The sequence below is a fragment of the Tachypleus tridentatus genome, chromosome 4 (genome assembly GCF_004210375.1).
Source record: "Tachypleus tridentatus isolate NWPU-2018 chromosome 4, ASM421037v1, whole genome shotgun sequence".
In the NCBI taxonomy this organism is placed as follows: domain Eukaryota; kingdom Metazoa; phylum Arthropoda; class Merostomata; order Xiphosura; family Limulidae; genus Tachypleus; species Tachypleus tridentatus.
Window position 1 is genome coordinate 114,794,582 of NC_134828.1, and position 275,197 is coordinate 115,069,778.

Here is a 275,197-nt window from a genome sequence, read left to right on the forward strand (position 1 = left end):
AACTCATAACATATACCAATCTAATTATTTACCCAGTAATCAATGTAACTCATAACATATACCAATCTAATTATTTACACAGAAATCAATGTAACTCATAACATATACCGATCTAATTATTTACAGAGTAATCAATGTAACTCATATTGTATACCAATCTTATTATTGACACAGAAATCAATGTAACTCATAACATATACCAGTTTAATTATTTACACAGAAATCAATATTATTCATTACATATACCAGTTTAATTATTTACCTAGTAATCAATGTAACTCATAACATATACCAGTCTAATTATTTACCTAGTAATCAATGTAACTCATAACATATACCAGTCTAATTATTTACCTAGTAATCAATGTAACTCATAACTTATACCAGTCTAACTTTTTACACAGAAATCAATGTTACTCATAACATATACCAATCTAATTATTTACACAAAATCAATGTAACTCATAACATATACCAATCTAATTATTTACCCAGTAATCAATGTAACTCATATTGTATATCAATCTAATTATTTACCCAGTAATCAATGTAACTCATAACATATACCAGTCTAATTATTTACCTAGCAGTCAATGTTACTCATGACATATTCCAGTCTAATTATTTACACAGCAATCAATGTTACTCATAACATATACCAATCTAATTATTTACACAGAAATCAATGTAACTCATAACATATACCAATCTAATTATTTCCCAGTAATCAATGTAACTGATGACATATACCAATCTAATTATTTACACAGCAATCAATGTTACTCATAACATATACCAATCTAGTTATTTACACAGAAATCAATGTAACTCATAACATATACCAATCTAATTATTTACACAGAAATCAATGTAACTCATAACATATACCGATCTAATTATTTACAGAGTAATCAATGTAACTCATATTTTATACCAATCTAATTATTGACACAGAAATCAATGTAACTCATAACATATACCAGTTTAATTATTTACACAGAAATCAATATTATTCATTACATATACCAGTTTAATTATTTACCTAGTAATCAATGTAACTCATAACATATACCAGTCTAATTATTTACCTAGTTATCAATGTAACTCATAACATATACCAGTCTAATTATTTACCTAGTAATCAATGTAACTCATAACTTATACCAGTCTAACTTTTTACACAGAAATCAATGTTACTCATAACATATACCAATCTAATTATTTACACAAAAATCAATGTAACTCATAACATATACCAATCTAATTATTTACCCAGTAATCAATGTAACTCATATTGTATATCAATCTAATTATTTACCCAGTAATCAATGTAACTCATAACATATACCAGTCTAATTATTTACCTAGAAGTCAATGTTACTCATGACATATTCCAGTCTAATTATTCATACAGAAATCAATGTAACTCATAACATATACCAGTCTAATTTTTTACACAGAAATCAATATTATTCATTACATGTACCAGTTTAGTTATTTACATAGTAATCAATGTAACTCATAACATATACCAGTCTAATTATTTACACAGTAATCAATGTAACTCATATTGTATATCAATTCAATTATTTACACAGTAATCAATGTAACTCATAACATATACCAGTCTAATTATTTACACAGCAATCAATGTAACTCATAACATATCCCAGTCTAATTATTTACACAGAGATCAATGTAGCTCATAACATATACCAGTCTAATTATTTAGCCAATAATAAACGTGACTCATAACATATGCCAATCTCATTATTTAGCCAATAATCAATATAACTCGTATCGTACACCAATCTAATTATTTTTTTGTTATTCAACTTTGAAAATAAAGACTGATTAAAAACATTAATTTATATGTTGAGTTATTCTCACTACTATGGATTATTTGGTCTATAACCCCAATAATATCGCACTAGGTTCGGCGAGCATACAATATCTAGTAAGTTAACGATGCAAAGCAAAGTTTTTACTGACGTGACTCAGCAGCAAGCTTTATAGCTTATAACACTAAACTCTAACCTTCGTCTCCTACAGTGATCTACATTTAGCCCATTGTGCACTTTTAAAGTGCAATGTATCACTGTGTGCAATCATAGAGTTAAAACTGAACTGAATTCTCTTCAAAATTCAAAGCTAATGATTCGACTAAAATATGTTACTTGGATAACTGTGAATTTCTTAATAAATAAGTTTCAGTTCTATTTTACTGAATCAATGCATAATAAATTAGTCTATTTAATGTATTGTAAATAGTTTTCACAGTCATCTTGCGAACGTGATTGTGTTTGACAAGAGAAATTTCGCACCAACAACGTAATATCTTTGGATGACAGTTGAAAACCACTTACCCCGCCCTAGGGGCGGTTGTCTTGTGAACCGTGATTTTATCTCAGCAAATTTATTATCGATTTAACTGTTCAGTAGGTTTAGAAATAACTACTTCACGAGAAATATAAGTATCAAAAATCGATTGAACTCACTTCTATCTAAATTTAGACATTGAGTAAACTACAAATCAGAGTGTTTTCGAAAGAGTCATTATTATAACGGCCTAATGCATTTTTTTCTGTGCTTGACAAAATAAAAAAAAATATATTCAGTCAAACATTACGTATCGAATGCTTCTTCTTTCTATTACATTAAACCATCGCATTCTCACTTATAAACAAAAATTTGAATAAAGCTGTAAAAGCATATGAAACTACAATTGAAGATATACGTATATATACATTTTAATACTAAAAAATTGACCACTAGGTATTAGCAATCAACGTTTTATCCCCTAGAAAACATCTTTAACGAAACATTTACAACTGTTATCAGTAATTAAACTCTTTAAATCTAGGTTTAATTAAGAATAACTGAACATTCTAACAAAAAAATCACTTCTTATCGAGGGTATAGGGTTGGAATCCCCATAACTCCAAACATGCTCGCCCTTTCTGCATTGGGGCGTTATAATGTGAGGGTCAATCCCACTATTCGTTGGTAAAAGAGTAGCCCGAGAGTTGACAGTGGGTGGTGATGACTAGCTGCCTTCCCTCTAGTCTCACACTGCAAAATTAGAGATCGCTAGCGCAGATAGCCCTCGTGTAGCCTTGCACGAAATTTAAAACAAACCAAACCACTTCTTCTTACACTAAATGACAAGAATTTGCCTTTTACTTATGGGTTAACTACTGATATACAGTGGGTTAAGTACGTTATATTAAAACAGTTATGAATAAGTGAATCAACAAGTCACATGACAACCCTAGCCCTTACGCTGATTTCTCCAAGCCAGTTCCCTTGGCTGTGGTTTCACTAGATATTCTATCTACTTGAGGCTGGAACGATGTTTATTACAATTATACTTTGCCATCATTTGCTGTTACATAAATAACATGATGCCAATGTAAATCGATTGCTTTTGGGAAGTGCATGCGATAGCCCTTTTTCACATCAAATGTGTTAAGGTCATGGATTTAGAATTCCCATGATGAGGATTTACAGAACATTAGAAAACATGGATCAACTTGATACACCAGAACATATTAGAAACAGACTGGCAACAAGTCATCTCCAGCCATGGTAAGCAAAGTTCGGCGTCTTTTAAGTGGTGAAAATCCACAAAATATCCAGAAAGGGAAGACTAACTTTAGAGAAATTTATTAATGGCGTCTAACTGGAAAAAGTAGCATGTGTGTACCCTATCAACTGTATAAATGTGTACCCTATCAACTGTATAAGTGTGTATTCTATCAACTGTATAAGTTTGTATCCTATCAATTATATAAGTGTCTATCCTATCAACTGTATAAGTGTGTATTCTATCAATTATATAAGTGTGTATCCTATCAACTGTATAAGTGTGTATCCTATCAACTATATAAGTGTGTATCTTATCAACTGTATAAGTGATATACAAATATAAATAAGATATATAAAATATAAATAAGATATAAATAAGATATATAAAATATAAATAAGATATAAATAAGATATATAAAATATAAATAAGATATATAAGATATAAATAAGATCATATTTCCTATCAACTGTTGATATCCTATCAACTGTATAAGTGTGTACCCTATCAACTGTATAAGTGTGTACCCTATCAACTGTATAAGTGTGTATCCTATCAACTGTATAAGTGTGTACCGTATCAACTGTATAAGTGTGTATCCTATCAACTGTATAATTGTGTACCCTATCAACTGTATAAGTGTGTACCCTATCAACTGTATGTGTGTATCCTATCAACTGTATAATTGTGTACCCTATCAACTGTATAAGTGTGTACCCTATCAATTGCATATATACCAGTCTAATTATTTACCTAGTAATCAATGTAACTCATAACATATACCAGTCTAATTATTTACCTAGTAATCAATGTAACTCATATTGTATATCAACTTAATTATTTACCCACAAATCAATGTAACTCATAACATATACCACTTTAATTATTTACACAGAAATCAATGTAACTCATAACATATACCAGTCTAATTATTTAACTAGTAATAAATGTTACTCATAACATATACCAGTCTAATTATTTACACAGAAATCAATGTAACTCATAACATATACCGATCTAATTATTTACAGAGTAATAAATGTTACTCATAACATATACCAATCTAATTATTTACACAGAAATCAATGTAACTCATAACATATACAAGTCTAATTATTTACACAGCAATCAATGTTACTCATAACATATACCAATCTAATTATTTACACAGAAATCAATGTAACTCATAACATATACCAATCTAATTATTTAACCAGTAATCAATGTAACTCATAGCATATACCAATCTAATTATTTACACAGAAATCAATGTAACTCATAACATATACCGATCTAATTATTTACAGAGTAATAAATGTAACTCATAACATATTCCAGTCTAATTATTTAAAAAGCAATCAATGTAACTCATAACATATACCAGTCTAATTATTTACACAGAAATCAATATTATTCATTACATATACCAGTCTAATTATTTACCTAGCAATCAATGCTACTCATAACATATACAAGTCTAATTATTTACACAGCAATCAATGTTACTCATAACATATACCAATCTAATTATTTACACAGAAATTAATGTAACTCATAACATATACCAGTCTAATTATTCACCTAGTAATCAATGCTACTCATAACATATACCAATCTAATTATTTACACAGAAATCAATGTAACTCATAACATATACCAATCTAATTATTTAACCAGTAATCAATGTAACTCATAGCATATACCAATCTAATTATTTACACAGAAATCAATGTAACTCATAACATATACCGATGTAATTATTTACAGAGTAATAAATGTAACTCATAACATATACCAGTCTAATTATTTAACTAGTAATTAATGTTACTCATAACATATACCAGTCTAATTATTTACACAGCAATAAATGTAACTCATAACATATACCAGTCTAATTATTTACCTAGTAATCAATGTTACTCATAACATATACCAGTCTAATTATTTTCACAGCAATCAATGTTACTCATAACATATACCAATCTAATTATTTACACAGAAATCAATGTAACTCATAACATATACCAGTCTAATTATTTACCATGAAATCAATGTAATTCATAACATATACCAATCTAATTATTTACCCAGTAATCAATGTAACTCATATTGTATATCAATCTAATTATTTACCCAGTAATCAATGTAACTCATATTGTATATCAATCTAATTATTTACCCAGTAATCAATGTAACTCATAACATATACCAGTCTAATTCTTTACCTAGTAATCAATGTTACTCATAACATATTCCAGTCTAATTATTTACACAGCAATCAATGTTACTCATAACATATACCAATCTAATTATTTACACAGAAATCAATGTAACTCATAACATATACTAATCTAATTATTTACCCAGTAATCAATGTAACTTATAACATATTCCAATCTAATTATTTACACAGAAATCAATGTAACTCATAACATATACCAATCTAATTATTTACCCAGTAATCAATGTAACTCATAACATATACCAATCTAATTATTTACACAGAAATCATTGTAACTCATAACATATACCAATCTAATTATTTACACAGAAATCAATGTAACTCATAACATATACCAATCTAATTATTTACACTGAAATCAATGTAACTCAAAACATATATTAATCTAATTATTCACACAGAAATCAATGTAACTCATAACATATACCAGTCTAATTTTTTACACAGAAATCAATGTTACTCATAACATATACCAATCTAATTATTTACACAGAAATCAATGTAACTCATAACATATACCAATCTAATTATTTCCCAGTAATCAATGTAACTGATGACATATACCAATCTAATTATTTACACAGCAATCAATGTTACTCATAACATATACCAATCTAGTTATTTACACAGAAATCAATGTAACTCATAATATATACCAATCTAATTATTTACCCAGTAATCAATGTAACTCATAACATATACCAATCTAATTATTTACACAGAAATCAATGTAACTCATAACATATACCGATCTAATTATTTACAGAGTAATCAATGTAACTCATATTGTATACCAATCTAATTATTGACACAGAAATCAATGTAACTCATAACATATACCAGTTTAATTATTTACACAGAAATCAATATTATTCATTACATATACCAGTCTAATTATTTACCTAGTAATCAATGTAACTCATAACTTATACCAGTCTAACTTTTTACACAGAAATCAATGTTACTCATAACATATACCAATCTAATTATTTACACAAAAATCAATGTAACTCATAACATATACCAATCTAATTATTTACCCAGTAATCAATGTAACTCATAACATATACCAGTCTAATTATTTACCTAGCAGTCAATGTTACTCATGACATATTCCAGTCTAATTATTTACACAGCAATCAATGTTACTCATAACATATACCAATCTAATTATTTACACAGAAATCAATGTAACTCATAACATATACCGATCTAATTATTTACAGAGTAATCAATGTAACTCATATTGTATACCAATCTAATTATTGACACAGAAATCAATGTAACTCATAACATATACCAGTTTAATTATTTACACAGAAATCAATATTATTCATTACATATACCAGTCTAATTATTTACCTAGTAATCAATGTAACTCATAACTTATACCAGTCTAACTTTTTACACAGAAATCAATGTTACTCATAACATATACCAATCTAATTATTTACACAAAAATCAATGTAACTCATAACATATACCAATCTAATTATTTACCCAGTAATCAATGTAACTCATAACATATACCAGTCTAATTATTTACCTAGCAGTCAATGTTACTCATGACATATTCCAGTCTAATTATTTACACAGCAATCAATGTTACTCATAACATATACCAATCTAATTATTTACACAGCAATCAATGTTACTCATAACATATACCAATCTAGTTATTTACACAGAAATCAATGTAACTCATAATATATACCAATCTAATTATTTACCCAGTAATCAATGTAACTCATAACATATACCAATCTAATTATTTACACAGAAATCAATGTAACTCATAACATATACCGATCTAATTATTTACAGAGTAATCAATGTAACTCATATTGTATACCAATCTAATTATTGACACAGAAATCAATGTAACTCATAACATATACCAGTTTAATTATTTACACAGAAATCAATATTATTCATTACATATACCAGTTTAATTATTTACCTAGTAATCAATGTAACTCATAACATATACCAGTCTAATTATTTACCTAGTAATCAATGTAACTCATAACATATACCAGTCTAATTATTTACCTAGTAATCAATGTAACTCATAACTTATACCAGTCTAACTTTTTACACAGAAATCAATGTTACTCATAACATATACCAATCTAATTATTTACACAAAAATCAATGTAACTCATAACATATACCAATCTAATTATTTACCCAGTAATCAATGTAACTCATATTGTATATCAATCTAATTATTTACCCAGTAATCAATGTAACTCATAACATATACCAGTCTAATTATTTACCTAGCAGTCAATGTTACTCATGACATATTCCAGTCTAATTATTCATACAGAAATCAATGTAACTCATAACATATACCAGTCTAATTTTTTTACACAGAAATCAATATTATTCATTACATGTACCAGTTTAGTTATTTACATAGTAATCAATGTAACTCATAACATATACCAGTCTAATTATTTACACAGTAATCAATGTAACTCATATTGTATATCAATTCAATTATTTACACAGTAATCAATGTAACTCATAACATATACCAGTCTAATTATTTACACAGCAATCAATGTAACTCATAACATATCCCAGTCTAATTATTTACACAGAGATCAATGTAGCTCATAACATATACCAGTCTAATTATTTAGCCAATAATAAACGTGACTCATAACATATGCCAATCTCATTATTTAGCCAATAATCAATATAACTCGTATCGTACACCAATCTAATTATTTTTTGTTATTCAACTTTGAAAATAAAGACTGATTAAAAACATTAATTTATATGTTGAGTTATTCTCACTACTATGGATTATTTGGTCTATAACCCCAATAATATCCCACTAGGTTCGGCGAGCATACAATATCTAGTAAGTTAACGATGCAAAGCAAAGTTTTACTGACGTGACTCAGCAGCAAGCTTTATAGCTTATAACACTAAACTCTAACCTTCGTCTCCTACAGTGATCTACATTTAGCCCATTGTGCACTTTTAAAGTGCAATGTATCACTGTGTGCAATCATAGAGTTAAAACTGAACTGAATTCTCTTCAAAATTCAAAGCTAATGATTCGACTAAAATATGTTACTTGGATAACTGTGAATTTCTTAATAAATAAGTTTCAGTTCTATTTTACTGAATCAATGCATAATAAATTAGTCTATTTAATGTATTGTAAATAGTTTTCACAGTCATCTTGCGAACGTGATTGTGTTTGACAAGAGAAATTTCGCACCAACAACGTAATATCTTTGGATGACAGTTGAAAACCACTTACCCCGCCCTAGGGGCGGTTGTCTTCTGAACCGTGATTTTATCTCAGCAAATTTATTATCGATTTAACTGTTCAGTAGGTTTAGAAATAACTACTTCACGAGAAATATAAGTATCAAAAATCGATTGAACTCACTTCTATCTAAATTTAGACATTGAGTAAACTACAAATCAGAGTGTTTTCGAAAGAGTCATTATTATAACGGCCTAATGCATTTTTTTCTGTGCTTGACAAAATAAAAAAAAATATATTCAGTCAAACATTACGTATCGAATGCTTCTTCTTTCTATTACATTAAACCATCGCATTCTCACTTATAAACAAAAATTTGAATAAAGCTGTAAAAGCATATGAAACTACAATTGAAGATATACGTATATATACATTTTAATACTAAAAAATTGACCACTAGGTATTAGCAATCAACGTTTTATCCCCTAGAAAACATCTTTAACGAAACATTTACAACTGTTATCAGTAATTAAACTCCCTAAATCTAGGTTTAATTAAGAATAACTGAACATTCTAACAAAAAAATCACTTCTTATCGAGGGTATAGGGTTGGAATCCCCATAACTCCAAACATGCTCGCCCTTTCTGCATTGGGGCGTTATAATGTGAGGGTCAATCCCACTATTCGTTGGTAAAAGAGTAGCCCGAGAGTTGACAGTGGGTGGTGATGACTAGCTGCCTTCCCTCTAGTCTCACACTGCAAAATTAGAGATCGCTAGCGCAGATAGCCCTCGTGTAGCCTTGCACGAAATTTAAAACAAACCAAACCACTTCTTCTTACACTAAATGACAAGAATTTGCCTTTTACTTATGGGTTAACTACTGATATACAGTGGGTTAAGTACGTTATATTAAAACAGTTATGAATAAGTGAATCAACAAGTCACATGACAACCCTAGCCCTTACGCTGATTTCTCCAAGCCAGTTCCCTTGGCTGTGGTTTCACTAGATATTCTATCTACTTGAGGCTGGAACGATGTTTATTACAATTATACTTTGCCATCATTTGCTGTTACATAAATAACATGATGCCAATGTAAATCGATTGCTTTTGGGAAGTGCATGCGATAGCCCTTTTTCACATCAAATGTGTTAAGGTCATGGATTTAGAATTCCCATGATGAGGATTTACAGAACATTAGAAAACATGGATCAACTTGATACACCAGAACATATTAGAAACAGACTGGCAACAAGTCATCTCCAGCCATGGTAAGCAAAGTTCGGCGTCTTTTAAGTGGTGAAAATCCACAAAATATCCAGAAAGGGAAGACTAACTTTAGAGAAATTTATTAATGGCGTCTAACTGGAAAAAGTAGCATGTGTGTACCCTATCAACTGTATAAATGTGTACCCTATCAACTGTATAAGTGTGTATTCTATCAACTGTATAAGTTTGTATCCTATCAATTATATAAGTGTCTATCCTATCAACTGTATAAGTGTGTATTCTATCAATTATATAAGTGTGTATCCTATCAACTGTATAAGTGTGTATCCTATCAACTATATAAGTGTGTATCTTATCAACTGTATAAGTGATATACAAATATAAATAAGATATATAAAATATAAATAAGATATAAATAAGATATATAAAATATAAATAAGATATATAAGATATAAATAAGATCATATTTCCTATCAACTGTTGATATCCTATCAACTGTATAAGTGTGCCCTATCAACTGTATAAGTGTGTATGCTATCAACTGTATAAGTGTGTATCCTATCAACTGTATAAGTGTGTACCCTATCAACTGTATAAGTGTGTATCCTATCAACTGTATAATTGTGTACCCTATCAACTGTATAAGTGTGTACCCTATCAACTGTATGTGTGTATCCTATCAACTGTATAATTGTGTACCCTATCAACTGTATAAGTGTGTACCCTATCAATTGCATATATACCAGTCTAATTATTTACCTAGTAATCAATGTAACTCTATAACATATACCAGTCTAATTATTTACCTAGTAATCAATGTAACTCATATTGTATATCAACTTAATTATTTACCCACAAATCAATGTAACTCATAACATATACCACTCTAATTATTTACACAGAAATCAATGTAACTCATAACATATACCAGTCTAATTATTTAACTAGTAATAAATGTTACTCATAACATATACCAGTCTAATTATTTACACAGAAATCAATGTAACTCATAACATATACCGATCTAATTATTTACAGAGTAATAAAAGTTACTCATAACATATACCAATCTAATTATTTACACAGAAATCAATGTAACTCATAACATATACAAGTCTAATTATTTACACAGCAATCAATGTTACTCATAACATATACCAATCTAATTATTTACACAGAAATCAATGTAACTCATAACATATACCAATCTAATTATTTAACCAGTAATCAATGTAACTCATAGCATATACCAATCTAATTATTTACACAGAAATCAATGTAACTCATAACATATACCGATCTAATTATTTACAGAGTAATAAATGTAACTCATAACATATTCCAGTCTAATTATTTGAAAAGCAATCAATGTAACTCATAACATATACCAATCTAATTATTTACACAGAAATCAATGTAACTCATTACATATACCAATCTAATTATTTAACCAGTAATCAATGTAACTCATAGCATATACCAATCTAATTATTTACACAGAAATCAATGTAACTCATAACATATACCGATGTAATTATTTACAGAGTAATAAATGTAACTCATAACATATACAAGTCTAATTATTTACACAGCAATCAATGTTACTCATAACATATACCAATCTAATTATTTACACAGAAATCAATGTAACTCATAACATATACCAGTCTAATTATTTAACTAGTAATTAATGTTACTCATAACATATACCAGTCTAATTATTTACACAGCAATAAATGTAACTCATAACATATACCAGTCTAATTATTTACCTAGTAATCAATGTTACTCATAACATATACCAGTCTAATTATTTTCACAGCAATCAATGTTACTCATAACATATACCAATCTAATTATTTACACAGAAATCAATGTAACTCATAACATATACCAGTCTAATTATTTACCATGAAATCAATGTTACTCATAACATATACCAATCTAATTATTTACACAGAAATCAATGTAATTCATAACATATACCAATCTAATTATTTACCCAGTAATCAATGTAACTCATATTGTATATCAATCTAATTATTTACCCAGTAATCAATGTAACTCATATTGTATATCAATCTAATTATTTACCCAGTAATCAATGTAACTCATAACATATACCAGTCTAATTCTTTACCTAGTAATCAATGTTACTCATAACATATTCCAGTCTAATTATTTACACAGCAATCAATGTTACTCATAACATATACCAATCTAATTATTTACACAGAAATCAATGTAACTCATAACATATACTAATCTAATTATTTACCCAGTAATCAATGTAACTTATAACATATTCCAATCTAATTATTTACACAGAAATCAATGTAACTCATAACATATACCAATCTAATTATTTACCCAGTAATCAATGTAACTCATAACATATACCAATCTAATTATTTACACAGAAATCATTGTAACTCATAACATATACCAATCTAATTATTTACACAGAAATCAATGTAACTCATAACATATACCAATCTAATTATTTACACTGAAATCAATGTAACTCAAAACATATATTAATCTAATTATTCACACAGAAATCAATGTAACTCATAACATATACCAGTCTAATTTTTTACACAGAAATCAATGTTACTCATAACATATACCAATCTAATTATTTACACAGAAATCAATGTAACTCATAACATATACCAATCTAATTATTTCCCAGTAATCAATGTAACTGATGACATATACCAATCTAATTATTTACACAGCAATCAATGTTACTCATAACATATACCAATCTAGTTATTTACACAGAAATCAATGTAACTCATAATATATACCAATCTAATTATTTACCCAGTAATCAATGTAACTCATAACATATACCAATCTAATTATTTACACAGAAATCAATGTAACTCATAACATATACCGATCTAATTATTTACAGAGTAATCAATGTAACTCATATTGTATACCAATCTAATTATTGACACAGAAATCAATGTAACTCATAACATATACCAGTTTAATTATTTACACAGAAATCAATATTATTCATTACATATACCAGTTTAATTATTTACCTAGTAATCAATGTAACTCATAACATATACCAGTCTAATTATTTACCTAGTAATCAATGTAACTCATAACATATACCAGTCTAATTATTTACCTAGTAATCAATGTAACTCATAACTTATACCAGTCTAACTTTTTACACAGAAATCAATGTTACTCATAACATATACCAATCTAATTATTTACACAAAAATCAATGTAACTCATAACATATACCAATCTAATTATTTACCCAGTAATCAATGTAACTCATATTGTATATCAATCTAATTATTTACCCAGTAATCAATGTAACTCATAACATATACCAGTCTAATTATTTACCTAGCAGTCAATGTTACTCATGACATATTCCAGTCTAATTATTTACACAGCAATCAATGTTACTCATAACATATACCAATCTAATTATTCATACAGAAATCAATGTAACTCATAACATATACCAGTCTAATTTTTTACACAGAAATCAATATTATTCATTACATGTACCAGTTTAGTTATTTACATAGTAATCAATGTAACTCATAACATATACCAGTCTAATTATTTACACAGTAATCAATGTAACTCATATTGTATATCAATTCAATTATTTACACAGTAATCAATGTAACTCATAACATATACCAGTCTAATTATTTACACAGCAATCAATGTAACTCATAACATATCCCAGTCTAATTATTTACACAGAGATCAATGTAGCTCATAACATATACCAGTCTAATTATTTAGCCAATAATAAACGTGACTCATAACATATGCCAATCTCATTATTTAGCCAATAATCAATATAACTCGTATCGTACACCAATCTAATTATTTTTTTGTTATTCAACTTTGAAAATAAAGACTGATTAAAACATTAATTTATATGTTGAGTTATTCTCACTACTATGGATTATTTGGTCTATAACCCCAATAATATCCCACTAGGTTCGGCGAGCATACAATATCTAGTAAGTTAACGATGCAAAGCAAAGTTTTTACTGACGTGACTCAGCAGCAAGCTTTATAGCTTATAACACTAAACTCTAACCTTCGTCTCCTACAGTGATCTACATTTAGCCCATTGTGCACTTTTAAAGTGCAATGTATCACTGTGTGCAATCATAGAGTTAAAACTGAACTGAATTCTCTTCAAAATTCAAAGCTAATGATTCGACTAAAATATGTTACTTGGATAACTGTGAATTTCTTAATAAATAAGTTTCAGTTCTATTTTACTGAATCAATGCATAATAAATTAGTCTATTTAATGTATTGTAAATAGTTTTCACAGTCATCTTGCGAACGTGATTGTGTTTGACAAGAGAAATTTCGCACCAACAACGTAATATCTTTGGATGACAGTTGAAAACCACTTACCCCGCCCTAGGGGCGGTTGTCTTCTGAACCGTGATTTTATCTCAGCAAATTTATTATCGATTTAACTGTTCAGTAGGTTTAGAAATAACTACTTCACGAGAAATATAAGTATCAAAAATCGATTGAACTCACTTCTATCTAAATTTAGACATTGAGTAAACTACAAATCAGAGTGTTTTCGAAAGAGTCATTATTATAACGGCCTAATGCATTTTTTTCTGTGCTTGACAAAATAAAAAAAAATATATTCAGTCAAACATTACGTATCGAATGCTTCTTCTTTCTATTACATTAAACCATCGCATTCTCACTTATAAACAAAAATTTGAATAAAGCTGTAAAAGCATATGAAACTACAATTGAAGATATACGTATATATACATTTTAATACTAAAAAATTGACCACTAGGTATTAGCAATCAACGTTTTATCCCCTAGAAAACATCTTTAACGAAACATTTACAACTGTTATCAGTAATTAAACTCCCTAAATCTAGGTTTAATTAAGAATAACTGAACATTCTAACAAAAAAATCACTTCTTATCGAGGGTATAGGGTTGGAATCCCCATAACTCCAAACATGCTCGCCCTTTCTGCATTGGGGCGTTATAATGTGAGGGTCAATCCCACTATTCGTTGGTAAAAGAGTAGCCCGAGAGTTGACAGTGGGTGGTGATGACTAGCTGCCTTCCCTCTAGTCTCACACTGCAAAATTAGAGATCGCTAGCGCAGATAGCCCTCGTGTAGCCTTGCACGAAATTTAAAACAAACCAAACCACTTCTTCTTACACTAAATGACAAGAATTTGCCTTTTACTTATGGGTTAACTACTGATATACAGTGGGTTAAGTACGTTATATTAAAACAGTTATGAATAAGTGAATCAACAAGTCACATGACAACCCTAGCCCTTACGCTGATTTCTCCAAGCCAGTTCCCTTGGCTGTGGTTTCACTAGATATTCTATCTACTTGAGGCTGGAACGATGTTTATTACAATTATACTTTGCCATCATTTGCTGTTACATAAATAACATGATGCCAATGTAAATCGATTGCTTTTGGGAAGTGCATGCGATAGCCCTTTTTCACATCAAATGTGTTAAGGTCATGGATTTAGAATTCCCATGATGAGGATTTACAGAACATTAGAAAACATGGATCAACTTGATACACCAGAACATATTAGAAACAGACTGGCAACAAGTCATCTCCAGCCATGGTAAGCAAAGTTCGGCGTCTTTTAAGTGGTGAAAATCCACAAAATATCCAGAAAGGGAAGACTAACTTTAGAGAAATTTATTAATGGCGTCTAACTGGAAAAAGTAGCATGTGTGTACCCTATCAACTGTATAAATGTGTACCCTATCAACTGTATAAGTGTGTATTCTATCAACTGTATAAGTTTGTATCCTATCAATTATATAAGTGTCTATCCTATCAACTGTATAAGTGTGTATTCTATCAATTATATAAGTGTGTATCCTATCAACTGTATAAGTGTGTATCCTATCAACTATATAAGTGTGTATCTTATCAACTGTATAAGTGATATACAAATATAAATAAGATATATAAAATATAAATAAGATATATAAAATATAAATAAGATATATAAGATATAAATAAGATCATATTTCCTATCAACTGTTGATATCCTATCAACTGTATAAGTGTGTACCCTATCAACTGTATAAGTGTGTACCCTATCAACTGTATAAGTGTGTATCCTATCAACTGTATAAGTGTGTACCCTATCAACTGTATAAGTGTGTATCCTATCAACTGTATAATTGTGTACCCTATCAACTGTATAAGTGTGTACCCTATCAACTGTATGTGTGTATCCTATCAACTGTATAATTGTGTACCCTATCAACTGTATAAGTGTGTACCCTATCAATTGCATATATACCAGTCTAATTATTTACCTAGTAATCAATGTAACTCATAACATATACCAGTCTAATTATTTACCTAGTAATCAATGTAACTCATATTGTATATCAACTTAATTATTTACCCACAAATCAATGTAACTCATAACATATACCACTCTAATTATTTACACAGAAATCAATGTAACTCATAACATATACCAGTCTAATTATTTAACTAGTAATAAATGTTACTCATAACATATGCCAGTCTAATTATTTACACAGAAATCAATGTAACTCATAACATATACCGATCTAATTATTTACAGAGTAATAAATGTTACTCATAACATATACCAATCTAATTATTTACACAGAAATCAATGTAACTCATAACATATACAAGTCTAATTATTTACACAGCAATCAATGTTACTCATAACATATACCAATCTAATTATTTACACAGAAATCAATGTAACTCATAACATATACCAATCTAATTATTTAACCAGTAATCAATGTAACTCATAGCATATACCAATCTAATTATTTACACAGAAATCAATGTAACTCATAACATATACCGATCTAATTATTTACAGAGTAATAAATGTAACTCATAACATATTCCAGTCTAATTATTTAAAAAGCAATCAATGTAACTCATAACATATACCAGTCTAATTATTTACACAGAAATCAATATTATTCATTACATATACCAGTCTAATTATTTACCTAGTAATCAATGCTACTCATAACATATACAAGTCTAATTATTTACACAGCAATCAATGTTACTCATAACATATACCAATCTAATTATTTACACAGAAATTAATGTAACTCATAACATATACCAGTCTAATTATTTACCTAGTAATCAATGCTACTCATAACATATACCAATCTAATTATTTACACAGAAATCAATGTAACTCATAACATAAACCAATCTAATTATTTAACCAGTAATCAATGTAACTCATAGCATATACCAATCTAATTATTTACACAGAAATCAATGTAACTCATAACATATACCGATGTAATTATTTACAGAGTAATAAATGTAACTCATAACATATACAAGTCTAATTATTTACACAGCAATCAATGTTACTCATAACATATACCAATCTAATTATTTACACAGAAATCAATGTAACTCATAACATATACCAGTCTAATTATTTAACTAGTAATTAATGTTACTCATAACATATACCAGTCTAATTATTTACACAGCAATAAATGTAACTCATATCATATACCAGTCTAATTATTTACCTAGTAATCAATGTTACTCATAACATATACCAGTCTAATTATTTTCACAGCAATCAATGTTACTCATAACATATACCAATCTAATTATTTACACAGAAATCAATGTAACTCATAACATATACCAGTCTAATTATTTACCATGAAATCAATGTTACTCATAACATATACCAATCTAATTATTTACACAGAAATCAATGTAATCATAACATATACCAATCTAATTATTTACCCAGTAATCAATGTAACTCATATTGCATATCAATCTAATTATTTACCCAGTAATCAATGTAACTCATATTGTATATCAATCTAATTATTTACCCAGTAATCAATGTAACTCATAACATATACCAGTCTAATTCTTTACCTAGTAATCAATGTTACTCATAACATATTCCAGTCTAATTATTTACACAGCAATCAATGTTACTCATAACGTATACCAATCTAATTATTTACACAGAAATCAATGTAACTCATAACATATACTAATCTAATTATTTACCCAGTAATCAATGTAACTTATAACATATTCCAATCTAATTATTTACACAGAAATCAATGTAACTCATAACATATACCAGTCTAAATATTTACCCAGTAATCAATGTAACTCATAACATATACCAATCTAATTAGTTACACAGAAATCATTGTAACTCATAACATATACCAATCTAATTATTTACACAGAAATCAATGTAACTCATAACATATACCAATCTAATTATTTACACTGAAATCAATGTAACTCAAAACATATATTAATCTAATTATTCACACAGAAATCAATGTAACTCATAACATATACCAGTCTAATTTTTTACACAGAAATCAATGTTACTCATAACAGATACCAATCTAATTATTTACACAGAAATCAATGTAACTCATAACATATACCAATCTAATTATTTCCCAGTAATCAATGTAACTGATGACATATACCAATCTAATTATTTACACAGCAATCAATGTTACTCATAACATATACCAATCTAGTTATTTACACAGAAATCAATGTAACTCATAATATATACCAATCTAATTATTTACCCAGTAATCAATGTAACTCATAACATATACCAATCTAATTATTTACACAGAAATCAATGTAACTCATAACATATACCGATCTAATTATTTACAGAGTAATCAATGTAACTCATATTGTATACCAATCTAATTATTGACACAGAAATCAATGTAACTCATAACATATACCAGTTTAATTATTTACACAGAAATCAATATTATACATTACATATACCAGTTTAATTATTTACCTAGTAATCAATGTAACTCATAACATATACCAGTCTAATTATTTACCTAGTAATCAATGTAACTCATAACATATACCAGTCTAATTATTTACCTAGTAATCAATGTAACTCATAACTTATACCAGTCTAACTTTTTACACAGAAATCAATGTTACTCATAACATATACCAATCTAATTATTTACACAAAATCAATGTAACTCATAACATATACCAATCTAATTATTTACCCAGTAATCAATGTAACTCATATTGTATATCAATCTAATTATTTACCCAGTAATCAATGTAACTCATAACATATACCAGTCTAATTATTTACCTAGCAGTCAATGTTACTCATGACATATTCCAGTCTAATTATTTACACAGCAATCAATGTTACTCATAACATATACCAATCTAATTATTCATACAGAAATCAATGTAACTCATAACATATACCAGTCTAATTTTTTACACAGAAATCAATATTATTCATTACATGTACCAGTTTAGTTATTTACATAGTAATCAATGTAACTCATAACATATACCAGTCTAATTATTTACCTAGTAATCAATGTAACTCATAACATATACCAGTCTAATTATTTACACAATAATCAATGTAACTCATAATGTATATCAATTCAATTATTTACGCAGTAATCAATGTAACTCATAACATATACCAGTCTAATTATTTACACAGCAATCAATGTAACTCATAACATATCCCAGTCTAATTATTTACACAGAGATCAATGTAGCTCATAACATATACCAGTCTAATTATTTAGCCAATAATAAACGTGACTCATAACATATGCCAATCTCATTATTTAGCCAATAATCAATATAACTCGTATCGTACACCAATCTAATTATTTTTTTGTTATTCAACTTTGAAAATAAAGACTGATTAAAAACATTAATATATATGTTGAGTTATTCTCACTACTATGGATTATTTGGTCTATAACCCCAATAATATCCCACTAGGTTCGGCGAGCATACAATATCTAGTAAGTTAACGATGCAAAGCAAAGTTTTTACTGACGTGACTCAGCAGCAAGCTTTATAGCTTATAACACTAAACTCTAACCTTCGTCTCCTACAGTGATCTACATTTAGCCCATTGTGCACTTTTAAAGTGCAATATATCACTGTGTGCAATCATAGAGTTAAAACTGAACTGAATTCTCTTCAAAATTCAAAGCTAATGATTCGACTAAAATATGTTACTTGGATAACTGTGAATTTCTTAATAAATAAGTTTCAGTTCTATTTTACTGAATCAATGCATAATAAATTAGTCTATTTAATGTATTGTAAATAGTTTTCACAGTCATCTTGCGAACGTGATTGTGTTTGACAAGAGAAATTTCGCACCAACAACGTAATATCTTTGGATGACAGTTGAAAACCACTTACCCCGCCCTAGGGGCGGTTGTCTTAATGAACCGTGATTTTATCTCAGCAAATTTATTATCGATTTAACTGTTCAGTAGGTTTAGAAATAACTACTTCACGAGAAATATAAGTATCAAAATCGATTGAACTCACTTCTATCTAAATTTAGACATTGAGTAAACTACAAATCAGAGTGTTTTCGAAAGAGTCATTATTATAACGGCCTAATGCATTTTTTTCTGTGCTTGACAAAATAAAAAAAAAATTTATTCAGTCAAACATTACGTATCGAATGCTTCTTCTTTCTATTACATTAAACCATCGCATTCTCACTTATAAACAAAAATTTGAATAAAACTGTAAAAGCATATGAAACTACAATTGAAGATATACGTATATATACATTTTAATACTAAAAAATTGACCACTAGGTATTAGCAATCAACGTTTTATCCCTAGAAAACATCTTTAACGAAACATTTACAACTGTTATCAGTAATTAAACTCCCTAAATCTAGGTTTAATTAAGAATAACTGAACATTCTAACAAAAAAATCACTTCTTATCGAGGGTATAGGGTTGGAATCCCCATAACTCCAAACATGCTCGCCCTTTCTGCATTGGGGCGTTATAATGTGAGGGTCAATCCCACTATTCGTTGGTAAAAGAGTAGCCCGAGAGTTGACAGTGGGTGGTGATGACTAGCTGCCTTCCCTCTAGTCTCACACTGCAAAATTAGAGATCGCTAGCGCAGATAGCCCTCGTGTAGCCTTGCACGAAATTTAAAACAAACCAAACCACTTCTTCTTACACTAAATGACAAGAATTTGCCTTTTACTTATGGGTTAACTACTGATATACAGTGGGTTAAGTACGTTATATTAAAACAGTTATGAATAAGTGAATCAACAAGTCACATGACAACCCTAGCCCTTACGCTGATTTCTCCAAGCCAGTTCCCTTGGCTGTGGTTTCACTAGATATTCTATCTACTTGAGGCTGGAACGATGTTTATTACAATTATACTTTGCCATCATTTGCTGTTACATAAATAACATGATGCCAATGTAAATCGATTGCTTTTGGGAAGTGCATGCGATAGCCCTTTTTCACATCAAATGTGTTAAGGTCATGGATTTAGAATTCCCATGATGAGGATTTACAGAACATTAGAAAACATGGATCAACTTGATACACCAGAACATATTAGAAACAGACTGGCAACAAGTCATCTCCAGCCATGGTAAGCAAAGTTCGGCGTCTTTTAAGTGGTGAAAATCCACAAAATATCCAGAAAGGGAAGACTAACTTTAGAGAAATTTATTAATGGCGTCTAACTGGAAAAAGTAGCATGTGTGTACCCTATCAACTGTATAAATGTGTACCCTATCAACTGTATAAGTGTGTATTCTATCAACTGTATAAGTTTGTATCCTATCAATTATATAAGTGTCTATCCTATCAACTGTATAAGTGTGTATTCTATCAATTATATAAGTGTGTATCCTATCAACTGTATAAGTGTGTATCCTATCAACTATATAAGTGTGTATCTTATCAACTGTATAAGTGTGTACCCTATCAACTGTATAAGTGTGTATCCTATCAACTGTATAAGTGTGTACCCTATCAACTGCATAAGTGTGTATCCTATCAACTGTATAAGTGTGTATCCTATCATCTGTATGTGTGTATCCTATCAACTCTATAAGTGTGTATCCTATCAACTGTTTAAGTGTGTACCCTATCAACTGTATAAGTGTGTATCCTATCAACTGTGTAAGTGTGTATCCTATCAACTGTATAAGTGTGTATCCTATCAACTATATAAGTGTGTATCCTATCAACTGTATAAGTGTGTACCCTATCAACTGTATAAGTGTGTACCCTATCAACTGCATAAGTGTGTATCCTATCAACTGTATAAGTGTGTATCCTATCAATTATGTGTCTATCCTATCAACTGTATAAGTGTGTATTCTATCAATTATATAAGTGTGTATCCTATCAACCGTATAAGTGTGTATTCTATCAATTATATAAGTGTGTACCCTATCAACTGTATAAGTGTGTATCCTATCAACTGTATAAGTGTGTATTCTATCAACTGTATAAATGTGTATTCTATCAACTGTATAAGTGTGTATCCTATCAACTGTATGTGTATCCTATCAACTGTATAAGTGTGTATCCCATCAACTGTATAAGTGTGTATCCTATCAACTGTATAATTGTGTACCCTATCAACTGTATAAGTGTGTATCCTATCAACTGTATGTGTGTATCCTATCAACTGTATAAGTGTGTATTATATCAACTGTATAAATGTGTACCCTATCAACTGTATAAGTGTGTATTATATCAACTGTATAAATGTGTACCCTATCAACTGTATAAGTGTGTATCCTATCAACTGTATAAGTGTGTATTCGATCAACTGTATAAGTGTGTATCCTATCAACTGTATAAGTGTGTACCCTATCAACTGTATAAGTGTGTATCCTATCAACTGTATGTGTGTATCCCATCAACTGTATAAGTGTGTATCCTATCAACTGTATAAGTGTGTACCCTATCAACTGTATAAGTGTGTATCCTATCAACTGTATAAGTGTGTATTCTATCAACTGTATAAGTGTGTACCCTATCAACTGTATAAGTGTGTATTCTATTAACTGTATGTGTATCCTATCAACTGTATAAGTGTGTATCCTATCAACTGTATAAGTGTGTATCCTATCAACTGTATGTGTGTATCCTATCAACTCTATAAGTGTGTATCCTATCAACTGTATAAGTGTGTACCCTATCAACTGTATAAGTGTGTACCCTATCAACTGCATAAGTGTGTATCCTATCAACTGTATAAGTGTGTATCCTATCAATTATGTGTCTATCCTATCAACTGTATAAGTGTGTATTCTATCAATTATATAAGTGTGTATCCTATCAACCGTATAAGTGTGTATTCTATCAATTATATAAGTGTGTATCCTATCAACTGTATAAGTGTGTTTCCTATCAACTGTATGTGTGTATCCTATCAACTGTATAAGTGTGTATTATATCAACTGTATAAATGTGTACCCTATCAACTGTATAAGTGTGTATTATATCAACTGTATAAATGTGTACCCTATCAACTGTATAAGTGTGTATCCTATCAACTGTATAAGTGTGCATTCGATCAACTGTATAAGTGTGTATCCTATCAACTGTATAAGTGTGTACCCTATCAACTGTATAAGTGTGTATCCTATCAACTGTATGTGTGTATCCCATCAACTGTATAAGTGTGTATCCTATCAACTGTATAAGTGTGTACCCTATCAACTGTATAAGTGTGTATCCTATCAACTGTATAAGTGTGTATTCTATCAACTGTATAAGTGTGTACCCTATCAACTGTATAAGTGTGTATTCTATTAACTGTATGTGTATCCTATCAACTGTATAAGTGTGTATCCTATCAACTGTATAAGTGTGTATCCTATCAACTGTATGTGTGTATCCTATCAACTCTATAAGTGTGTATCCTATCAACTGTATAAGTGTGTATCCTATCAATTATGTGTCTATCCTATCAACCGTATAAGTGTGTATTCTATCAATTATATAAGTGTGTATCCTATCAACTGTATAAGTGTGTTTCCTATCAACTGTATGTGTGTATCCTATCAACTCTATAAGTGTGTATCCTATCAACTGTATAAGTGTGTATCCTATCAACTGTATAAGTGTGTATCCTATCAACTGTATAAGTGTGTATCCTATTAACTTTACAAACGTCTTATATTGCTTTTTTACAGTCACTGAGCTAAAACATATATATTATAACCATAAAATATTCAAGCCATAAACCAAAATACATTAACATGAAATTGAAAAAAGAATTTTTAAATACATTGGACATCCAAAACCAGGATACATTTTATAATCCCACATTGTAGCTAGTACCCTAGGATCCCTTTTTTTAAAAAAGATGTGCAGCGTATTAAAACAAAATTCATGTTAATGTGTTTTGGTTTATGGCTTGAATATTTTATGGTTATAATATAATTAATCAGAGGTTGGGATTTGCTGTTTGTAATGCAATCCTTCCACATGATTTTGTTTATTCATTTAACTTTATTTAGATATAAATAATTTAATTTCACTAATGTATATATATATGCTTTACTCAGTATTTCTTGAAACTTTTACAAGGGGCTTCATGATCATCGTTGAAAAGTACAAAATGGAAGCCAACAGAGAACAGGTTCTTATCTCTTGTACAGAGGATGTATATCTCAAGCTACTGCAGAGTGAAAGATGTATTCATGCTATTCTACGTTTAAAATATAGGAGTCGAGTAGCCCATGAATTTATGTGTAATGTGTTTTAAACAGACTGTGGTTAACCGTAGTTATTCTATACTAAACGGATTATGGAATGCATGCTGGGAAGATTGGTGTGCTTTAAACATGACAGCCTTTAGAGTTAGCATTTTACGATGAATTCTACGCTTCTGAGCTGTTGTCCAGACGTATGGTCATCAAAGAGAACAAAACTGAACGTGTGACATGGACTCTAACAACTGGGTGAACTTTCACAATCGCTTCCATACAATTCACCAAGTCTTCTGCATTTATTTTTTTGTCAGTTACGCGTTATATTATTAATGACAAATATAAAAACAGTAAAACCGAATAAAACGATTTATATGAACGAACGTCATAATCAGGCGTATCATAAAAGTTAAGCAACATAATGACTGTAAGTTTGACTTTGAAACAATCTTAAAGTATAACATAAGCAGTAATAGTAAAGAGAAAAATACATTTGACATGGATTGTCTCTGAAAGCAATAGCACTTATTTATAATAGAAGTATGATTTCGTGTCCTTAAAACCCTTTTTCACTGTTAACCAGGAAACAGAGAACTTAATGAAATATGAGTCCTTCCATTTTTTTATTCTCAACAACAAGTTACATCAACTTTTGCAAAACACCGGTAGGTTAAAACTAAAAGTTGTGTACGTGAGGAACAGAACAAATTAAAAATTTATCCAAGGTTTTTGCAGTTAAAGGTAATTCAGCTAAGTTCCTCCAGAAAAATGAAATACTTTACATAAATCTCATTTCATTTTTGCGTAAATGGGCATATTAGAGAGTCTTCTAATATACTCAATTCTTTCTAGCACAATTAAAAACAAATACATATTCATATATAAAGAACAGAATTTCATATAGCATGGATATTGTAAACTTTGTTTTCTAGCTTTCATTCGCATTGCTTCCACAAAAGATACAAGTTGAGCTCGTCTCAGATTTTTAATTGCTGAAAATTTCCAATATATTTTAAAATAACATAAGTACACAGTAACAATATACAATTTCTTCCACATTTTTCCTCCGGTGTCCAAGCGGTAAACTTATGGACTTAAAAAGCTAAAATCCCGGGTTTTATTGCCCGTGGTGAACAATGTGTTTATTCTGTAGCTTTGGATAACATACTCTGCATTACGAAACTATTGCAGTGCCATCTATTGAACATATGTAAGTTAACACGTTTAAAATTCGCTATAATTTTCCGATCAGGACAAATTATAGTGTTAACAAAGAACTCTAATTCACTCGTAAAGTACACGCATATTCTTCTAGATATAACAGATGTGTTCCTTTTTTTTATTAGAAATAACTAAAGCTTTATTTTTGAATTTTCCATTTTTTTCAAATTAATTATTAATTTGCATGTCCCAATACTATTATTTAAACAATGATAAAGTTATGTAGCATTAACTGAACATTGAAAGTTTGTAATATACAGTAATGACGAAAACAGTTTTTCAATTTCAAAATCTGATTAGAGTATTGAATCTTAGATTCTTAGTTATTACACAAAATAAAAACAACATATATATACATTTTCCTACAAAACTTTACAGGTATATTTTTACAAGTACATCGTATTATAACTTACACATATTTAACTTTCACACTTTTTGTACATAACACATGTACATATATATATATTCATTGAACAACAACCGTTTTCAACAGACACAAAAAATACACTTGTTATTGTCTGATTTTTTGGGCATCGTTTTGAAGTTTCAGTGTTTTGTAATTATATGCACGACTTTTATTTTCTTAGACAGTAATTTTTTAAGATTTAGAATGATTTATAAACTTATGAAAACATAAAGATAAGCCTATGAAAATACGGTCTCAGCATATAAAACACTTTATCAAATCGTCACTGCTTTGTTTCATAATTCAGTGTATTATCAGTACATTTGAAGGAGCGATTACAACTATTTTTATATCGTTTATCACTCTTCACTCTAATTTATTTCTGTGTAAAGTAGAGATACACAGTTTAGCAAAATTAAAGAACGAAATTTGTAATGAGTTAACTGGTGTCTTTTTGCTTATTGCACTATCTCTATAGAATATTTTCTATCATTTTAAACCCTCGTAGAAAAAGGTTAGTTCTTGTCGTAAATCATTGCAACTACATATGTTAAATCCAATATTTCAAATACACAACAACATGTCAACTGTTTGTTCAGTTAAGTGGGCTAAGCCTTACTTTGTGTAGTTCTTATCAGTACCACATTTATTAAGGATTTTGTATTAAAACTGTTGGAGTTTAATTTTATTGTTATATGTTCACTAATTTAAAACATGTTTTTCATTCTCTTCCTCATAAATGAATTTGAAGCTCGGCATGGCTAACCGTGTTAAGGCGTTCGACTCGTAATCTGAGGGTCGCGGACACGAATCTCCGTCGCACCAAATATGCTCGCCCTTTCAACCGTGGAGGCGTTGTAATGTGACGATCAATCCCATTATTCGTTGGTAAAAGAGTAGCCCAAGAGTTAGCGGTAGGTGGTGATGACTAGCTACCTTCCCTCTAGTCTTACACTGCTAAATTAGGGACGGCTAGTACAGATAGTCCTCGTGTAGCTTTGCGCAAAGTTCAAAACAAACCAAACCAAAGGCTGACAAAAGTGATGAAGCAGCAATTATGGAGCTCAGCTGCCCAATTCACAACAAATAATTCTTCTCTCATCTGTTCAAATTTCTTATTTGAAATTTGTTACCAAAATATAATTATTACGTATCTCCACATACAGCAAAACATTGAACCTAACAAAACAATGATTACATCTACCCAGATGTTCCCCAGTTTAACTAACATTATTAAAAGAACACCTAAATAATTCAACCAGATTCAAAGAACTATTTGAAAAATCTTTACGAACACGATGGAACGCAATTGAATAGCTTCCTTGTAGAGCTAAAAAAGGACAATGTCATCACAGAAGACACATATTTCTTTGTTTTGAATTTTGCACCAAGCTACACGAGGACTACCTGTGCTATGTTTGTTGTTTGTTTGTTTTTTGAAGTTCGCGTAAACATACATAGTGTCAGGCTAGAGGGAAGGCAGCTAGTTATCACCACCCACCACCAACTCCTAGGCTACTCTTTTACCAACGAATAGTGGGATTGGCCGTCCCTATGTTTACCCATCCAACGACTGAAAGAATGGTGTAACGGGGATTCGAACCTATGACCTTCATATTACGAGTCAAGCGCCATAACCACCTAACCATACTGAGAAAAGACATGTGTAATAATTTAACAGTCGCCACGCACGTGTCCCTTAGTTATTTTGTGCTCCGAAGATATATTAAACCTCAATTCAAATCCGCTCCAATCTGTCCACTTATGGCAGATATAATCACAATCTTTCACAATATCTTCTGATTAAAGTGCTACATGAGAACAATAAATACAAAGTTAAAAGTGTTCTAGTATTTTCAACAATCTCAAGAATCATCACAAAATGCAAAGTTCAGACTTAGTTTCTATGGATACAATGACACCAAGAGACGAAGTAACAAACCGAGCTCTAAAAATATCACAAAATTGCAAAAAAACTGAATTACAACCTGAGCTTAGAAATTCAAAAATATTTCTTCCCTTTTTCGCTAAAAATACCTTTCACTTGTTGAGATAAAACTTATGAACAAATAAACAGCCTAAGGATAAGCAACCCTCTGTCACCTCGAGTATGCCAATTGTTCATCAACAAAACAGAAAGCAAGGCCATTAGATACGCCAATGATACATTTTGTGGATTCAAAGATAACGGCCATCAACAGTCATTTCTACAACACCTGAACAACATTCACCTTAAAATTCATGTTTTAAGTTACATGAACATAACAACAGAGTGAAACTCTTACAATTTTAATACAAAAATATTGCACAGATTCGTTAAAGATAACAACTGCATAAAGTGGGACTCAGCCGACTCAACAAAGATTAGCGCACTATCATGCATTTAGAACACAACATTTAACATATGTAGTAGGAAAGATTTATAACGTTAACTAGAATGAATACCTAATATTTATTTCCAAATATTACTTCCCAAAGTATATTTTCACTAGAAACTTAACAAGGTATAAAATCGAATTTATTAACTGCAAGAGGGAAGGAAAATAAAACCACATAGAATCCTGGAAGGAAGCAAAATGCACGAACTCAAGCACATTAAAAAATTCTAAAACCTTTGGAAACACGTATCCCAAAAATATAATATAAACATTAAAGTTATTTATGTTCAAACACTGAGCTCTAAAATCAAAATTCATCTGACGAAGGATTATTCTGACAACTTAAATGACGAAAATATCTAGAGGTATCAATGTGATTGATACGATAACATTTACGTAGGCAAAACGGAACACAACATACACATTAGATTTAAAGAAAATCCCTCATCACACATTTACGAACACAGCACAATGAATAAAAATCATCTTAACATCAGCTTCAAAATATTACACAATAAAAACAATATTAATAGAATACAGACAAAAGAATAATTAATTATTTGTGAGCTAAAACCTCATTTAAATCAAAGCACACGTGTCACACTAAACATTTGCTAAATTGGAACAAAATGCTCGTGCAGTATTTCATACAATGGACAACAGTTACCTCACGATAGCTACATAAGTGATAGAAACATGGTAATCCAGTTAAACAAAAATAAATGAATATGATCAAAAATTGTATCTCTGTTCTCTTAGTTAAAGTATACAACGAATTTCTTCTCTCTACTTCAAATGTTTAATGCGTATTGGAAAACAGATTTGAAATTATTTATCTCTATATAAAAGCACGTTATTACACCTTGATTGTATATGGATTCTAACCTAGAGTAAATTATGTAGATATCATGTTTCGTCTGATAATCAATAAATAAATTACATCAATAAACTAGGTCCTTATTCAAACATGTTCTTTCTCTTGCGCGACTAATCAGCTGCTATTTTCTTGGTTAGCGACCTATGAAAAAAGTGAAAACTAGCTACTTATATAATTTTTAATGCTATTGTGATTTAGTATAAAAGTTTAAGTAGTTCTAATTGTTTTATGACAGTTTATCCCGTGTTCTAATCTAATTATATTGTTTTATAAGACAGCAGCTAGGAGATTCTTTTCATGTACTCACATCATACTGTATGAAGCATGGCAAACACTGTCAGTTACTGTGTCTTTTTAGGTATCAAACTTAATTAATAACTATACTTTCAGTTCCCTCCTGTATATTTAAATCTTTAATAGCTATAACTCCTGATCTTCGTCCAAAGAAGCCGCTTTTGAGGCCAGGGAGATCAAATGACATAATAGTTTCACAGAAGGGTGCTAGCTAGGGGGCTGATAATTTCAAAGTACGTCGCTAGAAGTGGGCAATGAAATCATCTTCGTACAATGTCAGATATTAAGATAAAACATTAAAACGTTAAATATATAGCATATGCATCACATTACAGGGAAACTGCCGCATCATTGTATATTGTTCAACACAACAATATTAGTTCCTGTATTAATTTTAGTCAACTTTCCACTTTGTAGCTTTAGTTCAATATGAACAATAAACAAAGCGTCTGATTACGTAAAATGATCATTTCATGTATTGTAGTTTCACTGTTTGTGTAGTATACTTCGTGATTACCCACGTATTAGTTTCGCTTACAAATAGTTTTGTTACAACTAGATACAATAATTATAATATTATTCTTCGTCAAACGACTTTGTAGAAGTCAATCGATCGTCGCCTTGTGCGAAATGGTTTGTTTTGAATTTCTCGCAAACCTACATGAGGGCTATTTGCACTAGGTGTCCCTAATTTAGCAGTGCAAGACTAGAGGGAAGGCAGCTAGTCATCACCACCCACCGCCAAATCTTTGATTACTCTTTTACGAATGTTGACCGTCACATTATAACGCCCCCACAGCTAAAAGAACCAGCATGTTTGGTGTGACGGGGATTCGAATCCGAGCTTGTGGGAAATGACTAATGATTTAAAGTCTATAATACATTCCAGGATTTCTAGACAAATTGTTTTGCAGTTTGTATAATAACTGTAGCTTATACATGGTTTACATATATTTCAGTTTAATTACAATACATTCCCCCCCGCTAGTACAGCGGTATGTCTATGTATTTACAACGCTAAAAGCAGGGGTTCGATTCCTCTCAGTGGGCTCAGCAGCTAGACCAATGTGGCTTTGCTATAAGAAAACAACAACAATTACAGTATCGTCCTGAAAATTACACATTTTCCAAATAAGGAAACAAAAAATCAAACTCTAGGTATTAATCTATACTTATATCCGTACACTACCTTAACTTACAAACTAAATATTTCTGAAACTATTTCATCTGCTTTTTAAGCAGTCTTCAAACTCTATATAGATATTTTACGTATCACATTAATTAACTGTAATCTAGTACAGTTTGAATTTATGGCTTACTTATATGACTTATATATTACAATTACACAGTCCTGAAAAGGATAATTTTTTGTGTGTGTTAAGCTAGATATTTTCGTGAAACAAATAAGTAGTAAAACCATAGTCAATTTATCATGGCCTAAGCATGTTTTCATTCTCACATATGATTTTATTGTATGGTTACTAATCTCTATAAGAAATTATTTTGCTCCAACTAAATGTAGTAACACATATTGTTATTCGTGAAACGGTTTAATAAATGATTGCATTACTGTACAACAAATTTTCAGGATTTATATGATAGAAATGAAGAGAAAATTAAGTAGCAAAACTTATAGTTTTACGTTTTATTGTAACATCCGCTAGGACATGAAATTTCAGTGATTTTCCGTAGAATATTCACTTTAAAGAACTAGATTGTTGAGACAACTGGTAAGTATAACTTTTTTAGATAAAAACGCGTGTCCTACATTTAAAATTTACATTTAACGATTTAATACCGTAACCTACCTCGTATCAGGTAGCCTTATTAAAGTTACATAGAAGCAAATGTATTGACGGATAGTTTCGCTCACGAGTGTTTGTGTTTGTGTGTTTTCTTATAGCAAAGCCACATTGGGCTATCTGCTGAGCCCACCGAGAGGAATCGAACCCCTGATTTTAGCGTTGTATCGCTCACGAACTGATTCTATAGATAATAGTCACGCGGCAATGAGTCACAAAGTTCTTGGCACTTTTCTAGAACACTAGACGTATCAAATATCACTTTTCCTCCAAAGTATAGATTGTCTAATTGTTTAATCACTGTCTTGCTTGACTGGATTTCTTACAACTTTTCAATATTTCTACGTTAAGTTCCCTCGATGCACACTTATCTCGTGTGAACTTACAAGGTGGAACACAATTTAAAACCTAACCAATATAAGTTTAGATATTTGTAAGGATCAGATAGAATATACAATAAGTTGAACTGAGTATTTTTTCATATAATGTTTTACAATTAAAGTACATAATTTAGCTCTTGCGTGTAACGTTATATGGAAGCACTGATAACTCTTGATATTATTATGTTCCACTTACATTATAGTAATAATACAATGTAAATAATTATTGGTTCAATATTGTTATTATTCTTTAGCTGTATATGGTTAATATCAGACATTTGGAAATTTAATTTTTGATTTCTTAGTGTTCAATATGATTCAGTTAATCTACATTCTTCAACAACTACCTGAGTTAGATAGTTACAGGAAACGATTGTTTAGTAACTTGCTGTTAGCCTATGGTCTAGCATATGTGATCAAAAAATCAGTTAAAACTTCGTGAAACATAGCGTTTTATGTTAAACTTTAGATATAGGAAAAGTTAACACCAGCAAGGTTATCAAAGACAAAAAGTGAAAGAGAGCATTATAATTGACTAAAAACTTGTTAACATTATTTGATAGAAAGATTAATGACGGTGATAAATGTTACACCAGTCAATTGGTTCTAACTCAGAACTAAAAGTAATGACTTTCCTGTCCAGTCAGATGATCATCATGTGTGTTACTTACAGCATTCAAATTTTCATCTTTTAGTACAAATATATCTATAGATCTCAGTGTGTTTCGTATCTCAAGTTTATCATAAATCCTAAGTTTGACCAACTTGTAGGTCATTGCCAGTCGACTGACATTTATGGTATTAGTTCGCGAGCGAAAACAAAAATTGATAATTCGCCTACTTGAATGAAGCTTCTAAAATGATTATCTAATACAGGGGTTCTTAACCAGGGGTGTCCGCACCCCTAGGGGGTGCGAAGATGATTCCCAAGGGGTGCGAGGATGCCCATGAATAATTAAAGCAAATCTATATTTTTACATAAGAGTATGCTTATATTTTTAGCTTTTTGATATTTAAGTTTCCAGGGGGTGCGAGAAATGATTACTGATTTGAAAGGGGTGCAAACACTGAAAAAGGTTAAGAACCACTGATCTAATACGAGGTTTTGTCATGTCTAATGCATAACATGAGTTATTTATGTCAAAAAAATATGCTTACTCACAGATTTGTAATTCAAAGTGATTGTTCTACAGAAAGTCGCAGAAGTTGTGATTTCCTATCGAATGCTACAACATAATATAAAATTAATAGATGCACCTGTTTATTTTTCTCTTATTTTCTATAATAGAAAAGTTTACTTAAAAGATTGAACCTGTAATAGAGTAAGTCATTCATATAGAGAATCGTTTGTCAAAGCACAGTGTCAGTGTTACTATATTTATTTGATGCAAAATGATTTCCTATAGGGTTTGATAAGTACGATGGAAATCAGATGTAAGAATGAAAACGGGCTGCATAGACCATGATTAATTGAACAGTTTATTACTACCTTTAGACACGAAACTATCAAGTTTTAATGTTTTGAGTTAACATAATTTAGTGACATGTAAGAAAACCACAAGTTCAAACCTGATTAACTTCTGGTTAGTTAATGTGATACGTATAATATTTATGCGGAATTTGACTGTTAAGGTGAAAAATATGTCTTTTACAGGACTATAGTCTAATTACACTAATATACATGTAAACCTTGTAGAGTACACTAGACGTATTACAATATAATGAGAAGCATTTTATCTAAAGTTTCTGGTATGTGTTGTGAACGTCGTATCATGTCGCACGTGGTGCACGTCAACTGCCATTTATAAAACCGTTTTACAAAGTACAATGCTAATGTTAAAATACTTAAACTAAACTAATTTATTTCTATCTAATTTAATAACTATAACTTAACGTAATGCTATCAATACGGTGCATAACATGTGCATCTATTTTAAATACGTTAGGTTAACAGAGCTAGTTGTTGTTGTTTTTGAATTTCGCACAAAGCTACTCGAGGGCTATCTGTGCTAGCCGTCCCTAATTTAGCAGTGTAAGACTAGAGGGAAGGCAGTTAGTCATCACCACCCACCGCCAACTCTTGGGCTATTCTTTTACCAACGAATAGTGGGATTGACCGTCACATTATAACACCCCCACGGCTGAAAGGGCGAGCATGTTTGGCACAACGGAGATGCGAACCCGCGACCTTCAGATTACGAGTCACACGCCTTAACACGCTTGGCCATGCCGGGCCCACATGGCTATTTTTATAGTATATTAAAGTAACATACGTATAATATTATGGTGATACGGAACAGAGTACTCTAAACAGATTGTAAGTGTGTGATCATGAAATACGCTATAAAAACAGACAAACTGCAACAGATAAAATAATTATTTAAAGTATTCAAGCGCTTTGATTATTATTAACATTGAAGTGAAATTATCAAGTGGAAAGTTGACCCTAAATTTAATTCAAAAACTATGTAATAAGTATGGAGAATGTATTAGTATTTTTTATTATATCATAGCCCGTGTTCAACGATATATATCTAGATATTGTATAATTTATATCATCACAAAATTACGTCTTTTATATAGATTATAAGTTAAACTACTATATATAATGACGATCTTATCACCCATCCTAGTGACGAACTTTAGAGCTATCCGCTTATAGTCGCACAACTTCGATATCACTGCCCTAGTGGCACATGTTTGAACTATTTGTCTTCTGTCGCCACTTTATAGAACTATGACGACTTGTGACTGCCACGGCCTTAAACGATATTCCCTCCCAAATTGACCTCAACGTACGCATGACCATCTACTCTGGTGGCTCCTGTGGGCGAAGGATGGAAGCTCTAAAATGTAATATTTATTTTCTTATTTATTTCTAACCAACTACGTATTACAAAATAACAATTTGTTTAAGAACACAATATTCTGTAACAAAAATATTATTTGAAATAAATAACTGTTTCCCTAAACTTACATATTCTGATCTGTACGACAAACCTCTGCTGTACTATGACGTAATGTTAATAGTTACTTCGTACAGTGTTCAAATATATCATATTAGGAAGCCAAATAAAGCGATGCTCTACTATCAATTACAACAATATCCACAATTATGTGTAATAAATATAACACTATATCTAATAAACCTTCTATATAATATATAAAGTTTTCCATTATCACCTCTAATTTGTTAATTTTTACATTACCTCTATAACAAACCTCTATATAATTACCTCTATATAAATTTTAATATAGTCATATGCACAATTTACATTTACTTTGCATCACGATTCACAATTGGGCAAACAGGACTAGATCGCACGCGCGTCTTTCTAGTTAGTGAAAAGCTGGTGTTTGTGCTTTACAAGATATAGCCAACAGGAAGAACAAGGTAACTAGTAGGTAATTCACTATAACACCTGAATCATTACAAGGTAGGAAAGGAGAAAAGTCTGTATGCAGTTTTAATATAATTGTCCTTAAACATACATTTATTTATATCATATCTGCAAGATACAACTCCCTCAAATATGTCTGTCGAACGAGTAAATATATATACAAATATCTAAAGCTTATTTGAGAAAATGTTCCGTAAGCGGATGTTATTATGAGTTAATAAGCTATTGACTAAAACTATCAACAGGAACTATCTTTTAAACGCTTAAGGATGATCACAGATTGTTTATATATATTTTTATATACTATCAATAAGCCTCAAATATTTATGAGTAATTGTTTAACGGAAGCACACTTGGCTAGAGTGATTATTTAATGTAATAAGTGACCATAACGGCAGCCACGCGAGATACCTGTACCTCCATGATTCCACTCCTTTACGCTATTGACAGAAACTATGTAGGCCTAAGTTTGCATCTTCAGTTTCCAGCTTCACGTGCATTTCTGAACATATATTTTTTTCAAGTTTGTTTCTCTACAAATGTTGTTAGTTTTATAATTAGTAATACTGCGTCTCATGAAATGATTCTTAAATGCAGTTGAAAACGTATCCTTTCATGATAATTTACTTAAATCAACTGGCGAACTAGGCATACTTGGAGATTGGTAGAAAGTTTCGGAACGATGAATAGACCGAATTTCTGCTCGCCCAAAATCAAATCGAGGGAAGCAGCTCTCTGACTTAGGTCTTGGAATGGTACATTTTAAAGCTGCTGCTATGGAGCGGTCATTTTTCCTAGCACTAGATTTATCTTCGTCCTCAGCGGAGTCCTCACTTCCTGGAGTCTGTGCTGAAAGGATGATAGCGTTCACAGTTTTCAAATCGTTTTGGAAGTCTTCACGTTGACTGACGATGTTAGGATTTTTTCCAATTTTGTTGAGTCGTTCAGCAGCTATAGATTCCATGGTCCGCCTCATCACAGGGAACATGTCCAGGACAGAGTTAAAGTGTTCCACAGACAGAGAAAACAAGTGACAATATGTTTCTGCTCGGACACTTGCAACTCGTCGGGTGTTTGTCAGAAGACAGATTTCTGAAAAATACGGGTATGCCTATTTTCATCAATGTAAAACTTGCTATCCAGCAATTAAAATTATATTTTGTAGGGTTTCTCAGAGTAATAAAGAAATGAGATGAAAACAGTCCTTAACTAATGAAGAAAGTATTGCTATAACAAATAAGTTTGTTTTTAACGTTGTTGATAACAACTCGAATACAACAGTTATCATTTAACAAATAAACGTGTTTGATAATTGTCACCTTAAAGCTAGGCCTAAAATGGCAATGTACGAGGCTTACCTGAAGAATAGTAAATACTGATTTTTAAGTGACTTGTAACTTTTAAATAGACACATGGGATTTGTTTGCGTACTAAATGAATGATAGTTGTTTCTTCTTAGTATGAAAGACTGGCATAAAATTACCAGTTAAGTAAATAAAAATAAATAAATAAATTTTCGAGTAAAGTATTTTTTTTTTTTTAGGAATTCTGGCAAGTAATAACTAAATATTCTCACGTCGATATGAAAAGAACAACGATTCGTTATAAAAATTTTCTAAAATGTTAATTTCTTTGTTTGTTTGAAGTTAAGCACAAAGTTACACAAAGGGCTATCCATGTTCTGCCTACCACAGGTATCGAAACCCTGTTTCGAGTGTTTTAAGTCCGTAAACACTCTGTTGTGAAAATCAATCAGGAATTAATGTTTGAATTAACACCTATCGGTGAAAGGAACATCGACATTTTGAGACAGAAATGCAATCTATAGAATCTATAACGGATTTCCATTGTCTCTACTTGTAATCTAGTTCAACAAATATCAGTGGTACAAAACAAAAATGCCTGGCATGGTCATGTGATTAGTGCGCTTGAATTGCAGTCTCCTATAGTTTCGCGCCAAATTAAAGTTAAACAAATTAAATGACAATATTTTTGTTTTTTACCCTTCTTAGCCTTATCAAGGTTTCGACCATCTAACAAAGAGAGAACAAATAACCTGTATAGTTACCCATTGTACTAAAAAGAAATTCATCAAAATAATTCCTTCAATTGGGTGAGTGTAAGCTATACCAATATACTTTGATCGGTAGAACGAAGTTCTTGTTCATACAATAACTATTTAAAATAATGTGTGCAATACGAGAATGAAATAGATATTAAGGTATTTAATGAATTGTCTAATAAAAACGAAATTTTAACTAAGAACACGATGAATTTATATTTTTCTTTTTAATTAAACTATTAGGTTACTCAGCCCAGTATTTGTTGACTGTGAGCAAACCAAGAAATCTCAGAGAACAATACTGGAGAATAAGGGACAAATATCAGTAGTAGATGCAGAGGAAAATACAGTCAATACATCTAGAAGTCGTGTTCGAAAGCAGGTAAAGAATATTACACTTTTTTTTCACTGTACAACACAATATTTGTGTGATAAACAAGGAAGTAACCTTACTGTGCTTTGAATTACATGAATCCTATTCAACAGAAACTATCCTCACTATTGAACAATACGTCGGGCATTAGGCAATATGGACTTTCGTATATTTCTACAATCTTTCAAGTATTGTCCATTAGAATGTCTTGAAGGAACCGCCAATAACCGAATTTAAAATATCTGTAACTCGTTTAGGGTATTTATCAATTATATAAAAATGCTTCGGAACTTGTAGAAATCCATTGACCTAGATAAAGATATATACAGTGGGTTTACGATTTCCTCTCACTATCTAACTGTGGTCCATAAAATATATGAAGTGACGGTTTAACATGTGTTAGAATTTACACCCAACACTTAAGTGAATATTACGGTACGGGATGTCCCAAAATGAATATACCAAGAATAATTTGTTTGTTTTTGAATTTCGTGTAAAGCTGCACGAGGGCTGTCTGCGTTAGCCAGTGTTAGACTACTGTTAGGACTTTTATCAACGAATAGTGGAATTGACCGTAACTTTATAATGCCTCCCAACAGCTGAAAGGGCGAACGTGTTTGGTGTGGCGATGATTCGAACTTGCGATTCTCAGATTACAAGTCGAGTGCCCTAATCACTTGACCATGCCGGACCGGGAATGGACGGCCCAGCATTAAAGTAACATGAATACAAAGCTCTGTTATTCAAGATTCCTTGTTTTTTTTTTGGGTTTTTTTACGATAGGCTTTTGTTTTAAAAAAGCCTCGAGGTTAAAAGTCGAAAGCGGTGAACGTTTTAGGAGTTGCAATGCCACTCAAAAACAGTGTCAGTTCTGAAATGTGCAATAAAACACGTTTATAAACAACAATGTAAATAATATTAGTTTCGATAATAATTGATTTCAATGAAACTTACAAACCTTTAGAAGATATCTTGTTTTGAATTTTATTTTTATGTGAAATAAAAAAGAAGTTATTCAACTTTTTTTTGTATATTTATTTTGGGACACCTGTATTTGTAAGTTGTTTCCTCTATGACTTTGTACCTACCTCCAAAGTATGAACCGTCAGAGAGACTTGTAGCCACCTCTCCATTAGACATTACGATATCGACTATTCCTTCTTGGATGAAGTACATTTTGTTTCCCAGAGTTCCTTCTTTAATGATTCTGTCGCCTGGCTGGAAGACTTCGTAATGTAATTTAGTAACCACATCGTTAACAAAGTTTTGGTCAGCGTTAGAGAAAAATGGGACAGATGCTACTAATTCCCTGCAGTTGTAGTTGATAACATCCTGAAAAATATGAATAAGAAACTTTGTTTCTTTGTTTTTATAATTTTGAGCAAAGTTACACGAGGGCCATCTGTGCTAGCCCTCCCTAATTTAGCAGTGTAAGACTAGAGGGAAGGCAGCTAGTCATCACCACACACGCCAACTCTTGGGCTACTCTTTTACCAACGAATACTGGAATTGACCATCACATTATAACGCCCCCAAGCCTAAAAGGGCGAATATTTGTGGTATGACAGAGATTCGAATCTGCGACCCTCAGATCATGAGTCGAAAGCCTTAACCATCTGGCAATGCCGGGCCAAATAAAAAAATAAGACATGAGGCAGTTGAAAACAAGAGAGAGTCCATAACTTGAGATCACATTTATACAAAACTATATCATAATAACATGATTTTGGCCATAAACATTGAGCTTTTCAAGAAAAAATAAAATTATCTTTATTGAAAAGAAAATACGATCTAAAATGTCGTGCTATCAACAGAAGCATGAAAATATTTGTATGACATAATTTAAAACTAGGAAAATAATTAGTTGGTTTAGAGCAAAGCCTGTTTCCCCCTGGTACAGCGGTAAGTCTACAGATATACAACGCTAAAATCAGGGGTTCGATTCTCTTAGGTAGACTCAGCAGATAGTCCAATGTGGCTTTACTATAAGAAAAAAAAACACACACACACACACAGAGCGAAGCCACACTTGACCATCTAATTTGGAATTGAACCCAGGATTTTAGCGTTTTGTAACGTAGACTTACCGCTATCCCATTGGTAAATAATAACTTGTTGTAGTATTAGAGAATAAATAGGAAACAAAATGTCTTATTTTTAACAAACACTTGAAAATAGGTGCTATAATAGTGGATAATATTTTGTATAAGGACACATTAACACTAATTGAAGTACACTTAGTATTAAGACACTTAAACCATTTGTTTGATAGCTTTTGATACTAATAAACAGTGAATCACAGACATTAAAATACTTGATACCAGAAATTTTGTATTGTCATTTGGTGAACACTTAACACCAAAATATATTGCTTAACTAGCAGAACATGTGATACCAGGAGACACTTCATTAACTCCTGATTAACGTTTGATACCAGTAGAAAATTTTATTGCTAACAGAATAAACTCTTCATACTGGGAATACTTAGAGAACTCTTGATATCTGGAGACACTGTGTAACTCTGGAGAACATTTGATATCAGGAGACATTGTGTAGCTCTGTAAAACCCTTGGTATCAGCAGACACTGTGTAATTCTGGAGAATTCCTGACATCTGGAGACACTGGGTAACTCTGGATAACACTTGATATCAAGGGACACTATAACTCCGAGGAAATTTTTATATCTGGAAATGCCTTATCGCTTGCTAGAAAACATTTGATATCAGGAGATCTTATAGCCCTTGCTGGAAAAAAATTAAAACATATTGTATCACTTACGGAATAAAACCCACTATTGTTAGACACCGTAATATTACTAAACAAGAAAGGAATGCCTTTTCTTTCCTTGTTTTTTTCTATGATTGTTAAGTAACGATACCTTACAATGTTGACTTGTATATTTGAATATAATTCTTTAAAACTGCAGAAATTGTTTTGTTTGTTTGTTTTTGGAATTTCGTGCAAAGCTACACGAGGGCTATGTGCGCTAGCCGTACCTAATTTAGTAGTGTAAGACTAGAGGGAAGACAACTAGTCATCACCACCCATCGTCAACTCTTGGGCTACTCTTTTACCAACGAATAGTGGGATTGACCGTTTCATTATAATGCCACCACAGCTGAAGGAGTGAGCACGTTTGGTGCGACGGGGATTAGAAACCGCGACTTTCAGATTACGAGTCGAACGCCATGCCGGGCCTAGTGTAGAAATATCACTTTCTCATTTTTTGTACACATTGTATCATAAATATATAATTATAACTTGGTTATCACAATTTCTAATTATTCTGCAAGGAACATTACTTTACATCAAAGTTTACACAATATCCAAACTCCGCCAACTATGCATAGATGTGAACAAGCCAAAGGCACGAGAGTTCATGGAGGATGTTTTCCAACAATACCGAATGTGAACGCCTGTTTTTTCTTGCATCTTGAGGACAAACTAACCAGTTGTCTTGGATGTGTCACTGGTTTGACGGAGCCACACCTCTATATCATCCAGTACATACAAGGATGGTATTCCCTCGTAATTTCAGCAGGCCAGCCTGGTAGCTGGTGGAGCACAACTTCCCACTTTGAATCTTCAGGTGTCTATATTTCCATTAGAACTGTAACCGGTAATGAATAATTCCCTTCCATACCTTTTTAAGATGTTATGTCACTAGAAGGATGACAATCAATTAAATTACCTTTGTTGCAGATGCTTGTTTGTTTTTTTTAATTTCGCGCAAAGCTACTCGAGGGCTATCTGCGCTAGCCGTCTCTAATTTAACCAACTCTTGGGCTACTCTTTTACCAACGAACAGTGGGATTGACCGTAACATTATAACGCCTCCACGGCTGAAAGGGCGAGCACGTTTGGTGCGACTGGGATTCGAACCCGCGACCCTCGGATTACGAGTCGAACGCTGTAACGCGCTTGGCCATGCAGATACTTAAGGAAACGTGTTTCACCCTGTGTGATAACACACATGCTTCCACTTAATTTTGAAATGCTCGTCTTTTAACAGATAGTCTTCTCTTTAATTATACGCGCATTGGAAGAAATTTATGAACAAGACGATAGCAACAGAAGACAACTTTACAACCACGAAACTGTTATAATTGAAGAATTAATCCAAGGTATTTGTAATAAGAATTTTTCCTTTCTCAACTATAAAAAGTTGGTCAGAGAATCATACCATCACATATCAAAATGGGGTAAAATAATAACAATGTATTAGCTATCGCTTATCATTTACTTATATTTAATATTCTGAGACTTGGTGTATTTAGCGAAAACACAATTCAAGCTCATAGAAATGACTAAAAATCTAGGTCTAACTGGGATGGTTTGATATCAGAATCCCAGATGTTACGCTGACTACATAGCAATTTTTTTCCAGGTGTGTTTCGAATTAAATATTTTGTTTGTTTGTTTTAGAGCGAAGCCACATTTGGTTATCTTCTCTGGTCACTACGAGGAATTAAACTATTTTGTTTTAGTGTCGCAAGTCATTAAATTTACTATTATTTTACGAGGGTGCGAATTAAATATAAAAGTATGCTCAAAAATTTTCTTTAACAAGTATGTTCAAATTTTTCGATTTTAGGTAAATAAATGATTTAATTGACAAAACTCGATTTATATTTGAAAGATCAAAATGTGCAACCAATGTTAAAGGCAAATATTGACGTGGATGAATATTTAAACAACAAATAACAGAGTACTTAACTTCTCACAAATTTGTGAAAGGTAAAAGTTGAATACAGCGCTCAGAACAGCAAATATGCTCATTTGTGAGCAAACGGAATTCCAAGTTCATATAAACAAATATTTAATAATGTAAATTAACATCACAAACATAATTTATTTACAATAGCCACACAAACCTAAATCAACAAAACGAAAGATGCCGACGTTTCTGAACGTTTCGTTACTTATCCCATACCAGTTGACCCACCGAAGGACAACTCAGACTAAATGACCAATCAAAATAATGTACTACTCTATTGCTGAATGAAATAAAGTTTTTCGACTTACTCAATACTATTGTCTATGAAGATTATGTAACTGATTAGATGGAATTTTTTTATTTACAAAAAAAGGGACACTTATTACAAAATAATTCATATACCAAGGTGGCGCTATTACTGAACTTGGCCGCTGAATCTTAAAACAAAGGTATTCCTTTTCTGGTTACGATTATGGACTGTGTTAAATCAACTCACCTCACGTAATCTCTCTGAGAGCTCACCGAGAATTGCTTCTTCGTCGTAATATTTGCCTTGATATCGATGTTCAAAATAGTCAGTAATACGTTGTCGTAAGTCGCGAGGCAACTTACGGTAAGCCATATATTCTTCGACCTGTTTCACCTGAGAACAATAAAAAAAGACTTTTACGGAAACTCCCAGATATGAAATTTGTTTTAAGACGTTACAATAGTTTACACACAAATTATGTTCAGATTTAATTTTTCTAGCGTACGAAAGTGAAATTTATACTTTAAATTTGAATGTGTAAAGTGTTTAAGGGCAGCATATCTTACAAAAAAAACAAACATTCCTGTAATAGCCTAAAGACAGAATCAGTACACGGTGATTACATAGTAACAATAAACTTCTGTAAACTTACAGCAACAGTACAACATTACAAGCTTTTAGAAACAACCATTGTTGCAACAGTCTCTAGGCAGCATCCTGGTAACAGTGCATCCTAAGAGCCTTCTAGAATAGTTTCAATCATAGTTTCCAATTAACAGTAATTGGTAACAACTTCCTGTTAGCATTGCCATCATACGAACCTCCTAGAAGTATTATCCATAATAGTTTCTAAATAGCAGTAATCGTTCACAACTTCCTGTTAGCAATACATCATAAGAACCTTCTAGAAGTAATATCTTATCAGGTTATCAGAAGTAATAGAAGATAACCTTATAGTAACAGTGCAACATAAGAATCTTCTGTTAAGTTGCAGTAATATATAAAAACTTAGACAGAGTTCCAATTACAAAACATCAGTGATAGAATTCTTACCAACTTTCTGGTAAAAATAACAAAGCATCTACTGTTACAAGCTAAAATACATTTAAAATGAGCAGTTTATAATAACTTTCTGGTAGTAAAAGTTTTGTTTGTTTGTTTGTTTTGGAATTTCGCACAAAGCTACTCGAGGGCTATCTGTGCTAGCCGTCCCTAATTTAGCAGTGTAAGACTAGAGGGAAGGCAGCTAGTCATCACCACCCACCGCCAACTCTTGGGCTACTCTTGTACCAACGAATAGTGGGATTGACCGTCACATTATAACGCCCCCACGGCTGGGAGGGCGAGCATGTTTTGCGCGACGCGGGCGCGAACCCGCGACCCTCGGATTACGAGTCGCACGCCTTACGCGCTTAGCCATGCCAGGCCTAGGTAGTAAAAGTATAGAGCATTTTGTAAACAGGTTTCTTTAACAGAATTCTAGTATAATTCACGTGTATTGAATGTTCAATAAAACCAATAATCCTTCTAGTTTTGTAAAAGTATAAATTTTAAACAATATTTCTGTAACCTATAGCAACATGCAAGTCATGAATAACACTCGAGTCTTCTTTCAAATGTTTTAATGCAGCAATAGATACTGAACGAAAACGTAGACATAATTAATATATTTATTTAGTAACTAACACACTTTACACTAATATATTTATTATTGGATGTATAATGTTACTTTAATTCCCAAATTTTAATATCTTGCTTTAACAATATCAATGAAGTACATTCCATGCGCGTGCAAGATCGAAGTCGGCGAAGGGCTAAGTCTTGGCACTAAAAAGCGTGGTCAGAATTGTAAACTGCAAAAAAAAAATCACAGAACTAAAACTCTTTTAACTACTTTAAATTAGAATTCAAACTATTACCGATTGTATCGTGTTATTCTATTTTAGCCAAGAACCACTTGCAAATAGTATCTCTTTTTTTATTGCTTTGAATAATATTGTCCATTGAAAGTTGATGTTATGATACATTTTTAACACAAGTATAGCGACTGTAGTCTTTAACATTTTATCTCATTCTTTTATTTTTACTCTCTATGTTTCCTAATACACGCACCAGATGGCCAATAATTCTTACACGGCTAATTTACCAATTAAATGGGTGTGTAATTTGAGTAATTCTTTGAGTAGCAAACTGCATACCCATCTCTGCTCTTGGTGAGAGTTCAATAGAGCCAGTAAAAGTCTAGAAGTAAAACTGAACTCTTAGCTCATAATTGGCTTTTTTTTTTTTTAGCTCTTGTAATGCACTTTAAAACTGTGCGGGCTGTTTTAAGGAGACCACACTTTTCAGTCTTTTTTTCTTTTGAAAACGCGCACAAATTGACTAAAAATGAGTTGGATCTCAGCAAGAATTTTCAGTAGCGTTCATTCAAGAAAACTGTTTCAAGATAGAGCAAATGGATCAGAAGTGAAAAAGTGTAGCAGTCCAATCAAGAAACTTGAAAGAAGTGTCATAGCAGATAGCCAAGTTACTTTGCTCCAGTAAACGCCAACCAGTTGGGTCACTTCTCGTTCAAAGCAGCCAGTTTTACAGTAAAGATGTGGTCAAGATTTCTACTGTCTAAGTTTGATACATTTAATGCATTCAATTTAATAATAACCTTAAATTTTTGCTTCTATGGTAAACTATATTGTATATCAAGGAGAGAGAAATATTCTAAAAATATTATAATTATGAAACACTTCTGTAATTTAGGCTTAAGAGATTATTCTAACTCTAGTATAAACCGGAAGTTAAATGGTGTGAATCAGAAAAGAGCGGGAAATTTAAACAGCAGCAATATCTTTATTATCCTCATTGCAGCTGGATGATTTATTGTTGTATGTTTTGGTTGTTAGTGAACAATCTTGTAGCTGGATGATTTATTGTTGTATGTTTTGGTTATTAGTGAACAATCTTGTAGCTGGATGATTTATTGCTGTATGTTTTGGTTATTAGTGAACAATCTTGTAGCTGGATGATTTATTGTTGTATGTTTTGGTTATTAGTGAACAATCTTGTAGCTGGATGATTTATTGTTGTATGTTTTGGTTATTAGTGAACAATCTTGTAGCTGGATGATTTATTGTTATATGTTTTGGTTATTAGTGAACAATCTTGTGGCTGGATGATTTATTGTTGTATGTTTTGGTTATTAGTGAACAATCTTGTGGCTGGATGATTTATTGTTGTATGTTCTGGTTATTAGTGAACAATGTTGTAGCTGGATGATTTATTGCTGTATGTTTTGGTTATTAGTGAACAATCTTGCAGCTGGATGATTTATTGTTGTATGTTTTGGTTATTAGTGAACAATCTTGTAGCTGGATGATTTATTGTTGTATGTTTTGGTTATTAGTGAACAATCTTGTAGCTGGATGATTTATTGTTGTATGTTTTGGTTATTAGTGAACAATCCAAATGCTGATAATTTTATTTATAGTCTTTGAATTTTAGAATTTTGTCGTGGTGTGAATTTTGTTCAAACTCAACTATTTACAACAAGTACTGCAGTGAAATATTTTTATTTTTCAATAAATGTGAAAGGTTTATACGAATTTCAAAATGCTTTTAGGCTACTAAAGTAGCATGCCAAGTTCGGCCTAGATTGTTCAATTGTTTAGGAAGAGATGCGTTCACAGACAGACAGATTAACTTTTCTTGGTTTTGGATCATTACCACATCGATATGGTTTAATATGTTTAGTAAGCACGTGAGGAACAGCTGCATTCTCATTATTATACTCAGCTTATTAATTAAACATAAGGTGCTTAATATGATGCCTCTTTATTTTCTTTGGTCTAACTGATCATTATAATTACTCGTGCTTTAAACCATTACAAATATATATGCGCCGAGTACGAAAAAATAAGAGTATTCATCAGCTTAATAGTGTGTTAACTTAGGCCAAATTTGCCCCCTAGAGGCATAGCGGTATGTCTGCGGATTTGCAACGCTAAAACCCGGTTTCGATACCCGTACAGAGCAGAACACAGATAGTCCATTGTGTAGCTGTAGCTTTGTACGTAATTCAAAACAATAACAATACGCTAAATATATTGCATTCGTAACAAAGACGTGCAACGATTATATAAGCCACATGTCTTCTTTAACCCTTAAACAGCGGGAATGTTGTAGGTAGCAGCATCAGTTAATGATGGCCGTTTAAAGGTTAATCATAAACCATACAAGCAACCGTGACACATACGACAACCTGGAATTCATTATCAACTGTATTGTACTTATTTTTGTAGGAACGCCTTACAAAAGTCACTAACTGTTATTATCCTGTACTTCATATCATGTCTCTTGTTGCAGGGCTAGGTGTCAGCTTCACTGTAGAGGTTCAGATTACAGAAAACAAGACGGCTTACAACTAAATAATCCCTCTAATATGGTAGGATGAGCCTTCTTACATTTGCCGATATTTTTTGCCCTTTCATAGAGGTTTAGTATGTCAAACTGAAACGATTTTAGAGCCTCACCATGTCGTTACAGTTCTTGTCACCAGGTCCGATCATGCTCTCGACAAAACCCTGCAGCTCTGTTTCCATTGAAAACAACTTTGTCATAAGTCTATGATTTTCAAAGCACACACCTCTTCATTACATGTTTCCTATAAGTCATTTAGCATACAATAATAGTGGCTTTCTTGTGCTTGTCCTAACAGGGTAATCACACCCAGAAATCTGTAAATGCTGTGTTTAATGACTTGATCGGTTTGTCTTCGTGTAGAAAAGCATAAATAAATACATATTTTGTTCTACAGAAGCTTTAGGTAGCGAATGATGTACACATCACATCTGCCATATTTATAGTTGAAGATTATTTTGTATTATGTTCCGTACTTTTGCTTGGGGCATGCATACGGCCTTTGTCACTAACCTTTATTCACGTAGATTCACGTCTTTTTTACAAAATATCGTACTTTGGTTACTAGAACTAATCTCATTTTATTGATTGCGGGATCTAAGCCAGTTCTCACCGAACAAGCACCTCTGTTTTAACTGCGAAGAGTTATTATGTAGCCATCAATCCCAATTTTAGTTTTTAATGACTATCTCAAGAGCTGACGGTAAGTAAGGTTGGCTACTTGTCTTCTTTCTAGTCTGTCATTTAATAATTTCGGACAACTAGTGCACATAGCATTAGAATAGCTATGTGGAAGATTCAACAAAGAAACAAACCTACTACAGCTAAGGTACAGCCTGTTGCAAGTCCCATTCAGGATGGTTCAGATGTCCCAGATTGATCCATACTTCTTTTATTTTCCAATGCCAAAAAATTACAAGAGATATCCCATCTGGAAAAATGTAAATTGCCGATCTGAACACATCAATAACATCTTAGTTTTGAACATTTTGCAAAGGAAAGAGCTGTTAGATATCCTTTCAAAAAAAGGATCAATTTTCGATTATATTGCCTTATCTATGAATCTCAAATAATATCAAAATATGCTTCTGATAAATGTAAGTTACACCGCAACTTTATAGCGATGGACTTTGTTTGTCACATGACTTGCTAATCTGAATTTTATAATTGTTTTAGTATAACACACTCAACCCTCTGTGCGATGAGAAATAAATATTATCTCTTTTTATCAGGTTTATAACACTTTCCATATAGATTTCCTTCTTCTTTCAAGTTCGAAGGATATTGATTAATCGAATTATTAAAAGTGCTAATCAGATAAAGGCAGTCGATTTTAAAATCACTATAGAGCTTTTTGTTTAATACTTTGGATTATTTCTCAGGTCACTAATTGGGCAAATTTCATTCAAATCATTAAACAACTTGGTGACACATGAGTTTGGACATTATTTTCGTACCCCAAAGTGGTATAATTTCAGTTCCTATCTCTGAAATTACTGTGTCGAATGGATTTGCAGTTTTCAATAATATTGTGCATTTAATCAATCTAACAATTTACCTTGAAGGTACAAATAACTAAACAAGTTTTTGATATTTAACGTTAATTATTTGGTGTTTTGTGTTCATTCCACAAATCTGATTTACATATTTTATCTTGCAAACAGCATTTCATTATTAGGCTCCTAAACGTTCTTTCAAAACAAGAAAACTGGAAACACTCCATACGTGCAGTTATATACATAAATTACATAAGACAGTTCAGGTTCCTAATATTAAAAGTTTTCTTGTTATTATTTATCATGGTTCTTTCAATAAGGTAATGTTTTCCCACCGGTAATCTCTTGAATATTTTAACTATAGAAGTGGTGGAACATTAATTATTTAGTTAGATACGTGTAACGTCTGATTAAACGTTTGATGTTGTAACAAGATTAAAAATACAATTATAATTCCCACCGATAAATCCATTCACATTAGAACTATTCGGTTATACAAAAATATTCTGAAATGTATTTTTAAAACTTCCTGCTTTTCTGTTCTGGCCTTAAGTAAACATCATTCAGAATTCCAACAAACCCACAACTTGATACTGTAGAAAAAAGTATTGCTTTTCTAGTTTCCTTCACTGTGACAACTGTATCACACTATATCACTGATATGTTCAGAGGAAACTTGGAAAATGAGTCCATAATTGATATCGAAGACACAGACTAGAAATTAGGGTTGTCCAGTTACCAGTTTTAACCATTCGCACCATTATACAACAGTGCGCTATCTGTGAATCGGTCAGAAGAAACTAAAATTATGTCACATAAGGGACGCTTAACGTTTCAACTTGTACTGTTTCGATGCTAGGAAAACGTGCGCATGTTATCAATCATGAGAGAATTGTGCACTTTGTAGGATACAACACAGCATTACATATAAACTTCAAAAGCAAGAAATAACATAATTTGTTAATTGATTCTAGCAACAGAGAACCTTCGGAGATCCTCAGTGATAACGACAAAACTCACTGTAGGGAAATATATGTAAAAACGGCTGGTATGGGTTTAGAAAATGTTCGCTCCTCAATGAAAATTTTCTAAACCCAAACCAGCCGTTTTTACATATATATATTTCAGAGACCTTGTTGAAGTACATCTAGTTCCAATATGTTTTTGATATCCATAACATATTCTGTGCTCTGACTATATCACTGTTGTTATATCTGTTAATACGTGAAGATATAACACGAGAATATATATATCAATTATTTATTTATAACTATGTAAACGTAAGCAGCCTTTAACACAAAGCACATCCAAAGCCATTATTGGTCTATTTAATTTAACAATGCAGTATAAAGAGAATTGTTATCTAGATCTAAACAAGTCATGTTAATTATAGTCATATAAAGGTAATTGTTATGTAGATGTAAAGAAGTCATGTTAAATATAGTCACATAAAGGGAATTCTTATGTAGATCTAAAGACGTCATGTTAATAAAACTCATATAAAGATAATTATTATGTAGATCTAAAGAAGTCATGTTAATTATAGTCACATAAAAGGAATTGTTATGTAGATCTAAAGAAGCCATGTTAATTATAGTCACATAAAAGGAATTGTTATGTAGATCTAAAGACGTCATGTTAATTAAAGTCACATAAAGGGAATTGTTATGTAGATCTAAAGAAATCATGTTAATTATAGTCATATAAAGGGAATTGTTATGTAGATCTAAAAAAGTCATATTAATTATAGTCATATAAAGGGAATTGTAATGTAGATCTAAAGAAATCATGTTAATTATAGTCATATAAAGGGAATTGTTATGTAGATCTAAAGAAGTCATGTTAATTATAGTCATATAAAGGGAATTGTTATGTAGATCTAAAGAAGTCATGTTAATTATAGTCATATAAAGGGAATTGTTATGTAGATCTAAAGAAGTCATGTTAATTATACTTACATAAAGGGAATTGTTATGTAGATCTAAAGAAGTCATGTTATTTATAGTCACATAAAGGGAATTGTTATGTAGATATAAAGATGTCATGTTAATTATAGTCACATAAAGGGAATTGTTATGTAGATCTAAAGAAGTCATGTTAATTATAGTCATAAAAAGGGAATTGTTATGTAGATCTAAAGAAGTCATGTTAATTATAGCCACATAAAAGGAATTGTTATGTAGATCTAAAGAAGTCATGTTAATTATAGCCACATAAAGGGAATTGTTATGTGGATCTAAAGACGTCATGTTAATTATAGTCACATAAAGGGAATTGTTATGTAGATCTAAAGACGTCATGTTAATTATAGTCACATAAAGGGAATTGTTATGTAGATCTAAAGAAGTCATGTTAATTACAGTCATATAAAGGGAATTTCTATGTAGATCTAAAGAAGTCATGTTAATTATAATCATAAAAAGGGAATTGTTATGTAGATCTAAAGAAGTCATGTTAATTATAGTCATATGAAGGGAATTGTCATGTTGATCTAAAGACGTTTTGTTAATTATAGTCATATAAAGGGAATTATTATGTAGATTTAAAGAAGTCATGTGAATTATAGTCATATAAAGAGAATTGTTATGTAGATCTAAAGAAGTGATGTTAATTATAGTCACATAAAGGGAATTGTTATGTAGATCTAAAGAAGTCATGTTAATTATAGTCACATAAAGGGAATTGTTATGTAGATCTAAAGACGTCATGTTAATTATAGTCATATAAAGGGAATTGTTATGTAGATCTAAAGAAGTCATGTTAATTGTAGTCACATAAAGGGAATTGTAATGTAGATCTAAAGAAGTCATGTAAATTGTAGTCATATATTTCCCACGCTTTTCTGAAGACTTTGTTTGTTTTAAATTTCGTTTAAATTTCGCGCAAAGCTACACGAGAACTATCTGTGCTAGCCGTCTCTAACTTAGCAATTTAAGACTAGAGGGAAGGCATCTAGTCATTACCACCCACCGCCAAGTCTTGGACTACTTTTTTACCAACGAATATCGAGATTGACTGTCACATTATAACGCCCCCACGGCTGAAAGGGTTGGCATGTTTAATGTGACGTGGATTCGAACCCATAACCCTCGGATTACGAGTCAAACGCCTTAACTCATCTGGTCATACCGGGCCCATGACTTTGTTATCGTTGTTTGTAGTTCTGAAGAACGTAAGTACAGTAGTATTAATATTTACATACATATTTATATATATATATAAGTGTAAGGGGACATATTTTATTTATTATGAATCACAAAGCTATATAATCAGTTATTTGTGCTGTTACATACGTTTCCCCAATGGTTATATATATATATAACTAAAATTAAATATCTTGTTGATCATTTTTGAAGCTTTTGGTGAAAAAAATAAATAATTGGACCGTGAGTCAGAATTTATTTGTTTTAATTGTTTTTCACTGTTTCATTCCAAACAGTCTGCTATTTTTATATTAATAAAATATTTAACTCTAGAAGCAACTTGCAAAAGAGGCTTTTCATACTTGAAGCATATGTTTCACTAATTATATCGAGAGCGAGTTGTTACACAACTCTTTGATTGGCAGCTGACAGTTTTAGCATTACATCGTTTCTTTGGTCTTCTGGATCCAGGGTAAATATTTGTCGTTCTCCTAATAATAACAATTTTCATTTTTTCTTTCTGTTTTACCATTTATTGCAATCAAAAGAAGCAAAATTAATGCTATTAGTTATTAAGTATTAAATATTTGGTAGCCTTCAAAATTTTCTGAACTAAAAAAAGATATTATTAGTTATTTCAGAAACAACACAAAACAGAGAAAAAAATTCTTAAATAAATAAAACCAGATTACAATGGTACTTACCTTTTCCCTGTATTGACGTCTAGACGAATCTAAAGTCTGAATAAGATTTGTAGTATGACCAAGAAAGAGTGCATAGCAGGTGGCGCCACTAATCATGCTTAGTAGGGTTAGCCACATATCCGTTAGATTTTGTGGTGGGAATCGGCCATAGCCAATACAAAGCATGTGAGACATGGCTTTGAATAAGGCCCATGAATACTGTTCGAACCAAAATACGCCCTGAAAGAAAATGGCATAACAGATAAAAAAAAACTTTAATCTTGTTTACGCTATTGCTAAGAACAATCCGCATTTTAATGACAATACAAATAACTAACCAACCACAACAAATATCACTTGATCTCAGAAATACTGTTTCCTTTTAAAGACGTTTTGACTTCTATGTTAACTGTCATTTCAAAATAAAAATATTCATTACTGAATTTCTCCAGCGTTTAACAATGTGAAATGGGTAACGTGAACTGATTTCAGTTTCCTAAACAAGTTATTCGTAGGAAAACAACGAATTAAATAACTTCTGTCCATCAGAATTGAAACTTTGTAACCCTGAAGACGACACTTATGAATACAGTTCAAAAAACAATGAATACTAGATAATAATTCTATTAGGATTATCAGCAATGTTAGAAAATCAGATAAGTCGTAGAATCTGAACAAGTGTAATGGCTCTAACTCGGACTAGATTATTCCACTTTAACTAGGACTCGATTATTCCACTCTATACACAGCACGAAAATCTTCAAGATACCAGATCACATAAGAAATAAACTCTTAACTGTTAAAAGTGCTTATCTCCTCCTAATCTATACCAGTAAGTCTAGTGACTTACATTTTGATACTCCTGTGGTAAGTAAAGCACGGGTACCCCTCTGAGCTTGAAAACTAATGAACAACCCACTGACATTTCTATACATCGAGAGGTCGCATTTAGAACTCGGATTTCTCGTTTAATAAAAATATTTTCTAAAAGTAACCTGTCTTCAATTCCATTCCTGTCTGTATCCTGAATAACATGTGTATCACCCTAAATTAAATCTGTTTACCAAACAAGTGGTATTATTGTTAAATGTATGTGTGTTTTTTTTACAGCAAAGCCACATCAGGCTATCTGGTGAGCACACAGAGGAATCGAACCTTTGATTTTAGCATTGTAAATCCGTAGACTTAGCGCTGTACTAGCGGGGGGGCTTGTGAAATGTAAGGCAAGATATTTTACCCAGAGATAATAGTATATATGTTTTCCTATAGCAAAGCCACATCGGGCTATCTTCTGTGTCCACCAAGAGGAATCGCACCGAGAGGAATCGAATCCCTGACTTTAGCGTTCTAAATCCGAATACTTAACGCTGTTCTAACGGGAAGGTATGTAGCAATGTGACAGCTCCTACAAATAGTAGAGTCTTGATCACTGACTTTAAACAATGTAATTTAGTCAGTAGATTGGAAGATGAAGGTAAGTAACAATGTGACAGCTCCTACAGACAGTAGAGTCTTGATCACTGACTTTAAACAATGTGTAATTTATTCAGTAGGTTCGAAGATGAAAGTAAGTAACAATGTGAGGGCTCCTACAGACAGTAGAGTCTTGATCACTGGCTTTAAACAATGTGTAATTTATTCAGTAGGTTGGAAGTTGAAGGTAAGTAACAATGTTACAGCTCCTACAGACAGTAGAGTCTTGATCACTGACTTTAAACAATGTGTAATTTATTCAGTAGGTTGGAAGATGAAGGTATGTAACAATGTGACAGCTCCTACAGACTGTAGAATCTTGATCACTGACTTTAAACAATGTGTAATTTATTCAGTAGGTTGGAAGATGAAGGTAAGTAACAATGTTACAGCTGCTACAGACAGTAGATTGTTAATTACTGACTTTAAACAATGTGTAATTTATGCAGTAGGTTGGAAGATGAAGGTAAGTAACAATGTGACAGCTCCTACAGACAGTAGAATGTTAATTACTGACTTTAAACAATGTGTAATTTATGCAGTAGGTTGGAAGATGAAGGTAAGTAACAATGTGACAGCTCCTACAGACAGTAGAATCTTGATCACTGACTTTAAACAATGTGTAATTTATTCAGTAGGTTGGAAGATGAAGGTAAGTAACAATGTGACAGCTCCTACAGACAGTAGAGTCTTGATCACTAACCTTGAACAAGGTGTAATTTATTCTGTAGATGTGATGATAATGGTGAGTAACAAATAGAATAATCTTGGTTCCTAACAAATAAAGATGGATGAATGTTAACCAGGAAGGATAAACGCTAAGCTTTAAAATACTATTCAACAAATCATCAATGTAGATAGTCAAATAATCAGGAAGAGCTGGTAAAAATTAACGTCAATGAACAATAAATGTTAATCACTTGAGTAAGAAAAGGGGAACTCAGTGTTAACTATTATTAACATAAGCTGCAGTTAATAATGAGGCAAATATAACATAAGCTGCAGTTAATAATGAAGGAAATATAACATAAGCTGCAGTTAATAATGAGGCAAATGTAACATAAGCTGCAGTTAATAATGAGGCAAATATAACATAAGCTGCAGTTAATAGTGAGACAAATATAACATAAGCTGCATTAATAATGAGGCAAATATAACGTAAGCTGCATTAATAATGAGGCAAATATAACATAAGCTGCAGTTAATAATGAGGCAAATATAACATAAGCTGCAGTTAATAATGAGGCAAATATAACATAAGCTGCATTAATAATGAGGCAAATATAACATAAGCTGCAGTTAATAATGAGGCAAATATAACATAAGCTGCAGTTAATAATGAGGCAAATATAACATAAGCTGCATTAATAATGAGGCAAATATAACGTAAGCTGCAGTTAATAATGAGGCAAATATAACATAAGCTGCAGTTAATAATGAGGCAAATATAACATAAGCTGCATTAATAATGAGGCAAATATAACATAAGCTGCAGTTAATAATGAGGCAAATATAACATAAGCTGCAGTTAATAATAAGGCAAATATAACATAAGCTGCATTAATAATGAGGCAAATATAACGTAAGCTGCAGTTAATAATGAGGCAAATATAACATAAGCTGCAGTTAATAATTAGGCAAATATACTTCAAAACAGCAGAGAACTTTGCTTTTCTCAGAGGTAGCATTGAGGTAAAGTTGATAGTGAAGAACTCAGAGGTCTTCACTTCACTCAAGACTTAGCCTTATTACATTAAAACAAGTATTCTGTATGTATTTAATTATATGCAAGAGGTAAGGAGTTGGTTGCTGTGTCGTAGACAATATAGCTATAATCTAACTTACAACTTACGTTTATTCATTAAAAACACCAACTGGCTTTTGAAGTAAAGTTAGAAACACCACGTAGAAGATTTAAGTTTGTTGTTAGTATTACAATGAATCCAAAGCTGTTTATTTTCAATAATTACATTTTTCTAACTCTGGAAAATAACTGGAACGTTGTTTCGGTCACTTTAGCCGCAGCTTTCATCCAGATAAATACTAATATCGGTGGGTTTAGCTCCATCTCTCACCCAGTTAAACACTAATATCGGTCAATCCAGCCCCATCTCTCATCCTGTTAAACACTAATGTTGTTCAATTCAGCCCCACCTCTCACACAGTTAAGCATTAATATCGGTCAATTCAGCCCAAGCTCTCATCCAGTTAAACACCAATATCGGTCAATTTAGCCCCAGCTCTCACCCAGTTAAACACTAATGTCGGTTAATTCAGCACCAGCCATTACCCAGTTAAACACTTATGTCGGTCAATTCAATCCCATCTCTCACCCAGTTAAACACTAATATCGGTCAATTCAGCCCCACCTCTCACATAGTTAATTATTAATATCGGTCAATTTAGCACTAGCTCTCACCCAGTTAAACACTAATATCGGTCGGTTTTGCCACAGCTCTCACCCAGTTAAACACTAATATCGGTCAATTCAGCCCCAGCTCACACCCAGTTAAACACTAATATTGGTCAATTCAGTATCAGCTCTCACCCAGTTAAACACTAATATCGGTCAATTCAGCCCCAGCTCTCACCCAGTTAAGCACTAATATCGGTCAGTTTTGCCACAGCTCTCACCCAGTTAAACACTAATATCGGTCAATTCAGCACCAGCTCTCACCCAGTTAAACACTAATATCGGTAATTTAGCACCAGCTCTCACCCAGTTAACCACTAATATTGGTCATCTCTGCACCAGCTGTCACCTAGTTAAAAACTAATATCGGTCAATTTAGCTCCAGCTCTCACCTAGTTAAACACTAATATCGGTCAATGCAGTACCAGTTCTCACCCAGTTAAACACTAATATCGGTTAGTTTAACCCCAGCTCTCACTTATCGGTTAATTGATCGCCAGCTCTCACCCAGTTAAGCACTAATATCAGTCAGTTCAGCCCCAGCTCTCACCCAGTTAAACACTAATATCGGTCAATTCAGCCCCAGCTCTCACCCAGTTAAGCACTAATATCGGTCAGTTTTGCCACAGCTCTCACCCAGTTAAACACTAATATCGGTAATTTAGCACCAGCTCTCACCCAGTTAACCACTAATATTGGTCATCTCTGCACCAGCTGTCACCTAGTTAAAAACTAATATCGGTCAATTTAGCTCCAGCTCTCACCTAGTTAAACACTAATATCGGTCAATGCAGTACCAGTTCTCACCCAGTTAAACACTAATATCGGTTAGTTTAACCCCAGCTCTCACTTATCGGTTAATTGATCGCCAGCTCTCACCCAGTTAAGCACTAATATCAGTCAGTTCAGCCCCAGCTCTCACCTAGTTAAGCACTAATATCGGTCAATTCATCGCCAGCCCTCACCCAGTTAAACACTAATATCGGTCAATTCAGCCCCACCTCTCACCCAGTTAAACACTAATATCGGTCAATTCAGCACCAACTCTCACCCAGTTAACCACTAATAATGGTCAATTCTGCATCAGCTCTCACCCAGTTAAACACTAATATCGGTCAATTCAGCCCCACCTCTCACCCAGTTAAATACTTATGTCGGTCAATTCAGCACCAGCTCTCACCCAGTTAAACACTAATATCGGTCAATTCAGCCCCAGCTCTCACCCAGTTAAACACTAATATCGGTCAATTCAGCACCAGCTCTCGCCGAGTTAAACACTAATATCGATCAATTCAGCCCCAGCTCTCACCCAGTTAAACACTATTATCGGTCAATTCAGCACCAGCTCTCACCCAGTTAAACACTAATATCGGTAATTTAGCACCAGCTTTCAACCAGTTAAACACTAATATCGGTAATTTAGCTCCAGCTCTCACCCAGTTAACCACTAATATCGGTCAATTCTGCACCAGCTCTCACCTAGTTAAACACTAATATCGGTCAATTTAGCTCCAGCTCTCACCTAGTTAAACACTAATATCAGTCAATGCAGTACCAGTTCTCACCCAGTTAAACACTAATATCGGTTAGTTTAACCCCAGCTCTCACCTATCGGTTAATTGATCGCCAGCTATCACCCAGTTAAGCACTAATATCGGTCAATTCATCGCCAGCCCTCACCCAGTTAACCACTAATAATGGTCAATTCTGCACCAGCTCTCACCTAGTTAAACACTAATATCGGTCAATTTAGCTCCAGCTCTCACCCGGTTAAACACTAATATCGGTCAATTTAGCTTCAGCTCTCACCCAGTTAAACTCTATTATCGGTTATATCAGCACCAGCTCTCACCCAGTTAAACAGTAATATCGATCAATTCAGCACCCGCTTTCACCCAGTTAAACACTAATATCGATCAATTTAGCTCCAGCTCTCACCCAGTTAAACACCAATATCGATCAATTTAGCTCCAGCTCTCACCCAGTTAAACACCAATATCGATCAATTTGCACCAGGTCTCACCCAGTTAAACATTAACATCAGTCAATTCAGCACCAGCTCTCACCCAGTTAAACACTAATATCGGTCATATCAGCACCAGCTCTCACCCAGTTAAACACTGATATCGGTCATATCAGCACCACCTGACTGTTTGTTAGCTTACTTATATGTACCATAACCTATCTTTTGTTCGATCTACTATTTTTGTCTTAGATTGCAAAAGATTTTTTTTTTACCTTTCAACGTTTAATCATTTACTGTTCAAATTACCTGGAGCTCATTTATGGCAACCCATGAACTGGGAGGATATCCTTGGAGCATAGGAACTAAGAACTGGAGACATCCACTCCAGTGGCCTATCAGTAGCATCATACATATCAAGTTGAATATCTTCATGAACACATTAGCCACGTTGAGAAACTGAAAATAAAGATAATCTATTGAAGTATTTAGAGTATGAGGTTTGGTTTGTTTTGAATTTCGCGCAAAGATTCACGAAAACTATCTGTACTAACCATCCTTAATTTAGCAGTGTAAGACCAGACGGAAGATAGCTAGTTATCACCACCCACCACCAACTTTTGGGCTACTCTTTTACCAACGAATAGTGGGATTGACTGCCACATTATAACGTCTCCACGGCTGAAAGGGTGAGCATGTTTGGTGCGACGGGGATTCAAACCCGTGACCTTCGGATTACGAGTCGAGTGCCCTAACCACCCAGTCATACCAGGCCTAGAATGTAAGGTGATGATAATGTTATATTACAATTTTATTGTCAATTACACTATATATTTTCAACAGTGAAAACTTATAGTTTCTCATGTGAAGAAATTGATAATTTAATGTTAATATATATGTTTTTTATAAGTTTGTAAAATAAAAAAATAGTTATAATGTACTGTTTAAGTCTACAGAGTATAATATGTTACTCGATAAATAATAAATTGTTTTACTTCTGAACCATATTTGGTAGAACAAACGCTGATCTATCTTGAATTTCAAACATTTCAAAATTATCACGACAGTTAGTTTCCATAAGAACAGTAGATTGGTGCAAGACAGCTCCGTTTATTTAGCACCTCAGTGCTCAGCGTTGTGCTTAAGGGCTTATAATTTTAAAACCTGGGATTTAATGTTTCTAGTGAATACAAAAAAGATAATCCACCCTTCATCTTTGTGCACAAGCAAGTAAACGGTAAATCAATTGAGAACATTAGCCACTCTTTTGAAGGACCTGTCCAGCAGTTGAATCAAGACGTTATATTATTTGAATCCAAAAACCTTGAAAGTGGTAAAATAAGATACCTGGTTAAAATGCTCCAAATATAATTAAGAGAGAGGCATGTCTACCTAACGACACCTACGTACCACTTTTAGCAATGGATTTAATGAAATACATCTCTATGCCTAAATTTAAGAAAACTAAACTAACGAAATAAAAAAATTATTCCATAGCAACCTTCATACATATTGCTCTTTCTATACCTCGACCTAATTGCTTCTAGCTATTTTTGTTTTTCCAAAAGTAATAAATTCACCTGTATTTAAACCAGGAGTTGCTTCTTTAGGCTTTCTCTAAACATTTTATAGTGTGTCTACATATTTTAGGACATCAGAACTAACCAGAGAATGGGTAACAAAACTAGTCTTATTAAGGGAAACTACTCTATTTTCTTACGTGGATACAAATTTTGTTATTTGCGGTGTTTGAGTACTTAATGAGCTCGAGACGAAATTAATAGGTTTTCTCACGATACATAAATAACTAGTCTGTGTTCCAGACAACTTCGTTATTTGGAAACACAAATAATAAATCAATGAATAATATCATTACAGTTTCCTGTCAACACAAGATATACCCTAGAACTGGACAATGTTATCACTCGAATGAATTTGTCTTCGATAATTTATGTTGCATTTTTGTAAATATGATTCTTTAATTTTTCTTTCTCTCTCTGTATAGCAATCTGTCATTATTAAGAACATAATGAATTCTTCTCTGAACTGTAATTAATATCTACAGTTGTTTGTGCGTTGCAATATTAAAATACAAAGAACATTTTAAGATTTTGTTCATTCTTAATATACTTATATAAACCTTACTGTTAATTTTTACGTTAACAGTCAAATGTTTTCATGCATCCTTTTCCATGTCCTAATTTCTTGTCTGACCAACTTTCTTGACCTTCTATACTTTTTCTAAATCTTCTATAATAACAATTAATTTAAATTTCTTAAGTTTGTGATGCTTTTCTTTTATTGTATTTCTTATTTTTTGTGAGCCAACCTGGTTTTTTTACTTACAGCTACCAGTTTCTTTCTTTAAGGAATATATTTGATTTGAATCTTGAAAACATTTTCCAGATTTGCTCAGTGTCTTCAAATAACTCAGCTGCCAAATTCACAACAGATAATTCATGTTGCATCTCTTCAAAATTTGACGGCCTGGCATGGCTAAACGCGTAAGGCGTGCGACTCATAATCCGAGGGTCGCAGGTTCGCGCCCTCGTCGCGCTAAACATGCTCGCCCTCCCAGCCGTGGGGTATATAATGTGACGGTCAATCCCACTATTCATTGGTAAAAGTAGCCTAAGAGTTGGTGGTGATGACTAGCTATCTTACACTACTAAATTAGGGACGGCTCGCACAGATAGCCCTCGAGTAGCTTTGTGCGAAATAAAAAAAAACATCAAAATTTGAATTTTTTTTTCAAAATTTGGAATAAAAATATTATTACTGATTTTCAAAATATCAAACCTAATACAGCAACTATCATTTGAACCTAGTTGTTCCTCAGTTTCCACCCTCTCAACTATTTATATGTTATAACTTAACAATAAATCCAAAATATTATTTCTAGCAAAGTCCATGACCAATTGGATAAGAAATATATCTTGAACAGTTTACAGAAACCTTTCTCTATTATGGGTTGACTTTGGTATTTCCCAATGAATACGTCTTAAATTAGAATCATCCATACTTATGACATCATTAACAGCTGAAATCATAATCACACTGTAAAGTTTCTAATGTCATCAGTTTCATCTGTTTGTCTGTAATACATTCCTACTAAGAACTTTTTTCCCATGATATCCTTTAACAGAAGTCCAGTTCGATTCAATATCCTTATTATTATTCTTAATATTATCAACTTCAACAGGATGTAGCTCACACTTTACATATAGAGCCACTCGTCTCTCTCTATTTCCAACTTTGTCCCTATTAAATAACTTATAACCATGTGCTTCAAAGAACTTTGTGTCATCAAAATAATCTACATTTAACCATGCTTCAGTTATTCCCAGTATATCAAAATATTCGATTACTACCATTGCCCTAAAATAACCTATTTTGCATTTTACTCTTATATCATAACAATAGTAACAGTTAAGCCTATTCCTTTTACTAATTTTGTACTGATTTCCTGTGCTAAACTCTGATCTCAATTTTGTTTTAGTTAGTTTATAATTGCTTTTACCACTAGCTAGTCCTAGTTTAAGACTTTCTTTACAGCTGAATTAATAACCCTCACAAACAATTCAGAACTTTTCTTACCATCCATTCCAAAGTGTTCTTTGTCCCGCTGAACTAATCCCACACTTCCAATCAGCTAACCTACTTATCCTTACATATTAATTTCACCTAGAATTTAGCTCTAGTGACCTACTCAAACTTTCATCTCAACAATTAATTCTTGACAGTACTCGTGATACAATGAATTTTGTTATATTTAAATGCTTTTATCAACCCCTTGTACTTAGTAATTAGCTCCTTTAACTTTCTCTTCCTTCTATCGCTAGCCCCTACCTTCACAGCATAAACTGTATTGTAGAATAAAGAACCCACAGTATTATATTAGCGTAGTTTCTTAACGTTTTGTCTTCTCGTATAGCGCCCTCTAGTTCCAATCCAATATGATTTAGAATTCTTAAATAATTGAGATGTTTATCACATACATCATTAATCTAGAAAAATGATAGAATGGAGGTTATATTCTTGTACTGATATTACATGTATAGGACTTCCTGTACGACTATTGTATTCTTCGTGCAAATCTACACTATGAACAAGCTACACTCTGTCCACCGCAGGGAATCGAACACTTCCAAAAACTTTCCAATCGGCAACTATTCCTTCATTTCGTGGAAGATAGATTTGAAACTTGGAATTCGGTATAAAGATACTTTTTATACGTTCTAAACTTTGAAAAACGGTGGACTTACCTATTTTTATTAACTATAGAGGATTCAAAATACTGCAAAAAGTGTAATATTAGACTTTTTCAGCCAATTCAAATGAGATTTGGTAAAATACTTCTTTTTTTATAGATATCATACAAACAAAAATATGGAATGTGCCCACTTTTAATCACTTCAAGGTGGTCAAAAATTAAACAAACCCATAATTTTAGGAGTTTTTGTCAATTACTTAGCCTTTTTATGACCAATTTACATTGAATTTGGTATAGAGATACATTTCTCAGATATCAGATGGAGATATAGATAGTTTGAAACTTTTGTCTTTTGCTCAATTTTTCAGCAAGAAGAGTACAATTTGGGATGTTCGTGAACTATTCATATGTTCGTTAGCTTACCTACATGAGATTTAGTGCAAATGCACCATCTTGTAGGTGTTAAATAGTGATATAAAGATTTTCGATTTTTCTTTGGTTTTAAGATTTTTCTGATGTCAAAGGGGTTCGTATCCACATAATTCCAAACGTACTCGCTCTTTCAGCTGCGGGGGCGTTATAATGTGGGTGGTGATTACTAGCTGCCTTCCCTCTAGTCTTACAGTGCAAAATTAGGGACGGCTAACGCAGATAGCTTTCGTGTAGCTTTGCGCGAAATTCAAAACAAACAAACTGGAATCAAAACTAGCCATGTTGGAACTGCATTACGAAGACATGACGAACTGGACTCTTTAATTAAAAAAATGTCCTGTACAATATACATCTTTAAATAAAAGACATTGGACAGTCACTGACTGCTCTTTTTAGTAGAACTTAAAAATATGTTCTTAAGGTTCATTGAAATTTTATAAAATATTCAACAAATTGTTTTAATAACTAGAATATGATCTAAAGTTTGATTGTACCAAAGTTATGAAATATTAAAGTGATTAATCTTTAAGAATACTGCTGTAGAAAATACAAGAGTCTGGGTTTTTTAGTTTAGCCACTTTACACGAATATAGGGAAGTTCACAGGCTCTACGGAGATATTTGAATACATGTTATGTATATTACACAAATTAAGGTTGAAAAGTTTCTTTAGCATGGGTTTCTGGAACACTGGTTTTATACTTTGCTTCACAGTCCCTAACACTTAGTTTAAAAAGTGATTTACCAGTTTCTTCTATATATCTAGAGCCGCTGAATTAATATACGATTAGATTTATTATTAAATGTTCAAATCTGAGTTGTATATTTTATTCCAACAAAATGACGTGTCATATTTTATAATAGTATAGTAATTGTACTTATAGGTAAGTTGACAGAGGTGTTAACAAAAACCAGTAGTAAGTTGAATGTCTCAGAGTACTGACACTTAATTTGTTTAGAATACGACATTAAGTTTTAGTAAATCAGTAACTGTTTAGATATAATCGAATACAAATTACACACACCAAATGTTGCGCCCAGTAAAAAACGTATGATCCAACAGATATACAACTTTTAGTTAAAACCAGTTATGAAGCAGTTAATCGATCGGATATAGTAAGAGTAACTTGGCTAGTTGTTTTTACAATTTTTTTATTTGGGTTATCGTTCAATGTTTTGTTTTTTGTTTACTGTTGTTTTTTAAAGTAGCTTGATATAAAACTTTCCTTTTTGAAGTTATACATGAAGAGTGGATGTGGGGCAGCACCCTGAGCCCCACAGTGTCTGGTTTAAGGTAAATTGTCTAGTTTAACTTCAGATTTCGTTAGAAAACATTCTTTTTCAGGGTGTAATAAATCGCGCGCTAAATAAATGACTAGAAACAAGAGTGCTCAGCGTAGATGTATCAATACACTGTCAATAATAACAAAATTCTATGGCCGTTACAAGTGAAACTACATAGCAATAAATATACTAAAAATGTGATATTTGAATGACACATAAACATAATAAGAAAAAACACTCCAACTTTATATAAAACTGACGTGTAGAGTAAAAAGAACATGTTTTAGAAGGTAAAGAAATCAGACAAAGTCAGACAAACTCAAATGTGTGTTTTTTAAGAAATAATGTAGCTTCCTAGTGGCACAAGGGAACATTCTCAGATTTATGCTGCTAGAAACCGCGTTTCGATACTCGTGAATGGCAGGGCATAGATAGCTCTTTGTGCTTAATAATAAACATAAATGGTATATAAAATGGTTTCACGTTTCTTCAATGTTATAAATAAACAACTATTGTTACAAGCTAAGCTTTTTCTGTGTCCGAGTTTTAATGACCACACATTGTACTCGTTTGTTCTTGAACGACATCATGGTCCACAACCTAAAGAGAAATGTTTATTTACTGCAGCGACTGGTTCTCTGGTTTCAAATACTACATTACGGTTTCGGAATTTTACCTAAACCTTCACAAGGATTACCAGTTCGTAGCCAGTTTAAGCTGACAGACAAGCGAGAAGGTTAGTTACAAGTATTCATCCTCAAAGTTTGATCGAATGCTGGTGTTTCATCGCTACTATTATATTAAGATGTGTCTTAGGCCTGGTCCTGATACACGACGGTTTTGTTTGTTTGTTTATGAATTTCTCGCAAAGCTGCACGAGGGCTATCTGCGCTAGCCGTCAAGAATTTATTAGTGTAAGATTAGAGGGAAAGCAGCTAGTCATCACCACTCACCGCCAACTCTTGGGATACTCTTTTACAAACGACTGACTGTAACATTATAACGCCCCTACGGCCGATAGGGCGACCCTTAGATTACGATTTGAGTTCCTTAACCATCTAGCTATGTCGGGCTGACACACGACAGAGACAAAAAAAGGAAATTTTTATATATTCTTTTGCGTAGCTGTAATTAATAATTTGAAGCAAAACAACGAAATCTATAATGTTGTGAATAAAACTTTAGCAATAATTAACAAATTAGTTATTTCATGAAACAAGTACTTGTTAAACGACAATGAATTATTAAATTCTGTTTATTCCTCAAAAGAAAAAAAGGTGTTATTTTAAATTTACTTTTATGTTATAAATGTTAAGCCAATTAGACTGAGGAATAGCCGTTACTTCGTATGAATGATAAATCAAAACTTTTGTTATGTTAACTGGAACTACTGCCTTATCCATTTATAAAGTTCTATCTGCGGATGGAGCTCGTTCCCAGCTCACGTATTTTGACAGACTTTCTACAGAAGAATCTATATCTAATCCTTGGTATATGTGGTCGAATGTAATTATTCCAATTTCAGTTTCTTTTGACATGTTTCTTATGAAAATGGATAAAGTATCCTTTCGTATTCAAGTATCTACTTTGGGAACGTTGCTCCCAAATGACTATAGAGTTGTTTCGAGACCTGTTTATCTTTTTTTTTTTTTTTTTGTTTCGGTTTGGTTTCTGATTTTCTCACAATCTCAGACAAACTGCGACAAAATCGCCTAGTTATATTTTTTTACTATAGGTCGGGTCAGGGTCAGAGATGAAAGATAATATATTCCAAAGACGTTCGGATATTAAGATTGGTGAATCAGAGGCTAATTTTCACGGTACGTATCTTTTACAACACGCCACGACAATACATTGGTATATGGAAATAATTGTTGTTGTTTTGAATTAAGCACTGGTATCGAAACCCGGACTTTAGCGTTGTAAGTCCGCAAACATATCGCTGAGCCATTGAGGAGCAGGAAATAATTGATAGAATGATTAATTAACCATTGTAAAAATATAAAAACAGTATAAAATAATAATTATTTATTTGATGAACTAATGGAACAGTTATTGGAATTGTACGACGGCTAAAATAGGATACAATACTTAAAGAATGTACAGGTATTTACTTACTCGAAGTCATTCTAAAAAAAAGAAGTAAACTTATAGTGGTTTGTTTGTGTGGGTTATCTTACAGCAAAGCTACATCGGGTTATCTACTGAGCCCAGTGATTGTAGCGCTGTAAATCCGTAGATTTAACGCTGTACTAGCGGGGGAGCAAGTTTATATTTCAGGCTATTTAAAACATTTTGTAATCTATAAAAGGAACAGATGTTTTTCTGTCTAAAATCAAACAAAAATAATATTGATATATCTTAATGATGTAGTGCTAAAGACAGAACTTGGAATTTGACAGGACACTAGAGTTAAGGTTCTTCAGATGTACGACACATTTTTATCAAAACCGACCCCTTATTGATCAATTATAAATGCTGATTAATCCGTCCGTATTAGCACAAAAATTACAGATTTTACAACACTCAAGCACGCCAGTTAACATGCTATTGTTTTTACGTATTGTATTGTTAAGTGAATTGGATTATTTTGTAAAGAAAATGCGAGGTCCATTCCACATAACAATAATAAATTAATTGTTTTTTCTTTAACGTTTACTATAAACATTTCCATTCGTTCAAACATAAAATATTTTGAGAAATACTAATGTAACTACCGTAGGCCTAAAACACTAATAACGTTTAACAGAAATTAATGTTTAGTACATCTAACTCACAAATAAACCTACTTATCAAATTTCCTCGTTAGCTGCTTGAGTAGGTAAACAAATGTCACTTCTGCACTGAATAACATTTCTGATACTGTACTCATAAGCTCTTTCGCTAACTAATTACTCGTATTTATAAATAATATACATTGTTTCTAAATATTAGACGAAATTGTTTGGTTATTATATTATCATAATTAGTAGTCCTCTTAAGCAAAGGACTACATTTTTAAAAATTAAAATGTAGCTTATAATATCTTAAACAGTCCTAACTGGCAAATGAAGGACTATATTATACTAGGTGAATGTCTTTCTATTTCAAGGCTGGTATGCAGCAAGGATGGAACGAATACTGGACATTAGTAATTAAATACAAATACTAATACAGGAAAAATGTTAAGTATTCGAATAGGGTTAGGTAGGAATGTATTTATGAATACATTCATGAACAGTTTGTTAGGTAATATGCAATAATTATAAAATAGCAGACGATAAGATTTTATTATTAGGAAGCAGTGGGCGCGTCGATATAATTATCACGCAGATAGTTCGCTAGTGAAACACCAGATGGTGATGTACATTAACGTGTCATCAGCAATATAATCTTAATTAATATTTTATCTAATTTGCATAATGTTTTATTCACAATTATCATGGCGAGTTTGTCCTTATATCAACTCGTTATCTGAGTCCACCTCATGGATTTAGTCTTTCTACCAATTTACCCTTAGCAACACGCCCTCTGGGGGCATAACAACCCCCGCCTGTCAAGTATAGATGATTACTACTGAAACTCATATCTGCCAGGGATAGGGTAAATAATGTATATTTGTAGTCAAGTACAAGCTACACATTGGGCTATCTGTGTTCTACATACCAGTTTCTAGCATTGTACATCTGTAGAAATGCCACTGTGACACTGGTGGACAATAGTGGAGATAAGTAATCGAATGTACAAACATAGGAATACATCTATGAATACGTTGTGAGATAATATAGAATAATAATAAAACGGAAGACGATAAGATTACAACACTTTTGTTTTATGAAACAAATTTAATGAAACAAAAATATTGAAACAAGTAATGACATTTCAATAGTTTTATTTTTCAAAATGCAATAGCAAAGTTTTAGAACAAAAATATATGTTTAAAGAAGACTTATAGGTATTATAACAGTCCATTGTTCTATACGAACATCAGTATCTCAAATGTCTTGTCAGTTCCCGATGTATATATGTATATACTTTCTTGATAACAATTTCTCAACCAGTCTGAAAGGACGAGAAATTTTCCGCAGATGGAGTAACATTCAACTAACCTGAAACCTTATATACGTTTGCTTTTTACATTAAATCACTACTTTTATTTATCTCAGAAGGCAATTTCCCACTTTCCATTACCAAATTGAGTTGAACGATTGTAGCAATCAAACCAGTGTTGCTCAACATTCGTGGATGGTTTTCCTCAATCAATGAACTTATCTTTTTTGACTCAGAAGGCCCGGCATGGCCAAGCGTGTTAAAGCGTTCGACTCCTAATCCGAGGGTCGTGGGTTCAAATCCCATTCGCACCAAATATGCTCGCCCTTTCAGCCGTGGGGGCGTTATAATGTGAAGGTGAATCCCACTATTTGTTGGTAAAAGAGTAGCCCAAGAGTTAGCGGTGGGTGGTGATGACTAGCTGCCTTCCCTCTAGTCTTACACTACTAAATTAGGGACGGCTAGCGCAGATAGCTTTGCGCGAAATTCAAAACAAACAAACAATTTGAGACATATGAATTATTCCTTGGTAAAATTTGCCTTATAATCCAATTAATTCATGTTTTATTAATGTCTTTTTTGTGGTTTTGATTTGCCAAAGCTTTGTTTTTATGGCTTAATAATAACTCTTGATTACTTATGATTTCAGCATTAATGGCACATATATAACAGTTCCCTCTTTGTTGTATTATATTAAGAGACTTCCTATACCCTAAAGCTTTTGTCTACAGTTATATCATTTCAAGTTACATTTGAAACACCTTTTGTCTTGAGATTGATTTCCTCCTTTCTAATTGTCTAAGTAATCGTTGGGTAAATTTATGTTTCGAACTGATGGTCCAATATCTTCCAGATGATGCATTCAGAGCTTTAAAAGAAACACGTACCTATATTGATTCAGTTTAATAACTCTCGTTTTTTGTCTGTTATGGAATCTATAAATTGTTAATGTTCCAAATTGGGTATCTAGGTAAGAAATTGGACAAGCCTTCTGGACTTTCTGCCAGTTTGGGGAAAGTCCCTATGTTTCTCCATACCATGTTCTAGACCTTTGCTCTGGATACTCCTTCTGGAGTATTACTCCAAATCTGTTGGATAAGGCAACTAACAAAGCTTGGTATTTACTATGACTCTTAACTTGAAGGTTGTTTAATGTTATTCCTTTTAAATCAGCGGAAAGATGGCTAGATAATTATTCACCATTTCTCTGGTACACTTTGGAAACGATTCTAAATTGAACCTGACGTGCTTTAATGGTACCTTTTCATCACTCTCCATTGGATTCTCAATCGAGGGATGTTTAATTAGCCAGCTGAAACTGGAACAGGAATTGGTAGTGACATGACTGGATTAGTCAAGAAAACATTTTCCGTAACAGATGGCATCACATTTGTAGTTCGTAATAACAGATGTAGAACAAATACGACTTCTTATTCAACATTTTATACCTAACGATGTTTTACGCTAAAATTCTTTCGTGAATGCAAAATGAGATTTTGTTGTTTTGATTTTTGTATTTATCTTTTCTTTCAAATGTTTTATTCTGTTACTCATTTCTTTTTCTACTTCTTTGATGTCTTCCTGTACCTCTTCAAACTTGTTTTGTAATCCTTCTTTCTGTACGTTCCCAACAGCATCAGCCCGGCATGGTCAGGTGGGTTAAGGCGTTCGACTCGTAATCCGAGAGTCGCGGGTTCGAATCCCCGTCGCACCAAACATGCTCGCCCTTTCAGCCATGGGGGCGTTATAAGTTAATGGCCAATCCCACTATTCGTTGGTAACAAGAATAGCCCAAGAGTTGGCGGTGGGTGGTGATGACTAGCTGCCTTCCCTCTAGTCTTACACTGCTAAATTAGGGACGGCTAGCGCAGATAGCTCTCGTGTAGCTTGGCGCGAAAAACAAACAGACCCAACAATATCATGGATTTTGTGCTCAAATAAGATAATATTTGTTTTTAATTCCTCTTTAATTATTAAATATTTTTATCTTAACTCTTGTATTAAACATCTATTCACTGTATTTTTATCTCAACTTCTTTATTAACCCCTATTGACTGTATTTTTCTCTTAACTCTTGTATTTTTTCTCTTAACTCTTGTATTAAACTCCTATTGACTGTATTTTTCTCTTAACTCCTGTATTAAACACCTGTTGACTGTATTTTTCTCTTAACTCCTGTATTAAACACCTATTGACTGTATTTTTCTCTTAATTCTTGTATTAAACACCTATGGACTGTATTTTTCTCTTAACTCTTGTATTAAACACCCATTGACTAATTCTTCAAGCTCTTTTAATTTTCTGTATCTCTCTCTTTGCACAACTTTCTTCAGTTTTATTATTTCCAACAGATTTTAGATTTTTCCTTCTTGCCGTGGTTACCATCTTGAAGTTTAATCAAAGTTATATTTCCAAAAAGTATTGCCACTTTTAGCAAGAGTATTATAATATGTTTTATCGTTGGGCGTGTTTTTGATTATTTGTAAAAATAATGCGAGATCCATTCCACGTGACAAAAACAAATTAATTTATCTTCTCTTTATACTTGTTGCAGTAAATTTCTCCAATAGGCCTATCTTCAAATAGAGAAGTCTTAAAAAGACACTACTGTAGTGTAGGACTAATATATTAATCACGTTTAACAGAAATTTCATTAATTAATGGTAAGTCATAAGTAGCCTACTCATAAGATTTTCTCATTGATCATTCGAATAATTCAATGGACACGATAAATCTTACATCTAATTCTTAACAATGTTATTGACAGTGAACTCATTATTTGATACGATAATTGATTACTCTTATTTATAAATAATATACTCTTATCTTTAGATGTTTGACCATTTAACCATTTATTTCCTTCAAACAAACAATTAAATAATAACATTAAAATGTATTTTATAATACTTTGAAATTATAATTGTTTCAAGGATTTTATCAAATTTGTTTGAATATGGCATTTTGTTTACTCGTTCGGAATAATCAAATTTTATTTGCAAAGCTCGAGTTTCCATAATCAAATTAGAGATTTGGTAAAGCTCAGAAGAAGGTTGGACCACTTGGCTTGTGGTATCCTGTTGGCCGATACAGTAACAACAAATACGGCCCAGCATGAGGAGGTCGTTAAGGGGCTTGACTTGTAATCCGAGGGTCGTGGGCTCGAATCCCCGCTACGTCAAACATGCTTGCTCTTTCAGCTGTGAAGCGTTATAATGTGATGGTCAATCCCACTATTCGTTGGTAAAAGAGTAGCCTAAGAGTTGGTGATGGGTGGTGATGACTAGCTGCCTTTCCTCTAGTCTTACACTGCTAAATTATGGACGGCTTCTGAAAATTGCTCTCACGTAGCTTTGCGCGAAATTCAAAAAACCAAACAACAAACACCACTAGAACAATAATAAATAATTCATACTACTGCATGAACACTTGTGTGAATTATGATGAACCTTACAAGTAGCGTTTATTCTCACACTTATAGCTTGAGAAGCGCGTTATTTCTCACAATATAACTCATCCCCTTGTAGATTGTCGCTTAAAAATAGTCACACTGATATTCTGAGACTTTGATTCCAGATATACAAGTAGTTTGGTCCTACGTTTACATGCAAATTCTATTTCTCACATTAATAGTTTATTATATTCTCTATCTGTCCGTTCAATGGCTTTTTATTCCAATAAAACAAGGTATTATGATTTTAGCTTATGTTCTTTATCCTGCTGATAGGTTGTAAAAATAGCTAATGAAGTTTCTGAATAATAAACCTAAGTATAATTTTTCAATTCTTTATTTACAGAGATTTACTGTATTATTGAGTAAAATATATGGTAAAGAGAAACATAGACTAAAACAAAACAAAATGTTTTAAGAGTGTAAATTTTAGCATTTGTAAACGTACAAGTAAATAAAACTTGATAAATCAGCACTATATAAGTTGTAAGAAAATTATAAATCACGTCAGAATACGTTTGTGTGCGAGACTAAAGAGTTGTTAATGTTCACTTTATGTTAGAAGTATTAAAGTGTTCAAGAGTTTGCATTACATTGCTTTTGAATTTCGCGCAAAGATACTCGAGGGCTATCTGCGCTAGCTGTACCTAATTTAGCAGTGTAAGACTAGAGGCAAGACAGCTTGTCATCACCACCCACCGCCAACTCTTGGGCTACTCTTTTACCAACGAATACTGTGATTGACCGTAATATTATAACGCCCCCACGGTTGGGAAGGGGAGCATGTTTGGTGCGACCGGGATTCGAAACCGCGACCCTCGGATTACGAGTCGAACGTCTTAACACGCTTGACCATGCCGGGCCAATTATTTGAATTAAGCACGGAGCTACTCAATGGGCTATTTGTGCTCTGCCCACCACGGGTATCGAAACCCGGCTTTTAGCGTTGTAAGTCCACAGACATACCGCTGAGCCACTGGGGGGCATGTTAAAGAGTAAAATCACCGTGATTTTAAACATAGCCAAAAAATATGAAGTTTTAACCAATTACTAGCCGTGCAACTTTGTTGTTGTTGTTGTTTTTTTTACTATTTTGAGGTAAACTATTTGTACCTTATGAAGACAAAACGTAATTCAAATGCTGTACAAATGTTGGATTAAACTCTCAACGTTTTCTTTGTTACCCGCTCAGTCAGTTTATCTTACTCTCGTGATATAAAAGACAGTTTAATGTATATATTTTTAATTAGTTTATTTTGTGAATGAATATTTTATGATTGTTTACTTTTTATTAAAAGAGAGTTAAAACAGACGATTATTAGAAGTTGTATTTGTAAGTCTCTGGTGTAAAGATTATGGCGAGCAGACGATTTAGTAATAAATATATAAATAGTATGAGATGAGCGGAAACGGCACACAGACAAAAACAAGAGCAGAAGACGGTCACAACCAAGGAAAAGAATGATAGGCCTAACGATTAACATAAGCCTAACAGTAAAAAATGACATAATAATAATTTATTCCGCGAAGGTGTGGTTCTAAATTAACTGAATTAGTTTGACTGCAATTTGACAAAAGGAACAGATAATATTTTGAAGAAAGAAGACCAAAATATTGCTCGAAGTGCGATGTAACACTGCGGTAACTCGTTCCACAACTGTAAGTGAATTTTACAGTGCGATAGAAATAGGGAAAGGTAATTTATCTTGTCAACTGTGTGACGGATTTACTATCATATACCTTCGTTAATATTGATGTTTGTTTGAGTTAAACTTATATTTAGAAATGTGCATAACTTATACCGTTAAATCTCTATCAAGAAACTCCCAACGATTCACTAAAGTTGTAGAAAATTCTTGAATGTGAGTATCAACAATATATGTGTTTACGTAAAGACTTGTGTATCATCAATATTATTGCATAAATTGAAGTTTTGAGCAAGTTTCCTCACTGCTATAAATTTGATCAACACGCTACGAGACAGTATATAATATTGGTTGCTGTAGTTTTTGTACTGTAAACCTCAGAATATATAACGGTGATTGATGCTTATTAACTGGGAACTTCAGATATGTTGACCAGGAACATTTATAGATTCCGATCATTACAAACCATTTAACATTAGCAGATTCACATCGGACACGAAACAAACAATGCAGAGATAGCCAGCTTCCTGTTAAATTAACTGTACCTACGTCCACTTGAAATAAATACGCTTATCGTGAGCTCTCGATAAGATATTAAGGAAGTTCCAGGCTGGATGTAAAATTTAATATTGTTTTTAAGGTTGTAATTTTTTTATATAGAGATCGTTATTTGTAATAATGTAAATTTTGTTACTGTTTGTATACTATAGTTGTATTAAAAAAACGAACTGTGTGGCAAACATCACAAATATAATAAATATCAACATTTAATTAACTTCTAAGTCGGAATTACAAATTAACTCAGTTTCAGGGTACTCAAAATTACAATGTTAGGTAATAAACTGGGATCTCGTGTTCAACTTTTGAATAAGAGACAAAAATTCGATCTAAATTCATATTTAAATCAATTTAGTTTATAATTATCAGTGCTAACAATATTTTATCATTTCTGACTGTCAAGATTTGTTTGACTCACCCTTCCTCAAAGAACTATAAAGATAACAAAAGTGAAGTGCTCAAAATTGACAAAATTTTAGAACTAGAGGTTAAAAGTCAATGATAAAAAAATGAACTAAAGAGCATGTTATTGACATTCTAGTTAATGATGGTTTGTTGTTTGAGGAAGTGTTAAGGAAATATTTTAATGTCCCCATTGGCCAATCGGGGTTGAGTGATAAAGATAACTTAGTATGTGGTTTTTCTTATAGCAAAGCCACATTTAATTATCTGAGAAGTATCGAATCCCTGATTTTAGCACAGTAAATCCGAAGATTTACTGTTGTTCTAGCGTGGAACAAAGATAAGTTAGAGATCCAGGTAAAATTCAAGCAAGCTCCTATCAAAGCCGAAAAAGAACGAGCTCATATCGAAGAGGGTGTTTCTCATCCTGTCGGAATATTACTGTCAAGTTGTGTCATGTTACATTAAATGAAAAATAACTACCTCTGCATTCTCTGTAGTTGTTAACACGATATTAGTTCCGTATTATCGTTGTGGTCAACTTTTACTTCATATTATCACTTCAATATATCTCTAATTCGATAAAAAAAAAGTGTTTAAATGTGAAAAATTAATATCTTATGTTTCTTCTATTACAGTTTGACTAAATGTAATAACATACCTTATAGCTAACTCGTTTAATTTATCCATATATTAGTTTCACCTAAACCCTACGTAGAGAACTGTTTCCATGTTAGCTTAAGACATTAAACTATAGGCTTATATCTTATAAAGAAATCAACTAAAGCTGAACGTCGCAATGGAAACAGACAATATGATCGTATATTTAATTCATAATTATTTACCAATAACAAACAAAATGTTTGAATAAGAACAGTTAATATTTAATTTCATGTTGTTTGTATAGCGTACTTCATAAAATCTTCATATGATCATAAATATATTAGTTTTAATTATAATTAATTTTCCACATAAATTTATACATAAAATATTTAAATTCTGGATGTTTACAGATAATAATCGCATAACGTGAGAGATAAAACAGTAATGAATGACACTTTTTTTTCACTTATCCAGTGTATGGGTTTCTCCATAACGACTACGAAACACGTTCATACCAACAGTATGTTTAACACTTTTCACTACGATATAGGTCCACCTTATCTCTCTTTGGTTAACTTGTGTTCAGGGTTACTAATTAGGAGTGGAATTCTCCTAAACTAGTTTAACCCAATAACACACGTTGATTAAGGAGTAGAACGAACTGGACTGTTTTTTTAACTTAGTTATCAAAATTAACTAAGTTATTTATTGTAATAGCCATGTAATCATTCATACATCAGTTTAAAAACTAGATCTTTTTTTTCATTTAGACATAAAATGTCCAAACTCTAGTTAACTGTACTTCCCATATGTGACTTACTTTGATCCACATTAAGTGATTTATTCAAAAAACCGTTTGACGAAGCATAATATCAGCTACCAGATCCATAATATTTAGTCTGAGCAAAACTTTTCTATATGGTTTAACGATTTGTAGATAAAATCAGACGTAATGGAACTTGTACATGAAAACAGGGCTATATCGCCTGTTTTTAGTTTATACATAGTTTATTACTTTTGGTTTATACGATTGAAACAAAAATATCTAGAGATCGAATATCATTACGAAGAGAATCATCAAATATAAATAAAACAAAAATTAATTTGATATATTCAGACTGTATGGTTTATTATTGAATAAATGAATATCGCAGTGAATATATAAGGTAAAAGGTTAACTCTAACGATAATATACAGAACTAATATCCTATTAAAAAGTATACAAAATGAAATGATAGATGTTTTTTTCAGTATTACATGATACAACATTAGTAATAAAGGAACGACAGCATCATCTGTTGATTTTTTTGTGAACTAAACAAAATAACTTCTTGCACTGACATTATTCTGCTTATGTGATATCAGCTTCACATTATGGACTTATCTGCCTTTTGGCTGCGCACATCTATTCATAACATCACACTATCTAAGTATGAAATCACAAGTCACGTGGTCTTCCATCCTCAAATAATAGCCCTCTAGGTGGCAGTTTTCTTCTCTTCACCCCTTTCATGCCTTTTGGCACCAGCATTCTTTTAACAAATGTTGGGCATGTTAACTACTAGCTTGGTTTGCTCTGAATTTCACGCAAAGCTGCATGAGGGATCTCTGTTAATTTAGCAGTGTAACACTAGAGGGAAGGGATTGTTTGTTTGTTTGTTTGGAAATTTCGCACAAAGCTACTCGAGGGCTATCTGTGCTAGCCGTCCCTAATTTAGCAGTGTAAGACTAGAGGGAAGGCAGCTAGTCATCACCACCCACCGCCAACTCTTGGGCTACTCTTTACCAACGAATAGTGGGATTGACCGTCACATTATACACCCCCACGGCTGGGAGGGTGAGCATGTTTAGCGCGACGCGGGCGCGAACCCGCGACCCTCGGATTACGAGTCGCACGCCTTACGCGCTAGGCCATGCCGGGCCAGAGGGAAGGGAAGGCACACTTACCGCCAAATCTTGGGCTACTTTTTAACAAACAAATAGTGGAATTGATCGACGTATAATTATGCCCCCACGGCTGAAAGGGCGAGCATGTTTGGTGCGACGGGGATTCGAATTTGCAACCATAAGTTATGAGTTGAGTTCCCTACCTACATGGTCAAGCAAGGCCGAGCCACTGACTTGGATACAAAAACTGGATTTTTATAGAAATTAAATAAATAAATATTTAAAGTAAGATATGTGCTATTATACCTTGGTTTTGAGCAAATGTGTATTATTTTGTTTTTGACAACTATTAAAATCACATATACTAAACAAGAGGGAATCCTCAATAGCCATGGTACTTAAAATTATTTCAGGCAGTATTACAATAAATTAGGCTGTGAAACATTTATTTCCCCTTTTTTATGAACCCGCGACCCTAGAATTACGAGTCGAATGCCTGATGGTTACATCAGGTCGTGCCGGGTCAGGTTAACAGTAGCTCTAAGGAAAAACACGAATGTAAAAGCAATAATTTTCTATGTAGATTACATTAGAAACAACACAATTCTTTAGTGAAATTACCTATTATATTGGCGGTATATTTGCTCAGTTATCCGTGTGGCCCATATATTGTTAGGGGCCTGTATAAAATATAATTCTTGTTAAAGTTAGTCAAAACTAGAAATAAAATTAGTTATTTAAAATAACTTATTGATTCACACACTGTTCCTATTAAACTCGTTTCCATTCTTATAAAATATAACACTTTGTTTCTCGGTGCGACAACTGTATTCTATGGACCTACAGCGTTAAAATCTGATGTTCGTTTCCCTGCAATGGACACAACCAGTAGCCCAATGTGGCTTTGCTCTGAAACAAAGAAACGCAAAGGATTATGGTTATTTACCGCATGTTTACGTAAAACGGAGGTAAGACTTTTACACAACTTTGAAAAAGTCTGTACATTTGATTCTCATATTATCTAACAAATAGAATTCTAATAACAGGGAAGTTTGATTTTTGATATTAACTTCTAGTGCAAAAATTGGTTGGTAATAGTAAACCCACAGTGGCACAACAGTATGACTGCGGGCTTACAAGGCTAGAAACTGGGTTTTGATACCCGTGAGGGGTTGAGCATGGATAGCCAATTGTGTAGCTTTGTGCTTCATTACAAACAAACATCAATAATAAATATTACTGTGCAGGGTTTTTTTAATTATTTAATTATAGGTGGGTGTTTTCTTACAGCAAAAAAAGCCTCATCAGGCTATCTGCTTTGTCCACCGAGGGGAATCGAGCCTCTGATTTAGCGTTGTAAGTCCATAGACTTATAGGTGGTAAATGTTTCATAAAATCGATCGGGTTGCTATTTTCTAGAGTGCAACTTATAAAATTGTTTTTAAATATTGAGAAAATGAATCTAAGTTGTGTGAATACTAAACATACACACTCCGTTAACTTACATACACCGTATTTAGTTTTCTTTGATAAATTATAACGTTTTTTTTTTCCATAAATCATGGTTTAATATTGTATAAACTTACATAAACTTCTTCCCATTGGCTGACGTATCGTACCAATCTTGACACACGTAACAGTCTCAGTAAACTCAACATCTTAGCTAATCGTAGAATTCTCAAGGCCCGGCCAGCGTGTAACAATTGGAAGTTATCACTGTAGTCCTGGTTGAATATGAGGAAGATATAATCCAAGGGAATAGAACTAATAAGGTCCAGAAAAAACCAGGTGCGAATATAATATCTAGCAATGAGTCTAGGGTCCAGAATCACCTGCTCTGAATTGTCGTGGTTCATTATTCCTACAAAAACAAACAACATAAGGTTAGAAAAATGGGTTCCTTATGAACTGTATCCACACAAAGGAATATTAGTTTTATTTTTTATATATTTTAGATCAAAACGGATAAGACATCCTTTCAACTTTTAATGATATGACATAATATGATTATTATATATATTTTCATAATATATTTTGATTTAACTGAAATGTATAATTATATTATAACATTTTCACGTTCATTGTAATTAACGATTTTAACTATTAACGATGTAAAAATATCTGAATTATCTAATCTTGTTCCAGTTTGAGTGTAACATTCACTAGTTATTTCTACCTTTGAGTGTAACATTCACTTGTTATTTCTACCTTTGAGTGTAACATTACAATAGTTATTTTTACCTTTGAGTGTAACATTCTCTAGTTAAATCTACCTTTGAGTGTAATATTATACTAGTTATTTCTACCTTTGAGAGTAACATTCACTAGTTAAATCTATCTTTGAGTATTATATTACACTAGTTATTTCTACCTTTGAGTGTAACATTACAATAGTTATTTTTACCTTTGAATGTAACATTCTCTAGTTATTTATACCTTTGAGTGTAACATTCACTAGTTATTTCTACCTTTGAGAGTAACATTCACTTGTTATTTCTACCTTTGAGTGTAACATTACAATAGTTATTTTTACCTTTGAGTGTAACATTCTCTAGTTAAATCTACCTTTGAGTGTAATATTATACTAGTTATTTCTACCTTTGAGAGTAACATTCACTAGTTAAATCTATCTTTGAGTATTATATTACACTAGTTATTTCTACCTTTGAGTGTAACATTACAATAGTTATTTTTACCTTTGAATGTAACATTCTCTAGTTATTTATACCTTTGAGTGTAACATTCACTAGTTATTTCTACCTTTGAGAGTAACATTCACTAGTTAAATCTATCTTTGAGTATTATATTACACTAGTTATTTCTACCTTTGAGTGTAACATTACAATAGTTATTTTTACCTTTGAATGTAACATTCTCTAGTTATTTATACCTTTGAGTGTAACATTCACTAGTTAAATCTACCTATGAGTGTAACATTCACTAGTTAAATCTACCTTTGAGTATTATATTACACTAGTTATTTCTACCTTTGAGTGTAACATTCACTAGTTATTTCTACCTTTGAGTGTAACATTCACTTGTTATTTCTACCTTTGAGAGTAACATTCACTAGTTAAATCTATCTTTGAGTGTAACATTACAATAGTTATTTTTACCTATGAATGTAACATTCTCTAGTTATTTATACCTTTGAGTGTAACATTCACTAGTTAAATCTATCTATGAGTGTAACATTCACTTGTTATTTCTACCTTTGAGAGTAACATTCACTAGTTAAATCTACCTTTGAGTATTATATTACACTAGTTATTTCTACCTTTGAGTATTATATTACACTAGTTATTTCTACCTTTGAGTGTAACATTCACTAGTTATTTCTACCTTTGAGTGTAACATTCACTGGTTATTTTTACCTTTGATAAAGATGCTGAGATCGTGTAAATCCACCTTGCACCTTGAGTATTGAGATGTTTTTTTTTTGTAAGGAGGCCTGGCATGGCCAGGTGATTAGGGTGCTCGACTCATAATCTGACGGTCGCAGGTTCGAATCCGTCTTCACACCAAACATCCTCGCTCCTTTCAGCCGCGAGAGCGTTATAATTTAACGGTCAACCCCACTGTTCGTTGGTAAAAGAGTAGTACAGAAGTTGGCAGTGAGTGGTGATGACTAGCCTTATACTACTAAGTTAGGGACAGTTATCGCAAATAGCGTTCATCTAGCTTTGCTAGAAATTTTAAAAAAACAAACAGTTTTTTTTAAACAAACAAACAGTACAGTCAGTTTTTCTATAATATTCTTTTTTATAACAGACATTTAAATTTGTTTCATAGATTACTTCAGAACCTACCATGTTGTGAAATGTGTCAAATCGTACTTAAAATATATATCTGTGACGAATTATTCTTACAATGTACACATGACACCATAACGAATGGTTTAAGCTGAAAGCAATGGCATAACAACTGGAGATTAGAAAAAGAGAAAGCAATAGGATAGAAAATAATTACTTGTGCTCTTTACAATGATAAGTTGAAGGACAAAAAGAATCGTCTATTCCAAGCTAATTGGAATAGAACAGATCTGTCGTGTTGCGTGTTTAAATTTGGCATCGAATTTCACTTTAAGCTAAGTTCGCGGACATTTAAATCGACTATAGAATGGAGACACAAGTCAGTGAAATTACTTTCTTTACTGTGTCTGGTATTATATAAAAGTTGGACGTGCACACTACTTCTTTGCTAACTTTAGGTTCATAACTGATATTGCATTCAGCAAGACTATTCATTTCCTCTTATCCTTGGTCTTTAATAAACTGTTCTTTACGCAAAAACTAAAAAATAAAGTCTTTCAGTGGAAAAATGTTTTTTAGTCTTTTGTTTCCAAACTAGAATAAAATAAGAAGGCGTCCTTTTAGAAAGTAAAAAAAACATTGCACAAATTATCTATCACTAAAATAGCTACAAAGTTTATTAAAAAAAATAATATTTTAATCAAATTATCTAATATCCATTTTTCCGTTAAATGCAGTTTTTAAATTAAATTTTTATTGAAACAAAAGAAACAATGCTTTTAATAATGTTGAACAGGAATTCCAAAGATTACTGATTAGCTCTTTGTGAGGTAAGTTCATAAGTCAAAGATGAGTAATTTACTAACTTTCGTTCATATTTAGGGTCAGGAATTATGTCGCAGGATGTGTAGATTTTTCACAGAATCGAATGTTATTTTGTGGAAAAAGCACACATCTTTTGTTATACCAGTGAAGACTTAGCAACGCCATGTTTATCCCACAAAGAGCACAACTGCCGAATTAAGAAAAATATACTCAGGCTGTGATATATGCTGTGTTCAGTAGTATAAGTGAAACAATGAAAAACATAACCTTTCTTGCATCATCGAGAGCTGTTAACTTTGATTATTTTTATTTCTCTTCTCTTCAAGTTCTTTAATGCTTTTTATCCGTTTAATACTAAGAAGAAAGATCGCCAAGGTTAATTCAGCACAAACGTCAAAGTTCACTCAGCATGTTGAATCAAGGTTAATTAACCAAGACATCAAAGTTCACTGAGCATGTTGAATCAAGGTTAATTAACTAAAACATCAAAGTTCACTCAGCATGTTGAATCAAGGTTAATTAAGCCAGACATCAAAGTTCACTCAGCATGTTGAATCAAGGTTAATTAACCAGGACATCAAAGTTCACTCAGCATGCTGAATCAAGGTTAATTAAGCCAGACATCAAAGTTCACTCAGCATGTTGAATCAAGGTTAATTAAGCCAGACATCAAAGTTCACTCAGCATGTTGAATCAAAGTTCACTAAACATTGAAGTTGACTCAGTAGAAGAAACAAGGCTTATTTTAAATTGAATCCCAAGGTCGATTCTGTATATTAAATAAAACTGATTTAGTAGCGATATCAAAGTTAAACGAGATTTAGTATTTATAAATAAATGAATGCATTTTTGATGATGCATATAACTCTGAACCCTTCTTATCGAGATATATATATATATTTAAACAAATGAGTCCACTGAACTGAGGAAAGTTTAGGACGTTATGGAAACAAACCAATGCCTTTGTCCTATTGGTTCAGTTCTGGAGGTTACACAATTGTAAGACTATAAGATTTTATGAAATGTGATTTATTGGTACGTGTCACTTACGAAGAGCTGGATTGTAATTTAAAATCCGAGGTGGTCGCAGCTGTGTCGTAATTTTATTAAGGCAATGCTTTATCCTGCTTTTATTAATAAAAACAGAAGTTACCATACACACTTTATTGAGTTAAAATATACTTTACCTAAATGTATACCTAAATGACTTTTAGAACTTCCATCCAGTTTTATTTTGTCATAATCTCACTAGACTAGATATAAATGTATTGTTATATATTTAAATATACGTATTAATGCCATTTTTGTTACATCGATAGCTTCCGCCTAATAAGTGATGAAAGTGATACTAAATTAGTCATAAACATAATTACATAGTCACCACAAAATTGCATTCTTTCTCTATCAGCACTTGTGAGAATGTAGTTATGATTTGTTTGTTTCTGAATTTCTTGCAAAACTACACGAGAGCTATCTGCGCTAGCCGTCCCTAATTTAGCAGTTTAAGACTAGAGAGAGAGGGCAGCTAGTCATCACCACCCACCGCCAACTCTTGGGCTACTCTTTTACTAACGAATAGTAGGATCAACTGTCAAATTATAACACCCCACGGTTGAAAGGGCCGAGCATGTTTGGCGTGACGGGGATTCAAAACCTGCACCCCTCAGATTATGAGTCGAGCGCTCTAACCACTTAGCTGTACTGGACTCATCTAGGTATGGAGATAGCTTTCACAAATATTAATCTATAAACTAATCAATCTATTGTTAGTACTTATCCTAGCAGCCGCAAGGCGCGCCGCCAGAGGGCGCCATAATGTGTCGAATTCAGGTGACCTCATAGATCTATAAAATGTCACCAGATGGTGTGTTGTTAAGCATCATCCCGCTTCCCTGAGTCCGACAAACGCGAGCCGGGCGAGTGCTGGGATAAGCCATAACACTTATTTAATTTTTATCATTCACTACTTTTACGAAATTAGCTTAGCTGTGAAGTTAAAAGTACAATAACAAAGGCTTGAGACGAGTTTATTTAAAATAAACGAGAGATTTTTCTCGAGACCAATACTAGCTTTTCTGGAAATTGTGTAACGAGTCTGAGTTCTTAGTCCGTTGTTATGTACTCAGTGTAAACAGGATGACTACAGATCAATATATCCTTGTGATAATAACACTCCCATGAAATATTTATTTTTACTATCTGCTCTTCGCATATGACAATTTATCAAGAACAGCTTTGTCAAGAAGCAGTAATACATCAACCGGTGTCAAGCACGATATTTCATATCGTAATTGAGACAAACTATTGTCAGATTTAAAGAACAAGAAACGTTTCATTGATTTGATGCCAAACTTAATTTCATTTATATTTTGTATTTATGGCAAAGTTTTTAACGCTATCTGCTGTCCCTCTTCCCATTCTGAACTAGAAGACAGAAGGCAGACAGTCGAGTCAACACTCACCATCAACATAAAAGTTTGTCTCACTTTTATAATGCACTGAAAGCTAAAAAAGTGGGGACTAATTTGTAGTATCGCATGAATTCGAACTCGGCTTGCAGTATCTGAAATCCTGAGCTCTAACAATCAATTTGATACGAATGTTATTTTATCATCTTAACATCATGCAGTATGGGTAACTGAATTTGATAAATGCGCTGCTTTATCCAATGTTACCATTTCGTGGATCTTCTTCATGAAAGAAGTTACTTGTCAAATGAAATTTTAATATTATAAAGGAGAACCTGGAAATAAAAGGCTTAACAAGCGAAACAAAATAAATATTTCTTTACCTGTTCTAAAGTTTACTACAATATCTAAAAGAAAAATGGTGTCTGACAGACAGTTGAATGCAATCCACCTTGCTGACAGGTCGTCATTGAAAAATGAAATGGCCACTGGTAACACAATTAGGTTTGCAACTAGAAAGAACAGCATACATAAATCCCAGTAGAATCTAAAATAAAGAAGAGAGAAAAAAATACAGTTTATTGTTTTTGTAACAAGAAGAAATAAAAATAAGTTATATAAAATAATTTATTTTAATTTTATCTTATCATACGATCACTTATAGTTCATTTCGCGCAAAGCTACACGAGGACTATCTGCGCTGGTCTTTCCTAATTTAGTAGTGTAAGACTAGAGGAAAGGCAGCTAGTCATCACCACCCACCGCCAACTCTTGGGCTACTCTTTTACCAACGAATAGTGGGAATGATCGTAACATTGCCCTCCGCTAGTACAGCGGTGAAACTACGGATTTAGAAAGCTAAAATTAGGGGTTCGATTCCCGAGCTACTCTTCTAAGGCCAAATACTGGCTGTCATTTTTATACCGTGCCCACAACTTTAAAGTGCAGAGGACATTAATTCAGCAAGAAGCTTCGAACCATGAACTCTCAGTTTCACAGTCAAATCATGTTAATCACTTAGTACGCCCAGTAATTAGCTGTAAGTATGCACTAAGATATACGAATTAAGATAAGACATGTTTAGGGCTCATTTTGAGCTTGTATAAAGAAAAAACATATTTTTTACCAGTGGTAATCAATCATAGCGTATGTCCCATATGAAAGAAAATAAAACTGAAACCTGTTCATTTGGAGGTTACTTTAATTTTAAAACACGATTGTTGAAGTAACTTTTTTTTTATAATAGTTTAGTATATAATCGTATTTCCATCATAATGTCTCGAAAAACCTTTGATACGATGGAGAGTCATTTTGTTCCCTTTCCGGTTCTCTTTATGTTCTTTTTATGTTTCCCTTTATATTCTTTAATACCATAACGATATTCTTCGAACATTTATGGAAGTCCGAATCAGCTTGCTATTCTCCTTATATGACTGATATAAATTCTAAACGATAATGGCTGGTATAACTCCTTTTACGTATTAGAATTCCAATCTTGTTAAACCTTCAAAATATGATGCATTCATTCTTTTTAAATCTATAGTAGTCGATAATCATGGTCGTTTATGGGTAATAAAAACGCTAGTATTATAAGTCCGGAACTTTATTTTGATAACCATCTGTGAAAAACAAGTAAAACCTAATTTATAATGAGAAATATAGACACCATTTTTTGTTTAATGGAAAGGCTCACAATTATTATCACATAATTACTGTGATCTAATAAGCACTTTTCTTTAAACCATCAAACATCTCAGTTATAAAAGCCTCAAATTATGTCTAATGAGACGACTTATTTGACTCGCATTAATTTACGTCAAGAAACCTAGTATCAATTTGCGAATAATCATAAACATGTTTTATCATTTGGTAAGCGTGTTTTTTTTACTTATCCGCTGTTAAGCACAAAGCTACACAATAGGCTATTGAAATCTCGATTTTTGTCGTTATAATCACTGAGACACCAGATAGAGCAACCATGACAACAGTGTATTTTCTCATAATTTTCAGGTGTATTTAAAGAATGAAAAAAACAGCAATTACCGTATTAAAATTATTAATACTAGAGTAAAGACGAAACATATGTGTTGGGAATTCAGATAAGCTGAGACCTCGTAATGCTAAAAATAGATGTACGATCCATACCGCGCAGTTCATCTGATATTTCGCGCTTAACAACCACCAAAAAAATTACTTAAGTTGTTTTGTTTTGTTTTAATTGTTTCGAAACTTCGAAATTAGCTTTTGTTAGCATTCCACGAAAACACTTGAACGTTGAAAGTCTTTACTAGTTGTTTTTTTGAAGATTAAATAAAACTTCCTTAATGCGTTCTTCCAATTATTGAATCTTTATCCTAAGGAGCTGGTGAAGCAGAACTTGACATGTAACCGTTTGAGCAGATAATATATTGAAAAATTGTAGCTAACACTACTGCAGCCTAATTTCGAAGGAAAGCAGTACAGACATTTGTTAAGCAAATGATGATTGTAAAGAAAAATATCGACGGAAACTCTCTCTGTATTGAGTCAGTACAATATTTTTTTTCAAAAGTATAAAACCCTTTCCAATTAACTGATGTGTGTATCTAAAGTCTCCTGTCGTTAGTGTAGGATATGTAAGGTTTTTGATGGTGTTAATAAACAAAATGAACAGCAAATGGTGTTTCGATCCGTTTTCTTAACAACTTCAAATTATGTATTTCTCAAAGACTGGAGAAAAAGCTAAAAATAATAAATGTTATTATCGGTAAGAAACGAACCAAGACTTATTAAGCTAAGTGTTTAAAGAAGTAGTCTCGCATAGCTTTAAGTGTTTAAAGAAGTGGTATGGCATAGTTTTACGTGTTTAAAGAAGTATTCTGACATAGCTTTAAGTGTTTAAAAAGGAGTATGGCATAGCTTTAAGTGTTTAAAAAGTAATATGGCATAGCTTTAAGTGTTTAAAAAAGTAGTATGGCATAGCTTTAATTGTTTAAAGAAGTAGTATGGCATAGTTTTAGGTGTTTAAAAAAGTAGTATATCATAGCTTTAAGTGTTTAAAAAGTAGTATGGCATAGCTTTAAGTGTTTAAAAAGTAGTATGGCATAGCTTTAAGTGTTTAAAAAATAGTATGGCATAGTTTTAAGTGTTTAAAGAAGTGGTATGGCATAGCTTTAATTATTTAAAGAAGTAGTCTGGCATAGTTTTAAGTTTTTAAAGAAGTATTCTGACATAACTTTAATTGTTTAAAGAAGTAGTATGGCATAACTTTAAGTGTTTAAAGTAGTAGTCTGCAATAGCTTTAATTGTTTAAAGAAATAGTTTGACATAGCTTTAAGTGTTTAAAGAAGTAGTATGGCATAGCTTTAAGTATTCAAAGAAGTAGTCTGGCATAGCTTTAAGTATTCAAAGAAGTAGTCTGGCATAGCTTGGTGGTTATGATGCTCAATTCACAATTAGCAGATCACGGTATCGAGTCCCGTTACCAAATATGCTCACCGTTTCAGTCTTGGGGAAATTATAATGTGCGAGCAAACCCACTATTAGTTGGTAAAGAATAGCTCAAGAGTAGGCGGTAGATAGTATTGACTAGCTGCCTTCCATCATTTCAAAATCAGAAACGATTAGAACAGATGCTCTCGAGTAGCTCTATAGGCAATTCAGCAAAAACAAACAAATTAAAACAAGCGCAACGTTGTTACAAACACTTACATAAATAAGGATATAATAGTTCTTTTAGAGTGAATCGAGAGGTCACGAATAATAAGATTAGTATAATCAGTTCACCAAGAATCTTAAGTTAAATATTTGGTTGAAATATTCTTCTATCCCTCATAGCTACTTAAACCATGAAATATTAACCACCGTTCTCCTGTCCCTCATAGCTACTTAAACCACGAAATATTAACCACCGTTCTTCTGTCCCTCATAGCTACTTAAACCGTTCTTCTGTCCCCATAGCTACTTAAACCATGAAATATTAACCACCGTTCTTCTGTCCCTCATAGCAACTTAAACCATGAAATATTAACCACCGTTCTTCTGCAACTTAAACCATGAAATATTAACCACCGTTCTTCTGTCCCTCATTCTTAAACCACGAAATATTAACCACCGTTCTTCTATCCCTCATAGCAACTAAACCATGAAATATTAACCACCTTAAACCATGAAATATTAACCACCGTTCTTCTGTCCCTCATAGCTACTTAAACCACGAAATATTAACCACCGTTCTTCTGTCCCTCATAGCTACTTAAACCAGGAAATATTAACCACCGTTCTTCTATCCCTCATAGCAACTTAAACCATGAAATATTAACCACCGTTCTTCTATCCCTCATAGCAACTTAAACCATAAAATATTAACTACCGTTCTTCTATCCCTCATAGCTACTTAAACCATGAAATATTAACCACCGTTCTTCTATCCCTCATAGCTACTTAAACCAGTTTTGGTTGCGTTATAAACATCACAAAAACTATCTCTAAATCATCTAAAATGTGTTACAATTAAAATAACATGAAAGTACATTTAAATAAGTTGATTTACACTATTGTAATGTTTTTCAGAATTTTACCATCCTTAGACAGGTTAAGGACATGAGGTTGTTTCGCCACAAGTGTGTACTTACGCTAAAATACTTTAAAGATTCGGAAACCCTTCCACACTGTCTGCTGTTTTATTTAAGTGACGGAAATCACATTAAATAAATTGTTTATTAAGGTGACAGACAACGCTTTCCTCAACCAGCGCTAAAGAACATGTTCTCTATGTTTTTCGTATTTTTCTCAGAATCAAGGTTATTTCAAAGTATTCTGTCTCTCAGTTTTGGTTTCACGTGTTGTATTACTATAATTATCACGTGCTAAAAATTCTAAACGTCAAAATTTATGAAACAGCAAACAACTTTTGTGTTGAAATATGAGTTCCATAAATAGCAGGATCACAGGAACTAGCCATATGATACATATGAAACCATTGTTCTGGGCTTTCTGTGTATAAATAAGTGGGCTTTAATCACAAATTTATTACTAAATGAGTCAACCACAGGTAGTTAATCCGTTTGAATTTTACAAACACTCAATATTTTACTTGATTTAAACAAACCAGTTTGTAAGACAATATGTGTGTGTTTTCTTACAGCAAAGCCACATCGGGCTATCTGCTGAGCCATTCGAGGGGAATGTAAGATAATAACGCTTACTTTAACGTTATTTTTTATAATAGTGCCTTTTCTCACTAATGTTACTTTATTTCTCAAAATAACTGAACTCACGTTTCCCGAGTCTGCTTTTTTGTTGGAGGGGAAACTGCTTTTAATCAAATCGATATTAGGCCAGGCATGGCCATGTGGTTAAAGCACTCGAGTTGTAATCTGAGGGTCTCGGTTTCAAACCACTATTCGTTGGTAAAAGAGTAGTCCAAGAGCTGGCGGTGAGTAGTGATGACTAGCTGTCTTCCCTCTAGTCTTCCACTGCTAAATTAAGGACGGCTAGCGCAGATAGCCCTCGTGTAGCTTTGCGCAAAATTCAAAACAAACAAACAAACAAATTGTTATCTGAGATAAATTTCAGACGTAATGTGAAATAGATGTGCGTATTTTATGTTTTTGAAAGCCTTTATGGCCCAAATGTTACCTAACGTAAACTACCTGACGACCGTCTGACAGCATTTCAAATGTTTTACATTACACATTATCCTCTTAAAGGATGGATTCCACGAAATTTGAGGAAATACTGTCTACGGTTCCTATATATTTACCATTCTCATTTCATGATAGCACATTTTCTGCTCAGAACGTAGGTCATAGACTGAACATAGAACATAATAATATAAAAGATGAACTCCTCTTTAGAAATTTGTTTGTTCGCTCGCTGTTAAGCACAAAGCTGCATCCATCATGGGTATTGAACTCCAGTTTTTAACGTTACAAACCATCAGTTGCTGTTATTGTTTGTTTTAGAGCAAACCTTCATCACTTGGACGTTTGCTGTATTCACTGTTAGTGTATCGAACCTAAAATTTTAGCGCTCGAATCCGTTAAATTACCACTGATAAAACATAAGCCTGAGTAGTTGGAGGTCCAATTTTAAAATAATTTAATATTTGTGGTTATCATTGCAATAACATTATTATTAAAGCATAGTTCACACATCTGGTTCCGTGTTTTTAATTTTACATATTTCTATTAGAGAATCAATGTTCCAGCTATGTGTTGTACGATTCGAGTATTTAGCTCATTTCTCTTTTTTTTTTTTCATGAATACTTATAATTGTACTTGACTAAGATATTAGTAAAATCATGCTATTTGGTTCCACACCTAAAAACAAATTGTGCCATAGTAACTTGTCCAAGATGTCGAGTTGCTCTCAAATTTCGTCGTTGGAACTAAATTAATGAGCATCTGTAGAAATGTTACATTGTCCAAAGAACGTTAAATCGGCGACAGTACTTGAAGCCAACAGCTAATGTATTTTGTGTTCCGTAGTTAAGGCCCGGGATGGCCAAGCGTGTTAAGGCGTGCGAGACTCGTAATCCAGGGTCGCGAGTTCGCATCCCCGTCGCGCCAAACATGCTCGCCCTTTCAGCCGTGGGGGCGTTATAATGTGACGGTCAATCCCACTATTCGTTAGTAAAAGAGTATCCCAAGAGTTGGCGGTGGGTGGTGATGACTATCTGCCTTCCCTCTAGTCTTACACTGCTAAGTTAGGGACGGGTAGCACAGATAGCCCTCGAGTAGCTTTGTGCGAAAATCAAAAACAAACAAACAAACAATCCGTAGTTAAGGTAAAACAGGGCGATTTTGCTATACTACTTTTTTAGACAAAATTATTAAGTGCTTCAAAGCGGTCCCTCGCTTGTACAGCGGTAAGTCTACAGATCTACAACGTTAAAATCAGGGATTCGATTCCCTATGATGGATTCAGCAGATAGCCCAATGTGGCTTTGCTATAAGAAAAACACACCCCCACACACACGTGCTTCAAAGCGTGTGATAAATACCTATAATTAACACAGCTTTTCAATGGGGAGATAGGTCGTTTTGACAGTTTTTATGGTTAATAATTCTCTAAAGTGGGATCAGATTTGTAACCAACTATTATTAAAGTTAAGACTCATTGTGACACTACAGAAATAATCCGGATAGTTGATCAGTTTGGTTCTAAAAAAGATTCTCTAAGTTTTCGAAAGTAAAATTTATTTTATCCAATATAAACACATGGAACGTTGAAAATAAGGTGAATGGTGAAGGTATGCTATCTCTCTGACTGATCTCGTTGGTGTTAGTTATCTGTTAATTGTTGCTCTATAGCGAAGACAAGAGTTAGTCCTGTAACAGAGCTCCGGACAAAACATTCCCGCGCTCTCTGTGCGTTATGAGAGTGGTACACAATCCCTTTAGTGTAGATGGTAGGTGATAGGTGAAAGAAGAAAATTTATACGAATAAATGTTAGTGTGTGTGCGTTTCTTTCGTTATACATTTCTACATTTCCTGATCAATCAGAACCAAACTTGGCATATGGCAGGTAATTTCATGCTGAAATAATTCTTGAAAATGGTCTTTGTTTTAAGTAATAATTTTTAATAAAAGCGTGATTTGATAGAAAGGAGTTTTTATTTCACTCGTCTAACAAACGAACACTCCAGGTAGTAATTAGGCCCGGCATGGCCAGGTGGGTTAAGGCGTTCGACTCATAATCTAAGGGTCACGGGTTCGAATCCCGGTTGCACCAAACATGCTTGCCCTTTCAGTTTCAGCCGTGGGTTCATAATAATGTGGCGGTCAATCTCACTATTCGTTGGTAAAAGAGCAACCCAAGAGTTGGCGGTGAGTGGTGATGACTAGCTGCCTTCCATCTTATCTTACACTGCTAAATTAGAGACAACTTGCCCTTGAGTAGCTTTGTATGAAATTAAAAAAACAAACAAACGAACAAACCAGGTAGTAATTAATAAATTTCAGTAAGTTTGTATTAAAAATGGACAGATAATTTACAAATAATGGTGATTTCTTACAGAAACAACTGAATTAATTACTAGAACTGATTAAGACCCAATAGAAAACGATAGTTGTATTATAAACAAGCAGAAAATAAATAGTAAACAATAATATCCGATTTTATCATGAAAAATATTCATTAGTATCTATTACACAACTATCATACGATCAGTGATGATAAGTAGTAATAGGGAACACTCAGTAATTTTTTTAAAGAACAGTTAATTTACTGGAAAGTTAAAGAACATGAAACTGAAAGCAGTGAAATGATACCATAATTAATTATTTTCAACTCAGAACTTTAGTTTTGGTTTTCGTTGTTGTTGTATCTTTCAGGAAGATGAATAGCTTTTGTTTACTTTTTTCATTCACAATTGTGTATTTTTATGGAAATGTTCAACTCGAACAGCATATTATGTGCTAAAAATGGACAGTCCATTAATTCAGTTGTTTCTGTGAGAAATCACCATTATTTGTTAATTATCTGTCCATTTTTAGTGTGCTAAACGGCCAAGTTAAATATCACTACTTCCTTGTTGTGGCCTTCAGTAGGTTTGAAGTATTGATTTTGTATTTTGTTAATCATTCTTTTATAACGCTTTCTCAGTTTAAAGTGACATCACATCTCGAGCTCTGGGCTTTTCAATCAGCATCCGGTACATTGAACAGAAGGTTATAACAGCTTTTGTGATTTTGAAATAACATTCAGTTTGACTTATAATGAGATAACTCATTACGAATGTATGGATATATCAAAACAAATAGATAAAATTATTTCATAATTTGTAACGCTTTGTAACTGGAAGACAGTGGCACAGTGGTATGTCTACGGACTTACAACGCTAGAAACCGGGTTTTGCTACCTGTAGTAGGCAGAACACAGATAGCTCATTGCGTAAATTTGTGCTTAATCAGACATAAAGAAGTTTCGAACGCTGAACATAAAACAAATAGTTTTTTTATAATAAACCAGTAATTAATTAATTATTACACAAGTTTTCACGTCGTTAACAATATTTAAACAAGAACACATTTGAAATTATCGTTATATTCGTTTAGTAGTTATAACATTATTAGACCTTGTAGTTCAAGCACAAAGCTACATAATGGGCTATCTCTTCTCTTCCCACCACGGGTATCGAAAACCAGTTTTTAGCTTTGTAACTCCGCAGACGTGCCACGGTGCCACACGAGGCGAGACGGATGTTCCGAGAAATTTGAAATACTACTCTTCAGTTTCTTTCTTGAGAGGTTTAAACTTAAGCTTGCAGGCTTATAATGCTAAGATATGACGTTGAACTCCTGCAATGGACACAACACAAATAGCCCATCGTACATCGTTAAGTATTTAAGTATTTAGTCTCATCAATAAAAAAACCTTATTGTAAAAATTCACTGTAATTATTTTAAGTTCATATTGAAAAAGAAGAAAAACGACATTTTAATTAATTTCTTTTGATCGACATGTACTGTGTTTCAAAATTCACTTCCCTTGTTCAGACAGCTGTGTTCAATAATCTGATAGACACAACGCTTTGAAAATCCTAGGTACGCCAACTCAAGGAAGACAGTTTGTATACTTTGGTTTGTTTTGAATTTCGCACAAAGCTACATGAGGGCTAACTGCGCTACCTGCACCTAATTTAGTTGTGTAAGACTAGAAAGAAGGCAGCTAGTTATCACCACCCACCGCCAACTTTTGGGCTACTCTTTTAGCCAAAAATAGTTGGATTGACCGTCACATTATAGCGTATCCACGGCTGAAATGGCGAGCATGTTTGGTGCGACGGGGGTTCGAACCCGCGACCCTCAGATTACGAGTCGAGTGTCTTAACCACCTGGCCATACCGGGCCCGTACATTTTGGTTACTTGTTCAGAACTTGAAGATGAAATAGAAATTCAGGTAGAGGTGAATCTTTGTTTTTAGTGACAACTTGTAGTAATTCTACAAGTTTAGGCCGTATTTCACTGCTATTATCAGCAGTACATTTTGTGGCTGAAACATACGCTATTCTCACATGATTCACTCTTTGAACATGTTTTTTATACGATGGTTTTTCATACCCGTGCAGTGTGACCATGATGTCATGATAACACATAATTCGACCCTGTACGTTGTCTTCCTCTTGTGAGTGATAAATATGTATCACCAATAATTATTAATCACCTGAACTTTGAACCATTATCATAAATAAGTTTGCTTAATATGTTTTATTAAAATTGTTGAACAAATGAAAACGTTTCGATCACACAAATAACGTTCTGTATCAACCAGTATCACGTGTGTGGTAAGACTTGCGAACGAACAAATAAATCCTGTAAGACACAGCTGACATTCAACCAATAGTTGAATTTTTAACATCTACAGAACATATATACAGACACAAACATTAGAATAAGTTTAAATAGGCTGTGTTACACATCAAAATACAAAAGGATTTAGGCCTAGGTTATTTCATTGCAAAATACAGAGATCAAAGTTTCTCCGTGTACAGATTATAAATCATTTCCTTGCGAAACGTAGACTTGTAGGATTTGTAATTACGAAAGGTAAAGGAGAAGACAATATAATTTCAACAAAATAGAGTCACTTAATTCATTGTTATAGACATAAAATATGAAACTTAAACTAATGCTATTTCGTATCGAAGATTATTGTTAAACACATAGCTATACCGTAGGATATTTGTGCTGTGCCCTCTACGAGTATCACAACCATATATCTAGACTGTGATGACAGTGGGTATGATATAATATTGAAGATTAATTTGTCAAGAAGACTGTATATAAACATATATCTAGACTGTCTCATGGGATATAAATGAAGATTAATTTGTCAAGAAGGATGGGCTAAATACGTTAACAGTGTTCAGAAAACTAAAACTAAATTTCAATGAAATGTTATTTATTTTTAATTATGATATATTAATTGATAAAATGAAATAATTCTAGTGAGTTTGATATATTGGGTTATCTTAATTAATGTATGTTTTATTTTAAATTATTTTCGTTCTGATCAGATTGGAGACCATTTGATTTTTCTCATGTATTAACAATCTATTATAATTTTGTAGTTATCGTTTTTACCGAAAGGGTATCAGTACACATGAGAATACCATAATTTCACAGCAAAGGGAACTGATATAGATAAATAAGTTATAAAGATTTTACGCCTAGGTTATTTCATAGCGACTAATTCTGAGAGATAAAGAACTGCGTCATTTCGTGGCGAGACATTTATATATAGGTTATTCCAGTCATAGCCCTGGGCTATTTTACTGGAAGTTGCACGGATTTATGATTGTTCTCTTATGAAATTTCAATTTTCAAAGCACAAGAAATACTTGGTTGTTTACAGTGAGGGTAGCTATCGATTAGACATGCCAGCGAATTTAAACTTCATAAAAGTTGGTTTTATTTTAATAACAAAGTTTCTATAGTCCAGTTATGCAGATTTCAAAAATAATATTATTTATTTCTATCGAATAAGGAATTTTCACAAATCTGGAAGGAAAAAAAATCTTACTTAGATCAAATTATTATTTCGTTTATCATTATGAATATTTCTTATTATTATGTTTGTTATACTTCAACATTTTAATCATAACAAAATGTGGCCCGATTTCAATGAAAATTATTCACTTATAACATATCCTTTTGGGACAACATGGGAGCTATTGGTCCATCTCGTCTGTTTCATCCTATAAGCTAAATTAAAGTGTTTAAAAAACAATCTCAGCCTTTATCATTCGTGTACCAATGAAACGTTTTCTTAAACTCACTTAAATTTACAACCTCTACAACATCTGAAGGCAATCCATTCAAAAAGGCCAACCACCCTGTTTGAAAAATGAAACTGTCTTAGCTGAAAATGAGTCCTACACTGCCAAAATTTATATTTGTGTCCCCCTAATCCTACTGTTCTCACTGTTAAATATGAAAACAACAATGCATCAACAATACCATTTCCCTTTACAATCTCAAACACCTCAATCAGATCTCCCTAATTCTTCCTTTTTAACAGAAAACAATATGGCAGCTCCTCTATCCCAGGAACCATTCTACTAACCCTTCTTTAGATTTGTATTCAATATTTTCGTAGAAACAACCTAAAATCATATTTGTTCTACCACTAACAACAACTCACCACTTGGATGGCTTTAAAGATTGATAAACTATAACACCCCTTGCTTAATAACACCGTTAAGGCTATTACCATCCAAGTTATATTTATAAATAAAAATGTGATAACCCACATTATTATATTGTGTTTATTATTTAAAACTCACCTTCTATTTATTTACTTAACTCACTAAATGATCTAAATAACTGTAAATCAGCAGTATCCTGCATCCTCTTTACAGCTATTAACACCCAAGACCTTAATATCATCTGCAAGTTTAAGTAACTTTAGAATATTCCTTCACATATGTCATTGATACAAATAAAAAAGAACAAAGTTATAAAGACTTAGCCCCAGTTTGCTAACTTATCTCCCCCACACCTATAACACTATGTAACACAAATTTTGTTCCTGAATAGTATGTGTTATTTCTTAACATGTTGTAAAAGTTATGTTGTAAAAGTACAGAAAATAGCTATTATTCCCTTCAAACTTTGCTTGTATGATGTGAATAATGAAATATAGAAATTAACCTATTTTCTATGTAAAAACGGGCAAATTTGCACACTTTCATTTAAATAAGCTCTGAATAAAACAACATATGAATCAATATTTACATGTATTTGTACTAAAGTTATACAAAAATGTTTAGAAGTGAGTAGTTTTTCGAGATTTGCGACTGTAATGTAAATCATTTTCATGTATCAGCCCCCAAATATAGTCTCCCATCATGTTTTCGTTATACGCTCCCAGGTCACAAAAGCAAAGTTTGAATAGAAAAATAGGTCTTTTTCCATTTACTTTAGGCATAAGCAATTGGGAAATAACACTTTCTGTCCAGGAACAAGAAGAAGTAGAAATTTTGTTACATAGTATAATTTATTACAAGCCTTTTACGTGCTACATAAGCAGCAACCTTTTCAAAGAATCTCATAAGATTTGTAAGGCAAGATTTTCTCTTATTTAAATTTTTGTGAACAGTCTGTAAACAATGGAGAAGAATAGATATCATTTTCAGATTCTGCGTACAAAAATTACTGAATAACATGTAAAAACGAGAAGATAAAACCGTTGCAGGCCAGTGTTATAAATTTATGTGATTAAGAAAGATATATTAATGTAACAGTGATGTTTGTGTTGTCTGGGGAAGGTATATTAAATCCCTTCCAGATGCAAAATATTAATACATTCAGATCATAACATTGGGGATCTGAAAGTTACAAAATGGGCATATTTTTCGTAGTTAGTGACAATGAAAAAAAAATTATGAAACAACTTGGGGCATCAAGACCATTTGGAAAGGAGCTTGTAATATGTCCTATCTAATCCGTGATGAGTAAAATGTAGTATTTTGTAACAGGTAAGAATTCATAAACACAAAGATCAGTTACAAAATCCGTTTACATTTTCCACGCAACGGAACACAACATAATGATGCAAGGTACCTGTCTGGTAAAGTAGCAAAATTCACATGAACACAAGCTGTTTTCAAAACATATTAAATAAGCTGTAGCATACCTCAACCAGATGGAGAATGAAACGGTTATTCATGTACTTCCATATAACCATATACCAATACAGTCGCAGAATATAGTAAGTGTGGATTTCTGTGTGAAAAGTAGACATGGAAGAGTTGTGTGCTTTTGAACATGACACCTTTATGACGAATAAAAAACAGTGTTGAAGGGCTTTTTATCAAGCGTCACAGTCGTCAGATAGACTGACATAACATGACCAGATGTGACAACACTGAGTGCAACGACTTTAGCTTCAAAGTACTTTAATAAAACTTATTCAACCCTCTGGAGTTTAGTTTCGTATTTAAGAAATATTTTATAAAGGCTAATCGTGTTTTGGCTAATAACCCTGACTAATATGTTTACATACAAACTTGCACCTGATTCTTTATGAGTAAAACTTGTCATTTTTGACAGAAATTAGATGTTATAAATAACCTAAATACAAACAGTTTTAGTTAAAATTATCATTTGTATTAAATACCCTAGTACCATACAACATGTAAACGTCCCCCCAGTACATCGGTATGTCTACGGGTTTACAACACTAAAATCAGGGGTTTGATTCCCCTCGGTGGACTCAATAGATAGCCCGATGTGGCTTTGCTATATGAAAATACACACTCTATGCTTTTTACCCTGTTTCCTTAAATCTGTCTTTTCATCTTGTGTATGTTTTCTTATAGCAAAGCCGCATCGGGCTCTCTGCTGAGCCCACTGAGAAGAATACAGCATAGATAAAACACCATTTTCATGTTAAACTGTGAACTCCCAATACAAAACGTAAGCGGAATGTTATGGAAACATTTTTCTCCAGTTAGAACGTGATAGAAAAAACGCCATCTAGAGATTTACAATATGTATCAAAGTAAAATACGAACCTGAAATTTCAAATCTCTGAGAACGTTTTAACAGCTATCTTTCAGATGATTAATACAGGCTTTTATGTCTCTTACTGAAGGTAAAAAAACTACTGTTCACAGGTTTTGCTGAGCCTAAAAGTGCTCAGAAATTTGAAATTTCAGTAAAAGCAGTCCTCTCAAACGTAAGCTGTAAATTAAAATCGATCTTTCAAAACATAAATTGTAAAAATAAAAACAGTTCTTCCAAAAATTATGCAATGAAACGTAAAATTGATCTTCCAAAAATGAAAGCTGTGAAAGTGAAATGAAACTTTCTAAAAATCAAGTTCTGAAAATTAAAAGAAATCTCCTAAAATTAAGTTTTAAAAATTTGAAATATATATATTTCTTGAAATAAGTTAAAGTGTTATAAAAATCAAAGTTCAACAATCGATTATACAATAGACTGAAAAAGGTTTTCCTGTGGGACTTCAGTTATGATTTATAGTTTTACTTACACTTGCGCATAGTAGTGTATTAAAAGTTAGGTTTGTTGTTTCTCTCTATTAAACATTTTTAGAAACCCCAGTTTAAAAACTCTATCACTTCATCTGATAAAATTTAATGTTTCGTTAATTTAAGTGGATTTAAAAAGTAAATTAAAATTATAAAAGAACTGTTGTCTCAGAAAGAAGATTCGTAAGAGCCAGAAATGTTTTCTGCATATAAAGATTTTTAGCTTTTAATTTTATAAACATTTGTCAAGGATGACTTACTTGTTTTGAATTTCCCCCAAAGCTATACGAGGGCTAGCTACGCTAGCTGTCCCTAATTTAGCAGTGTAAAACGAGAGGAAGGCAGCTAGTCATCATTACCTACCGCCAACTCTTGGGCTACTATTTTACCAATGAATAATGGGATTGTCCGTAACATTATAACGCCCCCACGACTGAAAGGGCGAACATGTTTGGTGTGACGGGGATTCGAACCTTCTACCCTCGTATTACGAGTCGAGTGCCTTAATCACCTGGCCAGACATGACTTGAAGAAGCCCTTGTGTTTCGAGTCTTTATCATAGTTAACTTTGTAAGTCACAAGCTTCACTGATAAATAAAGATTAGATATTTAAAATATTAAGTGTTCTAATTCTACAATGATTCAAAATGTCTCATTTTAATTTCTGTGTATGATCATATAAAGTAGTTTGCTGGTTGCATTGCCTTGTTTAAAAAGTAACCAATCTTACCTAACTGTGCTGAAGTGTTTGTTAGATGGATTGGAATATATCGGCTTGTTTTACCGTCCTACTTGATATAAGTGTCACGTCTTTCTATTATAACGGTTTGGTTAATACTTTCAATAATATTTACCGCACGCATTTTAATGGCTTAATATAACCACGTGCACGAATAAAGCCTTCTTTGAAACTTCATATAAAAACATGTTACATGTTTTAGAGATTATATGCTTCAAGATGTCATTGCGGATTATGTGCGCTAATGTACGAAGATTAGTAATTTATCAGAGCAGACGTGTGTAAAGATGTTTTACTTTAGAGGGGAGAATTGAAAAACCTTACACGTTTCACGATTTTTCTTCAAAATAAACATTTCACATGATTTTCGACCAATTTGGAGTGCATATTTAAGCTTGTAATCTTCAGTATAAAACCACAAAATTACTGCATTGAAATATGTCGACAATAACCATTCTCCTGATTATATTATTATTAACGGATATAAGATATTTGTTCCAATAAATAATTGTTTAGCCACAATTTGATGCATTCATAAACAATAAAGTACCCCGCTGGTACAGCGGTAAGTCTATAGATTTACAACACTAAAATCAAGTGTTTGATTTCTCTCGGTTGACTCAGCAGATAGCCCAGTGTGGTTCTGCTATAAGAAAACACACCCAAACATAAGAAAAGAGCATTTACTTAGAAACTTTACAATTCGAAGTCTAGAATAATTTTTTTAAATAATGTAAAATTTATTACCGTTGAACTTTATCCATAAAAAGCTAGTTTGTGCTGACAAATGACACAGAAGAAAGTTCGTTTGTTTGTTTGTAAAGCACAAACTACACATTAATCTACTTCTGGTGTGTCTATCCAGGAAACGAAATACAATATTTATCGACATGAGTTCTCAAAGAGACTGCTAACCTAACGAGAGGCAGAGGAGAACGTTTACTTAATACATATAACATGAATTATTTCTTTCTTTGTTGTGAATTTAGTTTCAAGCTACCCGGAGCTGTCTACACTAGTCGTCTCTAACTTTGCATTTGTAGACTAGAAGGAAAGTAGCTAGTCAACATCACCAACCGCCAACTCTTGAGTTATTTTTTTACCAACGAATTGTAGGATTGGCCGTTAATTTATAACGCCTCCACAATTGAAAGGACGAACATGTTCGATGACAGGGATCCTAACCCACAATCTACAGATTGATAATCAAAGGCCCTCACCACTAGACCATGTTAGGCCTCGTCCAGAAGAAGAAAAGGATATACACATTTTGAAATTGAAATGCGATGAAACATAGTAAAAATGTTTATTGGTGCCTTAAGAAGATTGGTTTATTTTGAATTTCGCGCAAAGCTACACGAGGGCTATTTGCGCTACCTTAAGAAGAAACAATTAGTTTAAAATACTAGATTTAAAAATTAGCATACAAATGAACCAACTCTCCAGAATAGAGAATCATCTTTCTTCTAAATGTAAAAATTATGCGGAGCGCTACAGATTCTGGTTACTACTTTATAAGACTAGAAACATAGTCCCTATGATTCTAAAAAAAAAACAAAAAAAAACTTAATTACTTTATTTGATCAACTAGATTAAACGTTAGTTCACGTATAAGTAAATAAACTGATATTGAACTGTTGTCAATTATTTAAGAACGAAGTAAGTTTTAAGAGGTTTGAATTACAAAAAAAACAACAGTCAGTGTCTGTAAATCTTAATAACTTTACATTTAACCTTAAAATTACGAATCACGTAATTTTAACTGCACAATGTTAATACAGAACTTAAAGAAACAGTAGCGAAGTGAAAGAAACTGCTTGAATTTCGTAATATCACTTTTCAAGCGGGTTTGATTAATTTATTCTTAAACAATTATGCGATATATAAGCTTTAATTAAAACCTCTTCATTAATCGGATGAGTTATTCAAAGCAGTAACCTTGTGAACAAGAGGATCTCTCTAGTGCTATAGAAATATTTCCACTTTAGATAATCTAAGTTGTCAGTCGCGTTGAGCCAGACTGTATTGTGAAAGTTCCTGTGAAGTTAAGAACATTCATTCCTTATGTTCTTTATTCTAAGTCGTAACAAAATAACGTTGTCGTTCAATAAAGTTTTTTTTAATGAAACCGAGAACAATAGACGAGTAAACCATTCACTTTGCTTCTGTAACACCAACATCTTACGTTAGTTGATCGAGGCACTAGAGAGAGAGAGGATACTTTATTTATTTATTTAACCTGTGTTATGCAGCAGTCACAAAACACGTGCTAAAACATAATAACTCTAAGTGTGGAGGGAATAAACACCTCTCTTGCTTTCTTTCTGTGTGTAGAATTCTTTGAGACGACTAACTTCACTAATATGGTTTAGGGTTTTCGTTCCTTCTTATCTTCCAATAGAATTGGCAACGATGTCCATAATTATGTTCACTTCATTAACTCTGTAGCTAAGAACGGTATCTAAGTAGTTTGATTTCGCGGTCTAATACAATTTATAGAACAGCATGTAGTTTTGTCCATTAAGTAACTATACTTCCTTAGTGTCTGAATTTGACTAACTTTCTTATAGCTTTCTCCGTTTCTTAAATGTATTAAAGAGTTGGAACTTCTAGTTTTTTATAAGACAAAACTTCGTGGAATTTCTTTGTGGTGTTACTTTTACGTGGATAGAGAAAGTACTTACGAACAAGACCTAGAAACGTTTTAAAAGATTCTTTTCAACAAATAAACGAATAGAAAACCTTTCATTTTTTTCAAGTCTCCGTTATGGTAGCTTTAATACCTTATATTTCTAGATCCCTCGTTTGTATATATTCACTTAATTTATAATACCATAAAACACCAGTTAAATATGAACTGAAGTTAGTTTTCATCTGTGCGTTAAATACAATTAACATGGAAGACAACATTTCAGAAGTTGGTTAATAGATTTCATATCAAACTACATAAAAACAGCAAAAAGTAAACTGGTTTTTTTAAATAGAATCAGCTTTTAACGACTAATTATGTGAAGTTGGTGTTTAATATTAATATATACAAGTACTCATTCCTCTTTGTTACTCAGTTCCACTTTTTTCGAATTTCATTAAAAAATGATCTACTCGATTTCTGAATGGTGTAGAAGTTTATTTTAGACTAAAAATTATAATTAAAGTGTATATAACCTCTAGAAATTACTAGTTCTAACACAATTATCTAATTTATTATTTGTGCAGAGGAGATATTTTATTAAAATACTGTTTGAGAACCTACCTCACAAGAGGGGAAAAAAATCTAATCTGACCATCTTTCATAGTGTAATAGGAAATAAATCGCATATGTACTCATATCTGTGGTCGATTACAAAAAATGACGGTTTAATAACCCCTTCGACTTATGTAGAAGTAATTATAACGAGATTACGACATATTATCGAAATATCAAAACAATAGCATATGTGTGACATCAGCAAATAAACCAGTACACGAACATTACCACTTCTCCTTTCGTGTTTTTTTCTCAAACTAAATGGACCATTATATTACGGTGATCAATATTTTATGTACTTTCTGAAAACCAGATGCCTGAGTATTGTATTGTACGAAAGCCTTACGAGTCTTACCATTTTATACAATATCCACATAAAATAACTCACCTTCTCATAATTTAACATTTTCTATACAATATTAATGGACAGTAGTTTGAGTGTTTTTCTAATCATTCGTTTCTTTGATATTATCTATACTTTCTCATATTTACGCTATTTTTTGAATTAGGTTACGATTCGAAGCAGAAAATAAGCTACTTTCATATACAATTCCAGTCCTCGCTACTTATAACACAACTCTAAAACGTAATATATCTCCTGCTTCTCTTAATGTCCTTCTGATTGTTTTCAACCGGATCTGGCAGAAGAATGTTTTTCCTGATGCTTGGCGCCAGGCTATTATTTTACCTTTCTCTAAGCCAGGGAAAGATCCCAAGATTCCTTCAAACTACCGTCCAATTGCTTTGACGAGCTGTCTCTGTAAGACATTAGAAAGGATGGTTAATGCTCGTCTTGTTTGGTTCCTTGAATCAAACAACCTCCTCTCGCCCACACAGTGTGGGTTCCGTCGACAGCACTCCACCACAGACCACCTAATTCGTCTTGAAACATCTATCAGAGAAGCCTTTCTCAACCGCCAACATCTTGTATCAATATTCTTTGACATAGAGAAGGCTTACGACACAACATGGAGGTATGGCGTTTTGCGAGACCTCCATACATATGGGTTACGTGGCCATCTACCCATGTTTATTAAAAATTTTTTAATGGACAGGAGATTCCGGGTTCGTGTGGGTTCGACACTTTCCCGTTCTTTTGTACAGGAACTTGGAGTCCCTCAAGGATGTGTATTGAGTGTTACACTCTTCAGTATAAAGATAAATGCCATCACTGAACAACTCCCTCTCACTGTTGCGAATGGGCTGTATGTCGATGACTTTCACATCTCATGTCAGTCGTCAAACATGAGATATATTGAGCGGCAACTACAAACCGCCCTCAATTGTGTACGGAAGTGGACTATGGCGAACGGCTTTAATTTCTCTCTCTCCAAAACTGTGTGCATGCACTTTTGCCGTCGACAGGGTATTCACCCTGATCCTGAACTTCATATCGGTGGAGTTTTGCTGCCAGTTGTCCCGGAGACCAAGTTCTTGGGGCTTATCTTTGATCGTAAACTGACCTTTATACCACACTTAAAGCAGCTTCGGGTCAAATGCACAAGAGCACTGAACATCCTCCGTGTTCTCTCTTCTACCAGTTGGGGGGCAGATCGCTGTTCAATGTTAAAGGTATATCGTGCTCTTATTAGATCGAAACTCGATTATGGATCAATGGTCTATGGCTCTGCCAGACCCCTCAGCCTTAAAGATGCTGGACCCCGTTCATCACCAAGGACTTCGACTCTGCACTGGGGCTTTCCGTACCTCTCCAGTTCAAAGTATATACATTGAATCTCATGAACCTTCTCTACACCTTCGCCGTTTGCAACTATCTTTACAATATACTTCGAAACTTCATTCCTTACCAAAGCATCCCACCTGGAAATGTGTTTTCCTTCCTCGGTGGGCAGTACTTTTTCAGAACAGACGATCTGTCATTGCTCCGTTTGGCCTTCGCATCCGGAAGCAATTGGATGAATTGGGTCTGTCTTTGGATAACATTGCATGTTCCACAGGTCGGCCCATCCCACCATGGCTTATTACAGCCCCCAAATGTGACCTTTCTTTCAGTCACCTAAAAGGCAGATACTCCAGATTGGAAGTACCGTCTTTTATTCAATGAATATCTTTCAAACAATCATTCAGTTCCTATTTATACAGATGGTTCCAAATCAGGTAATTCAGTGGGCTCTGCTATGGTTTGCTATGGATCAGTAGTTGCACGCAGAATCCCTTCTACAGCTTCTGTGTTCACTGCTGAACTGTATGCCATATCTCTTGCCCTGGATCATATTGCAGCTGAGCAGTACTCCAACTGCACTATTTATACTGATTCGCTTAGTTCTATACTTGCCTTGGAATCGCTACACGTTGGCTCACATCCTATTCTCGCTGATATTCGTAACCGACTGGCCCGTTTCTCATTAGCAGCTACTTCAATCCAGTTTTCTGGATACCAGGCCATGTTGGTATTCGCGGGAACGAGCTTGCAGACATGGCAGCTAAATATGTCTGCTTCAGCACCATCACTCCTATGCCTATTCCGTACATGGACTATGGTGTTATCTTCAAGGGTCGGCTCCGTGCCAGCTGGCAGTCCACTTGAGTGAGCAACGTGACAACAAACTTTTTCAAATCAAACCCAAAATTGGACTTTGGCCATCTAGCTTCCGTAAAGTTCGGAAGGAGGAAGTTGTTCTCACTAGGCTACGCATTGGTCACGGTTTTAACTCATCATTTTCTTTTATCTGGAACTGATGCACCAATGTGTAATTTGTGTAACACTCAAATCACTATCAGCCACATTTTACTTTCTTGCCATCGTTACAATTCTCAACGACGGCAATATTTTAAACATATTTTTTCCCAGGGTCAATCTGTAACATTGGACAGAGTTATTGGTGATGGTGACTCTGTCCACCTTGATAATGTTTTTAATTTTTTAATGGCCATTAACCTTTTTAATCTCATTTAAGTGTTGCATGTTTATTTATTACACCTTTTTAATTGTGGTTCCTTTTTTACAGTTTTAATCTCTCATTCAATTTGACATTGGACAATAGCCAGAACATTAAATAACTCGACACCAGGACTGGAAAGGCCAACTTCAGGTGACTAACGCTCCTGTTTGAACTATCCGTTTGAACTACTCGTTAGTCATCCTGGCGAGTTGTTATTATACTTTTACTGCATGTCATTTCACACTTTTACTAATTAACTTTTTAGTACTGGCCATATTGACTCATAACCCGGAACCAGGACTGGAAAGACCAACTTCAGGTGACTGACGGTGGTTTTTATACTTACTTGTTAGTCTTCCTGGCGGGTTACGATCATTACCATTCTGCTACAGGTAGTTCTTTACAACTTTGTTGACTGGATGTCAACATTGGTTTTTACGCCATTTTCTGTCTTAATTGCCGTTTTGCTTTTATCTTCAATTACTTCTACAAATTTTACTCTATTTACTTGACTTTATCCTTTTACTGGACATTTGGCTACTCATTATTACGATTTTGCGGGTGTCTTTTAAAACTTTTACTTTCTTTTACATTTTGATAATAGCTGCTATGACACATAACCCAGAACCAGGACTGGAAAGGCCAACTTCAGGTGATTGACGGTGGTTCTTGAACTTACCTGTTAATCTTCCTGGCGGGTTATGATCATTACCTTTTTGCTAGAGTAAATACCTTACAACTTCTTATACTCTACCTTTTATCTTAACATTGTAGACTAGGTGTCAACATTGGTTTTATACTTTTTTGTTTTACCTTCAGTTCCATTTATGTCTGTTACTACATTTATTTATTTATTTATTTTTTTACATTTTTACCGAATGTCTGGCGCAGATAGCCTCGCTGCTTTGTGCCATAAAACACTAAATCAATCAATCAAACTAAAACGTAATATAGAATGTATGATAAACGTCTGCGTTGTTTTTCTTGTACTTTGTGTGGTGCTCGAGTCTCGAGCGTTTAGCTCAATGCCACGCGATCAATTCACATGCACAGCTGCACAGATTTCAGACTATATTTTGTAAAAACAACAACAAAACAAAACGTAATTATTTCAGTACATAGATACAGGTGTAGGCAGGCCTTCGTCCTATTTTCAGAAACTTCAAGATCGAAATTATTGACAAATAAGTATTTCCAACAAAGTGAAAAGCAAGTGTTTGTACTATTCATTCCCTTGTAACTTGAATAAAACCGAAGAGAGTGACGTTCATCTATAGGTATAAAAACTAGTGTGCAAAAATAGTGTTTGTGCTGGTTATACTTAAACTCTGTATAAATTAAATATATCTCTAGAATAATTATCATAACACTTTTCTCTCATGCGTATAATTCTTTTAACGCGTGCTTTCAATTCATGAGAGTGGATCACATCTTCGTCTGATAAACGTGTGTGTTTATTTCACATTTAAAAAATTCACCAGAGATAAATAGCATGCATTGAACAAAGCAGAGATGCTTGCTATTTCAAATGAAAACGCTCGGCATGGCCAGATGGTTAAGGCACTCTTAATCCGAGGATCTCGGGTTCGAATCCCTATCACACCAAAACATGCTCGCCCTTTCAGCCGTGGGGGCGTTATAACGTGACGGTCAATCCAACTATTAGTTGATAAATTAGTAGCCCAAGAATTGGCGGTGGGTGGTAATGCCTAGCTGCCTTCCCTCTAATCTTACACTGCTAAATTAGAGACGGCTAGCGCAGATAGCCCTCGTGTAGCTTTGCGCGAAATTCAGAACAAACCATTTCGAATAAAAAGCATACATTGAATCATCTAACTTAAGTTTTCTGTTAATTTTGGCAATTTTCAAAGGTACTTCACAGTTATTGTGTTTACATTTATGAGCCTCATACTTTCTGGGGACGTCTATCAGTTGTATGTTGATATACTTACAATTTATGTTTTAGTTGCATATTCTAAACGTTTATCTTAATTTTGTGTTATTTTACTCGTATTTTATTGGAAAAACAGAGCTGCAATACTACAATTATTATTCGTTTTAAAATATGATTTAGTAAACGAAAATTTAAGAATTCGTCAAAATAAGTAAAGGGTTGGTCTAATATCGTAAAATGTCCAAAATGTAAAAAAAATAAATAAAAATAAAATTGTACACCAAGGATCTTGACCGATTACAATAGCACGTAAGTTCATTTATGAACTTGGCACTGTGCCAATTAGGTCAGTGGCATCCTGTACGACATTAAGTTGTTATGCATGGACTTGGTCGTTTTGTACAGTACGAGGATGAACCTTTCGATATTTACCGAATATTTACTTTATTTAAAAGTTGTTGCAGTTCTTGTAGCTCGTTGGACTGAAATACTTATATATATTTCAAATTTGTTGAAGAAATGGTTTAGATTCTCATTAACAATTCAGTTATGAGAATAAATAAAAAGTATTTATATTTATAAAATAGATCAATAGAGAACGTTACTTTAATTCATTTTTTTAGGTGTATTTGTTGTTAAATACAAAGCTGCACGCTCCCCGCTAGTACAGCGGTAAGTCTATGGATTTCGATTCCCCTCGGTGAAATGTCGTTAAGATATAATATGAAAGGCATCTCATCTCACAGGACGAATTATTATGTACAAAACGTGAAGAGGTAGAGAAAAACCTGAACATTGCACAATACTGTAGAGAATCCACTATCAAATGTAGAGTCAAAAGTATTTAATAGGGTTATAATAGATGAGAAATTATAACGTAATGGTTGTAGCAGTTAAGCACAAAGCTACACGCGCTGCCTATCACGGGTATCGAAAGCAGGTTTCTAGCGTTGTAAATCGGAAGATATACCAGTGGACTACCACACGGGCATTATATAGAAAGATTATGGTACTCACAATAAGTTGTGAAAATAATATTAACTGTTCTTTGTTTGAAGTTAAGTAGGAAACTACTCAATGAGCTATACAGTCATGTGAAAAAGTTAGGACACCCTATGAAAGCCTGTGTATTTTTGTAACATTTTTGGATATATAGATATTTAATCTCAATTTTAACAATATTGAGAGATTATAGGAATATAACTAAACATTTAAAACTGAAGAAAAGACTTTTCAAGATCTTCTGTAAATGTAATTCTACAAAAATGCATATTCTAACTGAGGAAAAAGTTAGGACACCCTACGTCCTAATAGCTAGTGTTACCCCCTTTGACTGAAGTAACTACAGTGAGGCGCTTCTTGTGGTCATCTACCAGTCTCTGACATCGGTCTGAAGAAAGTTTGTTCCACTCCTCAATGCATAATTCTGTCAGCTGTGAGATGTACAGCCCGTTTCAAGTCACCCACAGCATCTCATTGACTCGGCCATTCCAGGACTCTCCATTTCTTAGTTTTCAGCCAGTCCTTGGTGGATTTACTGGTATGTTTTGGGTCATTGTCGTGTTGTAGGGTCTAGTTCCGCTTCAGCTTTAATTTTCGTACAGATGGTCTCACATGATCCTCAAACACCCTCTGATACACAGTAGAATTCATGGTGGATTCTATGATTGTGAGCTGTCCAGGTCCTGCTGCAGCAAAGCAGCCTCAAACCATGACACTTCAACTTCCATGCTTCACGGTTGGTATGAGGTTCTTTTCCTGGAATGCTGTATTTGGTTTACGCCAAACATGTCCTCTATTCTGGTGTCCAAATAATTCAAATTTGGACTCATCTGTCCAAAGAAGATTATTTCAGAAGTCCTGGTCTTTGTTTACATTCACTCTGGCAAACTTCAGTCTGGCCTTGATGTTTCTCTTAGAGAGCAAATGTCTCCTTCTTGACATCTCCATGCAAGTTAAACTTGTGCAGTCTCTTTCTGATTGTAGAAGCATGCACTTTCACATCGACAGTAGCCAGAGCCTGCTGTAGGTCCCGTGATGACATGTTAAGGTGTTTTGAGACCTCTTTTAGCATCTAGCGGTCTGTTCTCGGGGTGAACTTACTTGGACGACCAGACCTGGGCATGTTGGCAGTTGTTTTAAAAGTCCTCCACTTGTTGACTATTTCCTGGGCAGTGGAATGGCTGATTTCAAAATCCTTTGGGATCTTTTTAAATCCCTTACCAGACTCATAAGCTGCTACAATTTTCTTTCTGAAGGCCTCAGACAGCTCTTTTGCTCTCACCATGGTGCTCACTCTCACTTCAACAGTCAGGACCACACCAAACTAAATGTCTGAGGTTTAAATTGGACAGGCCTCATTCAAAATGCTGAGTAACGATCTTCTAATCACGTGCACCTGGTGTGATACACCTGTGTGTGAGTTGAGCCATTTTAAGTGGGAATAAATGTGGGGGTGTCCTAACTTTTTCCTCAGTTAGAATATGCAAGGATTACATTTACAGAAGATCTCGAAAAGTCTTTTCTTCAGTTTTAATTCTTTAGTTATATTCCTATAATCTCTCAGTATTGTTAAAATTGAGATTAAATATCTATATATCTATAAATGTTACAAACATACACAGGCTTTCATAGGGTGTCCTAACTTTTTCACATGACTGTATGTGCTCTGCCCACAACAAGTAAAGAAACTCATTCTCTGATATTTAAGTCCTTAGACATGCCGTTGTGCCACTGGGAGGCTATTTTTTGGTTTGTTTTATTATTATCATTCAGAAAAACAAGAAACGTTAACAATATGTGTTTGGCAGTCTTTTCTTTCACAAACTTAATGTTGTTGTTTTTTTCTGCATACATATTATAAATAAATTATATGATGAAAAAAGTATTAAAGTTCTCGGTTCGTCCGCTGCCTTTGTTATAAAGTTAAAATGTATTTTCAAAAGGTAAAAAACAGGATTATTTAAGCACAACATACTAGGACTAAAATGTAGTATTAGAAGTAAAATTACTAACTTGTCATTGTTGTTCGCCTCTTGAAAATAAAGAAGTCTTCATAGGATATCAGAATGTAATCAGTTGTCCCATATTAAGACTGCCAAGCAGTCATCATCTTCACGAGTAAAGCAGTCATCATCTTCACGAGTATAATTGTAATGGAAAAAAAATAATTTGTTTGTGTGTTTTTGAACTTCGCGCAAAGCTACTCGAGGGCTATCTGCGCTAGCCGTCCCTAATTTAGTAGTGTAAGACTAGAGGGAAGGCAGCTAGTCATCACCACCCACCACCAACTCTTGGGCTACTCTTTTACCAACGAATAGTGGGATTGACCGCACATTATAACGCCCCCACGCCTGAAATGGCGAGCATGTTTGGTGCGACGGGACTTCCAACCCGCAACCGTAAGATGACAAGTTGAACGCTTTAAGCCACCTGACCATGCCGGCCCTAAATAAATAATTATAACGTTTGTTTTTACCAAATCATCTCGAAATAAAAGATCATTTGAAAAAAACGATACCCACGTTTTTCACGTCCTATTTTAACTCAGTTTCGAGTTCGTCGTCAAAATTAATACTGTTTTTTAAAGAGCTTGAGGAACTGCTTTTGTCAAAGGTCGTCATTGGGAAATATTACGCTTGATAGGTCTCATTAACCGTAGTGAACCAGCATTGATTTTCTGTGTATGTGTTCCGTTTCTCTAAAACAAAGAGTTCTGTAATACTGCTATGCAATACACTTTGATTTTACTAACACTTACGACATATCAGTACAGTGTGTTATACTGCTTCCAAGTAACGTCCATTTATACGTTGTTTAAAACTTGGCTGTAAAAATAACGCAGCCAAGAAAGAGTGATTAAAATAATTGATATCAGAATGCGGATAATATCGATTATCCAATAAACTATATTACTGGATACATATTTTATAAGTAACTCTATACTTGGATTGTTATCATGTAACATGTTATCATAACACAAGTATGAGTTAAATTTGTTGTCTATAATAACACATACATATGTGGTAAAATGATAAGTACTACTGTAATGTAAAGATGTGTGGCCATCACTTTCACAGTTCATGGTCGATTGTTTAATACATTCATATGAGTTTTTAATAAGTGTTTTTATGCACAGACTTTCTACATAGAATACATTGTAGTATAATATTAGTATAGCTAGACAATCCAACACTACCGGTAAAACTGTGTTGCCAGTGTTTGAAACAACTGTAACCTTGCTATATAGCTTTGGCTACAGGTAAAAAAATATGTTACCAATGTTTGTAATAGTATTGTGCAGAATTAATTCTTGTATCTTGTATAGCATATACATTGGCATCAGATAACAAAGGCTTTATCCACAACTGAAGATTACGTTCATGGCCATCATTAAATTTTATATTTTTGCTACCAGTGACACTGGTTTAATCTATGCTATACTTGGCACAATCCCTGTTGTTACATTTACGAGTTACACTGGTTTAATCTATGCTATACTCAGCACAATCCCTGTTGTTACATTTACGAGTGACACTGGTTTAATCTATGCTATACTTAGCACAATCCGTGTTGTTACATTTACGAGTGACACCGGTTTGACCTATGCTATACTTAGCACAATCGCTGTTGTTACATTTACGAGTGACACCGGTTTGATCTATGCAATACTTAGCACAATCCATGTTGTTACATTTACGAGTGACACCAGTTTGATCTATGCTACACTTAGCACAATCCCTGTTGTTACATTTACGAGTGTAATTGTCAAGCCACAGATTCTTCTGAACATAATCGTTGAATCATTGCTTATTACTTTATTTTTTTCGAAGCCAGTTGTGAGAGTATTTTCTTTACTGTAGTTAGATAACGTTTAGATGAAGACGCCCACGAGAGCCCACAGTATCTATAGCCAACAAACGAAGTTCTTTTTTCTTCAAGATTGTTAGGCACTTCTTTGTTTTACCCATCAAACGTGTGTCTGATAGGTAACGGACACATCGTGTCATATATTATTTTTAACAAGTCTTTCATAATTTCAGAAACGTTGTCATATTTGAAACATAAGCATCCTGAGATCGCCAGTAGCAACATAATCATAATTAATTTTAAGTAACAGAAACAAAATCTTGTGTTTCTTTCTATCACATATTTATGGGCAAGTTATTATAGGAAAACAAATTTTTCCACATGTATACTCTGCCCACACATTTGGTGTGCTTTTGAGTAGCCTCTAGTAAGAGAGGAGTATACACTAGACTTTCAAACACTGTTGTAAGATACATCCTGAAAACAAAACGTTTTGTTGACCAAACCATTCGTCTTCAGCTTTCTCAGTTTGAAAAATCTCAATGAGGCCATCATATATGTATATGTATATTAAACTCCTATAACTTATCATTAATATATCATTAATGGTGAACAATGTAACATTATGCAAACCTTTTACGCAAAAGTTTCAGAGCTTCATTAGATAAGGACCAATGGTGTAGTGTCTTTCCATGTTCCACTGACAGCATCAGCAGTCGATGAATTATTAACCTATTAATACTAATTGCAGCAATACCTTTCAGATCAATAAAAACGTTTTTCGGTATTGTAACCTAGATCAGCATTTGATTGAGCTCCAGTGGCAGTTTGGATCTTGCTGAACGCCCTCTGTTTGTCCTTATTCAACTGTCCAACCATCTTATTCACATCTACTTGATCATAATGGTAAATTACATCTTCAAATTCTTCTTTACCATCGTGTGTCTCGGTATCTACATAGTACAACGGACCACAACAGGAAAGCCATTGCTTTTCAGTTCTTCAGCTTCAATCTCTATTTAACGTTTTTTAATTAGTTCACGTACGTTAGTGTCAGCTTTTTGAAAAGAAGACAATTGGTCATTGTGTTTCAAAACCATCCATCAGATTAACTTGACAGGTATTAAACACAGGTGTAATTGGAGCAGTCTCCCATTAGGCTATCACATTCTCTCCAAAAATTAAACAACAACAAAACAGAATAAAAGTCTTTTTCCGAGTATTATTATATATAATGGTTAATTATATATGTTGAAATCCTTTTTACGAAGAAACGATCAAATATAAGAAAGAATGTAGCATTATCACTAAACTACTTGTTCACAATGTCTTACCAAACTATAAAAAAACATATAGTTTATTATCCTCAAGCTCAGGTGGTTTGTGAGGATATTAAATATCAATCCAAGAAGGATACCTGGGTATAACATGGTGTTTGTTAACTGTAAAACTATAAACCATGTTTATGTCAACCCATCTCAATACAGTACCTGGATAAGTGGTACGCCAACCTACGTGTCACTAGCATCCAGGGCACCATATTCTCGATTAGAATGTTTTCTTAGTTTAACATTCTTTGAATGACTAGTTCGTGATTTCATAGCGGTTAGCTCAGCAAATGCACTGTTTATTCAACCTTTACTTATGTATGTTATAATTTCCTAAATCAGAATCGTCAACTGATGTTATTTAAATTGTAGATCCATAGTCATTTAACAACATGCTTAATATCTTTTTGTGGATGGTCATATAGGAGTGAGCTGACAGTCAATGCTATTCTTAAGATTACTGATTTAACAATACTCTGAAGATACAATTTGACCCTCTCACAACATAAACATTTATCTGGAATCTGGCCAGTAATATAATTATAAATAAATGTGACAATTCCTTCATCTGCGCTTTCTCGAATTACATGATCGTCATCTGTCCAAAACTGAAGATGATAACGTTGTAATCAGCATCCTTGATATACTCGTCTCCAAAAATAGTGGGTGACTGTACCAATAGAAACACCACTTAATGTAAGAAATTTTAAGACTTTTTTAAATTTGTTATCGATAAGTCTAGAAGATGATATGGGATCAGATACACCCGGAACATTTGTGTATAAAAAAGCCACTTCAGAAGGATTGATATCACGTAAATATTAGTCTAAATCACATCAATTCATGAGAACTCAGAGTAAGATACTGAGTAGTTGGACCATAATGTGAAATCAATGCATTTAGGTCATTTTGAAGTCATGTGAAGTGTTATCATATCTTTTATAAGTAATCACACTGGGCAAATTCCTTTCAAGTTGTTGATTTTCTAATATTTCTAAGTATCCAATAATCAACTTCTCATTCGGGTGAATAACGTTTAATTTGTGAAATATTCCACTATTTAATTGATGCTCGGTGGCATAATTAAGATGACAGACCAGACGTATTTAAAATCAAGCGATTTGCGACTGTATTATAGAATTAACATAATCTGAATCACCAAGCTGAACAACCTTTGATTGATGTTGCCCTCCATTACCATATAGGAAAAGGTCTGAGAAATACAATGCATCTAACTGTTTCCAAAGTAAATTCAAAGAAGGTTCATTGATACACACCATTGCGATTTAGATCAATTGCTTTTTCATTCTCATTGGGAACATTTAGTGTCTGCTTAGTATAGTTTTGATACACCATTACATCCTCTTCTTCTACACCTCTTCTGACCATTGGTTTCTGGAAGAAAGTTGCCCACATTAGTGTCTGTTTAGTATAGTTTTGACACATCATTACATCCTCTTCTTCTACACTTCTTCTGACCATTGGTTTCTGGAAGAAAGTTGTCCACATTTAGTGTCTGTTTAGTATAGTTTTGACACATCATTACATCCTCTTCTTCTACACCTCTTCTGACCATGGGTTTCTGGAAGAAAGTTGTTCACATTTAGTGTCTGTTTAGTATAGTTTTGATACATCATTACATCCTCTTCCTTTACACCTCTTCTGACCATGGGTTTCTGCAAGAAAGTTGTCCACATTAGTGTCTGTTTAGTATAGTTTTGACACATCATTACATCCTCTTCTTCTACACTTCTTCTGACCATTGGTTTCTGGAAGAAAGTTGTCCACATTTAGTGTCTGTTTAGTATAGTTTTGACACATCATTACATCCTCTTCTTCTACACCTCTTCTGACCATGGGTTTCTGGAAGAAAGTTGTTCACATTTAGTGTCTGTTTAGTATAGTTTTGATACATCATTACATCCTCTTCCTTTACACCTCTTCTGACCATGGGTTTCTGCAAGAAAGTTGTCCACATTAGTGTCTGTTTAGTATAGTTTTGACACATCATTACATCCTCTTCTTCTACACTTCTTCTGACCATTGGTTTCTGGAAGAAAGTTGTCCACATTTAGTGTCTGTTTAGTATAGTTTTGACACATCATTACATCCTCTTCTTCTACACCTCTTCTGACCATGGGTTTCTGGAAGAAAGTTGTCCACATTTAGTGTCTGTTTAGTATTGTTTTGATACATCATTACATCCTCTTCTGCTACACCTCTTCTGACCATTGGTTTCTGGAAGAAAGTTGTCCACATTTAGTGTCTGTTTAGTATAGTTTTGACACATCATTACATCCTCTTCTTCTACACCTCTTCTGACCATGGGTTTCTGGAAGAAAGTTGTCCACATTTAGTGTCTGTTTAGTATAGTTTTGACACATCATTACATCCTCTTCTTCTACACCTCTTCTGACCATTGGTTTCTGGAAGAAAGTTGTCCACATTTAGTATCTGTATAGTATAGTTTTGACACATCATTATATCCTCTTCTTCTACACCTCTTTTGACCATTGGTTTCTGGAAGAAAGTTGTCCACATTTAGTGTCTGTTTAGTATAGTTTTGACACATTATATCCTCTTCTTCTACACCTCTTCTGACCATTGGTTTCTGGAAGAAAGTTGTCCACATTTAGTGTCTGTTTAGTATAGTTTTGACACATCATTACATCCTCTTCTTCTACACCTCTTCTGACCATTGGTTTCTGGAAGAAAGTTGCCCACATTTAGTGTCTGTTTAGTATAGTTTTGATACAACTCTGCTTTCTATTCTTGTATATGTCTGCAATTTAGAGCCGCAAGAATTTCAGTCAAGCTCGCATTGCTTGCTGTGCAGTTGAAGGTGTAGATCACGTATATCCAACTGTCATCAATCATCTTTCTGCTGAACATATCACTGACTTCTAGTGCAATACACTAATCAATGTTCGTGAATATGGTGCAGATATTCTCAGTTACTCCAGACATAGAAATTTTGAACATTTCAGAACACATACAAATAGCAGCCTTATTTGCACAAGCAGTCTTGTTGTATAATTAAATTTTCCATCTTTGACAAAATCTGGACTGGAATATGAAGTTTTTCATAAAAAAAGATTAGGTATCAGAAGTGTGTAACCAACACAAAATGTTGTGTTTCTCATTGTTACAAGTTACTTCAGCTAGCATTACAACCCACTTGTTACTTTAACACTGCTCTTTTATCAACGACTAGAGGGATTCACCGACATTATAGTGTCCCTATGGCTGAAAAGACGAGCATGTTTGGTAGAAGGGGATTCGAACATGTGATTTTCAGATTGTGAGTCAACCACCTGACCATGCGGGGCCTAATCAACAGAAATCATCATCCCACGACGTGACAGCTGAAAATACACATTTTGCAATATCTATATAGCTAAATAGGTACATATATTTATTATACATGTATTTAACAACAAAAAATCGTTGCTAATGTTAGAACTAGGCACACACAACAAGTTAATAGCAAGCTTCAATAATGATATACATGTATTTAACACAAAACATCGTTGTTAATGTTAGCACTAGGCACACACAACAAGTTAATACCACACTTCAATAGTGATATACATGTATTTAACACAAAACATCTCTGCTAATGTTGGCACTAGGCACACACAACAAGTTAATACCAAACTTCAATAGTGATATACATGTATTTAACACAAAACATCCTTGCTAATGTTGGCACTAGGCACACACAACAAGTTAATACCAAACTTCAATAGTGATATACATGTATTTAACACAAAACATCCTTGCTAATGTTAGCACTAGGCACACACAACAAGTTAATACCAAACTTCAATAATGATATACATGTATTTAACACAAAACATCCTTGCTAATGATAGCACTAGGCACACACAACAAGTTAATACCAAACTTCAATAGTGATATACACGTATTTAACACAAAACATCATTGCTAATGTTGGCACTAGGCACACACAACAAGTTAATACCAAACTTCAATAGTGATATACATTTATTTAACACAAAGCATCCTTGCTAATGTTGGCACTAGGCACACACAACAAGTTAATACCAAACTTCAATAATGATATACATGTATTTAACACAAAACATCCTTGCTAATGATAGCACTAGGCACGCACAACAAGTTAATGCCGCACTTTAATAGTGAGTAGCAGTCAAAACCAGACAATTCTGGCCATGACTTGCCAGTCAGCCAAAACTTCTTATAGAGCTTTCATATTAGTAGGTACATGTGACTAAAGTGTGGACAGTAAGCACGCATCTCTCACAGAGTAAACAATACCAGAAAAGTTGTTGTTGTTTTTGGAATTTCGCACAAAGCTACTCGACGGCTATCTGCGCTAGCCGTCCCTAATTTAACAGTGTAAGACTAGAGGGAAGGTAGCTAGTCATCACCACCCACCGCCAACTCTTGGGCTACTCTTGTACCAACGAATAGTGGGATTGACCGTCACATTATAACGCCCCCACGGCTGGGAGGGCGAGCATGTTTAGCGCGACGCGGGCGCGAACCCGCGACCCTCGGAATACGAGTCGCACGCCTTACGCGCTTGGCCATGCCAGGCCTTACCAGAAAAGAAACAGGTAGTTAGCACCAGTTACAGTGACGCACGAGTACATAGACTTATGTTACAGTGACGCACGAGTACATAGACTTACGTGTGTGGAGAATAAACTTATGAATTAAACTTTCAAATAAAATCTTGGACAAAGAAGTAACAACTGTTATCAAACAAGTAAAACACGTGTGTATCACGTGCTTACACCAGACGCCAGTCGAATTTGGCGTGGGTGGTTTAAAAGTTTACTAGATGGGTGTGGTACACAAGAAATGGGAGTAGAAGGTGGAAAGTTAACCTGACACTTCCAAAAGATGAAACTTAATGATGATGACACAAGAAACAGAAACTCTTCCAAAACATGAACCAAATCCTCATAAAGATAAGTTACCACACGAGAAATAAAAAGCCAGTCAGTTTAAAAGAAAACTCTTCGTCGGATCTCCACGAAATTTCACATAAACACAAAAGTAATTATGTTGTTTATTTGTGTAAAGTTTATGGAAAATTTTAAATCTGGATTTAGACCACATTATTATTTCGAGACACAAACACTGTTTCTGGTAGAACGAGCTTGAAGGAAGAAGAGATACTAATTTCAAGACTCTCGGACTAATAATAACAATATTGGCACAACGGCCGAGGTTTTAAAATTAAACACGCGCGCACAGTAAACTGGAAAAACGCAAAACACAGTCATATTTGACTGGGCTATATCTTGGCAATAGTTCCAAGGATATGTTTTGTTTTTGATGTACTAACTAATAATGTTTTGATGGTTTACTGTCTCAAATATCTAAGACGTAGTTATTACAATGGACGAGTTTCAGAAAGGCTGTCTTTGTACATGATCACGTGGTATAAGAAAACTGGATATTGATTGTATGTTTTGGGGCGCATGCGCTAACTTTTACCTTGGCCTCGCGACTCTCTAGCGTAAGTCTATAATATTAAGTGGTATGAGTGAGTCGGGTATCTGTGCAAATTTTATTGGAATGATTCGAGACGAGATTATAACATATAGTTTGATAAAATTTATACTAAATAAATGACTTATATTTTCTTTGTTTACGTATGAATGTCATTTTGATGTTAATAAAACCTTATTACTATGTATATAAAAATTTATAAATTAAATGCAATGGCTGAAAGATAGCTGACTGTTTTTTCGGTCCAGATGAACAATATTTAGTCGTAAATATTATTGTATTTTGTATTACTTTAAGCTATTGTAATTCTCGATCGTATTGTTCTTCAGCTAACATAGTTTTATGTGCTATCGTCAACTGGTATTTGATTTTTCAATGTCAGCAACACTTTATGTCCGGCCCGGCACGGCTACGTGGGTTAAGGTGTGCGACTCGTAATCCGAGAGTCGCGGGTTCGAATCCCCGTCGCACCAAACATCCTCGTCCTTTTAGTCGTGGGGGCGTTAAAAAGTAACGGTCAATCCCACAATTCGTTGGTAAAAGAGTAGCCCAAGAGTTGGCAGTGGGCGGTGACGACTAGCTTCCTTCCTTCTAGTCTTACACCGCTAAATTAGGGACGGATAGCGCGGATAGCCCTCGAGCATCTTTGCGCGAAATTCGAAAAAACAAACAAAGAAACCCGTCGAATGTAGTCTTGTAACCACAGTTTAGTGCTCGCAAACGAACGTTTGTCTGTTGGGATTCATATAGTAGTAGCACGGTAGGCTTTAAAGGATAAAGGAGTTTGTTTGGAGTTAAGCCCAAAGCTACAATGGGCTTTCTGTGTTCTGTTCGCTACAAATATCTAAACTCAGTTTTTAGCGTTGTGTGACCACAAACATGCCGTTGAGCCACTGGGAGAAGGGGGGTAAGATAAACGAAACGTGAGGTAACTCGCGTTTACTCTTTACAACTTGTAAGCTATATTCATATTATAATGTTTCGTCAACGGATATTTTTCGTCATCAAAATATTAGACTTCCCTTAAAAATACATTCTTCGTCTACATGACACGAAAACTGATGGAAACAAAAAGAAATACACTGCCACCTATACTACATTAAAATTTTATAATACGAAATTAACCCCTTCTTCAGCAAGATGCTACACGAGTAAATTACTGAAATTCTCTTGTAAATGACAGTAATTTTGTAAAATCATTTGGTACTATAAGCTTCGAATTGTATATAGTCTTCAGTAGAGCTTAATAAAATAATAACGTGAGACAATAAACAAAACAATGCTTTGATAGTCGACGGCGAGTAAGTGATTGTTTGTTGTTTTTTTTTTATTTCGCGCGAAGCTACGTGAGGGCTTTCTGCGCTAGCCGTCTATAATTTAGCAGCGTAAGACCAGAGAGAAGGCAGCTAGTCGTCATCACCAACAGCCAAATATTGGGCTACTTTTTTACCAACGAATAGTGGCATTGACCTTACGTTATAACGCCCTCACGGCTGAAAGATCGAGCATGTTTGATGTGACAGGGATTCGAACTCGCGACCTTCGGGTTACGAGTCGATCGCCTTAACCATGCCGGGCCATCTAAAATCAGACAGGGGCAGCTCATTTAAGCCAAAACTCTTATTATATCAAAATGTGTTTCCGTTACATCTAACTTGTGTGTGCACGTGTTTTTCCTTATAGCAAAGCCACATCGGGCTATCTGCTGAGTCCACCGATGGTGTGTGCTGCTTCACTACAGCTTTATATTTCAAATGAATGGTACTCATCACAGGATGTAGAGGTCCATACGATGATACCATTGTCCTACCACTACCGCATGCGTGACGTTATTGTATGAAAATATGATTGGATTTGGTTCTAAGTTCTCTTCAAATGATTATACAACATTTAATTGACTAAATAGTTAAACAAGACTGATCTGTAATGTTAATAATATTATTAGCATGTTTTTATCTCGTTCATGTGTTCTTGAAAAAAATTACAGTTAACATTTTTACGCCTTGCTGTGATTGTAATACACGAACAAATAAACTGGCCTTAAAGTGTTTTACTAATTCTCCGTACACCAGTACAGTATTAACTTGCGGCTGCGAACACTTGATTCAATCACGGAGCAACTACCCTACTGTAATGGCAAATATCGATTGTCTGTTTCTGTTCTAGATCATGACATGTTTTTTTCAGTTCCACATTTCTTTTGCCTGTTCTTTATTAAGCGTAAGGCTACACAGTACGCATCTGTGCTTATTTAAGACATTAGTTTGTCTGTCGGTTCTATACATGAATGAAATATCCATTTTTTATTTTAGGGCCCACCAAAGCTCATGAATGATTTGTAGTACTTTACAGTGTCCAAGTAATTAATAAGTGAGATAAAACTGTGTGTGTGACTACTGTAAATAATATATATTTAGTTAACAATTATTTGTATCTTAGGTCTCGTGAATATCATCAGGTTTCTGACTTACAAACAAGGAGAAGGATACTGATATTATTTTAGAAGTTTTTTTAATATTGTCTTTAAATTAATATTACATCTTGTTTATTATTTTGTGCCCTGTGTGACTTACATATTTTTGCCGATCGTTAGCTACCTTCTATGATGCAGGAATTTGGGGTTATTTTTAATGGACCTGAACATAACTGCGAAGGAAGAGGCTTGGTCATCTTTGATTGGTGACATGTGTAATTAGGAACAACAAGTTATTTGGTTTCTTACAAGTAAATGTGATTCTCAATGCATTATTTGGTTTATCACTTGTCACTAAGTTACATCGGTTTTAGTCGTCTTTCTAAATCTAGATGTTATCAAAATTATGTTCATTTTGTCTAGAGAATAATAAAACGGCAGTTTTTAGTTATATGTGGATGTCACTAGTATATGTTTTTCAAGTTTAAACAACAATTAAAAGGTTTGTAATTTATATGCAGTAGAATGGACCACATTTAAGATGCGTTCATAATAACATACCTAAACTTAGAGCAAGGGTGGATGACCCAGTGACCTGCAGCCTTCTGACGTATTCTCTCGTTCATTAGAGCTTTCTTGCTACCAAATAGTTTCATAGCCAGCTTGTTGTCAGATGGTTGGAATAAAGACTGTAGCTGGACTCGCATAAAGGAAGACTTTACGTCTGTAAACGTTGGACCTACTTCTTCCTTGGGAGTTCCATAAAGACTGACGTCATCCTTTTCTCCGCCCCCCTCACGAGGAACAGCACTGAGAACAGGACGGTCGTCTTTGTAATTAGTATCTGAGGTAAGGTAATCATTGACTAGTGTTTCATCATCGGCAGCAGTCACGAGGGAACCCGTGCACGTGTTAGTGTTCTCCATACTGATTTTAGTCGAGTCCTCCTTGTGAAGGCTTCGCGGCGAGCGGATGTCTTCCTCCGAAGGTGCCCCGTGGCTGACACGACCGTTTGCTAGTCGCAGACTGGAAACTCGCTCCCCTCTCCTAGCCTTAATGCCAGAGTTAGAGTCCATACCTGCAACCCTTACCTCGGAACCCCTGCAATAATCCAAACGAACCAGAGTTATTATCAGTCAGGAAAGTCCAGTGGCTGTGTTTCGTTATACGATATATCAGTTATTTATTGGGAATGAGATGCTAAGGCTTACCTAGACGGGTCCCAGTATAATTCATTCTGTAAAAAACAGACATTTAACATGAGTATATGTACCGTTTACGTCAGAAAATTCAAAAGAGAGTTGCAGCTTCGAAAACGATCTATGTGTAGAAGTATTTATTGATAAAACGCTTTCAATATACGAGGAAATTCTTCCATATGTGTATTACTCTAGCGTTATTGTTGCCTATATAGCCGTGAATAATTAAATATAATACATAAAGTCAAAGTTAAATGAACAGGAAGCGCTCTCTCCCGGTCAAGAAAATACTGTTAGAATCTTTCTCTTGTCTGTGAGCATATTATGTTTCTATGTCATTTGCGTAAAAGATTAAAGCTTTCATTTTAACACATTGAACACGTGCCAATACTAATATTCTAATTGTTAAGGCGATTACCAATATGATAAGCTAGATACTTCACCAAGTACAATAGACAATATTAAAAAGATATAAATCGAATGATGTAGCCTGTTCACTACATTACATTACAATACAAGGGTTTATCATACAGTAAAAACATAATCTCTTTTATGTTAGAACAATTTTAAAATGAATAGGTTGTGTATACTACACGCAGGAGTGGACTCATTCTCTTTTATGGCTTCAAAAGAAACACTTTCACTTTTTCAAACCAGGTAGTGTTGACCGTATGTACGAGAGAATGGTTTTTCGGTTTCTCTAATACGGCCTCAGTAAAGACACTCACTCTTTCAGTCTTGGCTGTGTGGACTGTACGTAAAAGAGAACGGTGTTTCGGTTTCTCTGGTATTGCTTCAATAAAGACACACTCTCTCTCTTACGGTCGAAGTGTTTCAGTCTCTCTGATATGACTTTTTAAAAAAGACACTTCAACTCTTACAATCCAGGCTGTATGGACTGTAAGTCAGAGTGGACGGTGTTTCGGTTTCACTAATATGGCTACAAAAAGACACTTCAACTTTTACAATCCAGGCTGTATGGATTGAAAGTAAGAGTGGACGGTGTTTCGGTTTCACTAATATGGCTACAAAAAGACACTTCAACTTTACAATCCAGGCTGTATGGACTGTAAGTAAGATTGGACGGTGTTTCGGTTTCACTAATATGGCTACAAAAGGACACTTCAACTCTTACAATCCAGGCTGTATGGACTGTAAGTAAGAGTGGACGGTGTTTCGGTTTCACTAATATGGCTACAAAAAGTCATTCAACTTTTACAATCCAGGCTGTATGGACTGAAAGTAAGAGTGGACGGTGTTTCGGTTTCACTAATATGGCTATAAAAGGACACTTCAACTCTTACAATCCAGGCTGTATGGACTGTAAGTAAGAGTGGACGGTGTTTCGGTTTCACTAATATGGCTACAAAAAGACACTTCAACTTTTACAATCCAGGCTGTATGGACTGTAAGTAAGAGTGGACGGTGTTTCGGTTTCACTAATATGGCTACAAAAGGACACTTCAACTCTTACAATCCAGGCTGTATGGACTGTAAGTAAGAGTGGACGGTGTTTCGTTTTCACTAATATGGCTACAAAAAGACACTTCAACTTTTACAATCCAGGCTGTATGAACTGTAAGTAAGAGTGGACGGTGTTTCGGTTTCACTAATATAGCTACAAAAAGACACTTCAACTCTTACAATCCAGGTTGTATGGACTGTAAGTAAGAGTGGACGGTGTTTCGATTTCACTAATATGGCTACAAAAAGACACTTTAACTTTTAAAATCCAGGCTGTATGGACTGTATATAGGGATGAACGGTGCTTCGGTTTCGCTGATACGGCTACAATAAAGACACTTCTACTCTTACAATCCAGGCTGTATAGACTGTAAGTAAGAGTGGACGATGTTTCGGTTTCACTAATATGGCTACAAAAAGACACTCCAACTCTTACAATCCAGGCTGTATGGACTGTAAGTAAGAGTGGACGGTGTTTCGGTTTCACTAATATGGCTACAAAAAGACACTTTAACTCTTACAATCCAGGCTGTATGGACTGTATATAGGGATGAACGGTGCTTCGGTTTCGCTGATACGGCTACAATAAAGACACTTCTACTCTTACAATATGACAGTTTGATTTTCAGTTCCGTTAGTTAACAAAAACAAAACTGTCGTTCTTCTTCTTGTTGTTTATAATTAAGCACAAGGCTACACAATGGGCTATCTGTGCTCTGCCCGCCACGGATGTCGAATCCCTGTCACACCAAACATAATCGCCATGTCAGTCGTGGGGGCGTTATAAGTGACGGTCAGTCCCACTATTCATTGGTTAAAGGTTAGCCCAAGAATTGGCGGTGGGTGGTGATGACTAGCTGCCTTTCCTCTTGTCTTACACTGCTAAATTAGGGACGGCTAGCTCAGATAGTCCTCGTGTAGCTTTGCGCGAAATTCAAAACAAACAAACATAACCCTTCTTATTCTGTTCTTTATTTGAATACGATTATAATTTCTCCCTATATCTCCATTCTTAATGTAAACATTTCTCGCTGTGTTCTTAATTATTGTGAACTTTTCATAACACTGGTGTTAATAAGGCTTAATGGTAGGTACACAATAAATGTTTTAAAGTAAGATTGCCCCAGTCTAAAATTTCGATAAAGTATTTGTTTAATAGTTTACTGTATAGTCTGTGGGAATAGTGACAGATTTATACACTCCATAACGTTATTTCATAATTCACACTGTGGAAAAAACCATTGTATGTTTTGAGAATAAACTAAAAAAAAATATTTACATGATTACCTTGTTGAAGAATGGGTCAAACATTCATTTTTTCCTAACTAGAGTAAACTTGATAAACAGGAAGAAGGCTTAGCTATTGGGTTAACATTATCTCGATTATTTGTGATTTATTCTTGGAGAGTTTGGAAACTGAAGCGTTAAATAAATTGGAAAAAGAAACCAGATATTGATTAGGCTTAACAGTGGCACGGTTCAGGCATGGCAGAACGTTTAAAATAATTTAAGCGATTTTTGTAAATTACCTTAACAATTTTATTGAAGTTACATACGAGATTATAGACGTTTTAGTAAATACAAATATGGATAAAGTGGAAACTGTTATTTATCGAAAACCATTCACGATAGCTATTTCCATTCATCAAAATTCACGAACAATCTTCGAGCGTAAATAGCGTGTTGTAAATAAATGACATGATAATTTTGAGTTAAATTCGTACGTAAATTTGGTCACGTGTTTTTCAAGTAAAGTATACATAAACATAAAAGTCTTACAAAACATTTCACTTCTGGTGAATACATTTATTATCGTTACAGTCCACCCTTCTTTGAATTGTCAGTTTTATTCGAATCGCGACACGAGAAAAACAAAACTTAAAAGACAATTAAGTACTGATTAAGCAATGAAAACTTCAAAATGTGATGTCGCTCCTGTCGCCTATTACTAATGTTGATACCCCAACTTGGAGCCGGCCTGGCCAGGTGGTTAAGGCACTCGAATCGTAATCCGAGAGTCGCGGGCTCGAATACCGTCACACCAGACATGCTCGCCCTTTCAGCCATGGGGACGTGATAATGTTGCGGTCAATCCCCTATTCGTTGGTAAAAGAGTAGCCCAAGAGTTGGCGGTGGGTGGTGATGACTAGCTGCCTTCCCTCTAGTTTTACACTACTAAATTATGGACGGCTAACGCAGATAGCCCTCGTGTACCTTTGCGCGAAATTCAAAACAAACCAATTCTCACACCTGACTGCAGTACTTCTAAAATATTCGTTCGCGTAAAGTGTGGATGAGCCATAAGACGCTGAAACATGTGTACAAAACTGTATCGAGCCACACGGATTATATCATTAGACATTAAACTACTGAGTGAATGTTTTATTGTATTTTTAGACTGCGGACATTCTCATTTCAAATAGTTATTGTGTTCTATTAAATGTTGGTTTTTATTTTAACATCTGTGTTACATTTGAGTTTCTTGTTTTAATTGTCAACGAAGGTCTAGTTTTTGTATTTCAGCATAGTTGCCCTTGGTGTTTAATTTATCGCAACACATTTGTAGTTGTTCTTTTTTAAACACATTTCTAATTGTTATTCTTAAACACATCTCTAGTTCTTATTTTTAAACACATTTGTAGTTATTATATTTATTTAAACACATTTCTAGCTGTTATTTTTTATTTAAACACATTTCTGGCTGTTATCTTTTATTTAAATACATTTGTAGTTGTTATTTTTATTTAATCACATTTGTAGTTGTTATATTTATTTAAACACATTTGTAGTTGTTATTTTTATTTAATCACATTTCTAGCTGTTATTTTTTATTTAAATACATTTGTAGTTGTTATCTTTTATTTAAACACATTTGTAGTTGTTATATTTATTTAAACACATTTGTAGTTGTTATTGTTATTTAATCACATTTCTGGCTGTTATTTTTTATTTAAATACATTTGTAGTTGTTATTTTTTATTTAAACACATTTGTAGTTGTTATATTTATTTAAACACATTTCTGGCTGTTATTTTTATTTAATCACATTTGTAGTTGTTATATTTATTTAAACACATTTCTAGCTGTTATTTTTTATTTAAACACATTTCTAGCTGTTATTTTTTATTTAAACACATTTGTAGTTGTTATATTTATTTAAACACATTTCTAGCTGTTATTTTTTATTTAAACACATTTCTAGTTGTTATTTTTTATTTAAACACATTTGTAGTTGTTATATTTATTTAAACACATTTCTATCTGTTATTTTTTATTTAAACACATTTGTAGTTGTTATATTTATTTAAACACATTTCTAGCTGTTATTTTTTATTTAAACACATTTCTAGTTGTTATTTTTTATTTAAACACATTTGTAGTTGTTATATTTATTTAAACACATTTCTAGCTGTTATTTTTTATTTAAACACATTTGTAGTTGTTATATTTATTTAAACACATTTCTAGCTGTTATTTTTTATTTAAACACATTTCTAGTTGTTATTTTTTATTTAAACACATTTGTAGTTGTTATATTTATTTAAACACATTTGTAGTTGTTATATTTATTTAAACACATTTCTAGCTGTTATTTTTTATTTAAACACATTTCTAGTTGTTATTTTTTATTTAAACACATTTGTAGTTGTTATATTTATTTAAACACATTTCTAGCTGTTATTTTTTATTTAAACACATTTCTAGTTGTTATTTTTTATTTAAACACATTTGTAGTTGTTATATTTATTTAAACACATTTCTGTTGTTATTTTTTTATTTAAACACATTTGTAGTTGTTATATTTATTTAAACACATTTCTAGCTGTTAGTTGTTTTTTATTTAAACACATTTGTAGTTGTTATATTTATTTAAACACATTTGTAGTTGTTATATTTATTTAAACACATTTCTAGCTGTTATATTTATTTAAACACATTTCTAGCTGTTATTTTTTTTTATTTATTTAAACACATTTGTAGTTTAAACACATTTCTTGTTATATTTAAACACATTTAAACACATTTGTAGTTGTTATATTTATTTAAACACATTTCTAGCTGTTATTTTTATTTAAACACATTTCTAGTTGTTATTTTTTATTTAAACACATTTGTAGTTGTTATATTTATTTAAACACATTTGTAGTTGTTATATTTATTTAAACACATTTCTAGCTGTTATTTTTTATTTAAACACATTTCTAGTTGTTATTTTTATTTAAACACATTTGTAGTTGTTAGTTGTTTTTTATTTAAACACATTTGTAGCTGTTATTTTTATTTAAACACATTTCTAGTTGTTATTTTTATTTAAACACATTTGTTGTTAGTTGTTATTTATTTAAACACATTTGTAGTTGTTATATTTATTTAAACACATTTCTAGCTGTTATTTTTTATTTAAACACATTTCTAGTTGTTATTTTTTATTTAAACATATTTCTAGCTGTTATTTTTTATTTAAACACATTTGTAGTTGTTATATTTATTTAAACACATTTCTAGCTGTTATTTTTTATTTAAACACATTTCTAGCTGTTATTTTTTATTTAAACACATTTCTAGTTGTTATTTTTTATTTAAACACATTTGTAGTTGTTATATTTATTTAAACACATTTGTAGTTGTTATATTTATTTAAACACATTTCTAGCTGTTATTTTTTATTTAAACACATTTCTAGTTGTTATTTTTTATTTAAACACATTTGTAGTTGTTATATTTATTTAAACACATTTGTAGTTGTTATATTTATTTAAACACATTTCTAGCTGTTATTTAAACACATTTTTGTTATTTTTATTTAAACACATTTCTAGTTGTTATTTTTATTTAAACACATTTGTAGTTGTTATATTTATTTAAACACATTTCTAGCTGTTGTAGTTGTTTTTATTTAAACACATTTCTAGTTATTTTTGTTAGTTGTTATTTTTTATTTAAACACATTTGTAGTTGTTATATTTATTTAAACACATTTCTAGCTGTTATTTTTTATTTAAACACATTTGTAGTTGTTATATTTATTTAAACACATTTCTAGCTGTTATTTTTTATTTAAACACATTTCTAGATGTTAGTTATTTGTTATTTTTTTATTTAAACACATTTGTAGTTGTTATATTTATTTAAACACATTTGTAGTTGTTATATTTATTTAAACACATTTCTAGCTGTTATTTTTATTTTTTATTTAAACACATTTAAACACATTTCTAGTTGTTATTTTTTATTTAAACATATTTCTAGCTGTTATTTTTTATTTAAACACATTTGTAGTTGTTATATTTATTTAAACACATTTCTAGCTGTTATTTTTTATTTAAACACATTTCTAGCTGTTATTTTTTATTTAAACACATTTCTAGTTGTTATTTTTTATTTAAACACATTTGTAGTTGTTATATTTATTTAAACACATTTGTAGTTGTTATATTTATTTAAACACATTTCTAGTTGTTATATTTATTTAAACACATTTCTAGCTGTTATTTTTTATTTAAACACATTTCTAGTTGTTATTTTTATTTAAACACATTTTTTGTTATATTTATTTAAACACATTTCTAGTTGTTATTTTTTATTTAAACACATTTGTAGTTGTTATATTTATTTAAACACATTTGTAGTTGTTATATTTATTTAAACACATTTCTAGCTGTTATTTTTTATTTAAACACATTTCTAGTTGTTATTTTTTATTTAAACACATTTGTAGTTGTTATATTTATTTAAACACATTTGTAGTTGTTATATTTATTTAAACACATTTCTAGCTGTTATTTTTTATTTAAACACATTTCTAGTTGTTATTTTTTATTTAAACACATTTGTAGTTGTTATATTTATTTAAACACATTTGTAGTTGTTATATTTATTTAAACACATTTCTAGCTGTTATTTTTTTTAGTTAAACACATTTCTAGTTGTTAGCTGTTTTTTTATTTAAACACATTTGTAGTTGTTATATTTATTTAAACACATTTGTAGTTGTTATATTTATTTAAACACATTTCTAGCTGTTATTTCTAGTTGTTTTTTTATTTAAACACATTTTAGTTGTTGTTAGTTGTTTTTTATTTAAACACATTTGTAGTTGTTATATTTATTTAAACACATTTGTAGTTGTTATATTTATTTAAACACATTTCTAGCTGTTATTTTTTATTTAAACACATTTCTAGTTGTTATTTTTTATTTAAACACATTTGTAGTTGTTATATTTATTTAAACACATTTGTAGTTGTTATATTTATTTAAACACATTTCTAGCTGTTATTTTTTATTTAAACACATTTCTAGTTGTTATTTTTTATTTAAACACATTTCTAGCTGTTATTTTTTATTTAAACACATTTCTAGTTGTTATTTTTTATTTAAACACATTTCTAGTTGTTATTTTTTATTTAAACACATTTGTAGTTGTTATATTTATTTAAACACATTTGTAGTTGTTATATTTATTTAAACACATTTGTAGTTGTGATATTTATTTAAACACATTTCTAGCTGTTATTTTTTATTTAAACACATTTCTAGTTGTTATTTTTTATTTAAACACATTTGTAGTTGTTATATTTATTTAAACACATTTGTAGTTGTTATATTTATTTAAACACATTTCTAGCTGTTATTTTTTATTTAAACACATTTGTAGTTGTTATTTTTTATTTAAACACATTTGTAGTTGTTATTTTTTATTTAAACACATTTGTAGTTGTTATATTTATTTAAACACATTTGTAGTTGTTATATTTATTTAAACACATTTCTAGCTGTTATTTTTTATTTAAACACATTTGTAGTTGTTATTTTTTATTTAAATACATTTGTAGTTGTTATTTTGTATTTAAACACATTTGTAGATTCTGCACGTTTTCTCGGTATTATTTTTTTAGTAAATTGTCTTTTATAAACTTCTACTTTAAGCTTTTTAAAAACGTATTTATTGCTTATCATTTATATTCATATATCATCTTATCTCCAGACATTATCATCAGAATAACTAATCTTTTCACCCATCTTTGTCCTTTATAATACTGTTTCAATGTTGTTGTTTTTATGGTTTGGTTTATTGTTCATTTTGGAAGTTGTTAAACATCGAACATTGTTCAAAAGCTTTTTATACTCTACATTGAATTTATGTTCTTCAGTCAAACCATAAACATATTCCCTGTCTCGAGACTAGAGACATTTGTGCGATCTTACACGTGGAAAACCTGATAGCGGAAAACAGTAAGTATATTCGTAATATATCTTAAGGAATTTTTAACTCTATCTGTCACGTTCATACCAAAGTTTGAAAGCAATATATATGCAATCTCATAACTTTTTGTAATAAAATATTTGTAAGATTTATGTAGATCGTTAGGTATGAGTAACTTAATAGCCATTATGAACAGAGCACCTTGTCTCGTTAAAGTAAATTCGCTTTTAAATTTCAGGTTTTGAGATTACCGTTTTATTACTTTATATGGTTATTCATTTAACACTGTCTGACGTTAAGCTTCAAGGTGCTGAAAGCTATAGAGAAGTTACACATGGAATTACGTTCTCTATGACGAGTGATTTATTTTTCAAAATTAAAATAATTGATATCAGCCTTTTGTTTGCGAGTGATTAACTTTCTACTAGCAGAATTTCAAATTTGATATTAGGTTCTGAAATTGTTATTAAAAATCTAACACAAATTGTTTGATAATGTTCAGGTCTGTTGATAGAACACTGGTAAGTCTTCAGATTTACGATGCTACAATCAGGGGTTAGATTCCCCTTTGTGGACACAGAAGATAGCTTGATGTGGTTGTGCTGTGAGAATATAAACACACAATATTCGGGTGTGCATTGAAAGCAAAATCACATGCACACACACACATATATATATATACCTATTCAACTTAAAAAACGCACACATTCAAAATAAATTTGTTTGCGGTCAAGAACAAAGTATCGAAACTCAGATTATAGCATTGTAAGTCCGCAGATATACCGCTATGCCACTGCAGGGCTTCAAAATAAAAATGAGTACACGCTCAATTTTGAAATAATATACACATGTTTTGTATAAACATTTTACATAGTTAATAAAAAATTTAAGTATATATCTATCTCAAGAACCGCATATATTTCTGTGTTTAAAAAACGTGTTTCTTTGTTTATAACAGTCACCTATGCGTTCGGTATAAAATTTATATCTTTGCTGTATAAACATTCAACACAAAATCAGTCTATGTATTCGGTATAATACACATAAAACCCATGTATGTATTAAGAAGAAAATACTAAGTATATAATACAGTTAGTACAAATAATATAGATATTCGATACAAAATTATCATATATTTATGTTTATTATTGAAACCATGTATTCAGTATATAAACACGTACAGGTTCGATATATGAACTAGATATTTTTATTTAGTAATATAAACACGTGTATATACAAAATGAGTCACAGATACATTCAGTATAAAAATAGTATGTGTGTGTATTTAGAAAAACATTGTTAGTAATCACGTGAACATTTTAATAGATTCGGTGCTTTTGATGCTCGCAATGTGCTTAAATCAACTTTTGTCGCATATCAGTACTTATAATGGCAAATCCAATTGGTTATATGTTTTCGTGAACAGTCTTGTTTTCTATAATGTTTTTATTTGTTATCAAATGAGCTAACAACTTTTATTTTTCAGTGAAAACCTCACAAAAGTGCTGATTTTGCTGTGAAACTTCGCTTCTAAAAGTTGAACTACAAATCGATTTCAGCTCTTTTTTTTTCCCTAGAGTAATTTGATTAGTGAAGAAAGTGCCAGCAAGTTGATTCTATTGCAAATAAAACTAGGAAAAGTAAATCGTTGGCTCCTTATTACCAAGTTTTGTAGGCGTGTGAGGTTTACCGTTGTAGTATAATAAAATAGCTAAATTATACAGTAAACAACCACCTTAAGATAGTGCAAATTGAGGACTAGTAAAGATTCATACGAAAACAGAAGGAAATATTTATAGAGAAACAATTTTTATGAACAATCTATTAAATCCAATGTGAAATCCCATATCAATCATAAAAAATCAATAACACAAAACCTGTTAACAGTAGAATCTTATACTGCTATTAATCTTATTCATAATTTATTTTTAATTTATGCACTTAGGTATCCTTGCGGTAAACTAAAGAACTATAATGCAACTACTCGACGTTTCATCTCCAAGACCAACAAAGCGCAAATGGACTGTTATAGAGTTTTGTTCTAGGACAGAATTTTTTTTAAAATATACGAAATTATTTGTGATTCTTTTTATATCACAGATATTTAAAAAATTATTTTTACATTTACGAATCTGTTTTACCGGCTTATTTACGCGTAAAAATTCGTTATGCACCTTTATTTTCTCTTACACAGTTTGTAAAATTAATTACATAAGACAATGTGGCGATCAAAAGATTTGTAATAACTCTTAATAACCCGCAGAAGGTTTTACTGCAACGTTTCAATGATGTCTCTTAACAACCCATAAGATGTTTTACTGCAACGTTTCAATGATGTCTCTTAACAACCCATAAGATGTTTTACTGCAATACTTCAATGATATCTCTTAACAACCCATAAGATGTTTTACTGCAATACTTCAATGATATCTCTTAATAACCTATAGAATGTTTCTACTGCAATACTTCAATGATATCTCTTAATAACCTGTAGCATGTTTCTACTGCAATACTTCAGTGATAGCTCTTAATAACCTGTAGCATGTTTCTACTGCAATACTTCAGTGATATCTCTTAATAACCTGTAGCATGTTTCTACTGCAATACTTCAGTGATAGCTCTTAATAACCTGTAGAATGTTTCTACTGCAATACTTCAGTGATATCTCTTAATAACCTGTAGCATGTTTCTACTGCAATACTTCAGTGATATCTCTTAATGACCTGTAGCATGTTTCTACTGCAATACTTCAATGATATCTCTTAATAACCTGTAGAATGTTTCTACTGCAATACTTCAGTGATAGCTCTTAATAACCTGTAGAATGTTTCTACTGCAATACTTCAGTGATATCTCTTAATAACCTGTAGCATGTTTCTACTGCAATACTTCAGTGATATCTCTTAATGACCTGTAGCATGTTTCTACTGCAATACTTCAATGATATCTCTTAATAACCTGTAGAATGTTTCTACTGCAATACTTCAGTGATAGCTCTTAATAACCTGTAGAATGTTTCTACTGCAATACTTCAATGATATCTCTTAATAACCTGTAGAATGTTTCTACTGCAATACTTCAGTGATATCTCTTAATAACCTGTAGAATGTTTCTACTGCAATACTTCAATGATATCTCTTAATAACCTGTAGAATGTTTCTACTGCAATACTTCAGTGATATCTCTTAATAACCTGTAGAATGCTTCTACTGCAATACTTCAATGATAGCTCTTAATAACCTGTAGAATGTTTCTACTGCAATACTTCAGTGATAGCTCTTAATAACCTGTAGAATGTTTCTACTGCAATACTTCAGTGATATCTCTTAATAACCTGTAGCATGTTTCTACTGCAATACTTCAGTGATAGCTCTTAATAACCTGTAGAATGTTTCTACTGCAATACTTCAGTGATATCTCTTAATAACCTGTAGCATGTTTCTACTGCAATACTTCAGTGATAGCTCTTAATAACCTGTAGAATGTTTCTACTGCAATACTTCAGTGATATCTCTTAATAACCTGTAAAATGTTTCTACTGCAATACTTCAGTGATATCTCTTAATAACCTGTAGAATGTTCCTACTGCAATACTTCAGTGGTAGCTCTTAATAACCTGTATAATGTTTCTACTGCAATACTTCAGTGATATCTCTTAATAACCTGTAAAATGTTTCTACTGCAATACTTCAGTGATATCTCTTAATAACCTGTAGAATGTTTCTACTGCAATACTTCAGTGATAGCTCTTAATAACCTGTAGAATGTTTCTACTGCAATACTTCAGTGATATCTCTTAATAACCTGTAGATTGTTTCTACTGCAATACTTCAGTGATATCTCTTAATAACCTGTAGAATGTTTCTACTGCAATACTTCAGTGATAGCTCTTAATAACCTGTAGAATGTTTCTACTGCAATACTTCAGTGATAGCTCTTAATAACCTGTAGAATGTTTCTACTGCAATACTTCAGTGATATCTCTTAATAACCTGTAAAATGTTTCTACTGCAATACTTCAGTGATATCTCTTAATAACCTGTAGAATGTTTCTACTGCAATACTTCAGTGATAGCTCTTAATAACCTGTAGAATGTTTCTACTGCAATACTTCAGTGATATCTCTTAATAACCTGTAAAATGTTTCTACTGCAATACTTCAGTGATATCTCTTAATAACCTGTAGAATGTTTCTACTGCAATACTTCAGTGATAGCTCTTAATAACCTGTAGAATGTTTCTACTGCAATACTTCAGTGGTATCTCTTAATAACCTGTAGAATGTTTCTACTGCAATACTTCAATGATAGCTCTTAATAACTCATAGTAAGTTTTTACCTTCACTATTAAATTTGACCACTACCTCCTTACAATGTATGGCAATCTTCATCTTCACTCCAAGACTTCAGTCCTAACACTTACCCACCCATGGAATATATCTTTATCTCCACCCCAAAACTTCAGTACTAGCTCTTACCAACCCGTGGAATGTCTTTACCTTTACTCCAAGACTTCAGTACTAGCTCTTACCAACCCGTGGAGTGTCTTTACCTTTACTCCAACACTTCAGTACTAGCTCTTACCAACCCGTGGAATGTCTTTACCTTTACTCCAACACTTCAGTACTAGCTCTTACCAACCCGTGGAATGTCTTTACCTTTACTCCAACACTTCAGTACTAGCTCTTACCAACCCGTGGAATGTCTTTACTTTTACTCCAACACTTCAGTACTAGCTCTTACCAACCCGTGGAATGTCTTTACCTTTACTTCAACACTTCAGTACTAGCTCTTACCAACCCGTGGAATGTCTTTACCTTTACTCCAAGACTTCAGTACTAACACTTACCAACCCGTGGAATGTGTTAACCTTTACTCCAACACTTCAGTACTAACTTTTTACAACACGTGGGAATTCTACCTTTACTGCAATTAATACCAGATGTTAAGCAGTAATGAAATGTCAAAACATTACAAAATGTTTCAGTCAAGTTCTTTTCACATGTCCAGAGGTTTTATATAGTCTACGGACATGTCTGGAGTCCATTAATCTTTAACTCCTAGATTCTTTCAACATATAATTTTTCGAATATCTCCAAAGCATATCATCCTTCAGTTTTTAGAATATATCCAGATACCTCTCAGTCGTTAATCTTCCAGATATATTCAAAACCTGTGTGTCTTTTGTTCCTTTCACATATTCTGGATATATCAGTATCTAGTTCTTTGAAATTATCCAACACTTAGCAGTCCATAGTCCTCTGGCTATATTCAAAGCTTGTCTGTCTTTAATCATTCCGACATATGTAGATACATACCTTTTTAACAGCATCTTTCAGCCGAAGAACCAAGAAGTAATTAATCAATCAATATACCAACTGCTCCAGAATTTATTTTAACAAAATAAACAGCATGAACATTTTCTGTGTGATAATGAATAATTTCTTTCTTTCCGTACTTTTACGGCCCGGCATGGGCTACTCGAGGGCTATCTGCGCTAGCCGTCCCTAATTTAGCAGTGTAAGACTAGAGGGAAGACAGCCAGTCATCATCACCCACCGCCAACTCTTGGGCCACTCTTTTACCATCGAATAGTGGGATTGACCGTCACATTATAACGCCCCCACGGCTGAAAGGGCGAACATGTTTGGTGCGACGGGGATTCGAACCCCCGACCCTCAGATTACGAGTTGAACGCCTCAACCCACCTGGCCATTACGTTTGAGAAACTTACATAATAACATACAAAGTATATGGAAATTCTTCCCCAACCACATTTAAAGGCTTATGATTTTCTCCTATGAATTTCTTGTGAGTAAGATGCAAGTGATTGGAGTGTAAAGAGATCATGATTTACGTCATGCATTACTACACCAATCAGATTTTAGAGCCTGTTTGAACTGAACCAATCGCAATCTTGGCAATGATGACGATAACTAGTGTTTGCGAAAATCAACTGACACATTTCAGTTATTTCATGCATAAATATATTAAACTTTCTTGAACTGATAAACAAACAAACATAGCAACAAACATAGCCACATGTGTTTGTTGATGACAGAAAAAAAAATATTCATGTTTTCTGAAATTCAGTGTTTAGTAAAATGTTTATCCTTTATAGCAATTTCGGATTTACAACGCTACAATCAGGGGTTCGATTCCCCTCGGTGGGCTCAGCAGATAGCCCGATGTGGCTTTGCTATAAGAAAACACACACGCACACACGCTCATAGCAATTTATTTTATTTTCATTGAAGGCACTTGGTAAGCAGAAATCGTTATTTTAAGGCTTTAGGAATTTTTTGACATTGGTATTACCGTTTCTTAAAATATATCATATTGGTGTTATAATAGCTAACCCTAATATTAGACCAGATTAATGCGGTTTTTTTTTGTCAGTTGGTTAATTAATTTACACACAGATGGAAATTACCTGTACAGTATATGTCTAATACGTGTAGTTCAGATTAAAAATGTTTAACCAAATATCTGTAGCTTTCTTTCCATGGGGAGCATACAATTAGTTGTTTCATATTCCTAGCATCATTTTGTTTTAGTTTCAACTTTTGAATTCATTTCAAGCGTAATTTATTTCCATAACATTAAAATACATAGCACTATGTAACACAAATTTTGTTGCTGATTATTATGTGTTATTTCTTAATTGCTTATGTTGTAAAAGTGCAGAAAACGGCCATTATTCCCTTCAAACTTTACTTTTGTGACGTGGATAATGAAATTTAGAAAGTAACCTATTTTCTATGTAACAACGGGCAAACTTGCACATTTTCATTTATATAAGATCTGAACAAAACAACATATGAATCAATATTTACATGTATTTATACTTAAGTTATACAAAAATGTTCAGATGTGAGTAGTTTCTCGAGATTTGCGACTGTAATGTAAATCACTTTCACGTATCAGCCCACAAATATAGTCTCCCATCATGTTTTCGTTATACGCTTCCAGGTCACAAAAGTAAAGTTTTTAGAAAAAAAATAGGTCTTTTCCGTTATTTACTTTAGGCATAAGGAATTGGGAAATAACACTTTCTGCCCAGGAACAAGAAAAAATAAACATTTTGTTACATAGTATAATCACACAATAAGCTGGTAAGCTCCTAATACGGATGGTTAATTAAAACTTTTCTCGAGAAACTGTGCACTTTTACCAAACTTTTTATTGTAAAAATAATATCACGCGCAAACACTTTGATTGCTCATAAAATAGGACATTATGAATAATACAATTTCTATTTGTATCACAAATTGAAATAAAATAAAAAATCCCTCTTACACATAATACTCGAAGCATCCGATATTAACATAGAAATAGACTTCGTAATTTTCACAGCCCTCAAGCATCCTTGCTGCGAGAAGTGAAGTACTTACTAGTCAGCTCCTGATTGTCTATTAAGCATAATTACTTCCTTAATATACATATTCACCCTAGACATGCCACTAATCAAGTAAAGAAAGTAAGAAAACAACAAAGACAGTTTTGGCTGATACCACAGTTTATTATGGAAACTTTCACAAAATTCCTGGCTGTTAGTTGTGTCATCTCACTCGAGTATTATTGTTTCTGATTAAAACATACAGGACAAATGCTAAACGAACTCGGTTATGCGTATATTTAATATTAAAAAAAGTTATAATGATATTCTAGAATGTGATAGCAGTTGAATTAAACTTGCATATATCTTCTTAAAGTAATCGCGATTTGAATAAAGTATTAAAATTATTTCTAAGCGAATATCAATACGTGCTGTTTTTTATTAAGATTGCGTTTTCTGTTTTTTTTATTAATACTTCAAAACCTAAACGCACTTTCCTCATCTTGTAAAGTATGTAGATAAATAAATGTCCGTCAGGGTCTAAGTTACGAAACAAATCTTTAGAATAACTTTACGAATATAGAAAAACGCAGGACTCACTACCAATAAGATTCTTACTGATGGATCTAACATACAATGGTATCAACACACGTGAAGACAACACGTGTGTTTGCTATATATTGAACAGCAAAAACATGAGCTCTCATTGAGTGAAAAATAATAAGTGACGTCATTGGATGTATTAAGATCAGCAAATAAAGACAAGAATTGTTGGATACGTAATCATCAGTTACGAAAACAAGACATCTCTTTCGGTATACCTTTATCAATAGAAATAAGATATCTTAGGTATCTTTATTAATAGAATCAAGCATTATTTGAGATATCTTTATTAATAGAATCAAACCATTATTTGAGATATCTTTCTTAATAGAATCAAACCATTATTTGAGATATCTTTCTTAATAGAATCAAACCATTATTTGAGATATATTTATTAATAGAATCAAATCATTATTTGAGATGTATTTATTAATAGAATCAAATCATTATTTGAGATATCTTTATTAATAGAATCAAATCATTATTTGAGATGTATTTATTAATAGAATCAAATCATTATTTGAGATATCTTTATTAATAGAATCAAATCATTATTTGAGATATATTTATTAATAGAATCAAATCATTATTTGAGATATCTTTATTAATAGAATCAAATCATTATTTGAGATATATTTATTAATAGAATCAAATCATTATTTGAGATATCTTTATTAGTAGAAGCAAGATGCGTTACTGCATGTAGGTTGATTAGTATAAACAATACATCTCATTAGACAGTAAGTTTTTCAAATAAAAATGCTAAATATCTCTTGTGAATAAAATTGAGGGACGGAATCTAAGTTGGATACATAATAGATAGTTTTTAATATAAGTGATCGAATAAGAAATACCTTAGGTGTCAAAAAATGTGCTGCCAAAAAATAGATGGGCGGTAACTTAAAGAAATTAAATGAAAATTAGCAGTCAAACTGGTGATTACACTTATAACATTGGTGACAGTTTTACATCATCATCAACCAGGTCGTGATATTTGTTCAACGTGTGGCATGATGGTGGGTAAAACAAAATACACGGCCTAGCTAATTAATTAACGAATATTTACTGCAAAATTATCATCTGTGTTATAAGTAAAGTTACCACTTTGACTGTCAATTATTATTTCATTCCTTTTCGTCACACGCTCAATTTATTTTTGACCACACCTTTCTTCCACACTTAAGGTGTTTCTGATTATCTATATCCATACACACTAACAGAACACAGCAAGTAAAAAAGTGGCACTCAATGGTGACCAATATTAGCTTGAGGATCACAACCCTGTTATTTGGGTCAGACCTATACTTTATAGAACGAACTAGATTTTTTAAAATACAAGGTGATAGTTTTCCTTTCTAAAACAGTGTTAATAACTTCCGTTATAGTAACGCTATGGAATTTAGATTAAAAGTTTCTTGTCATCACCCGCATGCACTTCATATGGTCATATTAAGCATCATTATTTATGCTTATTTCTTAAGCCAGTAATACCTGGCGCTAAACGCTCTTTAATTAGGGAAATTTCATAACATTTAGCAAATTTATGCCAAAATGTTGGCAATGAATAATGAATAATAATTGTCAACTTCTATGATTCTTTTGGAAACTTGAGCCCAAAACTGCTAAACCTGTTTGTTTAGCCTAACAGACACTTATGTATCTGCACGTACTTTTATTCTATAGTTTTGTTGCTCTAAATCGGCTGTCTATAATTCGAATAAAAAACCAAAATAGACGTACTCCACTTTTACTCTTAGGTGAAGCTGCAGTAAGAAACGTTAGACATATAACTCACGTGGCTTTTTGCGTATACGTGCGGAACAATTTTCGTTATATCTGAGTGCTTTTTATTGAATAACTTTGCACGTGTACCTTATATTTACATCAAATAAGATTCCTAATTGCTAGTTGTACAAAATTATTAATGTAATAAAAGTTAAGTACGTTTTTTTATTAAATAAAGTTTCGGTTCTTTTGGTGTGGGAAAAAAAGGAAACAAAAATTCAATCGAAATATGAGATTTAATATCTCACGCATTTATTAATGGATTACCTTGAAATTTAGTACGTGAAGTAAGGATGCAGTAAAACGTATCTGTTGAAAATGTGTTAGTTTGAGTCAACACAGTCTGAGCAACAGAAAGTGGAAAATTGTTAAACTATCATTCCTGTTAATAACACACTGTCTTTCATTCCTGTTAATAACACACAGTCTGTCATTCCTGTTAATAACACACACTGTCTATCATCCCTGTTAATAACACACAGTCTGTCATTCCTGTTAATAACACACACTGTCTATCATTCCTGTTAATAACACACAGTCTGTCATTCCTGTTAATAACACACACTGTCTATCATTCCTGTTAATAACACACTGTCTTTCATTCCTGTTAATAACACACAGTCTGTCATTCCTGTTAATAACACACACTGTCTATCATTCCTGTTAATAACACACACTGTCTATCATTCCTGTTAATAACACACTGTCTATCATTCCTGTTAATAACACACTGTCTATCATTCCTGTTAATAACACACAGTCTGTCATTCCTGTTAATAACACACAGTCTGTCATTCCTGTTAATAACACACAGTCTATCATTCCTGTTAATAACACACTGTCTATCATTCCTGTTAATAACACACAGTCTGTCATTCCTGTTAATAACACACAGTCTATCATTCCTGTTAATAACACACAGTATTTCTTGCAAGTTGTTTTTACCGCACGACACACCAAACTTTAAGTGTTGTGAAACGTTTCTTTTGTAAAGCCTAGCGTTAATCGGAACCCATCTCAGTTCAACCTAATAGTTTAAAAGCTTACTAAACAATACTATATTTTGGATACTAAAGCTGGCGAATAGCTGCACCAAGTTACTTCAGCTCGGTTGTGTAAATATGTTGGTTGTTAAAGTGTACCATCCATTGAAAAAACTGATATAAAGGTATTTCAGTATAACGTCAATATGAATTAATATAAATAAAGACAAATATAATGGAATAGTACTTAAAAAGAAGGTAAAAAGCAAACAGAATATAACTAAAGAAGGGTGAAATGAAAAAAGATAAAATTTAATAAAATAGTAGAAACTAGTGAGAAATAAAGATGGTAAAAAATGAGAAGAAATAAACTGTGGTAAATGAAAACTTTGGTTTGTTTTTAATCTCGCGCAAATTTACTCGAGGGCTATCTGCACTAACCGTTCCTAATTTAGCAATGTGAGATTAGAGGGAAGGCAGCTAGTCATCAACACCCACCGCCAACTCTTGGTCTACTCTTTTACCAACGAATATTGGGTTTGACCGTCAAATTATAATGCCCCCAAGGCTGAAATGGCGAACATGTTTGGTGCAACGGGGATTCGAACCTGAGACCCTCAGATTACGAGTCGAGTACCTTAACAACTTAGCCATGCCGGGCCATAAATGAAACGAAAGCCAGACTGAAAGCTAAAAAGTAAAAAAATGTGTTTTCGTTTAGCAAAGCCACTCGGGCTATCTGCTGAGTCCACCGAGATGAATCAAACCCCTGATTTTAGCATTGAAAAATAAATATATAACAAAGATATTAAAAAACACAGATATTAAAATACAACTATGTAGAAATAAAATAATCATTGTACCATAATTAAATTGGGCATGATAGAAACAACAAGTCATTAAAATAGAAAATAAACTCCAGTGGAAAACGAAGACACAAAAAATGACACATGAAAAACAAAATGAAATTAGAAAAAAATTCTAATCTTTAAAAATTGAACAGAGAAATAAAAATAATAATGAAACAAAAGACAACATAATATATATCAAATTCACTGTTCTTTGAAATTTAATTGTTTAGAGGAAACTTTTAAAAGAAAAACAAAAAAGGAAGGACCGATCTGTTGAAGCTGAAAGGTTTATTTGCGTATTCTTTTATAGAAAAATTTATATTATTCACAAACCTGTGGCCACCATAGTTTTTACGCATTCCATGTGTATGTGAGAGTAAAGAACTTAGTCGTCACCAGAAGAGAGGTGTGTGCTTGTTTAGATAATAACAATTGTAAATGGTGTATTTTTATACATGTTTCTTTCCACCACAACGCAGAGCGTGACTACAGCTTGCTAACATTAAGTTATAGAATATTGAGTACGTGGAACATCGATGATAAAATGTTGAGGAAAATACGAAGGCACAATCGACTGCTTCCATCTTTCCACTCGTTATTATACACGAAACTTCCAGCATGTTTCTGAGCTCTCAGATACTTAAGCAGCTCATAAAATAACTGCAAACATTTGCTATCCTGGAAGGAAGCACACAGTGTTATAGCGTTGAAGGAAGCACACTTAACACTAATGTTTAGTATTGGTACTTGTTACATGTATCCTCATGAAAGATTTGCATAATGTGATAGAAACGTAACGTTCTCTTTACAGGCAATACGATGATTTAGAACTTTACTGTTGAAGTGAATGTATCATCGCTGTTCTTCTGTTTAGATATAATTTAAATATAAACAACTGAATACTTGAAAGATCTGCTGAATATTCCAGAATATTCATTGTTGTTTAACACAAAACTGAATAGTTTAACACTGTGGATAATGATGAAGGTATAGCATCTCATTGTTTTGTTTGTTTTTGAATTTTGCGCAAAGCTACACGAGGGCTATCTGTGCTAGCCGTTCCTAATTTAGCAGTGTAAGACTAGAGGGAACGCAGTTAGTCATTACCACCCACTGCCAACTCTTGGGCTACTCTTTTACCAACGAATGATAGTAAAGTATAATGCCCCCACGGTTGAAATGTTTCATGTGACGGGGGATTTGAACTTGCGACCGTCAGGCTACCAGTCGAACGTCCTATTCATCTGGCCATGCAGGGCCTAGCATCTTATTAGGTTATACTTTTAGGTAACCAAAAGCAGTTTGTGAATACATTTCAGTACAAAACTCACTAAATCATAAAAGTTATGGATCTACTTTCCTTACATTAACAAAAAATAATTAATAACAGATTGGTTTTTCTTTACTAACCGAGAACAGAAATGTTTGGTTTTTGGTTTTGAATTTCGCGCAAAGGTACACGACGGCTATTTGCACTAATTGTCCCTAATTTAACAATGTAAAACTAGAGGAAAGACAGCTAGAAGTCACCGCCAACTCTTGGCCTACTTTTTACCAACGATTAGTGGGATTTACCGTCACATTATAATGGTCCCATGACTGAAAGGTGTGACGAAGATCCGAACCCGCAAACCTCAGATTACGAGTCGAGTGCCTTAACCACCTGGCCCTGCCGGGATAGAAAATGTATTTCATTAATTTTAAAACGAATGCGGTAACATACAAACATTATGTTCCTTTAAAATTAGTAACAATTATCGTTTATCTATATTTGTGTTTGCATTATATTTACTTATATACCAACTTGTATTTGCGAGTTAATTAAATTGATGGATGGATGTATTAGTTGGGTAAACTTATAAATAGATAGATGAAGCTAACAAACATAACATTTGATCACGATAAGTTTCTCATCCACGATTCGTGAAATATATTTAGTTATTATATTCATTTCTATCGTGCTTATGAAAACCCGTAAATACGTTATTTTGTACCAAAGTACGTTGTAGAGGTGTTACACAACCTGATAAAGGCTGAAACATAGAACACCACTCTGAACATGTATAGTTGTAAATAAAAATAAACTTTGTTCATGTGAAACTGTGCAATATCCTTACTTGTATTTGTGGGTCAGTAGGTCATGAGGATAACATGCTATCATTTATTTACATTCCATTTGAGGTAAATGCACTCCAGTTGCACTGCGCTATATCTTCTGACTTACAACCCTAGAAATAGGGTTTCAATACTCCTGATGGGTGTGGAAATAAGGCCACGTGGCTAAAATGTTTGACTCGCAATCTGAGGGTCAAGGGTTCGAATCTTCGTCCCAATACACATGCTAGCCCATTCAGCCGTGTAACAGTCAGTTCTGCTGTTCGTTGCTAAAAAACGAGTAGCTCAAAAGATGGTGGTTGGTGGTGATGATTAGCTGTCAGCGTAGATATACCTCATGTAACCTTGCGCAAAATTAAAAAAGAAAAAATATATCACATGGAATAATGAAATTTAATAGATGCTGCTCGAATCCAAGTAACAAGAGAAGTTTATAATTGTGGTTCGAACACGTTCAGAAACAGAAAGTTAAGTTTCCTTCGATTGCTTTCAAATCTTTCTATTATGAAAACAAATCATATTTTACTTAGATCCTATCTGAAAAGCCCGGCATGACCAGATGGATAAGACACTCCACTCGTAATCTTAGGGTCGCGGGTTTGAATCCCCGTCGCACCAAACACGTGGGGGCGTTATAAGTGACGGTAAACCCAACTATTCGTTAGTAAAAGAGTAGCCCCAGAGTCGGCGTTGGGTGGTGATGACTAACTGCCTTCCTTCTAACCTTACACTGCTGAATTATAGACGGCTAGCACAGATAGCCCTCGTGTACTTTTGCGCGAAATTCGAAACCAAACCAAAACCTATCCGAAAACAAAAATAAGCGTGTAATGACTCAATGACCTGGCGACATTATAAATAATCAATAGTATAACAGTAAAGGTATAACAAAAAATTAATTTCAGAAGCAATAACTAATATTGATTTGTAGCAGGAAATTAAAGGGTAAAGATCAATCTGTGGTCCGTTTATTATGATTAACAGGATCAAACTTTTATACCAGCCTGACATGTATTAATTAGTTATTATTTTGAATGGTGATAGCGTATTTTATTTTGACTCGCACTTGAATAAATACTCGTTTAGATGTTCAGTAGTATTAATGTTGTCCATTTCTGTAGATAAATCTATGGCTTGTATGTTTTTTCTGTCTGGCTTGTCCAATGACTTACATGCTAAAGCTAGATTTGCTTGTTCCAATCTGTATATCTTTTATGCGGAATTGAAGGTAAAATGAAAAGAGACATGGGTGATTTGTGTTTGTCATTATTCACCAGTCTTCAAATGAGAGACATAACTAGTGAAAGAAGCCATATTAACCTCTGTAGCAACAAATGCAAATTAGTTATAAGGAGGGTAAGGCATTACAGTAATAAGCAACTTAGTCTAGTCTAAGGAAAAACTAAACATTCGACTGCTCATACTAGAACCCAGTTATTTGCTCTTTGGATTTCTCTTCAGACAAGTGGAATTATATGAGTTTAAGAGACCTGATGTTTATTATTTATTTGTGCAAATTTCAGCCCACGTAAAGTTCTTCCATCTTGTAAAGACACAGGATTTGTATACTTATAGGACTTAAACAGGATAGTTTTCTCACCTATATGGCTGGTATTATGATTGGGAAAAGGTATAATAAATAACTGTGGTGAATTTAGACTTTATCTTTCCCGCTGAGGCGATAAGGAAAGATTTACTTTCGACCAGCATCAGTAATAGAAAGGTAATAAGGTGATAGTGTTCACTAACGGAAAAAAGAATGGAGAAAATATGTGTAAGATATGCAAGCAAGGTTATAATTTTGTTAGAATGAAACTGCTGCCATGAACTAAAAATAGCTATCAGCGCTGTCTTTATAAAAGTAAGAACACCTTGGTTTTATCCCACGTGTTATCTCACATGTCCTGTTCTAGGCACGTTTCACCCTATTACTTACACGAATTCGTTTTGTAAAATAAAAAATGTAATTTATTTATTAACTTGTACTAAATATAATGTGGGTCAAACCTCAAACATATTGCATATATGTATAAATTTACATAGATTTTAAGTTAAAAAAATATACTGAATTCTATAGAATTAATACATTTTAGAATTCATCCTTTTACCTCTGTTAAGATAAGTATATTAGAAATTTTTAATGAATATACCAATAGACTCCAACGACAGAACTTCTAGATTTTGAAACTAAGAGCATTATATCTTTACAGATGAAACCAAGATTTTAATAACTCTACTGCTTTGAATTCAAGTAATGATTAGTTTATTACTTTCTTTGTAGATAGCTTTTCATAAAAAATATGAAAATTAGAGGTAAAGAAAAAAATCAAATGGGTTGATTTTTCAGAATTTTGTAGTAATTTATAGAATATTTTTATTTTAGTATTAGTTTACGTAATTATTTTTTAAAAATGATTTATTAAACTAACGTTCCCAAAATAATACAAGTAATTAAAGTAATAAAAAATATTGTTTTTCGAAATGCAAAACACTTGTAGATATTATAAAACTTCGAATAAAAGTCAATGATTTATTAAGATTTGATAAAGAGAAAATGCAAATATAACCTTCATATTTGGCAATTAAGTTTAGACATAAAGTATTCAATGACTTCCAGATTTCTAAAATTATTCATCAATCTTCAAAAAATAATATTTTTCCTTATAAAAACTTAAAGCCTACCGTCCATTATAAATTCGAAGTTCCAATTGGTCTATTACTATATAATTATAAAAGGTTTTTTAAACTAATTTAAATGTAGATGAAGTCAATAACTTACTTTGTGAGTGTGAAAACAGTTTATTTATTAATACTTTTCATAAACATATTGTTACTGGTAACTTGGAAATTATAACAGATAAAATATTACGTGAAATACTCAAAATAGTATATAAATACAAAATAACCACAAAATGCAATAAACAATATTCTAAAATCTCTTGAAAACAATATTAATTAATATATTTTGAAACTTAACAATATTACACCTTATCCACTTAGATGGTTTCTGGAATGGATGTTGTATGTAATAAATTTTAAATTATCCCGTACTAAACTAAAGAAATACAATAAAGATTTATGGTTTCATCAGTTAAAAACAATATTCGAGAATTGCAAGAAAAATATGTTATAGTTCCCATTGATAAGGCTAACTGTAATTTTGATATCATTTGTGAAAAGGTTTTATGCATTAATTATAATAAAAGAAATTAATACTACACAAACATTTAAGCTTATTAACTAATCTAAAGATATAGCTATTAATAAGTTTATTAAAACTTCTAATAAACTTTATCCTAAACAAAATTATTATGTAGATTTACCTTTTCTATATGCTATTCTCAAACTCCATAAATCTCTGAATAAATTTAGATTTATTTCTAATTCAATAAAAACAATTATTAAACAACCGATCATTTTATTAAATAAATTACTTTATATTTTATTTGATAAAATTAAAAATATAATTGTTAATAATAAAAAGCATATTTTATGGATTATAAAAAAATAATCAACTCATTTTAAAATATCTAGGAAATTGTGAACAAATAAATAATGTTCAAACAATAAACTTCACCACATTGTACACCACAATTCCATGAAAATATTTAATTTTTGTTATAAATTCATTAATATAACTGTTCTATTATCCTTTCATAGAACTGGGAGAAAGAAAGTTTAGCTTCCAAATCATAAAAATATATCAAGTTTCTGCATTTACGATGATTATATATTTTTCAATAACCAGATTTTCAAATAAGTAATAGAAACTCTAATGGGAGCTAACTATTCTACTTGTATAGCTAATTTATATCTTTACTATTATGAGAACAGGTTTATCAAAAACTACACAAATCCAAATATTTCTGCTTCAACTTATGGATATATATATATGATTTAATTAATATAAATAATTCTGAAATAAATAATATTATTAATACTATTTATCTAGTAGAGTTATAAATTGAAAATAATCCAGTATCTAATACAGAAGCACATTATTTAGGTTTAGAAATTAAAATAATTAATAAGAATATCAATAAGAAAGTGATAAAAAATAGTTTGCCAATATATGGTTTACCCTAATACAGCGGTAAGTCTAGGTATTTACAATGTTAAAATCAGGGGTTCGATTCCCCTCGGTGAGCTCGATATGGCTTTGCTATAAGAAAAAACAGCCTCTTTTAATAGTAATGTACCATACTCTTATGTTATAAGTATTATAAATTTGTAATAAATCACAATATTTTATTAATAATGTTGAAATATTGATACAAAAATTAATATTAATGGATTTAATAAAGAAACAAAATATAAAGATATTAAAATTTTCTATAATAAATATAAGAATGTATTAAATATATATAAATAAATAAAAATTGAATAAATTTTACTAAAAAGTTCTGATAAGTATTTTCAATTGTGAATACGATCATTTAACAGCTTGGCACTACTTTATGCGGATGAACACCTTAACTCATATAAAGGCTTGTTTAGAGTATGAAAACTGACAGTTAAAGCAGTGGTTGTTGGGAGTTATACTACTAGTTTAGATAACTGGTTGGAACCATTCGTACTAGTATAATTTCTTCCATAATGGGGGCTGGAATGCTAAGATACAGAGGTAACTTTATTTAACTTACTTACCCTCCAATCGTAGTACCTTATTTTTATTTTTATTCTTCACTTTGGAGAGCAGTCACCTTCCCAAATCTATTTGCTGGCGGTGAAGGGTGATACAGATGTGGAACATTATGGACTTGAGCACCCACATGTCGCTCTCCTAATTTCTATGTCTATCATTTTAATACTTATTTTTTCTTTTAATTTATTTTAATTTATATTGTTATTTCTTTGCTTTATTTAATTTCTTTACGTGAGACTGGCGAATAGAGGTTAAGATTGATATAAGGTGTATCCCCACTGCAATGTGGATCCCACTTCTGCAGTCACCTCCAAAACCCAAGGGTACATTCTATATCCCACATATATAACTTGTACTCCGGAATTCTTTAAATCAGTACAGCGTTGTTTATTTTTGTTTCAACTTGTTTTTAGTTATAACAAACTATAATATATATATATATATTTATGTACAGCATCAGTTATAGATACACATAAATGTGTGCGTATATACCGTGTACGCTGGCGTACAAGACGGCAATTGAAGCCTAAAATAATTCCTCAAAACTAAAGCTCATCTTATACACCGGGTATGAAATGTGAACCTTCAACCCTGTGTGCGTGTATTGGCAGATCCCATACAGTTGGTTAGTAGGACTGATTTCCAATGTATTAGTGATGGAATAAAACCAAAAAGACAAGCCAGATTTCCACTGAATAGTTCGGCGAATATTATATAATACATTCTATTTTAATAATGAGACTTAGCCTTATTACTATTCAGGAAGCCAAGTACATACTAACCCGTTAGGCTTTCTAACGAGTTGAAATTAAACGTAATTGATGAATGATTTTTATTAATTCATAACCATTTTAGTTAAAATTGCTGATAAAACATAAACCTATAGAATGTTTTAATCGCTAATAAAACATTAATCTTTAAAATGTTTTAGTTATCTGTATTGTGTTTAAATCATAAAATGTATTAAATATATTTATTAAACATATAAACAATTATTTTCTTTCGAATACTGATGACTAAGGACTATCGAACAGGAATTCCTCACTAGATAATTTGGTTCTATTAATGAAGTGGACGATTCGGGGGGTCGTCTTATACTTTCGTACGTCAGCATATGTACATGTTGGAGTACAACGTACAAAACATCAGTTTTTGATACACATGTGTGAGTGTGCGTGTATTATAACCATAAAATGTTTAAGCTATAAACCAAAATACGCTGCACGTCAATTATAAAGAAAATAGTTGAAACAGCACCATTAACTAATAGTTTCTCTCAATTTAAATATAATTAGTTTTTCAAAATGAAATACCATTCTAGTGATGTGTTTTGAATTTGTAAATTAAAAACGAATTGAGAGAGACAAGACTTTCAGAACTACGAAACTTTACCGCAAACAGTATCTCAAGGTTTATTACATCATATTTATTTTTTTTTTTACAGTTTATAGGTACAGAAACCATACAAATATTGTCTAAGGTTTATTTTATAATTAAGTCGTCATAAACCTAACACCTACGCAGCTGGATTTCTCTGCTCCACTACATAAATAAATTGACACACTAGAACGTATTTGTTTTTTTTTTTTACTTTCGCGCAAAGCCACTAGAGGGCTATCTGCGCTAGCCGTCCCTAATTTAGAAGTGTAAGACTGGAGGTAAGGCAGCTAGTCATTACCGCCCACCGCCAACTCTTGAGCTACTCTTTTACCAACGAATAATGGAATTGTCCGTCACATTATAGCGGCTGAAAGGGCGAGCATGTTTGGTGTGACGGGGATTCGAACCCGCGAACCTTAGATTACGAGTCGAACACCTTAATCCACCTCGTCATGCCGGGCCAGAATTTATTTTCTCATGTCTTTGTATTATAATATCACACTTCTAAAGTTCTGTATGGTTTCCAAGAGTAACATGGTCGAAAGTAAACAGTTGATTGGCTGAACTTCCTTTCACAGGTTCTAAACTTATACATATCGCTGTTGCCTAAATCTAGTCAGCCATAAATATAAAGTAACATACTATAATTTCCGTGATTATATAAATAACAACAAAAGTCAGAAACAGTGAAAAACTTAAATATTATATTAAGACATATTTTCCAGTTTTAAAAATCAAAACATGTTTTTGCTTCACAACTTAAACAAATTAAAAATGTACTTGATTAAAGTTATCTCTGAAATATATTTTATTTTTGAAGTTTTAGCAAAATTCGAGAAATTCAAATGATGTATAGAAGGTAATGTAAGAATTTAAAATATGTTCTGGATGTATGGGTCACTTTTGGATGGTAAGATGGACGTGTAAAGTACGTCTTATCTTCAATTTAGTGTTTCATTAAGCTACATGTTTTTCCATTCACCATGGATACAGTTGATATATTCAGTGTTACAGCTTTTCCCCTCAGTTATATATATATACAGTCATACTCTGTATTTGTTTCAGACTAGTGTCTATATAGAAACTTTATATGATATAATCATCTTATTAGGGGACCACTGTCAGTTTGTAAAACATCAAAAACAAATTGTATTTTCTTTGTTCTACATAGCTAGGTAAGCCTTCTTTCCAAAGCTACACTGGATTTGACGTTTCGTGAGTTATCTCTACCTTAACCAAAAGCTCTCTTTGAGTTTTACTTGACTTCCAGTATATACTAGTCTCAGCACAGAAAACGAAACGTCATCCGTTACTACAGCAGCAGTTCGTAAATACTTCTAGCTTGGAAGTTGATAGGCATTTGAAAGTTGTTCTCGTGAAATCTAGATAATTACTCTAAAACTTATGAACGTAATTTATCTTTCCAATATTTGAGTGTTTGACTTCTGTTATGATCGTGCGTTCTAATATTTTGTTACCTGATCTTTATAATTATACGAATTTGAACTTGGAGTTCTTAGAGCTTCACCTGTTTCAACTGCATACAGTTACGTTATATTTCAAAAGTAACTCGTATTCAGATTTTTCTCGCAAGATTGACATCGTAACGTACAACAAAATTATAACATTTGTACTCCGAATTTTATTAAAAAACTACAGCTTTTATGTAAAATAAATCATTAAAGTTGTCTAAACTAAGTTGTAGTTTTAATTAAATTATTGAAAGGATGTTCCCTCAGATAGAGTTGAGATGTGCGCTTAAACCTAATTATCTTTTATATATATAAGTTTTAAGTACCAAATTTCTGGTTTATAATAATTCTTAATAAATTTACTTGTTCTTGCTATCAGTTCCACTGGAAGAAAATTCATAACACGAATTTAAAAAAATCTTAGTCTTAGATCCCCTATTAAGCCTAATTTACTTGAACAACTCATAGGTGGATGAGACGTCGATGTCCAGTTTAATTGGTTTAAAGTATTAGCAAGAGCCAATGACCTGGCTGACAAGCTGACCTCTAGGATAAAGTTAAGCAAAGTTGCTGGTATATCGTTTTCACTGTTATAAAACTGTAGTTGTTTTTTTCATGTTAATTGATATCAAACGATAACTGAAAATTACCACGACTGCAACTAGTGTGGAGAAATTAGAACGTTGTTGTTTGCTGACACTATAATATTATATTATCTGAATAGACTTTCTAATGTTACCTTTATTTATTTCATAATGGTTTCCAAATTTTTTAAAATAAAAATTTTTGATTATAAGATATTAGTATTAGGCCATATTATGTTTTAACACTGTGTAGTTTTTTATCTGATCCCTCAATACTAGTATTTCAACCACAAACGTACACCACGTCCGTTATCGATAACACATTTCGCTCCATTTAAAATAAGTCAGGCCGTCTGGAGTACTACGGATATACAAGTGGTCAGAATACTACTTTTATAAGTTATTTGTTACAACAACTGCTGTGGTGTGAAAGTAATGGATAGTGTGGTTAGAATACTGTCACTACACATTTCTTAAATCCTTGAAATACTAGATAAAGAATGCAGTGTTAAGGAATGTATTGTCCATTACTAATGACTTATGACAAGTATAATGAATTATAAATGTGCTTCTCCAACTTGTAAAAGACGTTCATACCATAACAAGTGTTGTTGTTATAAGATGGATTTATTTTGTAAAGTAACACTTGATACGTTAAAATTCGTGCTTAGGTACCAATGATATAAAGATCACAGGCAACAAATTATGTAGCTATGTGCATAATAAACTAAACAAAATTAAGTTATGTTATGTAATCTTCTTGAATAGTTAAAAAAACATTAGTTTTTTTATCTTGTCTAAACATTTGTATGCCTATAAATAAAGTAAGGTATAAATATTAATCTTCATTGGTTTGTTACAACAGTCTGGGTAATTGGGTATTATATATATAATACGTCATCCCTTAAGTAATGCCCGATTTTAGGTTCAGTAAAAGAGAAAGGATTTTAAACGCTTTTAATGTTAGTTAATCAACAATGAATGTTCCATTATTATTAATTACTTCCTGCCAACGATTCACAACCTTCTGAATGTCACTTCTATAAAATTCTTGGGGTTTGGAGGAAAAGAATGTAGAGAGGGTAGTTTTGACATCTTCATATGTTCCAAGCTCTTTTCCATCAAGATAGTTCTGCAAACTTCATAATAGATGATAATCAGATGGGACAAGGTCTGGAGAATAAGAAAGATGTGAAATGCTTTCCCAATCTAGCTCTTCAATCTTTGCAGGTGTGATCCTTGCTGTATGGGGCCATGAATTATCCTGGTGTAACACAACACATTTACAATTGATCATAGCAGGCCTCTTTTCTTTCAGTGCAACATTCAAGCGCTCTAACTGTTGACAATAGAAGTCTGATGTAATCGTTACATTGAGTGGCAGCAACTCAAAGTGGATCACATCAACAATATCCCAATAAACGCTTAACAAATGTTTCCTAGGGTGGAGGTCTCTTATCCTGCCAAGATATATACTTTGTTCCCTTGGCCTAATATTCTCACAGTTACATATCATAAAAGAATGGTGCGTCAACACTAACACTTCACTTTCCACTCCTAAACACTTCAATAAAATCCTCTTTAACTCTTCTTTTTCCAAGATAACACAATTTTATAGACTTCAAATCTTCTCTTAATACAACCCTTCCATCTAAGGTACCATTCTCTGCACCTTATCCAACAATATAATGTATTTCCATATGAGGCCTAATCAGTGACCTATACAATGAAACTCTAACCTCTCTAAGTTTGTATTCAATATTTCTATAGATCCAACCTAAAATCCTATATGCCTTACCACTAGCAACTGTACAATGCTTAGATAGCTTAAGAGACTGTTCAACATTACATCAAAATCCCTTTCTTTCATAACGTTGTTAAAGTGATTTTCATCCAAATTACAATTAAAACCCATCTGCCATTTATTGGTCCAACTCACTAAATGATCTAAATGATTTTACAAATCAGTATTTTTCTCTTTACAGCTAGCAACATCCAACATCTTAATATAGTCTGTAAATTTAAGTAACTTATTGACCATTCTTTCTCCCCCTAGCGGCAAAGTATTATGTCTGCGGAATTCAATACTGATGTTGGACGGAGCACAGATAGCCCATTGTGTAGCTTTGTGCTTAACTTCCAACAAGCAAACAGACCATTCTTTCATCTGTGTGATTAATTCAAACTAAAAAGAACAAAGGTGCTCAGACTGAGCCCTGTGTTATCCCACAGATATACACACACACACAATAACAATTACGATCTGACATTGTTGTGAACACGCTTATAAAAGTTTTAAACGCTACAAAATTGTGTGAAATATAAAAATTAAACAATGTATACACTGTTGTTGCTGCAAGTTACTGATATGTGAATACATCTTTTTGATTGTAAATGTTAAATAACACAGTTGCGTTGCCTGCACGATATATTTTACAAAGTTTAAGATTTAAAAGTAAGTTTGTTATAAATCATAGGGTCTATAAATAGTGTTTTCTTTCAGTTTATTTCTTTGCCAGTTTATACAATTGTCAGAAACAAACTTTAAAATTAATATTATGTGTTAATTCTAACTATAGTTCAAAAATTTAACTCATTTTCTACAATTTATTTAGTATAAATCCACTGAGAAAAAAATTGAGTTTTTATTTCTATAAAGCTGCAGAACTTGGCCAGTAAATCATAGAATTATTTATTTTTATAATTTTTCCGCCCATTCCCGAAAAAGACAACTGTTTTTATTAAGTTTATTGTTTTGAATTTCGCGAAAACTTACACAATGGCTAGTAACGAATAGTGGGGACTCGTAATTTGAGAGTTGCGGGTTCGAATTACCATCACACCAAACATGCTCGCCCTTTCAGCCGTGGGAGCATTATAATGTGATGATCAATCCCATTATTCGTTGGTTAAGAGTAGTCCAAGAGTTAGCGGTAGGTGATAATGAATAACTACCTTTTCTCTAGTCTTACAGTGCTAAATTAGGGACGGCTAGCACAGACACCCTCGTGTAGCTTAACGCAAAATTCAAAACAAACAAACGAATAGTGTAATTGACTGTCAACTTATAAAGCCTGATTGGATAGAGTTAAAAGAAAAAGATTAACATGTTATGCTAAATATATATATTTAAGAAAGTTTTATGGTTTGTCTTAAACGTTCCGTTTTGTACGTAAAGAGTGGAAGTATTTGTACATTAAATTATATCTATTTAAAAGCTACAAAAACGTTATTTTGGAAGAATGCATCAGATGTCTGAAGATAGGATAACATCTAACAGTTTAGAGAGTAATTGGATACGTAATAAATAAATCTTTACGACACTTTTAACACCATAACATCGTTGTGAGGAGGTTTTGTTATCCGGTACAAGTAGTCTACCTAATGACGGATTTTTTTTAAGCTGACAGTTTTTGTGTAGAGGTTTAATTAAAAGTAAGTTGACGAAACGAAACCAACGTTTCGAGATGCACAAATCTCTACTGAAACGTATAGTTTTTATATTTTTTTGCTTTTAACTTCATGCAGATAAATTATTGTGCATCTCAGCTCATTAACAATCCTGTCAACTTATTATTTGTATTAAGAATAAATATATATATAAGTATATACAGGGTATCCGAAAATGAGAATACTAAAAATAAAATTGAATAACTTTATTTTAATTTGAAATAATAACAGAAACTGAATGTAAGTACTATTAATAGGCTTGTAAGTTTTCTTGTTTTAATTTTCGTTTTGTTTCTTTGACGAACGAGCTGTTACTGGAAATTAGTATCAAGAGCTCTTTATTTCATAGAGCCCGGCACGGCCAGGTATATTAAGGCGTTTGACTCATATTCTGAGGGTCGCGGGTTCGAATCGCCGTCGCACCAAATATGTTCGCCCTTTCAGCCGCAGGGGCGTTATAATGGGACGGTCAATCCCACTTTTCGTTGGTAAAAGAGTAGCCCAAGAGTTGGCGGTGGGTGGTGATATTTTTAATTTCGCACAAAGGTACTCGAGGGCTATCTGTGCTAGCCGTCCCTTAATTTAGCAGTGTAAGACTAGAGGGAAGGTAGCTAGTCATCACCACCCACCGCCGACTCTTGGGCTACTCTTTTACCAACGAATAGTGGGATTGACCGTCACATTATAACGCCTCCACAGCTGAAAGGGCGAGCATGTTTGGCGCAACGGGGATGCGAACCCGCGACACCTCGGATTATGAGTCGAGTGCCTTAACCACCTGGCCATGCCGGGCCTCCAGAGGGAAAGAAGCTAGTCTACATCACCCACCATCATCTCTTGGGCAACTCTTTTACCAACGAATAGTGGGATTGACTGTAACATTATAATGCTTCTACGGATGGAAAATCGAACACGTCAGTGACAGGATCCAAGCTCACAATTCACAGATACCACGACTTGACCAGCAGGCCATTCCATTCTCGTGCATCACAGAAACAAGCAGAGGGTTCTAGTTTCTTATCTTTCAGTAGAACAGAAAAAAATCAAAACCACGAATAAAGTTAAATTATCTGAAGACAAGCCATCAAGGAAATATTCGGCTGTAATAAGCACACATTTAGAAATTTAACAATCCATGTAAGAAATAAAGAAAACTCTAAGGCAAATTGAGTTGGAAAAAGAAAATAATTCCCGTTGTCAGACAATATATGTATAATTCGGTTTGGTTAAGAAGATTGAACGTCGTAAAGCAAAACATGCTTTGATTTAGCTGTTACGATCCACAACACCGTCTACTTGAAACATTCGTTATTTTACTATTGTTTCAGCCAGATAAATGTAACAAACATTTATTAGCCCTTAGGCTTATAAACTTCAGGCAGATTTTTAAATACTTAATGATGTTATTAACTGTAATAAAAAATACGAAATATTGGACAGGAAGTAATCGCGAATCCGATGTGTTTAATTATCCTCTTAGTAGTGACTGGCACATACGATCTGCGTGAGTGTGAGGTAATTAAAAAACGATCTTTCTTGCAACATCTTAGCTAACTTATGACAAAGAATGACGTTTTCAGGATCTATCATATTAATATATTTCAGAGTAAGTATATATTTGTCAGAGCTTAGAAGGAGAGAAGATAGAACCTTATTTTTGTAAGATAAACGTGTAGTTCTATCATATGATTTGATTCTTTTTTCGACTGACTGACATAACTGACACTTACAACTCTAAACTGAGATATTCCATTACCTTCGATGGAAAAATCAGATAACACGATGTGGCTTTGCAATAATAAAGCACCATCGACCGACATGACAGTGATTTCTTTTTATAAATGTTCACTCAAAATAGAAAATCTGGAGTTTATAAAGTCGTTTCATCTGTTAGCAGGATGCTTGTAGATTACAATCAAAAGCAGTTTCTAATCTTGGCACAACTGCTAGTTTACTCAGAATTTATTAAATTAGTTATAGGTCCGTAACTTATATAAGTAGCCAACAAATACTCCATAGAACTATTTTCACAAATAGATACAAAGAAAACATCATAAGAAAACTATAAAAATATATTAGATCTTTAATCGGAATAATTTATTTATTAAAAATTCTGTTAAATTTGTTTGTTTGAATTTCGCGTAAAGCTAGACGAGGGCTATCTGCGCTAGCCGTTTCTAATTTCTCAGTGCAAGACTAGAGGGAAGGCAGCTAGTAATTATCACCCACTGCCATCTCCTGTGCTACTCTTTTAACAACGAATAGTGGGATTGACTTTCACTTATAACGCCCCCACAGCTGAAAGGGCGAGCATGTTTGATGTGAAAGGAATTCGAACCCGCGACCCTCGGATTACGAGTGAGTGTCTTAACCAACTGGCCATGCCGGGCACTAACCAATTGGGTAGAATAAGCTTCCGTGGGTCAAAGTGAAACATGGGAGTGCACAGCCCACCCCAACTTCCCCTCTAACGACGGTCCTGGTTCTTATTTAAAAATATAGATAAAGTGTTTAAAAACTGCGTATTATATTGCTATACACCAAGAGGGTTTTCGAATTCACTATTGGAAAAAGTGTACTCTCAAGTGGATGGTAAATCTAATGTATTGAAAGCTCAAAATACTGGTTTTTCATATTTGGTCTTTAGATATCCTACCATATCCAGCTTTTACATAATGTTGTGTTACATATTATACAAGTTCAGGTATCTTATTACTGTAGATAAAATGCACTACACGTTAGTTTATTACCTAATTTAAATGATGCTATGTCATGACTATTGGAGCTACTCTCCAGTGTGACCTATCTTATGTTATTATAAATATTACAGAATGTATCGGTTGGTTGCTAATAAATATCGTTTAAAGTTATAATATAAGCTTTATATGTACCACGTAACACAGAATAATGATATAAAATGATTATATATTCTGTTAATTGAGTTATTATGGATTTGGGTTCTCAGGATCAAAATTTTCTTTTTATTGGTTAATGCTTAACAAATCTCTCGTTTATTAAGATGTCATGGACACAGATTTTATGTTCAATTAACTGATTTATTATGGATTCGTATACTATGCATGTAAAGTTCATTACATGTTACGGATTTCAAGTCACACACGTTTAATGGAATATAACAAATACTGGTTTTGTACTTAATTAATTATGTGAACGAATACTGATCAAACAAAGACTTTATAATATTCAGAATGGAGTGATGTTACGTAGTCTGATGTTGTAAATATGAAGGTTGATGACGAGTTAGGAACAAAAGGCTCGTGAATCTTAATTTTGGTTGAGACGTTACACATTCACTTTTAAATCATTTCAAACAAAATTCAGATAAAATTCTTAATTTATCCATTTAGTCTTCATGTTATCATTATTATTCATATTATTCTCATTTCATAAATTTATATAAAAATGGCTGTGAATATTTTATTCAATCCTGGTCAAACTTACTAAAAGACTCCTGCACATGTTACTGAACTATTTTTGGTTAATTCTTGAAAGAAAAGTAGAGATTTTGCCAATTTTTTTTATTGCTACTGGTTATCTTTTTCTTCGAAGCCATTCAAGCGCTTAAGCCTACAGCAAAACCATTATGTATACAGCACCAAAATCTATGCACACCTACTAAATTAACTCTTGCGAAGGTTGTAGGATTATTTTTAAGTTCATTCTTGAAAGTTCAGGTTTCCACTCTTTAAAAGTTTCTAAGTTTTTCTTCACTACTAACATTAGCTCTTCGAAGCCATTCAAGCATTGCAAAAATGTAGAAACCATTTCTGCTTCTTTATACAATTAAGAATTGGTCCATTTTACACTAGTCAGAACTAGCAGTGTATCCAGTCTTATTACTATTGATTATAGACTTAAACCCCGTTGCAGAAAAAACAGCTACAAAAATTTTACTGAATCTTGGACGATAGTAATGAGTGCAGGATTGAATATCTGATAGGATAATTTTAAAATCAATTCAACACCTTAATTTGTTGCCTTGAATAATTCATCTAAATTCTTCACTTTCTGCCACTGTAAGTATCCGGTGTTTTACTAATGTGTATTAATTGGAAACTTTCATGTTGAGGATTCATAATTTCGTAAGTCCATTGTTTCTCAAGTCCGCTGTTGTACTTTGTGTCTACTTAGTTTTCTGCGACAATTTCAATCAATTTTTTTAACGGTAAACGATTACTACAGCAGGTTTCATTACTCTTATGAATTTTAATGTATTCTACTGGTTTACTTTATTTCGTTGAAATTGAGAGTGCGTATTTTAATGTTACTATTATTGTTGTTTTAGAGGCCTATAGCAAAATGAGATGAGTATTTTGCACCTAAACCTTGACAAAACCTATTACATGAAACGCTATGAATGTCCATAACCTATTTAAAGAGTTTATTTACGTGGCTATAAAGATACAATATACTAAATGCGAATTCAGGCCTACATACCCTATCTGTTGTTTCTATTGTTTATCAAAATATATCATAGATAAGCATTTAAAGGTACAGCTGGGGAAAAACGAAAATCACAGGCTAATTTAAGAAAATAATACTTTTCATTTTTAAAAGGTAAAAGCGTAATTGCAAAGTAAAATTGCGATATATAAATAAGTCTAATACCTGTTCTGACGATTCACATGATTGTCTATTCCACAGGTAATTTATTATCTATATTTTTGTAAGCGAATCTGACGAGTCTTTTTCCTTGTTATAGTATTAGCATCATGGTTTGAAACGATCGTGTCGTTCTACGTCAATCCTCTTATTTCGCGAGTTAGCAACAGAGAAAAATCTAAATAGAATAGTCTGAGACTACATTTATGAAACTGTTTAAAAGTCTTTCACAATTAAGCCTTTTTTGTTCACTCTTCGCTTTAATTACCCAAAGTAGATTAATTTCAAATATATATCCACAAAAGTACCTTAACCTAAGACGTTGAAATCCAACACTCACGTACATTAGAACTGGAACATCGAGATATGGAACCTATCTATCTTTGTAGATACAGGGTTGTTTTTTTTTACCATCAACAAGACATCCACTACTGATACTGCAACTGTTTATAATTTCTCAACAACATATATTCAGTATTGCTCTCCGTTTCGCTAAACTTCACTTCTGTACGCCCAAAAGTGCTCCTTTAGCGTTGCCTGGGTTACCAGCCATCTTTATGATCAGGGAAAATGGATTTCAATCAACAAACGCCATCTGACGCCGGTTATGGAAACCATGTAACTGTTAAAACGGTGTCAAAAATGTAGAATCACATTCCACGTCGTACTGTTCTGATATTTAAGGAAATATATGTAAAATAAAAGAAATAAATCACATTTCAGAAACTCAATAATTGTAAGGGAACATTTCTTTCATTAAACTGTAAAAACATCAAAATTGAAAAAAATGGAAATAGTGAAAGATAAAAGTTTTTGCTAACAAACACAAACTGACTATAAGTAGTAATGAATACCTATAGCGCATCCCTCGCTCCACGATTATTTCGAATTTTGCAGTTACAAATATAAAAATATACATTTAACAGTTCAAAAATAGAGATGTAGATGTCAAGCTTGTCTTTCTACACGTTCTCGAGTTTTGACCGTATTGCAACTTTCCTTAGCTTGTTTCTGTTCTTGTTTGTAGTTAAATACAAAGCTACACAAAAGGATATCTGTGGTCTGTCCACCACGGGTATTCAAACCCGATTTTTAGTGTTTCGCAAACATACCGCTATGCCACTAGGAGGCGAATTGTAACTGTTCACCAAAATTAACCAATCAGATGTGTCTCTTTTCTGTTGTGACAAAGCCACCACGAACTGTCTGCCACTGAGAAGAATCTAACCTTGGATTTAGCGTCGCAAATCCGAAAACTCACCGCTGTTCCAACGTTGGACTAGGAGTTCGAAACCTCCCTTATGTTGTACCAAAGTTTATTAAAATTAACTGAAACTATCTTTTACAATTCGTCAAAAACACACACGCCAGTGTAAAAACAATACCTAATGTAACAATAAGATACATGCCCGCATTTGTTTTTAAAACAGATTTGCAAAAAAACAACCATGAGCAAGACAACACGTTATGTTATCAGTGTTACGAGCTCGTTTACAAATACTTTTACCATTGTAGTATATACAGGGACTCTAACCTATATAAAACTTACTGTGTGTCACGCCACCTCACGCTCGATTTCTCGTAATAGGAGTCGTTTGTTATTGTTTCTTGAATTTTGCGCAAAGATACACGAGAGCTATCTGCGCTAGCTGTTCGTAATTTAGCAGTGTAAGGCTAGAGGGAAGGCAGCTAGTTATCACCACCCACCTCCAACTCTTGAGCTCGGATAATGGAATTTATCGTAATATTATAACGTCCCCATGGCTGAAAGGACGACCATGTTTGATGTGACTGGGATTCGAACCCGCGACCCTCAGACGTGTCAAGCGCCCTAACCACCTGGCCATGCCGAGCCGCAATGATAGGAGTCATAGAAGGTCAATATGCGTTTATCCAGATAAAATATTTGTAAGATTACTGTTTGTCTAATAGAAATTTAGTGACGGGGTGCAAGGGACGCGTGACGGGGGATGCCATGAAACCTTATAAGGGTAGTGAGTGTTGGTCAAACTAACCTTTCATTAATCCCAAATTTACATAACATCCGTTCATGGTTGAGGACTCGGGCTAATAAACACACAAAACATAATGGGAAAAGAAAAGCTAATTTAATAAGTGTTAGATTAGCGTTAAAGTTGCTTTTCGCCGATCAATCAATAATCGAAGATTAATTAAATTTATAAACATATTCGGAAAGTTAACTGAGATACTTTGCGAAGAATCTAAAAACAATGCTATATTACAAATTAGATAATCAGTTAAGCAGTGAGTCAGTTTTCAGTCATTCAATAAAGTATGTGGATCAATGCTATTTATTTATTATATATATGCGTGTGTGTGTGTGTGCAGTCTAGATCGAAAAACCATGAAACTATACACGTGTAAGAAACGTCTTTCTGCAATTGTCGTGAGTACCATTTGTGATGTTAGGCCTACAGTACAAATGTGGACAAGTAATAGTATTAGTATCCTATAACAAATTGTAAGGAAGGAATAAATACTTTTTATATCCGAGCTTGACTTTCCCTTATTTTCACTAAATAATTTAAAAGCATCTTTTGAAAGGAAGAAATGATAGAACACCTTGCAACAATGTTATACTTTATGAAGGGTAAGACAATAAAGCATCTATACAAACCTCTCCCCAGTTAAACAAAGCCATAGGTAAATAGATATATAAAAAGATAAATTTACAAATAGATCTTTGTAATATACCCAGTATTTTCATGGCGTTTGGCTAAACTGTAATTTGTAACACGTAATGTAAACATGACTCTTAACATTTGCCTTTCTTTGCGGAAAATATTGTTTTCAAGAATTTAAACAAACCTAACAACGGCCTAATATCTATTGGACTATAAATAGAAATGTACTCCACTCTTTCACAAGAGCTCGAATTTCGTAATCGAGATGTTTATTTATGTATAACAAAGTGTGAAATATAGTCTAATATATATCACAGAATGATTATTAAATACCAGTGTAATAAGGGTGAAGGATAAATGTACTCGCTGTATTGACGTGTCAGCCAGTTCAAATGATTGATTGATGGCAGGCTGAGTTTTCTCTAGATGGAAAACTAACGAATCGATACCTTTACCAAATGGCATTTTCCTTCCTAGAGTTTTGTCAGAATCAACAAGGATTACATTTTAGTGTTCCTTTTAAAATTTGTTCTTTTTTTTTCAGAGGGTAGGACAAGATAAGGTGAAAGTCTATCAAACGTTTTGTTTTCAGCAAATTCTATTCCAAAATGACATTAGTGTAGTGTTGTCGCAAAGAGTCTGTTTCCCGTGATGACAAGAAACCCACATGTATTCTCAAGACGGCTGGTATGGATATTAAAACTTTAATTAAAATAAAGAACAACGTTTCGACCTTCTCAGGTAATCTTCAGGTTAACATTTTTTGTTTGTTTGGCTGGGAAACAGAAGTGACTAGTCACATAAAGCTCTCCGTCACAAGTGACATCTGTGTCTTCTTTTTAATTACTGTGGTTGTATAGCTTGAAAAAATTTCTATTGACACAGAAAGCTAACTATTTAATAGACGTTACAGCTAAAGATTATCATTGCTTCACGATACACGATGAAGCCCGGCATGGCCAGGTGGGTTAAGGCGTTCGACTTGTAATCCGACGTGTCGCGGGTTCGAACCTCCGTCACACCAAACATGTTCGCCCTTTCAGCCGTGGGGGCGTTATAATGTGACAGTCAATCCTACAATTCGTTGATAAAAGAGTAGCCCAAGAGCTGATGGTGAGTGGTGATGACTAGCTGTTTTCCCTCTAGTCTTGCACTGCTAAATTAGAAACGGCTAGCGCAGATAGCCCTCGTGTAGCTTTGCGCGAAATTCAAACTAAACTATAGCTCATAGACTTTATGGTAAAAATCTTGCAGCTACGTCAAGTTCAATTAAGGTAATTAATTACGTTTACTATAAGCATTTCGTGTAGCCCTATCCACGCACCTGCAATCAGCGCTACCTATTAATGAAGGTCTTTCATGTTTTTCGTCCCAGTTAAATGTCATACACGTAACAAGTAATTTGAAAACTTTTTATTTCAATTCATAATTACTTTTCTTACTTTCGCCACGTTTATGATGTTCACAGATTACTTTGACAAATTATAGGCTGCAAACTTTGTATTTAACATGAGGCATATAAACAGAGGTAGGTGGGTAGTGTAACGGATTTACTGTTATTTTAATTTCTATGCTTGTTTCAGTTTAATATATATTGAGAAATATATACATAACTTATGTTGCTAAATATGTATTGAATAAGTCCCGCCTGTTCTCTAAATTTGTAGAAGATTCACGAGTGTAAGAATCAACAAATTTTCGTTTTACTAAAGCACTACTGTATTTCCGAATGCTACTGCCAAGTGAAATTTCTAGAACCTCATCCTTAAAGTTTATAAATCGACGTGCCAAGAAGCAGTTTAATATTGTTTGGTCGCTACAGTCAGTGTACTGCGAGCCTCGGAAGCTAAAATTGTGACAAACGCTTATTAATCGGAAAACTGCAGATATTTTATCAGAGAGTTTATAGATTTGGAACATCCAAAACTTTAGTGAATTAACTTTGGGTGTTAGTATTTCTACGAGGACATTAGATATTTTAATCGGGAAAAGACTAACATGTGAAGAATAGGGCTAGCTAACATTCCCATCGGGTAAAGTGTATCTGTGTATCGACACGATACTTTCAGTTCTAGGCCGGATACAGGACTTAATATTGTTTGTAAAATTGTAAAACGATTGCACATAAATTAGAATTAATTCGTTCTCCATGAACCGTCGATAAAATATTTAGTTCCAGACCAGATAGCCTATTCACTATTGTTTGCAAGTTTGTAAAACTGTTGTATATAAATCATTTTTTGTAATAACAGTTATTATCAATTGTGTTGTTGTTTGTGTATTAAAATATATTTGTGTTAAGAAAGTAAATTATGTGTGTCAAGCTTGTTGGCAAATATCATAAATTTGTTACATATTGACAGTTAATTAGTGATATAATTTAAAACACAAAACATGTTATTATTGACAAACAAAACGTTAAGATTGTTGTTCGTGTCATAGAATTGGGCTAGAAGTGACACATGTTTTATTATTTAAGGGTTGTTTCGTATATCCATAATCTCCAGTGTAGTAACTTCGATAGCTGAGAAACAAAAGTATCTTCGAATACTATTAAATATTCTTAGAATCTACCTTCGTATAATAAACTGGAGTAAGACAGTAAAATGTACATGGGTTTTTTTAATGCACTTTGATTCCAACTATGAAATACGGAATGAAACAGTAAACTTTAAATGTTCAAAATGTGGTAAAAAAGACAAAAAAAACTATTACTATTATTTTGAAAATCATCGTGCAGTGGAAATATATAGTTGGCTCTCGTCGAAATAACTCATATTTAATTTAGCGTCGGAATTTGACGTTTTACATATGAGAATGTATGTCGTGTATAAGAAAATAGCATTTTTGACAGGCAGTTTAGACGAAACGCTGACTTCATAATTTATTTTCTACAGCGATTTTAGTCATTTATTTATAGTTCTAGATTTTAGTGCGTAGCAGCTGTATTTGTCTGTTTATCAGTTTAGTTTCTAAAACAAAATTTATAATAATAATAACTCGGCATGTTGACCTTACAGTCTGTAAACTGTAATTGTTCCAAATCGCATTACATGAATTTTCTACCAGTCTTTAATATACGCTGGTACAGCGGTATGTTTCTGGACTTACAACGCTAAAATCAGGGGTTCGATTCCCCTCAGTGGCCTCAGCAAATAGCCCGAGGTAGCTTTGCTATGAGAAAACATACACACTAATAGGTAGCACGTTAGCGGCGGATGGGAACATGTTTACCTCAAAATTTTAGCCCCCCACTGACTCATCGGTATTTCTGCGGACTTACAACGCTAAAAACCGTGTATCGATACCCGTGGTAGGCAGAGCACAGATAGCCCATTGTGTAGCTTTGTGCTTAATTCAAAACAACAACTTTAATATATTCTATTTCGAGTAAACTTATGAAACGTTCATCTCATTTCACAGATTGAGTAAGAAATAATACGATAATCCACTCACTGATAAACTAGCTCAGAAGGAGAGAGACATTTAGGAATGTTTTATTTATTCTCTTCACTTATAAGTCTTTATTTTCTCAACAGTGTTTAAGACTGTGCTTATCTACCGTGCGTATGATACGATAACTCCTACAAGACACTTGTCGAGGTACATTTCTCTCGCGATAAGAAGAAACTTTCACTAAAATGAGTTTGTTTGTTTTTCTCCTCTGTCTCTGGTTTGTGTTATCTTTGGTATTTCCTTACAAGAAACTCTCCTTGGAAGTAGCTGATTAAGTTAAACACGTTGAAAGATGGGTCTTATTTAAATCGGCCCTCGAATTTTACATTATACAGCCAACGGCTGAGTGATGCAAAATTTATGTAGTAAGTAGGATATATATAGCAATGGAAAGGGAAGGAACTGAGATGAAAACATTTCATATTTTTAAACGAGGAAGGCATATGGAATAGATTGGATAAAGATTGTATATAATAAGGGGTAAAACTGTACAAACATAAGAACACTATACGGCTTCAAGTGAAGAAGGAATACGGAGATAAGTGGATAAAGAAAATAATATTACACACTGTTAAACGAATTTGTGAAATAGAAATGTTTATGTGCGAAGGCAGCTGGAGGAACAATAGGAAGTATATAGAATTTCAGTAACAGAACTAAAGTATGGAAAGTGGAAGGATTTCGTTTGTTTGTTTGTTTGTTAGATGTCACGCCAAGATACGCGATGCCTATTTCCAGTAGTCGTTCCTAATTTCAAAGTTACAGATTCGGAGCTATTGTTCGCAAACTGTAGGGGGCTTCCTGAAGGTTCGCGTGCATCTGTGACTAAATGAGCCGAAAAGATGTCCCTGAATCTTCTGATATTGTATTTCCCCCACTAATCTTATTAAACTCCCATTGTATTTATTGTTTTGTCTTTGTGATTTTCTTATATTTGCTGCTAGATAAAGACGATAGTTGATTAGTTTAGCATGATTTAGCCGTTTACACAACACAAGCGTAATAATTAATGATTTAGTTTTATTTTAGGTTTATTTAACAACCTATTCACCGAAACTCGTCTATTAAATAGGACGCAAAGATGCACTAGATACGGTAAATTGGAAACCCTAATTATCATATAATAATGTTTATAAACCAATGATATGGCTGTATACTCGTCATGGTTACTTTATGTGGTTTTGTTTCTTTTGAATTTTGCGCAAAGTTACACGAGGGCTATCTGCGCTAACCGTCCCTAATTTTGCAGTGTAAGACTAGAGGAAAGGCAGCTATTCATCACAACCTACCGCCAACTCTTGGGCTATTCTTTTACCAAGGAATAGTGGGATTGACCGTCACATTATAACGCTCTCACGGCTGAAAGGGCGAGCATGTTTGGTGTGACAGGAATTCGAATCCGCGATCCTCAGATTTCGAGTCGAGTGCCTTTTCCACCTGGCCATGGCGGGCCTACTTTCTTTGCAAAGAGCAAGGTGACATTTGATGGATGGTCGAAATATAACGAGACGTTTTTTTTTCAGCCTGTTACTTTCAGGTTATGACCAGCAGTGTACATTTACTTGTCGGTCACAAACGTGGATGGGTGAGTGTTACATATCAGCGAAAAAGGACGTGATGTTCCTTCAAGTGGCAACTCAGTAGTAAACAAACAGAAGAAATCGTTAAGTAATGATGATGACCAATAAGAGGACCAGTAGGTGGACGAAGCACTCCGTCAGTTTCTCTGTCTACTGCCTCTCTCACTAAACTAAAAACAAGAGTGCGTAACACCAGGAAGATTATTTGAAATTTGGTTTCACCCACAGAATTATTAACGGGGAACAACCCTAGTTCTTTGTTTATTCGCGGATTGGGGCTAAAGAAGCCAAACAAACCTACAAGGTACTTGGAAATCAAAGAGCATGAACATCCTAGTAAAACGAAATCGAAAGGTTTGATTGGTTCGTTTGTTTTGAATTTCGCGCAAAGCTACACGAGGGCTATCTGCGCTAATCTTATCTAGCTTAGCAGTGAAAGACTAGAAGGAAGGCAGCTATTCTTCACCATCAACCACAAACTCTTGAGTAACTATTTTGCCAACGAACAGTGAGATTGTTGTCGTTTTATTATAAAGTCCCCATGGCCAAAACGGCGAGCATGTTTGGTGGTACATGGAGTTGAATCCACGACTTTCAGATTGCGGGTCGAGCACCCTAACCGCTTCGCCATGCAAGACGTACGCCGAAAGGAGAAACAATTGAATCGACAGAGCAGATTGCTTTAAAGCTGGTCATTGTTCCATCAAAAGCTTTGAAAGTTTCTGTAGAAACGTCTTATTTGATTAGGAAAAAGCATGAAACCGCAACGTGTGAAATACTTTACTTATTCCTGCTGCCATAAGAATATATGAGATCGTGAATAGAGACTCGTGTGGTGAAACCTTGAGGTCAATCCCTTTATCACGTAACATCTTGTGTCGATGTGATCTGTGCTGACGTCAAAGGCAATTGATAAGAAGAACCCAAAACAATCAGAAATTTGCCAATCAATTTGATGAAACCACATTATTGCAGATGTAGCTCAGAGTCTGGTAGTTGCACGATACTGTAATAATGAGGAAATATATCAAGAGCTTCTGTTTTGTTAAGCAGTGAAATGGGGAACTAAAAGAGAAGGCTTGGCATCCCCATCACAAATAGCCTTTCTTGGATTAATTGTATTAGGATGTACATTAAGGAGGCAACTACCTCTATGAGAAATTAGAATAAGAAGAGGTTTCGGGACACAATAAGCGCTCTTGCTCTAAGTGTAACATTTAGAAATTGTACAATACATAAGGAAGCATTAGATTCAAAGAACTTGCAACCTGAAACAAATAAGGTGTTACAACTTTGGTTGTCTCTCGGGAAGGTATTCAGTAGTGTAGTTTGACTGAAATACGAAATGCATATTTTTTGTTAGACTGCGACTCCACATCAGCAGTACATGAAACATGGCTTCTAGTATTGTAGCACTTATCTGATGTTTTACATGAATTCAAGGATATTAACTTGTCACTGCAAGGTTGGAATAATAGCATTTTCCAGGTAAGTAACAGTGTCTCCATTTCGTTAAAAGACATTTGTTGTCTGCTAAAACCACCTTGCGGATGTAAACTGTAAAATGTTTTCTCGCCTCAGAAAATTTTAGGAGAAAATGAGTTGAATCATATTCTTGTTTATATGCAAAAACGGCTCGTTTGGGTTGAGAAAATGTAAAATATTTATATGTTTTTGCATATAAATTTCTCAACAAGTGGGTTTCTCGACATCACTGATATTCTTGTTTGTAACGTCGTTTCTATTCATCTTTGGAAACGTCAATATCAGTTTCCAAATCAATTCCGAATATTAGCGATAGAACACGATTAGATCAAAAGTCCATTTAATGACAGTACAACAGTTCCAGCTCATAGACCAATGCAATGGTAAATCTCTTCAGGTAAAACTCAAATGAAAAATCTTTGAAAAACTTCTGGACGGTAGTTCTCGAAGAATACTCTGACCTGCCAAGAAAAGTGATGGATGTGCGTTTATGCGTTATACATCAGCATACCTATATGAATTAGTGTTTTCTGCTCTGAAATCAATAAAAACAAATCAGCGATCCCGTCTGCACGTGGGGGGAGACTTTCGAGTAGCTGTGTAAACAATTCTACCAAGAATGAATTTCATCTTATCCAAAGCACATCCTTCTCACTGAATTGATGGGAAAACTGAATGTTTTTGTCTTATGTTATGTATCATTTTAAGACTTTTTTGTATTTTTATACGAGATGCAGGGGGGATGTTCAACACAACGCATACTTAGAAAGGGGAAGCCGTTAAAAAAACATTCACTGCCTTTACCTCTAATTCTAGGGCTACTCTTTCAGATCGAATAGTGGGATTTGACTCTTACTCTTATAACGTACCTACAATGGGAGTCATAAAGAAACATTCACCGCTGTAGGGCAACATCATTTACCTCCAATTCTAGGGCTACTTTTTAGAGATCGAATAGTAGGATTTGACCCTTACTCTTATAACGCACCTGCAATCCCAAAGTGTAGAGAGAAAGTTTTTGTCAGTAGTCATGGGATATGAACCATAGAACGCCTTAAAAATATTCTATACACAAATATATATACATATAATAAAATACATAATTCACAAAATTTTAATAGAAAAAAATATTTATATAAATATATACGTTTCGTAATAATAACAGTTGAAGTGTCATTTAAAAATAATTAATTTTGAATACTATATGAAATCAATGAAGTGTTCACTTCACGACATAGTTTTGTTATTGATATTTGTTTCTTTGTCTATTTTTGAATTTCGCACAAGATCTATCCGTGTTAGCCGTCCCTAATTTAGCAGCGGAAGACTACAGGGAAGACATGACCACCCACCGTCAACGTTCGGGCTACTCTTTTACCAACGAATAGTGAGTGGGATTGACCGTCACGTTATAACGCCCCCATGGCTGAAGAGGTGAGCATGACTGGCGTGACGGGGATTCGAACCCGCGACCCTAAGATTGCGAGTCGAGCGCCCCCTAACCACTAGGCTATGTCAGGGCCCTCTTTTTGATGTAAGTATTGCATGATAACAAGTTGCTTAATCAAAACATAAATTAAAACTACAATTTTATTGCTTTAGTAATAGCAAGAGAATTCATTAATAATAATTCATTAATAATTTTGGTATTTCAGTTTCCAAATTAAAATGTTTAATTAAGTCCAAATATTTATATACATATAGCGTCTTGTTATTAAATATATCATGACATAGCGGTTTGTGGTTTAGAACACAAATATCTAGTGGGAATTATTTGCTCTAATAGTGACAAAATATATCTATATAAATATACATTTATATATTATATATATATGCGTATTTATTCCCCGAATTGTTCTATGTATTGTAATGATAATTTCATTTTGTTATGTGCTAACGTAATATGTAATTCTACAGACAACAAGCATTTTCTAAACGAAAAATTTTGGGTACTTCGAGTACTTATTGGTAAAATCCCTGAAGTAATTAATTATCTTAGACTCAACACAGCTTTTGCCGTCTCTCAAAATTAAAAATTGTGATAGACGTCAGATGGTGCTTGTTGTCTATCTTTTCTTCGCTGCTTTCCTTCCATAACCACAGTTTGTTTGTTAGTGCATGCGTCAGTAATGTAAATATGTTGCATATGTAAATATGCATTAGTTTTCTTTCGTTGTTTTTTTCTTTCTTCCTCACGTGGCTTAACCTAATATCCAATCACAAGTAGGGAAAAGAAAAAGTAAATTTATGAGTGCCCCTCGGTTCATTCTGACCCAGAGCTCCGGTTAGGGACCAGCTAGTCATAAACCGAAATACCTGAAAGGTTTTCTCTGTCTTTTTTTATGCTCCTCCCCCCAGTAGCACAGCGGTATGTGTTTGGACTTACACCACTAGAAACAGGATTTTAATACCACATCGTGGATAGAGCACAGTTAGGGCAACTCTTCACCACACACAAACACTTCTTTTTTAACTTAAAATATTTATATGATGAAAGAATGCATAAATTAAAACGATAATTAATCATTATCCTTAGAGAACAACTAATTAACATTCTAAAAACATGGGCAAACGTTCCTGCACGTAAAAGCTTATGAAATTCAATAACAGTTAGCACACAATTACTGGAACTTAAGGACTTACAGAGCTAACACTCGGGGCTCAAATCCTGCAGGGGATATAATACAAATAGTACTTTACTCAGCTTTGTGCTCCACACACAAACGAAGAAAAAAGAGGAAACAGAACACAAACAACTAGTAAAAATTAGAAATTCATGACATCGACTTCTCAAACATTTTATCTCAGTGGCATAGTGGTATGTCTGCGGACATGGAACGCTAAGAACCAGTTTTGTTGCTACTCATGACAGGCAAAGCATATATAGCTCATTGTGAAGCTTTATGCTTAACTTACATACAAACAAACTCAAGCACTTAGACTTTATTTTTAAAAAGAATAAGACTGTGATAGTTGTTTACACAGATGTTGACGTAATATATACATATATATACAGAGAGTATTGTAGAGATAATTCTATTTTCTAATGTTTCAGAGTAAGATATACATACATTTATACATACTATTATTCTCCAATATTCTAGGTATGTTTGTGTAATGCAACGAAAAGGGGTGTAACTTAAACAAAAATTGAAACAGGCATCCCACGTGTCCCTCGGGATGTTTCTATTTATTTCTCTTGTTAAAAGCATCCCTCGTCTCCCTCGGAATGTTTCTATTTATTTCTCTTGTTAAAGGCATCCCTCGTGTCCCTCGGAATGTTTCTATTTATTTCTCTTGTTAAAGGCATCCCTCATCTCCCTCGGAATGTTTCTATTTATTTCTCTTGTTACAGGCATCCCTCGTCTCCCTCGGAATTTCTATTTATTTCTCTTGTTAAAGGCATCCCTCGTCTCCCTCGGAATGTTTCTATTTATTTCTCTTGTTACAGGCATCCCTCGTGTCCCTCGGAATGTTTCTATTTATTTCTCATGCTACAGGTATCCCTCGTCTCCCTCGGAATGAATGTATTCTCCCTCTATTTATTTCTATTGTTACAGGCATCCCTCGTCTCTCTCGGAATGTTTCTATTTATTTCTCATGCTACAGGTATCCCTCGTCTCCCTCGGAATGTTTCTATTTATTTCTCTTGTTACAGGCATCCCTCGTCTCCCTCGGAATGTTTCTATTTATTTCTCTTGCTACAGTAACAACTGCTTATTTTTCTGACGAATCAGTGCAACATATAACTTTATTGTTCAAAGTTTTTAAAAATGAGCAATGATCTAAGCCTTGTATGGTCCACTTAACTATATTTAAAACAACTACACATTAATCATGGCATGAGCAAGTGTTATTTCTGTCTAGCCCTCATCGATACTTACGTTCAATTATATATACGTGTATGTGTTTTCATACTCCTGTATATGTGTATTAAGACCTTTATGACTTCAAGCATGTTTACGAGTTTACAAATGCACTCTATATTTATGGTGTCTATATAAAGTTGTTGGTTTTTTTCATTCTTGAACATCAATATAAAATATATAATATTTGCCATAGAATAATAATTCTATGTAGATACGTCACTTGTACTAATTAAAACTTGAATCTATGATAAAAAAAAGAATGACTATCAGAGAAAACCAACACTTACGTCAGTCCAAAAGCTTATACGTCCTTGGGATAATGTATCGACATCTGAACAAAAATATCCAACATTTCATCTATTAAAGTGTAGGATGTTCAGAATATCACAATAGATAACTGACTTGTAAGTGTTTCTAGAACCAAACATTGGGGGTGAGTTAGTTTACACTTTAAAGCCATAGTTGCGATATAAGAGTAACAGTCAAGTCTCAGTATCTAGTCACCCAAGAGAACTTCTTGACTTCTTTCTTGTCATCAGCTCAATACCAGACATTGATACGCAGATAGCTTTTAGTGTAGTTTTTCACGATAAATTTGACAAGTGTTGTAAATGTATATCAAATATATTGAAATATTTAACGTAAGTAAAATCCACGTACATTTTAACACTTTACCAAATTTTAAAGAATTGAGGTATCATGCATTTGTAGATGTCATAAATCAAACAAATAACATTGTACATTCCACATACATTGGAGTGGAAAGGCACGAATTGTTGTATTAGGTTTCACTAAACTTTATCAACGAACAATTATTATTGGCACTATAAAAGCAAATAGAAGTAAAAAGCCTATTTATCGCTGTTACAAATGTTACGATTCAATGGTTTTTCTTTTGACAGTTTCCTACTCAGAAGCATCATTCATTCAGGGAATCTTAAGAATATAGTTGTCAAGTTCTGCATATTGTTATCTTTATCGGTCATTAAGCAACACATTTAAGTTACTGGGGACATTAAGTTTTACTTATCGTGACGAAAATGAAATAATCAATCACGTAAAAACGTTATGTCCTGACATAAGTCAGCTTAACTTGCAAAACACCCAGGATAATTAGGGTAGAGTTTGTTTATGTGAAGGCCTTTCCACTGTTTTATACCAAAGAGGGGCTGTTTTGTGTGTTGTTTTTTTTAATTTTCGGGCAAAGCTACACAAAGAGTCATCTCTACAAAGCCGTCTCTAATTTTGAACTAATAGACTAGAGTGTAAGAAACCAGTCAACATAACCTATCGCCGAATCTTGGGATACTATTGTTTTCTGAAAAAAATAATAGAACCGTCTTCTTGTAGCATATTTATGGCCTCAAAGGGTGCAGCGTGTTTTTGGTAACGGGACGCGTACCATGAAGCCTTGGATTAACAGTCTAGAAACACCATCTATTAGGCTTCTCTTAGCTCCCGACAAGAAAGATTATGGTTGTCTAATAACTCTGATTTATCTCATCTGTAGAGTGGTATAATTAGACGTATTACTCATGTTTCCTCATACTCAATATCAGTTCCATAACTGAATCAGAAAACTGTAACTTTGAGTTATCTAATGAGTGTTATTCAAACGACCTCTAGATGTTTTTTTAAAAATATTGGTACTTCTGATGAAAATTGTCATGCGCTTCATTAGCTAAAGTACATTAATCACTTTCTATTCTATATTATGACAGTTTCGGAGTATATTTGTAGAAGAAACAAGATTACTAACTTAAACTATAGTCAAATAACTTTCATAATTTAACGAAAAAATTGTGAATATCTTGGAGAAACGAAATTGATTTATGTGATATACATATATTAAAATGAAAATGGCAAAGTTATTGTAATGTTTTTAGATATACCTTTTTGGATAAAATATGTCCAGGAGACTCACAGTCAAAATGATCTGTAGCTTTCACTTTACTGGATATATATATATATATATATTTATATACAAGGGCCCGGCATGGGCAGGTGGGTTAAGGCGTTCGACTCGTAATCCGAGGGTCGCGGGTTCGAATCCTCGTCGCACCAAACATGCTCGCCCTTTCAGCCGTGGGGACGTTTAAATATGACGGTCAATCCCACTATTCGTTGGTAAAAGAGTAGCTCAAAACTTGGCAGTGGGTGTTGATGACTAGCTGCATTCCCTCTAGTCTTACACTGACAAATTAGGGACGGCTAGCACAGATAGCCCTCACGTTGTTTTGCGCGAAATTTAAAAAAAAAACCAAAACGAATTTCAAATAAACTCTCTCATAGATAGTCCAACGTGGGTAAGGATTTTTAAAGGGGATATATTTCAGTCTGCAACACAATTAATAATTTTCTATTTTGTAATTTAAATTTGTTTTGCCAACCCTTTGATCTTTTCTGTGTTAATTGTTACCATTCGATTGTTAAGAATATTTTTTCTTTTAATTGTAGCAAATAAACTGAACAATTATTAATTTTTGGATGAAAGCTAATGATACGGATAAAAACAAGCCAAATCAATACACGTTTCTTATAGTATTAACTGAATTTTTTTTCTAATGATTATAACCATATGTTGTTGTTGTTTTTAAAGTCAAAGCGTGCAGGTGATAAAATTGACGTGTTAGTATTAGGTTTTGTTTGTTTGTTTGGGAATTTCGCACAAAGCTACTCGAGGGCTATCTGTGCTAGCCGTCCCTAATATAGCAGTGTAAGACTAGAGGAAAGGCAGCTAGTCATCACCACCCACCGCCAACTCTTGGGCTACTCTTTACCAACGAATAGTGGGATTGACCGTCACATTATACACCCCCACGGCTGGGAGGGCGAGCACGTTTAGCGCGACGCGGGCGCGAACCCGCGACCCTCGGATTACGAGTCGCACGCCTTACGCCATGCCGGGCCCTAGTGTTAGGTAATAAAGACCATTTTACAGGGACTTTACTATAGCGGATATTGATGGTAATATTGGTTTTGGAGAATGTTCTTCTTGTTCGAAGTAGATGATATTTAAATACACTGAGTAATAATTCGTATAACCATAGGATGATAAAATACTAAACTAAGGGAGAATTGAATCACCATGTCGTTTAGTTGTTATTAACTGTATTCATTAACTGTTGCTTCTGTATGATTAAAACTCAGTTGCAAATGAAACCCAAGTAAGTGTCAGTTTGTATATTATTAGCTCGGTAGTTTTTAACCCAGCATATTTGTTGTTCTAAATATTAATTGTTTACAACGTCAAACCTTCACAATTTAATAATCTTTGGGCTAATCATGTAATGCCACGTAGCATATTTCCATTCGACAGAATAATCATTTCGGGATATCTTTTGTTTTAGTCGTTAAAAAAAAAAAATCACCAAACTCGCTGTCAAATTTCCAGTTATGGGCTCTGCGAAGAAGACGGATACACATACACAAACACACACATATATACCTTTACTTTTGAAGGAGATTGTTCGTAGTGTCGTGTTGATCGATACAAGCGTTTTTAAAGCAGAGAAGAGTCGAGAAAGCATAAGATAATTTATGGTTAAGGTTTATTGCGCTTTTTATGTTTTATTACAAACTCTTATTATACAAATATGAACGTTATGTGCTTTCAACAATGGCGTTTCTCTAATGTTTACCACAAAATTCCAGTTTTATAATGAGAAAAATTCAAATACAATTTTGAAATAAATCGTTTTTCTTGTTGTAATAGAAGTAACAATCAGTTTATTTTCTCTTTTTTTTTGCGTTTCTACAAACCTTATTTTAAAACAATCTGTCATATAATTCAACTAGCAACCAGACACTTTTCTATAAGGTATATATAAATATATACAACTAAGGTATTTCCTTATGTTATTTGTACTATGTATACTGTGTTTTACTGTTGGATTCATAAGATAAATCCGGTGCATTTTGTACCAATGTTTATTAGGGTAATAATGATGTTCTACATACCAAACTTTTGGTGCCACTAGTGCCACCTATAATGAACACGATTTTTACGGTTTCGAATTAGTTTTAAGGTATTTGCCAATTGATTGCTTCATAATTACCAATTATTTTATCATGACATGCTCGTAGCGCTCTGGAAAGATAAACAGTTTCGTCTTTACAATAAAAGACTGCTAACAAAAGTTAACGCACACCTTCTACAAGGCCCGGCATGTCCAGGTGGGTTAAAGACGTTCGACTCGTAACCTGAGGGTCGCGGGTTCGAATCCCCGTCGCACCAAACATGCTTGCCCTTTCAGCCGTGGGGGCGTTATAAGTTACAGTCAATCCCACCATTCGTTGTTAAAAGAGTAGCCCAAGAATTAGCGGTGGGTGGTGATGACTAGCTGCCTTCCCTCTAGTCTTACATTGCTAAATTAAGGATGGCTAGCGCAAATAGCCCTCGTGTAGTTTTGCGCGAAATTCAAAAAACAAACAAACACCTTCTACAACCCACGAAGAAAGAACTAAATACAATTTTCTTTACTTAAGAAAATCTTCTTTGTTGTCTCAAACTTCAATAGATATCTGTTCAAAACTAAGACCACTTTAATCCAACACGATATCGTTTAATGAAATATTTTCTAATAACTTCACACATTATTCTCTCTGGACATTTCCAAGAAAACCAAAGTAATAATGTCACGTGTTACTTAATTCAACGTGCGTCTACTTGATTTCGAATACAACCAAGAAATCCCTTTATAAAAGTGATTTATTGTATAATTAGACACTTTTGAAGGATTACTAGAGCAATTAAAACTGATTTTAAACTATTTAAGATAATTATGAAACTAGTTCTAAAATCATGTGTGTTATAATCGTGAAAGTGAATTTCAGTTTTATTAGTATAAATAAAATAGTTTTGAAAAGAGTTTCAGTAGATAAGAAATTATTTATAAAGAATATCTACTGTAACCAAGAACGTGTTTATAAAGAATATCTACTGTAACCAAGAACGTGTTTATAAAGAATATCTACTGTAACCAAGAACGTGTTTATAAAGAATATCTACTGTAACCAAGAATGTGTTTATAAAGAATATCTACTGTAACCAAGAACGTGTTTATAAAGAATATCTACTGTAACCAAGAACGTGTTTATAAAGAATATCTACTGTAACCAAGAACGTGTTTATAAAGAATATCTACTGTAACCAAGAATGTGTTTATAAATAATATCTACTGTAACCAAGAACGTGTTTATAAATAATATCTACTGTAACCAAGAACGTGTTAAAAAAAGAATATCTACTGTAACCAAGAACGTGTTTATGAAAGATGTCTACTGTAACCAAGAACGTGTTTATAAAGGATGTCTACTGTAACCAAGAACGTGTTTATGAAAGATGTCTACTGTAACCAAGAACGTGTTTATAAAGGATGTCTACTGTAACCAAGAACGTGTTTATGAAAGATGTCTACTGTAACCAAGAACGTGTTTATAAAGGATGTCTACTGTAACCAAGAACGTGTTTATAAAGGATGTCTACTGTAACCAAGAACGTGTTTATGAAAGATGTCTACTGTAACCAAGAACGTGTTTATAAAGGATGTCTACTGTAACCAAGAACGTGTTTATGAAAGATGTCTACTGTAAACAAGAACGTGTTTATGAAAGATGTCTACTGTAACCAAGAACGTGTTTATGAAAGATGTCTACTACAAGTAAGAACGTGTTTATGAAAGATGTCTACTACAAGTAAGAACGTGTTTATGAAAGATATCTACTACAAGTAAGAACGTGTTTATGAAAGATGTCTACTACAAGTAAGAACGTGTTTATGAAAGATGTCTACTACAAGTAAGAACGTGTTTATGAAAGATGTCTACTACAAGTAAGAACGTGTTTATGACAGATATCTACTACAAGTAAGAACGTGTTTATGAAAGATATCTACTGTAAGAACGTGTTTATGAAAGATGTCTACTGTAAGAACGTGTTTATGAAAGATGTCTACTATAAGTAAAACGTGTTTATGAAAGATGTCTACTGTAAGAACGTGTTTATGAAAGATGTCTACTGTAAGAACGATGTCTTATGAAAGATGAAAGTCTACTATAAGTAAAAACGTGTTTATGAAAGATGTCTACTGTAAGAACGTGTTTATGAAAGATGTCTACTGTAAGAACGTGTTTATGAAAGATGTCTACTATAAGTAAGAACGTGTTTATGAAAGATGTCTACTGTAAGAACGTGTTTATGAAAGATGTCTACTGTAACCAAGAACGTGTTTATAAAGGATGTCTACTGTAACCAAAAACGTGTTTATGAAAGATGTCTACTGTAACCAAGAACGTGTTTATGAAAGATGTCTACTACAAGTAAGAACGTGTTTATGAAAGATGTCTACTACAAGTAAGAACGTGTTTATGAAAGATGTCTACTGTAAGAACGTGTTTATGAAAGATGTCTACTACAAGAACGTGTTTATGAAAGATGTCTACTACAAGTAAGAACGTGTTTATGAAAGATGTCTACTGTAAGAACGTGTTTATGAAAGATGTCTACTATAAGTAAGAACGTGTTTATGAAAGATGTCTACTGTAAGAACGTGTTTATGAAAGATGTCTACTGTAAGAACGTGTTTATGAAAGATGTCTACTATAAGTAAGAACGTGTTTATGAAAGATGTCTACTGTAAGAACGTGTTTATGAAAGATGTCTACTGTAAGAACGTGTTTATGAAAGATGTCTACTGTAAGAACGTGTTTATGAAAGATATCTACTATAAATAAGTAAGAACGTGTTTATAAAGGATGTCTACTGTAAGTAACAACGTGTTTATAAAGGATGTCTACGGTAACCAAGATATTGTATGTAAATGATTTATTTTGTTATTAAGAACATGTTTGTGAAGATATACATATGTTATTCAAATGTTTTTTTAGCCTTTGTGTATACAATAATTTGGAGATCATAAACTAACACAATATAAAATCATAATCTTTGTTTATAATTAATTATACTCAGTGTGTTCCCGGAATAACAAAGCACTACTGATTATCGGACAACACCCTATGAACCTGATTGGTTACTGCCACACAAGATGTCTCAATTCTTTTACCTTTAGCTCTTATATTATTTCCTTTTATAGGTTAATGCTATTTGTTATTTACGTTTCTAGAAAAACTCCATCAAAGAAAAAAATCCGGTAACTGTTGTCTCAATCTTTAGAGTTTGTTAGAAAACAAAAAAACTTATTTGAAACAATAGAACTTAATTTTCTATAACAAAAAGCAAAACATGTCACTCCAAATACCAGTCAATGCTTCGATTTGTAACAATTCCTAGAAAACTCCAAAAAATATTTGATATTTGTTAAGCTTAGCTAGGGATAACTTCGGATTGTATCTCGCAGTAGAATACAGAGACCAGGGATTTCTAATCCTGAGATTAAGAAAGGTAAATGTTAAGGATATTTTTTATATTCGAAGTCAGTAACGCAAATAAACCTGAAAATCCATCTAAAAGCACATTCAGGAGTACTTTTAAAATAATCTGAAATGATAAAATGTTATATAGCTATAGAAAAAATAAAATGGAAACGGAACTTTGTTTGTTTTGAATTTTCACGCAAATCTACACGAGGGCTATCTGCACTATCTTTTCCTATTTAGCAGTGTAAGACTAGAGGGAAGGCAGCTAGTTATCACCACCTACCGCCAACTCTTGACCTACTCTTTTACCAACGAATAGTGGAATTGTTCGTCACATTATAACGCCCCCACGGCTGAAAGAGCTAGCATGTTTGGTGTAACGAGGATTCGAGCACCCGACTCTCAGATTACGAGTGGAGCGCCCTAACGACCGGGCCTAGTATTTCTGTATCACAATCTAGTAAAATAAACGGCCTCATCCAATGTTTGTTTGTTTTTGAATTTCGCGCAAAGCTACTCGAGGGCTATCTGCGCCAGCCGTCCCTAATTTAACAGTGTAAGAATAGAGGGAAGGCAGTCAGTCATCACCACCCACCGCAAACTCTAGGGCTACTCTTTTACCAACGAATAGTGGGATTGACCGTAGCATTATAACGCCCCACTGCTGAAAGAGCGAGCATGTTTGGTGTAACGGTGATTCGAACACCCGTCTTTCAGATTACGAGTGGATCACCCTAACCACCTGACTATGCCAAGCCTATGTAACTTTGTATTAGCAAAACCACCATAATGAATTACATTTTGAATAATATCAAATGTACTTGTAATGTATGATTTTGCTCTAGATAATTTAAAAGTTTTCTTTAACTAAATAATCATGCTATTACTGCTATAGGTTCTGCTATTGTTACATAAGAGGTAGTATTGAATAACAGAGATATGAGTACGGTCCCCCCCGGTAAACAAACCCTATTGTGTAGCTTTGCGACGAAGAAAAGAAAACATAACAAATTTCAAGAAAACTGTTCACAGAAAAGTTAATAAATATCACGTGACTTAAGATACTGTCCCTTCTACTTAACTGTCACAATATTATTTTTCCTAAGCTCGAGATTTTTATCGATGAATTCGTTATTATCCTATTTCTCTTGAAAATCATCTTCCGGGTTTTAATACTTACTAACTACAAATTACAGCATGTTACAATAAATTGTAAATTCTCATTAATTCATAATTTTCATCGAGTTGAAAATAAACATTAAATGACTGGTTTTTACAGCTCATATCTCCAAAATTAACACGTGCTGTTTCGATGACAGTAAAATACAACTGGAAGTCATACCTTTCCTGTTCCTTTATAAGGACACAAGGCGTAAACATCTGAGAAATCCAGGTGAACCACATAGAGTTTGTGTTCAGTTTACAAATGAACCTTTAGTACCATCCCTCAGTTCACTTACTATAAAATATCCACAAGTTATCCACCAAAGTCCAGAAAATTCTAACTCGAAGGACGCATGAACAGCATCTGGAGCTAAAATTAGGTCGGTGTTTAAAACCAGGAATCTGCTGCGATCTGTGGAACAAGCTGTGTTTAGGTTTCATAATAATGTTTACCTTATATAACGAAGGGGACTGTTTGACCTGCCAGAAACTTGCGTTAAAAGCGTTTTCGTAGAATGCAGCTCCTAATGTCGTTTCTGTAACACGTCGTAGATACTCAGGGAAATAAAAAGAACACAAAGAAACAAAAGTTGACTGAGAAATATCAGGAGAACTGATAAGATAAGCAGTTCTTAAGAACAACGAACAGAGAACTTCATTAATTAGTTTCAATTGTCTACGTAACTAACTGTCTAATTCAAAACTTAACAGAAAATATTATCAGAAAATTAACTGAGGTTTAATACAACATTAAAGTTTGTTATAGCCAGAGACATAACTCATTTACGTTATTTATTTATTTTCATCAAAGCCATAACAACCCCTCACAATTTTGGGTCCGATCACGTTCGTTTCCAGTTACAGGAGCCTTCCTTTTTACGAGAACTGTATAAATCCTACGTTATATATCCTAGTTTATATCACGTCAGGAATTAAACAATTGTTTGGTTTGTTTTGGAATTTCGCACAAAGCTACTCGAGGGCTATCTGTGCTAGTCGTCCCTAATTTAGCAGTGTAAGACTAGAGGGAAGGCAGCTAGTCATCACCACCCACCGCCAACTCTTGGGCTACTCTTTTACCAACGAATAGTTGGATTGACTGTTACATTATAACGCCCCCACGGCTGAAAGGGCGAGCATGTTTGGTGTAACGGGGATTCGAACCCGCGACCAGCAGATTACGAGTCGCACGCCTTAACACGCTTGGCCATGCCGGGCCGTGTCTATGTAAAAACAGGCAAATTTGCACATTTTCATTTATATAAGGTCTGAATAAAACAACATATGAATCAATATTTACATGTATTTATATTAAAGTTATACAAAAATGAACGAAAATGTTTAGAAGTGAGTAGTTTTTCGAGATTTGCGACTGTAATGTAAATCACTTTCACGTATCAGCCCTAAAATATAGTCTCCCATCATGTTTTCGCTATACACTCCTTGGTAGCAACGTTCAAAGTCCAGTATATCTTGGTGCAAGCGCTCGCCTTGCTCCCCTGAGTATGCTCCCATGTCCTCCTTGAATTTATCAAGATGAGCGTCAAGGATATGGACTTTCAGGGACATCCTGCAGCCCACTTTGCCGTAGTTCTTCACCAGAGCCTCAACCAGTTCCACATAATTTTCGGCCTTGTGATTGCCCAAGAAGCCCCGAATCACTGCGACAAAGCTGCCCCAGGTTTTTCCCCTTTCTACTGAGCTTATTGGGGAATTCTGTGCACTCCAGGATCTTCTTTATTTGTGATCCAACGAAAACACCAGCTTTGACCTTTACCTCAGACAGCTTAGGGAAGAAGTTTCGAAAGTACTTGAAGGTGCAGACTCCTTCTTAAGAGTTGTGACAAATTGTTTCATAAGACCCAATTTTATGTGCAATGGTAGGAACAACACCTTCTGGAGGTCCACTAGTGGCTCACACTTGACTTTGTGCTTCCTCACAGAGAACTCGGTCCATTGAGACCAGTGCTTCCTGTTGTAGTGCGCTGCGGCGTCCCTGCTGTCCCAAAGGCAAAGATAACAGGGAAACTTTGTAAAGCCTCCTTGGAGACCCATCAAGAATGCCACCATTTTGAAGACCCTGATAACCTCCCAGTCATACTCATCATGCTTCAAGACTTCTAGCAAGGTCTTGACGTTGTTGTATTCCTCTTTGAGGTGCACTGAATTTTAAAATGTCTAAAATGTGTATAATATAAAATCTTACAATTCAAGCAAGCAAAAATTATCCGCCTTACCTTCTAGAGTTCTTTTGCAGTGCTCGTAGGTAAAATGAGGTGCTCAGGGTTTGTCTTGATCCCTGACAGGCATGCTGAAATATATCTTGTAGTCTTCACACATTTTATTAGCAGATATTGTCATACAGTATGTTTTCGCTCATGTCTTGATAAATTGTCCATATACATAGCAGAATGTGTCTGGAGAATGCTTGCAGCTTCTTGATGCCATCTCCTGATAAAATCATATAGGTCTATGTGTTCACTTAGGCAGCTAGAACTAAACTGAAGTGATGAGTGGTGAGCCCCTGTATATATATTACTATGGGAAGTTCTAGAAAATTCTGAAAGGTTCTTGAAAATTCATGTAAGTTCTATAAAATTCTCTATCAGCTACTCAGCACTGAATCTACTTGGAATGTTCTGGAAAATGGGTAAATTTGAAAATTTCATTACCCAGGTCACATAAACAAAGTTTGAAGAAAAAAAAAGTCTTTTCCATTTACTTTAGACATAAGCAATTGGAAAATAACACTTTCTGTCCAGGAACAAGAAAAAGTAAAACTTTTGTTACATGGTGTTTTCAGCTTCTCACCTATCCTCTGTACATGTTATATATATTATTAGCTCCTCACTTTCCTCTGTACGTGTTATATATATGCATATTATTAGCTCATAACTTTTTCTCGATACGTGTTATGTATATATATATATATTATCAGCTTTTCACCTCTCCTCTATACATGTTATATGTGCACATATTATTAGCTCCTCACATCCTCTGTACGTGTTATACGTATATTAGCTCCTCACCCCTCCTCTGTACGTCATATATGAACGTATTATTAGCTCCTCACCCCTCCTCTGTACGTCATATATGTACGTATTATTAGCTCCTCACCTTTTCTCAGTACGTATTATATATGTACATTTTATTAGCCCCTCACTATTCCTCTGGACGTGTTATATAAGTACATATTATTATCTTCTCATCTCTCATCTCTTATACATATATTAGCTCCTCATCTTTTCTCGGTATGTGTTAAATACACTGCTGACCAAAATCTCAAGGCCAATGAACATAAAGAAAAATTATGCATTTTGCGTTGTTAGACTCGACCACTTATTTGAGTAGGGCTTCGAAAGATGAAAATAAGAAATGGAAAAATAAAAATATTTTATAGCATTTAATAGGGAAAATGTGACACTATGAAATTAGCCTAAATACTAGCTGGTTAAAAGTTTAAAACCATACTGAAACGAAGCGATAATCGGTAAACACGTAAAGAAATTTAGTCATTTGTGTTAAAGCATTAGCGTTGTCAACATCTCCCACTGACATCTCCTATGTTACATTGGGTAAAAACATGGCAAAGGTTAAAAAGTTGACAGAGTTTGAACGTGGCAGAATTGTCGAGCTGCAAAAGCAAGGTCTCTCTCAACGTGCCATCGCTGGTGAGATTGAGTGTTGTAAAACTGATGTTGAAAATTTCTTAAAAGACCCTGAGGGATACGGAACGAGAATTTCAAGTGGTCGGCCCAAGAAAATTTCGCCGGCGTTGAGCAGGAGGATTCGACTGGTTGTCCGGCAACACACCAGGACAAAGGACTGTTTCATGGCGAATAACGTAATTCATTTTGACCATCTAGCGTGTTCACCCGAACTTAACCCCATTGAAAATGTTTGGGGGTGGATGGCAAGGGAAGTCTGTAGAAATGGGCGTCAATTCCAAACAGTGTATGATCTTCGTGAAGCCATCTTCACCACTTGAAATAACATTCCAGCCAGCCTTCTGCAAACGCTTATCTCGACCATGCCAAAGCGAATGTTTGAAGTTATTCGTAATGATGACCGTACAACTCACTACTGAGACCTCTTGTTGGGCATTTCCTACCTTGTTTAGGACTTCTTTCTGGTATGGTCTTAAACTTTTGAACAGCTAGTATGTAGGCTAATTTCATAGTGTTCACATTTTCCCTATTAAATGCTAAAAAAGTTTTTTTTTTTATTTTCCCTTTTCTTATTTTCATCTTTCGAAGCTCTACTCTAATAAGTGGTTGAGTCTAACAACGCAAAATGCATATTTTTTCTTTATGTTCATAAGCTCCTCACCTCTCCTCTGTTGTACATATTATTTTAGCTCCTCACCTTTCCTCTATAAGATCCCCGTCGCGCCAAACATGCTCGCCCTTTTAGTCGTGGGGGCGTTATAAAGTAACGGTCAATCCCACTATTCGTTGGTAAAAGAGTAGCCCAAGAGTTGGCGGTGGGTGGTGATGACTAGCTGCCTTCCCTCTAGTCTTACACTGCTAAATTAGGGACGGCTAGCACAGATAGCCCTCGAGTAGCTTTGTGCGAAATTTAAAAACAAACAAACAAACAATCCTCTATAGGAAGATTGTGCTTCTTGAATCCGTGCGTAAAACAGAGGAAAATCTAAACCTTATAGTTTTTTTAAGTTTATAATATCATATTTTCGTTGATTTTGCAATGAATCCTTGTAAATATTTTTGTCTTTATGTATTTCTGTCTTCTTTTTCCCGCCAATCTGTTGCTCACCACTTACAGAGCTCTCTCTGAACTATCTCATACTCACAGTTTGAAACTGTAATAGCCATATTAGTTTTCACTTTAAGTAATTAAGTAATTTTAATTTCAATTAATTAAAAAGTGTGATCTCAAGTTAACATTGTAAAAGTTTTATTTCAAAGACGGCTTCGAAACTAACACGATAATATCTAATTATACGTCTATTTAAACAAGCTAGGCCTAAAAACTTCATTAAAATAAGGCGTAATTCTAGTTTCTTCAGAAAGGTTTAGCAGTTAAGAAAAATATGGAAAAGATTTTTCAGTTGAACATAGGTTGGAAATTATTTTGCTACTTAGTATATAAAATTAGACAGCGAACATTATATGCATACCAAAGTCTTGAAATTCACGTATTAATACTTAACTATTCTTGAACTACTGTTAATTAAATAGTCGAAAGCGAGATCTACAAACCTACACAATGAGCTGTCTGTTTTCTGCCCACCATCAAAATCCGCTTCCTGGCGGCGTGAGTCAGCAGACAGATGGACAAGTTTTCATAAAAATAATTTACAAAGATTTGGAAGTTTTGGCACAAAGAACTTATTCGAATGAATCTCAAACTATCCACCAACTCACCATTTTCTTGTCACATACTTATATTTACTTCCACGCTAAACTATTTTTAAATTTCACTAGTGCTGACATATAATATGACGAAAATATTAAACAAAGAAAAACTGCGGTCGTCTTTCGCTTGAATGGTCGCATTTCTGTTTCGCTTTATCAAATTTAAAAATATAAAAAGAAAAGAACAAAAACTGTTATTTCCAAGGACTTACACATTCATGCAACTTCCACCTTCATGAAGAGGTCGTCGACCATTCTTCGCTGAAGAACTACGAATCACCAACTCGTATCGCGTGATATCGTGAGCCGAGTGACGGCGGCTTTGCATGCCGGCTCGACGGAGAAAGGAGATAGGAGAGCCCCATTGCTTGAGCTGCCGCATGCTGGTTGTTTGTGGAATTTGCGGTTTGGGCTCCTCCGTGCTATTCGTATGTTTCTTATCTGAATCTCTTTGTAAGTAAGGTTTTATGGCATTTTCAAGCTGCTTGTGTTGTTACCTTGGAAACAAAACGCGTAAAGCATTTTGCGTAACGTACAGATGTACAGTATGATCACAGAAGTTCGATCACAGAGGTTTTTCTGACACTGGGCGCATGCGCTGGCTCGTGGATAGCAATTAATGGAAACAACTTACGAAGACAACTATAAAATTCAGACCACATGAAGAATTCCTGCGTTATCACGAGCGGGTGTGAAATACCTCACGTGAAATACAGAATAAATAAAGCTGTAATAACTTAAGCCTAACGTCAGTTATCTAAATACTGGAAATGTCAACTTGGAAATATTTCCACTTGGCATTAAAATACACAGTGTGAAAATTACAAAACTATTTTTTATTGCTGCCAAATTATGTAACGAGCTTTGCACGAGCGTGATATTTTGTAAACGGCCTTTTGTAATTCTTTGTATAAATAGAAACTTCTTTTTGTTTACTTGTGAAGCAAAAATCGTGTTTTTACGACCACTTTATCATATTCAGAGCAGAATAATGATTGCTTCACACCAGAGCCCGGCCCAGCATGGCAGGTGGTTAAGGCACTGGACTCGTAAACTGAGGATCGCGGGTTCGAATCCCCGTCGCACGAAACATGCTCTCTCTTTCGGCCGGAGGAGCGTTATAATGTGCGGTCAATCCTATTATTCTTTGGCGATGAGTGATGATGACTAGCTGCCTTCCCTCTAGTCTTACACTGCTAAATTAGGGACGGCTAGCATGGGTAGACCTCGCGTAGCTTTGCGCAAAATTCAAAATAAAACCAAACACACTAAAGCCAGATTCATCCTTATCGAGATTCGATCCCTATTTTGGACAAGGTAGGGTCAAATTCAGGGATAACCTTTTCTCCCACCTCAGGTATTGCACACAATATGCTAATTTTTGTACATTTCTTGCAGTTTTAATCAACAAGCCCTTTCGTAACGTGTGACAAAATTATGACCCACGTGAGCTTTATATTCGGTGCTCCCTTTCCCAACGAAAGTGACAAGAAATGCTAATTGCAATATCGATTTTGGCGTCTTTTACGGTAGGCGCCTTGCGAGAAGGCACTCAATTCCACGCACTCAAGAGCGAGTTCTGTGTCTCAGAACTGCTGGTATGGGTATTAACACTTTTTTTGATAAGGAAAGAACAACGTTTCAACCTTCTCAGGTTAAGATTCTTAACCTGAAGATGACCTAGGGAGGTCAAAATGTTGTTTTCTCATCAGTAAAAGTATTAATACCCATACCAGCCGTTCTGAGATACATTTTTATTTCAAGTGGGTTTCTCGTCATCTAGAAGGGCTTACTTTATATGGCATTATTGTTAACCATCTAATCATGTGGTATTCTTTAAACGCCATTTGTTTGTGCTCCAAATGTGTGTAACACTTTTGTTATTATTAATAATGCATTCAAAGCAACGTAATAACTCTCAATAAGGCACTTACCCTGAAGCCGAGATTACATATAAGAGTCTGGAGCCGAGAGTGCATATAAAAGTAACATACAAATACACGCTTTTCAATTAGAGCAGCCTTAAGGTTGGCGGAGAGTAATGTTGACTAGCTTCCTTCCCTCTAGGCTATTAGTTAAAAGTTTGACAATGCTCAGACAGCCCTTCGAATAGTTTCATGGGAATAGTTTGAAACAAACACACTTGTCACGTATAAAAAATATGTATATAAAATCTTTTTTACTTAATTATTCTTAAATAAATAATAATTTTAGTGGAATTGCGTTCGATAAAATAATGAAACAGTATTGAATGTTCTGCTTCGAATCGGTTTAACGTATCTTTCGAATTTAAATGGCTAAAACGCCACTTGCCGATATAAAATATAAATACATGACGTTCCTCAGGCATATCGGATTGAATGTGTTTGGATATGTTGAAAGTTCGTGTTCTGTATCATGGCCAGGTGGATAAGGCGTTCGACTCGTAATGCGAGGGTCGCGGGTTCGCATCCCAGTCGCGCCAAACATGCTCGCCCTTTCAGCTGTAGTAACGTTATAATGTGACGGTCATTCCCACTATTCGTTGGTAAAAGAGTAGCCCAAGATATGGCTGTGGGTGGTGATGACTAGCTGCCTTTCCTCTAGTCTTACACTGCTAAATTAGGGACGGTTGGCGCAGATAGCCCTCGAGTAGCTTTGCGCGAAATTCAAAAAAACAAACAAACAGTTCTGTACCAAGGAAATTTGCGTTCCTTTTTTGTGAAATTTCAAATTATTGCGTGATTCAGTTATAAAAACACAGAATGCTGTAAACTACTGGGCGTAACAACATTCAAGTCTCGTACGAGTGTAAATCTAGAAAAATGGGTAAAGATTCCTTTCAGCTCTCTTTTCTAATATCTGACTTGTGTGACGTTTGTTGAATGAAAAGGAACAAAAATATATATATTTCTTATTAACTTAAAAACATTAATTAAGCTTGAAAAATCGAGAAATTAAATTATACAACAACCCCTTACCATACGTTTATAAACATAACTTTCACAAGAGCCAATCATCTTAAATGACAGATGTAGCCTTTACAAAATAAAACTAAAAGTCCCCTCCTGGGACAGTGGTAAGCCTACTGATTCACAACACTAAAATCAGAGGTTCGATTCCCCTCATTGGACACAGCAGATAACCCAATGTGAGTTTGCTGTAAGAAAACATACACAAAATAAAAACAATATCCACTCTGCTCTCATTCAGGTGTCCAGCTACCCTGGTCAACAGTACATAATATAAACATACAACGTTCTGAAACTGTACCAGTTAAGTTGTTAATTAATGTGAAGAATATGTTATGTAGATAAGTATGTTCAACTTGATTTACTAACATTTTACTTTTTATTATAAATTGCGCAACTTACATTTTTGACCTAGGCTTACGTGACTGATAACGTTAAGACGAATGACCTGCTAAGGCTACACGGGTATTTTAAAGCGTTGTATTCATCTACTTATAAAAAGAACAAACGCAATCTCATATCGTGAGTTCCGAAAGCTATCAGCTGGAAAAATTGTGTAAAAAAAATAAAACCTTATTGTTTAATGTTAGTCCATCTCATATCTTTCCGTTTCGAATAAAATTTAACGTTTCTGTATCGTAACAGGCTCAGGACAGCGTGCGCTTTCTTTGTAAGCAAACAGTAAACCAGAGTGAAAGTGTTGTAAAAACTACAATATATGTGGAAAAAATCACGAATATTTAGTACGTGTGACAAGTAATTTTGCCAGTGCTAACCTGGCGTCATCTGGTGACGAAAGTATGAGGAAATTGGAGTAGAACATTAGAAAGTTCAGAAGGGGAGAAAATGAGAAAATCTTTTCTTTTGAAAGTGTCACTGATAGTCGATAACTTTCTTTCAAGAATAAACATCTGGTGAACGCTGACAAGAGTCATGGTTGACATCAAACCTGTAGTCAGGTCGCGCCTGTTGTGGAATTGAAGTATTTGTTTGTTTTTTAATTTCTCGCAAAACTACACGAGGGCTATCTACATTAGTCGTCCATAATTTAGCAGTGTAAGACAGCTAGTCATCACCATCCACCGCCAACTCTCGGACTACTCTTTTACCAACGAATTTGACCACTCACATTACAACGCCTCCACAAATAAAAGAGCAAACATGTTTGGTGCGACGGAGATTCGAACCTACAACCTTCAGACTGCGACTCGAGCGCCCTAATCGCTTGGTCGTGGTAGTTCCTGTCAGGCTAACTTTGTTTGTTTTTCAGTTTTCGCGCAAAGCTACATGAGGGTTATCTACGCTGACCGTCCCTAATTTAACAGTGAAAGACTAGACGGAAAGCAGTTAGTCATCACCACCCACCGCCAACTCTTAGACTACTCTTGTACCAACGAATAGCAGGATTGACCGTAACATTACAACTCCTTCACTGATAAAAGAGCAAGCATGTTTAGTGGGAAGGGGATTCGAACAGGCAACCTTCAGACTGTGGTTTGAGCATCCTAACCACATGGCCATACAAGTACCAGAAATGTATCAACAACAGAAACGGAAACAGGTTTGTTTATTTCTTAACTTACAATCTCTGTTAATTAAAGAAGTTTGTTTTTATCAAAAGCATTGATGATGTAACAGAAAGTTTAAAACTGAATCGATATGTTCTACTGTCATGGTAACTTTTCTGCACCTGGCTTTAGTCTAGATGATTCTAACATTCATTACATGACACCCTTTTCTCACGGTCACTTTGCACCCCGTCACTAAAATCGTAATGAACAGACAGTAATAAAACTCTTCTAGATGTATTTTAATTATTAAAACTCCTTTTATTCATAGAAATCAAGAGAAATAAGCGTGGCGTAACACACACCAGTGTTTATATAGAGTAGGTGCTTTTTTAATATGGCTTAGGTTTAAATGAATGATATTTCTAGCTTTGTCTTCATAGCTTAAATAAACTGAACAGTAAGTTAACATTTTGTCGTTTTATGAAAGATAAGTGTAACTCAATGTTTAATTAAAGCTTGTACTTACAATGATATGCATTCTTTTCTATTAGCCACATGAAACAGAACTAAAAAGTGAATCCCGCAATAACGAAAGCTAATTATATATGCTATTTTAGGGTTATTATTATAAAGTTTATAATGAAAACGGAGCATCGTATTCTCGCATTGTATTACATTTAGCACTGCCCTAAATATTTACGTTATCATAAGCATTGAAATAAGTGTAGTGTTACAGTACTGTGTTGTAGTTCTGAACGTGGAAATGGATACACAACTGACGAGAAATGTGGAAAATGTGAAGCATTTTAAAGCTGCTTTAACTAGTTTTTATCAACTTTTTCTTCAACTTTGTGAACATTTTATACATGAAACTTTCTATCATCATTCAGTTTTACTGCCACACAGCAGACTGTTAATCATTTAAAACTTACAATTGTTGGATCCTATTGTTCCAACTACCATTTCATCCCGATGTTCAACTAAAACAAAATTTTAGATGTAAGAAAAATAAGATGCTGAGAATATGTTTTTTTTTGTATCAAAGCCACATCGGTCTATCTGCTGAGCCTACCTAGAGGAATCGAACCCCTGATTTTAGCGATGTAAATCCGTAGACTTACCGTTGTGCTAGCGAGGGGTAATAATGCAGACAAACAATATTAACTTTGTCTTAAGAGTACTATGAACATGAAATTTGGAAGCTTTCTCTTATGTTCTAAGACATTTATCTAAAGTAAAAAAAAAAAAAACCATTGGCACTGTTGTATGTCTGTAGACTCACACCGCTAGAAACCGAATTTCGATATTCGTGGTGGGCAGAGCATTTGTTTGTTTGTTTGTTTTGAATTTCGCACAAAGCTACTCGAGGGCTATCTGTGCTAGCCTAATTTAGCAGTGTAAGACTAGAGGGAAGGGAGCTAGTCATCACCACCCACCGCCAACTCTTGGGCTACTCTTTTACCAACGAATGGTGGGATTGTCCGTCACATTATAATGCCCCCACGGCTGAAAGGGCGAGCATGTTTGGCGCGACGGGGATGCGAACCCGCGACCCTCAGATTACGAGTCGCACGCCTTAACACGCTTGGCCATGCCGGGACGGGGCAGAGCAGAGAGAGCCCTTTGTGTAGGTTTTGCTTAATAACAAACAACAACATCCACAGTAAGATCAACGAATTGAACTTCTCTTTCTGTTCCCAAAGTTTTCCTGATTCCAAATTTTCCAACGTTCTGCGATTTAGAGACGGTGGAATTCTTAAACACTTAGCCAGTATTTATTATTTTATGAATATGCACAAAAGGCGTGACATTCCGGTATTGTCTTATATTCCACAACCACTACGCCACCTGTTGTTCAGCAGTAAGTATAAAACTTATAACGCTAATACCAGTGGCAGGCACAGCACAGATAGATAGCTCAACACAATTTTGGACAATATATTTACCAATGTTAATTTCAGTCATACTGATGTTCTGTGAAATTCATATTATATAACATATTTTAACCTCACTTTTATCCATTTCAGCACATTTTTACACGTTTAGTTTGCCTCATCGTAACATTGCAGTACTGGATATAAATACGTGAACATTGTTAACAAGTTTTGTATCACAAGAGAAAGATTAGTTTCATACAAACATAAAAACATAATTGTACCACCAGATTTGTAAAGGCTGAACCATAAACACGACATACACATATATAACTTCATCAGTATTTGATGTGTGGACCCTTTGTAGAAAATTTAGTCAACCAATACAGTAGAAGTCATTGTTGAAAGTGATGAGCATTACATCAATATCTCTGTTCTATTAGACCGTCAGCAGCTGTACTGTCCGTGTGGGGTGGCTGTTATGAGTTCCGCATCTATTTATAATACTCTATATTTGGACTGGTATTTCTTCTCAAAGCTGAGACGATGTTCAGCTTAGTTAGCTTGTTTGTTTCTTTTGAATATCGCGAAAAACTACACGAGCAGTGTAAGAGTAGAAGGAAGGCAGCTAGTCACCATCACCTACCGCCAACTCTTGGTGTACTCTTTTACCAACGAATAGTGGGATTGATCGTAACATTATAACGCACCCACGGCTGAAAAAGCGAGCATGTTTGGAGTGAAACGACAAACCAAAGTGCATTTAAAACAATAATTATACTTTAAGGAGGCTGTTAATCCTGTTGGCTATAACCATACTCTACATGAAACAGCCCTTATAACAACAAACACACATCACTGATAAAACTTCATAAACCTCGTAACTAGTCGCTGAAAACGGAAGGACATATGAAATAAAGCCAAGCTTTGAGTGAATTACTGAAATCTTTATATAATGTAGAAAGGAAGAACACAATAAAATATTAAGTGAAATGCTAATATCTTTATGTTGCATGAATCACAATAAATAACCGAAGTTAATTTGACTGGTACATAATATTAACTTAATTCATAGTTCACTAGAGTGAAGTAAAATCAGAATACATCAAAAACCAAGTTCACAGGCAATTATACGCATTATAAAGTGATGTTCTGGATGTAAGTTGATGTGAACTGAGGGCCCGGCATGGCCAAGCGTGTTAAGGCGTGCGACTCGTAATCTGAGGGTCACAGGTTCGCATCCCCGTCGCGCTAAACATGCTCGCCCTTTCAGCCGTGGGGGCGTTATAATGTTACGGTCGATCCCACTATTCGTTGCTAAAAGAGTAGCCCAAGAGTTGGCGGTGGGTGGTGATGACTAGCTGCCTTCCCTCTAGTCTTACACTGCTAAATTATGGACGGCTAGCACAGATAGCCCTCGAGTAGCTTTGTGCGAAATTCAAAAACAAACAAACAAACAATGTAAACTGAATGTTAACAAAGCTACATACACAACAGGACGAAACTTCGTGACGTAGGCTAATATTACACTATTGTACATATTATATGAATCTCACAGCTTCAATCGATCAGGAAAACATGTGTAAAGGATGAATGTGATATTAACACAGGTTCTAAGTAGCTCTAGTGGTCTCCATTTTAAAATAGAAAGGTTCGAGCTTGCGATCCTCAATAATCATACTATCTGAAGACCATGTTTGACCCTCGTTGATGTGGTCTCCAGTATCTCTGTCTCTTTGTGACCATGGTGTTCTTAGTGTTATGGAATCTAAACAGGTGTTATATCAGTGATGATGTACTGGTGCCATATCAGTCATGATAAACTACAGTAGAGGTGCCATATTAGTAATGACGAAATGATGTACTGGTGCCATATCAGTGATGATAAACTACTGTAGAGGTGCCATATTAGTAATGACGAAATGATGTACTGGTGCCATATCAGTCATGATAAACTACTGTAGAGGTGCCATATTAGTAATGACGAAATGATGTACTGGTGCCATATCACTGATGATAAACTACTGTAGAGGTGCCATATTAGTAATGACGAAATGATGTACTGGTACCATATCAGTGATGACAAACTACTGTAGAGGTCCCATATTAGTAATGACGAAATGATGTACTGGTACCATATCAGTGATGATAAACTACTGTAGAGGTGCCATATTAGTAATGACGAAATGATGTACTGGTACCATATCAGTCATGATAAACTACAGTAGAGGTGCCATATTAGTAATGACTAAATGATGTACTGGTGCCATATCAGTCATGATAAACTACAGTAGAGGTGCCATATTAGTAATGACTAAATGATGTACTGGTGCCATATCAGTCATGATAAACTACTGTAGAGGTGCCATATTAGTAATGACGAAATGATGTACTGGTGCCATATCAGTGATGATAAACTACTGTAGAGGTGCCATATTAGTAATGACGAAATGATGTACTGGTGCCATATCAGTGATGATAAACTACTGTAGAGGTGCCATATTAGTAATGACGAAATGATGTACTGGTGCCATATCAGTGATGATAAACTACTGTAGAGGTGCCATATTAGTAATGACTAAATGATGTACTGGTGCCATATTAGTGATGATAAACTACTGTAGAGGTGCCATATTAGTAATGACGAAATGATGTACTGGTGCCATATCAGTGATGATAAACTACTGTAGAGGTGCCATAATAGTAATGACGAAATAAAAGTCCGAATCAAATCCATTATGGACTTCTTTCTTTTCTTTTGTGTAAAACATTAGTGTTTTTCGCCCAGATGTCAAAGTTGTCGTTTTTTAAGACATATTGCTTCACACAAAAGTTCAGCACTAATTATGGCAAAGTGAAGATTCTAAAACATCTAAAATCAGTTAGAAATGGTTTTAGTTCATGCATTACAGAGTTGATATATTTAGTGTTTTATATTTGAGTTTCATGTGTTTGAGGTCTAAGGTATGCATGTTCGATATTTAAAGTCCGTTTTATCGAGCGCTGTGTCCCATTGCTGGTAGAGCGGTAAGTCTTCGGATTTACGACGCTAAAATCAAGGGTTAGATTCCCCTTGGTGGCCTCAGCAGATAACCCAATAGGGCTTTGCTATAAGAAAACACGTACATCGATGCTGTGTTTCTATGTTCTTAGGTCTTGGATCTTTGTTTGTGAAACGCTTCTTTAAAAACCAAAATTAATTAACTCATAACAAGGCAGTAACAGAAACCATATTATTATTTTCACTTTTCAACTTTTTCAGTTAATATCCAATCGTGTGAAAGGTAAATCTAACTCCAAGTATTTCTAACTTACGTCAAATAGATTGTTTCTTTGTTTGTTTTTGAATTTCGCGCAAAGCCACTCGAGGGCCATTTACGCTAGCCGTCCCTAATTTAGCATTGTAAGACTAGAGATAAAGCAGATAGTCATCACCACCCACCGCCAACTCTTGGGCTACTCTTTTACCAACGAATAGTGGGATTGACCGTAACATTATAAGGCCTCCACGGCTGAAAGGGCGAGCATGTTTGGCGTGAGGAGGATTCGATAAACATAAAGACTTATACCATTTATACATACATACACAAAGGTAGAGTTACCACGGATTCAATTATGTTAAAATTATTTGCTTACAATTCGTACATGGTTTGTTTTTACAAAAAAAAACAAAAAAAACTCAATGGTTGAAGATCCATCGTGCTTTTTATGAGTCAGTTGCACATGCGATCTTGACAGACAAAGCCATGATTAAATAAAGTTTTCTGTTCGAAACTGTACAACTACATTTGAACGTTGGAGCTGAAAACGGTTATAGGTGCACTCGAGTAACGTTTTAAATCGAAAACGGATACTTAGCAAGCTAATAATTACAGCTGAACAACTTCGTTTGTGGATTCTCAGGAAACTGAAGAACAGACAGATCTAATAAAAATAAATACAAGTACTCAATAACTTAACCTTTTTTAAAAAAAATAATTGTAAGTTTTTTCTTATGTTGTGTTTATCGTGGGAATCAAATAAAACTCATATTTATTGTTTAAAAGTTTGCCCAGCTGTACTAAACTTCAGTTTTTTTCCTTCGATAAAATACTATCCTTTCATAACAAAGATATTTGTTCTGTTATGTGGATAGGCGAATCTCATTCTCTTCTGTATAAAAATTCGAATTTAAAACAAGAACGTAATAAAAAGGTAGGTCCGGCATGGCCTGGTGGTTAAGGCACTCGACTCGTAATCTGAGGGTCGCGGGTTCGAATCCCATCGCACCAAATATGCTCGACCTTTCAGCCGTGGGGCGTTATAATGTGACAGTCAGTCGTTGGTAAAATAGTAGCCCAAGAGTTGGCGGTGGGTGGTGATGACTAGCTGCCTTACCTCTAGTCTTACACTGCTAAATTAGGGATGGCTAGTGCAGATAGCCCTCAAAAGCTTTTCGCGAAATTCAAAACAAACTAACTAAAACAACGCTCTTGTATTGTAATCTCCCACTATTCTGGAAAATGTTACGGTTTTTTTTTAGTTTTCAGAATTTCAATTTAATATCCTTACTGAAGATAAGAAATAATATTAATCCTGTATGTAAGAGAAAGTAATAGCGTCAGTATATTGAGGGAAGAAGCACTGGCGTGTGTTATTATCATGTGTAAAAGACAGTAAACATATCACTCTTGTACTTCCCTTCGGTATTCGGAAAACATTTTATGTTTTCAGTTCTTTACACTATTTGTACTTAGTTAGTTAGTTATCACCATTAGATTCCATCTAGGAACATATGGCCCTAATCGCTTGCGGATTCTTCAACAAGTATTTAAGTGAGTAGGTTGTTAGCCCACTGCACCGAGCCGTCCCTAATATAGCAGTGTAAGACGAGAGGGAAGGCAACTAGTCATCACCACCCACCGCCAACTCTTGGGCTACTCTTGAATCAACAAATAGTGGGATTGATCGTAACATTATAACGCCCCCACGCCTGGGTGGGCGAGCATGTTTGGCGCGACGCGGGCGCGAACCCGCGACCCTCGGATTACGAGTCGCACGCCTTACGCGCTTGGCTGCCAGTCCCGTTATTATTACTTACCTCTACGTAACGAATTTAGTTTTGATTTTTCGCAGTAATAATATATAGTAGTGTGTCACGAGTCCCGATAAGAAATCCTCTCGGAGAATCTTAAAGAAATTATGGAACTTTGGAGCTACGTAATTTGTGTCTTTATAAAAATAACAAATGAAGTGTCATATTTTACACATGTTGCTTTTAAGTAGGATTCGTGCAATTTCCTCCCCTGTTTTTAAATTAAGTCTCACAGCTCGCATGTTACGTGCCAGAACTTCCAACACGTAAGCATTCGTCTTTTCATTCCATATGAACAATCACTGTAAGATTGAGTCCATATTTTTCTGAAGTTCTCCGTGGACTAAAATGGGTAAAAGAAAAGTTAAAATCGTTTCTCACGATACTTTTCTTGCAGCTTCAGTTGCGGCTCTGCCGTCGTTAGAAGATTAACCTCACAGGTTTGAATGACGCCATCTTCTGGAACAAGATAATGAAAACGCTTGCTCGTTACGTCCAAGCTTTTTTATGTGTTCATTTAATTATTTCTTACTTGTATCTTTCAACCTTGTTTTATCCTCACTGTATCGATTGTTTGCCACAGTGTTTTGTTTTAAAATACCCACGATTTAAGAAAGTTCTTAAAATTGTGCATGTTTAGGAAAATAATACGATGCCCCACCTAAACACGCCATCTATATACCCACAAGCTCGAATTTCTGTACCTCTCTCACTCTATGGGTCTGTTCTTTATGCACGTCCACATTTCCAAAGCTACGAATTTCAAACTCGTGGCACAGATACAACATTCTGCGGGAAGTAACATAGACCATGTGTCAGCATCTTGGGGGAAAATGACCAATTTAGCAATTTTTTGGCAAGCACGACGACCAGTTGGTCTAAAATTGAAGGTGCCCAATTTAGTTGCTAATGTGTCATTAAGAGAATTATGTCTTTCTTGTGTGGTGACTTCACCCAACCCTCCTATCCATGACCAGTTATCTAAAGACTCCATGGACTATTCACTTGTTCCTCTGCTAAAAACATCGTCTTTTTTGTTCCTAACAGCAAGACAAACAATAGGGTTTACAAACAAATTTTTTCAGTAGATCAGTAAATTAGCATATAAAGAAAGGACTAACTCAGTTAAGGCCATTTTCATACGAGTATGTGTGCGTGTGTGTGTGTTTTCCTATAGCAAAGTCACATTGGGTTATCTACTGAGTCCACCGAGGGAAATCGAACCCCTGATTTTAGTGTTGTAAATCCGAAGATTTACAGCTGTACCAGTGGGGGACTTCATCTGAGCAACGCCAGGTACGCTGCTAGTATGTAAATAAAGTAGCTTCCCTCTGGTGGGTGAAATCTAACACTAAAAGTGTTTAGTTAGATTCATAATCAATATTGTCATACACTTGGTATCTTTTTTAATGGAAAAATCGTTATTGTACTGTGAAACCAGACAATTATTTTAAGTGCTGTTTCCAATCAAAACGACATTGAATTGAAAGAAATTCAAGCGGTTACCTGAATGTCAGATATGACTAATGGTAGAACATTTCTAGCTTCAAAATCATGAATACTAAAAGTACAAATATCCCAAATTTGAAAGGATAGTTCCAAATATTCTAGGATTCTAAGGTTAAAAACATAACTCCGAAAATATAAGAATACTAAAATTCAAAACCATAACTCCAAAAGTATAAAAATACTAAACCCAAAAGTACAAAAATAGTAAACTTGAAAACAATAACTCCGAAAGTATAAAAATTCTAAACTTCAAAACCATAACTCCAAAAGTAACAAAAATACCAAACTTTAAAACCGTAACTCCTATAATAAAATTATTGAGATTAACATTTATCGTATTGTTTTTCACATTATTTTAAAATGTCTGTAAAGTCATATTTTGATCACATTTGTTTTAAATTAATTCTTAGTAATTCTACACAACTACACAAAACCTTTTTTTTACCAAAACTGTTTATATGTAAGTAAAGTGTGTGTGTTTTCTTATAACAAAGCCATATCGGTCTAGCTGCTCAACCCACCAAGGGGAATCGAACCCCTGATTTTATGGGTGTAAATCCGAAAACAAACAGCTGTACTGGCGGGGGCCTGTGTAAATAAATATTATATTGTTCCTTCACCTTTTGTGCGAAGTGTTCCGAACCTTTGGTGATATGGAGATACAGCAAATCTTAAATCGATTTCAGCCTAACTTCTATTTTTTCTTTTTTATTGGTTATATTTTTGGTTTGGATTTCCACCTTCTATTGTTAACCAAATCGATAAAATTCATTTCGTATGAAATAAGTTGAATATTTTCGCTGGGCCAAAATACATGAGTTAAAATGAGTGAAGCAGTACTTAGAAATAAATAACTACATTTTCAAGCTTTTCATGAAATACCAAGAGGATGTCCTTTCTTTTTGTCACGCATCTGATGTGATATCTGTTGTATCATGTACTGTGTTAAACTTCTCGATTTTCTATGTGCCCAGGCTTATGTCCAACAATATAACATCTCAAGAGTTAACTACATATTTTTAATCTTCTGAGAAGTTTGACATGACAAATTTAAGCTGAAATCATTAAACGTGTTTGTATTTTTTAAGTTAAACTAACGCTTTGTGTAAACATCTTTTCAACAGCTGAGTCGATACTGTTCTTAGGTATTTTTGTTGGTCAGGGCATAATGGAGCCAATAATTAATTTCGTTGGGCAGAAATACTAACATTTTCATATCACTGTAAGTCATAACGTAGATAATTTTTAAAAGTTTAAAGACTGTTTCTTAGGTCGAGGTTTCTTGAAGTGGGAAAACAAAAGTATTTAATGTAATTGACTCCGCTCGTCACATCGCGCCAGTGAGCACACCCCTTATAGTGTGTACAATATTCAATAAGCTTGTTTAAAGAAGTTATTAAGGTCTAAAGATTAAGGTTCAGTCGTACTTTAATTATAAAGGTTTGAACGCGATGAAATAATGAAAAATAGATAGTTCTAAAAACTTGTTATAAACTCAAATATGTCCTGTTTTTTTTCCGCACTCCACGTGATCTCTTTATTTTTTGGTCAAGTTTGTTTTTTGAATTTCGCACAAAGCTACTCGAGGGCTATCTGTGCTAGCCGTCTCTAATTTAGCAATGTAAGACTAGAGGGAAGGCAGCTAGTCATCACCACCCATCGCCAACTATTGGGCTACTCTTTTACCAACGAATAGTGGGATTGACCGTAACATTATAACACCCCCACGGCTGAAAGGGCGAGCGTGTTTGGCGCGACCGGGATGCGAACCCGCGAGCCTCAGATTACGAGTCGCACGCCTTAACACGCTTGGCCATGCCGGGCCTTTTTGGTCAAACTCAGATATATATGTAAGAAATGGCTTTTATTGGACACTAACTTTGAAATACTCTTTTAATGTACCTCTGAATTGGATCCGTGATGGAAGAACAAACGACGAATGTTAAAAAGAAAGCTACAATTAACCTTTTACTAAGACTTAATGAATAGTAATAAATATGAAGCTTTAAAGACTGTCAAGGCCAGGAGAGTTGAGGCGTTCGACTCGTAATCCGAGGGTCGCGAGTTCGAATCCCGATACACCAAACATGCTTGCCCTCCCAACTGTGGGGGCATTATAATGTGACGGTCAATCCTACTATTCGTTGGTAAAAGAGTAGCCCAAGAGTTGGCGGTGGGTGTTGAAGACTAGCTGCCTTCCCTCTAGTCTTACACTTCTAAATTATGGACGGCTAGCACAGATAGCCCTTGAGTAGCTTTGTGCGAAATTGAAAACAAACAAACCAGAGAAGACCCATGACTTAATACATGAAGCACGAGTCTTCGTATACTGTATGTTTTATACAGCAATGGCTATCTCGCTTGCTATTGGAGAAAATTAGTTGCCAACCTTTCGGACAATAGGCTCCGTAAGATAACACTTTATGAACCTAAAACTTGAAGATTTCTACAAACATTTATACTGTCCCACCAACCCTGTGGCACAGCGGCATATCTGTGGACTTGCACTGCTAGAAATGTGTTTTCGATCCCCATGATGGGCAGAGCACAGTTAGCATTTTGCGTAGCTTTGTGGTTAATAGCAAACTACAATAACGTATTTTCGTCATCATGAAGCTACAACAACGTTAATGTCACATGCTATTAATCGTAGACTGAAAGAATGACACCCCTACCTGAAGGAGCGCATTCTGTTATCATAACTACAACAAACCTGTCATTTTTACACTGTAGTGAATCACGAAATGTTTCATAAAACTAAATAAAGACGGCAAGAAGGAGAAGCATTATTTAATTAATAGAGAATCTTTCCTGAGTATTTTCATGTTAGACAGTTAGTAGAATCATATCGATTCTGAAAAGCTTTAATTGTATAACAGTGTTACATTAAATGGTCCGTATTAACAATCACAGCTGTCATAAGTTTCCTAACCAACTTCCAACATTTGTGTATGTGTGATATTTCACCTGATCAAATACTATTATGACTTACCAATTTAATTAATGGAAAACAAAATCTAAAACACTTATTTCGAACCTATTATGTCAAGCTCAGAAAGCAGCTGGGTGTTACAAGTGCAGCATGATATGTCGTTAAACCAACTCAAATCTGCATGTCGTTAGATTCTAAACTTAGCTGTTACAATCGTCGTTAAGATCGTGTAATCCAAACCGATAAAGTTTTATCATTCTTACCTGTTTGGTTTTGAATTTAGCGTCCCTAATTTAGCGGTGTAAGACTAGAGGGATGGCTTGGGCTACTCTTTTAAAAACGAATAACTGGGTTGACCGTCACATTATAACGCCTCCAAGGTTGAAAGTTAGAGCATGTTTGGCGTGACATGGGTTCGAACCCGCTACTTTCGAATTACGAGTCGAGTGCCTTAACCACCAGGCGTATTTATCAAGTGAGATCTTTCATAATGTGTATTTTATTAAAGCTCTAAATTCTTTAAAGAGTAAAGAACGTAGCAATGTGTGAATGATGTGTAGATTTTCCAATTCAGACAACTGCTCAACTCGTAATCCGAGGGTCCCGGGTTCGAATCCCCGTCGCACCAAATATTCTCTCCCTTTCAGCCGTGGGTGCGTTATAATATGACGGTCATTCCCACTATTCATTGGTCAAATAGTAGCCCAAGAGTTGGCGGTAGGTGGTGATGACGAACTGCCTTCCCTCTAGTCTTACACTGCAAAATTGGGGACAGTTAGCGCAGATAGACCTCGAGTAGCTTTGCGCAAAATCCGAAACAAAGAAACAATTCAGACAACTGAACAGAATTTTTTGGGGCTAAACTTACATGGATGTAAGTCAGTCTATGTGCATAATTATACGTTTATTAGACGGTAAATGATCTAATAACACATGTTCATTGTAATGTAGTTATATCGATTATATTACACCTTACAACACGTTTCGCTGTAGCGTCACACTGCAACATTCTTTAGTTTCACAGGTAAAGTAAACTGATTTTCAAGATATTACTGAGTGGTTTTGCTGAAGAAATATTGTTATGAGTTACAGAACAAGAAGTAATGATACGTAGCGCTAGAAAACAAAATATATCAACCAGCCGATTACCCTGACGCCAGTACTCACTTGGGTACCAGCAATTAGTATCGATGACAATGTTTGGCGGCCATGAACGACCTGCAGTTTTGTACAATAATCTCCGTTTCATTTTTTTCTTGTCCAAAGACAAAAACATGCCAAATACTCCGTAAACGTCGAATCTGCGTGTGACTTCTTCATTTTCGTTTTGCTCCGCTACGCGCAGCAAATTCAGCTGTCCATTTTTTTTTTCTGTACATTCGAAAGGAGAAAAATAAGGTTCTCCGTGACGGGAAACGGGAGCTAAACGGTAAAAAATCGTGACCCATATTGAAAATTTATATGCACACAAGATAAAAACAAATTTCGCGAAGTTGGGGAATGAACATCGCGTAATAAAACAAGTTTTCGAGTACGACACATATAAGGAAAACTTTCATTATTATATGATTACAATATAAATCAGGTGTTTGTAGGTGTATTCTATAGAACATCATGATAACGGGGATGACATAATATCAATAAAATTCTTTGTTTTATTTTGTGACGAAAATATAATTTCCTATAACTTTCAAACTCAAGAAACAGTAGCACACCACTTAAACTTATAAGGTTGATACCATACGTACACGTGGAATTTATTAAACTGCGTTTGAGGGGATTCTAAAAACAATATATAAAAACTAATACATTTTTATGCTAGCTAAACTACTATACATTTGTATATAAAACACGTCTTCTGCGGCGCTAGAACTCTCATATAAGGCGAAAAAGCTTTTGCACAAAGTGCGATTAAGTCTTTATACACTAAAAACATTAGCAGTCAATAATCTAAATATATGTATTATTATATATCATAACAACCTTAATAATCTTGTATAACTTATATACGATTGACAAAAAAAAACAGAGACATAATTGGTCCCGCGAGGAACTCTCGTGAAGATTGATGTTCTTCATTGAATAGTACATTTCAATAAAGAGAAACGCACGACACCAGCAGAGCCACCGAATGTCCATAAAAACTAAATAAGAAGCTGCACTCTTCTTCTGAACAAATAGATAGGATCAAGAGCAGATTTTCATCTCTGCTTTCCAAGCAGAAGAGAAGAAAAACTTCTTTATCAACGAACAACAAGTTCTCAGAAAATTTCTTCTCGGGATAAAAATCGACCCTTCTTTCTTCACAGCACACTTAAAATCTGTCACTTTAACATCTTCAGAAGCTAAAATTACTTTTCTTTCATGTAAGCTTAAACTAGTCCTGAAAGAGTCTGATCTACTTTGTCCAAAATTTCGCCACATAACACTTTCTAAATTTGAACTAATGGCTAGAAATATTGTTTGTTTGTTTTGAATTTCTTGCAAAGCTACACGAAGACTATCTGCGCTACGTGTCCCTAATTTAGCAGTGCTAGACTAGAAGGAAGGCAGCTAGTCGTTACCATTCACTGCCAACTCTTGGGCTACTCTTTTACTAAGGAATAGTGGGATTGGTCGTGCCATTATGACGCCCCCACGGCTGGAAGGGCGAACATGTATAGTGTGACGGGGATTCGATGCCACGACCTTCAGATTAATTACCTAGCAGCTAGAGAGAAGCAGTGATTCAACAACTAATGAGTTACTATTATCTGACCGACTACTAGTATTTTACCACTTTTAGAGTATCCACAACCTAAAGTGTGGCGTGCATATTTGCAACAGTGGGTCACGAACCATGAATTCTCAGATACATAGTTCAGTGAATCTAACCACTAAGACTCCGCTCGTCCTTGAGATTACTCAGAATAATTATTCTGTAACATTAAACATCTTCCAGAATATACATTTACCAGACATTAGGAAATACTGGAGACAAAACTGTTGACCAATAATAACAAACTGTTGACGAAAACGTAGGGTCAAAAACACATAGAAAACAAACCAATGATAAAAAGCATACAGTAAAGAAGTATCATGTCTACTTATTTGTATTTGTCGATCTGTGTGAATTATTATTTCTCACAGTTATGTCGTTCATTATACGAGATATTTATCAAGAAACCTTCTTAGAATTTTTTGTCAAGACAGCTGATATATAAAGACGAAATCAATAAGAAAATTACTACCACATTCCCAGACTTTCATCAGATAGAATTATCAATACCTAGAGTACTTGAAAGTAGCTGTTCTTTGTTGTTTACGGAAATGAAACATTCTTGTAGTGGCTGAATGTATTTTCACGGAATGTTCGACGTCGACGACTTGCTACGTTGTATATACATGCGTATATAATACAAATGGTGATAGAGATAATATTTCAGGTAATATTAAAGTAATTATAATACAGAAGAAAAGAGGAAGACATATTACATACAATAGGAAAGTATGGTTACTTCCTTATTGATTACTATGGAAGATGCTTTGATTGTTCGTTTATTTCAGAATTTTTACGCAAATACACGAATATGTATCTGTATTTAGTCGTCTCTAATTTTGATAAATTACAGGGAAGGCAGCATGTTAAAAGCACTAACTACATCTCTTTGACTACTCTTGTTCCCCAGTGGTTCAGCGGTATATCCGCGGAATTTGAACGCTATAATCCGGGTATCGATACCTACCGTGGGCAGAGCACAGATAGCCCATTGTGTAGCTATGTGCTTAATTCAAAATAATAACAATAACAATTATAAGAAATAAAATAAGACATCAAATCCGATAGCAAAAACAAGACAGTTGAGACACCTTCTGTTCACAATTAAATCATGAAACAGATCCAAAACAATTCTGGACGCACTTGAAAAGATATACAGACACAGGAAAAACAAACAAAGAGTACCCACCTCTAGAATCACATGGTAGAACAGCTTACTTTAACCTAGGGAAAGCAGAGATATTTAAAGACCACCTAAAAAACACGTTCAAAACACACCATGAACAAGACATGAACAGATATTTCTATAGTAAAGTCAATAACTTCATTGAACAGAACAAAACCATATATATGCCAAAATTCCCAGTAAACACATAAATAAAAACCAGAGAGAACAATAGACTTGAGCATCCATCAAGTGATAAAAACCAGAGAGAACAATAGACTGGAGCATCCATCGACTGATAAAAGATATAACAGTAACTGAAGTATTAATAGCCATCAAAAACACAAAAAACAAAGCACCTGGAGATGATGGTATACAAGCCATCTTTCTAAAACATGGTACTCAGAGATTATATGAACACCTAACAAAGTACTGAAGATGATGGTATACAAGCCATCTTCCTAAAACATGGTACTCAGAAATTATATAAACACCTAACAAAGTACCGGAGATGATGGTATACAAGCCATCTTCCTAAAACATGGTACTCAGAGATTATATGAACACCTAACAAAGCACCTGAGATGATGGTATACAAGCCATCTTCCTAAAACATGGTACTCAGAAATTATATGAACACCTAACAGCTCTATTTAACTTATCATTATCAGCTGGATATATCCCTGTTTCTTGGAAGGAAGCAGTAATATTAATGTTCCAGAAAGAAGGAAAGCCGGTGAATAAACCAAACAATTACCTCCCAATTAGCCTAACTAGTTGTATCGGTAAAATTTTAGAAAGAATAATTAGTAACCGACTCTTTATATCAGTGGTTCTTAACCCTGGGGGTCGTTTGAAGTTTCTCGGGGGTCACGGAAGGTTTGAGAATTATTGGGGAAATCACGGAGCAGTTTGTAGTTTTTGTGACAAGTGCCTGTAACTGCCCACCAACGAGAAACACGTTGAAGTACGGCAGTTAAACCACGTCGAGATGCTTGTTACGCAACCACCTGTCTAATTTTGAGTAAAACTTTTCATATATTACAACGTTTTGAATTGCCTAAATTTTTAACTATATAATATTACTATATCGAACTTAAAATTTAAATATCAAAGTTTTCATCGTATTTAGTATATTTTCTCATTATATATTATATCAACCCTCACACTGTATTTATACATATATATATATTATATTAACCCTCACACTGAGTGAATCAGTAGGTATGATGTTCAGTAATTCCATGGATTTTGTATTTGTTTAGCACTTGTAGCATTTCTCAAGTTAATTTATTTGTAACATTTTCAATAAATTAGGATCTTTATATAGTTTTGTTTTATTCTACCTTTACGCAAAGTTCACCATAACAAAAATTATTATAGGGGTCACGGAATACCCTGGAGAGTCAGGGTATACCCAGGGGTAAGACGATGAGAAAGGTTAAGAACCACTGCTTTATATACTTAAAAGCAAATTCAAAATTACCCGACATTCAAAACGAATTTACGGATTTAGAAAAAAATATAGACAAACCACAGACAGCTTTAACAAGAACGAATGTACTATCGCTTGTTTTCTCGACATTGAGAAAGCATTTGGCATGGTCTGGTATAACGGATTACGTCACCGGTTAACGGAAATGGATTTACCCCAGGGAATTATTCGCTGGCTGTCTAACTTTCTGGACAATAGAACGCGTAAAGTAGATGTGAATGGGGCCCACTCATGGTATTTTTCACCTGAGGCAGGAGTCCCGCAGGGAAGGGTAGTTAGCCCTATATTTTTTATCATGTATGTGAGTAATATGCCACTGTCGGACTTAAACTTATGTTTTGATCACAGTTTGCTGATGATATAGCAGTCTGGAAAAGTACCCCCACTCCTTCAATAGCAGCAACAAACCTCCAACCAGTTAGTCCTGAATAATATAGAAGAAAACTGACAGAAATATAGAATAAAAATTAACGTTCGGAAAACCCAAGTAACATTATTCAGCAGATTAAATAAACTATAAAAAAGATCCACCAAAGTTATACATGAACGGATCACTTTTACAGACTGCTACTTCTGCTAAATTTTTAGAATTAACTTACGATACCAAATTAACGTGGGCACAGTATACAAACAATATCCTGACTGGTATCTGGAAAAGAGCAAATTATGCAACAAGCCTATCGGGTAAAAATCAAGGAACATCACCTGATAATATAATAAAAATCTACAAAACATACATTAGACCTACAGTAGAATACACATGTCCAGCCTGGATAAACACAACACAAAAACAATTACATAAACTACAAAAAATACAAAATTCGATCTTAACTTCAGCCTATAAAGTACCACGTTGTACTTCATCCACATTTATGCACAAGTATGTAAACATAGAGACAATATCTGTAAGACTCTTACATAATTCACTAAATTATTATAATAAAAATTGGCATAAAAATGATTTGTTATGTGATCTCAACAGATACGACGTACATGATGAACATAGTCCTAACTACCTCTCACCTATAAATATATATTTAAGGAATATGAATCAAGCTGGCCACCATGCGGTAGACACTTAGAACTAGTTTTATTATTCATAGCTTTTTTTTTCTTTCTATTTTTTTTTGTTAAATAAATATAAGTATATTTAAAAATAATAGTGAAAAATAAAATAAGATAAAAAACATAAATGAAAGAAAGGCAATTGAGGACAATAAATGGGCATAGACCTGAAAAGGTCCAGAGTGCTGTGGTTACTCTGGGCATAAAGCACTACAATTGAGGTGGTCCGGTGCTTATCGGATTTTTCACCGATACATTACCGATGAAACAGCACTACAACTACAGCATAGTAGTAGCCGACATGAAAGTTAGGGATAGAGGAAGAGGTCTTGTGCATCTGACCCTCCTGGGTATCTAAAATCCAAATACCCACAAGAAAGAAGCGAAAGAGTAGCCCATGGCATTGACTGGCCGCTTTTCAAGTAGTCTTACGCTGTCAAATTAAGGACACCTAACACAGATGGTTTTCGTGTAATATTGTGTGAAAATCAAACTAAACTTTTTAATACATAATTTTATATGTGTATGTGGCACATTTTAATTTTTCAAACATTTTCTACGTATCTAAATAAAGTGCACCCAGAGGCACAACGGTATGTTTGTGGACTTACATCACTAGAAACCAAGATTCGATACCGTCGTGGGCAGAACACACATAACGCAATGTGTAGTTTTGTGTTAAGATACAACCTAATAAAATGTTGCTTTTTGATATCTATTTTTTTTTAATATTCTTGATACCAAGAGAGTGGAAAGTCAGTGCTCTAAATTCAGCGTATACTTGTATCCTTGTATTTCTTTAGCATAGATCTGATATGTTCTCTGTTGTTGTTTTTAGAGAGAGCTAATATTCTATTTTACCTGATATTTCATGTTCTTTCTCTGCTAATACATATAGCAACTGCACGCCCTACATCAAGATGTTATCGGTCATGGATCCACCACTTAAGAGGCTAAAATGTAGAACATATCTAAGATTTTGTTTGGTTTGTAGCCTGCTCTTTTGTGACCACACATGATACTGATTTTGTTTAACACCAACGTGCCATCAGCCGCTGTTACACGCCACAAATGTTTTACAAATCAATAGATATATTTAATGATTTTTGACCAAATCAATACTTTTTTTTCTCCTCTTTGCTAGCCGAATATCATTAGTTAACTTTGAAGGCGGAGCTACTTTTTCCTATTCTGTAATAGGGTAATTTTACCCACTTTTCCTCTAATGAACATTAATACAACCAATTTTTAAAAGTGTCAGCTTAGCTAGATTGTAACCGATATATTTTATGAAAAAATAAATATTACATAGAAAACAATGTAGTAATATCTAATCAGAAATCCGTCCTTTAACATATAATAAACAGTAAGAGATGAAACAGAAAAGCCTCTGTAAATTGATTCTTGAGACAAATCAAACCAGCTGTAGTCTCCTTTGTACCTTACCACGTCATGCGTTACCACTGACGTTCTTAGTGTCTTCGTAAACGTTTCTGCGAGTCAAGGAGTTCGTGAAGCACCTCATCCCTGGTTAACGTGAGAGCACACAAGAGGTCTTTCGACACAGTATGGCAGTCAAAGAAATATGGCACACTGCCAAAATCGCCATCTTCTTTAAACCAATGTACAATAAATGATAGCTAACCCGAATATTTCCGCCGTTCATACTGTATTATGGATGCTTTGCAAGAAGAAAACCCGGTTCATTCAGCATGGCCTTTTTATTTCTCCACTTTTCAATACCATGCGCACAGTATAGCTCATATAAGCTTTTCTGATCCATCCAGTTGTCCCTGTACAGCATATTAAGTATCGTGATGAAATTAAACTAGCTCCTTTCTACATTGTCCCCTGGTGGGACAACGCTAAAATCATGTGGTTCGATTCACATCAGTGGACACAGCAGATCGTCAGATATAGCTTTACTATAAGAATCAAACACACAAAACATTTCTGCATAACATCAGTTAACATACTGCTCTTGCAAGTTTCGTACAACAAAACACGCTTAGTGGGCGCAAGGAAAAACAGACAGAATGGAAGAACACTAGGCTTAAGGAACTTACAAATCTCAACAACTGGCTATCTGTGCTCTATCTACTACTGGTATCCAATCACAAAGATACACAAATAGCTATCTGTGCTCTATCTACTACTGGTATCCAATCACAAAGATACACAAATAGCTATCTGTGCTCTATCTACTACTGGTATCCAATCACAAAGATACACAAATAGCTATCTGTGCTCTATCTACTACTGGTATCCAATCTCGTTTTTTCACCGGAAGTTCTAAAAACGAAGGTCTGTGCTTAACAACAAACCAACAAATATAGACAACTATGTAAGTTTTATATTCTGAGAATAGAGAATAACCAAAGATATCCAAGTTTTTCACATAATTTCTCTCATTGAAAAATGCGAAGTGCTTGCCTTTGGTGGCACAGCGATGTGTCTGTTCACTCACCACGCTAAAAACTGGCTTTCGATACTCGTGGTGGGCAGATAGCACAATATAATTAAGTACAAAGATACACAAATAGCTATTTGTGCTCTTCCCATCACGAGTATCAAAACCCAGTTTCTAGCATCGTTAGTCCGCAAACATACCGCAGCGCCAGTTGGAACAACACAATGAAAATATTTTAATATTTCTTCACATTGGCAAAAAAAGAAAAAAAAATATGTGAAAATTTAAAATATTTTCGTGTATGAAGCTTAAATTATGAAAATGGAAATTTCGTATAGAATACGATTTTTTTACTCTATGATAAACAATGAAAAGTTAGTTGTGGCATTTCTGAAAGAGCGTACATTTCACAGAAGCATGTTTACCACAAGATGTTGTTGTTTTGAATTAAGCACAAAGTTACACTATGGGCTATCTGTGCTCTGCCCACCACGGGTATCGAAACTAAACCCGGTTTTTAGCGTTGTATGTCTCCAAACATACCGCTGAGCCACTGGGGGGCCGCAACTAGATGAAAAGAGCATTATTGGCAGTAGGGCTGCGACGATTACGGACTTTGTAACAGGTTAATCTTTGCCTCGTAACCGAACCGTAACCGGTTAATCGTCTAATCGTCACAGCCCTAGGGATTTGCGCGTGACGGCCGCACCGAACGTTAACAAAAACTCTAAAGGCTTTCAACAACAACAACAACGAAAATTCAACCAAACAAAAGTCAAGCAGTTTGACTTAAAAAAAAATCTTAGATTAACCGGTTAGGAAATCCGTAACCGGTTAATCGTGTAATCGTCACAGCCCTAATTGACAGCTGCTTTTCCTGATTACAAGCTGTAAGAATATGACGTTCTTACCTGCACTGATTAGTCATTTTATTTGTAACCAGAATGACAGTATTTTGTTGTGAAAATAACATGAACATTTTGTAGAATTAAATTCACAAGATAACAAGAGGTGTTTCTTTCGACTGTAGTCCAATGCTAAAGAAAGTATGACCACACCTGATCCACAATGTTGGAGAAGGTATACAGTGGTCAATGTAATGTTTAACACCCAGTAACTTTACTGGCCAAGATGAATGCATTAAGTCACTGTCTTGCTTCTATAGATAGTTTTGTACATTACAATCGAAGTGGATTATTCTAGAGATAGTTTTGTACATTACAATCGAAGTGGATTATTCTATAGTTAGTTTTGTACATTACAATCGAAGTGGATTATTCTATAGTTAGTTTTGTACATTACAATCGAAGTGGATTATTCTATAGATAGTTTTGTACATTACAATCGAAGTGGATTATTCTATAGATAGTTTTGTACATTACAATCGAAGTGGATTATTCTATAGATAGTTTTGTACATTACAATCGAAGTGGATTATTCTATAGATAGTTTTGTACATTACAATCGAAGTGGATTATTCTATAGTTAGTTTTGTACATTACAATCGAAGTGGATTATTCTATAGTTAGTTTTGTACATTACAATCGAAGTGGATTATTCTATAGTTAGCTTTGTACATTACAATCGAAGTGGATTATTCTATAGATAGTTTTGTACATTACAATCGAAGTGGATTATTCTATAGTTAGTTTTATACATTACAATCGAAATGGATTATTCTATTGCTGCTTTCAAAATATCCTTATTCCTCAGAGTATGATTAAGTAACATTGTAGTGCATTCTAAAGAAAGCAGAGGCTCAAATCAAACCATCACAGTATTCTTATGGTATGGACACACAAGTGCTTCTTGTAAATGTTTTACCACCAACACAAAATAGGAATAAATGTGACTTCCATCACATGCTTCCAGTCATTCTATGTCCACCGTTTGCGCCCTAGTTTAATTGGAAAAAAAACAAAACGTTTTCTTTTATTTTGGGACAAATAATTTCCAGACTTATTACCATCTGTCTTATGTTCAGCATATGAGTAAAGAATCCTAATTATTACTTTTAAAAGATTCAGTCACTTGGAACATTTTCTGATTTTTGTTCCATTTCGCATTCCTCCAATCGGCTTTCCAGAAGTCAGCCCATTCCCATACCTATAGCTAGTAAACCCTAACCTTACAGAACAGCAAATAAAATACATTTTCTATATCATCAACATTCTAACTAGATGAACACAAACTATCATTCCACCGTTAAAATCAATGTAACGATGATACATCCACATCAATAAGACTGTCATGACTTAACATACGACCAGTTTATTCTGAGCATGCAGTCAAAGAAGGCAAACGTTTGAGTAAGATAATGAGATATGGTAGTTACCCTGTATTAATCAAAAACCACAGACCCTTACCAACCAGCTATCCTGTGTCTAGACAGTCCTACTTACCCAGTGTTAATCTAAAACCACAGACCCTTACCAACCAGCTATCCTGTGTCTAGACAGTCCTACTTACCCAGTGTTAATCTAAAACCACAGACCCTTACCAACCAGCTATCCTGTGTCTAGACAGTCCTACTTACCAAGTGTTAATCTGAAACCACAGACCCTTACCAACTAGCTATCCTGTATCTAGACAGTCCTAGTTACCACCAGTGAAGTTACCCTGTATTACTCTAAAACCACAGACCCTTAGCAACTAGCTATCCTGTATCTAAACAGTCCTAGTTAGCCAGTGTTAATCTAAAACCGCAGACCCTCAGCAACTAGCTATCCTGTGTCTAGACAGTCCTAGTTACCCTGAATTAACCTAAAACCACAGTCCCTTAGCAACTAGCTATCCTGTGTCTAGACAGTTTTAGTTACTCTGTATTACTCTAAAACCACAGACCCTTAGTAACTAGTTATTCTGTGTCGAGGCAGTCCTAGTTACTACCAGTGTAGTTACCCTGTTTTAATCTACAATAACAGACACTTAGTAACTAGTTATTCTGTATCTAGACAGTCCTAGTTACTACCAGTGTAGTTACCCTGTTTTAATCTACAATAACAGATACTCAGTAACTAGTTATTCTGTGTCTAGACATTCCTAGTTACTACCAGTGTAGTTACCCTGTTTTAATCTACAATAACAGACACTCAGTAACTAGTTATTCTGTGTCGAGGCAGTCCTAGTTATTACCAGTGTAGTTACCCTGTTTTAATCTACAGTAACAGACACTTAGTAACTAGTTATTCTGAGTCGAGGCAGTCCTAGTTACTACCAGTGTAGTTACCCTGTTTTAATCTACAATAACAGACACTCAGTAACTAGTTATTCTGTGTCGAGGCAGTCCTAGTTACTACCAGTGTAGTTACCCTGTTTTAATCTACAGTAACAGATACTTAGTAACTAGTTATTCTGTGTCAAGACAGTCCTAGTTACTATCAGTGTAGTTACCCTGTTTTAATCTACAGTAACAAACACTCAGTAATTAGTTATTCTGTGTCGAGGCTGTCCTAGTTACTACCAGTGTAGTTACCCTGTTTTAATCTACAGTAACAGACACTCAGTAACCAGTTATTCTGTGTCTAGACAGTCATAGTTACTACCAGTGTAGTTACCCTGTTTTAATCTACAGTAACAGACACTCAGTAACCAGTTATTCTGTGTCTAGACAGTCATAGTTACTACCAGTGTAGTTACCCTGTTTTAATCTACAGTAACAGGCACTCAGTAACTAGTTATTCTGTGTCGAGACAGTCCTAGTTACTACCAGTGTAGTTACCCTGTTTTAATCTACAATAACAGACACTCAGTAACTAGTTATTCTGTGTCTAGACAGTCCTAGTTACTACCAGTGTAGTTACCCTGTTTTAATCTACAATAACAGACACTCAGTAACTAGTTATTCTGTATCTAGACAGTCCTAGTTACTACCAGTGTAGTTACCCTGTTTTAATCTACAGTAACAGACACTCAGTAACTAGTTATTCTGTGTCTAGACAGTCCTAGTTACTACCAGTGTAGTTACCCTGTTTTAATCTACAATAACAGACACTCAGTAACTAGTTATTCTGTGTCTAGACAGTCTTAGTTACTACCAGTGTAGTTACCCTGTTTTAATCTACAATAACAGACACCCAGTAACTAGTTATTCTGTGTCTAGACAGTCCTAGTTACTACCAGTGTAGTTACCCTGTTTTAATCTACAGTAACAGACCCTTAGTAACTAGTTATTCTGTGTCTAGACAGTCCTAGTTACTACCAGTGTAGTTACTCTGTTTTAATCTACAATAACAGACACTTAGTAACTAGTTATTCTGTGTCGAGACAGTCCTAGTTACTACCAGTGTAGTTACCCTGTTTTAATATACAATAACAGATACTCAGTAACAAGTTATTCTGTGTCTAGAGAGTCCTAGTTACTATCAGTTTAGTTACCCTGTTTTAATCTACAATAACAGATACTTAGTAACTAGTTATCTTGTGTCTAGAGAGTCCTAGTTACCCTGTATTAACCTAAAACCACAGTCCCTTAGCAACTAGCTATCTTGTGTCTAGACAGTTTTAGTTACTCTGTATTACTCTAAAACCACAGACCCTTAGTAACTAGTTATTCTGTGTCGAGGCAGTCCTAGTTACTACCAGTGTAGTAACCCTGTTTTAATCTACAATAACAGACACTTAGTAACTAGTTATTCTGTGTCTAGACAGTCCTAGTTACTACCAGTTTAGTTACCCTGTTTTAATCTACAATAACAGATACTCAGTAACTAGTTATTCTGTGTCTAGACAGTCCTAGTTACTACCAGTGTAGTTACCCTGTTTTAATCTACAATAACAGACACTCAGTAACTAGTTATTCTGTGTCTAGGCAGTCCTAGTTACTACCAGTGTAGTTACCCTGTTTTAATCTACAGAAACAGACACTTAGTAACTAGTTATTCTGAGTCGAGGCAGTTCCAGTTACTACCAGTGTAGTTACCCTGTTTTAATCTACAATAACAGACACTCAGTAACTAGTTATTCTGTGTCGAGGCAGTCCTAGTTACTACCAGTGTAGTTACCCTGTTTTAATCTACAGTAACAGATACTTAGTAACTAGTTATTCTGTGTCGAGACAGTCCTAGTTACTATCAATGTAGTTACCCTGTTTTAATCTACAGTAACAAACACTCAGTAATTAGTTATTCTGTGTCGAGGCTGTCCTAGTTACTATCAGTGTAGTTACCCTGTTTTAATCTACAATAACAGACACTCAGTAACTAGTTGTTCTGTATCAAGACAGTCCTAGTTACTACCAGTGTAGTTACCCATTTTTAATTTACAGTAACAGACACTCAGTAACTAGTTATTCTGTGTCTAGACAGTCCTAGTTACTACCAGTGTAGTTACCCGTTTTTAATTTACAGTAACAGACACTCAGTAACTAGTTATTCTGTGTCGAGACAGTCCTAGTTACTACCAGTGTAGTTACCATGTTTTAATGTACAGTAACAGACACTTAGTAACTAGTTATCTTGTGTCTAGACAGTCCTAGTTACCCTGTATTAACCTAAAACTACAGTCCCTTAGCAACTAGCTATCCTGTGTCTAGACAGTTTTAGTTACTCTGTATTACTCTAAAACCACAGACCCTTAGTAACTAGTTATTCTGTGTCGAGGCAGTCCTAGTTACTACCAGTGTAGTTACCCTGTTTTAATCTACAGAAACAGACACTCAGTAACTGGTTATTCTGTGTCTAGACAGTCCTAGTTACTACCAGTGTAGTTACCCTGTTTTAATCTACAGTAACAAACACTCAGTAACTAGTTACTCTGTGTCTAGACAGTCCTAGTTACTACCAGTGTAGTTACCCTGTTTTAATCTACAGTAACAGACCCTTAGTAACTAGTTATTCTGTGTCTAGACAGTCCTAGTTACTACCAGTGTAGTTACCCTGTTTTAATCTACAGTAACAGACACTCAGTAACTAGTTATTCTGTGTCTAGACAGTCCTAGTTACTACCAGTGTAGTTACCCATTTTTAATTTACAGTAACAGACACTCAGTAACTAGTTATTCTGTGTCTAGACAGTCCTAGTTACTACCAGTGTAGTTACCCGTTTTTAATTTACAGTAACAGACACTCAGTAACTAGTTATCTTGTGTCTAGACAGTCCTAGTTACCCTGTATTAACCTAAAACCACAGTCCCTTAACAACTAGCTATCTTGTGTCTAGACAGTGTTAGTTACTCTGTATTACTCTAAAACCACAGACCCTTAGTAACTAGTTATTCTGTGTCGAGGCAGTCCTAGTTACTACCAGTGTAGTTACCCTGTTTTAATCTACAGAAACAGACACTCAGTAACTGGTTATTCTGTGTCTAGACAGTCCTAGTTACTACCAGTGTAGTTACCCTGTTTTAATCTACAGTAACAAACACTCAGTAACTAGTTACTCTGTGTCTAGACAGTCCTAGTTACTACCAGTGTAGTTACCCTGTTTTAATCTACAGTAACAGACACTCAGTAACTAGTTATTCTGTGTCTAGACAGTCCTAGTTACTACCAGTGTAGTTACCCATTTTTAATTTACAGTAACAGACACTCAGTAACTAGTTATTCTGTGTCTAGACAGTCCTAGTTACTACCAGTGTAGTTACCCGTTTTTAATTTACAGTAACAGACACTCAGTAACTAGTTATTCTGTGTCTAGACAGTCCTAGTTACTACCAGTGTAGTTACCATGTTTTAATGTACAGTAACAGACACTTAGTAACTAGTTATCTTGTGTCTAGACAGTCCTAGTTACCCTGTATTAACCTAAAACCACAGTCCCTTAACAACTAGCTATCTTGTGTCTAGACAGTGTTAGTTACTCTGTATTACTCTAAAACCACAGACCCTTAGTAACTAGTTATTCTGTGTCGAGGCAGTCCTAGTTACTACCAGTGTAGTTACCCTGTTTTAATCTACAATAACAGACACTCAGTAACTAGTTATTCTGTGTCTAGACAGTCCTAGTTACTACCAGTGTAGTTACCCTGTTTTAATCTACAGTAACAGACACTTAGTAACTAGTTATTCTGTGTCGAGGCATTCCTAGTTACTACCAGTGTAGTTACCCTGTTTTAATCTACAATAACAGATACTTAGTAACTAGTTATTCTGTGTCGAGACAGTCCTAGTTACTACCAGTGTAGTTACCCTGTTTTAATCTACAGTAACAGACACTCAGTAACTAGTTATTGTGTGTCTAGACAGTCCTAGTTACTACCAGTGTAGTTACCCTGTTTTAATCTACAGTAACAGACACTCAGTAACTAGTTATTCTGTGTCTAAACAGTCCTAGTTACTACCAGTGTAGTTACCCTGTTTTAATCTACAGTAACAGACACTCAGTAACTGGTTATTCTGTGTCTAGACAGTCCTAGTTACTACCAGTTTAGTTACCCATTTTTAATTTACAGTAACAGACACTCAGTAACTAGTTATTCTGTGTCTAGACAGACCTAGTTACTACCAGTGTAGTTACCCATTTTTAATTTACAGTAACAGACACTCAGTAACTAGTTATTCTGTGTCAAGACAGTCCTAGTTACTACCAGTGTAGTTACCCTGTTTTAATCTACAGTAACAGATACTTAGTAACTAGTTATTCTGTGTCTAGACAGTCCTAGTTACTACCAGTGTAGTTACCCTGTTTTAATCTACAATAACAGACACTCAGTAACTAGTTATTCTGTGTCTAGACAGTCTTAGTTACTACCAGTGTAGTTACCCTGTTTTAATCTACAATAACAGATACTTAGTAACTAGTTATTCTGTGTCTAGACAGTCCTAGTTACTACCAGTGTAGTTACCCTGTTTTAATCTACAATAACAGACACTCAGTAACTAGTTATTCTGTGTCTAGACAGTCCTAGTTACTACCAGTGTAGTTACCCTGTTTTAATCTACAATAACAGACACTCAGTAACTAGTTATTGTGTGTCGAGGCAGTCCTAGTTACTACCAGTGTAGTTACCCTGTTTTAATCTACAGTAACAGATACTTAGTAACTAGTTATCCTGTGTCTAGACAGTTCTAGTTACTACCAGTGTAGTTACCCTGTTTTAACCTACGATAAGAGATACTTAGTAACTATTAAACCTGTGTTTTATTGTAATACATAATGGAAGGATACCACAGCTTCATTTGAGCTTATTATACTAATGTATAAAGTTTACATTACAATTGTAGCCACTGAAATTGTTACTGACAGGGAAACCAAACTTAAAAGATGGAAAACCTGAAGCTTTTCCCTAACACAGGAAGGTAGGCTAATGAACGTAGGAAATCACGATTCATTTTAGACCTGACATCAAAGATATGGATTCATGTATTGCAGCCTCTTCAATATATCAAACTAAATGTGATTACTGTTTTTGTAAGAAAATGCACACTGAAGGATTCGCTTCCTAAAATATGTTTTAAATAACGTGAAATCTCTTCTGATATATTATTTTAATACTTTCGGATACTTGATTTAATGTTGTAAGAGAGTTTGATCCACTTGCATGAGTTATTCTTAGCTCACTCACCACTTAAGGATAAGTGAATGTTCTTAACCTCAGTATATAATGGCACTAACCAGTTATAGAAGCTTTATAAATTAACAGATAAAACGTGCCTTATTACAGTTTCCGTTTCGTTTTTTTTTCTTATTTGAAGAGTCACAATTTTTTATTTGTTTTAACACTTGAATAGTCTAAACTTAGCGTTAAGGTGAGTATTCTGCAAGTTTTGTTCCAGAGAAAGGCCTAGTTGTTAAGACACTGGACTCGCAATCTGAAGATCGTGGGTTCGAATCCTTCTTCCACCAAACATATGTACTCTTTCAGCCGTGAGGACGTCATGATGTGATGGTAAATCTTACTATGCGTTGGTAAAAAAGTAGCCTAAGAGTCGGCGGTGGGTGACAATGATTAAGTGTCTTAACCCTTATCTTTCACTGCTAAATTACGGTCGACTAGCGCAGATAGGCCTCGTCTAGCTTTGCATGAAAAACAAAGAAACAGTAGTTAAAATTGTCCATTTCGAAGCTTTGGCCCAGTGAAACCACTTTAAGTAGAAGTTAAACTGTAAAATTCATTTATGTTAGATTTCCTTCTTCAATAATTTCGCGTAATTTTATTGTACTCAAAGCACAAGTTGTTGATCGCCGGTTCGAATCCTGTCACCACAAGTGCTTTAAGCCGTAGTGGGGTTATAATGTGACTGCCAATCCCACCACTAGTCACTAAAATTAGCCCAATAGTATTCTGTGGGAGGTGTTAACTATCTGCCTTTCCTTTAATCTATCCATTTAAAATTAGGCTCTGCGCAAAATTTAAAAAAAATAATTTCGCTAAAATAAAAAAAACAACTTTAATGTAAATATACCTTTAAGAAATCGCGACTTGGGCTTATTATTTGACGAGTACGATAGAATTTTATAAATAAAGTTCAAAGACCTTCAGTCATTTCCAAGAGTTTGCAAAGAGTACACGTAAAAATCAAGCCTACACAATTACAACAACTAACCGTTAGAAGTTGTATCTAAATATCTACGTACAAAATAAAATGGTAAACCACTAGGAAGGCAGGGGACTGCCTATACCATATTTTCTACCATTGTTTCGAATTTTGCACAGTATGTCTTTTATAATTAAGAAAGTTTTTCGAGTTATTGAAAACTGTAGTTGTATCTCAATCAATACTGTGATGAGTTCCGATAGAAAATGCGTGTAGAACGAGTGGTATTGAAATTTGTAATAACTTTATCATGCTCATTAGTTACTCCTGTAGCAGTTAATATGCTATAACATCAAGACTTTTAACTTTCCAGAGAGCATAGCATTTTATTGTAAGGAATCGAGGAACACCAGACATGTCTAGAGATGGTCCAATGTTTTGATGGAACTTTTTAAGGACCTAAATAAACCGGTCGTTTCTGGTAACATCAATTTATTTCAAATGCCAGTCATGAGTTGGTGAAAGGACTACACACCATCAGGCTATTCTGACGATAGCCTTTCATTATTGAAATGAACAAAGTTTTCTTCTTAGTAACTACTAAACGCCAAAGACCTTTCTAAAGATGACCTCTTTATGTGATTTACGAGAAAAAGCTGTGTGCAGAATACTAGACTGTTTTGTTATAACCCTTATTTTCTTTGTTCTATACAGAACACTTGAAGGTTGTATGAATAATGCTAGAATTTTCAAATCATGACGTTTTATCTTAATATAATGATTGTTTGTTTTTGGAATTCGCACAAAGCTACTCGAGGGCTATCTGTACTAGCCGTCCCTAATTTAGCAGTGTAAGACTAGAGGGAAGACAGCTAGTCATCACCGCCCACCGCCAACTCTTGGGCTACTCTTTTACCAACGAAAAGTGGGATTGATCGTCACATTATAACGCCCCCACGGCTTTTCGTCGGTAAAAGAGTAGCCCAAGAGTTGATGGTGGGTGGTGATTACTAGCTTCCTCTCCTCTAGTCTTATACTGCTAAATTAGGAATGGCTAGCGCTGATAGCTATAGTGTATCTTTGCGCGAAATTAAAAAAAAAAAACATTTATATTCTTTATTAAAAGGCTTGTCCACCCAGAACATAAAAGGTCATCACAAAAAAATGTTAAATTCTTTCGAAAAATAAACGTTATTTCCATAAACGTAACATTTCATTCACAAGAAATGTTCTCACGTCTATATACAAAATCACCTTGTAGCTTTGCTGTAAAACAAAAAGTCCACTACATTAATGTCTTATTTACTTTAAAGATAAAAACCCCATCAGGAGAATGTTTGGTCTTCTGTAGTTCCTTGTAATAAATCCTTCTTTAGATTTAATGGGCCCGGCATGGCCTTAACATCCCCGTCGCGCCAAACATGCTCGGCCATCACCAGCTAGTAATCACCACCCATTATCAACTCTTGGGCTACTCTTTTACCAACGAATAGTGAGATTGACCGTCACATTATGACGCCCTTACGGCTGAAAGAGCGAGCATATTTGGTGTGACAGAGATTCGAACCCGCGGCCCTCGGATTACGAATCTAGTGCTTTAACTACCTGACCACACCGGGCCAAAGAATACGAGACTCTCTTCTGTTAACGGATTTTTATCTTGGTTAAAAGTGGACAAACATTTCTCATAAGAACTTAATAAATGCTTGAAACTTATCTATCTGTATCATTTATTTATCTTAATTGAGAATGGATTATGTTTTGTTACATGCAAATGACCGTGAAATGTTGAATGTAAAACGCTACAGAGTTTTAGGTTTTTGGCATTAAAGACTTTTCTAGTGAGAAACTTTTATCTGTAAGGTGGTTGAGATTTTGGTGTAAGGAATTTAAGAAGACAAAACATTTTTAATGAGAAACCTTTGTCTTCAAAATCGTTAAAAATTTCGTGTTAAGAACTAAAGAAGACAATGCTTTTCTAATAAGAAACTTTTCTTCGTAAAACGGTTAAGACAATATTTCCTAGTGAACTTTTAATCTTAAATGTGAACAAGCATTTAAAGTAAGGAATTACAAAACACAAAGATAATCTTACTTCTTTGGAAAGTTCTTGTAAAAGACAATAGAATGCCAGACTAATAATAATCTTTCACGATAGATGTACAAGGTTTTTCTATGAGATACCTCAGACATTTTCTGTTGATAAAGTTTTATTTTTACAGCAGTGATATTTCAATACCATTAACTTCTAACTGAAAGATACCCGCACACACATAAGTATTAAATTTGGTTAATTTAATATACTGTCTTTCTAATAACAACTGTAATGTGTTGTTGAGTGACCCTGCTCTAACCGATATTTTCTTTAAAAGACTTCCTTATTAAAGTTGGACCGTAAGTCAGTGCACGTATCTTCATAAAGTTTTCCAGCACCTCACTGAGATGGAACGAAGTAGGTTTAGTGGTATTGTATGATCCAGAAAGATCTGTCGATGGGATTTTTATACTCTTGGTAAGTCACCCAAACCAAACAGATCAAAGGATAGAAACAGTACAAAAACGCGTTTAGGATCCTACAGGCCATGAACTTGGCATAAAACTAACAAGCTATTCTTAAGTAAATATGTTACTGAAGTGACAACATGTGTAGACTCTATATGTAGCTGTTTTGAGGCTTCAAAGACTTTAGGTCACATAACTGGTAACAGAAAAAATATTTAAGGAATCTGCCAACATTGTTATGAGTGTTCTGAGCACCAAAACAATGTTCAAGATAGGTTCCTAGGATGTAAACACAACTTACAATTGTGACATATCTACTGTTATATATTTATTTTAACATTGATGTTTGTTTAGTTAAATATATATTTACAACTGCATGTAACTTATACTGTTAAAAGTGTATTGCGAAATTCGCGTTTATTCTCTAAAGTTGTAGAAGATTCTCGAGTGTAAGAATTAACAATGTGTTATGTGTGTATGTACAATACTAGAGATTCCTAGTATTATTGCAAACTGAACTTTCTAGATTTTCGCTTTAAATGTTATAAATCGCAAAACGCGAATAGACAGTATATATATATTGCTGGTTTGCTACAGTTAGTATACTATAAGCCTCGTAAGCTATAACTGTAATAAACGCTTATTAATCGGGCAAATTTCAGATATTTGACGAGGAATATTTATAGATTTCGAACATTACAAACTGCTTATCTTCGGTGAATTAGATTCTAATGCTAATATTTCTACGAGGACCTTAGATATTTTCGTCTGGAGAAGAAAACTCAAGTGTGCAGAAGTTAGCTATTTCCTGTCAAGTCCCACCTAGAATTAATTCGCTCATTATGAACCGTCGACAAAATATTCTGTTCCAGATCAGATAGAAGAATCGGTTTTGTTTGTAAGTATATAAGAATTTTATATATAAATTATTATTTTTAATGACCATTATTATAAAATATATTATTCTTTGTATTTTAAAATATATCTGTGTTAAAAAAGAAAACTGTATGCATCAGTCTCGTTGGCAAATATAATAAATTTATATATACTGACATTAAATTAACATATGCATTAAAATTAACATTTCTCGTTATTTGAAATCGTAATACATATCTTAATGAATCGGAGACTCATCCGAAATAAAACATAATACGTAACAGCATACTGGCACATTGGTACCGGTTACCAAGTGGCACATTAGTACCGGTTACCAAGTAAATGAGGGAGTACTAGTTTTATCATCAATGAGTACAGGTGGATTAGACAGAAGACTAGTTCCAGAAAAAAACACGTTACTTCCTGGATGCATTGACAACAAACACTATAAGGACATCACACACAGTGTAAGGAAAGGAATCGAGAAGACACTTCTAGAACAGAAATCTATCAGAATAATACTGGATGCAGACTTAATGTCAAACTTTCAAACACTACTATGATCCAATGTTAAGCTTTAGCCAATGATGTTAAACCAGAAGAAAAGGACTACTTCTGTCACTATCTAGAAAAATAAATAGAATCTACAGCCACCCATGGTCTGCTCATCTTCATGAAAGGCCCAAGTGGGAGAGCCAGATCTGATATCGCCAGCGGTGAAAGAACAAGGAGCATCCAAGAATGTAAAAACTCTTGTCATTCTCTGGAGCATTAACAACATGGTGCTTGATAAACAAAAGAGACAAGAACCAGGCTTACCATCTACTCAACCACAGCAATTGAGGCGATCCTCAGAGGATGCCCATTTTAAGGAGCTACAGACACATAAAGTGACCACCACTTTATTACAGGCTTTATCAAGCTGAATCTCAAACCACTAAGATCTACCTATGAGCATACAGGGACAGATAGATGTAGAAAAACCTTAACTCCTAACTGTGAATATGAGCTTTACCCCCTAGCTGTAAAATAAGTTTTAAGTTTTAGAAAACAAGGATAAGAGTGAAGCGGAAGACATCGCTCAGGGTACATCCTCCATCAGCAGCAAGTGGAAAAGGTTTATAATAACTTACCATTAAATAATAATATCTATTCTGTTGCACAGTTAAAGAAGAAAACAGGAAATGGCAGAAAACACAGACATGAAGCACTAAAGCACTAGAGAAAACAACTAAGATCAGTACAGTGAAATCGGTTATAAACGACATTTCCAATGGTTTGTTTGTTTTTTGAATTTCGCATGAAGCTACTCAAGGGCTATCTGCGCTAGCCGTCCCTAATTTAGACTAGAGGGAAGGCAGTTTGTCATCACCACCCACCGCCAACTCTTGGGCTACTCTTTTACCAACAAATAGTGGGATTGAGCATCACATTATAACGCCCCCACGGCTGAAAGGGCAAGCATGTTTGGTGCGACCGGGATTCGAACTCGCGATTTTGGATTACGAGTCGAACGCCTTAACCCACCTGGCCATGTCGAGCCTACTGGTAGGAATGTAGGAAGTGGTAAATTCTAAGCAGAATTTATGAATATAGTGTGGTTTTGGTACTGATGTTGAGATACGGCAGTGTAAGTTATCATCAGATTTTAACTTGATTTCGGTTCCTTTAAATGCTAAAGAAACAAATAGAAGTAAAAAAGAATGGTTAAGTTACATAATATCACCATACAAATCGGAGCCAGATTCATTAGAAATTCATGATACAAACTGTATTGTTTGGTGATGTTTTCAGATTCCATATATTCAATATGACGATGTGCTGTAAGATGGGAACTCCTTCGCTGACCATAATACAAATTGTTAATGTATCTAGTTTATGTTCGCTTATAGGATATTTCAACTTAAATGTAGTATGGTTACGAGCTTTTAGAAGTTTTCAGATTTTACAATGAGAGAATCATTTGAGTATATTATTGTTCAGAGCAGGAGGAAATGATGAAATAGATTACTTTTTTTGTGCAAAATATTGTTCATAACGTAACTTTTAAATTGTGTTTTATCATTTGTTATTTGTTCGATTGAAATCTCGTAACACAACTTACTTTTCTAAAACATTGTTTTATTACAGTTGTAATAAAAACATAATGGTTATTTATTTAAACTGAAAAATTAGAATTTAAATATTATAACAATCAGATTATTCTCAAAAGATAACACTTAACTCTATATATAAAAGCGGCTCGGCATGACCAAGTGTGTTAAGGCGTTCGACTCGTAATCCGAGGATCGCGGGTTCGAATCCGGTCACACCAAACATGCTCGCCCTTTTAGCTGTGGGGGCGTTATAATGTGACAGTCAATCCCACTATTCGTTGGTAAAAGAGTAGCCCAAGAGTTAGCGGTGGGTGGTGATGACTAGATGCCTTCCCTCTAGTCTTCTACTAAATTAGGGACGGCTAGCGAAACTCAAAACAAACAAAGTATATATAAAACCGGCTGGTTTTTACATATATTTTTTTCTCTTCAAGTGGGTTTTCTTGACATCACTGTCTTAACTCTGTTAATTATGAGTATATTGTTCATTATTCGAGGCAGTATTTGAAATTTAAAAAAATCAAAATATTTAATTTACAAGTAAAGCGAAAAACAATAGAGCTCACAATTAGATGAAACTTTCTTGAAAAATTAAAAAAAAACCTTTACTAGATTTAATACATCCAATTAAATAGATAACTACACAACATAATAGAATTATTTTGAAATGTAGAACAAAATAGTTTAGAAGAATTGAATCAGTTTACACTTCCTGAGGAGTCAGCGATGCGTCTCATGATTTATAACACTAAAACTCGAGTTTCAATACCAACGGTGGTCAGGGCACAGACAGCCCGTTATGTAGCTTTGTGTTTAACAAGAGAGAAAAGATAAAATTTAATAAAGGTATTTTTGCTTATTGATTATCCTGATAAAGTAACGTTTAATCTGCTTAATTATGTTTTAAGTGGCGCAGAAAAACAAACATGTTCAGCATTGTGGCTACCATTTCAACAAAAATAAATCGAACCTCTGAAAGCTTTCCACTGAACAGATTATAGTTGTTGTAGTAATTGGTCAAACATTAAACGTGATCGGGGAACAACATTAGCGAACAATTAGGGAACAACTTAATAGCGTATAAGCTCAAGAGAGTGACGTGCTTTACTATTGTTTAGTAACAAGTGCATTAATATTGTTTAGCAACAATAATGTTTTTGAAATAAACTCGTAAAAGTAAGTAAAATCGAACATAGAAACATCTCGTGCTATAGAAGGCAGACTATAAGGGAACCTTACCAATAGCTAAAATGGAGTATTATAGCACTCGATGAATGTCATAAAACGTGGCAAATAGCTACTCATTTGATATTATACATGGGGCATATGAGGATGGTTGTCTAGTTTGGCCGATAATATATAATATCAGAACCTATAACCGTGAAAAGCATAAAATTAATGTAGTTACTTCTTTGTTCCACCTAATATACTGTAGAAATTATTTGGATGTCACTGTCTTTATATTTAAAGATGTTGAATGTCTGGATAGTTTGAAAACTATCTTAGTAAAAGACATACTAGTTTCAAATTCGCAGTATAACATCGAAATTTGAAAATTACTGATCAGTGTGATTCATCATACACACGTAAAGAAACTGAACCAGAAATAGATCTTACCTATATACACGTAAAGAAACTGAACCAGAAATAGATCTTACCTATATACACGTAAAGAAACTGAACCAGAAATAGATCTTACCTATATACACGTAAAGAAACTGAACCAGAAATACATCATACCTATATAAACGTAAAGAAGCAAACTGAACCAGAAATAGATCTTACCTATATACACGTAAAGAAACTGAACCAGAAATAGATCATACCTATATACACGTAAAGAAACTGAACCAGAAATAGATCATACCTATATACACGTAAAGAAGCAAACTGAACCAGAAATAGATCATACCTATATACACGTAAAGAAAGAAACTGAACCAGAAATAAATCATACCTATATGCACGTAAAGAAGCAAACTGAACCAGAAATAGATCATACCTATATACACGTAAATAAACTGAACCAAAAATAGATCATACCTATATACACGTAAAGAAGCAAACTGAACCAGAAATAGATCATACCTATATACACGTAAAGAAGCAAACTGAACCAGAAATAGATCATACCTATATACACGTAAAGAAACTGAACCAGAAATAGATCATACCTATATACACGTAAAGAAACTGAACCAGAAATAGATCATACCCATATGCACGTAAAGTAAGAAACTGAACCGGAAATAGATCATACCTATATGCACGTAAAGAAAGAAACTGAACTAGAAATAAATCATACCTATATACACGTAAAGAAAGAAACTGAACCAGAAATAGATCTTACCTATATGCACGTAAAGAAAGAAACTGAACCAGAAATAGATCATACCTATATCAACGTAAAGAAACTGAACCAGAAATAGATCATACCTATATACACGTAAAGAAACTGAACCAGAAATAGATCATACCTATATACACGTAAAGAAGCAAACTGAACCAGAAATAGATCTTACCTATATACACGTAAAGAAACTGAACCAGAAATAGATCTTACCTATATACACGTAAAGAAACTGAACCAGAAATAGATCATACCTATATACACGTAAAGAAACTGAACCAGAAATAGATCATACCTATATACACGTAAAGAAACTGAACCAGAAATAGATCTTACCTATATGCACGTAAAGAAAGAAACTGAACCAAAAATAGATCATACCTAAAAACACGTAAAGAAGCAAACTGAACCAGAAATAGATCATACCTATATACACGTAAAGAAGCAAACTGAACCAGAAATAGATCATACCTATATACACGTAAAGAAGCAAACTGAACCAGAAATAGATCTTACCTATATAAACGTAAAGAAACTGAACCAGAAATAGATCATACCTATATACACGTAAAGAAACTGAACCAGAAATAGATCATACCTATATACACGTAAAGAAGAAAACTGAACCAGAAATAGATCTTACCTATATACACGTAAAGAAACTGAACCAGAAATAGATCTTACCTATATACACGTAAAGAAACTGAACCAGAAATAGATCATACCTATATAAACGTAAAGAAGCAAACTGAACCAGAAATAGATCTTACCTATATACACGTAAAGAAACTGAACCAGAAATAGATCATACCTATATACACGTAAAGAAACTGAACCAGAAATAGATCATACCTATATACACGTAAAGAAACTGAACCAGAAATAGATCTTACCTATATACACGTAAAGAAACTGAACCAGAAATAGATCATACCTATATAAACGTAAAGAAGCAAACTGAACCAGAAATAGATCTTACCTATATACACGTAAAGAAACTGAACCAGAAATAGATCATACCTATATAAACGTAAAGAAGCAAACTGAACCAGAAATAGATCTTACCTATATACACGTAAAGAAACTGAACCAGAAATAGATCATACCTATATACACGTAAAGAAAAACACTGAACTAGAAATAAATCATACCTATATGCACGTAAAGAAAGATACTGAAACAGAAATAGATCTTACCTATATACACGTAAAGAAACTGAACCAGAAATAGATCATACCTATATACACGTAAAGAAAGACACTGAACTAGAAATAAATCATACCTATATGCACGTAAAGAAAGATACTGAAACAGAAATAGATCTTACCTATATACACGTAAAGAAACTGAACCAAAAATAGATCATACCTATATACACGTAAAGAAAGACACTGAACTAGAAATAAATCATACCTATATGCACGTAAAGAAAGATACTGAAACAGAAATAGATCTTACCTATATACACGTAAAGAAACTGAACCAGAAATAGATCATACCTATATAAACGTAAAGAAGCAAACTGAACCAGAAATAGATCTTACCTATATACACGTAAAGAAACTGAACCAGAAATAGATCATACCTATATACACGTAAAGAAGCAAACTGAACCAGAAATAGATCATACCTATATACACGTAAAGAAACTGAACCAGAAATAGATCATACCTATATACACGTAAAGAAAGAAACTGAACCAGAAATAGATCTTACCTATATGCACGTAAAGAAAGAAACTGAACCAGAAATAGATCATACCTATATACACGTAAAGAAGCAAACTGAACCAGAAATAGATCATACCTATATACACGTAAAGAAGCAAACTGAACCAGAAATAGATCATACCTATATACACGTAAAGAAGCAAACTGAACCAGAAATAGATCTTACCTATATAAACGTAAAGAAACTGAACCAGAAATAGATCATACCTATATACACGTAAAGAAACTGAACCAGAAATAGATCATACCTATATACACGTAAAGAAGCAAACTGAACCAGAAATAGATCTTACCTATATACACGTAAAGAAACTGAACCACAAATAGATCTTACCTATATACACGTAAAGAAACTGAACCAGAAATAGATCATACCTATATAAACGTAAAGAAGCAAACTGAAACAGAAATAGATCTTACCTATATACACGTAAAGAAACTGAACCAGAAATAGATCATACCTATATAAACGTAAAGAAGCAAACTGAACCAGAAATATATCTTACCTATATACACGTAAAGAAACTGAACCAGAAATAGATCATACCTATATACACGTAAAGAAACTGAACCAGAAATAGATCATACCTATATACACGTAAAGAAACTGAACCAGAAATAGATCATACCTATATACATGTAAAGAAACTGAACCAGAATTAGATCATACCTATATACACGTAAAGAAAGAAACTGAACCAAAAATAGATCATACCTATATACACGTAAAGAAACTGAACCAGAAATAGATCATACCTATATACACGTAAAGAAGCAAACTGAACCAGAAATAGATCTTACCTATATACACGTAAAGAAACTGAACCAGAAATAGTTCTTACCTATATACACGTAAAGAAACTGAACCAGAAATAGATCATACCTATATAAACGTAAAGAAGCAAACTGAACCAGAAATAGATCTTACCTATATACACGTAAAGAAACTGAACCAGAAATAGATCTTACCTATATACACGTAAAGAAACTGAACCAGAAATAGATCATACCTATATAAACGTAAAGAAGCAAACTGAACCAGAAATATATCTTACCTATATACACGTAAAGAAACTGAACCAGAAATAGATCATACCTATATACACGTAAAGAAACTGAACCAGAAATAGATCATACCTATATACACGTAAAGAAACTGAACCAGAAATAGATCATACCTATATACATGTAAAGAATCTGAACCAGAAATAGATCATACCTATATACACGTAAAGAAAGAAACTGAACCAAAAATAGATCATACCTATATACACGTAAAGAAACTGAACCAGAAATAGATCATACCTATATACACGTAAAGAAAAAAACTGAACCAAAAATAGATCATACCTATATACACGTAAAGAAACTGAACCAGAAATATATCATACCTATATACACGTAAAGAAGTAAACTGAACCAGAAATATATCTTACCTATATACACGTAAAGAAACTGAACCAGAAATAGATCATACCTATATACATGTAAAGAAACTGAACCAGAAATAGATCATACCTATATACACGTAAAGAAAGAAACTGAACCAAAAATAGATCATACCTATATACACGTAAAGAAACTGAACCAGAAATATATCATACCTATATACACGTAAAGAAAGAAACTGAACCAAAAATAGATCATACCTATATACACGTAAAGAAACTGAACCAGAAATAGATCATACCTATATACACGTAAAGAAACTGAACCAGAAATAGATCATACCTATATACACGTAAAGAAACTGAACCAGAAATAGATCATACCTATATACACGTAAAGAAAGAAACTGAACCAAAATAGATCATACCTATATACACGTAAAGAAACTGAACCAGAAATAGATCATACCTATATAAACGTAAAGAAGCAAACTGAACCAGAAATATATCTTACCTATATACACGTAAAGAAACTGAACCAGAAATAGATCATACCTATATACACGTAAAGAAACTGAACCAGAAATAGATCATACCTATATACACGTAAAGAAACTGAACCAGAAATAGATCATACCTATATACATGTAAAGAAACTGAACCAGAAATAGATCATACCTATATACACGTAAAGAAAGAAACTGAACCAAAAATAGATCATACCTATATACACGTAAAGAAACTGAACCAGAAATATATCATACCTATATACACGTAAAGAAAGAAACTGAACCAGAAATAGATCATACCTATATACACGTAAAGAAGCAAACTGAACCAGAAATAGATCATACCTATATACACGTAAAGAAGCAAACTGAACCAGAAATATATCTTACCTATATACACGTAAAGAAACTGAACCAGAAATAGATCTTACCTATATACACGTAAATAAACTGAACCAGAAATAGATCATACCTATATACACGTAAAGAAACTGAACCAGAAATATATCATACCTATATACACGTAAAGAAAGAAACTGAACCAAAAATAGATTATACCTATATACACGTAAAGAAGCAAACTGAACCAGAAATAGATCATACCTATATACACGTAAAGAAGCAAACGGAACCAGAAATAGATCATACCTATATACACGTAAAGAAGCAAACTGAACCAGAAATATATCTTACCTATATACACGTAAAGAAACTGAACCAGAAATAGATCATACCTATATACACGTAAAGAAACTGAACCAGAAATAGATCATACCTATATACACGTAAAGAAACTGAACCAGAAATAGATCATACCTATATACACGTAAAGAAAGAAACTGAACCAAAAATAGATCATACCTATATACACGTAAAGAAACTGAACCAGAAATATATCATACCTATATACACGTAAAGAAGCAAACTGAACCAGAAATATATCTTACCTATATACACGTAAAGAAACTGAACCAGAAATAGATCATACCTATATACACGTAAAGAAACTGAACCAGAAATAGATCATACCTATATACACGTAAAGAAACTGAACCAGAAATAGATCATACCTATATACATGTAAAGAAACTGAACCAGAAATAGATCATACCTATATACACGTAAAGAAAGAAACTGAACCAAAAATACATCATACCTATATACACGTAAAGAAACTGAACCAGAAATATATCATACCTATATACACGTAAAGAAACTGAACCAGAAATAGATCATACCTATATACACGTAAAGAAAGAAACTGAACCAAAAATAGATCATACCTATATACACGTAAAGAAGCAAACTGAACCAGAAATATATCTTACCTATATACACGTAAAGAAACTGAACCAGAAGTAGATCATACCTATATACACGTAAAGAAACTGAACCAGAAATAGATCATACCTATATACACGTAAAGAAACTGAACCAGAAATAGATCATACCTATATACATGTAAAGAAACTGAACCAGAAATAGATCATACCTATATACACGTAAAGAAAGAAACTGAACCAAAATAGATCATACCTATATACACGTAAAGAAACTGAACCAGAAATAGATCATACCTATATACACGTAAAGAAGCAAACTGAACCAGAAATATATCTTACCTATATACACGTAAAGAAACTGAACCAGAAATAGATCATACCTATATACACGTAAAGAAACTGAACCAGAAATAGATCATACCTATATACACGTAAAGAAACTGAACCAGAAATAGATCATACCTATATACATGTAAAGAAACTGAACCAGAAATAGATCATACCTATATACACGTAAAGAAAGAAACTGAACCAAAAATAGATCATACCTATATACACGTAAAGAAACTGAACCAGAAATATATCATACCTATATACACGTAAAGAAAGAAACTGAACCAAAATAGATCATACCTATATACACGTAAAGAAACTGAACCAGAAATATATCATACCTATATACACGTAAAGAAGCAAACTGAACCAGAAATATATCTTACCTATATACACGTAAAGAAACTGAACCAGAAATAGATCATACCTATATACACGTAAAGAAACTGAACCAGAAATAGATCATACCTATATACACGTAAAGAAACTGAACCAGAAATAGATCATACCTATATACATGTAAAGAAACTGAACCAGAAATAGATCATACCTATATACACGTAAAGAAAGAAACTGAACCAAAAATAGATCATACCTATATACACGTAAAGAAACTGAACCAGAAATAGATCATACCTATATACACGTAAAGAAACTGAACCAGAAATAGATCATACCTATATACATGTAAAGAAACTGAACCAGAAATAGATCATACCTATATACACGTAAAGAAAGAAACTGAACCAGAAATAGATCATACCTATATACACGTAAAGAAACTGAACCAGAAATATATCATACCTATATACACGTAAAGAAAGAAACTGAACCAAAAATAGATCATACCTATATACACGTAAAGAAGCAAACTGAACCAGAAATAGATCATACCTATATACACGTAAAGAAGCAAACTGAACCAGAAATAGATCATACCTATATACACGTAAAGAAAGAAACTGAACCAGAAATAGATCTTACCTATATAAACGTAAAGAAACTGAACCAGAAATAGATCATACCTATATAAACGTAAAGAAACTGAACCAGAAATAGATCATACCTATATACACGTAAAGAAGCAAACTGAACCAGAAATAGATCTTACCTATATACACGTAAAGAAACTGAACCAGAAATAGATCTTACCTATATACACGTAAAGAAACTGAACCAGAAATAGATCATACCTATATAAACGTAAAGAAGCAAACTGAACCAGAAATAGATCTTACCTATATACACGTAAAGAAACTGAACCAGAAATAGATCATACCTATATACACGTAAAGAAACTGAACCAGAAATAGATCATACCTATATACACGTAAAGAAACTGAACCAGAAATAGATCATACCTATATACACGTAAAGAAACTGAACCAGAAATAGATCATACCTATATACACGTAAAGAAAGAAACTGAACCAAAAATAGATCATACCTATATACACGTAAAGAAACTGAACCAGAAATATGTCATACCTATATACACGTAAAGAAAGAAACTGAACCAAAAATAGATCATACCTATATACACGTAAAGAAAGAAACTGAACCAGAAATAGATCATACCTATATACACGTAAAGAAGCAAACTGAACCAGAAATAGATCATACCTATATACACGTAAAGAAGCAAACTGAACCAGAAATAGATCTTACCTATATAAACGTAAAGAAACTGAACCAGAAATAGATCATACCTATATAAATTTAAAGAAACTGAACCAGAAATAGATCATACCTATATACACGTAAAGAAGCAAACTGAACCAGAAATAGATCTTACCTATATACACGTAAAGAAACTGAACCAGAAATAGATCTTACCTATATACACGTAAAGAAACTGAACCAGAAATAGATCATACCTATATAAACGTAAAGAAGCAAACTGAACCAGAAATAGATCTTACCTATATACACGTAAAGAAGCAAACTGAACCAGAAATAGATCTTACCTATATACACGTAAAGAAACTGAACCAGAAATAGATCATACCTATATAAACGTAAAGAAGCAAACTGAACCAGAAATAGATCTTACCTATATACACGTAAAGAAACTGAACCAGAAATAGATCATACCTATATACACGTAAAGAAAGACACTGAACTAGAAATAAATCATACCTATATGCACGTAAAGAAACTGAACCAGAAATAGATCATACCTATATACACGTAAAGAAAGAAACTGAACCAAAAATAGATCATACCTATATACACGTAAAGAAACTGAACCAGAAATATATCATACCTATATACACGTAAAGAAAGAAACTGAACCAAAAATAGATCATACCTATATACACGTAAAGAAAGAAACTGAACCAAAAATAGATCATACCTATATACACGTAAAGAAACTGAACCAGAAATATATCATACCTATATACACGTAAAGAAGTAAACTGAACCAGAAATATATCTTACCTATATACACGTAAAGAAACTGAACCAGAAATAGATCATACCTATATACATGTAAAGAAACTGAACCAGAAATAGATCATACCTATATACACGTAAAGAAAGAAACTGAACCAAAAATAGATCATACCTATATACACGTAAAGAAACTGAACCAGAAATATATCATACCTATATACACGTAAAGAAAGAAACTGAACCAAAAATAGATCATACCTATATACACGTAAAGAAACTGAACCAGAAATAGATCATACCTATATACACGTAAAGAAACTGAACCAGAAATAGATCATACCTATATACACGTAAAGAAACTGAACCAGAAATAGATCATACCTATATACACGTAAAGAAAGAAACTGAACCAAAAATAGATCATACCTATATACACGTAAAGAAACTGAACCAGAAATAGATCATACCTATATAAACGTAAAGAAGCAAACTGAACCAGAAATATATCTTACCTATATACACGTAAAGAAACTGAACCAGAAATAGATCATACCTATATACACGTAAAGAAACTGAACCAGAAATAGATCATACCTATATACACGTAAAGAAACTGAACCAGAAATAGATCATACCTATATACATGTAAAGAAACTGAACCAGAAATAGATCATACCTATATACACGTAAAGAAAGAAACTGAACCAAAAATAGATCATACCTATATACACGTAAAGAAACTGAACCAGAAATATATCATACCTATATACACGTAAAGAAAGAAACTGAACCAGAAATAGATCATACCTATATACACGTAAAGAAGCAAACTGAACCAGAAATAGATCATACCTATATACACGTAAAGAAGCAAACTGAACCAGAAATATATCTTACCTATATACACGTAAAGAAACTGAACCAGAAATAGATCTTACCTATATACACGTAAATAAACTGAACCAGAAATAGATCATACCTATATACACGTAAAGAAACTGAACCAGAAATATATCATACCTATATACACGTAAAGAAAGAAACTGAACCAAAAATAGATTATACCTATATACACGTAAAGAAGCAAACTGAACCAGAAATAGATCATACCTATATACACGTAAAGAAGCAAACGGAACCAGAAATAGATCATACCTATATACACGTAAAGAAGCAAACTGAACCAGAAATATATCTTACCTATATACACGTAAAGAAACTGAACCAGAAATAGATCATACCTATATACACGTAAAGAAACTGAACCAGAAATAGATCATACCTATATACACGTAAAGAAACTGAACCAGAAATAGATCATACCTATATACACGTAAAGAAAGAAACTGAACCAAAAATAGATCATACCTATATACACGTAAAGAAACTGAACCAGAAATATATCATACCTATATACACGTAAAGAAGCAAACTGAACCAGAAATATATCTTACCTATATACACGTAAAGAAACTGAACCAGAAATAGATCATACCTATATACACGTAAAGAAACTGAACCAGAAATAGATCATACCTATATACACGTAAAGAAACTGAACCAGAAATAGATCATACCTATATACATGTAAAGAAACTGAACCAGAAATAGATCATACCTATATACACGTAAAGAAAGAAACTGAACCAAAAATACATCATACCTATATACACGTAAAGAAACTGAACCAGAAATATATCATACCTATATACACGTAAAGAAACTGAACCAGAAATAGATCATACCTATATACACGTAAAGAAAGAAACTGAACCAAAAATAGATCATACCTATATACACGTAAAGAAGCAAACTGAACCAGAAATATATCTTACCTATATACACGTAAAGAAACTGAACCAGAAGTAGATCATACCTATATACACGTAAAGAAACTAAACCAGAAATAGATCATACCTATATACACGTAAAGAAACTGAACCAGAAATAGATCATACCTATATACATGTAAAGAAACTGAACCAGAAATAGATCATACCTATATACACGTAAAGAAAGAAACTGAACCAAAAATAGATCATACCTATATACACGTAAAGAAACTGAACCAGAAATAGATCATACCTATATACACGTAAAGAAGCAAACTGAACCAGAAATATATCTTACCTATATACACGTAAAGAAACTGAACCAGAAATAGATCATACCTATATACACGTAAAGAAACTGAACCAGAAATAGATCATACCTATATACACGTAAAGAAACTGAACCAGAAATAGATCATACCTATATACACGTAAAGAAACTGAACCAGAAATAGATCATACCTATATACACGTAAAGAAAGAAACTGAACCAAAATAGATCATACCTATATACACGTAAAGAAACTGAACCAGAAATATATCATACCTATATACACGTAAAGAAAGAAACTGAACCAAAAATAGATCATACCTATATACACGTAAAGAAACTGAACCAGAAATATATCATACCTATATACACGTAAAGAAGCAAACTGAACCAGAAATATATCTTACCTATATACACGTAAAGAAACTGAACCAGAAATAGATCATACCTATATACACGTAAAGAAACTGAACCAGAAATAGATCATACCTATATACACGTAAAGAAACTGAACCAGAAATAGATCATACCTATATACATGTAAAGAAACTGAACCAGAAATAGATCATACCTATATACACGTAAAGAAAGAAACTGAACCAAAAATAGATCATACCTATATACACGTAAAGAAACTGAACCAGAAATAGATCATACCTATATACACGTAAAGAAACTGAACCAGAAATAGATCATACCTATATACATGTAAAGAAACTGAACCAGAAATAGATCATACCTATATACACGTAAAGAAAGAAACTGAACCAAAAATAGATCATACCTATATACACGTAAAGAAACTGAACCAGAAATATATCATACCTATATACACGTAAAGAAAGAAACTGAACCAAAAATAGATCATACCTATATACACGTAAAGAAGCAAACTGAACCAGAAATAGATCATACCTATATACACGTAAAGAAGCAAACTGAACCAGAAATAGATCATACCTATATACACGTAAAGAAGCAAACTGAACCAGAAATAGATCTTACCTATATAAACGTAAAGAAACTGAACCAGAAATAGATCATACCTATATAAACGTAAAGAAACTGAACCAGAAATAGATCATACCTATATACACGTAAAGAAGCAAACTGAACCAGAAATAGATCTTACCTATATACACGTAAAGAAACTGAACCAGAAATAGATCTTACCTATATACACGTAAAGAAACTGAACCAGAAATAGATCATACCTATATAAACGTAAAGAAGCAAACTGAACCAGAAATAGATCTTACCTATATACACGTAAAGAAACTGAACCAGAAATAGATCATACCTATATACACGTAAAGAAACTGAACCAGAAATAGATCATACCTATATACACGTAAAGAAACTGAACCAGAAATAGATCATACCTATATACACGTAAAGAAACTGAACCAGAAATAGATCATACCTATATACACGTAAAGAAAGAAACTGAACCAAAAATAGATCATACCTATATACACGTAAAGAAACTGAACCAGAAATATGTCATACCTATATACACGTAAAGAAAGAAACTGAACCAAAAATAGATCATACCTATATACACGTAAAGAAAGAAACTGAACCAGAAATAGATCATACCTATATACACGTAAAGAAGCAAACTGAACCAGAAATAGATCATACCTATATACACGTAAAGAAGCAAACTGAACCAGAAATAGATCTTACCTATATAAACGTAAAGAAACTGAACCAGAAATAGATCATACCTATATAAATTTAAAGAAACTGAACCAGAAATAGATCATACCTATATACACGTAAAGAAGCAAACTGAACCAGAAATAGATCTTACCTATATACACGTAAAGAAACTGAACCAGAAATAGATCTTACCTATATACACGTAAAGAAACTGAACCAGAAATAGATCATACCTATATAAACGTAAAGAAGCAAACTGAACCAGAAATAGATCTTACCTATATACACGTAAAGAAGCAAACTGAACCAGAAATAGATCTTACCTATATACACGTAAAGAAACTGAACCAGAAATAGATCATACCTATATAAACGTAAAGAAGCAAACTGAACCAGAAATAGATCTTACCTATATACACGTAAAGAAACTGAACCAGAAATAGATCATACCTATATACACGTAAAGAAAGACACTGAACTAGAAATAAATCATACCTATATGCACGTAAAGAAAGATACTGAAACAGAAATAGATCTTACCTATATACACGTAAAGGAACTGAACCAGAAATAGATCATACCTATATACACGTAAAGAAAGACACTGAACTAGAAATAAATCATACCTATATGCACGTAAAGAAAGATACTGAAACAGAAATAGATCTTACCTATATACACGTAAAGAAACTGAACCAGAAATAGATCATACCTATATACACGTAAAGAAAGACACTGAACCAGAAATAGATCATACCTATATGCACGTAAAGAAAGATACTGAAACAGAAATAGATCTTACCTATATGCACGTAAAGAAACTGAACCAGAAATAGATCATACCTATATACACGTAAAGAAAGACACTGAACTAGAAATAAATCATACCTATATGCACGTAAAAAAAGATACTGAAATAGAAATAGATCTTACCTATATACACGTATAGAAACTGAACCAGAAATAGATCATACCTATATACACGTAAAGAAAGACACTGAACTAGAAATAAATCATACCTATATGCACGTAAAGAAAGATACTGAAACAGAAATGGATCATACCTATATACACGTAAAGAAAGACACTGAACCAGAAATAGATCATACCTATATGCACGTAAAGAAAGATACTGAAACAGAAATAGATCTTACCTATAAGTTGAATTAAAACACATCTATAAACCACAATGTAGATTAGAACCTTTCTTTTTGATTTAATGATCAGATAACTATAATTGTCTAACCTTTCTTTCTGATTTAATGATCAGATAACTATAATTGTCTAACCTTTCTTTCTGATTTAATGATAAGATAACTATAATTGTCCCATATGGTTTGTTTGTTTTTAGGGTTAGCACAGTGAAAAGTAAACTAGCAATTCCATTTTCCCGAATGCCTCAATTGACGTCAACTTCTCCAGTATATCTTGATGTAGTCTGTGTTATTTGATGAATCATTACGTTATTTAATGTGATGTTAGTTATGTTGCATAATGTATTTCATTATACGTGTTATGGGGTCTACCTCTAGCGAAGGTGTCTAATGAAATACTTCTCAGTTACTGTGAACCTTGTTTTCTGATCAGACGTCTTCCAAGGTCTAGTCTATTTTCTGTCTAAACCTTGTTCAATGAAACGTAATGGCCCGACATGACCAAGTGGATAAAGGCGTTCGACTCCTAATCTGAGGGTCGCTGGTTCGAATCCCCATCACGCCACACATGCTCGCCCTTTCAGCTGTAGGGGCGTTATAATATCACGATCAATCCCACTATTCGTTGGTAAAAGAGTAGCCCAAGAGTTGGCGGTGGGTGGTGATGATTAGCTGCCTTCCTCTCTAGTCTTACACTACTGAATTAGGTACGGCTAGCGCACATAGCCCTCGTGTAGCTTTGCGCGAAATTAAAATAAAACAAAACAAACAAACATAAAACGTGATATAGCCGGCTTAGACATTTTTAAGTTAAATAAAATATAGGCTACACTGCATAATGGAAAATTATTCAATTAATACCAACACAATATTTGATAATAAACTACTTTTATGTGTTCAAAAGTTTTATTTGTTGTTTTGGTCATTTCATTTACCCTTGCATTATGTTCAATATATTTACGGAAAACATGAAAACACTGAAAATGAAATGATCAAATATTATGATCAGTAAAAATGAAAAGAGATGTTTTCATTGTAGATTTACCGACTTAATTTATTCGCAAAGAATGTGTTTATTGTTACCTTGAATCTAAAATATTAATGTTAACGTACTGAGAAATCTTTTCAAAAGACTGATGTGTTTGTTCTGTAATAGAGAATTACTGAATTATTTTGTTTTGTTACAACTTGCTCGCGCCGTTTTCGTGATTTCTAGAAAGTTCTGTAATGAAACTCTTTTCATATTCGTGTTCAATCTAAGCAGAAAGTTGTCGTTTCTTTCAACTTTTCTCTTGATAAAGAAACATAAATTACCCGATAGAATATATATTTTATGTCCAGAAACAGTACGACGTCAGGCTACATTATCTTTATCAGAAATACTGACGTGGTTCTTCGAGTTGACATAATCTCTGTATCATAAATATTGTGGCCTTTCCTGGCTTTATGGTTAGGACGCTCGACTACTAATTGGTCAATTGAAGAAAAAAATATATATTTGACTGGAAAATATACTTCATCTCACGATGCTGCAAGTTAACAAAATGTATCTCTGATAGCTAGGCTATAGGAACGTAAACTGTTATTTTGTGTCATTCTACAAAAGTATACCATTGTCATAGCTGATCCAGCTGTGCCCAGGGAAGCGAAGCAGGGCTGAGTGTAAAAATTAGGGTACAAACGACTCTTCTCATATGTGATATGCATATTAAGCTATACCAGTGTTATCTAGTATAACTTTCTGTCCGTCTGTAGACACATCTTCTAAACGAACTGACTAATCCAAAACAAACTTGGTATGCTTACGAAGTAGTCTAAAATGACCATAATTCACATTAACTGTTTATATATATATAATGAAAAAAATAAAGAAGCCAAAATTCGCAGACGAATGCAAAATGTCTCCACCATGGCCAAATCTGGCACAAGAAGATCGTGAAAAAAAGACAGAAAAATAGAAAACTATATATCAATGCTTGGGACCTGCAAGATTGTAGCTTTAAGCCAAATACATGTACGTTTGGCTGAGTATTTGGCCAAAGATGCCAACATTATGTTTTTGTAAGTTTTGACCCCGATAAAATTTAAAAAAGATGCCAACATAACTTCTTTTGGTATATCAATGTATTAGGCGCATGTGTATGTGTGTGCCAATTTTCATCTTGATGGTTGTAAGTAAGACGGAACAGAAGCCAAAAATATACATTTTTGTGTTGTTTAACCTTTGACTCAATAAAATTCTTAAAAAAGATTTAAATGAAAAAAAAATGTAAAAGTCATATAAGCAAGCTGGATCAAAGTATAAATATAACAAGTTTAAAACAATCCGAGAATCTCTTGGGAGAATGAAGATACTGCTACCATTTGTGTTCACACTGTTTCCACACCAATTCACAGTTTATAAGATACTGCTACCATTTGTGTTCACACTGTTTCACACCAATTCACAGTTTATAAGATACTGCTACCATTTGTGTTCACACTGTTTCCACACCAATTCACAGTTTATAAGATACTGCTACCATTTGTGTTCACACTGTTTCCACACCAATTCACAGTTTATAAGATACTGCTACCATTTGTGTTCACACTGTTTCCACACCAATTCACAGTTTATAAGATACTGCTACCATTTGTGTTCACACTGTTTCCACACCAATTCACAGTTTATAAGATACTGCTACCATTTGTGTTCACACTGTTTCCACACCAATTCACAGTTTATAAGATACTGCTACCATTTGTGTTCACACTGTTTTCACACCAATTCACAGTTTATAAGATACTGCTACCATTTGTGTTCACACTGTTTCCACACCAATTCACAGTTTATAAGATACTGCTACCATTTGTGTTCACACTGTTTCCACACCAATCACAGTTTATAAGATACTGCTACCATTTGTGTTCACACTGTTTCCAAACCAATTCACAGTTTATAAGATACTGCTACCATTTGTGTTCACACTGTTTCCACATCAATTCACAGTTTATAAGATACTGCTACCATTTGTGTTCACACTGTTTCCACACCAATTCACAGTTTATAAGATACTGCTACCATTTGTGTTCACACTGTTTCCACACCAATTCACAGTTTATAAGATACTGCTACCATTTGTGTTCACACTGTTTCCACACCAATTCACAGTTTATAAGATACTGCTACCATTTGTGTTCACACTGTTTCCACACCAATTCACAGTTTATAAGATACTGCTACCATTTGTGTTCACACTGTTTCCACACCAATTCACAGTTTATAAGATACTGCTACCATTTGTGTTCACACTGTTTTCACACCAATTCACAGTTTATAAGATACTGCTACCATTTGTGTTCACACTGTTTCCACACCAATTCACAGTTTATAAGATACTGCTACCATTTGTGTTCACACTGTTTCCACACCAATCACAGTTTATAAGATACTGCTACCATTTGTGTTCACACTGTTTCCAAACCAATTCACAGTTTATAAGATACTGCTACCATTTGTGTTCACACTGTTTCCACATCAATTCACAGTTTATAAGATACTGCTACCATTTGTGTTCACACTGTTTCCACACCAATTCACAGTTTATAAGATACTGCTACCATTTGTGTTCACACTGTTTCCACACCAATTCACAGTTTATAAGATACTGCTACCATTTGTGTTCACACTGTTTCCACACCAATTCACAGTTTATAACAGGTTTAGAACAAATGCTTAAGCCTGAATTACAAAAGTATTTCATATTTTTGGGATATTTCTCCCTTCTTGATGTTAAGGATAGTTTTCTCTAATAGCAAAATTCTAGATTGTTAATAAATTGAGTGCATTAAATGTACCAAATTCAGACGGTAGAAGTCTTGACCACATCTCTACTGTAAATTGGGCTGTTTTAAACAAGAAATGACGCAGATTCTTTGCCATTTCTACCACGTTTTCCGACTCAACTTCCTCTGTTTTGTTCCACTACCGCTGTCTTACAACAATTTTCTCGGGAAATGAACGCTACTGAAAATCCTCACAGAGGTTCTGCTCGTTTATAGCGAATTTGTGCGCATTTTCCACGTTTTCAAGAGAAAACATACGAAGGAGTGTACTCTCCTTAAGATAAATCGTTAAACTTTTAAGGTAAGACTAAAATGTATTACAGAAGCTTTGAAAAAATCCCATTATGTATTGAGAGTTCACTTTTATGTGTAGACCTTCACCCGACCTGTCGGGCCTTCACAAAGGGCAGAGCAGGAAATGCAGTTTGCTGCCCAAAATATTAGTTAAATTGCACAACGACTTAATTGTTAATGTTTTTACTTCTCATGGATACAAAGCTGCATAAAACTCTTTGTGTGCTCTTCCCACTACGGGTATCGAAACCCACTATCTAGCGGTATAAGTCCGCAGATATACCGCTGTGCCACTGTGTGACTTTTAATTATTATGTAACAGACTATTAAAAAGTGATACTGGTATAAGAAAATGACGCTGTTGTTTATTAGAAATTAAATATGTCAATTATTGTTTACTGTTCTATAAGGTTTTCATGTTAATAAATTTTGATATCTGTGCTCTACCAATTAACGGCCTTGAATGTAAAAGCTGGCAACAGAGCCAGAGACAATATACTTTATATACTTCACAGATATAACCATGATGGTTGTGAAATAATGACAACTTATTCACCGTTTCTTATCTCCTACTTTAACCTATCACATCAAATGATCATTTGAAGTGTTGATGTAGCTATTAAAACCATGTAGTCAAACCACTTATTATAACTCGTTCCTGAAACATATTCTCTTTTCTGCAAATTGTTAGCAATAGTTTTCAAAACTCTTATAGGTCCTTACAAAATGTTTATTTTAACACATTGCTACTACTTGATGTAAGTCTCAGCACATTTCTCTGTTTACGGTATACACTACTAGTGTTTACTGCACTTGCAAAGAATGTAATACGCTACTACGGTTTGCTTCACTTATAATAATACACTACCTGTGTTTGTTTCACTTATAATAATACACTACCTGTGTTTGTTTCACTTATAATAATACACTACCTATGTTTGTTTCACTTATAATAATACACTGCCTATGTTTGTTTCACTTATAATAATACACTACCTGTGTTTGTTTCACTTATAATAATACACTGCCTGTGTTTGTTTCACTTATAATAATACACTACCTATGTTTGTTTCACTTATAATAATACACTGCCTATGTTTGTTTCACTTATAATACTACACTACCTGTGTTTGTTTCACTTATAATAATACACTGCCTGTGTTTGTTTCACTTATAATAATACACTACCTATGTTTGTTTCACTTATAATAATACACTGCCTATGTTTGTTTCACTTATAATAATACACTACCTGTGTTTGTTTCACTTATAATAATACACTGCCTGTGTTTGTTTCACTTATAATAATACACTACCTGTGTTTGTTTCACTTATAATAATACACTATCTATGTTTGTTTCACTTATAATAATACACTGCCTATGTTTGTTTCACTTATAATAATACACTACCTGTGTTTGTTTCACTTATAATAATACACTACCTATGTTTGTTTCACTTATAATTATACACTGCCTATGTTTGTTTCACTTATAATAATACACTACCTATGTTTGTTTCACTTATAATAATACACTACCTTTGTTTGTTTCACTTATAATAATACACTGCCTATGTTTGTTTCACTTATAATAATACACTGCCTGTGTTTGTTTCACTTATAATAATACACTACCTGTGTTTGTTTCACTTATAATAATACACTACCTGTGTTTGTTTCACTTATAATAATACACTGCCTCTGTTTGTTTCACTTATAATAATACACTACCTGTGTTTGTTTCACTTATAATAATACACTACCTGTGTTTGTTTCACTTATAATAATACACTGCCTGTGTTTGTTTTGCTTATAATAATACACTACCTGTGTTTGTTTCACTTATAATAATACACTACCTATGTTTGTTTCACTTATAATAATACACTGCCTATGGTTGTTTCACTTATAATAATACACTACCTGTGTTTGTTTCACTTATAATAATACACTACCTGTGTTTGTTTCACTTATAATAATACACTACCTGTGTTTGTTTCACTTATAATAATACACTACCTGTGTTTGTTTCACTTATAATAATACACTACCTGTGTTTGTTTCACTTATAATAATACACTACCAACATTTGCTTCACTTACCAAGGATGTAATACGCTACTGAGGTTTACTTCACTCACAATAATACGCTACTGAGGTTTACTTCACTCACAATAATACGCTACTGAGGTTTACTTCACTCACAATAATACGCTACTAACGCCTGCTTCACTTACAATAATACACTACCAACGTTTGCTTCACTTACCAGTGATGTAATACGCTACTAAGGTTTACTTCACTCACAATAATATACTACTAAACCCAATACGTAAACATAACACAATAATGATTATAGTTTTTAATTCCGTGTTATATGTAAATGAAGTAAAACATATGAATATTTTGTATTATAAACGTGTTCTAAGCTGCTGTACTGTCTTTCAAGACTCCATTCCCTGGTAATTGTAAGAAAATAATGACTTTTGATTTTCCTTTTGGCACTACAGTCATTATTAACATATAATTTCGGAATGAACTTACTTCTACCCAACACCATGAGAATCACTTAACTCACCTTGATGAGGTGGCTCGATGATGGCTGATTGGTTCCAAAGGAATAAAAACATTTGTCTTCTTTTTCGAACTCCCCCGGCGACCAATAAGCTTGTGTGATCGAAACATGTGTGTTGCTAATCTTATAAATGTGTCTGAGGCTCAGATCTGAGAATATCCGGCGAGTCTTTCTCGTTCCCAGAAAATACAGTGTTATTGTACTGTGTCTAGTGAAATATGTACGTCGTCCATCTATGGTTGACTGTATGTGGAATGGTGTTACGTACAATTTCTCTAGAAGAGACAAGACAGATCTCATATGAGTTGGTTTCGTTCTACTAAAACTACAGCAGTGTGTTATATATGTATTTTAATCACACAAAATCCGACTGAACAAATGCTAATGACTTCATTTGAAGTACATTATTATTATTTCGTGACATGCTTGTCATACAAAAGAATAGTTTATCATTACTCAAAGGAACAATAACTCATAGATCCATGCTGTTTCAATAAGGTTCAAAGTTTTGACATCTCTAGACAGACTAACATACCGTAGTTGCTATCAGTGGTTATAAATGAGCTGAAATTTAAAAAACTCTGGGATCTCCACCAGGATTAAAATATCAGTAAACGTTAAAACACGTATACCTACCTTGTGTTCTAAAAGTCACAGAATAATACGTTTATGTGAAGGATACGTGTGAAATGTAGAATGTAAGATAATATTTATGAAAAGATTTATTATAATAGCAAGTTTTTACACACACACCTAAGCTTAAAAAGTATAATTTTGAAGTCAAAGTTTTGAAATAAGACATTTTGGGTAAGTTAAATATAATGTTTATTTTTGAATTTCGCGCAAAGCTACACGAGGACTATCTGAGTTAGCCGTCTCTAATTTACCAGTGCAGGATTAGACGAAAGGCAGCTAGTCATCACCACCTACCGCCAACTCTGGAGTTACACTTTTACCAACGAATAGTGGGATTGACTGAAATATTATAACGCCCCCACGGCTGAAAGGGCGAGAATGTATGGTGCGACGAGGATTCGAACCCGCAACTCTCAGATTACGAGTCGAGCGCTTTAACCACCTGGTCACGTCGGGCCATGTGTAATGAAAACATTTTGTTGAAGTCTTGTTGAAAACCCTGTTGACAAACAATTAAAAAAGTGCATAATTTGTTTGTCTGACAAACCTATTATAATTAAGCAAAATTGCTAATATATCAAAACTTTCACGGTGATGTTCCAGCAGTTTTTTTAATATACTAATGACATTAAAATGGCCCTATTAAATTGATTCATATATATATCATGAAAAAGTAATTTTAAATTAATAATATATACAGCATTAGAAATAATTATTTATAAAGAAACAATAAAACACGGCTAATTAAAACTAAGTGGTAAATTTACAATTAGGGTAATATTCTATTATAGAAACCACACAGAAGAAAACGTTATTTGCCCAACGCACCAGTATATTATAATTATTAATAATTATATTATTATAATTATAATATGTATGATATTCTGTTCAGTTTAAACTCAACAGTACACCATACTTTAAATTAGTTTATAAATTTAGGATTGAGCAATACTGTTTCGCATTTCCTGTATTATGTAGTTAGTTAGTTATCACCATGAGATTCCATCTAGGAACATGTGGCCGCAATCGCTTGCGGATTCTTCAACAAGTATTTAAGTGAGTAGGTTGTTAGCCCACTGAACCGAGCCGTCCCTAATTTAGCAGTGTAAGACTAGAAAGAAGGCAGCTAGTCATTACAACCTACCGCCAGCTCTTGGGCTACTCTTTTATCAACGAATAGTGGGGCTGACCATCATATATTATAACGCCCTCACGGCTGAAAAGACGAGCATGTTTGGTGCGACGGTGATGCGAACCCGCGACCCTCAGATTACGAGTCGAGTGCCTTATTCCACCTGGCAATGCCGGGCCTCCATCTAAAGTATTAGAGTATATAAAATTGGATGTTTATTTAGTGGGCTGCAATCGTTAAAAAATTGTATTTACTGTGAAGAAAATAATTCCATGTGTCAAGTTTTCAAAAGACTGTAACACTTTTGTACATACACTAGTTAACATTCTTACATTACTAGGTGTTGAATCAAGTAATTTAAAAAATATAATAGCTTTTCCAGGAAAATCCTATAAAATAGAATAAAGAGTACGTAGTACACGTGAAATAACGGGAGTTAACTAGGTACGTAAATACGTCATCCAAGTACTACTTTAGATAGTAAACCTCCGCGAGGATTAATACATGTGAAACACACTCCGGCAGAATTACGTTACTAAACTGCTAAATGTATAATGGGTTACAAACTAAATGTAAGGGGGTAGGGGGAAGCTTTTTCACATTATTCTGTAATTACGAAGCTCAGTTGTAAGAAATACAAATCTTATTCTTACCAAAAATAAAATGGGAAAAACAGAAACACATTTTCACTTGCAGAGTTTTGTCAAGTACTTTACCAGAATAGTTAAAAGTATCTGAAAGGCTTAAAAATGTGGCTTAAAAAATATTTTTTATAGATAGAATGGTGAAGAAAGTATACATGCATGTTTATATGTACTTTAAACTCAAGGTGCAGAGGAACAGCGTCGCGTGTCTTAAAATTTGTTTAGCTGCATTAGGGTTAGACGACATTTCTTGCAAAGAAACACGTGCTATACAGAGAAACTTCCTTCCGGCTTGAAAATATTTTTAACTTATATAGACGCGGCACAATGTAGCCTGCAATATAATAATTTCTAGACTGACGTTAATATTTTTTGTGGATTATATTTATGTCTTAATGTACTGCAAAAAAGATAACCTTACAAAGGCACAATAAACTTCCGACTATGCCTAAAGTCCATAAAAATTCTGCTATCCTAGATTCAATGTATTTATAGCCTTGTCTTCGACTATAGACATGATAATTATATATTACTTAGGAATATATAATTTGGTATATATATGTAGGCAAGATGAACTGAATTATAAATAATAAATCGCTCTAAAGATAACCTTACAAAGGCACAATCAGCAATAGTGCAGAAACGCTATGAAATATTTACTTTCAATGTAGATCAGGAGATCTTATACGTAAGATTGAAATCCATTATTCTTAAAGTCAGATAACTATTCAAGCCTTAAAGTGTAGCGACGTCTTATATATATTTATTGATAGTTGGTTGATCGATAAAACACACAGCTAAAGTAGGGACCACGCTTAAAATCTTCCTTTATCAATTAAAAGTTTGTTTGTTTTTTCAAAACAGATGACCCCACTAGGTGGTCTTTAGCCCCTTTAGGGAAGTATAAGTTGAAAAAATCACAAAATAACCCTACAGTTTTTGACTGGTTATTACACATTCAACATAATTATAGCACGTTTATTCTAAACATTGAGCTTACTTTCTCTAATAGAAAACAAATAAGACAATTTCAACTGTTCTTTAATTTGTAAGTATAATAAATCTGAAATGTGTTATCGCCTTCCAAAGTACTTCACATTTCGCATGTATGATTAACAGATATTCAACAACAATACAGATGTCAGTAATTTGTATTTAGTTTGCGTTAACTTCCCGAATAAATGACATTATATAACTATTCTCCATCAACGAGTCTCAATAAGGATCCTCCTTATAAAATCCCAGTCACACCAAACATGCTCGCCCTTTCAACCGTTGGAGCGTTTTAATGTGACGATCAATCCCACTATTCGTTGGTAAAAGAGTAGCCCAGGAGTTGGCGGTGTGGTGGTAATAACCAGCTGTCTTTTTTCTAGTCTTACACTGCTAAATTAGGGACGGCTAGCACAGATATCTCTCGTGTAGGGTTGCGCGTAGCCCCCCGCTAGTACAGCGGTATGTCGCCGGATTTACAACGCTAAAATCAGGGGTTCGATTCCTCTCGGTGGGCTCAGCAGAGAGCCCGATGTGGCTTTGCTTTAGAAAAACACAAACACGCTTTGCGCGTAATTCAAAAGAAACTAAACCAAACCTTATAAAATCTAATAAGTTAAATTTTTTTTAGCTCTTCACGTGTCATAAATTTCATATCCTGCACTATTTATGTCATTATTTGAATTTGCTTAAAACTATTTAGAATGATGAATATGAATACTGTTTATATTAATCTTGTATGATTTTTTTCATATTTCACTTGGTTTAATAATATTTTTCGCATTTAGTATTTCTTTTCATAATTGCCCCTTAGTGGCACATCGGCACGTCTGTAGACTTACAACGCTTTAAACGCAGTTTCGATACCCGTGGTGGGCAGAGCACACACATCCCATCGTGTAGCTTTGTGCTTAACTTTAAAACAAACAAACAAACTTTTTGTAACTGATTAATTGTTATTCATTTTATGCCCACAAGGTTATTACAATCAATATTTAGTTAGCTATTATTGTGATACTTAAGCACTTACGTATATTTACAAAATTAAGGTTTGTTGAATCTATAATCTTATATTTTTAAGAAGTTAAATGAAAGAGTCTCCTGTTCACCAGTGGTAAGACTGAGAATTCGCATACTAAAAATTAGGCTTCGATACCCTCAGTAAGCATAGACCAGGTAGCTTATTACGTAGCCGTGTTTTAACAAAGAAATAGGTTCTGTGTATTAATACGCTGCTTATAAGATTTCTGAGTGTATAATACAATGGCTAGGTGTCACACGTGCCTTTGAAGAAACGTTGTTGTTTTGAATCAAGCACAAAGCTACACAATGGGCTATCTGTGCTCTGCCCACCACAGGTATCGAAACCCGGTTTTTAGCGTTGTAAATCGGCAGACATACCGCTGAGCCACTGGGGGGGGGGCTTAAAGAAACGTAATTCATTGTTTCTACTTATAAATTATCATATCAGCTCAGTTATATTATATAATTATATAGTAAGTGCTTATTTAGAAAGTGCTTTAAAAGTGATGCTAGCGGCTACTGTGAAACAATTCTTAACGTTTTTCTGACGCATAAATAACCTGTGTATATAATAATGCACATATGGTGATTTCTAATCGACTTGTTTATCGGTAGAACTTTAAGCTTCTGTCAGAGAGTAGACATTGAAATGAGAAGGTAGTAGGGACGAAAGTTGTCCACGCACAAATTCACCAAGTTAAAACTGTCGTAAACTTCTACCACAAGGGAAGCACTCTGCCTAATTGCTATTGTTCAAACACTTGAACGTCAACTGGATGCATACTTCATTATTATAAAAAAAAAGACCTATTACACTCTCAAACGCAAAAACCAATTATATTGTGCTGACCCTTGACTTACATACTATTTAGTTGATTGTGCTGGACAATAAAAATCTGCTACTGAAGAAAACTCAAGTTATTTATGGTAATTTTTATTGCTGATTTCAGAAATGTATTCAGAATTTCCTCATCACTCCTAGAAGCCCCGCATGGCGAGATAGATTAAAACGTTCGGCTCGAAATCAGAGGGTCGCGGGTTCGAATCCCCGTCGCACTAAACATGCTCGCCCTTTCAGCCGGGGGGGGCGTTATAATGGAACGGTCAATCTCACTATTCGTTGGTAAAAGAGTAGCCCAAGAGTTGGCGGTGGGTGGTGATGACTAGCTGCCTTCTCTCTAGTCTTACACTGCTAAATTAGGGACGGCTAGCGTAGATAGCCCAGGTGTAGCTTTGCGCGAATTCAAAACAAAATCACTAGATTTTGTGTTATTGTAATTTCTCAATATTTTATCAGAACGATGTGAAATACCATGTAATCAACTCAGTATAATATGCCGTGAAATTACATTTCCTTGGACAGTTTAATATGTAAAATAGGCATCAAGTTTTTATAACTTCAAACATTTACTGTATTGCATTAATGTAAACTTCCAAATATACTGTTCGTATATGCTATTTGTTTTCGGTATAATTGCAGAGAATTACACTACTTTTGCTTCCGTCCCACTCTCTCCTGTTCCGCCCGGGAATCACGAAGCCTTCATGTGCTTAGTTTACTAGAACATTAGAGAATTTCCTCAACAGGGCATAAAAGGAGTGGAGTCAGACTTCTCTTTCTCAGCTGCCTCTCACTCACTCAGTTGGTCACTTCGTCTTGCATCGCGCACAGTCAAAATCAAGTTCAATCTTCTCCCTTGCATCATACCCGCGAAATGATGTGATTCTCTATAACATTGCTTTCTTTAAATCTATTAAACTCTAGTTTTGTAAATACAAGGTTGTTTATATTTTTAAAAAATCATTTGAAATTCTGACTGCCTCCAGTTCAAGTAAAGTCTGTAAGTGCAAAACTCACCTATATCAGATACTGCTAAGCTTCTGAGAAATATATTACAGTTTTCATGAAATAAAACCTCATACACATGGTAAATTAATTTATTAGCACTATTTTAGGTGTAAAATGACCAAGAAAAACATTTCAAATGTATGTTATGCAGTTTGGACACCTAGTTTAACAAAGTGGTTGATTAAGAAGAGAGAAAATATGCCATTTGCAGTTCCCAAAGATGATCTAAATAAATCTTATTTTTACATAACTTGCGTGATTGATATTTAGGCAAAGCTAAACAATACATTAAATATCCAGATACTGTATCTGCAATGAAACCAGTACCTCAGAAGGATTGTCTTTCAGTTTCACATTCACCAACAAACTGGTAAACCAACAAACAGTTATTCTGTGAAGAAGACAATGGACCAGCTTCATCCTCTTCATCAAAACATTATATCCTTGTGGTATTTCAACATAAACTCCCTCATCTGATCACACAATAAGATCTAAAGATTCATAACTTGCCTCTATCAAAGCAGCATGAGGAACTTTTCGGCTCTCGTTACAGCAGTGGAATTTATTAGGCCTAGAAACAGTAATTTTCGTGTACAAAAGTTACCATCAAAGTCTTGCATCTCACTACAAGATAATCTGTGTTTTGTACAAATATTGGTGCACTACTGAAGAAATTAGAAATTCTAAAGAATGGAAAAGTTTATTGAGTCATCTAAAGTTAGGCCCGTTGTGACCAAGTGGTTAAGGCCATCGACCCGTAATCTGAGAATGGCGGGTTCAAATCCCGTCACACCGTACATGTTCGCCATATCAGCCGTTTAATCCCCCTGTTCGTTGGTAAAAGAGAAAACCAAGTCTTACACTGCAGCCCCCAGTGACTTAGCGGTATGTCTGCGGACTTACAACGCTAAAAACCGAGTTTCGATACCCGTGGTGGGCATAGCACAGATAGCCCCTTGTGTAGCTTTGTGCCTAATTCAAAACAACAACATCTTACACTGCTAAACTATGGATGGTTAACGCAGATAGCCCTGGTGTAGCTTTCCGCGAAATTCAAAACAAACATGTAAAGTTAATGTGAAATTTTATTCTTTCACTAAGCCGGTTGTTCATGCCAAGAACACTAAGAAACACTTATCATAGCATGCTAATTATATAATTCGTAAACACAATTTACAATGAATAAATAAAGTTATTAAAGAAAAAGTTATTTTCGTAAATCTATAAATAAATTTTAACATGATTATTAGATTCAGTATCCTCAAATTACTCAGTAATTTTAACATGATTATTAGATTCAGTATCCTCAAATTACTCAGTAATTTTAACATGATTATTAGATTCAGTATCGTCTAATTACTCGGAAACACGTGATTTTTTCGTTGTATTTCTGACGTATCCCTTCTCCCAAAAATGTTGTTTTCTGGCTATATTACTCTTTCTAGTGTATTTGCTTTTTTACACGTGCAATATTGTATCGTCGTTTTATCCAGATTTTAGCACTCATGTAATCTTAAACGAATAAAGGCCCCAGCATGGCCAGGTGGTTAAGGCACTCGACTCGTAGTTCGAGGGTGGCAGGTTCGAATCCTCGTCACACCAAACATGCTCGTCCTTTCAGCCGTGGGGGCATTATAATGCGACGGTCATTCTAGCTATTCGTTGTTAAAAAGAGTAGCCCAAGAGTTGGCAGTGGGTGGTAATGCCTTCACTCTAGTCTTACACTGCTAAATTGGAGACGGCTAGTGCAGATAGCCCTCGTGTAGCTTTGCTCGAAATTCAAACAAACGAATGAAAGGGGTACACTGAGAGTCAAGATGCCAATAAGACAAATCTCTCTATCTTCCACTCAACATGTGTATTTACACTTCAGTAAGGTCCTAATTATAAAAACACTCTTACTGATTTTTAGCTGGAACCTTTAGGCTTAGAGACTTGTTAGGAAAAGTTAACTGTTACCCTGTATTTTCATTATGTATAATTTCTTGCCTAGCAAAACGCCTATCACATTCATGGCGCTAAAGCGAAGATAATTATCTTAAGAAATGATTTTGGTTGTTTTGCATATTATATCACATATACTTGTTTATGTTCTGTTTTGTTGTTCTACATATATTAGTACAAACGAGTTTTCGTGGCCCTGGAAACTGCATTTAGTATTTTCTATAAAGGAATGCACTAAAGTTTGTCTGTGTAATTTTCTTTTCTAAAATGTATGTAATCTCACTACACTCCATTTAATATAAATAGGCATCGCTCTCACCAAATTTCGCTAAGATTTTGTAACAGAAGACTTTTATAAATATAAATAATCTCGAAGAACTCAGTTATACCTTTCTATAAAACGCTGGTATGTAATGACTATGAGACAGCTTTTGCTATCAAGGAAACGTGACATCACATACAGTGCACGAGATATACTGTTGAAAAATTCGCCAATGAACGTAGATGCTATGGAAATGCGTTCCTTACGTACGATGCACAAGGGAATGATAGTACTTGGTTAATTTCATTGTGTATGTAAAATTTACGAGTTTCACTCTTGCACCCGAGAAACTTAATACTTTAAAGAGGAAATGGAAATAATTACGGAAGCGCATAAGTGATACGTATATAGAAGTCATAAAGAATGGGTAATGGTGGATTTATTAGTTTTACGAAATATTACCACAGAAAATACAAAAGTTTTGTATGTTTGTTGTTGTTAAGCAGCACAAAGCTACACAATGGGCTATCTGTGCTCTGCCCACAACAAGTATCGAAGCCCGGTTTTTAGCGTTATAAGGAAATTAGAAATCTAAAGCGATTAAGCCATACAATAAAATGGCTTTTCGTATGTGAATTCTTTATTTCACAGACACACACACATCCATCACATTACATCAGGCAAGGCCCTTTCGTAATCAGCATATTACAAAACTTTCTTAAGTGATACAACATGAAATACACAAAAATACTCTTTTTGATTAATGTTATGGGCATCTCAAGCGTCCAGCAACTGTCACCAATGTATATAAAGTGGCCAGCTGTTCGGTTTGGTCTGTTTTGAATTTCGCGCACAACTACACGAGGGCTTTCTGCGCCAGTTGTCCCTAATTTAACAGTGTAAGACTAGAGGGAAGGCAGCTAGTCATTATCACCCACCGCAAACTCTTGGACTACTCTTTTACCAACGAATAGTGGGATTGACCGTAACATTATAATGCCACCACGACTGAAAGGGCGAGTATGTTTGGTGTGACGGGGATTCGAACCCGCGACCCTCAGATTAGGAGTCGAGTGTCTTAACCACTTGGCCATGTCGGGCCAATTCACATTTTAATGTTTTTAGTTTCACATAAGTCCATACACTCTTAAGAATGTTCGTTTCGTTTTAGGAAATTTTAAAATTCCAAACCATGGTTTAAGTTGTCTCACAGGTATATTTATCGCCAAAGTATCATTTTACGTTTGTTATATGCTTGAGATCATTGTCTTCCTGGAAGACGTTTTCTCATCCAATGACTCTGGGAGAATGGCATGATCGATCAACATACTTAGCAGCATTCAGAATGTCCATATGTACACATGTAGCAACGTTCAGAATGTCATTAGTTTTTATATATGAGTGAATGGTTTGGCTGAGATACAGACCAACAACAATCCAGATAAGAACACTGACCATGATTTCACTGTTGAACTGACACTTACTGATTGCTTCTGGATAATCCTCTGCAAACAGCACACATCTCTAGCTTTGTTAATTCCTCTGGTTGTGACTTAAGGTCCATTTCAACATTTTGGTTCAGTAATTTCTTCTCAGAAGCGATTCTCCAATAGCTATATATATCCCCTGAAATCATTTCGTGCGAGTCCGTATCTTACTGTTCTCGTAGTAAAACCCACACCTGTACTTACAGCGAAATCTTTAGCAATATACATACTCCATCGTAATTGTCTCGTAAAGAACCTGAACAGTTCTGGTTCTCTATCTCGACCAGACATTGTTAACAGCCAGTTTTAAATATGCTCTTCACCCGTTTACATAATACTTCTGAAATACGCAGTTTTGCAGCAAATTTGCGTATGGAGTATCCATGCCTCTCTAAAACTTTATTTGTATATTCTTTTCAAGCGATGTTTAAGTGTCTGAAATCACACTGCTACTGCTAGGCATAGTATGACTAACTGTACTTTTACAGACTGCATACAGATGTAGCACTTTCTGATTGGTTGTATAACAATGATCCAGGATATCATCTATTAAGTCATAACTATGTTCTGTTGCACTTCAATTTTACACAATAACTGGGTGACACCACAGTCATTACTTACCATTTACACCCTTATTTCCTGGCTGTTATAATTATTAAATCCAATACTCTGTGTGTGTAAATGCTATTCAAATAGTGAGATCTGGTAGTAAGTATGGCTTAGTGAGACATGTGTAATGCTGGATAATAAAACAATATTAGTGCTAATTCACGTAACGAATTTTGTTAATCACTTTGTTACGGGTTTTTACATTAAACCATTCTCACAAACAGTTACTTCACTGTTTCTCTCGAAAACATAAAAGTACATTGATTCACCGAATCACCATCTAATTATCATACTTCTAGATATGAGAAACAAAAGTAATTATTTCTAATATGACTCTCTCAAAGAGATTTTTCTTCTATCATTAACTCCGTATAGTTAAGTTATTAGAATATCACTTCTTTACTATTTTTGCGTGGTAAGGCGTGCGACTCGTAATCTGAGGGTCGCGGGTTTGCATCCCCGTCGCGCCAAACATGCTCGCCCTTTCAGCCGTGGGGGCGTTATAATGTGATGGTCAATCCTACTATTCGTTGGTAAAAGAGTAGCCCAAGAGTTGGCGGTGGGTGGTGATGACTATCTGCCTTCCCTCTAGTCTTACACTGCTAAATTAGGGACGGGTAGCACAGATAGCCTTCGAGTAGCTTTGTGCGAAATTCAAACACAAACAAACAAACTTTACTATTATTATCATTTGCACATTTAATGTGTATTGCTGAGCACGTGCAACTAATACTGGTTATTTCCTACTATTCTCTTTCCGTCTTAATTAAACAGAGCCGTAAGAATTATCTTACTAATTACTGAAATGAAATTTCATTTACAATAAACATATAAGAAACACGTAAAATATCGGACAAACTTACAAAAATCTACACAAAAAATTCGTGTTTTCTCACATTTGTAATTCAAGGTGATTACATACTTATTGATAATAGGGTCCCAATACCGTAATGTCCTTCCTCATGTTATAAAATACGACAAGATTGTAAATCTGCGGAAATTTAATAAAACACCAATGATAGTTTATGTTTCAGTATTTTTTTTTGACAGGCGTATCTATTTTACACCTAAAACTACTTACACTGTCTTTTCTTTACCATGATTTACAGCAAGTTTGGAAACCGTACAAAAATACATTTCCGTCAAATTGTAAATATATTTCGCTTATTAATGTTAATAATCACAGCTTAGTTTATGTTTTAGCCGCAGTCAGCTTGATTTTCCAAACAAATGTTAGAAAATACAAGTTGTACTGAAAAAATCAAAGTAGTAAACCCTCAAAGCTTTTTTTTGGGGGAAGAGAGAATTTTAACATGCACGTTGTCTCGGCATGGCCATGTGGTTAAGGCGACTGACTCGTAATCCGAGGGTTACGGGTTCGAATCCCCGTCACACCCAACATGCTCGCCCTTTCAGCCATAGGGGCGTTATAATGTTCCGGTCAATTCCACTATTCGTTGGTAAAATAGTAGTCCAAGAGTTGGCGGTAGGTGACGACGACTATCTGCCTTCCCTCTAGTCTTACACTGCTAAATTAGGGACGGCTAGCTCAGATAGCCCTCGAGTAGCTTTGTGCGAAACTCCAAAATACAAACAATTTATTACGTTATTGTTGTATTATTTAAACGGTTAAAAATTCATTTCTGTACGTATCGTGTATTGTTGTAAAAGTCACATGGAATGTGTAATCGAATCGACTTGAAATTTTATTCCTGTCAAAGTCATTTTAATTTTTTGAATAAATAAAATCAAAGATGACAGTCGTCATATTCATAATTTATGGTTAAACGTACACTTAGTTTGCACAATTTAGAAGTGTTTAATATTGTACTTGTTTTTTATTATAGATTTTTAATTTTACAAATCTCTCTACTAAAACTTTCATCAAATAAACTACTTAGAAATTAAACTTATTAATTGATTCGTTGATCAATATATCCATTGAATTTTCTAACTTCTGTAATTTAATTAATTTATGTATATATGTGTGTGTAAGTTTCTTCTTTCAAAACATTGTTTGCTACAAGGTTGTTATGGGTGTGAAATGGTTAAATATTGATAACATATGTTTACACTTCTGTAAAATAAAGCTTTCTAAAAGCAAAATCTAAAAATCAGAATTTATTATCTTAGCTTACGAATACAGTGAGAATCTAATAAGTCTGAAAAAAACAACACACCAGATAATTAATAATTAATTTACTATTGTGTAGGCATTGCTGAAATACAAATAGATAACATTACAGCATATGGCTGACACTCAGGCTCACACTACAGCATATGGCTGGCACTCAGGCTCACACTACAGCATATGGCTGACACTCAGGCTCACACTACAGCATATGGCTGACACTCAGGCTCACACTACAGCATATGGCTGACACTCAGGCTCACATTACAGCATATGGCTGACACTCAGGCTCACACTACAGCATATGGCTGACACTCAGGCTCACATTACAGCATATGGCTGACACTCAGGCTCACACTACAGCATATGGCTGACACTCAGGCTCACACTACAGCATATGGCTGACACTCAGGCTCACATTACAGCATATGGCTGACACTCAGGCTCACACTACAGCATATGGCTGACACTCAGGCTCACACTACAGCATATGGCTGACACTCAGGCTCACATTACAGCATATGGCTGACACCCAGGCTCACACTACAGCATATGGCTGGCACTCAGGCTCACACTACAGCATATGGCTGACACTCAGGCTCACACTACAGCATATGGCTGACACTCAGGCTCACATTACAGCATATGGCTGACACTCAGGCTCACATTACAGCATATAGCTGGCACTCAGGCTCACATTACAGCATATAGCTGGCACTCAGGCTCACATTACAGCATATGGCTGGCACTCAGGCTCGTTATTTATCTTTACACATAAAAATCAGCAAGTGTTCAAGTGGAGAAAAATGTTCGGCAAACATTTAGAACTTTCTCTGAAAATCGAGTAACATTGTTCATGTGTGAGTGCTGATAGTCCTATATCATTATATTAATAGTTATCATAACAAATTCAAGGAGAATTCTGTTATATAAATGTACGTAAGTATTATCTCTAATTCTCTTAAACCTCTTCTGGTAAGACTAAATTTTCGAATTCAGAAACTCGGCACGTCCAGAGTTTCTTCTGTTTAACACTATAAAACAAACAAGACACACTGTAAGATTAAGAACAAAAAGTGGATTTCCACTGTAAGTTCTTATAATATGCACTTGCAGTGTCGAATATTATAAAATACATAAAACATATCTTGCGATTCAATTATTTTTAAAATGTTTATTTCAGCAACGTAAAAACTAATACATGTATCTCAAATAAACCATCGCTCATTTGCTACTGTGGCATTTACGGATTGGTAGACTTACCTGAGTTCAGCTCCTGCCAGCCAGGTATGCTGATGCCACGAGACTATGCACATCTTCCTAAAGGTTCTCGAGCTCATACCTTCACTTCTCCCAAGAGCACGTGGTGCCTGACAAAATGCTCGAAGCGCGCACACATTAAAGCACTGTCTGTACTTGCTCTAAGGAGATGTTTGTGCAGTTACTGCAGGTTGTCCGAGAAATAACGATATAAATTCAAGGAAGGAAAATAATTTCCACATTTTACACAGACGTCTCTGATCAGGAGGTAAGTCGCTAAAGTTATATATTATTTTCTTACCTTTAAAAGCTCATTCTGTTAAATAGTAAAGGTCATACATATACAATACAAGTTATTAGATCATGACGAAAATCAGATTTATAAAAGAATAGTCATTATTGGGTCATGAAAGTGGTTACACTTACACAACATGTGTTATAAGCTCACAACTGATCGAGATAGAAATTACTTGAAGCTGTTGAGCGTGAAGGAGGTTATACTCACAAAACAATAGAGATTGGAGGATCACGATAGTAGTTATACAACACTAGAGGTTAAGATATCACGATAGTAGTCATACAACGATACAGGTTGCAATATCACGAAGGCAATTAGACAAAATAGACATTAGGATATCATAATAGTTGTAAAACAACGATAGAATTTTCAGTATTACTGAGGTAGTCATACAACAATAGAGACTAGAATATTACCATAGCAGTCATACAACAACAGAGGCTACCATAGCAGTTATACAACAACAGAGGCTACCATAGCAGTCATACAACAATAGAGACTAGAATATTACCATAGCAGTTATACAACAACAGAGGCTACCATAGCAGTCATACAACAATAGAGACTAGAATATTACCATAGCAGTCATACAACAATAGAGGCTACCATAGCAGTCATACAACAACAGAAGCTACCATAGCAGTCATACAACAATAGAGACTAGAATATTACCATAGCAGTCATACAACAATAGAGGCTACCATAGCAGTCATACAACAATAGAGACTAGAATATTACCATAACAGTCATACAACAATAGAGGCTACCATAGCAGTTATACAACAACAGAGGCTACCATAGCAGTCATACAACAATAGAGACTAGAATATTACCATAGCAGTCATACAACAACAGAGGCTACCATAGCAGTCATACAACAATAGAGGCTACCATAGCAGTTATACAACAACAGAGGCTACCATAGCAGTCATACAACAATAGAGACTAGAATATTACCATAGCAGTCATACAACAATAGAGGCTACCATAGCAGTCATACAACAACAGAAGCTACCATAGCAGTCATACAACAATAGAGACTAGAATATTACCATAGCAGTCATACAACAATAGAGGCTACCATAGCAGTCATACAACAATAGAGACTAGAATATTACCATAGCAGTCATACAACAACAGAGGCTACCATAGCAGTTATACAACAACAGAGGCTACCATAGCAGTCATACAACAATAGAGACTAGAATATTACCATAGCAGTTATACAACAACAGAGGCTACCATAGCAGTCATACAACAATAGAGACTAGAATATTACCATAGCAGTCATACAACAATAGAGGCTACCATAGCAGTCATACAACAACAGAAGCTACCATAGCAGTCATACAACAATAGAGACTAGAATATTACCATAGCAGTCATACAACAATAGAGGCTACCATAGCAGTCATACAACAATAGAGACTAGAATATTACCATAACAGTCATACAACAATAGAGGCTACCATAGCAGTTATACAACAACAGAGGCTACCATAGCAGTCATACAACAATAGAGACTAGAATATTACCATAGCAGTCATACAACAACAGAGGCTACCATAGCAGTCATACAACAATAGAGGCTACCATAGCAGTTATACAACAACAGAGGCTACCATAGCAGTCATACAACAATAGAGACTAGAATATTACCATAGCAGTCATGCAACAATAGAGGCTACCATAGCAGTCATACAACAACAGAGGCTACCATAGCAGTCATACAACAATAGAGACTAGAATATTACCATAGCAGTCATACAACAATAGAGGCTACCATAGCAGTCATACAACAACAGAGGCTACCATAGCAGTCATACAACAATAGAGACTAGAATATTACCATAGCAGTCATACAACAATAGAGGCTACCATAGCAGTCATACAACAACAGAGGCTACCATAGCAGTCATACAACAACAGAGGCTACCATAGCAGTCATACAACAATAGAGACTAGAATATTACCATAGCAGTCATACAACAATAGAGGCTACCATAGCAGTCATACAACAATAGAGACTAGAATATTACCATAGCAGTTATACAACAATAGCACGTAAATAATCAAGATAGTTGTTATACAAGAAGTTTATTTGTTCATTCCTGTACCACTTAAACAAATACAAATAAAACAGAACTGTATCCCAATATTTCTACAAAAGTTGCTAATCAATCAGACGTTTAACTTTCAAATTTTTCGAACATAAAAAAACACAAACAATGTAATATTTGGCATTAATAGTTACTGAACACTTCTTGGAAAAGCAAAACAAAACAAACAAAAAGCATATAACTTGGGACAGATGTTTCGAATTTCGCGCAAAGCTACTCGAGGGCTATCTGCACTAGCCGTCCCTAATGTAGCATTGTAAGACTACAGGGAAAGCAGTTAGTCATCACCACCCAGCGCCAACTCTTGGGCTACTCTTTTACCAACGAATAGTGGGCTGAAAGGGCGAACATATTTGGAGTGACGGGGATTCGAACCCGCGACCCTCGGATTACGAGTCGAATGTCTTAACCACCTGACCATGCCGAAGTCAGGGACAGCTGTAAAGCCATTAACACAATTAGAACATTCAAAATTACGCAACAATAGTTTATTAGATGAAGACTGAGATTGCACTTATGCAACAATAGTTTGTTAGGCCATGTGGGTCCTCATCTTTGGGGTCCTCACCGACCCAGAAATATTTGGACAAACACATCTCTGAGTCCCTAAAAATGCATTAGCCCTCTAGAATACCTAGAAAGGTTTGTTTCAACAAAACTGTTTTTATCATATCAGACTAAGTCTATCATTTACCAAGAAAACATCTAAACACGCAGACCAGTGGAAGTTATCAAGTTGTAGTGGAAATCATGTTATGTGGGACAACAGAAAATATCACACATAATGACGGTCATACATATAAAATAACAGAAAATATCACACATAAATGAACGTCATACATATAAAATAACAGAAAATATCACACATAGATGACCGTCATACATATAAAATAACAGAAAATATCACACATAATGACGGTCATACATATAAAATAGCAGAAAATATCACACATAAATGAACGTCATACATATAAAATAACAGAAAATATCACACATAGATGACCGTCATGCATATAAAATAACAGAAAATATCACACATAGATGACCGTCATACATATAAAATAACAGAAAATATCACACATAGATGTCCGTCATACATATAAAATAACAGAAAATATCACACATAATGACGGTCATACATATAAAATAACAGAAAATATCACACATAGATGACAGTCATGCATATAAAATAATAGAAAATATCACACATAGATGACCGTCATACATATAAAATAACAGAAAATATCACACATAGATGACCGTCATACATATAAAATAACAGAAAATATCACACACAGATGACAGTCATGCATATAAAATAACAGAAAATATCACACATAGATGACAGTCATACACATAAAATTACAGAAAATATCACACATAGATGACAGTCATACATGTAAAATAATAGAAAATATCGGGTATAGACAGAGATCATATTTGTAAAATACTAAAAACATCAGATCGTGATGGAGGTCACATTCATACAATAGAATGTAATGAGATATATTTTCAGTTCACCACAGCTAATCTTATGGAACATACATAAGAAATAGGAAACATGGAGCGAATAAAATCAAATCGGAACTGTAATTATAATCTAGATAAAATGAAACTGGTCGGTTTATTCCTCAACATTTTAAAACGAAACACTTAATGACAGTTTATAATCGCGTACAGCAGTAGTCATGGAAACAATAGCTTCCATAATCTTTCTAGGCAGATCTTATCGCTTTGCAATGTATACTGCACGCAGCGTTTCACTGATGACTAGGAGAAACGTCGGTTGGACAGAGCAATCCGCAATTCGAGGTAGATTTTGAAGCCTGCAAATAGCTATTCTTCCTTGACTTTTAGTAGAATGAAAACTAAAACTGTTTCAAAACAAACTTACCGTTTAGTATCACGTCTTGAAAAATCATTGTTACGAATATGTTACAATGAATTACTACTTGTTTTCTCTGTGGGACAAGTTTAAATCTATAGATTCACAACGCTAGAATCCGGTGTTCGATTTCCCATGATGGGCACAGTAGAAACTCTAATCTGGTTTTATTTTGAAAACAAAAAAAAAGCAAACTGGAGTCAATCTGAGTCAATCTCCAAATTGAAAGTTCAATTACACTGCATCATTTTGTTTTCAACTATGTTAATTGTGCTTTCTAATGATTTACAAAAAAATTACTCAGTATGTAGATGAAATGACTTAGGCCTTTCATTTGTGGGTTTTATTTTTGAGAAAAAAAATGTTAACATTAGAAAAACAGTAGGTTTTTTATGTACAACGATATTTCGGTAACCGCTGTTGGGTAGTCCCATTTTTTTATTATTTTCATTGTGGTACAAAGTTTATTTTTAACATAAACAATCGATCAAGAGAAAAACTAAGTTTCTTTGTTCTTTGTTGTTGATGTCTTCACTGTCGTCGCGTTTTCTTTCTTATACAATAGACCGCTACAACATGAATAATGATTGTATAAGGGTATAACCCAACCCTTATCAGCTGGATTTGGTTTGGTTTTTGTTTTGAATTTCGCGCAGAACTACTCAAGGGCTATCTGCGCAAGCCGTCCCTAATTTAGCAGTGTAAGACTAGAAGGAAGGCAGCTAGTCATCACCACCTACCGCCAACTGTTGGGCTACTCTTTTACCAACGAATAGTGGGATTGATTGTAACATTATAACGCCCCCACGGCTGAAAGGGTGAGCACGTTTAATACGACGGGGATTCGAACCCGCATCCCTCAGATTACGTGTCGAACGCCGTAACCCACCTGGCCATGCCGGGCCGTTGTTAGCAGGGAAATAACTGTCACGGAAGCTGTAAACCTATTGGTAGTTGATTCCATTTGTAACTGAATAACACTATTGGTAGTTGATTCCATTTGTAACTGAATAACACTATTGGTAGTTGATTCCATTTGTAACTGAATAACACACCAAGATTACTGGGAAGGTCAACCAGGAAACTGATATGAACCTCCTTTCCGTTCAGTAAGATAAATTTAACACAGATGCACACTGTTCGTGACACTTGTACGAGCACTAACTATTGCACGAAAGCGTGTTCAACGACGTTTGTATTCATGATGATATAAGACAGCATGACGTTATACTGCGTCTTCAATACATTTGGAGCCCGGCATGGCCAGGTGGGTTAAGGCGTGCGACTCGTAATCTGAGGATCGCGGGTTCGCCTCCCCGTCGCGCCAAACATGCTCGCCCTTTCAGCCGTGGGGGCGTTACAATGTGACGGTCAATCCCACTATTCGTTGGTAAAAGAGTAGCCCAAGAGTTGGCGGTGGGTGGTGATGACTAGCTGCCTTCCCTCTAGTCTTACACTGCTAAATTAGGGACGGCTAGCAGAGGTAACCCTCGAGTAGCTTTGTGCAAAATTCAAAAAAGAAACAAATAAAAAAACAATACTTTTGGTCACGGTGTTGTTTGTGGTATATTTTTCGGAATGTTTTGATATGTTGTCAGTACTTTTCAGCATATTTTCCCATTCTTAGTCGTTCAGCGATAAGTCTAGCACCTTATAACGCTAAAGATTGACTTTCGATACTCGTATTTACCATAGCAAAAATAGACCATTATGTAACTTTGTGTTTAACTATTTTTTTATTTTGCCATCCTAATTTTACATAGTCATTAATAATTAAATCAAACTAAATTGTACTTCCTATGTTACTTTCTATAATATTTTATAAAATAATTAAGTTCTTTATTTTGTGAAAATTTATAGTGTTATTGCTCTAAGCTGCCGCGACATCATTAACAAGTAATGACCGAAAATGAAACCATAACCCTGTGTTTTAAGGACTTGTTAATAATTGAGGCAGTACCAAGATAATTTTTTGAACATCAACACGCGCCTTTTTCAGGCCTGACCTGTGTTGTGGATCACAATGTCATCTTGTACGATTCATTAACATAATTAAATAAACAGGTTATCTATAGATACCTGATACACAGGAGAGAAGCAATAATTTGTCTTGTCAATTGGGTTCTAAATTAATTGAATCAGTCTCTGTGGATTTTTGACATAAAAGAGGATTATTAAAGCTCTAAATACAACTACAATACCTTACGGAGTAACGTAAGGAAACTTATCACCGACTGTATTGTGATAACACAGGAGAGGTCTTGTTGAATGTGTAAGCTTTGCCTACCTGGTTATCTTTACTAGCTTGGCTCGTAACACCCTTTCAAAACTTGATCGACTACTGGAAGAGTGTAACTAACTCTCATTTCTGAAAACAAACAGTAATCTGTAACAAAAAGCTCAATAGAATGGCTTCAAAGACATAGTATTACGAAAAATGGAACATTCAGTATTCTCCATAAAAGCATAATATTCAAGCTATATAGCACTGAGAACACCAACGGGCTCTAATGTTACTACACCTCGTGCCAACACTCTAGCCATAATATAAAGGAACCTCCTCTGGCCAAACTTTATAGCAATGAAGTTGGGTATATTTTATGGTACCACTAACAAGACGGCAAGTACTTGAAGTCTCTTAAACCAAACTTTGACTGACTTCTGGCGAGACATGTTGAAGATAAAGACCAGATTTACAAAAGGCACCTCATGTGGTAATTGGGAACTTCTGGTACTATCGATTAGTCACAATTGTGCCTGAGTGCCAGTGATAACAAATGACAGTCTACTCTACTCCGTGTAACAAACAAGGCAGTTACACAAGATTTTAAACGAAAGGGCAGTTCCAAATATCATATGGCCATTACAGAAATTAACTGCAGTAGAAACTTCTCGCCGTGTAAAGTCGTATTTAGAGTTAAAATTAACTTTCATTAGCATAAAACAAATATCAAAATTTGATTTTTAGCAGAGAGACCTAAAATACGGTTTTAAAGTACCATTAAGCTGCTTTGGTTTATGACCAAACTGGTCAACTTATCTGTCGCCTTCCCTAATTTTAAGATGTCGACCAAGAAGGAAGACAACTTTTTGGGAGCACCCAATTCCTACTGCTGGTCGACTAAGTACAACTTTTTTTTTTAAAAAAAAAGTCTTAAATGACACCCTATTCTTCCATATCTCCACCTCAATTAAGGTTCAACGAATAATTAACATATCTTGAATTTTCTAACCAGTTTATGACAAGATTAAGGTAGAAGTGAACTAAAAGTGCAAGACATTTGTGGATCATATTTTCAATGCTCCTGTAGTCGTACTTTAATTTCATTCTGATGACAGACATGTTATTAAGCCTTCAAGGAAATGAAAGGAATTACAAGTTATTTTTTCCTCGGCGTTTCATGAGAGACGAACGTCACTTCTGGCTGCTTTAACGAACATTTATTCATATTCTCAATTACCATAGTGACATAATGACATATGTCACATAACTTACTAATTTTTATTAATTACATGGACCAATGCATCAATTAACATTAGACGTTAATTTCATGTAAAATATGTATATTATATTTGTATAATATTTTATGAACATAAGGCAGGCTGATGTTAGTTAGCTCTAAGAATTCAGACAATTTTCATTTCGACAGCAAAAAACAATACAGCTACAATTAAATCATGTATTCTTGTCGGGTATGTATTATGAAATATTTCTAAAACAAAACACATTTATAGAAATTTATACTAAACACGGGTCCTTCGTCGAGAAATCCGTAAGTTTAAGGACTTAAAACGCAAAATTCTGGAGTTCGATTTCCCGCGATGGATACAGCAGATAGATCAATGTGGTTTTGCTCGAAAAATAAACTAAACTGTGTTGAGCGTGGCCTTGTTAGTGTGCCGTACGACGTGTGTAGACAAAACACAAATGGTTTTTGAGGGATGTGTGACAAGGGCAACGGTCAAATTCCGTCATGTGTCCAGACAAAAGTAGCCCGAGAGTTAGCGGTTTTTGAGTTGCTGCCTTCCATCTTATTTTGAAGTTCAGATTAGTCAGAGCATCAGTTTCTAAGTACTAACGGATACTGTGTCCAAGTTGTTAGAAGTTAGATATTTTTAGCAGCAATTATTTTGAGCTCTTTGTAGTGCGAAATTTTTAATCTTAAAAACTTGAAATCATTTGTTAAACACAGAACTTTTGATAATACATTTGGAAGCCATTTTTATTAGTTCCATTCCAATACAAGCCATTGCAAAATATACTATTCTAAACACTGAAACTATATACAAAAAATAATATAATGACACAGCACATACAAATAAATAAGCCTGAACTAAGGACCTTCAAGAACTTTAGGCTTCTTCACACCTTATATCTCAAGCAAAACATATTTTTTAAAAAACCAACTAATACACCAGCTGCCCATGAAAAAGTCATATCTGTAGACACATCCAAAATTCTGATAAAAATAAAGTTTCAAGAGAAATTTAAAAATATAAAACTTAAGAATCAGAGCTCCTCAATACCAAATAGAAAAAAAACTGATTTGTATTTAAATTTCATTTATTCTGCTGTTCTGGTGAATTGTACAAACTGTATTATACCTACGTATCTCAAAAAATATTTTTCAACATATTAAGAAAATTTATGAAGTGAGGTGTCATGAAAAATATGGCATCGAGGGCCAAATCAATAATATGTCGGATAATATTTTAAGTAAGTTAATATATAGCTGATGAATAAGAAGTCTTCCACTGGAAAACTGTACTATATTTGTTCAAGTGCCAGAAAGATCAGTGATTCGAGTTTCAAAGAAAATATGAAACGTATCAAACCTGGCTTATTTCTGCGAAACCAACAAAGAAGTAACTAAACATTTTCTTCTACAGATCTCATTACACAATATGCACATCAATATTATAAGTGCAGATTAAACAACGTTATGTGTTTGTTTCTTTAAACACACTGAAGTATATCCAAACAGTTCACACATTCGTCTTTATGCAGACATAAAAAAACGTTAGCGTTTGTCAACAGATAAATTTACTTATAAATATATCACAGAAAAACAAATAATATAGTCTGTACATATATGACACTGACTGTTCACATACCAAAACAATCCACTAAAAACAACATCAATACGAAGAAAGTAGAGATAATAATACATTGTTCAAATTACATTTTTGGTGATAACAATTCTTCGAATAGTTTATAACGTTAGTATTTTAATAACTATTTGCTGCATAAATTATTATATTAACAGCAAAATAAATGTTATTTCCCGTCACTGAAAATAATTTCCGATAAAATCTTACCTTCTCTCACAAAAGCTTTTCACGAACTACATCTGCCCTTTAACGCATTAAAAAAAAATTCTCGCTTGAGTCACTAGATTTTATACTCTTTCATATTAGACTGCTCATTTAGCATGCATAGAACACGAGAAGACAACTCTTGTTCCATCAATAGGAACACTTCAAATACTTCTGGGGTAGCTGGCTCCCTCTATACTAATTTTCGTGTACTTCACTTTCGAGATTGGATACACCAGAAAATAGGAAAACACCGTAAGAGGGAAGGAAGGGTGAAAGTGTGTGATAGGAGGTAACTGTCTATGGTAAATCTAAATGGAAAATGATAACTTCAGATACGATACTTCTTTTCACACAAAAGTTAGAATCCCATATTGAGTAGACGGAGGAACTGGTGTAACATTGAAGTAAGAATCCTTGTGGAAAGCATCCAAAGGAAATTGAACAGGTGTGCTCAGTAAGTGAATGAAAGCATTCATAAGGGAAACTGCATAATTTCTGGAACAGGTATACTTTTTGCCCTTGAAGTGAGGTGTCATGAAATAGATGGCAACTAGGGCCAAAGCCAATAATGAAAGGTCTTGGAAAACATTGAAGCAAGACTCTTCTCAGCTTCGATTGAGCAGAGAAGATTCGCCGTCCAATTCTCTGTATTATGAGGCGGAGGACGGTGCTGAAAAACCAAATGAGTAAATCCAAGGTAACATTACCAGGGCAAATTGACCATGAACAATGGCTATACACGAACCCCGACCACAAGTAAACAGTGTCATATTGCACGCAATTTGAATTACAATAAGAACGTTAGCAACTGGCAATCACTAGACAAACTTCTACATGAACTATAAGAGGCAAGAAGTACACCAAACTGAAACCAGAATTACGAAGTTGTTTGTGAGCCTCAACTCAACAAGGGTTCCTCCTGTAGCTGGTATAACAAAACAGGAAAAGAACAGGATCCAGTTAATCGTAAGAGCAGGGAAGGAAAATACGTGGGCCCGAAATTACAAGTAGAATATGAAAGATCTTTCTAACTATAGGAGAAGGGTATCTTACGTCCAGCAACTGCCATTATGACATTATCTTATAACAAGAAATGGGAAATGTAGGAGACACATCATGTGTAAAACAGATAATCAGTAGTATAACATAATGTAGGATTGAATTAAAGCACACACACTAACAAATAATAATAACGTGTAGTCAGTTTTGAAAACTAAAAGAAATATGTCTATATCGTATGGTGTCAACTAAGAACGTTAGATAGACGAAATGTAATAAAGAGGGAGCCACCAGTTCCAGAAGAGTGTTACGCCTCTATTGATAGAGGGTCGTCGCATACAATGAGGGATATTAAGGCCTGTGAATCAAGCAAGAATAGAACTTTTAAATGAGTTAAAGGACAGATTAAAATCAGGAAGAGCTTTTGTTTGAGTGGAGGGATGTATGTTATCAGAACTGACCATCAATAAACGTTTCACAGACCAAACATACATGGCAGATAAGTTAATGCAAATATAAATATTTACACATGCACAACACTTACTGAAACCAAACAGTTTATACTACTAGCCCAATAGAAAAAAAAACAACAAACCAAAACGTTTTTTTGGGAAAACTTGTTATAAACACAAAATGGTCAGTCTCTGTTATTTGTTAATTTATTTTGCAACTGCCTACCACAGCCATCCAAAAGAATGTACGCTCACTCATTCAATGCATGTAAATATTTTTCTTGTAACTAATTTTTAACAAATTACAA

General features: G+C 33.8%; 1 protein-coding gene across 1 annotated transcript; it reads right to left on the reverse strand.

Moving 5' to 3' along the window:
- Window positions 1-25,514: 25,514 nt before the first annotated feature.
- LOC143249917 (potassium/sodium hyperpolarization-activated cyclic nucleotide-gated channel 2-like) lies at window positions 25,515-183,552 on the reverse strand. The gene is made up of 9 exons (XM_076500527.1): window positions 183,407-183,552; window positions 122,516-123,055; window positions 84,514-84,677; window positions 78,732-79,006; window positions 58,954-59,103; window positions 52,817-53,035; window positions 43,310-43,456; window positions 39,184-39,427; window positions 25,515-36,752 (listed from the first exon to the last, which is right to left on the reverse strand). Exons 1-9 carry the CDS (start codon window positions 183,466-183,468, stop codon window positions 36,274-36,276), a joined length of 2,280 nt encoding a protein of 759 aa, XP_076356642.1. The 5' UTR covers window positions 183,469-183,552; the 3' UTR covers window positions 25,515-36,273.
- Between the last annotated feature and the right edge of the window lie 91,645 nt (window positions 183,553-275,197).

Coding starts and splice junctions, on each gene's coding strand:
- LOC143249917 (XM_076500527.1), bottom strand. CDS start 183,468: ATGTGGTTCACCTGGATTTCTCAGATGTTTACGCCTTGTGTCCTTATA. Junction 84,678..122,515: donor CACCCTTGCTCTAAGTTTAG/GTATGTTATTAT, acceptor TCTTTATTTTAG/ATTCTACTGGGATTTATGTA. Junction 43,457..52,816: donor GACGTCAATACAGGGAAAAG/GTAAGTACCATT, acceptor TATTGTTCTCAG/GTGAAACAGGTCGAAGAATA.